The 228,058-nt window shown below is 32.2% G+C and overlaps 15 protein-coding genes across 36 annotated transcripts; 8 read left to right on the top strand and 7 right to left on the bottom strand.

The window, feature by feature from the left end:
- Positions 1 to 359: 359 nt before the first annotated feature.
- Positions 360 to 13,498, bottom strand: LOC148624944 (bifunctional glutamate/proline--tRNA ligase-like). Of its 3 annotated transcripts, XM_088568090.1 has the most exons (14): positions 13,399 to 13,478; positions 11,064 to 11,103; positions 10,324 to 10,495; positions 9,491 to 9,666; positions 9,157 to 9,208; positions 8,705 to 8,914; positions 8,291 to 8,443; positions 7,919 to 8,020; positions 7,578 to 7,733; positions 5,244 to 5,438; positions 4,782 to 4,955; positions 3,587 to 3,747; positions 3,095 to 3,238; positions 360 to 1,320 (listed from the first exon to the last, which is right to left on the bottom strand). In XM_088568090.1, exons 3-14 carry the CDS (start codon positions 10,417 to 10,419, stop codon positions 1,164 to 1,166), a joined length of 1,776 nt encoding a protein of 591 aa, XP_088424216.1. In that variant the 5' UTR covers positions 10,420 to 10,495; positions 11,064 to 11,103; positions 13,399 to 13,478; the 3' UTR covers positions 360 to 1,163. The 3 variants fall into 3 exon arrangements, with proteins under 3 accessions (XP_088424216.1, XP_088424217.1, XP_088424215.1); XM_088568091.1 differs by lacking the exon at positions 11,064 to 11,103 and having other exon boundaries at positions 13,399 to 13,498; XM_088568089.1 differs by lacking the exon at positions 11,064 to 11,103 and having other exon boundaries at positions 10,324 to 10,908; positions 13,399 to 13,484.
- A 45-nt stretch (positions 13,499 to 13,543) lies between these two features.
- Positions 13,544 to 31,682, top strand: LOC148624943 (bifunctional glutamate/proline--tRNA ligase-like). Of its 6 annotated transcripts, none has more exons than XM_088568087.1 (14): positions 13,583 to 13,631; positions 14,538 to 14,572; positions 17,738 to 17,890; positions 18,460 to 18,668; positions 19,958 to 20,009; positions 20,270 to 20,479; positions 22,863 to 23,015; positions 24,516 to 24,617; positions 24,803 to 24,958; positions 27,342 to 27,536; positions 27,917 to 28,090; positions 29,482 to 29,642; positions 30,252 to 30,395; positions 31,447 to 31,682. In XM_088568087.1, exons 3-14 carry the CDS (start codon positions 17,795 to 17,797, stop codon positions 31,601 to 31,603), a joined length of 1,809 nt encoding a protein of 602 aa, XP_088424213.1. In that variant the 5' UTR covers positions 13,583 to 13,631; positions 14,538 to 14,572; positions 17,738 to 17,794; the 3' UTR covers positions 31,604 to 31,682. The 6 variants fall into 6 exon arrangements, 4 of the variants coding, with proteins under 4 accessions (XP_088424211.1, XP_088424214.1, XP_088424213.1 ...); XM_088568086.1 differs by lacking the exon at positions 14,538 to 14,572 and adding an exon at positions 16,809 to 16,908 and having other exon boundaries at positions 13,600 to 13,631; XR_015919805.1 differs by lacking the exons at positions 14,538 to 14,572; positions 31,447 to 31,682 and adding an exon at positions 28,916 to 28,988 and having other exon boundaries at positions 13,544 to 13,631; positions 30,252 to 30,390.
- A 13,877-nt stretch (positions 31,683 to 45,559) lies between these two features.
- On the bottom strand, positions 45,560 to 50,522 carry LOC148624942 (small ribosomal subunit protein uS14-like). Its single transcript, XM_088568083.1, has 3 exons — positions 50,399 to 50,522; positions 48,343 to 48,442; positions 45,560 to 45,661 (listed from the first exon to the last, which is right to left on the bottom strand). Exons 1-3 carry the CDS (start codon positions 50,458 to 50,460, stop codon positions 45,653 to 45,655), a joined length of 171 nt encoding a protein of 56 aa, XP_088424209.1. The 5' UTR covers positions 50,461 to 50,522; the 3' UTR covers positions 45,560 to 45,652.
- A 6,973-nt stretch (positions 50,523 to 57,495) lies between these two features.
- LOC148624941 (spermatogenesis-associated protein 7-like) lies at positions 57,496 to 74,022 on the top strand. 7 transcript variants are annotated; one of them, XM_088568077.1, is made up of 11 exons: positions 57,496 to 57,626; positions 59,379 to 59,429; positions 59,796 to 59,885; positions 60,365 to 60,412; positions 61,077 to 61,204; positions 62,238 to 63,010; positions 63,593 to 63,634; positions 68,840 to 68,872; positions 70,412 to 70,489; positions 71,886 to 71,943; positions 72,358 to 74,022. In XM_088568077.1, the coding sequence occupies exons 1-11, from the start codon at positions 57,602 to 57,604 to the stop codon at positions 73,012 to 73,014; spliced, it is 1,983 nt and encodes a 660-aa protein (XP_088424203.1). In that variant the 5' UTR covers positions 57,496 to 57,601; the 3' UTR covers positions 73,015 to 74,022. The 7 variants fall into 7 exon arrangements, with proteins under 7 accessions (XP_088424203.1, XP_088424204.1, XP_088424202.1 ...); XM_088568078.1 differs by lacking the exon at positions 68,840 to 68,872 and adding an exon at positions 68,702 to 68,722; XM_088568076.1 differs by lacking the exon at positions 68,840 to 68,872 and adding an exon at positions 66,823 to 66,861.
- Positions 74,023 to 74,540: 518 nt separating this feature from the next.
- Positions 74,541 to 79,644, bottom strand: LOC148624940 (uncharacterized). Of its 2 annotated transcripts, none has more exons than XM_088568074.1 (4): positions 79,555 to 79,644; positions 76,588 to 76,752; positions 76,026 to 76,184; positions 74,541 to 74,769 (listed from the first exon to the last, which is right to left on the bottom strand). In XM_088568074.1, exons 2-4 carry the CDS (start codon positions 76,718 to 76,720, stop codon positions 74,558 to 74,560), a joined length of 504 nt encoding a protein of 167 aa, XP_088424200.1. In that variant the 5' UTR covers positions 76,721 to 76,752; positions 79,555 to 79,644; the 3' UTR covers positions 74,541 to 74,557. The 2 variants fall into 2 exon arrangements, with proteins under 2 accessions (XP_088424200.1, XP_088424199.1); XM_088568073.1 differs by lacking the exon at positions 79,555 to 79,644 and adding an exon at positions 79,338 to 79,436.
- A 9-nt stretch (positions 79,645 to 79,653) lies between these two features.
- On the top strand, positions 79,654 to 94,947 carry LOC148624939 (uncharacterized). 4 transcript variants are annotated; one of them, XM_088568070.1, is made up of 18 exons: positions 79,654 to 79,715; positions 82,545 to 82,718; positions 82,941 to 82,983; positions 83,720 to 83,789; positions 84,639 to 84,936; positions 85,219 to 85,302; positions 86,260 to 86,496; positions 87,060 to 87,245; positions 87,800 to 87,961; positions 88,458 to 88,637; positions 90,088 to 90,145; positions 90,619 to 90,731; positions 91,162 to 91,259; positions 91,767 to 91,835; positions 92,057 to 92,221; positions 92,633 to 92,981; positions 93,763 to 93,864; positions 93,899 to 94,947. In XM_088568070.1, the coding sequence occupies exons 2-17, from the start codon at positions 82,592 to 82,594 to the stop codon at positions 93,780 to 93,782; spliced, it is 2,259 nt and encodes a 752-aa protein (XP_088424196.1). In that variant the 5' UTR covers positions 79,654 to 79,715; positions 82,545 to 82,591; the 3' UTR covers positions 93,783 to 93,864; positions 93,899 to 94,947. The 4 variants fall into 4 exon arrangements, with proteins under 4 accessions (XP_088424196.1, XP_088424195.1, XP_088424197.1 ...); XM_088568069.1 differs by having other exon boundaries at positions 79,671 to 79,816; XM_088568071.1 differs by lacking the exon at positions 79,654 to 79,715 and adding an exon at positions 81,393 to 81,761.
- Positions 94,948 to 96,567: 1,620 nt separating this feature from the next.
- LOC148624938 (G2/mitotic-specific cyclin-B-like) lies at positions 96,568 to 107,100 on the bottom strand. Of its 2 annotated transcripts, none has more exons than XM_088568067.1 (10): positions 106,977 to 107,100; positions 106,291 to 106,377; positions 104,436 to 104,571; positions 104,111 to 104,185; positions 103,299 to 103,453; positions 102,016 to 102,120; positions 100,419 to 100,574; positions 100,140 to 100,301; positions 98,971 to 99,207; positions 96,568 to 97,445 (listed from the first exon to the last, which is right to left on the bottom strand). In XM_088568067.1, exons 2-10 carry the CDS (start codon positions 106,315 to 106,317, stop codon positions 97,329 to 97,331), a joined length of 1,170 nt encoding a protein of 389 aa, XP_088424193.1. In that variant the 5' UTR covers positions 106,318 to 106,377; positions 106,977 to 107,100; the 3' UTR covers positions 96,568 to 97,328. The 2 variants fall into 2 exon arrangements, with proteins under 2 accessions (XP_088424193.1, XP_088424194.1); XM_088568068.1 differs by having other exon boundaries at positions 106,952 to 107,092.
- A 1,997-nt stretch (positions 107,101 to 109,097) lies between these two features.
- Positions 109,098 to 115,247, top strand: LOC148624937 (uncharacterized). Of its 3 annotated transcripts, XM_088568065.1 has the most exons (6): positions 109,098 to 110,183; positions 110,781 to 110,882; positions 112,067 to 112,228; positions 112,781 to 112,861; positions 113,198 to 113,370; positions 113,847 to 115,247. In XM_088568065.1, the coding sequence occupies exons 3-6, from the start codon at positions 112,071 to 112,073 to the stop codon at positions 114,182 to 114,184; spliced, it is 750 nt and encodes a 249-aa protein (XP_088424191.1). In that variant the 5' UTR covers positions 109,098 to 110,183; positions 110,781 to 110,882; positions 112,067 to 112,070; the 3' UTR covers positions 114,185 to 115,247. The 3 variants fall into 3 exon arrangements, with proteins under 3 accessions (XP_088424191.1, XP_088424192.1, XP_088424190.1); XM_088568066.1 differs by lacking the exon at positions 109,098 to 110,183 and having other exon boundaries at positions 110,388 to 110,882; XM_088568064.1 differs by lacking the exons at positions 109,098 to 110,183; positions 110,781 to 110,882 and adding an exon at positions 111,049 to 111,361.
- Positions 115,248 to 116,019: 772 nt separating this feature from the next.
- LOC148624936 (ribosomal oxygenase 1-like) lies at positions 116,020 to 133,101 on the bottom strand. Its single transcript, XM_088568063.1, has 18 exons — positions 132,987 to 133,101; positions 129,591 to 129,710; positions 129,265 to 129,469; positions 128,768 to 129,063; positions 128,362 to 128,507; positions 127,544 to 127,643; positions 126,685 to 126,798; positions 126,147 to 126,253; positions 125,799 to 125,906; positions 125,091 to 125,125; positions 124,625 to 124,719; positions 123,604 to 123,687; positions 121,781 to 121,885; positions 121,303 to 121,444; positions 120,852 to 120,975; positions 119,621 to 119,720; positions 119,053 to 119,139; positions 116,020 to 118,168 (listed from the first exon to the last, which is right to left on the bottom strand). Exons 1-18 carry the CDS (start codon positions 133,029 to 133,031, stop codon positions 118,064 to 118,066), a joined length of 2,118 nt encoding a protein of 705 aa, XP_088424189.1. The 5' UTR covers positions 133,032 to 133,101; the 3' UTR covers positions 116,020 to 118,063.
- Positions 133,102 to 133,350: 249 nt separating this feature from the next.
- On the top strand, positions 133,351 to 145,528 carry LOC148624935 (uncharacterized). The gene is made up of 13 exons (XM_088568060.1): positions 133,351 to 133,577; positions 135,088 to 135,159; positions 135,509 to 135,725; positions 136,164 to 136,464; positions 137,317 to 137,417; positions 139,008 to 139,106; positions 139,886 to 140,034; positions 140,301 to 140,417; positions 140,896 to 141,057; positions 141,469 to 141,630; positions 142,716 to 142,882; positions 143,208 to 143,344; positions 143,891 to 145,528. Exons 2-13 carry the CDS (start codon positions 135,124 to 135,126, stop codon positions 144,637 to 144,639), a joined length of 2,397 nt encoding a protein of 798 aa, XP_088424186.1. The 5' UTR covers positions 133,351 to 133,577; positions 135,088 to 135,123; the 3' UTR covers positions 144,640 to 145,528.
- A 1,002-nt stretch (positions 145,529 to 146,530) lies between these two features.
- Positions 146,531 to 148,815, bottom strand: LOC148624934 (uncharacterized). Of its 2 annotated transcripts, XM_088568062.1 has the most exons (7): positions 148,652 to 148,815; positions 148,448 to 148,499; positions 148,020 to 148,119; positions 147,678 to 147,749; positions 147,234 to 147,464; positions 146,886 to 146,981; positions 146,531 to 146,656 (listed from the first exon to the last, which is right to left on the bottom strand). In XM_088568062.1, exons 1-7 carry the CDS (start codon positions 148,735 to 148,737, stop codon positions 146,649 to 146,651), a joined length of 645 nt encoding a protein of 214 aa, XP_088424188.1. In that variant the 5' UTR covers positions 148,738 to 148,815; the 3' UTR covers positions 146,531 to 146,648. The 2 variants fall into 2 exon arrangements, with proteins under 2 accessions (XP_088424188.1, XP_088424187.1); XM_088568061.1 differs by having other exon boundaries at positions 146,531 to 146,981.
- A 1,193-nt stretch (positions 148,816 to 150,008) lies between these two features.
- Positions 150,009 to 153,370, bottom strand: LOC148624933 (uncharacterized). The gene is made up of 6 exons (XM_088568059.1): positions 153,226 to 153,370; positions 152,997 to 153,048; positions 151,763 to 151,862; positions 151,472 to 151,543; positions 150,818 to 151,048; positions 150,009 to 150,533 (listed from the first exon to the last, which is right to left on the bottom strand). The coding sequence occupies exons 1-6, from the start codon at positions 153,309 to 153,311 to the stop codon at positions 150,421 to 150,423; spliced, it is 654 nt and encodes a 217-aa protein (XP_088424185.1). The 5' UTR covers positions 153,312 to 153,370; the 3' UTR covers positions 150,009 to 150,420.
- An 817-nt stretch (positions 153,371 to 154,187) lies between these two features.
- On the top strand, positions 154,188 to 173,695 carry LOC148624932 (tetratricopeptide repeat protein 27-like). The gene is made up of 24 exons (XM_088568058.1): positions 154,188 to 154,358; positions 157,151 to 157,331; positions 157,742 to 157,868; positions 158,641 to 158,781; positions 160,499 to 160,601; positions 160,967 to 161,006; positions 161,464 to 161,588; positions 161,852 to 161,970; positions 162,390 to 162,499; positions 162,998 to 163,067; positions 163,610 to 163,723; positions 164,664 to 164,759; positions 165,252 to 165,374; positions 165,662 to 165,835; positions 166,129 to 166,182; positions 167,026 to 167,124; positions 167,652 to 167,704; positions 167,989 to 168,067; positions 168,980 to 169,066; positions 169,254 to 169,367; positions 169,793 to 169,876; positions 170,570 to 170,681; positions 171,616 to 171,716; positions 173,554 to 173,695. Exons 1-24 carry the CDS (start codon positions 154,283 to 154,285, stop codon positions 173,671 to 173,673), a joined length of 2,502 nt encoding a protein of 833 aa, XP_088424184.1. The 5' UTR covers positions 154,188 to 154,282; the 3' UTR covers positions 173,674 to 173,695.
- A 5,453-nt stretch (positions 173,696 to 179,148) lies between these two features.
- LOC148624931 (uncharacterized) lies at positions 179,149 to 185,321 on the top strand. The gene is made up of 2 exons (XM_088568057.1): positions 179,149 to 180,022; positions 180,636 to 185,321. Exons 1-2 carry the CDS (start codon positions 179,207 to 179,209, stop codon positions 181,716 to 181,718), a joined length of 1,899 nt encoding a protein of 632 aa, XP_088424183.1. The 5' UTR covers positions 179,149 to 179,206; the 3' UTR covers positions 181,719 to 185,321.
- An 18,090-nt stretch (positions 185,322 to 203,411) lies between these two features.
- On the top strand, positions 203,412 to 204,916 carry LOC148624930 (forkhead box protein G1-like). Its single transcript, XM_088568056.1, has one exon. The coding sequence runs from the start codon at positions 203,525 to 203,527 to the stop codon at positions 204,713 to 204,715; it is 1,191 nt and encodes a 396-aa protein (XP_088424182.1). The 5' UTR covers positions 203,412 to 203,524; the 3' UTR covers positions 204,716 to 204,916.
- Positions 204,917 to 228,058: the final 23,142 nt, after the last annotated feature.

Raw genomic sequence — 228,058 nt, 5'->3', positions numbered from 1 at the left:
GATTTTTTCTGTATCCGCATAAAGCTAGGTTTTTTACACGGCCTTAGTGCAAACTGGTGTAATATAAAAAAATTTATCAATTATCAATTATTAACTATAACACATAAAGAAGAGTTTATCATTATTGACGACAATGCCCCGTTGCTTTATTGATACCTTTTTGACACATTTCTTTCTTTACACAGCTTGTCTTCATTTTTGAAATGTGTTTAGACGTGAACATTAAAATGTGGCTTATAAAACTAAATTGCTTTCATTACTAGTATTCATAGTCATATAAAATCTCTTAACATACTAGTTGGTTAAAATGATATGAATATATAACTGTTTTCAGGACAAGAATTTACTCCAATTCAAATTCTTTATTAATATAGAAAGCTCTATAAGATATACAAATGACTACAACAAACAAAAAGAAATATTTTTGTAATTAAGTTGTTTTATGGGTCTATACTATGAAATGTGTAATTATTCATTCAAATCTGCTTGCTCTTAGGAGATAACCGACATTGAAAATACAGTAGCATTCTATATAATTTTTATCTCCTAAGAGCACGGGTTATATATAAAAAACACATGTTTATTTCTGTTTACTATGACATTTCAAACAAAATATCAAAAATAAAAATATGTAGGCTTTTTACCCATGAATTACATTTTGCATGATCCTTAGCTGGAGTGCTACTTAATTTATGTTTTTTTTTATTTTGCATTTACCGTCCTAAAGATATATACTGCCCCACTTGGTATACAGGGGTCCATATGTGATACTTCGATCGATTTTTGTAAAGGTCTGAAATCTTTTATTTATTATCTTTTGTTTTTGGTTGTTGCTGTTGTTATTAATTTTCTTAATTGCCCTTTCAAACATTACAAGACTGGATACCTTAACAAAAACATTTGCAAAAGCTTGTTTAATTACTCAAATCTTTGAATTAAATTATATTTTTTTTGCGAATTCGAGGAATAACTTAAAATACACAAACAAAAAGCAAGATAAACGGGTGAAAATTCAGTTAATGACTTTCAACCGATATTAAACACAAGAATTTAAGATACCATTTTGTGTAAAATTATGTCTTGACACTCTTAAATAATCTATATGTGTTTAATTTTTTATACCAAAGTATAAGCATAGCCGAAAATATCTCAGACAAGACATTTCAGTAACTTCTTCCAAATAGAGTATAAAACTGTGGCTTTATATTACATTCCGGGTGAATACATTTAGTATTATCTGTCAGATCATGTGGCTGTTTAAATGGTATACACAGTCCGTTGGCACCCATTAAAGGAGCCCCTTCTACAACTGCAACATCCCTGAAAAATACGTACGGAAATAAAGCATAAGAAGCGATCGGAAGTGACAATATGCAGAATTTTGAAGATATTAGGCTTACTTCACAGTGTTTACAGTATTCTTTATTTTTAGTTCTTTGGTGTAGATGCGATTTATCTTAACTAGGATTTTTTAACAATAATACGTCATCTATATCCCGGAAACTGAGATTAAAGGATATAGCTAAATGATGTTCCTTGTTTTGGATCAGATCAGTTATGAAGTCAGAACAATTTGTTCACATTGGAATGCCGACCGTTTGTTGAAAAACGCGTCCGCCCACACTGGATAAATATATTATCGTTTAAAAATTCCAGCATTTGAAAATATTTTCGTCGGTGTATTTGGACGATGATTTTGAATTATTTTTTACAAAGTATGACGAATCTCTACAAAAAAAACTACCAATTTACGTCTAGGTGTACCGTCTTATTTTGGAATAACAATGTATAATGTTTTAGAGTCGGAATTTTAACCGAGTATGGGGAATAGAGGTATAAAGAGGTAATAATCATATGTTTTAATTTTGCATTGACAACATATTCAAAATTTTCTATAAATGGTAGCCTTTGAAATCATAACAATTATCATCAGGTTAAAAAAATGCTTTTAAGAAAATGGTATTAATAAACACACTTTTCATTCCCCGCTAACTGGCAGCATAGAGATTGCAGAGACATGTAAAAAAATGTTACAAATGACTAATATTTGATTTTCAAAGTACACTTTTTCTGCCCAAACGCCCCTTGTGGTCACCATTTGCATTCAAAGAACTAAGTAGAAGAGCGCATCTGAAGTAGTGCATGGATTACTGACCAAATGACAAAGAAGTGGAAATATCTCCCTTTAGAATGTGATTTAATAAATTACAAAATACTCCCTTAGAATGTGATTTAATAAATTACAAAATACTTGTTTCCTTCACTGAGTATATGTAATCACTGAAATTTCGGTTCTCTTTATTGAAATAATTCAATTTATTAATCTCTAGACAATATATACGAACCATTAGAAAATTTACACCAATCCTCTATTAACTGAGTATTAGTTGGACCAGACACGAGTCAATCTGGATTTACTTCTCATGAAATAGGATTATCATTATACTTTGATGGAACGATAGCCAGAAGGAGAGTGGACCATGAGGTCGGGATGCAAAAGATGGTGGAAGAGAATTTAGAGTGTAGTGGTTTGTATTTTGTTTTTGGATTTAAGGATGAATGAAAAAAAACGTATGTGGGAACTGCAAGCTTTTTTTGCCCCAAACATTTTGTTTATTTATGTCCTTGCATGCGGTAATATTAACAATGATATGTTTTTTGCTACATAACTTTGCATGGAAAATTACAGGTAAAAATACCGAAGCGTTAGTTAGACAATTCAAATATATCAAAATGGAAGCACATGACCTGAATATGAAAATAGGAAACAATGGGATTTCCTTTTCACATGTGGGAAAAGTATACAATTTTCTGTTTTTAAATCCTCAGCTATGTGAATGTATATCGATACTGAAACTAAAATGCAAAGATACTATGATTAACAGAAATCCATAATCCGGGCACAAAAACAAGAAAACAAATCCAGATCAAAACGAGAGGGAAACTACGAAGCTGTCAAACGAGTAATGACTTCTTTATGTCGACCATAAAACTTTCAAAGTTTTTCAGTCTTGTGTTTCAATAGCAAAGTAAAGTAAAGTAAGAAATCGATAGTGAGTGAAACATTGCAGCAAGTAAATATAAAAAAAATTACCTAGCACTGCCATCCTTTATTTTATCTTCACATTCAATCCTTCCACAAAATGGAGCTTGGATGACCTTCTTCTTGTCTAAACTGTCACAGAAATCTGTCCAGTCATGTGATACTGACATGTGACCATCTAGATCTGACTTAGCTCTGTTGAAATGTGTAATAAAGTTTAATGAAATTATTTAAATGGGTGTCTGTGGTCGCCGCCAAGGTTTATGGGCATGTTTGCTATTCACGGTTTATTAATTAAAGTCGTACAAATCTTTCAGGTTTTGAGGATTCACTTAAACATGCAAAGATACCAAAAAAGGTATTTTCAAGAACAAGTGAACTTGATGTCAGTAGTTCAGGACCTGTTAATCATAATAAATGTGTATATTATAAAGGAATAGTAATGCAAACATTACCATCCTTTAATAGTATTTAGAAAGCATTATATTAAATTTTTGGGAAGAATTAATTGTAATTGTGCAAATAGATTCTACTTTTACATACTTTGCGTACAAATCTCCCTGTATTTTGTCTAATAAAGACCGCAGTTGACACACAGAATCTACATTTTTCATTCTCAATTTTTCCCCAGTGTCTCGTCTAACAGATACAAATTGGTTATTCTTAATGTCTCTTGGTCCTAATTCTACTCTGATTGGTACACCCTAAAAAGAGGATAAAATTGTATTGTACGATTTTGCATTGTGTTGACCACTCGTGATTGGACAAAACCATTCGTCCAAATAACCAAAGCAGCAATATGCAGATAAAGAAAAGTCCATCCGCCATCGATGAAAATATTTGAATGAACAATATGCAAATGACCATAAAAGGAAAATCCACAATCAATGATAATAATAGTTGCAGAATGACGATGAGACTAATTTTGCTCTATCAATAAAACGACGCACCCTAAGTGTGCAATTTTAAACAATGTGACATATATAATTCAATTACGCCACTGCTCAGTGTGTACATTTGACCGTAATGCCAAGAAAAAATATATTTTACCTAGTAAGCACTGAATGATTTTCAAAATAACTTCGAAGAAATATAGTTCGATACAAAGATTAGTTTATTTCCCCATAATTAGATCAAGAAAATTGTACAAAAATGTTGTTAGCCCCCGTAAACGTCTATGATTATTTAGACAGTCAGTAGATCTGTTGGGGGATTTGGCTAACGTATTACCCTCCGGAATCTACTGACGGGGCCACCTGGAAGCTTATAACTTATAATGTCAACTCATTTGTACTAAAAGATTTGAATGGAACAAAGGCAAATTAAATCCTAATAAAACAATCTTTCTGTGAATAGTTTAAACTCTTTCTAAGAAAAGAGTATTTCACAAACTGATTCTAACACAAACTACTAAATATGACTACCAATGATAAAAACCCATGTTTAAAACATAGAAAAAAAAACTGTAATTTTTTTTTAAATTTATGCAGTGAACTTAATATTTCGCCCATGGCATTGAACATACAATGGATTCTGTAGTTTTCGTATGACTAAGTAGGTACACATTTTGTTTGAGATCAATTACAAGATATTAATTTTAGTCTGTTTACAAGGATGCTACAGTGGGGCAGACAATTCAATGATATTCAGCTCCCAGTGATTAAATTCAATCCCGGGGAGTACCGGTAGTTGTCTCTAAGATTAGCGTTTTATCTGAGTCCTTCCACACGCTACTTACCTTCAGTTCCCAGTGATTAAACTTCCATCCTGGAGAGTAATTGTCTCTCAGATCAGTTTTTGCTCTGATCCCTCCAGCTATTAACAGATCTTTGAATTCAGTACATTTAGTCATGAGTGCAGTAGTATCTTCCATTGACATACTAGCTGTTATACCACATGGAACAATGATAACCTGATGAACAGATAGAAATTTTTTTTTATCTGATTCCACATGTTTTTATTCGAACAATCGTTCATTTTGGTATTTGTGGAAAAGTGCATCTTGTTTATAGCATGTTCAGGAAAAGGTTGTCGCTGTGAACCTCCAATTTTAGGAATATTTGTTGAATTTTAAATAAAACACCTGAGGAGGAAAGTACTAAAATATAGTCATGTGATATATCATAGTTCTTATCGAGATTTATGAAACAACGCAAGTATGTTTTGATAGGATCTTTGCAAACATTTACAAATATCACACCTGAATACATGCAACTCTTGGTGGTAGTACAAGTCCTGTGTTGTCCCCATGAACCATACACATCACTCCAATGGTACTTGTTGTAATACCCCATGCGTTTTGGAAGACATATCTTTTCTCCTGCGTTTCTTGGTCCTTGTACATAATCTCAAATACTTTGGAGAATATCTGGCCTAAGTGGTGTGATATAGCACCCTAAAAGAGTAAAAAAATGAAACATTAAAAATGTTTTAGATCTCAAAGTTTGAAATTTCTAATTCTTTGTCAGTTTAAAATATATGGACGTCTACAATCACCAGTTCTTAGTTTTTTTTTGTGCCTGAAAAAATATTGGTATTAGGTATCAAATACTGAACTGTTTATGTACCCTCAAGAACATGATACATACCTTTCCAAAATGCACTCTTAACCAAGAAAAAGAATTTAATTATTCTGTATACATCTGTATGCATTTTATCACACTGAGAAACCAAATTCATACTTAGCAGAGGAACACTTCCTAAGGCCCCCATTATGCAAGTTCAACACATCATTCCATCATTTTATCTTGTGTGCAACTTCACCTCTGTGTAAGTTTCATGGAATTTAAAAAAACAGTAAATATATGTATACGTACATCTTGTCTCAATGTACATTCGTATCTTACAAGTTAACAAGTTGGTGATTGTATGTAGTAAAAACCTATAACATCTTTGCAAAAGCAAACACATGAAGTTATTAAATCTATTAAAATAACTACATTTAAACTAAGTAACACATCAGTACAAAATATTTACATAAACACACTATTCAATAATAAAAAAACATAAAACATAATTTGGCAATCTGGGGACTACTCGTAGAAAACAAATTTATTTTAGAAATTAGTATCTGGGGGGGAGGGGGCGCAGATACACGAAAGATGTAAAAAATGAAAATATATGTGAACTCAAAAATGAAAGAAAACTAAGTACATTGAATCTGGGGGGAGCCCAGTAGATACTGTATAAATTTGTCTAATCTTAGTACCTGGGGGAGCCCGGCAGGCACGCCTACATCCTAAATCTTTGTGTCTGGGGGGAGCCCCCGACAGACATGCCTACAACCTTATCTTAGTACCTGGGGAGCCCGGCAGGCACATCTACTGACGTTTGGAAGCTGTGGACTAGATATCTTGAGAGAGCCCGGCAAATGCCACAACTGATTTCTAACCATTGAAAAAACTTTAAGGAAGTAAAAGATAACCTGGGGGAGCCCAGCAGGTTAATAACATAAAAATCTGAATTGGGGATTATAATTCTAGAAAAATGGAATTGAAAACGCCAAAAGGAGTATAACGAGTGTCCCCAAGAATATTGCTCCACCGTTAATGTGAATTGCACATTTAAATGTAGATACTGTAACCAACTATAGTCAACAATAAACATCGGATTGAAATATTCATTTGATTCGTGCATGTTTAATTGTATCTACTGAAGTCCTAATGTACCTAGTATAACAGTTTGATGACCATCAACCTAAAGTTTGAATCACATGATCTTCGATTCCTGCAGCTGCTGCAGCAGTAGCTGCCCCTATACGAAAGGAATGACCACATGACCACTGTATTTGGAATCATTAATACCTAATGAACATAATGCATGTCTAAAAAGTCAATAAACTTGTTTCTATTCAATAGTGCTCCTTTACAGTCTATGAAAGAGCTGATGAACTAACTGCACTTTTTCTTCCTAAGTTCAATGAACTGTTTCATACACTGTACAGGTTTGATACTTTCAGATTCAAAAATAAGAATATTTACACCCTGTCTGAAAGGATCAGTCTTTGACATGTTCAAATTCAAAACATAGTAAGACCTATTTATATCAAAAGTAATATCTTGCATTAAGAAACAGCTATCATGATCCATTTCACTGGTAACAGTAAATTCCCCACAACGTAAAAGCCACTGGTTAAGTGAATAATGCAGGCTGTTATTAGAACGAAGGATGGAGGAAATGAGAAAAACACGCTCTGGAATCAAAAGTTCATGAAAACACAAAGGCGCAAGAAGACCTTTTTGTATGAACCTTAAATCCAGATTATTAAAAGAAACGAAAGCTATAATATGAGGACGGTTAAAGCCTTTCCATGTACGTCATAACAAGTAAGTCATGAAATGAAATAAAAACTCTATGAAGTTATTATGTTATTAGGGATTAAAGATTATAATATACCATACGCAGAAAGTATATCTAAGCAGTTGCATACTTCTATTTTTTAATTATTATTATTAAATTTTTAAAAGTTATGTATTTATCATTACAAAATGCTATAACATGGATATAGATTTGTTGAAACAAAGAACTAGTATACCTGGATAGCTCTGCCACTTGCTGGTATATAGGCAACAACATTTGTAGTAAAACCATCACCACCAAACTTCCCTTTCTCTGTTTTCCTGCCTCTTACGACTGGTATAGCTAATAACTCTTCATATACTCTAGCATAAAGTTCTAGCATTGTGTAGACCTAAGTTGTGTAAAAGAAATCATAAAAGTATACGAGTAAAATGTCTTGTTTTTTCATTTTTTTAAAATATTTTCACCTATCTTGATTACTAGTATCTATTGTATAATGCTCATTTTGATTTGTAAGCTTCCCTACGAGCAAAATATTTTAGCAATTATACAATCAAATAAATGTAATAAGTAAACCTCTTCTACTGCATCTTTTTGGTTTGACCAAGCTGTGTGGCCTTCTTGCCACAAAAACTCTTTTGTTCTTATAAATGGCTGTGGATTTTTAAATTCCAGTCTCTGAAAAAAAAAAATAACACAAATTATCTCTCTTTTATTAGTTTTAAATACTAGTAAGTGTTTTGTTTTTGTTTTGTTTTTCACTTCACTAGAAATGTGAAATTGATATTTGGTTATGTATTCAGGGAATCATTTGAAATTATCTTCATTCGGAATAGTCATTTTGAAGTATATATATATGATGAAGTTTCAAACGGAAATTAGGTCGTGGAAAAAAACCTGAACTATCAAAATGCCAACAGATCTAGTAAATATCTTAATATATCTTACGACAATATTACACCATTGATTAAGTTTGAGTGGAAGATCGTGGTGAGATTTAATCCATTTGGCGTATGCTGGGTACATCGCAAGAATACTGATTGGTCGGATAGCTATAGGTTCGGCCAGTTCTGAATTTCCACATTCTGTTATCCAAGCAACCTGTTATAAATACAGTCTGGACACTGAAATCCCTTTATACTCGATATTTTGGTTAATCTGATATCATTGAGCTTTTCATACGGGCAAACTTGTTAAAATCTTGTTAAGGAGACATATTTTGAAAATGTTAGATATATCCATTGTCTATATCTACTGTATTAGGTTTTAGATCTTTATGTTGTTTGACTTTCCATTCTCATCCTATTATTTTATTTTACGAATTAACTAGATGTTTTCATTTTAAATTTCATTAATTATTACCTCAGGAGCGAAATTTTTAATATAGGCCATCTCTTTCTGAAAAGCAGCATTGGATACAAACATTGGGAAGTACGCATTCTCCACACCAAGTTTCTTGATCTCAGTGTCGATGAAACCTTGTATATATTCCCATATGTTATAGGACCATGGACGAAGTATGTAACAGCCACTGACACAATAGTATTCTACTAACTCAGCTTTTTGAATCACCTAGGCAAAGGTTCGTTTAATTAAAACAAATACTATCTATGTTTAATTTACAAAGCTTACATAACTTTTGATTATTTTCAGTTTAAACACATAACATTATTGTGCAGTTTTAAATTCAAAATTATTTCAAAATCTAAATATAAAGAAAAAAATCTAACCTCTTTACACAAAAATGAAAATATGGTAATCTAATTAATTCATAAGAGAAAATATATTAATCTATAAACCAGTTGAGTACATACTTGTAAGTACCAGTCAGAAAAGTTCTCTTCTTTCGTTGTCTCTAGACCCAGTCTTGAGTACAAAAAACAATAATTGTTTGAATAAACCTTCTGCTTGATAGCGGATTACTTAAATTAAAATGAACATATTCATTTAAGACAAACAAAAAGTCGGAACGACGACTGTTATGCTTTTCGAGAACCATATAAAATTATCTATCATCTCTTAACGCCAATATTTTTTTGTTATGCCAACTACAAGAATGAATACTTTAAACATCCAAAACTTGTCGTTTTCAAATAAACTACAGATTTTAATGCATCAGCTTTCCTTCTCTTTCCGTCTTTGATATACCTAGTAGTTTTCTTAACGTCTTTTGCACTATCTCTTTCTAGTGATTTCTTGTCTTTCTTTCCTTTTTTCTGTTTAGGTTTTTTTTCCTTGTTGACTTTCTTTCCTCCATCTCCAACGAATTCCTTATTGGTCAATTTTTTGTACTTAGTTTTCATACTTAACAGTTCTTGGACTTCCTAAACGAAAATATGTATTAAGATAAGGTTTCGATTCAAATAATACCCACACATTTTTTGTTTGTTTTTTAATTGTTCATTTTATGCAGACTTTCATCACTTGGGAGTTACAAAATAATTTAATGAAAAAGGGAGTGGCTCATTAGAAATCTTTTTTGAAGCAATAATCTTTATTTTTTAAAGGGACAGTCTTCGTACGAATCAGACAGTGTAAAGAATGTTTTCAGCTAATACACTTTGGCAGTTTTATTTAATCATTTTGTTCCGGGTCCAAGTTGCCGTTTTCACAATACATGATTCACTCTGTCTAAATTATACATTCTTTTAAATGAAATTCATAATTTCTTCAGAAAAATAGAAACATAAGAATGGACAATTTAAATACAAAATTTTAATACAATGTATTGATACGTAAATAATACGTGTTTTATTGATTTTGCGTCATTCTGACATAAATTTGACCCTTTTAAAAGGTTAAGATACCTTTTCTCACCCTTCTACGTGTTTTTGTGCAATCTTTTTTTATTTTTCTCCATCTTTTTCTTTTAATCAGAAAAAAATCATAGATTGGTTTATCACAAATAGTATTGTTGAATTAAAATCACGACAAATTAAAACAAAAACAAAAACAAAACTATTTTTCTTAGTATAACATACATTACAAACACTAGATGTTTTCAATTCCTTATCTTTATCCTCATGGTCGTTTATTTCTGACTTGGGACTTGATACATTAGTAGTTGAGCCTGGCATTTGTCACTACTGACTCTGAAGCAGTTGTATAATCGGGTCAAGTTTTAAATGTGCTCCTGTCGCTGATTTATCGTTCCTTAAGATACAATGAAAGTTTAACTATTCCACTTGGTCGAAAAACGACTTTAACTTTACAATACTTGCATTTTGAATTTCATTAAAAAGTGAGGAGGATTTAATGTGATTTTTTATGAATTATATCCAAAATGAGTATTGTTTAGGCTTGACACATTCTTAATATTTTCTTTGATAGTATTGTAGTTGTACTTTTGAAAATTACCACATTAATTTTGAAACAATCCTTGCATAGCAAAATATTGTATAAATTGTCCCCAAATGCACTTTATTAGAAATTTCAATACGGAAACGAGCCGGACGAAACGAAACGAAGCCTTTTTTCTTATAGTTATTAAAACGAAATTCTTATTGTAATGCTGTAATGCAAGCAGTAAGAAACAATAAGTTTGTCTGGTCCAAGAAGTTCTTTATCTGAAAAGGAAAAGAAATGATGAAACGGTCTCTACGTCTGAAATTTTGAGGCATGTATAAAATATCATGGTCATATGTAAGCGCATTTTAGAAGGTAAACCAGCATATCAACAAGTACAGAGGCATGTCAAATTCAAAATATATACAAAACTTACAGTGACTTTCCTACAACCATGACAGTCTTTTGTTACCAATCTGCTGAACAATACAAAGGATTGACAAAGCTATTGGGACATTTAAACTGACCAGTAATAGGTAGCCACTCACCGATGAAAATTTACCTGGTCAGGTGTAAGGCAGCCCATACTGGATGACGACCATAAAACTTCGGTAGTGTTGACTTCAATCTTGTAGCAACATAACCCTGTTCCAGAAGCCTATTTGTTGGAGTTTTTCCTTTACCATCGATTTCTAAGTGTAGGTCAAGATATCAGACCGACCTCACAGTGTCTGTAGTATCCTTCATCTCAAGTTCTTTGGGATAGATACGATGTATCAAATCTCCGAAATTAGGATTGTTTAAAGATAATACGTCATCTATATAGCGGAAACTGAGATTAAAGTATCTAGCTAAACGATATTCTTTCTTTCGGATCAGATCAGCTATAAAGTCAGCCTCGTAAGAGTGAAGGAAAAGGTGAGCAAGTAAAGGAGCACAATTTGTCCCCATTGGAATGCCGACCGTTTGTTGAAAAAAAACACGTCCACCACACTGGAAAAATATGTCGTCGATTAAAAATTCCAGCATTTTGTAAACATCTTCCTCTGTATATTTGGAAGATGAATTGGATTTATTTCTTGCAACGTATGATGAAACTATATATTTGTATCTAGGTGTACCATCTTTTTTGGAAAAACAACGATGTATGTTTTTAAGTAGGGATTTTAACTAAGTATGGGGAATAGAAGTATACAGTGTTGAAAAATCATGGGTTTATATCTAGGTGTACCATCTTTTGGAAAAACAACGATATATAGATTATATTACCATCATCACAACTATGTATTTGTCTTTTCTAAACTAAACATGTACACTGCCAATTCCACACAGCGACAGACGTTCATTTCGTCCCTTAACAACCGCTTCAGACAAGCTTTTCGAAATTCTTGGGCATATTACAAAACAATCGCTGAATACGAAAATCTTGAACGAATCTTAAGAGGTATTTCATGTACCAAGCCCTCACAATGCAGATGACAATACTAATTTTACATGAAAACAAAAACAAGAACAAGTTTAAAATCGATCAAAATAACGAAAACACCAAATTAGGCATGTCTACTACATTCTTACGAGTCAAGGTAATTCTGAAAAAAAATTAGATATCTAAATCAAAGTCGCTAATCGTCCAATATTCACTGTTACTGACAAATGCGATATGCTCTAAAATCGGATTACTTCTGTCTTCTAAAGCCTTGATTTCCTTGATATTTTTGCGTACTCTTTCGTAACCGTTATGAAATGAAGGTTTCCAAGCATCCAGAACAAGATTAAATAATTGGCAATGGCTATATAGATACAGGTGCCCTGATAATATATATGACCTTTATACAATCAATTGTAACGGGCGCCTGTGTTTGAATCGGAAACTGGGAAATATTACATAAATTCTATTCTAACCGATCATTTCATCTTTAAATGTAAACTTCCCGTTCTCATACAAGCAAAAAATATGCATAGACATTTGTATGTTATGTTTTTAAAAAAGGTACGCTGTAGCGATCTTTGGGTCGTTTATAATATTGACCAGGAAACCAGTTTATGGACAATATTAAGCAACAGGCTATGAATATTCATAAATATCGGGTCGTGCAAATGTATATGACCTATATAGTCTAGTAACTAGCCTCATTTCCTGAATCGGAAACTGGGTAATGTTCCAAGCCAACCGATCGATTCATGTAAACTTCCCCTTCTCGTACAATCAAGAAACACACGTGTATGGTACTTCAGAGATACATTTTATCACGCATGAAGCAAGAACTATGTCGCTATGGTGGTAAACACAGCGAGGATCTGCAGCATTATGAAGCGTATAACTACATATTTATGCAAATCACATGCGAATATTAAGTGCTGAAATTACGAGTGCAAGAAGTCTATAACAATATTAGCGACTTAAAAAGGATTAAAATGTTAATTTCGTTCTTAAAATTATCATTGCTGCTTTTTTACTATGATAAAAACAACAATACACATATGTAAATTGTATGAATATTGAGGTTATACATTGCTGACAGCAAGTGTAAAAAAAAAAGAAATTATCATTCCATTTTTTTTTCATTGTTACATTCGCGTGGTTTGTTTAGAACAGTAAATTAACTTTTAACGCGGTAACTGTAATTTCTCTCAACAAAATTTTGTTAAATATTAAAATTCATTTTGATTCGATGGAATTTTAAATTATAAATTTTCTATATAGCGTCTTCAAAATCTCTCTAGATCAAATTTCAAAGACTAAAAAAAAACCTTTTCTTACAACAACATACCTTAAGTCTATACAAGTTTGTGCGTACAATTTGTTGTGACCGCATAGAAACACTTTTGAAGTTGAACAATCATTTCCAAGTCATCACGATTGATATCATTACGTAATTTGTTGCATAACAAAACCCTTTAAAATGACATCTGATAAGTAAATACAAAAGGAATCACCTATATTTACAGCTCAGGTAATTGCAAAGTAAAGGTACAGAACACACATCCTGCAGAAGACCGTTTTGTAAGTTTTAATAACTTAAAAAATTCATTTTGTTTATTGTACAATATGTTTCTTGTGTCAAGTTTAAGATAGAGTGTATGAACTGTTTCTGGTTTAGTAGTATTTAAGTACAGAAGTGAAAAGGTCATGTCTTTTTTCATATAAAATTGGACCTAAATGTATAACTAACTGCAGTAGTTCTTAAAAACAGGTACATTATTTCTAAAATGTTTTTATCTATTGTGGAAGAGTGTAACAATCAAACCTTTCTTATTAAAAAAAACCTTTTGCTACAATCACGTGGAAAATAATTATTTTATATCATAGTCATGTATGCTTGCTATATAAACGGTAATAATGTTTTATAAAGGTCTTACTTTATTAGTATCGCTCCAAGACGCGGTGTGGACATTATACAACTTCAGAGTGTTGATCCAATGTCAGTTTTCAATTTGTAGCAAGCTATACAAACAATGACGTGTGTTAGCCACACGCTAAGAAAACAAATATATTGCATGTGAATCAAATTATTTCAAATAAGGTAAATAATATTATTTTCATTATTAAATTAATTCATACTGGTACATTTATATCAAATATTGAAATGTTCAATTCATTGAAACAACACCGAACTGTTTTCGGATTTTTGTTAACAACGACATAATAAGATATATATGTGAGGCATATCACAATCTCTTGTGAATGTTGATAATTATGATCAACTGAATATAGCGATTATGCAGAAAAAAATGTTTCCCAATGTATTTTTTACATGTACTAAATTGCAAAATATTTCAAACTCTTTCGTGATTAATAATTATGTCAGAGCAAGAGGTAAAATAAATGTAGTCTCATGCGAATGTCTTCATTTACACCTCATGATACTCTGGCTGTCTGGATGTTTCATCTAATAGTTCTACATTGCAGTTCAACAATTTAAGATAACAGGCATCAAAATAAAGGTAAAACTCGTTAAAAAAGTTTGACTAAAGAAAAATATTATGAATTTGTGCTTGAGAATGATTCATTAATATGAAAGACAGGCCATTAAAATAATATTGGTCAATAGAATGGCTGCAAATATTACGCACGGAAGAATGTGTGCCATTTATATTATGTCTACAACATTGGTCATACCGATTCACTACCCCAAAAGGTTGAATAATTGCGTTATTTTGATGTATATTTTACAAAGATGGTTTTGGCCAAATTTCTTATATACATCGATTAATACCGCAGTAACAGAAAAATGTCAACTTTAAGTAAAAATTCGGGACCTCAAGGGGGGAGTTTGAAATTCAAATTAGCATCTTAGCCTTCACTTACCGGATGTCACCATTTCGAAGTACATATTCAGTCTGTTAAAACAAACTCGATAAATGCAGATTATCTACATGGTTTTCCAAAAAAAATCTTATAAACACCATTAAATACCATACTATATGAACACAGTTAGCTTTAAGTCAATATTCGGGACCATGAGGGAGGAGTTCGGAACTTTCAAATTAGTTTTGCTAAATATCTATAAAATATTAGGAAAGTTAAAATTGTGTCAAATAAAAGCGTTGATAATAAAAGGTACAGCTGTAAAACTCCTTATATACACCCTCGGACAATTTCTGATAAATATTGAACAAATTTTATTATTGTTCGGGTTTTTAAGAAGGAGTTTGAATATTAAATGAGGAGGAAAACCGCCCTCGACGGCGGGGCTACGCAGTCAGGGGTCAAAACCAAGGCATTTAAAAACGTTGATAACACAAATGTATGAAAATTTCAGCTATATGAATATTGAATAAATTTATGGCGATTGATCGGGTTTGGAAGAAGGAGTTTGAATTTTAAATGAGTAGGGAAAACCACCCTCTAAAGTGGGACCAGTTGAAAATTTTGAACAGAGATTTAGGTCTCGAATCCAGATTTTGATAAAACCAAAAACATTAAAATAGTCTTGAGGCACTTTGAGGTGGGATATTTTAAATTTTTTTTTCAAACCATATGGGCCAGAATACTTACATTCATTGTGATGAAATGTTGAAGTGATGGAAATCGTCATCCATTAACATGGCACGCTCACTATCAACGAAATGCATCATGGATATTCTCGCTGTTTATCTCCCATGTAATATATTTATTAACGTATAAAGTGCGCGAGATTCTTCTATATTTAACTCTTTGAGATCAAACAAAAACAAAGGTAAATGATATGAAAAATGAATATAAAACTACACAAAACATGTGTTAGTCGGATAGCATTTTGAATCATATTTTTGAGTTAAAAATAATTATATGGTTGCGCAATCGTGGCAGAGTAGTCACTATGTATACAACCATGTACCCAATAACATAATTCAACGGGTCATAGTTTTCCTTTCCTCGTTTGTCAACCCCGGACTTGACTTCTTATGAGCAACTCGGCGGGTGTTTCTAGAAAAGCAGAGGACGCTTACCCTACCGGTGCACCTGGTCCATGCTCCCAGTTTTTAGTGCAGTCCGAGTTGCTCATTTGGCTTTTGTTACTTTGTTTGTATGCTTTTAGTTACTTTATGTTCTTTGTTGTGTATGTCTGTTTTCCATGTCTGGTCTTTGTCCCTGGATGACATCCTTTTGATTACCGCTATAACCTTAGTTCCCTTGATTACTCTTTCCTATATATCACATAATTATCACCATAAAACAACGTCTTTAAGTTAGAGAAAAGGCAGACACTGACAAATGATAAGTTGACACAATGTGTAGTATATGTACTCCCAGGAAATCAAATTCGAGATACTTACAAAAGCACATTAACTGACAAAGACCGTGGTGTAAGTTTGCCTAAATATTTCATGTTTAAAGTGCAAAATGTGTATCTTGTGTTAAGTAAAAATTCTAAGACAGGAACTGACATTTCTATGAAACTAAGGATAGTTTTTGAATAAATCGTTTAGATTTTAGCAATTATAAATCAAAATTTCCTTTCATTTCTTTAAATTGATATCGTTGTATTATTGTTCAAGATCTATAACGTTTTTACTACTTACAATGTGTCTTCTGGAACAGGGTTATATTGCTACAGGATTAAAGTCATCACTACAGAAGTTTTATGGTCGTCTTCATGAAATCGTGGATCCATCTGCACCATGAAAGCTGATTTTTTTCAACGTTTTATTGTTTTCCTTTCCTCTTTCGTCTACCCTTGACTTGTCTTTTTATCAGCAACTCGGTGGGTGTTTTTAGAAAACCAGAAGACGCTTACCCTACCGGTACACCTGGTCAATGCTCCCAGTTTATAGTGGAGTCCGATGTTTGTTACTTTGTATGTATTATTTTGGTTATTTTATGCTCTTTTTTAGCTTGATTGCTCTTTAAAACGATCTCGTAACGATTCATCCCAGTTTTTAGTGGAGTGCGAGTTGCTCATTTGCTTTTGTTAATTTGTATGTATAACCTTGGTTCCCTTGATTACTCTTTAGTTACTTTATGTTCTTTGTTGTGTATGTCTGGTCTTTGTCCCTGGATTACATTCTTTTGATTACCGCTATAACCTTGTTCCCTTGATTGCTCATTCAAATTTCATATAAAAAACAAACCTTCACTTCCGAAATTCAAATAGATTGTTTAGTTTGTTATTAATATTAGGGTGAAGAGTAATCAAGGGAACCAAGGTTATAGCGGTAATCAAAAGAACGCAATCCAGGGACAAAGACCAGACACGGAAAACAGACACACACAACAAAGAACATAAAGTAACTAAACTCATTCATACAAAGTAACAAAAGTGAATGAGCAACTCCGAAAAAAGGAAAAGCAAACAAAATAATAATTATAAATAAAAAACCCTCATAATTCTATGTATATTTGTCATTTCGAATACATAATGCATTATTTGTTCACTGGTAATATTGTTTTTGATATCATATACTATATTAAAATCTTGTAAAGAATACCTTTAAGTAAATGGGTTTTTGGGACGAACAAAATGCGACGAATATTTCTTCAGCCGGAGTACACCGACACGTTCGAAACATATGTAAATTTAATAATATATATTACTCCATTGACAAAGGTTCTGAATAATGAAATATTTTTCTGAATAAATTAGTCAAGACGTATTAAGACAGTAACATTTGATCTAATTGCATAAGATAACACCTGGCCAGGCAACATCTACAGGAACCACTACCAATTAATTAGCATATAAAATGTCAGGATCAACTGCTGATGCAGCTAGTCTCAAACCACGACTAGATGTCGAAGGGAATAAATTCAAACAGTTAAAAGCAGTTGAAGATGCAAAGGTATAGGATATTTGCTAAGTAAAAGGTAACTTACACATGTTTTCGGTTCCTTCAATTGTATCAAAGTAATTTTCTCAGTGATCGTATGACTTAACAATTAATATCTCAAGTGTTTAAATTATCCAGCTTTTATAAAAAATATGTTTAAAGTGAAAACAATCCAACATTAATTGTACACAAGAAATTTTCAAAACCAAAACTCAAAATCAAAATGAGAAGCCGCATCCATCGCCGAAAGGTTCTACCATGTGCAATACAAAGAATGAAGCATCATTAATAAATATGATAAATAAAATCTGATATAATTCAGGGTCGGACAAGTATGACTACTGATTTGTTGAATACCCTCGGGGGTCCTTGGTCCACCATTAATTGCATCGACCATTTAAAACATTCAACTAAAAAATGTATCAAATTATAATAAAGGATATTTAAATAAAACAGATAGCCCAATGAATATTACTTGAAGTTTTCTATCAGACCAATCGTTTGTAATCTGGTGTGTGTCTTCCTAGTATTTATGTCGTTTGGTTTTTTTTCAAAACTTATGTTCTATTTTTATCATTCAGAATACCATACAGAAGGACGTCCAGGAATTATTAAATCCGGAATCTAGTTACAAAAAGCCAACTGATGAAATATTTGCGGGAGATCGAGAAAGGAGAGATAGGAAGGATGTGAAGAGCAACAAGGAGTACAAATCTGAATATAAGAGAGAAAGGCGAAGCAAGAAACCTTCTGAAGATGATGATTCAAAATACACCAAGAAAGTAACTAGGTACACTTAGAACTGGTTATTGACTAATGAACTTTAGAGAACGATTAAATCTTACTCTCAGTTGACTTACATCTTATATCAGGGAGTAGATATCTCTATTTTCCATTCCCTAGCTTTGTGACCACAATTTTATACATGAAAATGACGATTTCAATGAAAGATGAAGAAGTTAAAGTTTTAAAAAAGTTTTCACGTAACTATATACAACTCAATACATACTTTCTTTGCGAAATTTCTGATGAATCTGCTGTAGTATAGATTTTCCTCTTTGAAAATTTTCAACATTCGAGAAAAAAAACTCACATGTCTAATTTTACTTTCGAGAGCTGTGATATGATACAAAATTTAATTGTTCTTGAAAAAGAATCGATTTACCAAATTAAAAACTATAGAAAAAGTAAAAAAAAACACGGTTCGAGCGGAAATCAAAAGAATAGTCCAGATAAAGACTGGATAGGATAGAAAAATAGATGTACACGACAAAGAACATAAATTCTTTTGAAATAATCAAGAAGTAAATAAGCAACCTGGACTCCTCTAAACACTGGGGACATGGACCAGGTGCACCGGTAGGGTAATCGTCCGCTGATTTTCTAGAAACACCCACTTATGAAATGCCACGTCCAGTGTAGATGACAGCAAAAAGGAAAACTATGACACGATGAACAAATCAGTTCCCATGGTGCAAAAGGATACACAAAAAGGATCCGCGATTTCATGATGCTGACAATAATACTTCTCTAATGATGACTTTTACCTTGTAGCAATATAACTCTGTCCCAAAAGCCTAACTTTAAGCCTAGCACAATAAAAGTAAGTCTCAGATAGTAACGGCAAGCTCTGGTATAACGTATGAGATGTGATATGAAAACTCATATGAGAAGTCATCGCTTTGTGATATAGTTTGGTCTTGAGTTTTCCTTTTCTATCGATCAATGTGGTAGATGCGGTGTTTGTAATTCCCGAAACTAGGATTGTTTAAAGATAATACGCCATCTATATTGATCAAACTGAGATCAAAGGGTCTGTCTAAACGATTTTCCTTTTTGGGATCCGATCAGCTGTAAGAGTTAAAAAAGATGTAAAAAAAATGGATACAATGCCGGCCAAAATAAAAATCACATTTTCAAATGAAAACATAAACACTTGCTGAGAATAGAATAGGGAAATCATAGTTCATTACCTTAGATGATATCTAGGAACCATAAAGAAAGCTACATGATTGAAATGTGAATTGCTCTAAATGCATTATCTGTACTACGTTTAGAATGCTAAAAATTTACTTCCAGACTGGGCCTGGAAGCCAAAAAAGAAGAGAATATTTCAGAATGGTATTCACAAGTATGTAACTTAACTGGTTATTAAATTTATTTTCCATTCTTGCGATGTTTTTTTTTTTTTTTCGAATGAAGTACCACGATATGAATAATGCTAATTCTTTTGTACCATGTTGGCAGACTTTTTTTATTTATCCATTCATTTTTATCTTTTAATCAGTAAAATATATCTTATTATCACATCCACAATTTATTTTAAGAATATCATTTTTAAAGAGATGTGCAATTGGCATATTTCCAAGTATCATTCGTAACTGTTCAAAGGTGATTCAGAAAGCTGAGCTAATAGAATACTACAATGTCAGTGGCTGTTACATACTACGTCCATGGTCTTACTCTATTTGGGAATTTATCAAAGACTTCATCGACACCGAGATCAAGAAGTTGGGTGTTGAGAACGTATACTTCCCTATGTTTGTGTCTCGTGATGCTTTGCAGAAAGAGGCAGATCATATCAAAGATTTTGCTCCTGAGGTACTTAATATAAAATAAACATTCTAAATTATTATGTTGTACATTATTGGGCTTTTCATCGTTACGATTATGTCAGTTAGAGGAAAAACTGCTTATATTGATTCAAGCTTTATATAATGGTAAACATAGTTTTTCGGGTGTATTTTTCGTTTTTTTTTCCGTTTTTGTTCTGTTTGTTTTTTGAGGGGGTTATTTCGGGATTTTTTTTTAGTGCATTATAAAAAACGTCATAGTCATACCCAAAGTCAAGTAAAACGGTGTTTCAAATGATTTTTATTTCAGTTTCAAAATTGAAATAGCATGGATAGAACATATAACATGTTTCACATAATACCTATAAGTACATAGAATCAATTGAAATATGGGAACAAAGACTTATATAGCTATAACCGACCTACAGTTGTAATATCTTCATTTTACAAGTAACATTTGGGCTCGTTTCAATTCATTCAGTATACAGAAGAAGAGAGGGGCTGGTATGCTCCTTCCTCACAACAATAAAGAATCTCAAAGTATAAGCACTTAATTTCGCCCGTGCAACACAATTGGGTAGATTTTCCTCATTAAAAAGGGGCAATGTGTTAGAGAATGTCATGATACAATTATTCTGTAATCATTGATATTTTAGATGCAATCAGATTTTTAAGGTTATTGAAAACTGCATCATAAGTTTTGATATAAATTGTTCAGTGTGTCGATGACACATATATTTCACTTACATCTAGTCAATTTAAAGTTGAATTTAAGGAGGTAGACCTAAGGTAAGCGACACAACTCTTACAAGAGTAATCAAGGGAACCAAGGTTATAGAGGTAATCAAAATAATGCAATCAAGGGACAAAGACCATATATGGAAAACACACATACAAAAAAAAGAACGAAAAGTAACTAAAATCATATATACAAAGTAACAAAAACAAATGCGCAACTCTGACTCCACTAAAAACTGGGAGCATGGACCAGGTGCACCGGTAGGGTAAGCGTCCTCTGCTTTTCTAGAAACACTCGCTGAGTTGCTCATAAAAAGTCAAGTCCGGGGTAGACAAACGAGGAAACGAAAAATATGACCCGTTGAATAAATCAATTTTCAGGCTAAAAACCACTAATTCCACTTCCCATAGGCTTCTATGCTAATTTCACAATATTCAATGGCTTCTCTGGACTTTACCTAAACTTTAACCTGCAGAGGACTATATATCAGCATGATTCTACATATGTCAGCTCACAATCCTCAGAATGGCATGTGGGGTTAGCAGACTTGCAGTGGAGTACTGGTCACCGGAAGTGAAGGGTCTATAAATAGCATGGGAAACCCCATTGTTTTCACAAGATAGGGGTATATTTAAAAATCATTATGGAGATTAGGCTTCACATCACAAGAAGCAAAATGCACCTATAAAACGTACAGAAATGTTTTTCCTTTCAGAAACTGTTTAAATTTTTTAAATAAGATGAGAACTTTTTTCACAGCACTATGAGGAACAGGGGTAATTTCTGCGTAGGACTATTTTTGCGTACGTTCCAAATGCTCAAATTGGTGGTCTGTAACCTTCATGGCGCAGATGGATACACCATAATGGTCCACGAGTTCATGATGACGACCATAAAACTTCTGTAGTGATGACTTCAATTTTGTAGCAACATAACCCTGTTCCAGAAGTCTATTTGTTAGAGTTCTAGCGCGATACAAAAAGCCTATGTTGTTTCGGCAAGCTCTGGCATAACGTATGAGTTGTGATATGAACACTCCATACGCAGGAGCTGGGGATGTTGCCACAGATGAAAGGAAAGTTGACAATTCTGAATGAAAAGTCATCACGTTTGTCGTATAGTTTGGTCAATAATTTTCCTTTACCATCGATTTCTAAGTGTAGGTCAAGATATGCCGCTGACCTCAAAGTGTCTGTAGTATCCTTTATCTCAAGTTGGGGTAGATTCGATGTATCAAATCCCCGAAATTAGAATTGTTTAAATGTAATACGTTATCTATATCGCGAGATTAAAGGATCTAGCCAAACGATATTCTTTATTTCGGATCAAATCAGCAATAAAGTTAGCCTCATAAGAGTGAAGGAATAGGTCAGCAAGTAAAGGAGCACAAATCACTGGAACGTTTGTATTCACCATTTTACATCAATCTCATGTAAGCATCAAAATATCTTGGATTGATTTCATTGTTTTAAATGAAAGCTTAATAGATTTTGACGAAATTGAATATGATACAAACGTATCATTGATTTGCAAGAGTTATATCCCGTACCCTAGGTCTACCTACTTAAATCATTTGCCTTGTAATAACTATCAAAATGTTAATTAGTGATTGCTTTTATATCCGTGGTCCATGTTGCAGACGGTCTACTATTTCAAAATTGTCTAATTACAGGTTGCTTGGGTGACAAAGTCTGGAAGGTCAGAACTAGCTGAACCGATAGCTATACGTCCAACCAGTGAAACTGTGATGTATCCATCATATGCGAAATGGATCAAATCTCACCGTGACCTACCGATTAAATTCAATCAATGGTGTAATATTGTCGTAAGAAATTTATTATAAATCGTGTAAATTGTTATATATATATATATATATATATATATATATATATATATATATATATATATATATATATATATATATATATATATATATATGGGTATTTTTGAGACCTATCTATACGTTTACATATCTTCCCTGTATCAATTTGATCCGATGGAGCAGTGTAGCGAATAGAGTCGTCACATTCTGAGACGTATTACTCAGATCATAGTAAATGATTTTTTCTTCTTCTTTTCTCCATTGTAATTACAATGCTATTTTGAAAACTGATTCTTTTCTACGGTGTGAATATTCACCAACATGTAAGTTTGGTTAATACTGCTCGTAACTCTTGTTACGATACTTCTTAATTTCCTTTGTGTTCCTTGACTGAGGTCGCTTTGGCGTTCACGGCTGGTCTTGCAAACGTACTTCAACTTATTGGTTCTACTTTTTCTTTAAAGATCCGTTCAAGAAAAAAAACTAGGTATTTAGAAATGAATTTAAAAAAAAACATTACGTCTTACATGTCCAGACCATTCAGTTAATTTAAAGATAATGTAAAAATGTACTTTTTTGTATATCTTTATGTTACTAATAAATTTGTCTTTGTTCGGCATTCCAATGGGAGCAAATTGTGCTCCTCTACTGCTGACCTATTCCTTCGTTCTTATGAGGCTGATTTTATAGCTGATCTGATCCGAAAGAAGACATATCGTTTAGCTAGATCCTCTAATCTCAGTTTCCGCTATATAGACGACGTATTATCTTTAAACAATCCTAATTTTGGGGATTTGATATATCGCATCTACCACAAAGAACTTGAGTTAAAGGATACTACAGACACTGTGAAGTCAGCCTCATATCTTGACCTACACTTCAAAAAATCGATAATAAACTATTTACCAAACATTACGACAAACGTGACGACATTTAATTCAAAATTGTCAACTTTCCTTTCATCTGTGGCAACATCCCTTCAACACCTGCGTACGGAGTATTCATACCACAACTCATACATTATGCCAGAGCTTGCCGAGACTACGCAGACTTTTTGTATCGCGCTAGAATTCTAACAAATAGTCTTCTGGAGCAGGGTTATGTTGCTACAAAATTGAAGTCATCACTACAAACGTTTTATGGCCGTCATCATGAACTCGTGGATCGTTATGGTGTATCCATCTGCGCCATGAAAACTGACTTGTTCAGCGTGTCATATGTTTCCTTTCCTCTTTCGTCTACCCCGGACGTGACTTTTTATGAGCAACTCGTCGAGTGTTTCTAGAAAAGCAGAGGACGCTTACCCTACCGGTGCACCTGGTCCATGCTCCCAGTATTTAGTGGAGTCCGAGTTGCTCATTTCCTTTTGTTACTTTGTATATATGATTTTAGTTACTCTATGTTCTTTAATATGTATGTCTGTTTTCCATGTCTGGTCTTTGTTCCTGGATTACATTCATTTGATTACCGCTATAACCTTGGTTCACTTGATTACTCTTTCAGAGATGGGAGTTTAAGCATCCGCAGCCTTTTTTAAGAACGAGAGAATTTCTGTGGCAAGAAGGCCACACAGCTTGGTCAAACCAAAAAGATGCTGAAGAAGAGGTACATTTGTAATATATAAGTTCAATTATACATTGTTCTTATCAATGCTGAAAAAATGTGTAAGTGGTTTAATAAAGTGTAATGAAGTAATGAATATATTTGCATAGCGTTTATTTTCTTACATTAAAGAGAACGATGTGGAACATATTTTGTATTTCTTTTAAATGTGAACTTTATTTTCTTAGGTTTACACAATTCTTGAACTGTATGCTAGAGTATATGAGGAGCTTTTAGCTATACCAGTTTTTAAAGGCAGGAAAACTGAGAAAGAAAAATTTTCTGGTAGTGGTTTTACTGCTACTATTGAAGCCTACATACCTGCATGTGGAAGAGCTGTACAGGTAATACTATTATGAAATAGAAAAATAGATCATGATTAAAGTTATATTGATAATTGACAATAAATAAATCAATATACTTGAATACTTACGATTAATGTGCCAAGTAATTATCCGTTCGGTCTGTGGTTTGACTCTCTGAAACTCAATATATATATCCCATTAGACTTCTACGCAGCTCAAGTAGTCTCCTTTTCCTTTTTCATTATTCGAATACAAAATTGGAAATTACCATAGGGAACATCTCAAAGGTGTTTTTCACCAATGATATAGTTTTATATTCTAACAAACCATTAAACATCTTTTGAGGAACAATTGTAAGAAGGAGTTCGGGAGGGTCCAAGGGCTCATTTCAACATTCGTTTCCTTCTTTGCCATTTTAGGACACACAGAGTTGGGAATGGTCGCAATCGACTCGGGAGGGGTCAGAGATCTTATTTCAATATTCATTTTCTTTTTTCAACATTCATCCTATTCGCCATTTAGATGGCACAGAGTTGTGAATGTTCACAATCGACTCGGGAGGGTCTGAGATCTCATTTCAACATTCATTTCCCTTTTCAACATTCATTTCCTTAAAGAGGACTATTAATGCAGCTTTAACGAAAGCTAAATTGTATAGCCTAGTTGTCCGAGTGGTCTAAAGCGTTGGAATTAGTGCAGGCGGTGATGCCATAGATGGCAGAGAACAGATACGGTTCGAATCTCGCTGAGAGAGCGACCAAATTTTCATCGCAAATTTGCAAACTTGCATCGATTCTACAGTTAGGATTGAACAACGATACCGATAAAAATGTAAATACACTGTAATGAAACATAAAATGAGCAAAAGTTTCTCTCAACTTCTCCCTAGTTGTCCCTCTCTTCTTAAACAAAATGATTGTGTAGGAAAGTAAATGGTATGTGAACACAATTCTCTACCTAGTCAGGTAAATACCTGTGACGAATTAAAGTTGATCGACAATAAACACATATCTTGAACATTCTGTTATAGAGACAAACATTTTGTGCTGATCTTGAATTTTGTGTAAAAATATTAAACTAAAAATATTTATATACACTGTGATGAAAAGAATCTATACAAACAGGAAGGACTTAATGTTTTTATTTATTCCGTGTTGATGTAAAACACGGAGTTCTTCTATCCAAAGTACCTCGAGCTCCCGCTTCACTCTCTGTAGATCGTTCCATATCGTGTTTTTTTCCACGATTATAATTTGCATTTAGTTGAAGTCATCGAGGCAGTGGTTTGGTAATTTGAAGTGTTGACTCACAGGGAGTAAAAACTGTGTCAGTTTAAGCGCCTGTGAAAAGGCTGCTTGGGTTCACCAACATATTGGAAGCCATAGAGTGAGACAGACGACAGTGAAGTAAATATATCACAATAAGCGCTCTTGCAGTGCACGTTACAAAATATTTTGTAGGGTTTCCCCGTGACCGTGCTGATGAATAATTACGAGTGGTGCATTTACACCTTTTGTCACCACAGCAGCGACTCTCGCCTAGATCTAAGTTTGGTTTACATATTTCAGCCCTGTATATGCAAGTTTTGACACTTCAGTTTCTGAGCCTACCTACTGGATACTGGTTATCACAGACTCTTAAAACCAGTTTGCGCTTTAGGTCAAGATGACGAAAAACGTTCATTTCTTCCACTTCCGCTTGTCAACATATGTATAGATGGTATTAATTTGGCCAACATTCTTCATCATGAAATCGTCACGAGCACTTTCCGCCGTATTTCAAAGACAAATCCATACCGATTACTTTATATTATCAAACTTCACCTATTTCATCCACAGGACCTTATGATTGAGGACTTCATCATTGGTCGTTATCATGAACTCGTGTATCGCTGTGGTGAATCCATCTGTAACAATGAGAACCGATTTGTTCGTCGTATGATATTTTTTTCTGTTTTCTCTTTCGTCTACTCTGGACGTGACACAACTCGGCGGATGTTTCCAAAATAGGAGAGGACGATTACCAGACCGATGCACCTGGTCCATGTTCCCAGTTTTAGTGGAATCCGGGATACTCAATTACTTTCGTTTAATTGTACTTGATATTTTGGACATTTCATGTTCTCTGTTGTGTGTGTCTATTTATCCTGTCTAGTATTGATACTTGGAATACATTGTATATTCTTTTGATTTCCGCTTGCATCTTGGTTTCCTTCATTACTAACAAAATGAATGAAATATTTTCGTTTTACTATATATATTATTATTATTGTTTAGTTTTGCTTCAACCATTTGAAGACATATGTGAATATGATTGTTTTTACTCAATAAGGCAGTAGTAATTTTTCAAAACTAAATGGAATTCTGATCTACAATTACGAGTTGTTATGCTATTATAGCCTTACATTCCTATAATGACTTAGGGAGCTACAGCCCATTATTTAGGCCAGATTTTCTCGAAAGTGTTTGGTGTAGTATTTGAGGACCCAGATACACAGGAGAAGAAATATGTGTTCCAGAACTCATGGGGAATTACCACACGGACCATTGGGGTGATGTGTATGATCCATGGTGACAACATGGGACTTGTATTGCCACCAAGAGTTGCTTGTGTTCAGGTATGATAATCGTTAATCATGGAATTTTATGGTTGAGTACTTAAAGAGCATATATTTTTTTTCAAATACATTAGAGAAATCATGACAAATATAATGAAAATATAATGCAATCTTCTTGCATATATAATCACAAAAGTGTGAACAGAATTAACAAAGAAATTTAATTATGATTTATCCAACTACCCTTTTTCAGTACAACAAAGTCCAAGTGTACTGTTTCGAAATCTCGAACTACAAAATTATGACACAAAAAATCTGCACTGTATTTTACAACAATGCCAAATAAATAGATTTATGTATTAATTGCATAGGATGGGAAATCTTATCGAAATGTGGATTTGTTTAGCTTAATGTTTAATTTCAAGTCTTTTTGATTCGAGGTTATAATTGTTCCATGTGGTATAACAGCCATTTTGCCTGATGAAGATATTGCTGCACTCATGAACAAGTGTACTGAGTTTAAAGATATGTTAGTAGCTGGAGGAATCAGAGCTAGAACTGATCTTAGAGACAATTATTCTCCGGGATGGAAGTTTAACCATTGGGAACTGAAGGTAAGTAGCATGTGGTGGGACTCAGATAAAATGTTAATGTTAGGGACAATTACTCTCCTGGATGGAAGTTTAACCACTTGGGACTGAAGGTAATTTGTTGTAAAAAATATAGAACAAAAACTAATCTTCTGAGGGACAATTTCCAATGAGAAAGCTAATCAATATCGTATTGATTATATATTATTTAATAGGAAGGGAAGGATATTTTATGGTCGTTTGGCGTTGCAGATCGAATATGATATATACACTATAATATTTAAAGTCTGTGTCTGTAATTTTCACAAATGAATAGAGAACAAATAAAACATTAACAAGACGTAAATTTACTATCAAGACATGAACAACCCTTCATGTTGTACTATTGGAGATGAGTAGTGATGTGAAAAACTATTCAAATAAAATGCTTAAATCAGGACCTGTGTAAACGGTTCACGTCCTACCGAGAGTTTTCCGGCGTGAAGATAATTACAAATTAAGAAAAGATGAAATATTGTTCCATCTATTATAAAAAAAATATGGTTATGTAACTGAAGAATGTCTGCAGTGGAATTATTGGTATGAATGAATATGTGACTATAAGGCGAAGAAGGTGTTTAATTCATTCTTCTATAAAAAATGAATATATATTGTTATATATTTAATGCATATGATTTAGTTTCTGTTTTGTAACTGGCTTGGATGTAACTACATGCGGTTTTCGCATAGTTTAATCACGTTGGGTTCAGATGAAAGAAAATTAAAATTCATATTTTCGAAATATTGTATTTATTTTAGTGTCAGCATTCTTGTATCAGTATTTTGTAAAACTGATATTGATTTATTCAGAACTGCATCAGAAAAAAACATCAAAACAAAACAGAAAAGAGGCTGCCTTGTCATGAATATTCTGTTTCTAATGGTGAATGTTTTTGATTTATTAGAATTTATATCTTATTTTTTTTCTGTGAAAAATCAAGAAAGTGCAGCATTGTTGTTTGAAACAAAATTGATAAAACTGAACAACTTATTTTGGCAATTAAATCAAAAACAATATCATAAGACTAAATTCGATACAAACAAATATAAAAAAAAATCTGCATTGAACTTTAAATTTAAAAAAAAAATTATCTTTGCCATTACTGAACGGGGTATTTTTTGGTTTTATCAAACAGTGCCTTGTGGAACATTTTATGATTAATCTGCATTTGGTCATTTTGTTTATAAAAAAAAAGGCGAATACCTTTGCTGAATTTTAAAGGAACGTTTCAACCATTGGATTAACTGGGAATAACTTTTTTAAAAGCCCTTTAAAATCTTCGAAGAACACATTACTGAATCATTTTTGTGAAATTGGTGATGTTGTATGCCTAACAGATTTTTATGGAAGAGTTTTGATATTTTTATCTCTTTAGGGCGTACCAATCAGAGTAGAATTAGGACCACGAGACATCAAGAACAACCAGTTTGTATCTGTTAGACGAGACACTGGGGAGAAATTGGTGGTTAAAAATGAAGATTCTGTCAGTCAATTGAAATCCTTATTAGATAAAATACAAGAAAATATATATGCAAAGTATGTACTATTCATCTATACTCTACAACTGCACTTAAAAGTGTAAGCCTCTATAAGAATCAGATAGTGTGCAAAACATGATATGGAATAATCGACCACTTTGGTAGTGTACATTGAATATTTGAACCATTTGAATCAAGGAAAAAAATCAATAATATTTTGAAAAAAAATAGTTATAGTTCCATCGACATGCACTGCGAAATCAGCATTGCACTTTTCTAACATGTTAATGATAAATTTCTAAACCTCTTCAATGGTGCAGATATATTCAGACCTTATTTTTTTTCATTGTCAGACTTTCAAACGACAAGGGCTGTAGACATTTGGCTTCTGAACAATTGTATGGATGAAATCGTACCATACAACACAATGTAAGTTAAGGTCCAAAATGATTAAATGGGGCAATACTCAAAACATTAAGGTTGTCTGTAGTTGATTCGGTGGGTTGTGGCCCATAATGGTTTACGGTATTTTAATCAAGTTAAAATATTTGATTGATATTGTATTATACTACAAACGAAAGATAATGGTTGATATTAGGGAATGGCCCTAACCGCTTATGATTTAAAAAAAATAAGAATGTAGCGAGTTTGTTTTATCTTTTTACAGAGCGAAGTCGGATCTAGATGAGCACATGTCATTATCACATGATTGGATAGATTTCTGTGAAAGTTTAGACAAAAAGATGGTCATCCAAGCTCCGTTCTGTGGAATGGTTGAATGTGAGGACAAAATAAAGGAGGACAGTACTAGGTAAACCTCTGCAAGGGTATTGTTTTCCTGGTTTTTATTATTTAATTCATACCTTACTAAGCCATAGACGCGTATTAACACATATGAAGGTCTAATTTGTTTACAATATATGACAATTCAAAGTTTTTGTTGTCTTAAGTAAATAAAACTCCATATTATCATTTTATTTAAAGGAGGAAAGGAATAATATCCTAACCCGAATTAAGATTAAATATACTTTTCACCATGAACTTGTCAGACCATGATGGTACACTAAATTTCAATTTAAATAAAATAATAACATTGTATTATGCAATATGAACTTCATACGTGCTTTAATTTAAAGATGCCATTTCTATATCAATTTCTTAAATATATTATTATTTTTTTTTTAATATTTATCAAATTAACAGACAACTGTAAATGTTACAATTTGTATATTTGTAGGACTAAAGCATAACTATACTTGATAATCTCATTTTCTGTTTTGTGAAATTATAATTTGTTGTATTTACAATATGATGCTATCAATGATGTCCATCGGTTTCAGAACTTGCTCAATGGACAGGTTCTCGTGAATATCCCTTTTTCTTCAATCGCAGCTTTGACATTTTGAAGTTCCTACTTTTGACCTCCCTTGGTCAATCGGCTAGTATAGTGAGCTAGCATTGTAATGTAGCCTGACCAAAATGGATTTTTTTCATATTTACATTATTATGACTATTGTTCAATATTGAGCAACCTTCAACATTTTATGCTATGAAAAATGTTTGAAGATGGTACTATTTTTTTTTTGCATTGGTATGTATATGCACCTTTGGAAAAATTGTTGGTTAATGTGAATTGGCATGGCTCTTTTAATATGTCTATTTCTATGTTTGAAACAAATGAATTAAACACAGCAAGTTGAAAGTGAGACCATAAACTGCCACAAATATGAATGGTCGCGGCCCGTAGAACATTCAATATGTTGTGTTTCAAAACATTTTTACCGATTAATTTTTGATATTGAGTATATCCTGAAATAATTTTAACCCTATTTGATATTGATGGGTCTTCTTTTCTTTTACAGGAATGCTGTACTTGAAGAAGGGGTCCCTTCCACTGGTGCTAAAGGGCTTTGTATACCATTTAAACAGCCTCAGAATCTGACAGAAGATGCTAAATGTATACACCCGGACTGCAACGTTAAGCCAAGATATTACACAATGTTTGGAAGAAGTTTCTAATATTTTTACTTGACATTTTGATGTAAAAATTATCTATTGGTAGAAACACTTATTACAAAGAATACATAATTTTGTTCTTTTTGTGTGTTATTAATGTACTGACAATCAATCGGTTCATAGAAATACTTAGTCTACTTTATGCAATACATTTAATATTCTAGGTCCAGGAGAGGACAATTTAATTGAAGTTTTTAGGCGGAGATCACATGAGAACTTAAAGTAAACATGCAATAATGACGTATTCGGGTATCTCATTGAGTCATTTCCTTCAAGTGTACGGGTATCCAATGTCCTTAAATGGTAGAAATCTCGATCTGATAAAATATCGCATTCATGGAAATACTACTTTATGCAATGTACTAGTATTTAATTTAATCTTCTAATCCAAAAAAATGTACTCAAACTTATATTTAAACACGTGAGAACAACTTATAGTGAACATGCGATAATGACGTACTGGGGAATCTCTTTGACTTGATTGGCAGCTGGGTCATTTACATGTACATGTATCCAATGTCTTTAATTAGTAGAACCCATGAGCGGATGAAATATCGTACTTATGGAAATACTACTTTATGCAGTTCATTAAAAATATTTTAGGTCAAGAAGAAGACAATATGAAAATTGTTAGACGGAGATCTCATTTCAAAATGTACCCAAACTTTTGTTTAAAAACTTGACCTGACTGGTAGCTGGATCATACGGTCATTCCCTTCACTTGAACATGTATCCAATGTCCTTAAATAGTAGTTCTTCAGCTGGTAAATTATTGTATTCATGGAAGAGTTATCACGAAACTTAGATTCTCACGGAAATCAAAAGAATGTAATCCATGGACAAAGACCAGACATGAAAAACAGACACACGCAACACAGAACATTATTTAACCAAAATAATACATACAAAGTAAGAAAAGTAAATGGGCAACTCGGACTCCACTAAAAACTGGGAGCATGGACCAGGTGCATCGGTTGGGTAAGCATCGTCTGCTTTCCTAGAAACACCCGCCGAGTTGCTCATAAAAAATTCAAGTCCAGGGTGAATGAAAGAGAAATGGAAAACTATGTTGAATAAATCAGTTTTCATGGTGCAAACCGATACACAGTGACGACCATAAAACTTGTGTAGTGATGACTTCAATCTTGTAGCAACATTACCCTGTTTCAGAAGTCTAATTGTAAGAAGTCTAGCGCGATACAAAACGTGTGCGTAGTTACGGCAAACTCTGGCATAACGTATGAGTTGTGATATGAAAACTTCATACGCAGGTACTGAAGGGATGTTGCCACAGATGAAAGGAATGTTGAAAATACGGAATGAAAAGTCATCGTGTTTGTCGTATAGTTTGGTCCTTTACCATTGATCTGTAAGTGTAGGTCAAGATATTAGGCTAACATCACAGTGTCTGTAGTATCCTTTATTTCAACTTCTTTGAGGTAGATTCGATGTTTGTTTGTTTGTTGGGGTTTAACGTCCGAGCAGCAACATTTCAGCTATATTCAGACAATGAACATGAAATTGATGATAAAATGAACATGAAATGATGATGAAATGAAAAAGGGATGGGACACAAGGACAATGGGGGGTCGACAAATTTTGATTACCACTGGAAATAGGGAGAGGTGGGTAGGGTCGGGCAATTTAGCCTCCTGTGGCGGAGACCTATGGTTCCTACTCCGATAGAAAATCACAGTAGGGTTCTTTAACGTGCGAGGAACGTGGCATCTTTCCCAACACGGTGCACCACTATGGTTTGCGGTCAGGTTTTCCGTATTATAGCCTGACAACCCCAGCATGTAACACGCCAGGGGTACCCCATTCCACCGCCTGGGGCACACATCCCAGTTGCTCTGTGGGCAGAGCGCCCTAGCCCCCGGCTAGGATTCTGAACACTATTTAGTCGCCTTTACGACAAGCTTAGTGCTGCTGCATGCCTATTCTTTTAACACCCGGACCTGCACGGGTTTAGATTCGATGTACCAAATCCAAGAAACTAGGGCTGTTTAACGATAATACTTCGTCTATATAGCGGAAACTGAGATTAAACGATCAAGTTAAACGATGTTCCTTCATTTGAATCAGATCAGCTATAAAGTCAGCCTCATAAGATTGAATAAATAGGTCAGCAAGTAGAGGACCACAATTTGTACCCATTGTAATGCCGACCGTTTGTTGAAAAAACGCGTCTACCACACTGGACAAATATATTGTCAATAAAAAATTCCAGCATTTTGAAATACTACTTTATGCAGTAAATTTAAGATATTCTAAGTCAAGAATAAGACAATTATGGAAATTGCTACGCGGAGATATTATTTCAAATTGTGCCTAAAACTTTATTTGAACACGCTAGAATAACATGCAGTAAGGATGTATTTGATTGGTATCTAGGTCATTCCAGGTCATCCCCTTTACGTGCTTTCGGTCTTTCATGAAAATATTTACTACTTAATGCAATACATTTAAAATATGCTAGGTCAGGAAAACAATAATGAAAATTGTTAGGCGGAGATATTTCAAAATGTACCCAAAAAACTATTTAAACACGTGAGAACAACTTATATTAAACATGCAATAATGACGTATTCATGCATCTCATTGACTTGATTGGTAGCTGGGTCACTCTTTGTTATCTCCCTCATGATACGTTTACATGTATACGATGTCCGTTATAGATAGTAGAAATATCGACCTGAAAAAATATAGTATTCAAGGAAATACTACTTTATGCAAAACATTTAAAATGTTCTAGGTCAAGAAGTACCCAAATCACGTGTGAAAAACTTACAATAAACATGCAATTATGACGTATTGACTCGATTGGTAGCTATAGGTCATTCCTGGTACTCCCCTTACGTGTAGACACCCGGGTAAACTCATTCTTCCAAAAGGGTGTTGATAAACAAGTTTGAGAAAATGTACATGGGGAGTTGAAAAGTGAATCCTTAAAGCTGCATTAGCTGACATTTTCGTTAATGTTTGTTTCTGTTAATATGCCTTAACTTAATTTTTACCACCAAATTGTATTTTTCTTGTACAAGTTCGTTTGATATCCACAAATAAAATGCATTAAATATATGAAATAGGTGTCTATATATTTATTGTCTTGCAAGACAAAAAATCAACCTAGATAAGTTCGTATGCATGTGACTTCTGGTGACCTTAATGCGCGCCTGTGCTATAAGGATCGCTTCTTTAATAACAAATCTGGTTGCAAAGCGAAAGTGGTTATTTAACGGCAAGGAAGACCGACGGACGCAAGCCATAAAAGAAAAAAAAGTTCGAATATAACGCAAGGATCCTTTTGAAATTTAAGTATTGTGATATAATGCGGCCCAAATATGATCATAAATTATTTGAAAACTAATCATGAAATAGATGAAATGAAATGGCAAGAAGACACATGCTTACCATTGTACCCGTTATTGTTATTTTTTACAAAGGTTAAAGTATTTTTAACCCTGGTGAATGTCCTGTCGGTAATCTTCGGAAGTAATGACGAAAAATAATTAGATCAGACATATCGATCTTCTCTGATTAAAAAAACGTTGTGTTCACAATATTCTGTAGGTATTATCAACATTAATTGCTTCAATTGCATTACTACAAACTTATTTCATTGAATCAGCAAAATTCAGTAGAATCAAATCTGAACAAATTTGGCAGCTAAAGCAGCTTTAATGAATTAGCTAATTGTTTATAATGTTGTTTATAATGCAATCATTCCATTGTTAATGATTTCCTCATTAGCAAATGATACTAATATTGAAATAAATCTTGTAGATTTAGAAAAAAATATCCAGTTTAAAGTATTTACTTTCTTTTTTTTTTTTCATCTGAATTTAAATCTTGTCACAAATGTCGTTGTTTGTATGGTTAATGGACAAGTCTAAACACAAAAATCAAAGACTGAAGTATACAAAGTCGCTATTCGTCGAATATTCTCTGCCACTGATTTTGGCTTGCTTTCCATCTTTGTTCACTTGATCGATATGATAGCGTACTTTTTCGTAACAGTGATGACCCGAATGTTTTCAATCAAAACAACTGGTTACCCGGAACCAGATTAAACAACTGGAAATGGCTATATATAGATATCGGGTCCAGATAATATATATGACCTTTATAGTCAATAGACCCTTTTGTGCTAACAGTGGGGTAGTCGATGAGCATGCGTAGAGCTTGCTCAATGTACACTTCCGCGAGGAAAATTCTTTTGTTCTACCCAAGCCCTACCTCGCGGAAGTGTATATTGAGCATGCTCACCAACTTACCACAAAAGGGTCTATTGTAACGAGTCCTTGTGTTTGGATCGGAAACTGAGTAGTAATACATAAATTCAATGCTAACCGACCATTTCATCCTTTAAAGTGTACGTTCGCGTTTTTTTTTTAATTTTGCATATGCATGGAACACTATACTGCCAAATAAAAACCAACTCTTATATCTCAAATATTTATAACAAGTCTAAATTTGGCATCGAAATATCTGAACATTTACTACGGAGGTCACGTGATTGATCACAGTTGGTGTTGTATTCGATTGTGGGCGTTGTCATCGATATGTCTAATTACCGCAAGGCCACAATCGACGTGACCCAATATACACCGATTAAGTCAATTACAATATGCGGTGCAAGGTAGCCGATTGTTTCGTGGTCAGTGGCTCTGGTAAAAGTCTTTTTATCATCCCTGACCCAAGGAAGAAGTTTTCATTGTGTGAGCAATGGTTGATAAACATAAATTTCCCTGTCACAGCTTCAACATACGTATACGGCAGTCAACTTTGTCGGCGAAGAGCACTTTGAAGAAACCTGCTTTGTAAGAAGTCTGGTGGTAATTTTATTTGTATTTTTCCTTTTGTTCTTTAAATCAATCGTAATCAATTATAATTTATAACTTTTCTGGTACTAACGTGTCATCGTATGTTTTGACGTTTGTAAGGTTTAAAAAAAAAGAAATAAATCCACCAAATAGTGAATCGCATTATATTTCTCTTTTTGATTAATTTCAATCCGTACAAAGGTACGGTGTTTTTGTGTTTCGCGAAAACGGGTGGGTTACAATGTGAATAGAATTTAGCCCACTATGTGCAAAATTTATACGAAATATTTATTATGTTTCTAATTATTCTTCAATGTAAGAATAAATTCAGACTGTCGGAATTTAAAAAAATGTAATATAGTTGATATGGAAGTCCTTTGATTTTTACATTTGACACGGCTATGACAAAACTTTGTAACACTTTCTGTTGATAATAAAATTATTTAGAATTCTTTCTGTACCGAATTCTTAATTCTTTCCCACACTTCGGTCGTATGCCAGGTGTCAAACGTCAAAGGTAATTATTACCTCTTTTCCTGTGTTATTGGCCTTATTTCCTGTGTATATTTTTTACCTGTCACTCGGCAAAGTAAATTATTACCCCTCCTTCCCGATTTCCCTTCTGTGTCAATTGCCCCGATTTCCTATGCATAGTCTGACGCTAGAATATTACCTATATTACCAATGTCACCCGTTTTTCCTTTTCTGCTTTTTTCATGTTTCATGGTTCAAAACTAAATCTTTTTAACGTACAAATTATTCAATAAGTTATTTTTATTTTTGTAATTACTATTACTATTATTATTGCTATTTCATTTATTTTGTTTAACTATAAATCTAAATATAACTTTATATACTTTATTATATTCATAAACTTTTTTCTGTTTTACGGTTCAAAGCGATTTTTTTTTATTGTAATAATTTTTAATTATTCAATATTTTTCCTATTTTTTTTATTGTACTAATTTTCTTCATTAAACATCAATTTTATTTTTATTCCTTTAACTGCAGTCATAAATCTAAATATTACTTTTTTATAAAGCACTCCGTGCTAGACTCGTAAGCGTAATCAAGGACGTTAACAACCCTCGATGGCGGTCCGTCTAAACACCGCAAAGACCGGTCTTAGTGCACTAAGACCATAAAAGTAGCACTAAGACCCATAAGATGACATTTTTTTTCGAAGTAAAAGTATTACCATAAGAAAAGTTATTTAAAAATACATCAAATACACCAAATTTAGTATAAAATAACACATTGAATCATTAGATTTGTAGTCTTTCATGCTGAAAGTGTAACAGACCATGACTGATTAGATGCGGACTGAATAAGCATTGTCCTAGATTGACAGTTCAGATTGCAACATGTAAGTGATAAGTAAGTATGTAAGTTGGAAATATAAATTAAATGGTAATTAAATACGTGGAAGGGGCTTACATTAAAGTAATTATATTAAGTGGATTAATATATCTTTTTTTAATTGAGCTGAAATAATGTTCTTTTTGGGTTATTTGTTTATGCACTTTTTGTTTTGGATTTTGCAATTTTTGTTGCTTTTTTATGAATAATCGTAATGCCGATTTTGAAAAAAAAGCCTATACAAGAAATGCATGAAGAAACAGTATTAAGTCGTATAGTTTATAATAGTGAAACAATATTTATTACTAAGACTAAGAAACTTTATTTAAAGTCGGTACATATAAACATACAAAACGTAAGCTCTTTAGAGCTTTTATCCGACATTACAACAGTAAAATCAACAACATACATGTAACAGCACATACACAACTATTATTACATTAATAACATTTATGGCACAAGTTCAAAATCTTTTCTATTTTTACGAGGTCTTTTACGTTGATTGGGTTTTTTTAGCAAGTCTCTGGTATGTGGGCATTTCCAGTTTTCCACATTTGGATTGAACAGCATTAGCATAATTCTTTTTGTCTAATAAAAGTCTTTCGTACAGAGTTTCTTTCTCTCCGGCAGTTTTTGAGATTTGATGTGTAACGGCATATCTTTTAACATAACCAAATAGTTCATATATTCCTGTTCCAAACAGGGTTCTTTTCAGATCTGCGAAATGGACTCTTAACAATGTCATGTAATGACTTTACAAGTGATGGAATCGGTCGTGCTTCCAGTCCAATGCCCGTTTGAAAACGTGATTCACAATTGTTGTTGGTCCAAAGGCGGTCTTGAGTCAAGTTTGCACGTGGCTTGTTTACATAGTCCAATTCAAAGGTGTCCTCTGCTTTGGCTATACCACATGAACGGAATATTTTGTTTATGTCGGTCCGTTATGTATCTTTTGTACCAAGGTTTGTTCTTTAGATGATCAGCAACATTGTCTTTTAAATGTTTTGTGCATAATAATCGGGTTGATCCTGGAAAGACCCTGTCTATCACGTATATTAGACCCTTTTCATCGTCACTGTCTATTCTCAAGTCTATACTGTTGATAGTCTCTTGTAGACGTGCCTTTATATGTGATAGGAATGTATGATACGAGAGAAACGAACCCTCCCAATGAAGAAATAATTATTATTTCTTACTGTAAAAATGAAAAAAAAAAATTTCTAATTTCAAACGATGTGAAAACTTAAAATGAAAATGACCAAAAGATACTATTGCTGTGAATAATTACTTCATGCAGTCTCGACAAGCAGCTTTCGTAACTAAATGAAAACCAAGGACTTAACATGGCAGTTTTCAAAGTAGAACTAAAGAAATTATAATGCAATGCGTGTAAATCAAACTTTGTTAATGAATTAAGATATCGTTTCCAAACTTTGGCAATTTATATACATTTACTTTTATTGCTCAAAATGCTTTATTTGTGTTTTAAAAAAAAACATTTTTCAACAAATATTTTTCTTAACTTCAAAGAATAACGAAACAATGTACAAAAATTAAACAAAATTTTTAAAAGTTTTTTCAATGGTTAATCTATGATTATCCCTAATAAACAAAATCACCACACCTAAGCTTGAACGGTCAATACTGTGCGCATCATTGACTCTAATTAACGATCAATGGACATCAAATAGCCGTGGTCACGCTCTATCACCTGCGTGATTGTCGGCACGTGCCGGTGAAATTGCACAAAAGACTAAATAGTGAATGATTCAATTACTATCATTATATCAATTCCAGTTTAATCTATGAATTTTTTAATTACCTTTCCAATGATAGTACTTTTACTTCGAAAAAATGCCATCTTATGGGTCTTAGTGCTACTTTTATGGTCTTAGTGCACTAAGACCGGTCTTTGCGGTGTTTAGACGTACCCCCTAGATAGTAGTTTTTGTAAATGGATCAATTTATATTTTGGAAGATAATTATGTTCATATGCAACTAAAAAGATAAAAAAGAAATTAAGAGGGTCGTGACAGTTGATGGAGAAGATTTGGACATAATTTTCTGGTGTTTTAATTAATTTATTTATTTATATATACATGTCAGTCAGAATGTTGTTCTAAAGTACGTGTACAAGTATAATACATAAAAGCGCATCTTCGTTAAATACATAGTAGTAAGGATCGAAATATCACATCTCACTACATTCTGTTTTACGGGTCCGTATTATAGAATCCGTTGAACGTTCTAAGATCGGAAATTTTCTTTGCATGAAACCTTCATTTTCACCAGTTCTATGCCCTTCCTCCGACACCCTCGAACTCCCTGCTGCTTCGCCTAAATGATGGTATGTATTTACGCCCCAACCGGAACCTGGGTCCGCTCCTGTTTTACTTACTTATTTGGCTGAATCATTTGCATGCTCGATTTTATTTTTAATATAAGTCAAAGAGTAATCAAGGGAACTAAGGTTATAGCGGTAATCAAAAGAATGCAATCCAGGGACAAAGAACAGACATGGAAAACAGACATACACAACAAAGAAAATAACGTAACTAAAATAATACAAACAAAGTAACAAAAGCAAATGAGCAACTCGGTGAAGAAGAAGTGAAATATTCTTCTAAATATCGGAGAACCAGTAATTTCGGACTCTGTAATTTTTCATATTATATATTAATTCATATTAATGAATGAATGAATGAATAAGGTCAAGTACGAAAAAAAAATTCTTTGACATTGTATATACAAGTTGTGAGAAAATATTCCAGTTGTTCTTCGTGTAGGGAGAACTCATGGCAGCATTGACATTCTTCAAGAAGTGGCATAGGATCACATTTTGTATACTCACACCAACTAATATTATCTTTACGTGAGATTTTGTCAACTTTATTTTGTTTCTCTTGGTCGGCGTTTTTTTTTTATTTTTTTTTATTGTTTGTAACTCTTGTAATGTATACGCTGGTTCAAATTTGTATGCTACATGTAATTGTCCCGTTAAGTCACATAGCTGGGTACCGGACTCGGCGAATTAAGCCGTAAGGCAAAAACCTAATTCACAAGCTAGTGCCGACGTGCAGGTAAACAAAAACACGGCTTGATATCGGTAACCCATTCTAGAAGTACACTTAATTGGCATTGTTCGTTTTTTAATTTAGGTTTATTTCATATCATAAGATGTGTTTTTTTTATTTAAAATTTCATAAATACAAAAAAAAAAAACAAAACAAATAATAGCAATGTAAAAAATGTTTTAAAAAGAACGAAAATAGAAAAAGTGCAAAAATATTTTTCACGATAACAGCTTGTACATTTCGGCAACATCGGTTTTACGCTGTTCAGCTAATTATTCGTTTCCTTAAAAAGACTGAAAACATTTTTTAGAAATGTTTTTAAAATGTAAAAATGTATGGTTTCAGAAAAATTGTAATAACGTTTTCAATAACCATTCACTATAATGTTATTATAACGTTTCCTTGAAAAGACTGAAAACATTTTCTAGAAATGTTTTAAAACGTAAAAATGTATGGTTGCATTAATGCTATAATAACGTTTTCAATAACCATTCACTATAATGTTATTATAACGTTTCCTTGAAAAGACTGAAAACATTTTCTAGAAATGTTTTAAAACGTAAAAATGTATGGTTGCAGAAATGTTACAATAACTTTTTCAACAACCATTCACTATAATGTTATTACAATGTTTTTCAATGAAAATTTTTTTCAAAACAATCTAAATTATGAATATTTTAATGCAAAAATTGCATACACATACAACAGGTTTAACATGAGATAAGAAATTTGTAGCGTTCTCTATATTTTGTAGATGTAGCAAAAAACTAAACGAAATTTCAAAGATAGGTTTTATCAGTTCACTTATTCATCTTCAGGCATCTCAAGCAGTGTCCATTTCCATTCTTTGGTTTCCTTAAAAAAAGATGTACATGATTAATTGTATAGTCACGATATGCATACATACAGTAGTTATAATTAAAACTAAAGGAAAAAACTATACATACTAGAAAATATAAATTTTGAAAATTTTAAGAATAAATGGTTCAATGATTTAAATAGTAATAATCATAGTAAACTGAGAACTTACAGAATTTTTAAGCAAGGGTATGGAGTAGAACGATATTTACAAACACGTATACCTGGAAGATACAGAAGTGCTTTTTCTAAATTTCGTTGTGGTGTTGCACCATTAAAAATAGAAACTGGCAGATATGAAGGTATTTTGAGTGAAAATAGATTGTGTTTTAATAATGTATGTATAGATAATGGTAATATTGAGGATGAGAAACATGTCATTTTGCATTGTCCTGTGTATTCACATTTGAGAGAAGATATTTTTATTCGGGCTAAATCTTTTAATGACAATTTTGATAATTTAACGGATGATGAAAAATTCATATTTTTATTTAGTGATGAAAAAATGTTCTTTTATTCAGCCAGAATCTGCCACGATGTTTTATTAACTAGAAGAAATATTTTATATAGGTAATTTCTGTTAATATAATATATTAAAATGAAAATGTATATATATAGTATTTTAATTACTTATTTAGTCTCTCATAACTCTTTGAAAAGAGGGGCTCTAATTTGACAACATAAAGTTTTAAATGTATATGTTTTGTATATCGATAATAATGGTATTAGACAAGTGTGAACTATTAACTTTTAGAATCATATATATTGCTTTTAAATGTATATATAATATGTCAGTTGGAGGTGAGACTATAATAAAGAATTGTCTTGTCTTGTCTCGTCTACTATCAATTACATATTACTTGATTTTTTTTTTTGGAACACGTGTATGTGTCAATCATGGAATTATCATTGTCTGCTAGATTAAAACATGCTGTTTTGTATCAATATTTTATTTGCACTTTGAAAAACCATGAAATTGAGTTTTTAAGCTGAAATTGTGGTGAGCAGACCTAAGTGCACCTTTAAAATGTATGTCCTCTTCAAACAGGAAATGGATATCCATGGAACCAAACTTCATACATGTGTTCTATAATTAAAACTTTATTGAAGTTCAGCAAAAACAGAGGTGGATCCAAGTGAGGCCCAGGGTCCCCTTCATATTTGCAAAAAAAAATTTTATAGAAAATTAATGATACTACCAATAGTGAGCCCCTCAAAGGCCATATTTCCCCACCTTTTCTGAGTTTCTGGATCTGCTACTGATTTATGTAACACAGTGATTGCATATTGCCGTCGAATGAATGAACAGATACACTAAAAGACTAACAAATGCCATGAGCAGTTGTCATGGTCCAATCAGATTCTCATCACTATATAAAACTTACCATGAAAATATATTAAGGCATTAGCTATGAGCTTCTTTTGTAATCCTTATTCCCTGCAAAAGAGAGAGATCATGTGTATTTCTTACAAAAAATAAATTAAAAATGATAAACATTATTTAATCAAAACTATGGCAAGCCAAAGTGGACAAAAATGAGCATTTTCTAATATTAAAAAATGATTTTTTAATATTACAAATTCATTTTCTAATATCACAGTTGGATTTCTTATATCACAAAACACTTTTTTAATATTAAAAAAAAATCATTTTTTAATGTTAAAAATTGATTTTCTAATATTAGAAAATGGACTTGTCGTATTCAATGACGATTTTTAGTATTAGAAAATCATTTTGTAATATTAAATATTGTGACTGAATTGCTTATAAATGACTTGAACCTCCACACACCAGGGATTACAAAGATATGTACTTTTTATGATGAAACACTAGAAATTTCTGTGCGACTGACTCACAACAGCTTTATTTCAACAAAATGAGACCAAATTTTCAGAATTGACCTAACCGTATAATACTACCTTAGCACGAAACGACAATTACACCAAGTATCAGGAGCGGATCCTGGATTTTCGATTAGGAGGCGCAAAGTTAAAATTTTTGGGTAAAATTTTGGAAATTTTCTACTAGAGTGGGTGCAATATAGATATCTTTTATGGTAAAATTGGCGAGAAATTAAAGTTTCAATCTAAAGCCGCCTATATCTACCCATGACAACCCTTGCTTTGCAAATTTTAGGTGGCGCACGCCCGCCACGCCCCCGAGTATAGCAAGGACGTTTTGAACCCCTTAGTAGGTCGTGATCATTTATAAACACGGCATACGAATGCAAAGTATTGAATATATATTCTTAGCACGAAAACGGCAGTTACACCAAGTATAACTGTAATAGTCTGCAATGTTGTTTTATATGAATATTTTATTATTGTGTAATAAAATATTTGACTTGTATGAATGTGTATTATGTTTTACTATTTGACTTGGACCGATTGACAGACGAGCTTTCGGGAACTGGTGATTGTATTGCAATCTAGTCGTAATCTTCTATATTCTTTTTCATGCTTGATTAGTACGCACTTCTTTTCTCGTCATCTATTGGTTGGTAATTGTCGCGGGTTAATTCCTTTTTCATTTGAACACTCTTACCTAAGTATCTGAACAGACATGTTGGTTTTTAGGTTCATCCGAATCTAGCAACCTATATTCTTATCAACTCAACTTATATACGCATCTGATTTCAACTAAACTATTACTAAGGTACAATACAGTAGTACTGGAGACTTATTATTCCTGTGACCATTTACAAATGTGCCTCTTGCACGATATGCAATTTTTGTCATTCAATTTCTTTTCAACAGTGGATTCAAACAATAATTTGTTCATTATATGTAGAAATATTCTCAGGATAAATAGGATTAAGACGGCCGCTGAACTGTTTGCACTTTGGAAGTTCAGCTCTAAATTTAGCTATACGTAGCGATTGGAATTGTTCGAGGTTTAGATAAGATGGACAATGAAATTGGTATAGTTTTAGTGCATTTCGGCTTTGAAAATTAGAATTTGAAATATTTTCCTTAATCATTGAACAAAAAAGTGTATTGGATTCTGTGGACAGTAGAATTGTTCAAATTTACTGTGTGTAAACATGCCTCCACAACAGAAAAAACCCTATTCAGTCGTTACTCAGTGCCAAAAGGGAAAAAGACTAAAAATCTGCTAAAAGAAGTCGTTCAGACAAACAGAAGTCTGGATACACCAGGGTTGATTTAATTTCAGAAAGAAATTCTCCCGGAGGGGTGTTACCATCGAAAGAGATATAAATCAAGTCACCATGTGATTGTTAAATAATCAATGGAACTTTTTCCTAGGATCATAATCACTTTATGGAAATAGTTCAATGACCTATGGCAGATATGTCAGGACAGTAACAATTAACCAGTTGAAGAGACCCTGCTTTGTACTAGCACACAGTAGCAACAGCCTGCAGGCAGGACTGCCATCATTATTCCAACTAGTCATCAAATCCATCCCCTTAAATACAGCATGCCTAGCAGAGGACTGGCCACTTCCAATCCAATTTTAAAATCTTTGGTACGACTGCCAGGGATTGAAACCACGACCTTCCACACTTGAGGCCTGCAAGCTACCCTGAGACCACATAGGCAGTTAGTTGTAATAAAGTCCTAGTGATACTTGAATATATAGACTAGTAAACAGCTTTTAGTTGCATTACATTTTCATTAGTACTATTTATTGACTTCTTCTACATCATGTAGATTTTCAAGTTTAAATACCAATTCTAATAGTTTTTATAGGATGAAGTCTGAAATCTAAGGCAAATGGCACCAATCAGAATTGTAATGTTAACTCAGTAGAGCTGTCCATATGGCAATATGTGCAATAATGTTTCTGTCTTTTTTCAAGAAATAAGAACAAAAATATATAAAGAAGTAGACATTTAATTGGAAAGAGAGTATCAACTGTCCATCACGGTTCTTCTATCAATAATGTCCAACTTCTCTGAGTGGATCTTCCTCTAATCCAGCTGTAAACAGAAAAGAGAACAATGATGAAAAACTATTCCACCAAGACACGATCAAGATAAATTGTACATTGTATATTGAGGTTAAACAGAATCAAGGAGTAAGGCAAACAAGACCAATAGTTATCTGGTTCTGCCTCACTGTCATATGCGTCAGCACAGAAATCTCTTCAAAATGTACAGTGCAACCTCTATTAAGCAGTAACCGTTGAGGAATGGTGTGAAGTGTACTCTTAAGAGAAGTTGAGGCAAATGCTACAATTTTCCAAGTGAGAAGATGAATACATATTGTGCATGTGTCTACTTTCCATGTATTTTGTTTAGCAAAAGAAAGTTATTGTTACAGCATTGTGCTGTATGTCAAGAGTCAATATTTTCTGACATGACAGACCTTTTGTCTGTAACTAATTTTTACTTTCATTATTTATTACCTATCTTTGAGTAGATTTCCACATCTTTTGACAATTCCTTAAACTACACATGTATGTTTTAATTAGCAAGATCCATCACACCATTCAATCAATAAATCATTGACCCCTTGAGTAACCTAAAATGAACACCTGCAATGTTTTTTTGTAATTCTCAGGTGTTTAATGTTCAAAGATTGTAGGTTCAAATCAAGTTCCTTATGTAGACACAGACAATGGCCCTTATAAATAGGGTGTAACAATTCCGCACAATCTGATACATGCATGTAAATCTTCAGAATTTATTACATATTGTATTTTACACACATGCATATGCTTGTTATACATTATTGTATATATGTTTCTCTTTAACTATGTAATATGTAGTTTATGAGAATAAAGTTCATTTATTCATTCATTCACTCATTCCATAAATATCACAATTCTTGGCTGACAATCTGATTCCTATCCTGAACTTTACAGGAATGTCTTGTTCGTGTTATTTAATTTACATTTCAACAAATCAAAAACAAATAACACAGTCAAGTCTGTAGGTATTGCCTAGCCTTTATCAATTACATTCTGGGCAAATCTCAAGTGTCCAAAATAGCAGATAAATCAGTATGTGATCAAGAAACAAAATTTTTATGGGCAATTCCTTCATTTGCAAATTTAAAGCGAAGTTAAGCTAAATGAGGAATTGGTAAGAACGGCACCGGTATTGATTTCCGAAACTGAAATGATCATGATGCACCAGTGTACCAGTTGATTGATACCCCTAGTTATAAACCACCTAAATGTCTTTTTTTGAATATGAATGGGTGACCTTCATTGAATATAGAAACCAAGTGCCAACATTAAATAATATTCAATTATCAATACATATTTTTTTGACTTCGGATTACATGGAGTTGGTACCATCCACAAAACATAGTGAGCTAAAAAATAATAAGGAAAAAATAAAATCTCCCCATTATATAAGGTCAGTGTAAGAAACTTAATTTTTGGTCACCATAGACCCATCATAATTTTATGTAGATCGTACTGTACATTTCAAAGGAAATTGAGCCAACTTCATGATAGACATGCTTGATATTATGTAGACTCGGTCCATAGGTCTACTGCTACTTTCTTTCACTATAAGGTATACAGCTTCAATATGTATACATACACTGTGAAAAGCTTTAATTATTGAAGGAATGACTGTTCGGTCTATAAATAAATAATCATGTGGTGCACACTAAATAACCTGCATAGCTAGTTATTCTCAAGTGTGAACCATGGGCATTGAGGATAATTATTCATAGATTGAAAAAATATAACAGCCATTCCTTCAATAATTTAATTTTAGGAAACCACTGAAATAAGGTTTGATGACCTCACAGTCATATACACAATTTGGTCCATGTGATGATGGACAATTTTTTTATCCAATCAGAAAGCATCTTATGAAATAAAATTATATTGGTTTAATACTTTTTTAGTTACTGACTTCACTAAGTTGATACCCCATAATGGATGGATTAAGTCAAATGGCTAGCAACTAGACCTGCCTCCACCAATGGCTAGGGAAGCAAAAATTTTAGTGTTAAAGATTTCATGGGAAAGTATAAAAATTTTGCATATTCTTAGGTCTAAAAAACATATTTCTGCTAATCCTACTGATCCAATTTTTTTTAAACTAGCACAACTGAAGTCTGAATGAGTCAAAAACTTTAAAATTGGAAAAAGATTTTGCCCACATTTACCTACTCACCCTTGCAATTTCCCCTTTAGCATGTGTTACTACATAGTCAAGTCAATAATTAATTTCACAGTGTCAAGTATAATGGTACCTTAAATATGCGTGAAAACACGATTTTAGCTAAATTATATGATATGATACACATCTGTTTTTATTAATTACTCCTTCTGGTCAATGTACATGTATCTCTTTTAGTTCCACAGCATTCTTTTCAGATCAAGCCCTATACAATCAATGAAGTAGAGGCCACAAGTTTTAATGGGTCTCAAAAGTTGTATGCTTAGTGAAGCTCAGTATAGCGTATATCATACAGACATCATATTTCCTGTATAATTTTTCTCCTCATAGCCTCAGTTCACAGCATTAAAGATTTTTGTGTACATTTCATTTGTTTTATTTCTTCTGATCACCCCTTGTTAATACTACCCCCATCTCAATCTTCTATAATTTACAGTAAATGTCCAAAAATGTTGGCATTATCTAAATGGGGACTAATTGAATCGGACAGCATCTTTTTCATCAAATGTTATTACCTTTTTAAATCCAATGTCATCAGCATACTCTCTAAAACATCTTCTACACATGTTCAATCCATATTTTCTAATCAGACCATGTGTGTTTTTACATACTCGGCTGAAATGATAATAAAACATGAAAGTTGTGTAAGCCAGTAATGAAAATACAAAGCGGGACAGGATGTCCATAGTTAAGACTTTCAGGCAAAATTTATAGTGTTACGGTTGGATTAAATAACACGAAGTTTAAACAAAAATATGCTTTTGTGCAGTAGGTTCCTTAAATCTATGAAACAGTGATGATCATGATGTGTTTTTTATTGCTTACTAAACCATGACCCAGCATTCCAGGATTTTTCAAAATTTGAGGTTTACATGGGAAAGCTCTAAATGAAGATGAACTTTACCACTTTCAATGTCTGCTTTCCAAATTTAAAAAATCCTTTCAAAAATGTCTAAGGGAAAGTGGAGCATAACTAGCAACTTTCTTGCACCAAAATTTCACTTGCCCATCCCTTGTTCTACTTTCATTATATTGTAACCAGAGCTAGTGAATTTTTAGATGTTACATCGTAGTTGTTCAGTCCTATTTTCAATCAATAGCATTTTTATTCCGGTTTGAACACAGGGACCAGAGTTTCTGTCTCCTGGTTCAACGAAGTAAAAGGCAAGTAAGTTTTACATATTTAACAGTTAAAAAATGTCTATAAATTAACAACGGTGTATTTGTTATAAATTAAGTAACAATTATTTAATAAGTTACAAAGTTTAACATAGTTTAATGGATCAACCTATGCGAATAACTCACTAATAAAACCCTGCTCATGAAACCTACATTTTACAAAAAAAACCTACATTCCTAATTAAAGTTAAGTAAAATTACTGAAACAAGACCAGACATGGAAGATCCTACTAATTTATAAAAATGCCAAATAATGGAAAGGTACACAAGAGCCAAAATTACACAATCGATGATTGGTACTGGTTACAACTGCAAGGCAGCACAATGTCCTGCTAAAGGATCCTACCTAAGTCTTGCACAGACACTATTGGCTCTTGTGAGGAAAAAGCGCTAAAGAGAGAATCTCACGAGCTTATATACTACTGGAAAAAAAAAAGGTTAAACAAAGTTCACTTCCATAAAAGGAATCTCCAAATAACTTGTTAAATACATCTATGAAAAGTATTCAAATAAAATTGCTCTACCCTAAAATGAGAATAGTACTCGTGCATTAACCTTGAATGCACCCAATACTAAAAACCCGAGAGTAAATCTTCATTCGCACTCATTAGTTTGCGGACAACCACAATGGACCCAACGAAGTAGAGACAAAAGACCAAATTAAACCCGAATATCACCCAAATATAAGGTATAATGATCTTGGAAACCTCTGTTGAAGTTATTTATTAAAAATGAATGCAAATTAAAGACACTATCCACCACAATATGCCAGATGTGATGTGGCACGAAAAAACATAGGCAGCACGGGCATCGGTTACAAGACAGTACATTTCCTCATTGTCTATATTTTCTTGTAACCAAAATAAATGATATCAAAATTTTTAATTACATTGTTCCTCACTCTTATGTCATTCTGAGCAAAATACACAGTAATCCCGAAAGTAATTCATAAGAGTACTAGGACATATCTATCTGAAGCTTTATTTATGATTTTTTTTCCAATAAAAGAGGGTTTACACTAAATGCCATAAGTGCATATTGAAGTATATAAGATGTCTAGAACAGCCAATAACCTTAATAAGCTTTATTGCTACTATCATGTCATAACCTATTGTACATATTTCGAAAACCCGTATTCTGAGGAGCCTACAAAATCATACATGGTTTAAGGTTATGCTTCACAAACACATGTGGCACCTGAAGATCTGCTCGTAACAAAATAAACCATATATATTCAAGTTAATGACTACTTGTATCAGTTATGGCAAGCTACGCAGTCGCTAAGAAACTCGACTACAGGCAATTAACTCTCTCAATATCTCTTACATGTCGCCAATACATAGTCAAATATTGACTACAAGTGATCGTTTATTTATTTATAAGCTTTAGTACCAGTATCTTGAGCCGGCACCGAATTTCTTTGGGTGAGCATTCCACACATTGGCGAACCCCATGATGGCGATTTGAGAAAGGAAGGCACATGGGAAATCTCGTTTTGAAAACCGTTTCCGCTTAAAGTTATCTACCCTGCCGGTTCTGACAATGCCATGTCGTCCCTTTAGCGAGTGTTTTACCTCTGTCTTCCCATTATCTAATTCATTGATTATTCGAATCGGTCAATAGTACAAAGAAAGAAAGAAATACATTTTTAGAATTATATATATTTTTTAGTTTTATTGTTTAAAAAAACATCGCAAAAAGAAATGCACATCATGGACCCAAACTAAAAAAATATATATACTACTTAGTATTATAAATTCCCTGTGCACATGTATCACATATTGTAATAACACACAAGTTATAGCAGCTACTACCAAATTTGTCTTCGATAAATCAGATTAGGATATTTCTATTCCCTGCAGTCACAGAATTGAAATGTTCTTCGGGTTGCTAAAGTAGAAATTAACAATCTATAGTGACTATATAAAGTTGTTATGCATTTATTGTTATAAAACAAGAATAGGTATGGTGAATACGTCAAAGAGACAACAACCCCACCGGGATAAAAATGTCAGCCTAAGTTAGGCCACCCACTGGTCTTCAATGAACGTTAGTTTTTTTAAATTTGTTTTACAAAAAGAAATTACGAATTCAGCAACATTCCAACTGACCAAACTTTCAGAATATTAAATTGTGAACTAACATAAACTCGTCGCTACCTCTTTACAAGCTGAACCCAATAGCATGAAGGTTCCAACTATTTACTGGCTTCCCTAACTTCACAAATTACCTTAAAAATATAGATTAATTTCCTCTAACAGTCACTGCTCTACAACTAGACTATTTATTTTACTTACTAGAGTGCTCAATACCATAAACAAATCTGATTATAAATTTTTGTAACAAAGCTTATGAAAATGGTGGAATTAACTATTTTTGGAGTGTTAAAAAGTCGCTTGAGATGCTTGAAAAAATTACATGCCCAAGTGGGATCTTTTGAATCTGTTCAAAGTTTTGACTTTTCAACTTAATGCACTATACTTCCACATAATCTCATAAAACAAAAATTCGCGTATCTATCAAATGGTCATTTAATAAATCGGGATGTGAATATATTTGTTCGAATTCTTTTAGACTATTTTTAGTAACGAAAAACATAAAAACTAGGTTAATTGAACTTCTTTTGATGTGCTTACAGCACTCGAATTCCTGTTGTACAACATTTTCGTACGCTTTGGTGAAACCGTTTATCGTCAATTTATTGGTATTCCCAAGGGGACCAATTGTGCAGCACTTATTGCGAACTTATTTCTGTACTGTTACGAATCAAAATTTATGGATAGAATAAATAAAGACCCTTCCAAACAATATTTGGTAGAAAAATTTAATAACACTTTTAGATATTTGGATAAGTCTAAAGGATTGTACAACGATACCGATAAAGATGTTAATACACTATAATGAAATATATAATGAGCAAAATTTTCGGTCAACTAATGGCCTTCGGTGCCTTAAATAAACTGAGTGTGTATGAAAGTAAATGGTCTGTGAACGCAGCTCACTACATAATCAGGTGAATATCAGTGACGTATAAAATTTTATTAAGATCTTGAACATTGTGTTATAGACACACGTTGTGTGCTGATCTTGAACACTGAACTATAAAACTAAAAATATTTACAAACACTGTAATAAGAAACTATACAAAATAGGAAGAACTTAACGGTTTTTTTGTTAATTTCGTGTGGGTGTAAAACATAGAGTTCTTTTGTCCGAAATCCCTCCGTCTTCACTCTATGTAGATCGCTCCGGATCATGTTTTGTTTCACGATAAAGATTTTCATTTTTTTGAAATCATGAACAAAACACTTGAGAGGGAGCCTCTTATTAATAACACGTCACAACACGATCCTATTTATGGTGACCTAAGGGTGAACCTGGAAATATTTAAACCTGATGATGAAGTAACTATACAGAGTAATGAAATAAACTGGAACTAACAATAGCTTCAAATAAATCAAAACCAAATATAAAAGCCATAAAGCGGCGAAAACAAAAACGCTCTTGGTCACTTGTTATCAATAAAGCATGTCAAGAGAGTAAGTTATACTTCTGGATATGGAGGGAGAATGGTAGACCAGTTGACCCATATAATGAACACTTTAAACTCATGAAGGAAGACAAAAAGAACCTCCGTAAATTACAACGTCACCACGAGGCAAGTAAAAGGAGATCAACATATGAAAATATTATGACAGCTCATGAGGGAGATCAAACTATCTTTTACAAACTCAAAGGCGAGCAAAGATGGAAATAGGGGAACCACCTACCTCACTGTAAATGACCAAACTCTTACAACTAATGATGAGATTCGTGAGGGGTGGGCAGAATATTTCAAAGATCTAGCTACGCCAAATAGCTCCGATTGCTCAGATGATTCATACAACTCCAAGTCGAATTTGATCGTCTACCACTGGAAGATATATGTAAAAATAATAAAGATATCACACCAACATTTCTGGAATCCGAGGTGCAAGATATAATCTCCTCAATGAAAAATCGCAAGTCCCCAGATTGTATAGGAGTGATAACAGAACATTTCAAGTATGGCGGATATAAATTGCTGACGTTCTTAACTAAACTGATAAATCAAATCTTTGACAAAGGACTGATACCAGATCAGTTTCGAACTGGAACTGTGACACCCGTATTCAAGAATAAGGGGAAACCGTAATATGATCCTAATAGTTATCGCAAGGTCACAGTAGCTAGTATTGCTGGTAAACTGGTGGAGAAACTACATCTCAATTTAGTAACAAATAAGATTGTCTCTGGACAATCTAAACTCCAACGTGGTTTCACAAATGGTGTATCACCATCTAGGGCGGCATTAATAGTAACAGAGCTCAGCGCAGAGGCAAGAGATAATCGATCTCCCATATTTTTTGGATTCCTAGATGCGACCAAGGCATTCGACAAAGTCTGGCATGGATCAATGCTAAGAAAGATTTTCCTCACCGGCACTGATGGAAACGAATGGATTATGTTAAATGAATGGTATAAGAACTTGAGATCTCGAGTTAAATGGAAAAACAGTCTCTCGAAGGAATTCAAGGAGAATATTGGAGTGAGATAATGTGGAGTCTGGTCCCCTTCTGCATATAAGCTGTTCATTAATCCACTCCTTAACTTGTTGGAATCATGTGGTATTGGTAGTTACATAGGACCAATTTATTGTGGAACCCCTACAGTGGCGGATGACATTACTTTAGTCGCAAATTGTCCATATTAGTTGCAGACTATGCTATCAATACAGGAGAACTATGCAAATCTAGAACAATACTCTATCGATGAAACTAAATCAACAGTGCTATGTGTTTCCAACATTGATACCAGTAGATATTCATTCAGGTTAAATGACTGTGAACCCCCAAAATCAGATACAGCTACACATCTTGGAATAACAAGGAACTCTAAATCAAAATATGGCACAAGTGTCTCTACAGAGAGAATCAGTATTGCTAGAAAAGCTGTCTATGCATTGATGGGCGCAGGCCTTCATGGTATTAATGGACTCAATCCCTTTGTATCCGTGCACCTGATAAGAACCTACATTGTGCCTAGATTAATCTATGGGCCGGATGTCACTCGTCTGAATACAAAAAATTTAAATAATCTTGACAGTTACTATAAGAGACTACTTAAGCACATCCAGCATCTCCCAGATCGCTCTGTAGACTGAGCGTCATATGTACTACTTGTGTCCACTTCATATCCACGTCGTCAATAAACCTATACCAAGACAATGGTTTTTCTATAGAGGATTCAAGTAGTTCTTTTTCAAATTTTCCCATGAAAATGTCGGCATAAGACGGAGCCATTTTGGTACCCATAGCTGTGCCATTTATTTGCAAATATTGGTCTCCATTAAAAGGATTTTTTTTCTTTTTTAAAAGCATCGTGAGTAAAATGACTAGGCAGTCAGTAGGTGGAACTTTGACCTCCCGAGAGTCCCATACTTCTCCACAAGCCTCGATACCATCAGGGTGAAGAACGTTAGTTTAGAGAGATGTGACGTCCATAGTGACAAGAGTGGTGTTTAGTGGAAGGGGATTTAGAGCCTGCATCTTCTGTAAGTAATCAGTCGTATCTTTTATAAATGATGGAAGTTTTTCAACATGTGAGCGTAGATGAAAGTCTCGAATTCAGAAATTTTCTCTGTTGGATGGCCGTTAGCGAGACTATAGGTCTACCTGGGTTGTTGAATTTGGGGCGTAGGTAGAATCGACCAGTTCTAGGATTTTCAGGTTTGAGATATTCAAGAGTTTTAATGTCAATGTGGTTATTTTCATACATTTTGTTTAACTCAGTTTTTATTTCGTCCGCAAAGGATTGAGTGGGGTTTGTTGTTAATTTGATATAAAAACGGTCGTCTTTAAGTTGACGCTCGGTCTCATTAAGGCTACAAACCACTAATTCAGATACTCATTACTCTCTATGTCAATTTGCTCATTTTCTGGGAATTCTCAGTAGTTTACCTTAAGTTTAACCTAACCAAAACCATATATCACCTGAAACATACACATGTACTGCTATGTCACTCAAAATTTCACAAGGGGTTTACTACCTCGCAGTGAAGCACAGACACTTGGAACTCATCTACCCTAAAAATAGCCTGCGGAATCCTAAAACTTCTTTATTTAGACCATCATTATTTTTAGTGTCACCAAATTAGTTTAAGTTTGAGGCAGCATACTTTGGGCTCAAAATTATCAAAATAAAATTCCCTTTATGAAAAAAGTTCATTCATTTAAAAATACTGTCAACTCTCTTTTTTTGGCATGCTAAAGGGACTACTTTGGCGTAGGACTTTTTTGCGTATTGATGATGCGATTGGTGGTCTGTAACCTTAATATAGGCGGATTTGTCCATGATCACTACAGCGCTGCCTTGTCTGCAGGTTTTATTATGATATTGTCACTGGTCCTTTAGACCTTGAAGTGCAGCACGTTCCCCTATTGTTAAATTATCGTTATTCCCTTACACTTCTTATTAAGTCAGATTTTACATTATCAATAAATTATTCCAAAGTTAATTTTTTGCTCTTTTCAGGGACCCACTCACTTTTCTTTATAAACCGATAGTTGTTTTTCATCTTCCGAATCACTCTTATTTTGCCCCTCACTCTCTTTTGAGTCAAAGTACTCTTTGATCCTCAAACTTCTGACTAAGTTATCAAGTTCCTCGGTCAGGATGATTTCATTTACATGACCTGGAACTGGGCAGAAATTGAGACCCTTAGCTAACATACCACCCTGCCTTAAAAACAGCCACAATACCATTCGTGAGCACTGGGCCTCTATTGAGGGAAACTAAACATTATCCAAAGTCTTTCCCGAACCACCTATGATTTTTTCAGACAGCCAGACAGTTTGCGTAGTCTGCTTGTGAGGGCTGCAATATCTAAGCCCAAATTGACCCCAGTCGAGAGTCGTCCTGTGGTGACAAAAGGTGTAAATGTTGCAACCAAATGCACCACTCGTCATCATTCACCAGCACAGTCATGGGGAAACGCTACAAAATACTTTGTAACGTACACTGCAAGAGTGCTTATGTAATATATTTGCTTCACTGTCCCATCTGTGGCCTTCAATATGTTGGTGAATGTAAACAGCCTTTTCACAAGCGCTTGAACGGACACAGGAGCGACCTAACAACACTTCAGATTACCAAACCACTGCCTCGATGATTTCAACAAAATGAAAATCTTTATCGTGGAACAAAACATGATCTGAAGCTATCTACAGAGAGTGAAGAAGGAGGGATTTTCGATAAAAGAACTGACTTTTTACGCCCACACGGAATTAACAAAAAACATTAAGTTCTTCCTATTTTGTATAGTTTCTTATTACAGTGTTTGTAAATATTTTTAGTTTTATAGTTCAGTGTTCAAGATCAGCACACAACTAGTGTCTATAACATAATGTTAAAGATCTTTGTTAACTCAATAAAATTTTATACGTCACTGGTATTCACCTGATTATGTAGCGAGTTTTGTTCACAGACGACCATTTACTTTCATACACACTCAGTTTATTTGAGGCACTGAAAAAGGTCATTAGTTGACCGAAAACTTAGCTAATTATATATTTTATTGTAGTGTATTAAAATCTTTATCGGTATCGTTGTACAATCCTTTCGATTTATACAATGTTTTTTCGTTCCCTTTCCATTCTGTTTTCAGATGGTGACGTTCCCTTGTTATCATCATTTATGGTGTTTGAAAATCATGCATGGCATTTTTCGGTATTTATAACATTGATTCGCTCATGGAGTCTTTACATAAAAATTAAACACTAAGTTTAAAATTAAAGCAGTTTTGCGTAACCCGCATGGGATGAACTGGGATTGATTTTACATAATTCAGTTTTAACAAGGGACTCGGACCTTTTTGAAAGGATTTTTAGGTGCGTTCAATTGTGTAATATTTTTCCCACAGTGGTCAGATTTTAATGGGTGGTGTGATCACACCAAAGTACTCATATTTGCGCCTGTCCAAAGACAGGAATTTCTGGTCTCTGTCAGTCTTGTTTCGTTTTTGTCTTTATTTTTATGTCACTTGAGTATATAGGGGCAACTCTTCCCCTGTACCTGTGTAATGATGTTTTGGGGCAGACTGCCTTGCGGTGTAAGGGTTTCCTTGTCATTCGGTGAAGACCAAAATTATGTTTTGGGGTCAGCTGCAGCTAATATTAATTGCCCTGTGGTAGGAGGGTTTCCTCGTCGTTCATTGAAGACCAATGGTTGTTCTCATACCGGTTGGGTTTTTGTCTCTTTGATATCCACACCATATCTCGTTATATTTGTTTTGTTGACATTTACTCTTTACTAATTAAACTATTTGCATTTAGTTTTTTCATGTTTGTTTGGCTATTCATTTATTTTTATGGGGATTTCCCAGAATGTCATCCTCCATTTCAGGAGACGATTAAATGTATGGGACGAGTTAACCACTAATATTTTACCACTGACTCGTCAGTTTCGCCACCTAAGTTATCTAGGTTTACCATTTTATCTCAAAGGCCAGTCCCGAGAATTTTAAATGTATACATTGGATACATAAATGGCGGCCGAAGGGGCAAATTGACATCAATCATGGGTGTCCATCAAGGTTCTTCAGGTTAAAATGACAGTTAGCTAGTATTTAAGGGTATTCTATCTATCCAAGTAATTAGGTTATCTATAAATAGTGAATTTCTCTTCCTTTGTGTTGTTTTCTTACACGTTTGCATGTCCGGACTTGATCGTTCTTCATAATATTTGTCCATTCTAAACTGAAAAAGTGCAGACTGGAACATATGATTCTTATTAGACTCACCTGACCAGTGCTCGAAAATAAATAATTTGATTTGTACATAATGTTCCAAATAATTCTAATATTGTAATATACAATGTAAGTATCCTCATGTGACTGTGTTTTCTTTTTCGTTATCTTCATTGACTTCAATTTCAAAAGTTTAATCAGGAAATTGATTGAGAGTGTGCAGTAGGGCTCTGTATCAGATAATGATTTTAATAACAAAACATCAGACTTGCCAAGTCTCATGCATTTTACATGAGACTTGCACATACTGCATTTTCCTTTGATCTATTGTTTTTTGCCTTTGATCTTTTAAACTTTTGCCAAATCTTATGCATTTATGTCTTGAAAGCTTAGCAGCCCTGAAATATTGATAATTTCACAAAGGTGTTGGAAGAAAGCTACTCCTTTAAACCATACATAGTTGGTACAGTACATGTAAATTACAGTTACTGTGAAAAGTAATTCTTTTGAAGGAGAAGGTGCTCCAACCATACATACTTAGCCATCCTTTCTCTTCTTTTCTACAAATGCATGTCATGACTGTCATTTTATACTATAAAACCAGAAAGACACTGGAAGAAGCCATTAAATTTTGTAAATAAAAAATACCTGTACATGTAGTTATATTCAGTTGATTGTCTGAATTTTCAATTATTTCAAACATAAATAATCCATTATTTTAATAGAATGCTTAATTATAAGTAAACTGAATGTTGTAAATGACAAATCATGTACAATTTTTCAAGTCACCACCAAGGTTTATTTTTATTATAGAGCTCTGGTTAAGGGATGCTCCGATTTTGGAATTTTCTTTGGTTCTTTGGTTGTAAACATATTCATCTGTCTTAACAACACAACACCCTTTCTCAAACTTTTTTCTCATTGAAATAGATGAAACTATTGTCTGCTTGACCAAAGGTTAGCAGCCAAATTAAAAGCATTATTATAATTTTTACAATAAAGTAAGGAAAAATATCAAGCACTAGTCAGGCCAGTCTATTACTTATTTTAGAACTTCATACAGCATTTATGGATAAGATTTCAGGTGCAATGTACTGTACAAAATGTACGACTGTACCCTTAATCATACCCCAATAATATTTTGTTGATTTTTTCATTTTTACTTATTACAAAATGTACCAGCTGAAACTTTATACAGATTAGTTTACAAAATTACGTGATGGCTAAGCTACAATCTGATTTTTTCAGAGGGGAACTGAGATGTGATGGTGCATGCCCCTTGTTTTTTTGTTAGTCAGCGCACCCCTCTATCCTTGAATTCCTGTGTCTGCCCCTGCAGTAATTGATGTTAGGACATTGTGGAATTCAAAATTTGACATTTTCTTCTTTAAAACAACTTCAAATCTATCCAAACTATGCACAAAACTTTCAAGTTAAGTTTAAAACTGAATGCTTTCAGGAAAAGTTACAGTAAATTCATAAAGGAAAGTGAGAAATTGACAATCGTTAGTTTGGTACAGTAATTTCATGTAACATTTTGTACATTTGAAAACAGAAAATCAGTAACAAGAAATATTAGAAATCATGATTTATTATTTGTTTAAATAGGGACGGGAACTATGAATAATATGAAAGGACAACTTGGGCTCCGGAGCAGTGGTAAGGAATGTTTTCAGCTTTAAGTAAATATTGTGTTGATAAAATGTGAATGTGTTGAAAGTAGACACCCCATATCCAACACCATTTTTACTGGAATTCACTGTGTCGGTTGCTGGAAGATGTTTTCTTTCAATAATAATCTAATCAAGAGCCATAGATGCTTTTACATTGCTACGTAATCCAAATCCTGAATATACAGACAACCTGTCTATTTTTTTGTCCCTTTAAATCTGCTGATTTATGTATTTTGAACCTGGGTGAAAGGAAGTGATGTCGACATTGGACAAATTCTATGCTTAAATGGGTTAGGATTTGACAGTTACAGTAATTTTCATCATAACTTGATATTTTGTCTTCTAATTGTAGCTCTGGCTCCAACATCAAGTAAAATAACCACTCAATACCTGGTTCTGGATCATATGAACAATCACTACAGAAAAGTTGTTGGAGCTAAGTGTAAGTTTGTATGTAGAAAATTTAATTAAATCAGATTTTGTTTTCTTTTTGTAGTGGAATTACAGCTGGAATTTTTTTTGTCACAATTAATATTAGACAAATTTAAGAATGATGTAATGGTAAGTGAACTGTACATTGTTTATTATTGTTACTGTAACTTAAAATATTTGATTATCAGTAATGAAAATACATAGAGGAATTACTGATAACTTACATGTATATAGATTTCATTTTGGAATAAATGAAAATAAAGAAAATATTTTGATATTTTGAGTTGGAAGAATGTTTAGATACATGTTTTTACCAGAGAATTTTCAATTTCAACAGAGGGGTCAGGTTCAAAGTTGAAAGACTGCTTTCTGTCCCAAAAGCCATAAGATCGATCACATTTTCATTATAATAAAGCAAGAAATTCCTCTAATAGAATGTTCAAATGTTACTGGTAGAACATGTTGGAAATCTATTTCATTTATTTCCAGCTGCTATCGATAATAAGCCACCAAAAGCCCTCAAGTGCAGCCAAAAAGGTGAGAAGGTGTACAAGATTAGAAAGTGTGAAGCTTGTCATCTCACTCAGTAATAATTATGTGTTGAAAGAAAAAATATTCTGTAATTAGTTTTCTTGCAATATTTAAATAAATGCAGTGTTCTAGGATTCCTATTTCCAGTTACCCGGGGCAAGTGAAATTTGAGTCAGGGAAAGTTAGGTACTTAGTTACACTTGCCTGTGGCAAGTTGAAAACTTCATATGCTGTAAGGATTTTTTTTAACTAGGAAAGCAGTCATTGACTGTGGGAAAGTTGATTTTATATGAATTTTTCCCAAGGAAAACGCAATTTCTAAAAAATCCTAAACACTGCAATGGAGAATAACTTGATCTTCTTTGTATTACTGTGTAATAATTAGATGAATTATTTGAAGGAGTGAATAACCAAAATGTGGTCATGAGTTCTGAAGAATGCTAAGATTTAGCAAGTGTGTGGAATTAATTTCATGCATAAGTTAAATCTTCAAGTGTTCTTGTTGCTATACATTATATTTTGCTTATTCACAATAACCAAAACATAATCCAATTTATTAAAGATTAAAGCTTTTCATTTATCAGAATTTCGAGAAATTGTGTTTTAAAGTAAATGGCTGATGAATTTAAAGCATTGAAATATTTAAAGAGAATAATTATTTTAACCATAGTCCGTGATAGAAAGACTAGAGATTATGTCAAGAAGACAGGAAGTAGACCACCATCAAGAGTCATCATATCCAGGCCCACTTCACAGATGCAATATTATCAAGATGATTATGATGATGAAAATGAATGGGTAGGTATTTGAACTCTCAAACATCTTTGGTGTTATGATTTATCCACCAAGGTGAAGAAACTTAGAATATTTTTGTTTTGTGCATCTACATTTGTGAAACACAGGTGTATTTAAGGATTTTTGAATCCTATAAGGCTCAATAGTTTGTCTGCTACCTGTGTGATGAAATCTAATTAAATCAATGGTCCTAAATTATATGGTTTCCAAATATGATTTTAGGCTATGCTTATGATGGACAGACCTCAATGTGTCCCCTGAAACTGTTTTGTTGAAACACACTTCACTTACTTGTTGTGGATGGCCTGTTAAATCTTTGTTTACAGTGCACCATCATTTTTGCTATTCGGTGAGAATAATGTGTGAGACTTTCTTCCGGGAAAGCTCAATACATTTCATATTTTTTAACCATTAATAGTTTTAGTCTTACATTCTACATACATGTATATAGGAGTTCACTGATGTTCCCACAATATTACTTATATGAACTGAGTGTCAGCAGTGTCCTATATATGAAGAATGTAAGACCAAAACTATGAATGGCTATAAATATTCTGACGGAAGTGAAGAAATTTATGAACACGGAAGTAGACCATTGCACGAGGGCTGAGGTGCTGTTTTGTCTAAAAACAACATTGAGCTCCGTCTATCATAGGCATAGCATAAAATCACATTGTTTATATGTGTGTATAAATGAAAGAAATTGAACTTGGATTTTTTTTTTCAATTCCCAACATTACAAAATTGAGTAAAATTTCATAGTACCAATTATAATAAATTAATTTTTGCATAGATTATTGGATCTGTTTCAATTTCAAAGAGTACCAGTATGCCTTAATGATTTTTAATTAAATTTATGATGACATTAGGGATATTATCTTTTGCCATTTAATGGCTTTTCATTTTTTAAAAGTCCTGATTTTAGTATAACCACTTTAAATTCTACAGTATACTTTCTTGTGATTTCGTCATTTACCAGTTTCCTTTTTCTCCTTGTAAACCCATTTCTTTGATAAATGCTGTACCTTTGTTAAAGGGAGAATATGATCCAGATGACGAGGAAGAACAACTGGTTCAAAACATTCTCAGAACATCTCTACGACCCAAAAGTAGCAGTGTCAATGCTACACATGGGTCAGAAACTCAGCCAACTGACAGGGAATACCAGTACCAGTATGAAGACCATGCTCATCAGCCAAGGGCATTTTCTGCAAGTTCAAAATGGCTGAAAACAAAAAACATGACAGCTGTAAGAACAATTGCACAGCCTACATCAGCCAGAGGGGATAAAACTTACAATGGGGATCTGTTACAGAAAAGATCACATGCATTTACGGAAGAGAAACCATTCACCCCAAGAACACTTAAAACTAAAAATAGAACTTCACGGTTGAGTGATTATAAATACTACACTCCTCCTCCACAGAAAAGGTCAGGCCAAAAACATGAAGATGAACAGGAAACTAAGAAAGAAGGTCCAACTCCTAAACCAAGGCCACGTCAAAGTGCAAAATCACCTCAAAGAATCCCAGTAGATGCCTCCATGACTGATACCTTGATGTTTGAAAGCCTACAGAGCAGAGATTTCTCACGATTTGAAGACAAAGAACCAGTGGTCCCTAGCTTAAATATTTCACAGGACATGGATCATAGGAGTTGGCTTGAAGAACAACAGACTCGTAGTAAGATAAGAGAAAAGAGTGGTACACTGAAGTCTACCATGAGTAGGATAAAGGAAGATGAAATGATGGGAAGTACTGACATGGGTCAGACCAGAGGCTTGTCAACATTAGACAAAACTAGCACTAGGTACTTATAATGTGTTTATGAAATTGGAATGACAATTGGGCTTAATTTTTGCCATTCAGAAAAGTAGGAATCAAAATTGCTGATTAATTACCATCTTAGAAAGTGTTTACTATTTTGTATTTAGGTTGTATGCTGATGCATTTATTATGTTTCACCTTATCCATTCTTTTTCTTTTGTGCTTTTCAGTTGTGTGTTATATTCACCAATGGGTGAATTCTTGATATTTTTGATAATAACCATATCAGAGTGTCTGTACATATAAATTATTTTACAAAGTATTCCATACCAAATTAGATACTACCACTTCACTTTACTTTTCATGTGACTTGCTATCATAATTAAGTATATGATAGTGGTGCATTGTTTGTACCAAGGCTTTAGTTCATGTATACAACCAGGATAAATCAATAGAGTTTTTTATGTGGATAGTTGAAATTAAAAAACATGTGAATCTTAATTACATAAAAAAATTACCCTTAATTATGTGAGGTCAAATTTAAAAGTGTAGTTCAAAGTACTGTTTGAAGCTAAAAATGATGATTTTTAATATATACATCTATTTATTTGTTTTTTTTCCCCAGGAATTATGGAAGTACATCAGGGAGCAACAGACTACAGAAAGAGTAAGGACATTTTAATGTTGTGTCTGTCATCCTTCTTTACTAATTGTAAACTGCTGTAAATGGAAGATTCAAAATTTAATGGGTTAACTTAGGATTGTACTTTTTTGTCTGGGAAGGACTGAAAAAGGAGAAGGACTTAAAAGTATTATATAACAAAGAAAATTTCTAAGCAATCTGCTAACATGTTTGCATAGATATATACAATCTTGGTTGCCTTGATTACTCATTCACAGGTGAAAATATTCAAAATTTTGTTTGTTCTTAAGCGATTTCTTAAAAAAATTATAAGTCATGTTTCTGATTTTTAGAATTAAACATTTCATTGTAAATTTATGGCTGTAGTTTTGCAAAGTGCAAAAGTACCTTAAAAATTATTATTCAATGCATGACAATATACATGAAATAAGAGTTGTTCTGGGAAACAGTATCCCCAAAAAAAAAAGAATGGCACTATTTGAACAGCTCACTACCTATAAAAAATTCTTAATTTAACATTTTTTTTGTCCTTTTACCATACTTCCCTTTTAAATAAAATAGAAGAACCAACCCTGGGGGACATGGTATTTTCTGAAACAGCTCAGCATTTTTTCTTGAGTGAATCATTCATTTTTTTTTTGGAGTTGATGTTTTTTTTATTTTTTCACACTTTAATTATAAGTTGTGTACTATAGTCACTCAAAATTGTTGTACATTGAATCAGTTTACAGCAGGTTCTCATTCAGTCTGTGCACATCCTTTTTACCGTCTGCTCAGCATTTTTTGAGAATTTCTTCCTTTCTTAAGTACTAATTCTCATAAGTCGTGCTTTGTAAAAAATAAGACATATCGACAGTTTGTTAATAACCTAAACATATAGCTTATAAAGAGCTAACTTTCTTGGTTATTTTTCGATTTACTTATTATGTGGAAGATTAAAGAGTAAAAAATAAATCGTTCTCAGTGCCACTGCAGACATTATGCAACCTGATTGAAATTAAATCTTCAATGCTGCTTCCATTTTGACATCAATGTCCTCTCAGGGAATATTAACATCCCAATGGATGTTGCATTATGGGTAGGAGTGAGTACGTTCAAACTTGTCTGAAGTGACCTTCTAAGGGAGAGAATAAATCATGGTCACATAAGACAGGTTGTCTTTATATACAGGTCAATTTTAATAATAACATCACTAAATAATTTAATTTCAGAAGCAACATGGTTTCTGATTGGATTCTGATTAGACCAAATTTTGTAATGAACATGACGTCATCAAACTTTTATAATGGTATACCCATTGAATTTTGATACTTAAATTAAATTATAAGGAATGACTGTTGTATTTTTTCAATCTATTTGAAATAACCTCAATAGTGCACACCTGAAAATAATTTGCTAAGCAGGTTATTTAGTGTGCACCACGTGATTGAGGTTATTTCTTCATAGACCGAAAAAATATAACAGTAATTCCTTAAATAGTCATATTATAATTATAGTCTTTTAAAAGGCTGTCCATGTAAAATTCATGCAGATCCTATGATATGGTTGGCACAGGGTAAATTTTTATCCCACTGAATTTTTTGTTCCAACACAATGTTTATATCATATGTATGTCAAATAGTGAAAAAGATTTTTTTGAGAGTGACAATGAATGGTTCAGAAAACGATTTTAAAGCTTCCTAACAAAGCAACCAAACTGTGAACAAAATTGATGAGTTATCTCCCTTCTCAATGAATTTCAATGCTTTCTTTGTAATTTTTTTCTCTTTAACCATTGCAGTTAGTCAAAAACCAACATTTGACTTTGAGAAAGGATGCATTTGTGGCATGAAATGGATATTTATTTTTAACCAAAAATTGTCATGTGCAACCCACTGGCTGGTTTTTGCATGGACAGCCTCTTAAGACTGCATGTATTCACTTATTGACTGTCTCTAATACATGTTTGACTACTTAATAAACGGTAAACCACATGTTATATGATAATCCTGAAGATCATTGAATCAGGATATCATCTGAAGAAAATACAAAATCTGCAGGTTTACCTCAGATGCGACTGCCAATGGAATGTTCATTTATCTTTCTATAATGGACTTGATAAGGAGGTGGCAATGAATTGACAATTAAGGGGTGAGGCAGCATTGAAATTAATTTGAATTAGATTGAGACAACAGGTTAAATTGGTGAAAGTTTTCTGTGCACTGCCTATCTTCTGTGTTTTTAGATTATTTCTAGTTTATAATATTATTGTTTTGTTCATATCCTTCTCAATTACACTTCTAGCTTTGCTTGAATAATGAATGGTGATTTGTGCTAGATCATCTTGAATGTATAATATTCATTTTTTTCTTGGTATGAACAGTGAATTTTATAATGAAACTGTTTCAGTCTGTTGTATTAAGAGATTTACAATAACATGTATAAGCAGTTTGATAATACATTATACAGGGGTAGAAATAAGAAAATTTGTCCAACTGGTCGAGCAGGCAAGTTTTGCCGAAATTGAACTGGCCTAGAATTAATTAGACTTGCTCTTATGGTATGTTAAACAGATAAAAACATCCATATCATTAGGTGGTCCATTGGGCAAGCTCTGTTAGACTTTGACTTACATGTCATGAAATTTGTATACTGCAGACAAGTGGGAGAGTGCTTATCAGGGTTCAAATTAGCAGTGGTTCAAGGTCAAGGACACTCAATTTTTGACCTAGGACCTTTGAAATTTCATTTACTCTGGTCTGGGAACTTCACTTTTATTCACTGATACTTTTTGAGTTTACTCAAGTTGACCAATGATTTGAAACTTGAACAAGTCAAGGACCTTCTGTTCTTGGAAGTAAATTTGAATTCATTGATTATTTCAACCCCTGTTGTATTTTTATCTGTCTAAGCTGTGTTTAAATTTGATTTTATATAAAAATCTTAAGTGAATAGTGAGCAACACAGATTTTTGGTGTTTTATTTACTTATTCTACACAATAATAGATTTTAATAGACCATAAAAAAGATATTTATATATGAAAATAACGTGTTTTTGTTATAAAATTTAAGAGCAAAGTAAACTAACATGTTATCTGTTAAAGAATGGAAAGAAGCTTTTGGTTTCAAATCTTTTTTTTATTTTAAAATACAGCAAGTTTAAGTGTTTGCACTCTCTCTTTCAAGATTTGAACAAAAATATTTCTTTTGACCACTGCATGAATATCTTGTAGGAAATTTGATATTACTAAAAGCCCTCGTGTAAAACATGCGTAAGTGCAGCATGACAGTTACTATTTGGCTTGTTGTTATAATTTTGATTTATTTTGTTGTTTTTTATTTTATTGTTCAATGGTAGTTGTGAACTATTTTGCATTTCTGTGCATGGTTGTATGTATGGTAGTCAATATCACGAAGTTGGCTTTCATGAATTTATTATAGGTGAAATTTGAAATTCTAATCTTTGCAGAGCTGGCTTAAATTTTAGATTTGACACTTGAATGCAGGAAAAATAGTTAAGATTAAAATTTAGGTCTTGTTCAGTTTCTGCTTAGGTGTTCAGCTTCCCTCTCAAAATTTTCAAAAAGGGGAGATAATTTTCTAAATGTGGGAGATTTGCCAAGTATTGTTTTTCAAAATATTTTATTTATCGACACTTTAACCCAAAACTTAAGTTGGATTAAATATTGAATTTGGCTTTTAATGCATATCACAATATTGATAGTTATTGTCTTAATCAGAAGTTCCAAATAATTTTTTTGGACAAGAATTGTAGTAATTCATACAGTGTAATAACGATTTTAATCTGAAAAGTTGACATAAGCAGTAGAATGTTGAATTTGTTTTTAAATATCAGGAGAGTTTACATCTACCGTTTTGATGATTTTCAAACCCAGTTTATAAGTTATACTGTAAAAAGTTTGTTAATAGTTAAGGTTGGTCTGAAGAAGCAATTTGCTCAGTTATTATGTGAAATAATAGCAATATTTAAAGATTCATTCATTATTTTAAGTGTAAGTGCTAGGAAAAGTTGTTGATTTTTATTCAATTTTTATTGCTATTCACACTCAAGTGTACAAAAGTTAAATACCGTAATCACATGAATTCGGTTATGAAAATGGAACTTGAAAAGAATTTCTTGACGGAAAATTTGTATTTTTGAAACATGGAAAAAAGGCATTGTTGCTTGAAAGTATTTGTTTGTATTTAGTTTGTTGTCAACTTTGCATGTCTTTAATAAAAGTTGTTTCTCTGAAGTTCTTTCTGATTTCTTGTTGCACAAATCTTCATTGCAAGTGGAACATAAAATAAAAATAAAATTTCCTTATAAACAGCTGTTTTTACTATTTCACCAGTGAAAATAGTACTGCAAGCTTTTTTCTTGTAAATTCACTGATAATAGTATTGTAGATTTAGGTTTATGAACATTTTAATAGTGACATTAGGATGCAATTATTTTTTTTTAAATGATATCACCTTGTATTTTACAACAAAAAATTGTTACTATGCAATGAATGAAATTTATAATCTGAAGACTTTGATTTGACCATTAGTAATTTCAATGAACAAGTTTTCCTTTCATTACTTTTTTCTAGGATCTTTAAAACACAGTCACCATTACTTGTTGTCTGTTGTTATTCAAGTTCTTCGACTTCTTACAAAAATATCTAATGAACAAGAATTTTGTTTGTTTTTGTTATTTTTTTTAAACCAAAGATCATATTGGCATTTTTTCAAGGTTTAACAAAAACAATGTTCACCTTTTCTAAACAAACAACAAAATTACTACAAATGGAAAAAAATACATTTAAAAAGTGTCAGAAGTAGGAGTTTAGAAGGGACAAAGTCAGAACAATTAGAAAAATAGAGCCAAGAATTTGAAGTTGTTTGAGAAGAGGGTCACTCTTTTTTTGCTATTTTTCTTAGTAGGCTCAGTCAGTTCTTCTGAGGGGTTAATACAGCACTTTTCTGTTAAAATTCTAACAGTGTTCAACCAATTTTTTATTGCATTTACCCCAGGGAAGTACTCACTAAGCCTGTTCTGAAATTAGCATGAAAGGGTCTGTTGTCAGAATTTGTATGATAAAAAATTACATTTCAAATATTAAACAGAACTCTTGCTGCACTGACAAGGTAATGTAAAACCCTTTTGCAGTTCAAACTGGATACTAATGTCATTTTGCTCCGCTTGATATATTTTCATATGTATCTTATATCACATGTATGTATAAGGCAACTTTTGTACAATAGGCAATCTTACCTTGCCCAAAGGAAGTTGGAAAGGTAAGATATTGGGTAGAATTGGTTTGGCTTCATGTATCACTGTGTGTTGAAATTGCATTTTTAACTAAGTTTATACCAGCGAATTTATTCACATGCTTGTATACAGATTAAGTTTGCTTTTAATGAAAACTGGTCTAAAATGTATCAGTAAATATGAGTAAAGTTTGACATTAGAAGTAACATTAAAGTTTGGAATAAGCATTATATTTTATTATAGAAAATTTTTAGAAAATCTTTTTATTTTGCCTACCAAATAAGCTTTTATGTTGGTAAATTCATTTCAAATGAATAAGTCAAATCACTTCTCCATAAAAGGTAGAAATCAAAATGTAGCATATTAGAATGCAGCTATAGAGCATGATAGAATATTTGTATTCTTATGAATGCTGGTCCCATATAATCTTTAAAGATCAATTCATATACCAGTACAAGTACTTCAATAATTGTCAGCTAAGTTCCCTAAATGAAGTTTAAAAAGACTATTATTTTTTTATCAATTAAAACTATGAGTACTAGTCCTTACAATCTTCTCTGGAAATCATATAATTTTGTTTACATTAGTATATATTTTTTTTAAATGTATTATTTATTAATGAAACACTTTGAGTTATGATTTTTGGTTTGTTTTGTCACCATGCTGTCATCAAATGATTTCAAACTCTTTGAAACTTAGTATTTGTTGAATGTGATGAATGTTTTGGGTAGAACGTGTATACTTTATGGACAAATTAGTAGTTTTTATTTATTTTTTTTTTCAAAACCTAGTTAACTTCCCTATAAACTTGTTTGTTGTTGAAATTTTGTAGAGCAATAAAAATTTGTTTTTTTTTTTTTAAATATGTTCAATTCTCTTACTACATATCATTTTTTTTATTCTGATGAATTGAAATTTTTCAAAATGACACACCTGGATCTTGAAGCACTCAATTTGGTTTTGAAATACACAAAACACATTAAAAGTTATATTTTTATCACTGGCTGCATGATGAGTGTATGTTGTATTGAGAGCATGTTTTGTGATGTTCACATTTGGTTTTATGGCTTGTTATACTTAGAATAAATTATTGCATAATACAATATCAGTAATACATTTAGCATGACTCTTAAGTATGATGAAATCTGAATTTGATTTTGTTTAAAATTGCCTGTAAAAACTAGTTTCTTAAGTCCTATAACCTTAAAATGTGAAGTTGCTTGCTAGACTGATTTAGATTTTACTTAAATTGAAATTAGATCAAGTGCATTTTGTGGAATAATTTACCTGTAGTTCAATTTAGAACCTTTTCTTTATAAACTTTCGTAATTTGCTTATTTATTTTTCCAGTAAGCACAAGTAGTTTTTTTCTAAAAAAATCAAATTAATAGACATGTTTTGAATCAAATATTGCCTTGAGTTTCTTCATGCATGTCCAGTGTTAAAAGTTAGATAGTTTTCGAAGTAGTACATCATGATTTTAAATGGTCATTTTATAACAGTTTAAGATATTGGTAGCATTAATTATTGATCTGTTAGTGTTTATGAAACAAAACATATTGTAGGGAGGAAGAATTAAAGTATATGGAGTTTATGAAGGATGTTACAGATGATGTTCTGACTAGGGGAGTCTTTACCAACAGGTTAGTTTTAGTGACAGTCTCGATTGGTACGGAAGGGGTAATGAACACATATGTTTGAACTTGTTTTAATTAATTATTGAGTCAGTTATCCTGTTTTTTTTTTATTTTTTTACTCTTACCAACAAAAATTATTGGTACTGCGCCAACCTTCTGTGCAGGACCAGCTGCTACACCCTGAGTGATTCCTGAGGAAATTATTATAGACCTGTAATTCTCGTGTTGATTTAAGGCTTGTTTTATTCTACCCTATCTATTTTTAGGAGAACAATTAAAACTACTTAATTCTTACAATTCAATTGGGAAACTTAGAGTTTAGGGGAGAGACTTACCCTATGGAAAGTTAACTCTTAGATTGAGAGGGGTTGGAAAACTTTTCAAGCAAATGTGATTCCAAAATTAAACTATTATTTATTTATTATTTATTTCCTAACAAATTGAAGTCTAGGTGGTTATACCCCTACTCATTAGAGTGGAAGTTATATTGCAATCACCTTGTCCATCCATCTGTCCATCAGTAACACTTTTCTATAACAGATTTCTCAGCTTTTGTTTGAGGAAATGCTTGGATATCGGTCTGTTGCATGATTAGTTGTACTGTGTCTCCCCTTTCTGACCCTCCCTCATCTACTTCATGTTTATGATACAACTTAGTAATTTTTTATGCTATGCATTATGGAAACTTTTGTGACAGATTTCTCAGCTTCTATTTGAGGGAATGGTTAGATAATTTGACTATTTCTTTGCCATGATGAGTTGTACCCTATCTCCCCTTTCATAGTTCATCACATTTCTACTTCCTGTTTACTGTAGATGGTTGTGTGGGTGTATTCTTACTATGACAAATGCAACATCTTGTTTGATACATAAATGATATGCTTATGTGTATTGAAATTTTTGAATTTTGGCCAAATTTTAAATTACTCCACATCAACCCTTACAAAAATAGGGGGTGCATAGGAGGATTTTATTTTTTATTTTTGTTTCTTACTAGATATTGTGCTAGCCTATTTTTAGCTGTTTGAAGTATAGATATGTTCTTAGTCCATAGCCACAACAGTTTCAGAGAAGAAACATTGTTTTAGTCATCAACAAATGAAAGATTTGTGTGTTATTGTACCTCAGTACTAGACAGTGGCATAAAAAAAATCCTGATTTTGAAATTCCTGCCCCAATTTTTTAGGGGCCTCAGGGGATGAAAATCTACCAATTTATTTCATTTCATTTGAAATTGAATTCCAGAGGTTCTACCAAGCTTTACCAAAAGGGGATTTTTTAGTTGTGCAGATCCAAATTTGTTACAGTAAATATTTTACATCTATCATTAAAGCTAGAATACCATTGTATATGAATATGTTTTGTACGTTTCTTATTCCTAACTATTGTTGTTTATTTATAGGGTATTGAAGCAGGTGTTTGAAAGCCATATTAGGAAGAGAAAAGGTGAACTAGATGAGGTTAGTATCTGTATCTGAACACTCTTTTTATTATAGGGTGTTAGAGACATCTAAGGTATTTTATTTTAGTTGAAACTTTTCGTTACCTTTCTGTTTTTTTGCTTTGTTGTTTTGTTATAACCATGAATAATACTCCAACATAGATCTGTATGTTGGAGTCTTCCTCTGGAAGCTTGATATCTACAATACTACAGTATACAGAGATGTCTGTGTTTTTTTTTACTTGAACTGTCTTTAAGTTTATATAATAATGTACATTGTACATTTTTGTACCTAAACTGTAAAATTGAAATCTTGAATTTTGTTTTACCCGAATTTTAGATCTGACTTTTAAGTTCATCTTTTACTTTGAAGGGGCATTAAGATTGAATATGATATAATATATTGAAGAGAATTTCATTTAAATTTTTTCAGAAAAAGATGAGGTCAATGTTGGGTAAAGTACGTTCAGACCTTGGTATTCCAGATGAAGGTGAAGGAACCTTAGAGTCCACAATGGGAGAAACAGTGTCTACTTCTTCTTTTAAACTCCGTCCAACATTAGCAAGGTTTGAACAAAGCAAGGTATCTGACGTTACATTTGATTCAACAGTGGATTCTCAGAACACTTACAAATTTAAAGACTCTTCTTCTGCAGATATGTTCAGCACCATCCATTCAGAGAATGAAGATTTGTCTGGCACCCAAGCACTGAGAGATTACCAGATGAACATTACAAGGAAAGAGGAACTGAGTGAAGGTGAAGTAACTCCTGATGAATCTGAGAAAGTTTCTCAAAAAGAGTCAATAGGTGGAGCTAAAGTGATCCAAGTTTCCTCAAAGGATGATGACAATGCCTCTGTTCATTCAAGGGCTTCGAAAGCAAGATCTGTTGGTAAAGCATCAGTACAGTCACATGGATCAAAAGCAATGTCTGCTGGGAAGGGAGTAACTTCTCCAAAACACAGTTCTAGGGCTGCAAGTGTTAAGGATGATGACACTTTCACAGAAAAATCTCAGGCTCGTACAGAACACAGTGATGATGGTGAATATGAAGATGAATTTGACTCGGACAGTGATGGGGAATTTTAAATCAAAAACTGTTCAATGTTTTCTAAGATGACTTGATAAATTTACTTGTAGGATAGTTGTTTTACTCAGAAAAACCTTGCTTTGCAGAAAACGTTGTTCATATGCATTTTATTTTCAAAAAAAAGCTCTCTAATAACCCTTTTCAATTTATTTTTACATTAGAGCCTTATTTATATAGAACACTGTCATTATTATTTTTGATGGATATATTACCATTATACGCTATAGTGTTACTTCATATGAATGATAGTGTTCTGTGCACATTATTGGATTATGGGTTGCTTCTAGATATCTGTACTCATGAATACTTATCCAAAAGAGATTGTACAATAATCAACATACCACTTGGAAACAAGCTGCTCCTTACATATATTGAATTTTCATTTTCATTCTTTACTGTCAGTGCTATATGTTTTATTGGGTAATTCTAATTCAGGCATCAGTAAAGACTTTCTATAGATGAATGAATAGCGGTATTATGGGTTAATATACCATGAACATAATTATTTTCGTAGTTGCTAATTTTTGTGAATTATGTCAAATGAGTATGTTAATGGGTTAATTTTGCTGTTTTTGAAGTATAATTGATGTTCCATTGTATGAGAAATTTTGCCAGTACCGTAATAGGTTCGTTAAAAAATATCTTATCTACCACATATATTGCCAAAATAAATACTGTGAAAATTGCTATGGTTACTGTAATTATGTCCTAATAAGGTTTGTTGGAAAACTTTTAAACTATGAGTTCAATATTTCTTAAAAGTGTTAATAGGGTTTTTGATTATTGTCTCAAATTTTCATACCAACATTTCTACATGCATGATCATTAATATGTCATTTTTATTTTATGTACAAACTTCACCAGTCATTGAATATTCTAATCATTTGTGTATCCGTCCTCTTATATTTAGGATCAGATTTATGTGATTTGGGTCTATTTTATGAAAACTATTTTTACATTAAAGCACACATATTTTTATGTTGAATAAAATTAGCTATTGGATTTAATTTTTGTTTACTAATTTAACCCATTTAAGCCTAGGTTTTTGTCTGTATTTTTCCTCGCTGGATGCATGGACTATTTCATCTACCATACATTGCATATATTTTACCACAGATGTAGACCAATTCTGATCTATCTGTGGTCAGTAACACTTAGGTCTAAAAAAACACTAAAGGCAAAATGAAGTATTCAATAGAAATGCAACATACAGGAAGAGAAAAAATGTTGGATTACTGAATTCATAAAACACTATAAGCTAGATGTACCACTCTTATGAAAACTCATCGGGGGCAGATCCAGACACTTTGAAAAGAAGGGGTGTCAGCCATGATTATCAGAGAAGGGGTTGCTAGGACATTATTTTCCATGTTTTGTTAATTTTACACATGAAAATAAACTTTCCAGTAAAAAGGAGTGCCAACCCCATGTACCCTCTCTCTTGGGTCTGTCACTGCTCATACATACACGAAGTCATCAAAAAGCTAATTTTTTATTAGAATTCATTGTTTTAACTGTACTTAAACATGTTGTCCATGAATTTTAGAATTTGGGAAATATTTCCTCCCCATCAAACAGCTCCAGATTTTGGCTTGCACTCTGTCCAAGAGTAAAAGATGGTGAAAGTCTTTTCGATCTTTCCTGTTCTAATTGCAAATTTGGAGTCCTGGGGACTTTTTGCTCCTGATCTGGTGACAATGGACATTTTTCTAGGAGATTATTTGTCTTTTGGTAGTCTGATGCATGCTTTCTTGCTAAAAAAAGATATGTTTAAAATAGTTGTAAGAAGCATTTTCATAAATGTCCATGTACATTTTCTTCAATATTCTAATGTTAACTTTAGACTTAAATTCCAATACTGTAATTGAAATCATTATGGAAATTATTTTATTATGTCCATTTGTCCATGGTATACTGTGTCCGTCCGTCATTCACACTTTGCACAACAACTCAAAAATGCTGCCACTAGTTGTTGTGAAATTTTGGTGAATTGTTTCTTTCTATTGATATGAGCTCTTTTCCATTTTTATAAATTTCTGTGTTTTTTGTTTACTTTATTCATACAAAGGGGGATGATTTTATGTTTTCAGACTATAACTAAAAAATCCTTGCATCAATGTCACTGAAATTTTGGTGAATAGTTTATTTATATTGATGTAAACTACATTTCATTTTTTGTAAATTTCCAAATTTAGGATTTTGAATTATGGGACTTTGTTTAAAAAAAAAGGGGGGGTAATTTTACTGTTTTCGGACTATAACTCAGTAGTTGTTGCACCCATTTTCATGAAACTTTGAAGTTTTTACTATTGATGTTGGCTCCCTCTTCAATTGCAATGAATTTCTGATTTTCCATTCTTGACTTTTGACTTTGACTTTATTTATAAAAAAGGGGAGATTTCCCAAAATAGTACAATTACTTCCAATGTTTTCAACAATTGTCATGAAATTTTGTTGAACTATTTTGTTTTTTTTTTTTCTTTTTCAATGTAAGCTTCATTTTGATTTTTAATAAAAAAAAATTATTAAATCTGGAGAACCAAAGACAAAAAATGAAAAAAATCAATAAAAAACAATATTCAAATGTTCAGCATTTTTAAATGTTAAACAGACAAAAGCATACACTCTGATAATACAACTTCACTAAAAGAATTAAATGATCAGATGTTTTTTTTTGGCAAGTCCTAGAGAAAATGCCATAAAAAAGAGAGAACCACTTCATTCAGAATTGGTATTGGACTGCAGTGATATTGTTTACCTTACATCACCCCGGAAATAAGGCAGTTTCCCCTGATGAAAATGTCTCAATTAGTCAAAAATGGCTAAAAATAATCCCGAATAAGATACACTATTTCCCAATTGGTAGTCAAAGGCTGGCTGGTGTTTCTGCTTAAATTTAACTGATTAAATGTTTATGACTTGTCTTTTTCTTGACATCCTTGTAAAATCAATCATTTATCATACAAATTCAAGGTTTTGTAAGGTTATTTCTTGATAAGGAAATCATTACCAGACTTCAACAAGACAAGCTCTAGTAATGGTGTTCCATAATGCATCTTGTGTAGTTGACTCCCTGTCACTGGTATGGTGGATGCTATGATACTGTAACCAATAGGCTGTGAAGGGATGTTTGGTGTACCCGGAACATTTGCTTCTTGACTTCCAATATCTGGAAGCAACATCGTTATTCAAAGCTGTATGATCATTCATTTAAGTCATTAACTGAATTTTTACCTCACCCCACCCCCAATTTTATAAATAAAATACATTTCCCACGTAATGTCACTCTTCATATTTAAAGTTCCAGGTAAGTGTATTCTTTTAAAATCCCAACATATGGAAGTTCGAAATGTAATGAAATGGCCAGAAAATAGCTTGCCAGTCAACCTCTGACATAGCTGATAGCTGGGGATTATATTAGCCAGCTTATGTTCTTGAAAGCATTTCTTTGCTTGATGTAAGCAACGCTTAATTCTAGTATGATGAATATTAAATGACAATCTACACTATGTTTAAGTAATGCCAAAATGTCCTTTTTTGTATGATCATGTTGCTTGTTAACAGAAATTTACCTGAATTATCTTGGCTCTCAAGAACATCAATGAAATCAGGCACAGTAGCGCACGGAGATTTTTCTGAACCTGTGCGCTCAGAATTGAGAAACAAAGGAGGCGTCTGAGGTACGAATTGCTCTGGTGAATACATTTTGTTGAGTCAATATTTCATCCCAAATTTATCTGAAAAGTCATGAGTAATATTAATAACATAAATAACTATACTCGTTTAACCACTAAACTCGTATAACTGCTCCACTTTATCCAGTGAAATCAACCTCACCATTTTACTACCAAAAGCTCCTTACGAAGAACCATACCTTTCTATTTATTTTCCCAGATCGAATCGAAATTGTATTAATTAAATTCAAGAAGCATCACACAAAAACACCAAAATAACCTTTCTGTTTGGAGCCACTCCACGCCATCTAGAGCTCTTCAGTGGAAAGTACGTTTAAAGGTCGACCGAGTAATGTTTCTCCGTTGCTCGGAGAAAAAAGAAAAACGGACATTTGACGACAAAAAAAATGACTAAACTTGTCTAATATAAAAATTAGAATGTTTCAGACATACGGGTATTAAGACTACGCGTATGCTTGTGACAGGAGGATCGGATCTAGCATCTTTTATCAGTTTTAATTGTAAATTCGTTTTTTTAACAACAGTCAAAACCATATCAAAAAATGTGGTACTAAAAATTGCAAAACATGCAACATTCTGATGACCGACTCTTACTTCTCCAGTTCCCTTACAAACAAAACCTTCCATACAAGAAGTCACGATGACTTAAGTTGCAAATCTACAAACTTAATATATGGATTAGAATGCAACTTATGTGGTTTAGTATATGTCGAAGAAACGCAAGAACGATTAAACAAAACAATGTGCGGTCATCGTTAACACCACCAAATTCCCGACAGTTTATCAACACTTTAATCAACAAGATCATTCAATCCTCTCTATGAAAGTTCGTATTTTAGAAAAAAATTTACCATCCTACGAACAGTCCCGTTCTAAGTAAAAACTATCTTATGGATACGCAGACTGGGTACTGCAATACCTTACGGATGTATTGAAAACATCAAAAGTATAGGAAACCTTTCAAGCCAATATAACAATAGCATAAATGTGATGAATTTATTTGACAAAAATCCAAGGTGGGAAAGGTGCCCATCGCCACTATACCTCACCTAAGTTAAATGATGTCTCCATAGATGGTCTCCTTCCTTTTATACAAAAACCTCTTAGGCTTCATCACATTAGAACCAAACTTTATTCTGTACCTCTCACTTGACTACACTCCCTTCACAAAACAAGTCTTGACACTCCCGTTTCTGACCCCACCTCATCATTATACAGACTTGTTGCCATCATTTTGGATATTGGTTTCCACATACTCTTTAAACCAGTTTGTGTGAAAAGTAAGATGAAGAAAAACGATCATTTCTTCCACTACCGTTTGTCAACAAAAGTATAGATGCAATTAATTTGGCTAAAATCCTCCATCACAAAAACGTTACCAACAAAATTCCCCCATATTTCAAAGACAAATCCATACCAATTATTTCATATTCTTATACTTCATTAATCAGCACCATGAAAACTGATTTATTCAACGGGTCATAGTTTTCCTTCCCTCGTTTGTCTACTCCGGACTTGACTTTTTATGAGCAACTCGGCGGGTGTTTCTAGAAAAACAGAGGACGCTTACCCTACCGTGCACCTGGTCCATGCTCCCAGTTTTTAGTGGAGTCCGAGTTGCTCATTTACTTTTGTTACTTTGTATGTATGATTTTAGTTACTTTATGTTCTTTGTTGTGTATGTCTGTTTTCCATGTCTGGTCTTTGTTCCTGGATTACATTCTTGGGTTACCGCTATAACCTTGGTTCCCTTGATTACTCTCTCGGAACACAATGGGTACACATTATGCAACTCTTCTGACTACTTTGTTTCTACATTCTTATAAGGCCGACTTAATCCATTCGTCTTTTTTAAGTTTCAGTTTTCATAATACAGACACCCGTGTATAGAAGATGTTCTGTTGCTAAACAATCCTCGGTCCGTTGATTATTATTTTCATAAAGACATTGTTGCCTTTAATTTTCTCTTGGTCAATTACCCATTTCTATGTGGTATTAGGATTCCAGATACTCACGCAAAGGGAGTTTTTATTTCATAATTCATACGTTTTGCAAAAAGTTGTTGTCAGTATGCAGACGGTAAGTGCTAAGCGGCTCGCACAGAAAAACAATGAAGAAAGATATGTTGACCAAAGACTGGAATCTTTGTTTCAAAAGTTCGACAGTTGTCGCCATAACCCGATCGATCGTGTTTGGCCTATTCGTTTCCAGTTTTTTAATGACCAATGAACTACATTTGTCATAGAATTACTTCGTCTTTACGATCTTCATCGGACAGCAAGGTAGTTGTCATGTAAGAAGCAGGAACTCCCCATCCTTCCGGAGCACCTAAATTCACTACTTTAATTGGTTTGTGCTACTAATCTCTGTGTGCAGGCACGGGTCGACCCACGTAGGGTGTGTCGAGCGTCTGCCCCAAGGTTTTTTTTTGCACTAAATCATGGTTTTCACATTCTAGCCTGAAAAAAATTCTTGACTCGGCATTTTAATTCTGATCCACCCTTAGTGTGTTTTAATTTTTTTTGTCTTTCTTGTTGTTTGTTCTTGTCAGTTCATTTGTTTTCAACGCGTTTTTGTCCATGTATCTCTTTGATGTACCTCATTTTTTATTTGACACTCCAATTTACCTTTATTTCTTTACATGAAGTCTTGATTTTTCAAAAAAATCACAAATCGCTGCTTCAAGGCTCGACGTTTGCGTTGACAAACGATCAAGCCCCCACACCCCACAAAACCGGCTAGATCCGGTCTTGAAACTACCAGAAACGATAAAAGAACGAAATGAAATATGTAAATACGTGCTGTATGATCCCTTTTAAAAGAATTTGTAAAAGTACATTTTACCTTTGAGCACGTGTTAAATTCGTCTGCTTCAATATGTTATCCAATTAAAAATCAGCTTTCTGATTCTCTGTTTGAATAACCAATAGAAAAACTCGAAACAAATAACCTGCGACAAGATTTGATATCACTCACAGGCAACACTCAGCTGGGTTAAAAAAAAAGTAAGATATACTGTACATGGCACACAAGTGTCAACACACATTTCCTCATCAGTTTTTGCTGAGTGAAGAAAAACAAATGGCATAGCTACTTGCACGTGCAGGTACGTAGTATACATGTATTTGTTGGCACCCATGACTGAGGCTAATCATATGTGACATGACCCTGGTACTTACTACGTCTGTGACATAAACCAACCAGGCAGCAGTTAGTTATCAAAAAGTAAAGACTTATGCCAGTTATGTGAGCAAAAGTTTTTATTTTCAAAGCGGTGTTTTTGTTATGGCATTTATGGCTTAAGAAGAAATTATATTCTGTCCCTTGATTGGCTTGAAGTTTTTTGTTCTTGATTTGATGATTTTTTCTACATGTTTCATACAATAGTTGTTTTTTTTATAATATGGAGTAAGCATTGTCTATACTAGTGAGCACAGTGAGCTTACCATAAGTGTACTGTCTGTGTAATACCAGTAAAATAGTAAAGGACATTAAAAACTTTGGTTTGGCAAGCGCAATATGTTTATTGTTTTTTCAGCATCAAGTAGAATCAATATTTTTATTTAAAAATCTGCCTTGTTAAATTATAGGGGAAATGTTTTTTTTTCAAAGATTGAGAAAAAAAATGTTTTTTTCCAAAATCCCAGTCCCACCCCCCTTTTCCCCTTGCTTTCAAAATGGTTGATAACTTGATAACTTTGTAGCACTTTGCCGTACTTAACAAATTTTACCCCTTAAGGGCATCTTTAGAAACATCTTTATACAGATACCAGAAATATTAGTTCTCCGCAGGGGGTGGGAATATTTTATACGTATCATTTTACATAAACAAAATTCAAAAGCAACTGACAGCTGCAAATTCCAATAAGAAATTGCCTTTCGTATCTTAGAAAATCTATGCTTCGATTTGGCTTATACAATCAATGGAGTTACATTGTTTCCAAGGTGGATTAGGTTCTTGACAACAACAACAGTGGAACAGCAGAGATATACGTACATACATTCACATTTTTCCCGAACTTTTTAAAAACACATTATATTCACCTCTTTCAATAAGTAAAAAAATGGAAAAGACTTGAAAACTTTCAGAAAAGATGACATTAATTTAACTGAAACTTAATCTTTAACCTTTATAGTTTTGTTATATGGAGTAAGCATTGCCTATATAAGCAAGCACAGTGAGCTTTACCATAGGTGTAATGTCTGCAACACCAGGTAATACCAAGCAAAAAATAAACTATAGAATAGTAGGATTGTAGCATGCTTGATTTCCTCATTGATAACATATTTGTCACACTTGGAGGAGCTATTTTTTTAGCAGCAAGATGGTATTCCTATGGGCACTATTTGTGCTTCTCTCCTAGATACACCTTCATTTCCTTCGTATGTATTAATTTTTCACAAATGATTTGCTACGCTAGAGCAAGTACTAACTACTCTGATTTCCATAAATACCATAAATATCTGTGTAACAGACTTCTGAATCAGGGATGTGAGGAAATGTGTCTCAAAATGTCTCTTACCAAGTTCTTTTTCAGATATCAGTCCTTGGTTAAAAAAAAGATACTCAGTTTCTTCTTATACAATGAGTAATGATTGGTTTTTGTCAGTGATTGGGATTAAAATTTTACCAGTGAGACTATGGCCCCTTACCCTTCAATTCAATGGGACATTTTCAATTTCAATGGGCCATTCTAAAAAAAAAAAAAAACATCAGACAAAATGTGGAATAGCAGCTAAGGCCGGCTAGACATAGATATTGAAAACCAAATGTGGCATGAACAAACTTTAATTTACACTGCAGATTAAATGTTTATTAAGAGTAACAATTAACATGTCAATTAATTGTCACATCAAATCACTTCTTTTCTGTTGTTATACTAATGTATTGTCTAGTGCTTTATCATAGTCCACATATCCCCCATCAGTTAGATCCTAACTTGACTGTACCAAGTCAGGACCATTGCAGTACCAGCTATTTTGATGATGTAATATATATTGTGGCTGATTCATTTTGGACTTGACTTGATTATGGATCAGATTTGTATAAGGTAATTTTGTTGTTACCATTATTTAGGCCAAATAAAATTATACCTCTGTTTCCTGTTACCCGACTGACTCGTGCCGTGACCCTACCACTGACTTAAGATAACAAACACCAAAAAGTACCACCATAGAACACCATTAACAGATGGTAGTCAATTTTGGTTTCCACAAAATCCTGGTGGTTAATAAAGATGTTTTTGAAGTTTTTTTCTGACATGTAACAGGAAACAGGAATGATTTCATTTGGCTTTATGTATAACTAAGATTGATTTGCACATCGCTGTTTTTATAGTCTTTTAAATCCCATGTCAATTTCAGGACGGAAAGGTTTGCTCCTGATTATCAACTTCAGTAGCAGTCTTTATAAAAATCAGACCAAATCACTTATTACTAAATCAGAAATAGTTAGAGACCACAAAGACAGTATAATTTTGCACTTCTGAGATAAAATTTATAAATATTTTATATGAAATTCACATTTTGCAAGATTTGTCGTCCTTGATTTTATTTGATTTGGTTGATTTAAGTGGGAGATGAATATATGGTTTTCATAAAAAACACAGCTGAATACAGAAAGGACTACATAAAAAATAACAAGATATGTAGACCAAAAAAGCATTGTATGTTGGGATTTTCTACACCATCAATCACTCTACCATACACAGTGTCTGAATTTAATATGGACTGGTACTTTAGTAGAAAGTGCTTCTTTAAAAAGTTAATAAAACAATGGTATTCTCTTTATATTCAATAACACATCAATTTACAGTATATTATTTTTCTTACAGAAAAATGACTTCATAATTTTTTGGTGGAATACTTTACTTAGTGTTACATGGACAGACAGTCTATAAGAACCTACTCTAAGTGCAGACCTAAGTCTTTTGTCCAGCATGAAAAAGTAATTGACCACACTATTTTTGAAGATGAAGATGGAGGAAGTGAAGAGTTACTTGTAAAAGGTATTTTTTATGTATGTTCCATTTTGGTTGATTTTGAAAGAAGGCCTATTTCAGCATTGCCAATGTGTTCATCAACTGTTGACATATTCCCCCATAACAGCCGCATGATGGGGTTTTCTGTGTTTCAAGGCAATCACTTCAAGTTTTTGGATCCTCTAGCAACTTGATATTTGAAACGTTATTTGTCAACTTGATTAAATTTTATGAATTTTCTCATTTCAGATCAAGTAGGCGATTCAAGAAGGACCGACCATCGTAAGGAAAGGTAATAATTGTACAGAAAGGATGGTTGAGACAAAATAATAGTTTTTAATAGTTTAAAAAGTCAAACATCAACATGCATGCATTGACAATACTGTTTGATCCATCGAAAAACATGGCATTTGTTACTGAAAATAGAAGATAGGGGTTAGACAATAGTTTTTTGCATATATCCCCAAAGCTGTTAGGTTTAGCTAAATTTTTTGATAGCTGAAATGATCCTTATTATTAGGACTACAAAAGGCTTCAGGGATAAAAGTTGATGATGACTCCTTGTAAGAATTATTGAAAGGGGAAAAATGATGGGTTTTTTTTTTTTTTTACAGTTTTCAGCCAATATATTGAAAACTATGATAGAAAAAAGAAACTTTCAGTTGCTGAAATGATCCTTATGATAAGTCCTACCAAAGTCTTCTTGAGTCAAAATTGTTTGACAACTTCTTGTTAAATTTATTGTCCTTGAAAGGCAAAATTCAACCAGGTGAGTGATTCCAGCTCCTGGAAGCTTGTTTCATACTGGTAATACTTTATATGTATTATTTGTGCACTAAAGTTTTATTTAAAAAAAAATGCAGTAATCTGTGATGTTCTTGCACTATAATGAATGCATTTTCAATATGTAAAAAAACTGTATTGCTTATGAGTGGAGAGATAAATCAATATAAATTTATTTCAACTTTACAAAGGGGGATAACTCACATTATTATATGTACTCTACTCTACCCATATTTTAATTTCAGCTTTAGTTCTGTGATGGCAGGGAGAAAGGTGAATCAGCTGGCTTCATCAGAGAAAAGTCGGAGAAAACTGGTATTTAACAGAACTAGATTTAGTTTATATAGAGTCTTTACAAAGGATTGATATGAAAATGCACTTACCAGTCTGTGTGCAAAGTTGAAAATTATGTGGGCAACTAGATCTCTAGAGGATCTTGTCTTTTTTATAATAACACAGTGGAATGTGTTGTTAATTTAGACTTGCAAGGTGAAGATGAATTGAACATTAACAACTTTCAGTAATCATTATTTTTAAAAGTGTAACTCACTTTAATTACTTTAAAAGTTCAGTTAGACCAGATCAGTCAGAAATTAGAGCCATTTTTATCATGTATGGGCCATATTTATACCTTATTGAATTAAGATTTATTAAAAATCTTTACCTATTCGTGAAAAGATTTACTGGTTGAGAGTTGGTTTCATTAACAGTTTTCAGATAAGGAAAATGCTATGACTGTAAAATACTGAGATGAGATAGTTGGATTGAGTGACAACATAATTTTCTTATTGATTTTTTACTTTCAACTTTGTGTATGGTATGCACCAACTGCAAGGGTACGGAAATTTTGATCACCCATGCCAGTCATTTTATCAAATTTCAACAGACGTTTGTGTCAGTCTTTTACATGCTCAGATCGAAAATAAACCTAAAAAAAAACTTTTTTATATAATTAATTTAAAGATAGATATTGGACTTTGTGTTATTTCATCACATACTCTGTCATTTACAAAATATCAGAACGAGTGAATGAGTTCGGTTTTGACCACATGTTGACATTGATAACATGTAAACAAAACATCGTATTTGACCGTTTCTGGATCCTTGGTATACACTAATAATATACTTATATTTACACTGAAAAAAGTTTGGTTTTTCACACAGAGGTCTTTGAGAAAAACAGATGGTCATCAAACTACCCCACTCAAGAAAGAACCATTGCAGATTGTCAAAATAGATAAAAACACTAGGAAAAAGAAAATTAATGATTGTGAAACAAGTGGTAGAGAGCAAGTTATGAAGAATACCAGCAAAACTAACAAGAAAGGTGGAATAGAAAATATTGATAAAACTAAAAAGAAATATAGTGCAGTATTTCAGGGGAACGAGTTTGATTTTGAAAATGATAAAGAAGATGCAGAAGAAAGTATTGAAAGGCTTAGAAAAGATGTGGCAATGACATGTAGGTATTACTGTGAACTTACACATTAAAAACCTGACTTAAAAGGCTCAAGTTACAAAAAAAATAGCTCATATGTTCAGAATGAAATGTTTTTGCATGCTTTTAATTTGAAAAAAGCTTTTCCAGCATTAAATTATGAATGACTTTATATGTTTTATTGAATCTTTTATTAATTTTTGTCACACTACTGTTACTAGAATATTTAATTTGAAATTAAACAGCTTTTTCAATTTCCAAAGTGAGTTTTATATATCTAGACAACCATTCCATATCACTTTGTAGGGCAACAAAAAATATCCATGTTTTTGCCAAAGATGGATGTAGGATACAAAGTATCCAATGAAGATAAAGTTAAAGTGGTCTCAGGTAAATGTACTGTATCATTGCCAGGATATATTTATATAATCTTTCTCAAGTCACATGTTATAGGTTGATTTTTGATAATAGTCCTACTAGCAACTCAGTGATTTTTTTAATTACAATATGCTATGTTCAGTGTTGTGTGAAGTATCTAGAGGAAACTTTACTGATAGTTATAATTTATATGCACAACTAAAATTTTTGATATGGAGGCAAAAAAATGTGGTTGTATAATGCTATGGAGTTTGTGGTCCCTGCCGTTTTAGAATAAAGGGCCAGAAAGGGAAAAAATATGTGTTTTATTAAAACCCATGTAGAATGTTTGTTCTTCTTTTTATTTTGATTATTCATATTTTATTGTGTTCCTTATTTAATTCTGGTAAACAAATGTAGCAAGCACATTTGATGCATTTGAGACCATCTTTGAGTTATAAGGTGTCAAAAGGCCGCCAAAAAATTGACTTGTTTACTTTTGGTCTGATTTTGAATATTTTTATTTGAATTTTAAATTTTATGCAATATAGTATCCAAACCAGTTTTTGTGTCCATGATGAATTGTAAGTCTCTATGCCCCAACTGTTCAAGGTTCGGCCACTGCAGTCGTATCATGCTGTGCTCCACTAAGCTTTATATTATTGAGTTTGGAATGGCAGGTTTTATCATTGGTACCCTACCTTGAAGTCAATCTACACAAGTTTATTACATCATAGGCATTTTATCCCTTTTTTTATGGGGAAGGAGTATTATTTCAAGATTTATTGAAATATGAAGGTATCATTAATGTTTTGTGTGCACATTAATTTTATATGGAAAAGCTGTTTGCAGTTTTCATAGACAAAAGCCTCATTTGAAAGAGGTTGGAAACTTACTAAATGTTCAGTTGCAAGTATGTAAATCTCTTATTCACTGTGACCATCTTCTGTTACTCATGCAACTTAACATTTCTGAGGTTTCCTCTTTTAGGAAAACCAATGCAGAAAACCAACCAAATGCTAGATATTAGTGCTGTAGAAATAGAAGAAAACGATGAAGAAAATGAAAATGAAGATGACTACACTTACACTTATACCTGGGTGACAGCATCAGCTACCAAAACAACTGGACAAACTACAGGCACTGGTAACAGAGTTGAGAGCTCTAAAGAAAATTCTGAGGCAACTCTGGTTCCAGTAAAAGAAGAAGAGTCATTGAATGAAATAAGTATGTGTTAGTTAGGTATAGCTTGTATATAAATTAATATTGGCTTAATTGTGGGTTGTGTTTACTGTGAGAGGATTTTTGTATTCTTTGGGGTACAAGTTTTTAATAGTTGGTAAAGTTTCTAAAAAAAAAGAATGGTAATTGAATCAAAGTAGCTGTAAATTTTTAAAACTCTAATCTTTAAATTTGCTGCAGTTTCTGTGAAACTATTATTGAACAAGAAGGATCTGATTATGAACAGAGGTGATTTAGTTTCTGCTTTTTCAAATCCAGGTCTTACTGTTAGATTTCTTTTTATTTACTCTATGTTTACTTCCAATTTCATCAATTTCTTTTTTTTATCGTAAAATCATGTCTGGTGGAAGACAAATGTTATATTTTGTACGTGGAGCCATTTTGTTAGCTTGAAATCAATGAGAAAGAATTATATTTACTGAGCAAATGGGCATTGGAGGGGGACAGGACTGTAACCCTTGGCTTGTGAAGATGGTGAAAGGTGCATTTTCATGATTACTAAACCTTTTATTAATCATAGAAAAGTATATAAAATTAAATTCTTTCAGAAAAGAAATCAAGATCACAGATAATTGAAGATACAGAGTTAGACTTTTTTGAGAATGACAAGGATGGGTTATCTGTCCATCAGCAATGGAACTCTACCATTCATAAAAATGCTAAAAACATTAAAGATTATGGTTTTCCTGTTGATATATCTTCTGTGCAGTTATCAAGGAGTAGAAAAAGTAAAGGTCAGTTTTAACACATTGTTTCTTTCCTTTCTAAAGTTCTCCATTTTAAAAGCATTCATGTCTATTCTAAATTCCAGTGATTGCAGGAAATTTTGCTTTAGGTCTATGATGAAATAGATCTAATTTTGAACACTGAAGATTGAATTAATTTTGTTTACAAGTAAGTTCATTCTTCTTGGTATATTCTACTAGGTACTAGGTTAAACCAAGAAAAGTTATAATTATTCTTAAACTTGACTTCCAGGAAGTCTATTGTCCCAGTAAATAAAGTGGAAAGTGCTATAGAAATTTCTGCCTCAACTCTTGTCCCTGTTACAGATGGTAAAAATTAATGTGTTATGTTTTTGTCAGTAAATCTCTGGTTTGCATGTTGACCACAAGTTGTGGTCTTGAAAAGTATGCTTATGTATAATTGTTGCGTAAAACTTCATAAATACTGAGACTTTAGTGCTAGGTTCTGTTTGTTTATTCTTTTTTTTGTCTGTCCATTATTCACTATTTTTTAGTTGTCCTGACTATTTTATTTTGATTAAGGAGAAAATATTTTATTTCAGAAAAGAAAAAAGGGTCTCCAATTAGAGCAGTATGTGATTTTATGGAGAATTATAATGTTGGCATAACTGCCCATCATCAGTGGAACGCTAAAAACATCAAGGACTGTTGTTTTCCTGTTGACATATCATCAGTTAGGTTGTCAACAAGTGGAAAATCTAAAGGCCTGTATATAGAAACTTTGTTTGTTTTCTATTTAATGTGAACGTGTGTATGATATGAAACTATGTTTTTTTTATTTATATGTTTTATATTTTTCTTTAAAGCCTGAAATACATTGAAAAATTACCATTGTTTGTTAGTATTTATAATTTATTTTCCAAGACTGCAAGAGTGAGCATTTTCACTTTTCCTTTTTTCTATTTTTAGAATGAGATAAAACACATTGATAAATCTTTTATTATGGGTAAAAGTTTGATTTATGATTCATTTTTTTTTGTAATAGGATAAAAATTCAATTTTAAAAGCATGCTTTTATGCCAAGTTGCCTATGAAAATCTTATTTTCGGCAGAACTGTAGAATTGTAATGGATGGTGTACATCTTTTGACTTGTTTGTCCAGAATTCTTTCCTGTTTGTTAAGGATCAAACACCTGCATTAACCAGACAAATTATTCAATCCAAGAACTGTAAATGTGTCTCTTCTTGCTTCATATACAGGTGTGAAACCACAACTTGTGATAGTTGTGGACCCTGAATGTGACCTTAATGAGAAAGATAAAGCTGGTCTAACTATGAATCAGCCATGGAACTCCACCATCAACAAAAATGCTAAGAATATCAAAGATTGTGGCTTTCCCTCTAATTTATCTTCTGTGAGGTTATCTACTAGTGCTAAAAGTAAGGAATATAGATTTGTTGGTTGAAAATTATGCATGTTTTGCAATGAAACAAAAAAAATTTAGTATTCCTTTTTTCCAACATAAAAAGTAATCTTCAATTTATGTATGTGATAGTTTATTTTTTATTATTGGTATTTTGTTTTAAGTAGCAGTCTTTGTAAGAATCATGCAAATTCTGAAAAATGTGATACACCCCCAAAAAAGGCTATGCATTTTTTATTTTTGTTATTAAGTTGCTTTATAGGCTTATATAATGAAAAGTATAATTACCAGTATTCATTCACATTGAAAATCCAATAGTTTCTATTGTATTTTAGTGTCATTTACAGAGTTATCTCCCTTAATTTTTATTCTACAGTATGTTCTACATAATTTTTATCTCTTATGAATAAGGGTTCTATGAAGAGCCATGTAAAATTTTCTGTTCACTTAAACATTTTAAACAAAATATTAAAAATAAAATTATATAGGCTTTTAACTATATATATATATATATATATATATCACATTTTGCATGATTCTTAGCTGGAGTGCTACTTAAGAAAATAGCCACTTGGAATCTTGTTTACAAAAATGTGTGTTTTTTATACATGTATAATAACTTGAAAAAAAAACTGTACAGCCTGATAACCCCAATTGAGCTTAAACATCGCGTATTACTTGGTCAATTCACCTTTGATTGTGTTATGAGTACGATCTGTAATGTGGTACATAAGAGAGGATATACTCAAAAACAAGAAAAAATTTCTGTGTTCAAAGTAGGGATTTGATATGCAGATTAGTGTACTTAAATTTAGGTTGAAAGAGAGACTCTTATTTACCAATCTTTCATACATGAATGCATGTTGAAAATGCATTCATATGATATAGGCATGCAAACTTATCTTGTCATGTATGTGAATCTATCATTATTCATCTTTTTCCTGAATTGTTCATAATTGAATGTATATCAACATGTAAATGAAACTTGTGAGAATTGGATGGTGGTCATTTTTCTAATTTTGAACCCCAATTTTTTTGTAATTATTTTTGAAGAAACATAAAATATTAAATTCATATGGAAAATAGTCAATTAATCCTTTGCCTACTTAAAGGAGGGTTAATAATAGTGATGTTTATATTATATATAATACATTGTAACAATTAAATTTTACAACTGTTAGCTTTTTTAATCCTAATTGGCTTGTTTGGTCAGATTGCATTGAGGGATTAAAGACCACTACATTAATTAAGAGTATTAGAGTACATTATGAGGAAAGCTACCTTCATACCCAAGCTGAGTAGGGAACTCTAGGAACTACTTACTTCTCTTGTAAAAACACACGACAAAAAATTGTATATATATTTAGATTTTTATACTGTAGAAATATTGTATTCTATCAATAATTCCTATGATTTGAATATTTTTCTGATGCTTTTAGTGAATAATAGTGTACTTAAATTTTCAGAAAGAACCCCTCTACAGCAGATTCAAGAAACTACTCCTACTAAAAGCAGCAACTTTTTGTAAGTGAATATCTGAGAGGTTATTTTGTTATTTCTGTTGGATGAAATAAAAAAAAATCTTCATTTTTACATGAAAAATTATAAAATTGAAAGATTTAAATCTGTCTTCAAATAATTGAAAAAAAGTTAATGATTTGAATGGCATTGTAATGACTTATTCTTTCTATGATGATTTTCAACTTCTTTTAAATGTCCCTTTTAGAAAGTTTATTTGAATTTGGTTTCACTCTTTAAGTTTAGATTTAAATAATTTAACTTTTCCAATTGTACAAGTAATATAATTTACAATTATAAATGATTTTAAAAGAATTGCTCAAAGTCATTTTTTGTAGGTGTTTAAAAAGTACAGTTTTGCATTAAAAGGTTTTCTAATACCTATTGATTAATTAACAAAAGAAACATTGAAGTATTTTATATTGTAAAAGATTGTAACAACAAGCTTAGACAAGATAGGTTTTAATTGTTCTTTGCAGGGTGCCTCCTAAGCCAAAGAAAAAGAAAATAGACAAACAGTTGTGTTCTACTAAAATGTTCCTAACAGACCAGAGTGACTTTATGATTGCAGATTTATCTTCTATCAATAAAGGTAAGGTTTGCTATATTTCTTGTAAACATGATTGTTTTGCGCATACTGAGGAGAAATAATTAAGTTATTAAAGTTTTAGCATTTAGGCCATTAAGTAAATGAACAATGAAACAAAGTCCTGACTTAGTGTAAAAAGTATGATTTATTACCCAAGAAACTTTGCTTATTTCATGCCCCCAGTTCAATAAGTTAGTTACTAAATAGTGATCTTAATGTCTGTATGTCTGTCTTTGACATTTTTGGATACTTAGATAGCCACTTGAACTTACATACAATACTTATAAAAACAAAGGAAATCATGTCAAATTTCATTATGGTACATAATGTATTTATTGTTAAAACTTTAAAAAACTGAATGTATCTGATAGTAACATATTCATCTATGTATGTAACTTGTAATTAGCTAAATGTTTTTTTTTTTGTTTTTAAGTAAAAGCCAATGACAGCATAGAGCTGGCAAGAGATAAGTCTCCTTTTGTGAGAATTTGGAGAAATGATTCACCGATTACCCCAATAGTGTCCCCAAAGGTAACAATACATTAGGTTTATATAAAACTTTTGATATTTTCACTCGCATGTCTTTCGTATGGATCAACATTAGATGTTCAAACTATGTTGTAGTTATTAACATAATCATAAAATGTAATGATATTATCAGATTAGTAAATGTTACCCCATTCATAAGTTCATGTAGGTTGCACCATGAATACCTAATGCTAATTCATCTGTAGGCACTTACTTTACAATACAGTATGAAAGGCCTCACAAAGTTAACTACTTGGTTCTCAGGCTCTCCCCTGTCTTATTGCCCATTATTTCTACACTAATATAATAAAAAGCATCTCCCAGACCCTCATCTTTTTTTGTGTCTGAACATTGTAAAAAAGAAAAAAAAAACGCCCTCATCACTTTTTTTAAATAAACATGCCTCTTTCTGTCATGTGTTTTATTTTTTTTTTAAATGGCCTGAAAACAATTTACTTATAAGAGCTGACTTAATACATATAGTTAAATACATGTGTTTTTATTTTTTAGAAAGAAAATGAACAGATTTATACAAGTACACCTACCAAAGATAAAAACAAGGAAAAAGAATTCCCAGAGGTAGATTTTTTTCAATTAGAATTTTAGTAAATTTTTAGAAAGTTCTTCTTTATTTGCAAAATTGATAACTGCAATGCTAAAACATTCAGTAACAATATTTATGTAATTGGTTATTTTTTCCCATTTTATTAAACTGTGGGAATATTTTGTTATTTTGGGTGGGATATTTATGCACTCATAAAATGATTACAATTAAGACCATGTTTTTTTATCTCTTCCAGTTTGACATTTCTTCAGTACAGATTCCTGAATTTGAAGACGATGAATTACCAGTGGTAAATGAGTCAAGGGTTGTCAATTCTCAGGAAATTGTCTGTGAATCGTTGGAGGAAGATGTACCAGAACCAGCTGTGATTATAATAGAGGAAGCAGGAAAACATAAACAGGTTACTTGTAGTATGGCTGAAATTTTATATGAATGCAGTATTGATTTACAATATAAATGTTAAGAAGGTATTTTCTAATTGTTTTATTTATTTTGAAATTTATGTGAATGTAGTATAGATTTACAATTTAAAAATTAAGATTAAGCTTCGTTAGATATGAAAGTTAAATTTTCCTGAGTTACTTCCCTTGATAAACTTTTCTTTATTTTTTTAGGGTTGTTTTTTAATGCATGTTTGTTAACTGTTTTTTTTTATATTTGCATTTCAATAGTAAAGCAGGTGAATCAAACAATTTAAGATTATATTAAGTATAGAAGCATCCCACAAACCTTTCTTTCTTTTACATACTTTTTAGTTTACATTATTATCTCCCTTGAAATTTTGATATTGATTGTTTTATACTTTTTTTAGGGTGACAATAAAGACAAAGATAAAATTACAGAAAGAAAAGTGAGATCTCCTTTTCAAAACTGCTGTGCAAAAAGTTCTGAAAATCTTTTCAGTGGTGGAGTTGGCAGATCTTTCGGCTTTGAGGATGATCAACCTGAATTGAATGTTAGTGTTATTCCTATCAACAAGTCAGTGGAGTTAGTACAAAATATAAGTACTACATGTAACAAGAATGTGAAAAGTACTAAAACCCAGCATGTGACTTTAAAAGAATGTTGTATATCAAGCATTAATGTTCCTGTAATACCTATGAAGTTGAAATGTATATCTAGTGCTAAGAGAAAGGAATTACAAGGGAATATTCCTTTAGGTAAGTTTAGTTTAAAGTCGATTCACAATTTTATGCATATGAATAATCAATCTCCTGTGCACTATTTCACTTTTTACACCTCCTTTCTTCTATACTCTGTACTGAACTTGTATATCAGAGCCTATGAGCTAGCAGAGTGATGCAAAACAAAGTTGCAGGAAGTTATTATAGGGATGCAGAGGAGATTGGTAAATAACTAGCTACTACTATAGCATATTTCCTAATTCTCATTTTTTAAAGTTAGGATTCGTAAAAAAGATGATACAGCTTTGCTGCATTATTGATTAATTTTTTAAGAAATATATATCACAAGATATTGCTCTGCAACAAATTATTTGTAAAAACTATTTTTTTCTACAAAAATGCATAGAAATTAAGACACAGAGATTTATAGTAGGATTGTTTTTGAGAAGTTATGAGATTCTTCAAGGTTTTATTCAGGCTTAAGTCCAATATATTTAATTAAAGCCAATAAAGGCTTTACAGTTAGTTCGTTTTTGCAACAGCAAAGAAAAAAAAACTAAGTTATTTAAGGATTAATTTAATCATGGAATATTTCAGAATTAAGATATTTTCCTATCTTCCAGATAATACCAAAAAATGAAATCAAATTAAGCCCTCTTTTTAAACATGCATATATTGTTTTAAGAAATGCACACAATTATTTCATAATTTTTATCAACTGCTATAATGCTATGTTATTCAATAAAATAACGCTTGAATTTTTAGTAATTTTTTGTTTAATACTATGATTATAAATTTGTTTTGTTTTATTTTTTAGATGCCATTCAGTGCGGATGATATTGATTCATGTATTAAGATACATTACACTCCATTCATGTAAAATTCAAGAAGAAATAGCTTTATGATAGACATTTCTCAGGTACATTGTCACCATTATGATAGACATTTCTCAGGTACATTGTCACCGGTGTCCAAATTATGGAATTTTTGTGTATTTCTCAGGGCTATTCTGAGTTTTGATATGATATTTAAATGTTCCCAAATTTTGTTGATACGTTTTAATGAGTTGATCTCAACTTACATTTCTCTTGATATTTTAATGCAACTGCATTCATTGCATTTCAGTTGTTTGTCTACTTGACTCTTGATGTTTTCATCTGCTGCTCTCAATGTATTAATATATTGGTATTATGTCACAAGGAAAGTGCTAAATTTCATTGTATTTATTTGTTTTACATATTGTTGTGTACAGATAGATTTGTAAATAATAAATTCATCGTACTAATTTATTAGGTTCTGTAGATGTGGATAAGTGACTTCCCGTTTTCCTTTTTGTGATATTACAATATGACAATATGTTGTTTGAATCTGTAAAAATGATTTTTGTAATCTCTGAATATATGTGGGTAGAAATATGCAACTGGGGAAGATAATTTGGTTTTCAATTGATGTTGAAATTTGCATTTTTTTCTATGTTCCTGAAATTTCAACTCTTTTTGTTCAGTCCCCTGAAAGAAAATAATAATAGGACTTTCATCAAAAGAATTTTATGGGTAATGTTACATAAGAACACTGTAAATATATTTTTTTAAAACTCTTTTTTAGTGTAAGAAATAGTCAATTCATGAAGTATTTTTTCCCTTGCTGTTATATTGGATATTTTCTGCATGTATTACTGCAGATATGAGTTGCATTTATATGAAAAATAATGTTTTATCATTTTTAAAATTATATTTCATTTGTACACCTGGAAAGATGATTACAGTTTTCACTGTTGCAAATGGATTGGTTAAATTATTAATGAAAAAATTGTCACAGTTTTGTTTTCTTTTGCTATATAACTTGTTTAAAATAGATAATTTATTTTGGTTTTGTCGACATCTTAATGAAAATAAGTGTATGCCTTAATAAATATGAATTATATAAATCTGTGATAAGAGTTTAGGGAAGCTGTGATAAAAAGACATATGTGATCTCTTCATGTGAATAAAACTTGTTTGCATTTCAGTTGTTTGTCTACTTGACTCTTGATGCTTTCATCTGCTGCTCTCCATAAATTCCTCTACATTTAAGCCTTAAAACAGTCATCAAGTAACAAGTTTTTGATATTTTACACGCACGGAGCACTGTTGAACTGTAGAGTCTGTTCTTTGGTGTAAATAGTATTTTTAAAATCCATGTAGTGGTAAATCCCATCTGCTTCTTTAACAGTATTGTGCACCCTGGATTGCATATTCAATTTCTGATACCAATACTTTGGAAGTGTTATATTATTTTGTCTCAATTTTCTGATTCCTCATGGGTTTAAATTTCAAATTCAGATATTTTGCAGTAGATCATTAACTACTGTACAAGTGAGTTTTTGTACGACCGCAGTCATTGTCATCTGTGGACACTTTGTTTCTGTGTGATAACTTTAGTTGAAGTAGACCAATTGTTCTGAAATTTTGACAATTTACTAACCACTGCAAGAAGAATCCTATTAAATTTGGACCAAGTTGCCCCCTACCAATTTAGAGGGCCCAAAAAGGGTAAGAATAGGTGTTCTATTGTAGAATGTTTTTGGTTTATTTTTATAGATAATTACCAGTATTCTTTTCTTTATTGTCTTCCTTCTTTAATTCTGGTAAACAAATATAACAGCAGATTTTATGTATTTGAGAAAATTTTCAAGTTCTTTTTTATTTTTGGTCAGATTTTGAAAAAAATCCCTGCATGCATTTTCAATCAGATTTCAGATATCTCATACTGTTTTAGAATTTTAAGGTGTCAAAGGAGCCGCAACTGAAAAAAATAACTTTTTATTTTTGGTCTGACTTTGAAAATTTTTAACTGAATTGTGCAATATAGTGTCCAAACCATTTGTTGTCCATAAAGATTCCTTATGCTTAAGTTGTCAAAAACTAGTATTGTGTCCACACTTGCCTAAACTGTTCGACCACTGCAGTCACATCATGCCGCCTTTGGGGAAGCTTTTTATTTGTTCATTTTCTTGGGTAGAAAACTTAGCAGTTCTTTAAAAATTTGGGGCTATTAATTTGCATGTTAATACTTTTGTGTCCAGAAATCTGGAATGATGACCACTTATAAAAGTTTATGAGTGTTGGTTTCTGTAAGGGGCTATTAAGTGCTTGTCAAAGTTCGCATTCTACTCAGTGTTGAAGGAAACCATAGCCTTGTGTTTTTTGTAATGTCAAATTAACCAAATAAGGGGTCAGTTTGTGGGCATTTACTACTATCAGGATTTGTAACTGTAAAGTCCACTTAATACTGATACTGTAATTGTATTTCGCAGTGGACAGGAAAGGGTGAAAATAGTACCCGCAAAATTGAGACCTGCAAATATTTTCACCTGACAGAATCTGCAAAAATACATATACCGTATCAACCATGGTGATGTTCATGATAAATTTGTGAATAAAATTTATTGAATAAATACAGGCCATTCTCCGGTCATTGGGAACAATATTTTGAAACAGGGGTAGTTTTCTCTTGATCATTTTCTCCATATACATTTACTTCTGTATAATAAAGTGTGAACCATTTCCAGGCTTTATAGAACATCTTTGCAAAACATGAAATAATCAAACTGGCACAAGCCAAGAACAGTTCAAAACACATATAACAAACAATATTTAATATAAAAAACATTAAAATCAACATTCAATCACAACAATCACACATGTAAAATGTAGAATTTATACAAATAATCTATACAATTCAACAGATCAACAAGGGTATATGTTGTATTATTTGTCCATCTGTCATGAAAGTCTGTCTTGGTAGTCTTGAGTCGGTCATTGTAAATGATCTAGATATACAAACTACATACAAATAAAATATAAAATCCAACTCGATGAACAACAAAAAATAGATCATTTATACATATGTATATTCGTGTGCGAGCTGAAAACGCTCATAAAATCTGAGCAAAAGGGCTCTCTGCATATTTACATCTAAGTAATGTACATGTAAATGTGAAAAAATATAATATGTAAACGCATGTATAATGTGTATAAATATATAACTATCAACAAAAGACAACCAACACCTTTCAAAGTTTCCACAATATTTTTATATCTTTTCTTTCTCTCTTACTTTTTTTCTATCACTTTTCCTCTTTTTCTTCTTTTAATATAAAAGTCTTCTTTATCTCGCTCATTCATCACTCATTCATTGCTTATATGGACAAGTAAAACTTCTTTGAACTTTAAAAAAAATCATGTCCACAACACAAAAGAGCACCATTCAATCAGTATTTGGTTCTTTGAAATATTAAAACTAATTCAACATGAATCACACAGTCAAGAGATCACAGATTATATATTATTAAAACAATCCTTTGATAATTTCTGTTTCTAAAGCTTTGTCAGTAGATAAAAATTACATAATCATAGTTTCTTCTCCTGCTAATTCTTTCAACAGGGAGGTATTTTGCAAGGCAGGATGGCTACTGATGCTGCTGTAATTTGACATGCTGTTGAACTTGTTCTTGGCTCCCTAAATACAAAGATATCTTTAAATTACAGTGCATACCATGGTGATGTTCAGGGGATAAAGTTTGTCTTCCCTCTAAGTCTACAGTGAGTAAGAATCACTTGATGAACTTGTTTTGGTGGTTAACTTTGCTATTGAGGAGATATAAACTTTCTATCAGCTGGACTTAAAATTCAGACACCTAAGGAATTACTAGGTGAATTGCATGATAAGTTCACTAAAGGTAGTTCATCAGGTATTTTACATTTAATGTAGGGGAGACCAACAGTATGCCCTGAACATAATCATTGAATTTGGTGAAATCGTAAAGACTTTCAATGGTTATCACTGCCCCCATATCAAGGGTCCGGAAATTTTGACAGCCCATGCCGGACATTTCATCAAACTTCAACAGACGTTTTTGTCAGTCTTTAACTTGCTCAGGTTGAAAATAAACTTTAAAAAAAAAGTTTGTTTGTAGTTATTTTCAGATAAATATTGGAAAGCATGTTATTTCATCACATACACTGTCTTTTACAAAATATCAGAGCAAGTGAACAAGTTCGTTTTTGACTACATGTGGCCTTTTTAACATGTAAACAAAACATTGTATCTCTCGGAATTTTTCATCACATAGGCAAACAGCCAAAAACTTCCGCCGAGTGATGAAAAATATTGATTATTTATAAAAGAAACTCGCAAACACATTTTGTATATTGATTTAAATGGTCTGTTGACTTCTGTGTTAAAACGATTCAATTGACGAATTAATAATTACGAACTACCACTAATTATCAGTTTTAGTTCTATGTGCTTTCGTTACCTCTGAAAGATCGACGGGAAAATGGTGGATTTGTCAGTCAATCGTTTTTCTTAATTAACCAACTAATAAATGTATGAAGATTCTCTGAGTTAGTTCAGTTAATTTGTATACACAATGGGGCACTACGTGTACTGTTAATTCAATTATACAATCAACTAATCAGTTACATGTAAATCACAGTCACAGGTGGCTACACATCGGCTAAAATTGACACACACCCTTGTCAATTAATTTCCAATAAACAATTAGGAGACTGGTAGACAGGATGTTTATACACTAAGAAAACCACACAGACTGTATTTATAAGGGTTGACAATATTTTTATGTCCGACATTGGAAAATTGTCGTCGGTCATTTGCAAAATTTGTCGGTCAATGACTGGCATTTTTTTCCGTTTCCGGATCCATGCCCCATATATAATTGATTGAAAGTACCTTCAAGTTTGAGGTCGACATTTTAAGGAAAATAACGTGCAACAGACTGGAATTAAACAAGCAATTTAATTTCTTTATCATATCTTTCAAAAATTAGTTCAAGGTTCTGCTTCAACAAGTGAAGAAGAACATATATATAAAACATAAGTTAAACAAAGGAGAAAATGGAGTCTTTCAATTTCTTCATATTGTTTTTTAAATTTTCTTCAAGGTTCAGCAAAAATATGAAGTGAGAAGGACAAGGTAGTATAAGAAGTGTGTAAATACTAGTTTCTTGATTTGTGTAAATTACCTGAAATTTGCATGAAGCAACTTTCAACAAAACTTTGGAGTAAGCCTTGGTGCAGGCAGTTAAATCTTTCTCAGAGTATCTACTGTAATAGGCCAAGGTTGGGTTCCATGCCTCGTTCACATCTACCAACTTTCTTGCTACATACATTGCACTTGCTGCCATCAGTGAGGGTTGGAAGGCTGTAAAGTGAGCTCCAGTTAGGGACAAGTCCAGTAGATACTGCGATATGAAGACAATCTGCAACAGAAAATGCAACCTGGAATATCCTTCATTTAGTGAGAAATTTTATTACAGGGTATACAGGGTCATGGTAAAATCTGCCAGAAACAATATCTAAGAAATTTGGGAGACCTATGTGAGGTCAAACAAGGCATATTTTATGACCAAGTTTAGACAAATTCTATGGTGAATAGGAGTAAAATCCAGATTTTACCGTTACAACTCCTTTTTTTTGGACTGCATATTCACTTCCAGTTTTGCCAATTTCCACTTTGTTTGTTAACCTCGTTAAATCATCCCTCAATAGTTACTTTCAATTGATACTGACAATATGTGGGAAATATCACAAAACTTGAGCGTGAGTAAAGTTGTTTCACATGACAATGTCAGTATCAAAATCGAAAGTAACTATCATTCTCTGTTTATTGGTAATTAAATACAAATGTAATTGCATTTTTTAATCATTTTAATGTGAAAAATCTAATAGTGGCATGTGACATCATTTTCATTCAAAACTCTAAAGAAGGTGTAATGATGTCACAATCACTCCTAATGTTTTGACGGTTATATTCAAATATTTTGCCATGTACAAGAGATAATTATTCTGTCAACAAGATCAAAGGAAAAAAGTACAGATTAATGATAAAAGTTTCTTCCACATTGAGAAAACAAAACAAGACAAATATAGCTGTGTTTACCATATTACCAGTGTTCTAGGATTCCTATTTCCCCTTACCTGGGGCAAGTAAAATTTGGGTCAGGAAAAGTAAGGCACTTACACTTTATAGTGGCAAGTTGAAAACTTCATATGCTGTAAGGACTTGTTTTGTTAGGAAAGCAGTCATGGACTGTAGGAAAGTTGATTTTATATGGATTTTTTCCCAAAGGAAACCCAATTTCTGAAAAATCCTAGAACACTAATTACATGTAAAACATTTCATATCCCTTACCTCCTTTAATGGGCTTGCAGCTATTTCAAGAAATCTGTCTAAAAATACAGTTGGGTCAATAATGTTCAGATCAAAATTCAATGCCTTCAGAACATGTTTTTCTAATTTCAGAACCTGAGCTGGTTGGAAAGTGTTGTCTGTTAGCTTGCAAAGTGTGATAACCTGGAAAGATATACAAAGGAAGAACATTCCATTGTGTTTTGATGAAATTTTATCAAACGGTCCATAAAAATAAGAATATTTCTTCAAATTTTCATAGTCTTAGAGAGCATATTTTACCTCAGGAGGAAATCTCTCCACAAACTTTGAGGCAATGAACAAACAAGTGATTCCAAGCAACTGTAATAACTGCAATTTTACTCCTTTCAGTACCAAGAACCTGTCAATTAAAGCCACAGTCAGGTGTAGTGTCTGTTGCTCAAGTTCTTCATGAACCTGAAATTAAATATTTTGAACCCACGATAAAAAAAAAAAACACAAAAAAAACTACAGCAAGTACTATAGTTAAATTCATGGAAAATAAGTGGTCTTGATTGGATGATAATTTCCTGATAAAATGTTTTAGTTAGTTAACTGGATAATACACAAGGAAATTTTAACATCCTATCATTTCATAGATATTTTAATCTAAGTTTGACAGAAAGTCAAAATTTTTTTTTGTCAATTATCCAGTGAATACCTAATGCAGTTCATCAGGTGATTATCATTTTATCAAGGGAAAGAACGATGCTTTTCCTTTGAATTTAACTATATTACTTGATGTAATTATTGTAAATTCAGAAAATAATATTTCCACTTTAAATTTTTTACATAACTAAGGGGAGATTTCTCCAAATCGCAAAAACGAAAATTGCATTTTAGTTATGTTAACCTTAACTTTAAAATAAAGAACCAATACAAAATTCAAGATAATATAATTAGGAATGCTGGTAAAATAAACCTTAAAACTGCCAATTATTTTGTATTGAACTCTTCAACACTAATTTAATGAGTTACTTGTCACAGTCACCTCTGTATGGAATACTTTGTTTTTTGGGGTTTAACGTCCAAGCAGCAATATTTCAGCTATATTCAGACAATGAACATGAAATGGATGATAAAATGAACATGAAATGAAAAAAAAAGGATGGGTCACAAAGATAATAGGGTCGACAAATTTTGATTGCCACAGGAAAAAGGGGGGTGGGTAAGGTCGGGCAATTTAGCCTCCTGTGGCGGAACGCAAAGGTTCCTAGTCCTATAGAATACCCCAGCAGGGTTCTTTAATGTGCGAGGAACGTGGCATCCTTCCCAACACGGTGCACCACTATGGTTTGCGGTCAGGTTTTCCGTATTATAGCCTGACAACCCCAGCATGTAACATGCCAGGGGTACCCCATTTCACCACCGGGGGCACACATCCCAGTTGCTCTGTGGGCAGAGCGCCTAGCCCCTGGCTAGGTTTCTGAGCACTATTTAGTCGCCTTATATGACAAGCTTAGCGCTGTAGGCCTATTCTTTTAACATTCGGACCTGCACGGGGCGTATGGAATACTTAACCTGTACTTAAAACTAGAAATACTGTGAGCAAGCTCAATAAAAAATATCCCTGCATCAAATGGAGTTATGTCAAATGTCCTTAATTCAAACTATATCCCTTTGGAGTCTTTGATAGTTAATAGACCTCTTTTCTCTCATCTACAAATGTGGAGAGAGATGATTTCTTTGTACCTCAAAACTTTGCCTGCACGAGGTATAATAAGTGAATCTATCAACATTGCACTAATTACCTGTGCTTTACTGAAAAGTCTGTCAATATTGCCGGTAAGTCCAGATTATTTTAACTGTACTTGAATGAGCCAGTCTGTCAAAATTGGCCCTGTTTGGAATACTTTACCTGTACTTGAATGAGCCAATCTGTTAATATTGCCCTCATATGTGGAGTCACTTCAGGGTCTGATGCCAAGTAATCCTCACTGAATAAGAATCTCCTTTCAACCACCTAACAGAAATTGTTAACCAAACATTTTTATCATTTCATACAAAAAAAATTCATAATTAATAATTCCATAATAAGTTGGATTTATCTGAAGAGAAAAGTTCTTTCCTTGTAGTGTGAATTTTAATTTGCATTTTTGTTCCTATTTTAATCAGCTACAATATCATCTGATGAGTATTGGTAGCTAATTTAGTGTATGAATGTGGTCATTTTCTCTTTAATTTAAAGCTGCTTTAGCTGTCATTTTCATAATTGCTTGTTTCTGTTGAAATATTCCCGAACTTTGAATTATTTTTACTAAATTGTTCTTTTCCTTTATAATTTCATTTGATAACACACAAATAAAATGTATTAAGTACATGAAATAGGTATATTGTCTTGCAACACTTAAAGTCAACCTAGATAAAATTTGTATGTGTTAACTTCTGGTGACTTTAATCTGGCATAAGCTGTCAGGGTCGATTCTTTAAAAAAAAAATCTGATTGCAAAGCGAAAAATTTAATCAACAGCAAGAAAGACATGTTTCTTTGACAGACTCAAGCCGTAAAAGAATAAAGTTTGAATATAATGCAAGGATACTTTTGTATTTACGTATAGTGATATAATATGACACAAATGTGGTCAGTAATTGTCATTATTTATTTGGAAACTAATCAAGAAATAGTTGAAATGAAATGAAAACAAGACATGTGCTATCCTGTGTATCTGTTGTTGCTATTTTTCACCAAGGTGAAAATATTTTTACCACAGATGAATGTTCCATCTGCAATCTTTGGAAGTAATGGCAAAAAAAATTAGAGCTATTGATCTTCTTTGATTAAAAAAATGTAGTTTTCAAATATTCTGTAGGTATTATCGACATTGATTGCTTCAATTGCATTACTACAAACTTATTTCATTGAATCAGCAAAATTCAAAAACTGAACAAATTTGGCAGCTAAAGCAGCTTTAAGATTTACTTTCTTTACATTCTTCTCATTTAAACAAAATTGCTTATCTTATGTTCTGACCCATTTCCACTTCTATTACTGTGGTAGGCCATTTGTTATGGTTATCACTGTTCAGCCAACCAAGTAATTTTGGCAACAACCTCCCCCCCCCCCACCAAAAAAAAAATAAAAATCAATGCAAGTAGATGGAGAAAAAAAAATTCTTAGGCTGAAAATCAGGCTGATATTACCTGCATATAACAATAGATATCCTGGGCATAGTCTGGGCAGCTGAACTGGTTGTTGAGATGAGTACAACTATCAATGACATAATTGGGACACTTGATAAACATTTCCCGTATTCTTGTGGTAGGATCACAGAGATCCACATCCATAGGCAACAAGTCTGGTAAGAAGAAGGATTTAGAATAATAATGTTTAGAATCTATAGTTACTTAAAAAAAATTCAAGCCTGTAAATACTTTACTTGTTTCTTTGTGCATTGGTGGCATTAAATCGAATTCAGTCAGTCTTTTCAAACCATTCCACCATTTCTGCCCTTTGTTTTGTCGTTAAATTCAATGAAAGGTGGTCATTTGTCTTTTTTTAAAGTAGAAGAAATGCTAAGGTTTGTGAAGAGTCGGAATGTAAACTTTGCAACAAAATGCTACACAAATATGCAAGAAAACATTAGAAATGATTTACCTATTATATCAATTTATGACTTATATATCGTACTGCTTCAAAAAATTAGATCACTTTAAATATATACCTCATAGTTGGTAATTTTCAAGATTTGCTTTATGAATTGGGGTATCATTTTTCAAGTCTTTAGATTAAATGGAATTAAAATTATATGTAAAATTTTTGGACTTAATTTTGGTGAGATTTTATTTTTGTAATACCTCAAACCTTGTGAATATAGCAAAAATTTCCTACTTTATGGCATATTTTGATGCCAACCAGAGACTCAATCAAGCGAAAAACGAATTAACGGAAAACCCAATGGAAAAGTTTGGTAGTTAGAGAAAGGGTCCTAAAAATTCATTTTATATAGCTTTACCATCATCCAATACAGCTGATGGCTCAGGATTCAAGACATTAAATGGTGTAGACTTCTTTGCTGTCTTCTTCTTTCCTGAAAATCAAATTCATCTAAAACTTCCATTTTAAATACTTCAAAAGTAGAACACTGGATTAAATGAATTATACACAGAGTAAGTTATTGAATTTGCTTTGAGTGTTGCAAAGTCATTACATTTCATAATAGTACCTGAAATTTTGGGAGGTATAAATTAAACAGAAAAAAAAACAATCAACTTGAAATTCACTCAGATTAGTAATTCAAATATTATTTCTACGAACTATCAGCCACCCAGCCACCATACCAGTAATCTGCTGTGTTATCTTGTTTTTTGCTTTTACTGCTTTATCTTTAGTCTTTTCCTTCTTTGCCTTCCCAATGTAAGCCTGACTTGGTTGTGCATTTTGGATGTTCTGGAAATCTTTTAAAACTCTTCTCTCCTACACAAAATATACCATATCCATATACATGTATATTTTTTATAAATCATGAAATTAAACTTTCATCTTCTATCAATAATTGTTTTAAATGTATTTGTTAGATTTAATCACATTCAAATGTGAGGAATTTTCTTCTTTGTATAATTAAAAAACATATGCTGATATTAAGATACAAATTACTCAAGGGAGATCACTCAAAATTATTTATATAAACTTGAGACTTTTTACCATTTTGTAAAAATAAAACAAAGATCATTCATATAAACTGAGTGTGAAAAATCAGGTTAGGATTCCTTTTCTTTTCATATTAATATAAGTATAGGAACAGTCAGCTGATTGTCAGCGTCACTCATATCGTGCATTTGGTTGGTTAACACTGTGTTACAAAAGATTTTTGTGGTCTATATCCACAAAGACAGTCAAATTATATCCTCGAAGCTACATTGCCTTAGCTTTATAATGAACAAAATGAAGGGTGTAACGGATATACAGAAAGTGCTATCTTTTTCTACTTTATTGTTATAGTGTTATTAAACCACAAACTTAAGACAATGTATTTACTTTACATTTCTAAATGTTTCACACAATATTTCATTTTTCTAAAGCAATGTGTTGTTCCTAATTAAACAGATGCAAATTTAATTTCTTATGAACTAAAGGCTCAAGAGAGCCTGAATCGCTCACCTGGTTAACCATTTGCTTATTTGAAAAACTTGAGGAATGAGTCAGGCTAAGTTAAAATCAACTTAATTGTCAATGCAGGAAAAGCTTTTTATAGCATTTTCATGACCTGAACCAGAATTTCACTAAAGGCAACAATTTCTGAATTTTTATCAAAAACCTGTCTTATGACCCCTAAGTCCCATTTTTAGTATAGGCAGTCATATCTACTCACGGATTAAAAATCAGTCATTTTCAGCACAATACACTAAAGAACTATTATGCTTATTTTCTTTCAATGTTCTTAAAAGGTTTTAGAGAAGAACATTTTCAAAGCTGTACATGTGAAAAAAAAACAACAAAAAAACTGTTTCAGGGGTCGCAACTCCTACATTAGTTTGTCTTTTAAGGGCAATGAATTTAACAAGCTGTCCAACAATTTTTACTCAAGAGGACTTTGGTAGGACAATCATAAGGATCATATTAGTGATTGAAAATTTCTTCCTATCAATAGTAAAATCCCCAAATCAGTTCTATGTAGGATACCCCAAGGAACATTCTTACCAAGTTTGGTTCCAATTGGTCAAGTAGTGTCAGAGGATAAGAGTTTTGAAAGAAATAACATTAAAAATAGCAAAAAAATGTGGAAAAAGAGCAACAACTCCAACATGGCTCAACAGATTAAAATGAAAATTCAACCACAGATAGATCTCATTATGCTGAACACTTTTACCCTGTAAGAATTTGGCTAAACTTAATGGTTTTGGTGATATATGTGAAAAACTACTGCCTGACCCCATGTTCTATTTTTAATAACAGCTGCCATGTTTTTCAACGGATCAAAAATTCCCACACCAGTTCTATGCAAGATACCACAAAAGAACATTCATACCAAGTTTGGTTCCAATTGGTCAAGTAGTGTCAGAGGAGAAGACTTTTGAAAAATTGTAAATGATGACGGACGACGACAATGGATGCCAAGTGATGGCAATAGCTCACATAGACTTCAGCCAGGTGAGCTAAAAAAGGCCTAAATGTTAGCAAAATCATGAATATAACCTGTCTCTTTTCTGGTGAAATCTCCATTCCTTCTGGTGTCTCTCAAAAACTTCTATATCTTTCAATATTCAACCGTTCATAGATAGTCTGTAAAAATCAAATTAAAAAAAAGTACAATTAGGACAATTTAGTGGGAGTTACCTTTCCCAAAGGTCATTTTGTGTTTAACATTTTAGAAAAGGCAAATGCTCAATTTTATGGAAAATAGTTATGGTAAAACATATATATCAATATTAAAAAGGTCTGAATTGTGCCCTCCCCTTCCATGCACTTTGTCTTTTCCTAGAATTCCATCTAGCTTATCAGGATGATTAGCAGATGCAAAATACTGACAGATGAACAAAGGAAGTCTTCACTTTACTATTAATCAATTTATTACAATTTACAGAACAGTTTGAGGTAAGGAAGTTGACGTGAACTGTTAACCTTAATATCTGACCAATACTCTTTTCTGTTAACTGTGGGATTGATTGGTCAAAAGTTCACATAAACTTCCTACCCCAAACTGTTATGTAATCACTTCCGCAGATAAAATTCAAACTCTTGATAAAAATTCATGGTTAGATTTTTGAGACATAACAGGATCGGAAGTTCAGCTTTTTTCTTATAAATTGCATAGCTCAATAGTTTTCCATTATAAACTTGAAGACAGAAATTCCACCTTTTTTTAAAACAAGATGATATACCATGAATACCACTTCACAAAAACTAATGTTAGTTTCTCTCTGAAATCTTTAGCAAAATATCGTGTTCTCCAATTTCTCTTCACAATACAAATGAACTGTCGCTGTATGAAATCTGTTCACAAATTCCCGCCTAAGGGCGCACTCGGTTGGTCAAAGGTCTTGATTGCTTCGGCAAATTTGTAGTTCGTCCCTTCCTTAATGTTCACGCAAATAACAACAAAATGTGAATGCTAAGCATAACATGGGGAATGTGGAATGTTTCAGACATGGTCATGAATCTATTGAAATTCTTATTTTATTTCAGTTTGTTAATATCGTTTTGGAGCATGTATGATTGAAACCCCTCTTTTTAGCTCACCTGGCCGAAGGCCAATTGAGCTTTTGCAATCATTTGGCGTCCGTCGTCGTCGTCGTCGTCGTCGTGGACAAATTAAAAAAAAACTACTGGACTGACAGGTTTTAAACTTGGCATGATTGTTCCTTAGGGTGTTCTGCACATAATGATCATTGGGATTTTTTATCTCTGAAAAAACATGGCCGCTGTTACTAAAAATAGAACAAAGGACTCAGATTGCAGTTTTTGCAAATAACTCAAAAACCGTTGTCTTTAGCAAATGTCTGACAGGGTAATATAGTTCAGCATCATGAGATGGACCTATGCTAAATTGTTCAAAACGATTGGTCAACTGATGTAGGAGTTACGGCCCCTGAAATAGTTTTTTTTTGCATTTTCGCATGTGCAATTTTGAAAATCTTCTTCTCAAAATCCATTGCACAGAATTCAATGAAAGTTGACATATATTTTCCTTACGGTACCCCACACAAATTGACAGTTGGGGTTGTTGATTCATGAAAAAAACATTGCCGCCGTTACTAAAATAGAACATAGGGGTCAGACGGCAGTTTTTTTTCAAATAACTCAAAAACCGTTGCCTTAGGCAAATTTCTGGCATATGGGTAAAACTGTTAAGCATCATGAGAAGGACCTATGCCGAAATTTTCAAAACCATTCATTGACTAATGTAGGAGGTGCGACCCCTGAAACAGTTTTTTTTGTTGTTTTGTTTTTTTTCACATGTACAACTTTGAAAATGTTCTTCTCTAAAACCATTTAAGCTCATTGAATGAAAATAAGCATAATAGTTCTTTAGTGTATTGTGCTGAAAATGACTGTTGTGATTTTTAATCCGTGAATAGATATGGCTGCCTATACTAAAAATGGAACTTAGAGGTCATAAGACAGGTTTTTGATAAAAATTCAGAAATTGTTGCCTTTAGCAAAATTCTGGTTCAGGTCATGAAAATGCTATGAAAAGCATTTCTTGCATTTGACAATTTAGTTGATTTTAACCTAGCCCGTCTCATTCCTCAAGTTTTTCAAATAATCAAATGGTTAACCAGGTGAGCGATTCAGGCTCTCTTGAACCTCTAGTTTGTAAGAAATTAAATTTGCATCTGTTTAATTAGGAACAACACATTGCTTTAGAAAAATGAAATATTGTGTGAAACATTTAGAAATGTAAAGTAAATACATTGTCTTAAGTTTGTGGTTTAATAACACTATAACAATAAAGTAGAAAAAGATAGCACTTCCTGTATATCCGTTACACCCTTCATTTTGTTCATTATAAAGCTAAGGCAATGTAGCTTTGATGATATAATAAGCCTCTAGTTTACATAAATTTCTGGAATAAACGTTTAAAATCGCTTGTTTTTTTTTTTCTTCCTTTCAGCGCCATGTCACTTGTCATGAGTCAGTCACGTTTTGAGCATTATTTCAGGTTCAGAGTTCCTTAATTAGTTTTAATTTGTTTTAAAAGCATTTTTGGTTTTTCACTTGGAACTAAATAATAGTTATGGAATATATTCAAATTTTGTTGGTCTCCTTGGTTCATCGTTAGAAGGTATATTTCATTGGTTTTTTTTTTTGTTTTTTGTTGTTGTTTTTTTTTTTGAAGAACAGATACTAAGTTAGAATTCTAGTGGATGTAAATTTAAATATATTCTTTCAATTACATTTTGAATCACCTAAATCATTTAATATCGAAATTAAGAAACATTGCGTTTTTTATTGCAACATTTAAAAATGTTTCTAGTAACTTCTAGTATATTGGACATATAGATACTAGTAATATAAGTATGCATGAGCAGAAACAGTAGTTTAGAGATGTCTCTTAAGAGTGTGATTAGAAACCTTGGGGCTTAGGGAAGAATGTGGGAATCAGTGAATAAGTACCACGAATTTCAACTTATAGTAGAATTTCAGCAAGTTTCAAGCACCATCCAAGGAATCGAGCGAAATATCACCGACCCCAGAATAAAAGTAGAGTTCGCCGCTCTGAGAATGTAAATGTATGAATTGTATGTCCAAACTATATTCAGTAAAATCCATGCAAAGTTTAATGTTCAACATAGGTACTTGGGTCATGGGAATTTTGTATCAATTTTCTCCTTTTTATTGTTTCATGTTCTACATAAACTGTATATTATTTGCAAAAAAGTCTACGACAAACGTATCTGTGGTTACAATAACATTCGTACTTAATTTTATTCATCCATTAATTGCTTTTGAAATTACAGTCAGGTATGTACATATAAGTCTGTAGTTAGTAAAATCTCCTTCGAATATCAAAGACTAAAATTGAAATAAAGAAAAAAAAAACCTTAACAGACACTACGAAGCTAAGTTCAATGTACAGAAAATGTAAATAACGATCTGCGCGTTTAATGCAGCATTGTGGTATGTTCGTGGGCCGTTCTTTCCTAAAATCACTATTTTTGCAGCTTGCATATTTTTCAGCAAATTCTGAAATTGACCAACGATTATTGCTTATCGTAACCGAAGGTAGATTTGTATAATAGCTTTCTCAGGAATTGGAATTTTTACGCCAGAAAATATGAATTTCATCAAAAGTCTCGACACAAACCCATGGTCAATTAACTTAATATTCAGAAAACGAGACGTCCAAACAACACAGAACAGAGAAAATGTACGCATGTATTTATTCATAACCTGTTATCAAAGTTGAATAAGAAAATAAGCTCATGGATAGAAAGTCACGGCCTTATATCTCGTATAGATTAAATTTTCATTTGTCTATACTGTCTTCCTTAGTTCATATGTATGACTGAGAACACATTTTCTATTTCAAGCATCTGAAGAAAATACATATGTATAAGGTCAAGATATGGGAAACAGTTCTGTTGGTATACATCTGACATTAAGTGCTTATTAATTTGAATTTCATGTATTCAATAAAATTGTTTTGTTGTAAAAAGTTTGAAACCTCGTAATGTGTGGATTGTAATGTGCAGGTTTGGTATTTAAGAAAACCAGCTAGGTCATGCATTCATATAAAGTATAATTAAATTATTTTTACATAAAAAAAAAACAAAAAAACAACAACAACAACAAAAAACAAAATAAACTAAAGAGCATGGTTTTATATCAAAAATATCAGCTAATGAACGACGCCTGGGATCGAGGTTTTCTATAATACTGTCCTGCTTTACTCATGCTGGCAAAAGTCTGAAAAATATCAAATCATAGACCACTTTTATTGAAATAGGAAAACACGATTCAGAGTCCAATAACATTGGACACCTTAGGTATATGACAAACATATAATAACACCTCGGAGAAAAAAATGTGGAAAAAGAATGCATATCCTCTGTCACGAATGGTTAAAGTTAGTCTACGGGTTATTAGGATGCAATTTTTTGGCGTTCCCTGAAGTATTTTAACCACTGTTTAAATAAATTTCTGATCGAAATATTGATTTATATTTTGTTTGTAATATATAGGGTATTCCAGCAGTGCTAGTGGTTATTTGGCAAGCTATTTTTTGACTTGGTTGGAGTATGGAGGAACGGAATTCCAACCTCTTACGTCGTAGGAGTAAGAAGGTAAAAGTGGTAATACAATATCAACGAATTAATGTACCTTCACGGTGTGTGGTTCTAAAGATGATGAAAGTACTGTACGCAGTGGCGGAGTTTGGATTCCCCCTTTTTGTCAATTTTCTGCAAAATTTGGGGAAAAGAGCAAATGATTCTAGATCGACACTTGTAAACTTCTGGATCCACACTGAAATACATATAATATTAATGAATCTTCAACAGAATAAGATAATTTAGATGAAAAAGACAACTCAAAAGAAACGTCAATTTTAACAACTTCAGGTGCAACATATTAAGTTCCTCTTGGGGTAAAAATAAACAATAAAACACGATGCAATTTATAATAAGGGATAATAGCCCGCGACAACAAACACATCAATCTAGAGTTGTCAATGTTCCCCCTGAGGACACAAGACGTTGTAACATGGCTACCTGTTAGTTACCGGTCTCCCAAGTTGTGTAAATGAACCAACACCATATTGCACGTAAGTTCCTTCATTTTCTGATTTCAAAATCGTCTTTCATTCGTCACTATGGTTTTATTATAACTGCTGTTTTCAAGGTCTTTAAAAAGATGAAATGTGCTTAGCAAAATGTACATAACTTTATAAGAACAAACCAGAGAAAGACACGTGTACCTTCCACTTCAGTTAACCTTCCTCATTCATTTGTTCATTCTGAAATTTTTGTCTGTTCTGTGAACTGTTTATGACAAAAGAACCAGATCTAAAGCATCGTAGGTACTTTGTTTTGTTTGTAGGTTGAAATCGATATAAAATTTATCGATTTTTTTAGTTGTGTATTTAAACAAAATCACTGATCAATATGTTACCCAATTCAACATGCGACCTTTAGCGATATATACAATGTACAATAAGACTACATGTAAATTGAAACGAAAGAGTTGTCCTAGAGGTCTTAGAAAAATAATTGTAAAAGACGTTCATTTATGGGGAGAGATAAATATTTACTGATAAATTTAGGGTGCAAAGGTAAGTTTTAATTCAGGCTTACTTCAATATATGCATATAAGTTCTGTGTCACTTCAAAATGCTGTAAAATGGGCCAATTTCTTGTTCCTTTGTTTTAATCTTCCACTTCAAGCTTTCCAAAAGATTTGTTTTGAATACAATTGTTCAAAATTTTAAGTCTTTCTCGATTATTCCTAAGTTATCATAATTTCCTTTCAGTGCCATGTCACCCTGCGTTATAATTTTGTTGCTCGGGATCTCCAGTGTGTATTGTCATGGGACACATGGACATGGAGGCTCACCTCCCGGTGTGCCCCCCGGTAACCCCCCTCCTGCTAACACGATGGGGTTTCACGACACATCTCTCACTCAAGATGAAGAGTAAGTAGATTGTATATCCATCTGTCTCTCCTGTTAAATTGCCACAAGTTTTGTGTAAAGAGGGTGTCCATGGAAAGACTAGGCAGTGGGTTGCTCATGACAAATTTTGTTTTAAAAATGTTCACCCATTTTAAATCACAAATGTATCCTTTCTCAAAGTTGAATGTTTCTTTTTTCTTTTATCAACTGTAACAGTTTAAAGAGAAAACAATTGTAAAAGGGAGGTAACTCATTAATTTGGGTGCTTTGTAACGGAACTTTAAAATCGTTTTCCGTGCCATCCATTGTCGCTTTAATCTTTTTACTATTTGGCATACATATGATATAAACATTACATTGAAACACAAACAGTGGGATAAAATTTACCCATTATAAGATCTGTCGGCTTTTTACATCGACAATCTCTTAATATCTAACACTGTTACAGTAGTTTGAAATCCGTTTTGGACGTTCAGTAAAGTATCAAAGGACGAATAAAACGTTCCCATACACTCAAGTGTATCAGCGTAAATCAAACCTACTAAAACATATCGGGACTTATTTATGTTTCAGGCATATAAAGGAACATTTGAAGGACGAAATAGATGTCACAAAGAAAATGTCACCTCAAGAACTAGAATTTCATTACTTTAGGTTAGTAAGATCTCGCACTTGTATTTGAACATTGTAACCACGCATTGTAAATTATTGCATGACTCAGTTAAGTAAAAATACTTTGAATACTAAACGGAGGATATTTGCTAAAATATATGATTTTAATATCATAGAAAATAAGTAAAGCTAACATCTGCGTGAAACATGTGAAATGAAAACATTGCGGACTTCTGGTCGGACAACGAGGTCATTAATACACTACTACTTTAAAAGCTCTATTAGACGCGTACGGGATTCTGGTTTATTTAGGGCTTGAAACAATAAGGTTAAGGCATCAAATAACAGCATGTATGGACCCCCTCTCTCTCTTTAAAGGTTACACGACACCAACAATGATACTAAGCTAGATGGCTTGGAGATAATGGCAGCTCTAAGCCATATTGATCATATGTTTGAAATACAACCACACGAAAAAGTAGGAAAACTCGAGTCAGAAATACAAAAAATGAAAGAAGAAAGAAAAGCTAACGCATTGCAGTATTTTGCAGGTAAGATATTTATATTAAGAGTTTTATTATCTTCAGTTTTTAGTAAAGCGGAAATTGGCTTCTCGTTCCACTCAAACAGGATTTACAATTCGATCTGTACATCTGCTGAAACAGAGGTAGGCGCTGCAAGACACAAACAAAAATTTTCCATACTTTTGTGACACTAAATGCTAAGGAATAGATTGGAAAATGATTTGACAGACTTGTGTATGACTTACTATTGACAATGAAAGCAAATAATTTTGAAAGAACCCTGAAGTAGGGCAACCAAAATTGTTTTGCCGATGACATGAGCAAACATATCACTTTATGTCTATTACAGAGGGGAGGTGAATCCACTTTTTGTCTCGTATTCATATTCCATGAAACATCTTAAATGCAGCAAACAGTAATACACATTGAAAGTAAATGTTTTCTTTAAAGATGATAATCATTTCCCAAAAGTCTCAGAACTAATTGATTGATTTCAATTCCAGATGTGATAGACAATGTTTTAAAAGATGATGATTTCGACCATGATGGTTACATCTCCTACCCAGAATACATGTCTGCTAGAAAACGTGACTATGTCAAACATCATCAAGAAGTCGCCAAGCAGCAAAACTTCCAAATGCAACAACAAGCTGCCATGCAGCAACAACAATATCAACAATATATGGCATGGCAACATCAACAGCAACAACAAGGAAATGTTCAACAATTTCAACAAGGTCAACAACAACAGTTTCAACAGATTCCACAAGGACAGCAACAATTACAATATCAACCAGCACCACAACAAATTAAGCAGGGCACAAATACAATGAAAATCTAAATGACAATGTTTATAATAATGTTTAGATATGTGTATTGTTTAGGAATGCTAGGGTGGTGTTTGACAACTAAGCACACTAGTCCAGATAAGCCCTGACCCTTAAAATAACCTTGTTTGTTTCGGTGTTAGTATGTTGGGGTGGAGAAAATTGGTCTACAACTGTTATTCTGACAATTTATATTTAATTATTTATGTAAATTGTTGTAAATTGTCTTTAATATTACAACTAAGTAAAATACAACACATAGTTAAACTTTTCATTATGGTATTGACACAAGCAGCAGTGTCAATACTTATTAGGTGTGAAGTCAAGGTTTGTTTTATTTTTCCTTGCCATATGGCACATTGAAATACAACTTCCTATATGTTGTTACATGATGTAAATACATAGTATTGTTGATATTATATTTATTTATCACCTATTCCTCAATGACAACCATCGATAAATAGAACTTCATAATTACAGGGGCAGATCTTAAATTTCATACAATTTGGCATAACCATCACTAATTGCTCAGTGTAATGTGACAAAATTTTGTTGGGGTAAAATTAGTGAAAATGTTAAATATCATGAAAAAAAAATATACATTTTTTTCCATAAGAGGGGGGCAAATGTCTCCCCCCCCCACCAATCCCTTCTAAATCTGCCATTACATTACACAGGAATTTCAAGTAATAATAACATTTAAACAATTGTGATTTGCAATATATACCAGTACTCGATTGTGTGAAAAATTCATGTCCTTAATTTTCCATTCATATCTTGCGTGGAAACATGGACAGAAAATGAAGGCATGACCTATCTTTATACTTGTTATAATATTTCTTTTCATCCAAAGAATCCATTTATTTTTTTATCTCCATATGATTTAAGTTATAGATTTTTTTTTATAGACATTTCAGTTTTATATCAAAATTTTGTTAATGTACTATGAGAATTGTGAAAATGAATGAAAATTACCATGACATATAATATAGTATAATTTTCATCTTATTGTAATGGCATCATTTTCATTGTAGACTGAGTCTGTCTGAATGAAATTAATAAAATTATAAAATATTGCTACTTTCAATGATTAACATTTTCCCATTATATGCCATCCTTGTTACAAATTATAAGGAGTTATACTAAAGCAAATTTGGGACTGGCAACAACATTGGAAAACTAAAGCTATATCAATAATGAAAAAGAAGACATTTCTGGATTTTCTGAAAAATGGTCTATTAATGTAAGAGAGGCATAACTCTACTTCCTTTCCAAATGTTAATAAATTTTGGCAGACCTCCTTGATTTGTTTGTGAAAGTTTCAGTTTTTCTGAAATTGTTGTTCATGATCCTTAACATCTTCATTCATGACCAAGCTGTAAGACTTGACATGTTCACGATCATTTCTCCAGAATGATGGGGGTGAAAATGGGCCTGTAAATTCCATAGAGTCTTTGTCTTATTTTGAAAGGAGTGTTACTGTAATGCCTTAGACATTTTAAACATTCACACATGGAAACTAAATCTATCTACAGTTTTCAAGACGATCTAAAATGCAAAGAAAAGTATATTGAAAATAATACTGTACCCAGTATATCTGACAAAGCTACATGTATTAAATTGTCAGCAATAAAAATACACATAAAAACCTGCAAAAAAGCTTTGCTGACTTCTTTGTTATTTTCTGTGAAAATACTACATGCATGTCATTTCAATTTTTTTTTCAGCAAGTATTTTGTCACAAAACATGGTGACAAAATACTTGTATAATGTTGAGTTACTGGTACAAAATATTGAAGAGAATGTTTCATTACAAAATACGTTTTCACAAGTACAACAAAAGAACATATTCAATGGAATTATTTTATTTCATCCAATAACAATATAAAACCTCCAGTCATATTACATTTCTTGTAAAAACTGGTTAAGAGAACACCATTGTGGCTAAAATCACACACAGTTACAATATATAAAATGTATATGTACAGGACTACCATGTATCCTTATCTATAGCATCTACTGGATATATCCATGTAAAATTCACAAAAAAAAATCCCTGAAAATCTTGTCCATTTTTTTTTACCTGAAAATACCATCATTGACAGTATTTTAATCACAAAAAGTTCATGACAAATTAATTGTATTATGTTGAGAAACATGACACTAAACTTTGAATGATCTACTAAAAAGTTTTTTGTCCATATCTATGTAACAGCAAAGATTTCTATCACAAGCACCTTGATGCAAGAATCTATTACATGAACGTAATAGGCATGCTTTACAGCATTCATGTACGTTTACTTATTAACCAAAAGGAAGGTGACCATTGGTTTACTAAACAGAAAAAAAATATGTATAAAAAAACAAAAACATTTAAAACATCAAACTGGCTCATACAAGATTAACTTTTTGATACAACCCTCAGTTTTTTTTTCCAAGTATTCCATATAAACTTAAGAAAGTAAAACTTGAATATATTGAATTACAATGTACTGACAAGACCCTCCTTCAAAAAAGAACAAGTGAACACACAAAAAGCATAAATGGTGAGGCAACTTTTATAAATGATTTAACTATCCACAGACATAACTGATAATGCCTTATAGATAACAACACAACTTAAAGATCACATTATTTATCTGTTCTACTTTAAACATTTAAGGCATGCTTTACAGCCTAAAAACACCAAAAAAAAAAAAAAACAAATTTACATCATAGCAGATAAATTACTGCATGTCTCATACAAATAATTTCTACTCTATGACAATACTAAGGATCGGAGTTAAATACTTGTACACTCAATGAATTATGAACAGTTTCAATCAAACAAGAAATACCAGTCTGTAAAATCGGTTGCATTACTATGTCAAATATTACTGTTATCTTCAATACAATTTGTAGTTTTTGAATAAATTTACAAAAAATTTCATACTTTTTCTGGGGATATACAACCAACAATGAAGTCCATGTCTGAAAAAGTTTTCTTCAAAGTATAATGGAAGTCTAAATGCTTACAGTGTCTACAGAAATCTAAATCAATTTACAAATATAGCAGAAACTTGTTTTAGTAAAATACTTTCCAACCTGATAATTATTCTACACTGATTTTGTTGGCCTTTTTCAAAACTACCCTATCCTTTTTATAAGGGAAATATGCAACACTTTTCTTGAAATGGATAATTTGGAATAATGAAGTACATGTAAATCTAAAAAATTTTAGCTGAAGTTCAAATACTAAAAATTGCTTAAAAGGAAACAAGAAAAGAAAAAAATGGTATAATCAGACTATAAGCTTTGCCATTTTGGAAATAGTTTCTTTTATTTTGGGTAATTTTCAGTCATTTCATCAAGGGAAACAACCCTACATGTGTGTTTAGAGGTAATTTAAGGAAAGTAATATCACTTACTTCATACAAGTTTTTAACAGGGAAATTGTTTACTTGTGTAGTAATTGATGATAAAGGTATCATAAATAACAAAAGCATGAAAATTCTGGGTTTGTTGAATGTTTCAGTTTCATTCTGCGACTACTATTTGCAATTTTCAAATAAATGATATGAAGAAACAAATTCTTTCTGCAAAAACAAATACAAACCAAAGCATAAACAAATAAAATACATGTACCACAAGCCTTCTTAATGCTTGTCCAAATAAAAACAAGTATGAAGCTACATGTAGTAAAATATATAAGAAAGACTCTAAAGCACTTTTTAAGCTCTGACTAGGAAAAAAATAAAATAAAATTGGTTGCAGCACTTCCTATGTTCCAGGAACACTTCCCTTTTACTGTTTTCTCGAAATACCAGTGTCGTCTGCTTCTTCATGTTTTCCTCCATAAACATGAAAATGACACTTACTGTTATAACAAAATCACGTTTGGATTGCTTGTCCAATTAACAGTTATCAGCTGCATCAGAACTTTCATCATCATCGATAGGATCGAGAGGTTCGCTTGTCATCAATAAACCATGATCATATAATACTGAAGCTATGGCAATCTAGAAAGACCAAATAAAATTAATACATTTAAGATAAAACATCATTATTTGAAGTGGAATTACCAATGATATTTCATAACTTTGCTGAGTTCAATCATCTAATGCAATAGTATCACCAAAACTATTTGTATGTGTGGTTTTTTTTTAAAAAGACATTTTTACCAAATCAATGTGTTGGTGGGTCAGAAGGTTTTACAAATACCATTAATAAGTCCATAATTAAGAATAGATTGTTGTTCTAAGAAGGTCTAATTTCTGTAATTTTCAATTCCCATAACTTGATTAGTCTAGTAAAAATGAAGGTGATCTAGTACTAAATTTTTAATCTAAATTGCCTCTAGTTATCTGTAATATCCACAACCCTCCCCCCCCCACAAAAAAATCAACTAAAATTAAAAAACAAATAAATAACAAAAACAACTACAAATTAACCACCTTTATCTGATCAAAGGAACTTCAGAATTAGACATCCAACTTACAATGAGATTTTCAATTGAGCAAGGGAGGCAGATCTTGTTAAAATTAAGTTCTTGTATATTTCTTTTAACCATTGCACCAAGCATATTAAGAGAGGTAACTCCATTGACTAATTTGGCTTAATTAAACTCAGTTATATTTTTGTTAATGATACAAAAAAAAAAATCATAGCTTTTTTGTAATTTGACAGGTTTTTGATAAAAGATAATAAAATTTTGAGACAATAAGTGACTGAAATTCAAAATGATAATTCCTGTTTAATTACATCTAAATAAATTCCTCTTCATAAAAAGAATACATAAAACAATAAATCTTATGTTTTTCATCATAGTTCATCCTAATAATCCTGATAACCTTAAAGTTTTGGGAGATGAGGATTTTGTAAAAATAAAGAGATCACTACTTACCTTTTCATCTAATGTAGTTAAAGGGAGACTATCTATTGCAACAAATTCTGGGTAAGAATGAATCAAATATTCAACAGCTGGTCCTGCCTGTAAATATTGATTGAATTCTTTGATAGATTCTAAATTAAATTCATTAGTATATCTTATACATGTTGTTCAAATTGTAAGTGATAGTATTTCAATTGTTTTACCTTCCCATTTCATTTTCATGTTTAATGCAGTAGTAAATATATTCCGACAAGTTACTTTCTCTTTTGTTTGTAATCAATGTATGAATATCTTAATGAAGAAAATAGGTCAAAAGCAAAAATAGCAGGATTGCCTTAAACAGGAAGTAAAAGTATGACAGACCTGAAATCACATCCCAAAATATGGGACTCCTTACTGAAGTTGCATACCAAAACTCTAGGGGCTGTGATTCACCATTCTATTAGCCAATTTGCACAAGTACAACCCGGCCACAAATGAATTATGCATATGCAGTTAATTCTACTTATGTGTAAATTTGTCTATTTTTCTTGAAATTAGTTAAAAACAACTTGCAACAAAGTTATACATGACTCAGTACCTCTGCAGAAATATCAATGTACTGAGGGTCTTTGCCATGGTAAACTCTGGCGTTATCAAGTGAGTGATATATTCGTACATCATCTTCTTCTGTCAATAGTCTGCAGAAAAAAATTCATAAAATCAATTAAGTTACTTTCTCAATTACCTGTATGAAAAATTCAATACAATTTAGGTTACAGAATACCAATTGCAACATCAATTTGGAACGTACGCAAAAACAGTCCTACACCAAGGTACAAAGTAGTCCCTTTAGCATGCCATTATAAAAAAAGTTGACAATATTTTTAAATGAATGAACTTTTTTCATAAAGGGAATTTTATTCTGATAATTTGAGCTCAAAGTATGCTGCCTCAAACTCAAATTAACTTATTTGGTGGAACTACAAATAAAGATGGTCTAAATAAAAAATTTTTAGGATTCCCCAGGCTATTTTTAGGGTAGATGAGTTCCGAGTGTCAGTGCTCCACTGCAAGGTAGTAAACCCCTTGTGAAATTTTGAGCGACATAGAAGTACATGTGTATGTTTCAGGCGATATATCGTTTTGGTTAGGTTAAACTTAAGGTAAACTACTGAGGATCCCTTGAAAATGAGCAAATTAACATAGAGAGTAATGGGAATCTGAATTAGTGGTTTGTAGCCTACAACATTAATAATAGGTTAAATTAACAATAATTTCTTGCCTCTCAGGCATTCTCTTGTTTATTCAAGTTTCCTCAAAACATATTTTTACCCCTATCCTGCCCCAACAAAAAAAAAGAATATAACAAAAAGGTAATTCCCTCATCATATTTTCTGAATGTAAACAAAGTGAAAGCACCAGCATCCTATTGTTTAAGAAAATAAAAAGGTAAAAACAGATGCTTCATCTATGATTGTTTCTTTTCAAGTAAAATGGCTAAAAACACGTAATTAACTTGGAATGGCCTTTTCAAATTTATGTAACCTATGGCTGTAGTATCAATATTTACTTGTTTTTATTGTACTGTAAAAGAGAAAAAATTATGCCAAGAGAGTTTTATTTAAGTGTATTCTAAGTCTGGATACAGTTCAGGTATTTGATAAGCTATGAATGCACCTACTATTCAGAAAATGTCCATTCATGGTCAGTGTGACAAAAAAAGAACATAATAAGGTATGAAATTAAGTATATGGATATTTGAAAAATTCATGTTTTAATGGTAGATAGTATAAGTACCTCATAACAGACATATGAGAGTTTGTAAGTACCTTAAAACACCTTTCCTGATAATTTTAATCTGTGTATCAGGCTCCATCTCAGCAGCTCCGACCACACATTGTTTAGTTTTATCCCATCTTTCTCCATCACCATGGACACTACATGACTTCTCAGCTAAAGTGTAAAATGAATAATTTAAAAATACACATTTAAATAGATACAGAAGACTTTTTATTATAAAAGTTTAAAAGCAGATGAAAAAAAATCATATTTTTGCCTGTATTTTATGAATACTGAGTTTTGTAATTTTTTTTTTTTTGCAGCCTATCTCGTAGAAAATTCAGACAATCACTTTCATAAAAGTTAAGCTTGCAGACTTTTGACCTAGGTTTGACACTGTTACTTCTTTAACTATTTAAACTAAAAGCTATGGACCTGCTGTAATCTTATTTTTCAGTTGGCATATTTCTTTGAAATATATTATTTTTTTCGCTGGTCTACCTTCAGATAACACAGGTGGGAGACTGTCATGGATGAACTGCTTTGCTAACTGATCGGAAGCAGCATCAACTGGAGCGTAACTGATCAATTTTGTCATTAACTGCTGAATCTTACGTAAAAAAGTCTTTCTGGGTCCTGAGTCCTGTTAAATGAAGAAAAGCAAGTTAATAAAAATTAAGTGTACACATGCAAAGTAGCTGATTAAAAGATTTAAACTGTATAATACTGTGAATGTACTTCTATCCATTGATATCTATTTCTGCTGGTTTCAAAATTCAATTAGTTCATTGAGTTTTGAATTTGCAGATTTCAGAACAGTCATTATTTTTTGCATACACATGAATGGACAGTCAACAGTAAAACTCCAATGACCTAAGTGGGAGGGAATTAACATTTTAAACTTTACTATCTAACAAAAATCAATGAATTTCTTACTTAAAACATATCAGTACTGCATAAAACTTCTTAAATTACTTACAATATCTGAATTAGCAATACCCATATAGTTCATGTACTCTCTGGGCAAGCCTTTTCTGAACTCAACATCCTCCTCTATTGCCACTTGTAAAGCTCTGGGGACCAACTACAAGATATAAGTGTATCTGAATATAAATTTACTTGTCATGTGTCAAACTATATAAATGTCCAACATTCTCAGGAAAAAAAAGTACAACATTCTTTGCTTGAAAATAATAAGGTTGCTGTCGTAACAATTGTTTAATTGTATGCATTTGTTCGAATGTTTACCAAAAAATACCTATTATGCAAAGAAAAAAATACCAGTGTTTCAAGGAACATGCTCTAAAAAATTTTGGTTGGTAGGTAGGCAAAACTTTTTTTTTCTTGAAAGGCCCCACGCAAGTCCAGGTGTCAGAAGAATAGGCCTGCAGCAGCACTAAGCTTGTCGTAAAAGGTTAAAAGACTAAATAGTGCTCAGAACCCTAGCCAGGGGCTAGGGTACTCTGCCCACAGAGCAACTGGGTTGTGTGCCCCAGGTGGCAGATTGGGGTACCCCTGGCATGTTACATGCTGGGGCTGTCAGGCCATAATACGGAATACCTGACCGCAAACCATAGTGGTGCACCATGTTGGAAAAGATGCCACATTCCTTGCACGTTAAAGAACCCTGCTGTGGTATTCGATAGTAGGAACCTTTGCACTCCGCCACAGGAGACTAAATTCCCTGACCCTACCCATCCCTCTCTTTTTCTAGTGGCAATCAAAGTTTGTTAACCCTATTATCCCTGTGTCCCATCCCATTTTCATTTCATCATCATCATTTCATGTTCATTGTATCATCCATTTCATGTTCACCCCCTGAATGTAGCTGAAATATTGCTGCTCGGGTGTAAAACCAAACAATCAATCAATCAATTTTCTTAAGAGTTTTTGACTGGATTGTTTTGGAGACACATTCAGACTTTAATAGTGCTTGTTAAATATGGTAAAAAATATTGGGGTCATAGAGTTAGCGGAAACACTAGTTTTTTTTTTTTTAAGGCCTTATACAATTATTAAAGATTGAAAGTCCATCAAAGAACTATTCTCTTCATGTTTAACCAGTTTAATAATAACTGTAGGTGTTAATATAAAAAGAAATTTATTCAGTTATCACTATTAAAAATGATAAACAGCAGATGAATACAAAATGGTAAAACTTGTAATAAAACCAACCTCCTCCAACAGGTCACCTCATGTAATATTCTGGTAGCAGGATACAATAAAACGTACCTTCTCCAACAGATTACCCCATGTAATATTCTGGTAGCAAGATACAATAAAACCTACCTTCTCCAAAAGATCACCCCATCTAATATTCTGGTAGCAGGATACAATAAAACCTACCTTCTAGAAACAGATCACCCCATGTATTTTTCTGGCAGCAGGATACAATATAACCTACCTTCTCCAACAGATTACCCCATGTATCTGCTGGTAGCAGGATACAATAAAACCTACCTTCTCCAAAAGATCACCCCATGTAATATTCTGGTAGCAGGATACAATAAAACCTACCTTCTCCAACAGGTCACCCCAAGTATTTTTCTGGTAGCAGGATACAATAAAACCTACCTTCTCCAACAGGTCACCCCAAGTATTTTTCTGGTAGCAGGATACAATAAAACCTACCTTCTCCAACAGGTTACCCCATGTATTTTTCTGGTAGCAGGATACAATAAAACCTACCTTCTCCAACAGGTCACCCCATGTATTTTTCTGGTAGCAGGATACAATAAAACCTACCTTCTCCAACAGGTCACCCCATGTATTTTTCTGGTAGCAGGATACAATAAAACCTACCTTCTCCAACAGGTCACCCCATGTATTTTTCTGGTAGCAGGATATAGTAATATGTAAGGAATGTACATCTTCTAATGCTTTACCCTGTAACAGAATAAAATCTGAAATCAAGTCCTTTAAAGGTCAGTTTTTAAATTTTCTATGCATTGTTTTTTTTACTTCACAATTCTATAGGAGGTTAAATCAATAAAAGCTAGTAAGCTTTGTTCACTGCAATGAAACTCCTAGAAAAATGTTGACACAACAATGATTCCTTTTGATTTATATTAAACGTAAACAGTGTGTTGCACGTATTGTCTTGCTAAGCATACCCCCATTCATTATCAGCTAATGTAAAAAAATCAATGGCACATGATTTACAAGAAGTAGATGTGCTAAGCACCTAGAAAGATTGGTATAATTCACTAAACCAAAGCCATATAAAAAATATAAACATATTCTCTCCAGTAGAAACTGAGAAATCCATTACAAAATTTTCATTACAGCAAACATGAAAACTTTTGAATCACCTGGTAAACAGGAGACCTGGCCAGGTTCAAGTAACCATGCCAAAGCTGTGTACCAAATACATGGCAAATTAAGAGGTTGAAAATTAATTACTAAAATCTTAATAGATAAGCAAGCAGATAGACAAGGTAATTGAAGTATAAAATAGATGGTACTATTTAACGAATGTAATGAACAAGCATGACCAAATTCTATGAGACCCACAGACATACATGGGTGTAAAACATAAAAAAGAAAAAAAAACATTAACATATATTTTTAAGTTGTAAGCTAAGATATTCTATGAAATGATGTAACTTAATCCATAATTCCTTCAGCAAGTTCAGTTTCAGAGAAACACACAAACTATATCGTACTTTTGTTTAAATCCTGTTTGGAACCAATAATTTCTATAAGAGATGTAATTGCACAGTCTTGAAACAATCATGACTTCATATTTCACAACTTTAATTTATACCTCTTATTAATGTACTTAATACTTAAAAAAATGCTGAATCTACTTGCTTGTTTTTACCTGATGAATTGTCCCCCTTGGAAAGTACAGCAGATCACCTGGCTCCAGAACTACATCTAAAATAGGTTCTCCTATTTCATCCTCTGAGAAATTTCCTGGAAATATGATTTCAATTTCATTTTTTCAACTTAAATTTCATAATGAGTGTGAAATGTTATAACTGTCTATAATGATTTTACATGGAGCTTTCTATTCACAGTCGGCAATATGTAATCTGAAGAGAAAATCTGTAGTTCCATACAGATAATAGAGAATCCATAAAGGTAAAATACTCTGTTTCAACTACTTACTACTACCTTAAATTTTACATCTAACCATACTAAAGATGGATAAATCTAATAGCATGGAAGTTGGTTAGGCTACAAATATTTTTGACTACCCTGAAACTCTTTAATCTAACTTTCTCACAAAAATTAGAATTGTTCCTTTATATTACTACATGTAAGTAACAAGTTCAAGTACTTACCACTTGAATATCTTGGTAAATTTTCTGAATCGTTCCTGTAAATACAAAAATTCTTATAATTTTTAATTGACTAAGTTTTCTTCATATTTTCATTAACAAGTTAAACACATAATGCAATTAAGTTGCAAAAGTTTAAAGAAGGCTGTACCAGAAACAGATATGTGTCTTCATAATCCCCAATACAAGTTATCTTAACAATTTGCTGCTATAATTTTGATTTCATAGCATTGTATGTTTGGAACCAAATGCTTATAGTTGTTATACAACTCTGATGTTTTGGAGCCATATAGTTAAAGTTAAGCATTATTTGGGAAAATTCCACTTAGTGCCAATTCAAACATATGGAGTTCAAAATTCTGCATTACTTACTATGATAATTAATATTATTTCATTGATACAAAATTGATAATACTAAGAAGTTATAATGTCACTTTAAGAAAAAATCTACTCATTTCTTTTATCTATAAAATCTCTTCAAAGAAACAGTCTGGGTATGGCATAACTGAATATAGCAGCAAACATGCAAGTCATGTTAAAAGTTTCACAGCAAACTTGCAGTTATTCTACATGTTGTACACAGAAGCTCAGCTAAATACAACATGTTTTTAGAAAAAAGTACAAAGTGTATTGAGTGCAGTTCTCTCTTATACCATAGGATAGAGAATGACTAGCAATGCTATCAAATAATGTAAATTACAGACTCTATACCTAGGGTTGTAAAGTCTCCAGTATTTCTTGCCTTCCAACTGTAAAATAAAGGCCTCTATGTCATCATAGTGTGGAGCAAAGCCCTGGGTACCTGGAGGTGTTAAATATCTGTAAACACAATACAAATCTGTGGTAATAAAACTTGTAAACAATGATTTCATTGTCATATCAGCATGTAGAAACAGTGTAAGCAGTTTTTCTTTGAATAATTGCTTTGTTTTTTTCCAATAAAAATATTTGAAAACCTTATTTCAAGTTGAATGCAGCATTTTTCAGATGGAATAGGTTTGTATAATCATGACTACAGCTATTGAATCTAAAATTTCCAAAATATATCATTATACATACACATTGGCCCCTGCACAGCAGCCGAAGTATTCCTGTAAGACTGACAGTAACTTCCACACATTCCTAGAGTAAGTCTGAGGATTTAACATCCTTACTGAACAACCATTCTGTAGACAAAAAAAATTGTTTTTATTTTAACACAAGAATATGAGTATATTCAAAGGGCTAAGAGTTTTTAGCATACATATATTTTAATTGAATAAGTACAAGTGAAGAATAATAGTAAAATTTGTTTGATATGCAAAGTTATAATTAGGGGCAAAGTTACAACCATTCTTAGGTTATGATTTGAGTCATGCTATCTTTGTATTGAGCGGGTCACCTCAACACAATACTTCATAAGTAAGAAGAATAACACTGGCATTACACATCACGACAGACTTTGTATTGAACAGAATAGTTTTAATAAGAAGATATGAATATTTAAATAAAAAGCATTGTATGACATCATCCTAAAGCTAAACAGGGCATCAGTATCACATATTTCTTATTTATTGGTGCATTATAAATAAACTTTTCACGGTATATGTGTAATTACCTGATAAAAATCCCAGACAACTGGAGCATAAGCCCTCCCTGCTGGATTGTGTGTTTCTCTTTTACCATCAGCAAAGGTTGTCACATCTAAATTGACACCAAACTGAATGCACTCCTATGAAATAGATAATTACACAATGCAATTTTCTCTGATAATAAATGCTTCAAGTATCAATAATAAATTACTTACTTAACAAGTATTTTGAGTAAAATTCTTTTTTTACCGTCATATTTACTGATTAGCAAAACAAACCATTCCTGTATCATTTTTATCTAGCATCAATAATCATTTATGATAATAACCAAAAAATAATCATGAGTACTGAAGAAAGCCAAGATTTATCGAGTGAGCAGAACTCCAAGCACTCTTGGTACAAGTAATAACATTTTGGTTATTCACAAAATCTAGTTGGTTATCCTTTTCTTTACAAAGATTTTTCAATTATTTTTATGTTATTTTCTAATAAATTTCAAACTTTTAGAATGGCATATTGATGTTCAAAATAAAGTTAGCATCAGAAGAGAAAGCATTGTCACATAGGTAGGAGGAAGTCCGAAAGTAAAATTACAGAACTTTTTACATGTATTATCAAAATTTATGACACAGGGAACATTTAATAATTTATTGCTTTCTATAACATACATTGTTTCTATCTTAAATACAGTGGTAAACACTTTTTGAAACAGTATCCCATCTCTGTAACCTCTTCCAGATACTCCATACAAGTCTTTTATCTGTTTTCAAACCCCATTTTTCAGTAAGAGACTAAGCTATGAATTCTTATTATTTTGAATGTCAAAAAATATTTCTCAGGCTTAAAGAAATTCTAAATCAACGCTCATCAAATTATTCACCTTACCTGTCTTAATATTCTATCAAGTTCAGCTGTACTAAACCAGCCATCATTGTAATTCTCAAGATGTCTTCTCACTAACAATGGCTTTCTTTCCCAGAGCTCTCTACAATGCACCAACAATATTGAAATTTCAGTATGTTATATGATAATATGAAAAAAAATACAATAATAAATAAGTGAACAATGGCCACATTTAAATCATAAATGGGAGAATAATCCAAATAAAACATATAAAAACACAGGAAGTGAGGCCCAAATTTTCAACCTTACTGCCTTCACCAGGGGCAAAAAGCACTAAATGTCAGAAAACACTGTCAACTATAATACAGCTTGACACAGTGAGACTCACATCTTTTCTGGAAATAATATTGATTCTTTTAAAGTTTTTTTAAAAAATTGCTTTTCTGTCACAGGCAAAGTATCAAATATAACAATTGCTTTTCTTTTTGAAGAACTATGTACCCTTGAAATTTATAAATAACTTATGTTAGTGGTTTTGTATTGAGTAATATAGTTTTCTTCAGGGAATGAGCCGGTCTTACCTTGACTGAATAACAATCAACTGATAAACTTCTTTAGGTTGACTGACAGATTTAAACTTTCAATCAAACTTGGTTAAAAAACCAATGGAATTATAGAAAATTAAGACGTCCTCGTTCATTGTCCATTTAGCTACTTAAGATATTTCACTGGGTAATGGTCACTCAATCAAGGGAGACCAACTTTATTTACCAGCAGTGAACTGTTGTACAAGTCATAAACATGACCCATAAACACAGGTGAGAATTACTTATTATACAGTATGACATAAATCTACCTACTTGAAGAATTTGTCAGGTTTAACAGGATGTATCATACATTCAAATATCTTTTTAGCTTCCTCAGTGCTGTTAAACATGTATGGCTGTGTATGATCCCACACTCCTGTGTTGTTCTCATCTGCAAAACTCATCACTTGTTCTATATCCTGAAAAAGTAAGGGAAAATTAAACAGTGATGTTTCTACAAAAAATTTACATTTCTAACAGTTTTTGATTGTGTCGGTACTACTAAGAAAACAAAAATTTCATGGGACCATGCACAAATTAAAAAAGGTATTAAATTCAAAAGGAGCCATTTTAAGTAGCCAACCAACAATTGACCACTGCCTCCTCAAAACTGTATTTTCTCTTAACTTTATACATATCAGTCTATTTCAATTTCGATTTGACAGTATGATACACATACCTCCATACTTCTATCATCTTTTCCTGTTTTCTTCTTTTTATTTGGTTCTGTGTCATTGTCTTCTCGTTGTCGCTTGTTAGTCTTCTCTGCACTGCTAGAAGTTTTGGCAACCTGTAATACTGTTCCTAGATTTGGGGATGATTTTGACTTTGGTGATGTTTTCAGATTTACCAAAGTCTGTGAGCCATTTTTACTATTTGTTTTCTGACTTTTAGGCGGTAGTCCTTTCCTGGCTGGTTTCTTAGTTGCCACCTTAGGACCAGATGGTGTGTCATCAGTCTTTGCTGAAGATGGTTCTGTGATTAGAGTAATGTGAGCTTATAATATGCATTTTGATATGTAAAATTTTGGTGCCAAAACACATTTCAACAGTACTTTTTAACAGCAAATAAATTTAACAGTACTTTATTCAATCCAATCAAAAAAGTACATACATCCATACTGTATTTCTTTAATACAACTATCAATTTGAAAGGAAATACATGTATCTAAAATACCTGTTGCTTTTGGTGTTCTCTTCCTAGTTACCATTCCAGACATTGATGTAGCTGTTACTAAATCAGGATTAGATTTCACACTTGTCAATTTCACTGGTTCAGCATCCCCTGCCACGTCTGGTGTTTCAAACGTTTTCAAGATTGATGGTCTGGACTTAGGGGTACCTCTCATGCTCTGTCTTAAACTGCCACCCTTCAATACTTTCTGTCAAAAAATATAAACACTGATTTTTCGTATAACTTAAAAACACTGATATCTTCTTTGTAAAGGGAAAGTTAAGGAAAACCATTTTATAAAACTGCAAGAATAAATTAACTAAACAAACCAGCAGTCTTTTGCCTTTTGTACTGCTTGCATTCCCATCTTTGATGATAGGCGTGCTGGATGCTCTTCTAATGTTCACTTGCTCTCCATCATCATTGGGCTGTGGTGTCTCACTCTTATCCTGAAAAAAAAGGTATACAACATCAGTCATTAGGAGCATTTGTCATAAAGTACAGCTGAGGTTCAATTGTAAAAGCATGTCAAAAGACAAGAATTTAGTCTTCATTGTCATCTTTAATACACATTTTATTTAAAGTGTGGAGTACAAACAAGAAGATAATCTTTCAAAATTAAATATTTTAATTCACTGTTTATTTTCAGAAACTAGTCTTACATATATCTGGATTTCTCTGCCAAAAAATCAAATACTGGTTAAGTAAAAAATATCACATATTTTAAACATAATGCTTAATGCAATATTCAAATTACTGTAAAAAATCTTTTCATTTAACTTCACAACAAATTACAACATACATGTAATGAAAAGCAGTTTGCTAAACAAATTATACATTAGTGCACATGTTCTACGAACAGCCTTAAAGAGGCATTAATAACCTCTGCAAATTTATTCAAACTATTAACAAAAAAACTTAAATCTCCAAGGAAGAGCATTTCTTTAATGTACATATGTAAGACTTAATCATTATGTTCTTTATATGTTCGCTTGAGTAAAATACTTTGTTGTATACTTTGTGGAATGTGGCATACATTCAGTTTTTCAATATTATTGTACATAAAATTGATGTAACCTTCTCATATCTAGGGCATGCTATGCCTTATGAATTTTCTAGATACACTTTTGTCTGTCATCAGAGAGAATTACATGGTAAAATTGAGGCCATATTTGTTGAAAGGTTATGATGAAGCTTAATTGGGCTTTACCAACATAAATTGAATGGGGCAAGGTATGGATATATACTTAATATTTAATGCTTTTATAGTCTCCTGAGCACAGGAAAAATTTCACAAGATTACGTATATCTGCACATCTACTTAGAACTGAACAAAGTTGCTGTCAGGGTACTTCTCAGACAATGCAAGACATGACTAAGACGCAACTCTGGTGAGGTAGATGATGAAATACATCTTTCACTATTGATCTTATCCGTCCAAATTTCAACTTATTAAATGCTGATGAAATGGTAATTTGGCTACTTAACAATGAAAGAGTAATCAAGGGAACTGAAAATCTTGATATATTGACTAATACATGTATTTGCAACCTCGAAAAACAAAGCAAGATATAATCAAATTGCAAAATAACTCAATATCATGTGTATTACCCTGTGTTGTTAAATGTAAAAAAAATATAAATAGATAAATTATTATTTTGGTGGGCAAAGTCTGGGAGTTGCCATAGAGCATCGTCCCTTGGTGCCCTTTGCAAGTTGTTACCAGATAGCTACATGTACATGTAACTTATCTGCATAGGACACATGGATGGCATTCCTGGTCTTGGAGCCTTAACTAGAAAATACAGAGGTGGTCATCTCATAATTTTAATCTTTTTGAATTGGGCAGTTCCTATTTGTTATTCAAAGCATTGTGCCATGGTGTCCTCAGCATTTGGACCATCCAAAAAGCTGCTCCTCCTGCTCCGGACACAAGGATATAACAAACTGATCCTAAAGCCCTTCGCAACTAAAACATGGCAATGTTCATTTGGGTTATTTTAATAACTGAATATAAATAGAAAGCTGTGGTTAGAACATATACTGCTGTACCCTTTTTCCGATGTATAACTAGTTCCAATGTATTATTAATATCCCTTTTTGTACTGAACAATTGCACATACTTGGGTCAGAGGTTGCCGACACTGAACCTGGCCTGTTTCATGAAAACAACAACACACATCAGATTGCCAGTATTCCTATTAATTTTCAAGCTTTAAGCTCAACATAGAATATTTCTGACTTTAACACAACCTCTGTATGCCATATTATTTAATCCCTTTTAGAAATGTAGAAAATACACATGAAACCAATCAATCGACACCGATTTATCGTCTACCATTTGCAAAGCTTCCCAAACAACAATCATGTAACCAAAATATGTAATGTGTGATATGACAAAACTATGGAAAACCAGAACAACAAAAAGGAACATTTTCTGGGGATTTGACAAATTAAAATATCAAACATATTTTCCCTCATCTTAAAAACATTTAACTTAGAAAAATTCAATGGAAATTAATTGATAAGCAGTATTTAAAAAATGGAAAATGTTCACAATTAACAAAATTACGCTAATTTGGGACATTTTCTTATCTACAGATATCTAAAAAAATAAAGAAAAAACAGTATCACCCTGATGGTTTGAAATCTGCCTTTCATGTAGTACAGAATGGATATTTTTTTTACTGTTTTTTTGTTGTTGTTCATATTATTAAAGTTGTTCAAATGCATAAATGATTTATTTTTGAAGTTAGAATTGATTCAAATGAAAAATAATGTGTACAAAAAATGGTATATAAAATACTTATATAAGAATATTTGAATATTAATCAATTAAGAATTAGCAAGTTTCAATAATCCAATGATTGAGATTACCCTACAGTATATCAATTTTAAGTAATCTAAAAAAATCTAAATGATTTCAATTCTTAATCAATTTCAATCAAATAATTATTTGAATAGGAATTGAATTCAGATAAATATCATTTGAAACAATTTGCCTAAAAAAAAAACCGAAGTTTTTAAATTCCCACAGGTAAATATTTTCTTTTTCTTTTAGACTAAAAAATTTACTCTAAATAATTATTTTGTCCAGTCCTATATTTTTTAAATAAATCAAATACAAGCATATTTTTATTTATTTAGTGGAATTGTATTGTATTCCATTTGGCTTCCCATACTTGTTTAATCTCTGCACTGGAAATGCATGGAATTGGGGTACAACAACAATAATGACAGATAGTTGACATCAGATTTTCATTCACTGGTGTAATAATTAAATAAAGACATGCACATGACATACTTTACAGAAGTGGAAAGTAGAATGTCTGAATTTTATTTTTATAAATAACAGTAGCGTTGTCTGGTCAGATTGGTAACTCGATCGGAAGAATATCATTTTGACCAACGGAATGGGGGTACCCAATATATATATATATATGTATTTTGCCAGCTTCATATCTGTTGTACTGGACATCCCACATGTTCATACTATATTGTACTATATGGCAAATCAGTCATAATAGTTCTTTGTTATGTTTATAATGTAAGTTCAATGTAATGTGATGCTATAATTTTGAAATATATAATATGTATCTTGAACTCACGGGCCCATTCATATGGATGATAAAAGACAAAAAGTTCTATGGTATTCAGTAGTGGCACCTCGTTTTTAGGGACTGAAAAATCAATTAATTTTGAGATTCTATGATAATATAGTTTACCAGTTTTTTTGCACGAAAAACTGAAAATGCTGAAACTTTCTTCATTTTGATGTTGATAAAATATCACTTTTTAAAAGTAAAACGTCAACCCGCCATGCACATGGCTATTTTCAACCGGAAGTTAAACAATTAATTCCAGAGGTGTACAATTTTTTATTCAATTGAATTTTTACTAAAAACTAATTAAAACAAACTCTGTTATATAGATCTTAGTATTTTAATTTTAGCTATGAATTTCTACCGAAAAAGAAAGACATTCTAATGTCTAAAGTTAGTTAATCCTAGTATATCAATCGACCCTGAAACCCCTAAGCAAAAAGGTGGACTCTCCTGAAGAAACGGAAGTGCTTTACCGGAAGTTTTGATTTTTCATAACATTCCAAAATGGATGGACGGTCTTGAACAAATATTCTCACACATTTTAGGGCAAATTATACAACTATCTTGGGTAGAAACGTCCTGACTCGAAGCTTAAGGAAACAAAATTAGTGTCTACATTACCAAAAACACAACAATGCCGTTATAAATGATAAATTAATCTATTTTCTTCAACATCACCATGGAAATTATGTCAACTATGATCTGCTACAGGTACTTCATAGCATCAATACATTTATTACAATCAATATGAGACTGGTTAACCGGTAGGTCTAATTGTTAGATATGTCACTTATCATATGTTCAATGGCCACCTTAATTAGCAGTTGTCCGAGGCCTTGGCCCTCAATTCCTGCACCAGGACCTTTTAACTAACCCCCTTTAACCTTAGTTCAGGGCATTCAATCTCTTACATTTACAATTAATTGAGAATCTTTTATTTTCCTCTAGTGGACCTTTAATTTGATATTTAAAAGAGTCCTGGACCTGTCTCTCTGGGCATGACTTGTATGTGGGCTGATTTGTTCATATGTTTAACAACTTTCACATTCACTTCTGTTCTGTACAGTTATATTGAGGTCAACAGGTGTAAGGTCAGAAGACATTTCAATGGGAGCCAAGGGAACATAAACTTGATTTGATTACTACAAGAATATTCAAATGATACATACTGTGTAGTAGCATTTCAGATATTTTTTTGTTCAGACATATTTCCACATAACTATTACTGTTCTTGTTGCCTTCAAATCCACTATCCTTTCTGTGTTTAGTACATGTATAAATTTCCAGCAGATTCAATGTGAATTGCGAATGTGAAAGTTGTCTATTACCATTCTGGGGGTAACATCATTGCTGTTTTATGAATTGCATCACTAAATGTTTATACATGTACCATGGCTGTTTTGGCTAAAGCCAAAAGGCCTACTCCTTTAGCACATCAAAAACACAAAAAAGTATACGAATTGAAATATCTGTTAAAGATCATATTACTGTTTATTTCTTAAACATGAAACTTACGTAATCGAAATATCAGTTTGTTTCTCATTCAGAACTATTGATCATTTTAGGCTACACTAAATCCTTTAACCATGAAGAGTTCCATGAGATGTACATGTAACTTCATGTCATATTGATTTCAGGCTCTCTGTGCTTCCGAGGTTATATTTTAAAGTCCTATTAATTACCACTATTAATCTTAAACATTTATTTTGCTGTAAGACCAGTTCAGTGAAATAAATGATTATGCTGATAATAAGAATGAAAAATTTCATAAAGATAAAGAATCTGACAGGAAGTTTTATTGTGACATCATTGTATTTATACTCTGTAAACCTCTTTTCTCTTTTTTGATATCGTGGTTATTTTATGTTCTTTGTTGTGTCTGTCTGTTTTCCATTTCTGGTCTTATTCCCTGGATCACATTCTTTTGATTTCCACTACAATCTTGGTTCCCTTTATTTCTCTTTCTGCCACCTTGTAGAATGTTTTGAACCACAGTATATCATATCCACAATTTCTCTATTACCAATTTTGAATTTCTTTAACTATGGAGCTAAATATGACACATGTTAACCTGAAATGCTCACATACACTATTTCTAACATTTTTATTATCGTTTCACATGATGTGTAAAACATAGCTATTATTGCACCCAGTCATACTGTATACATGGTAAGAAATGCTAATTAATGATTTATCAATTTCAACTATTGTTTTTTTAAAGGACTTCAGTGAACTGAACCCTTAATAGGCATTAATAATGATGAATGGTCATGGTGATACTGGTGTGTCAGAAGTGAGTCAATTATTAACCATAATAAATTTATATAAAAATTGAGATACCTTTAACATCTGTTGAAGCCTGAGGGTAAATTGAATGCTTTAAACAAATTTTATTTAAGTTTTTTCTTAAAATAATTTCTTGTAGTGTGTAACTGAAAGTGTAGCAAAATAAAAAAAAGTTGGTATGGAAAATATTTTCATGATTGTTAGAGAAAATGCAAAAATAGTGAGGCATTACTCTTATGTATGTTTATGAAATGGTATATTTCCACATCTTTACATTTTTGGTGTAATATAGCAATACAGATATCATGATGTTGTTACCAGTATGTTGTCATTGCAAATGATATTTTCTATATTAGGACATGGATCTTCATTTGAATTTGGAATCTCTGGACACTACAGTAGGGAAATCACACTCTAACTTTGAGATGTCAGATGAGTCATCTGAATGGGAAGATGATCCAATTCTGTTTCATCAGCAAACCAAGAATAGCAAGTTACCAGATGAATTATTACTAAATTTAGATGGAATAGAGAGTGACTCTGAGAAAGAACCTGGAGGGTTGCTGCCGTATGGTAATATATTTTATTTCAATGTATTGGATAATATTATTGATTTTATTGATAAAAAGGAAAAGAGAGGTTGAGAGTGTTATTCAATTGTGTGGTTACCTTAATAAATAATTTAGGAAGCTATTTAATATTAGTGTGAAAAGATATCTATATTTCTAGTTGTAGAACAACTTATAAATCTGATAAATAATAAACTGGACTTTAGTTGTTGCCATATGGTAAATTATTTCATTCAATGTAGTATCAGTTTATTGAGTTTTAAATATGAAAATGGGAGATAAAGAAAAAACAGAGCTATTCCAAAATGGTATTATTGCTTTGATAATACTTCTTGTATCAGTAGAATGTTGGAGATGAGGAAGCTGATAAGAATTTGGTGTGAAAAGATGCAACAAAACAATTATATATTACACGTATGTCGAAAATTTTATCATTTTATAGAGGAAGGGATTGATGTTGATAGTGAAGAGGAAAAAGAAATCATGAAAGAAATAAAATATGAAATCCAAAACCAGATACGTGGGGAGATGAAATCTGAGCTTGACATGTACCAGGCCAAGATGGTTGCCCTTGAGGCAGCAAGTACAAGGTCCAAGGATCAGGAAAATGATAGAGTTGAAGATGACATGGATCCTAAAATGAAAGAAGCTATACTGAAAATGAGGAAGCTGGACAGAATTCTGTCGAAAAAGATAAAAAGAGAAAGGGAGGTGAAAAAGGATAGAATGATATTAGAGAGAAGGTAATGAGATTGAATTTTTTTTCACTTAAGGTTATGGTTCGATGATCTTATTGTTTTCATTCCATCAAAAGTTTCACAAGTTTTTCACAAATTAAAATAATGTTCCCTGCAGACTTTGATGAAAAAGCCAGGGTACTGGTAGTCCAGGTAAAAAGGGCACTATGTCATGTTAAATTTAGAGGTAAATTTGGAGGCATATGATGCAAGCACTACCATCTATTTAGGGAAAATTGACAGAAAAGGGCAAGGCACTTATAAAATCCTTCAGAAAGGGGCTGGAGGCCCAACCCCACCCAAAACCATCTGTAGGGAACACTATTATAACAATTAATTAACACAGTATGGTATTCAAAATTGTATTGATTAGTGCTGTAGGATAAGACAGTATTATTAGGATTTTATTTTTGTGAAAAATGGTACTGACAATAATTTTTAAACTTGCATTTACCTTCTTTATATTACTGGTGTGATTTTTCTTGATGTTGCAAAAAAGAAAACTGCACTTTGTCAAAAATGATAAAAAAGCTCTAAATTAGATATCTGCACAATATTTTTAAAATATATACAGTATATCTAATGTATTTCCTCGTACTAATTTGTCTGTTCTTAATAAATGTTTGTAAACTTTCAACTGGTCTATTTAATAAATTTTGGATATGGGTATGTATCTAAAGACCATGTAAAGTGTTGAAAAGTAAAACACCATTCAATTCTTTATTAAAAAAAAAAGACAACAAGAGAAAAAAAGATTACATTGCATTTGACAAGTGTATTTTATGATTGGAAGTCAAATCAGGCTGATCTCATTTCAATGTAATATTTTATTTGACATTTTGTGCTATTGTTTTTCAGATTGAAGTCTGAACTAGAATCATTAAACCAGAAAAACACTGATGCCAAGATGAACACAGAGAAGTTTCTTGCCCTCACACTCCCACCAAGCCATAATGATGGTTAGTAACAAAGTACATATTATATCTTTGACTTTTTGGTATAATCTTTTTTTAGAATAAATCAATAACGTTGGAAGGTTTATATCTTCAATGTTTTACCAATCCACACTTTTTATGATCTTTAAAAATCAAAAGCTCCAAGAATAAAAGAATGTAATGTGGTAGTAGCATCAGTAATTATTTGAAAGATAACTATCAAATTTAGACAATTGAGAAAACAGGTTTAATAGGTGGTTTTAGTTAGTTGGTAAATGTCCATGCATTTTCTGCTTAATAACTCAAACTCATATAGAAAATGTATCATTGGCTTGTTTTGTAGAGGAAATCAGTACATTTAATGAAGGTTTGTTGAAACATTGGAATTGCATGATACCCCAAGCACTTGTCTCAATCAACAAGAAATTAGTTCTTCCTCAATTTCATGTGACAGACTTATAAAACTATCTTAAAAATGTTAATGTTGTAAGAGCAAGGGTTTATAGAAGAGAGCATTAACTGCATGAGTGCATTCTTTTCACACATAACTGTATATTGAATAGGCAAATCATGATGAGATTAATCATATTTTGAAAATATGTTGTTGTGCACCATTTCTTCTTAGCATGAACGACAAGGAGTATTTTTGCATGAAAGTTGTTTGACCTTATCACTTTCCTTGTGCCTATGAAGGCTCATGGGTTTGCACTGTTCCTTCAAATTTCTGCCAAGAAAGATATATCCAAAGATTAATTGACTCAGGATTGGTATAAGCTTTTCTAATGACGAATATTGAGAAAGCATGTTGAAATATATAAGTATCAATGTGATGATAGAACTGGCATACAGAGAAGGTTCAAGTAATTGTGAAAAGTTAAATTAGTGTAGGAATAATTGAAAATATACAAAAATAAGGAACTGCAGACTTAAAAATTTATCATCTAGGACTTGGTTATGCAACAACACCTGTTAAGTATAGTTCCACCTATGAATCATGGAGACGCTGATTAATAGTGATTAATGCATATCTTTTACACAATATATTTTGCCTGGAAACCCTTAACGTCTGAAGGCAAATAGACAAGATTTTCAACTACAGTGTTTTCACTATTTTCTTCTCCTATAAGGTCAAATAAAAATTTGTACAGGACAAATTTATTAATTCTTCATTAAATGATATGTATTTTTTTCCACTTGAACTGGCCAGACAGGTGTTTGAAACATGCAAATTGGCCTCCAGCCTGTTCCTAATGAAAACACTGCAACAATGAAAGTGTCCGTAAAAATTGGGTTTAAAAAATATGTTACTAGTAACAGCAAATTTTCATTCGGTTTATACTATAAAATGTATAAAAAAAATTCCCACTAAAATTTTGTTCATTTTACATTATAACCACCATTTCGAAGGAAAACTAACACTGCAGGAATTTTTTTTTTGTTGGTGTATTGAATGCATCTATTCTAGGAAAGATTTAAGTGAAGATAAATCTCCATCTGTATGATTTTTAAATGAAACCCTACTTATTGGATTATGCAAAGTTTTGGGTATAAGAGATACATACAGTTGTATACAATTATATTTGGATGATTATAAACTTATATTATTTTCCACAGGTATCAAACTGAGTGACCTTCCAGATGAGCCTGTATTTGCCACACAGCTGAATGAACAAGATTATCCTGACGTAAAGTCAGGTGGTGCTAAAACAAAAGGTGAGTATAATTAATTGACTTTTAATTGTTATTCTGAACATTAGTCCAATAATTGCAATAACTGTTTACACAGGGGCTTACAAGAAGGTATAAAAGTTAAGTATATTAAAATAGGAGATGTGGTATGATTGCCAATGAGACAGTCATCCACCAAAAGCCAAGCAACAAACAAGAAAACTTCTACAGGCCACCCTCTCAAAAAGAGGGCAAAAACATTTTCTGGTCAATGTAACTATTCATCTTATTAGTGCTTTAGCTTTTTTTTCTTCAAAGAAGGGGTAAAACTATTCGTCATTTTATGTCACAAGCAGAAAAGTGCATTGCATTATCATAGTGTTGATACATTTTCATTTTTGAAATTGTCAGTTTCTTACCAGATACCACATTTAACTACACAAAATTGTAAATAAAGCAATGCTTTCAAAAACAGCTATAAACCATCACAGGAAAGACTTGGAAATTATAGGAAGCTTAAAATTTACATTTTAGAACATTTTAGAACAGCGCTTCATTTTATCAACACTAAGAAAAAAAGCATAAAAAATCCTGTTTCAACTGATTCCTGATGACACCAGAAACATGTCCAAACCAGATTCCTTCTAAAGGCCATTCATGTCAATTTTAACTCAGTTTAAACCTGTGTTAACCTACCACTTAACAAAGCAAATCCTTCAGTCCAAAAAAAATTAGTCAGGATTCTGGCAGGTGTAATGACTTCAAATTCTTTGCTTTGATCTATCAAACATAGCTATATATGTTGTCTTATTTTGTTGTTATAGTCAAGTCCAGTAGGAGTGACACAGCTAGTTCAGCAAAGAGTTCTGGTAGAGATTCTAAGTCAGCCAGTGATACCATGTCAATGAATGGTAGTACAAAAGGTTCAAAGAAACAGAAAAAGAAAAAGGATTTCATTAAAAGGAACAAAGAGGTAAAAACATATTTTTTTTACAATAAATTATGAAATATAATATAAGTTGATATAAGCTTATAGATATGAATGAAAAGGAGACACATTTTATAAAAAATTTAAAAAGGATGAAATTCTAAAATGAATTATTTGTCAAATTACAGCCTTTGACAAAGATTTTTAGTAGTACATGGCAATAAAAAAATTAATATAGTTGAGGTGGATTTAATTGCTTAGAAAAATGTACAAGTGGCTATGATAGAGTAAAAATGATATTATGATTTCAGTTGGCAGCAGATGCTGAAGCCCCCATCCCAATGACCCAGGAAGAGAAAGACAGGGTTGAGGGACTGCTGACTGATCTTGATCAACTCCCAGAAATTCCTGAAGATGAGGATGGTGATGTACGTTATAAGCATGCTTATATTGCTTGGAGATCTTGAACATATCTGGCAATAAGTACTTTAATTGTTCTTTTTTAATACCAGTTTTCTTTGTATGTTCTCAATCAAATGTGCAGATATTTTGCCTCCTTGTTTGTTCGTTTTGGATTTTAAATAAAAAAAATCAAAGTGATGACTTAGTGTATTATTGTAATATAATACTTAATATTCTAAGGGAGGAAGATTTCAACATACACAAAGCAGACCTAATTCATACACATGTGATATTAGAGATTACATAAGGTTGAATGATTTATAGACAAACAAACAGAATCTAAACAATTGTTTAAATTGTTGACACAAAGTTTTCAACTTAGCCATGTCCTCTCCTGACATCTCAAAATCCACTATAAAATACATGCATGTCATTTTTTTGAGTTAAAATAGATGTCGGTTCAAACGAACTTACCAGACAACATTTATTAAACTTCTTTCACAGGAGATAAAAATACCTAGGTTCCAACTAGCAGTACACTCGGGGGAAGGTTTTATCCCTGAGGAGAGTGAACAAAAGACATTACGAAGTATAGAGAGTCGACTTAGGGAAATCATGCCTCCAGAGGATTATGAATCAGTGATGTATACACCTTCCACACCACAGGTAGGCTTAAAGTGCGTGAAAAAGTAAATGATTAAAGGTAAAATATGAATAGTAATGGTTGATTTAGATCTTTCAATTTCCGTGGTTAATAAAATTCGTTGGATAGAGTGTACTCAAATGTATGGGAGAGTCCATATATAAAAAAATTTTGTTTCATAGGTTGAAGGTTTTTAGTATTTTTTTCATGAAACCAATATTTGAATTTTCATTGTTTTACATTTTCATTTCTAAGGGTTGTAACCTTTGGTAGTACAATAAGTGGGAGGGGAATGTAATGTGCTTTTTGACAGGTGTTTATTATGGTATAATAAAAAATATATATTAAAGATGTATCCGTTACAGATAGTATTTCATACAAATAAGAATTTTATTTTTTTTTTATAATTTAACAATTTGTAATATTTGTTTTAGTCCTACAAGCTTTTTACGCCAGTATCAATAAAAAATAACATGGATATAGAACATTTTGGTGAGAAAGCATTGTTGGAATATAAAGACCAGAGAGAATTGAGAGAGAGGCTGCACTCTGTTGATGAGGAACTGGATAAAATACATAACATGGACGAAAATGAGGTAAAGTATATTACTGGTTCTTGATTATAACCAGGGTAGGAAACTCACTCAAATTCTAGCCAGTCATTCAATATATTTACTATATGGCTATATAAATTTTTTGGAGTTTATAGGAGTCATCTTGTGTGTAATATCCTTCTGTCCATGTAGTAATTTGCCCCTTGCTTCCTTCATCAATATTTGTTGAGGGCAGTTTCTCCTTATGAAATGGGTTTTAGTGAAATATTGTATGAAGGTTGGGTAGATATGTGAATGTGTATAGTGGAAGAAAGATATTGTTACATGTATAGGGGTGAATCCAGGATTTTTAGTTAGAAGGGGTGTATTGTAGAAATATTTGCCAAGCAGAGCGAGCATGGAAAAAACTTGGATATATTAGGGGAAAAATCTTCACGCCCCTTATGAATCCACTCCTGCATTTAAATGCCTGCAAGATTTGATATGTCAATAAAGATTGTACATGCTTCTAGCCAAAAATGAAGCAGGGGTATTAATTCTCTTTGCATGGTCACTTACAGTACATTTTGTATTTTTAGTTAATCTTTATAATTCTTCATTAAATACAAACTAGTTAAACCAGTCATGACAATGCTTTTTTTAAAGTACATGTATAAAAATTATGTTGAACCATTTCCAGACAGTCAGTTTTAATGGTCATAAGTCAATACCCGTGAACATCTTGAATAAATGAGAATAGGTCATTATATTATAAGGTATGTCTTTATATACATGTACCTACAGCAATCTAGTGGCAGATCCAGAGGGGGATGCTAGGGGTTTGCAACCCCAGTTTTATTGACAATTTTGTCACATTCATGTTTAAAATTGACAAAAAATGGCAAATAATGTCCTAGCACCCTCCACTTTTTCTGAGGGACCCTAGCTGGGGTCCCTCCTTTTAAATGTGTCTGGATCAACCCTTAACAATCTCAGTTAAAAAAATGAGATATCAAACACCATCTTGATACTTCTAATTTATAAACAACCATTTTTATTTTTACACATATCATTTATGCAAAATATAACATATGAGTTAATCAGTACATAATTTGGATTTTTTTATTGATATTAATTTTATATTTTAGCTGTCAGATGTATATTCTAATGGGAAAATGTCACAGTTAAAACTTAATGAACTTTTAGACCAGTGTGCAAGGTCAATTTCTAGGACATCACAGTCAGAATTTTCATCAAGAATATCTGAAGCTGATTCTGAATCAACATTGTGTAACTCAACAGAAACTACACCAAGGTATTTTTAAAAAAAAATCTGTCTCATGTATTCAAGTAATTTATGTTGTACAATTTAGGCTTTGATTATGAGGGATGTAGTTATTTGTATTGATCCTTATGCTAATACACATAGTAAGAGTCACACTTTCAGAAATTGCTATTCTCAGTTGGAATAATCAAATAGAATTTTTTTAAGTAAATCTTTATAATTAACTGAATGATTATATATTTATGAACATTGAGGGACCATACTTTTGTAATATTTTTTTTAAAAGATACTTGTAGACTGACAAAATATTCACTTATAATAAATAAACACTTCAATATATTGTATGTGTTCACAGAACCCCAAAGTCTGCCAGAGAATTATTGATGGAGAATCCTCCCAAATTATCAGGGAATGTTCTACAGAAATTACTGACTGAAGCCCACCAAACCATTCCATCTAGATTGTCTACTGTCAGAGAGGAACTAGAAGATGGTATGTTTATCATAGGAAATGAAATACAAAATGTTCAATACAGTAGTTAAACAGAGTTGTTATAAAAATGGGACAAAAAGCCCAGAGTGAAACACTGATATAAATACAATTAAAATATGTCACCAATTCTTAAGATATTGAAGTTTTTCAAAATTTTTTATTAATGCTTTTATTATTTTTTTTTTATTAACATGAATGTGGTTAATTTGATATTATGTACATGATTTAATTTCATACTAAGAATTTTGACATTTAAAATTACTGTACAATTCCTCGGCGTTAAGTAGAGAAATGGCCTGTTTGTATGTGGTATATAAAATCCTCTGTTAATGTTTGGTTCTATTACCATGTTCTGTATACAAGGATAGGATTTAATGGTTTCAAATCACAAAAAGAATTAATGCACAGTAGGTTTTTATTTATTAAATGTTAAACTATAGCATAATTCAGAACATTTTGAAATATGATATAAGTAACACCATACATTTGATCAAATTCATAGAAAATGCAATAATTGCTAAACTTACTGAATTTTTACTTTTTTAGATGATGAAGTAGAGAGGACTTATGTAGAAGATGTATCATCCAGAGTAGACAGATGGAGGAAATTGAAAGATGAAAATGATAATGAAAATGAATTAAATTCTGAAATTTCGGCTGTCCTGTCTGAAGAAGCTGAAAGTGCAAGGGCTGAACGATGGAAGCGAATTCAAAATCTTCTTGTAGATATAGAACAAGAAGAAAATAGTTTAAATGAAAATGACAATAGTCAGACAGACCGTCCATACACAGAGCGTCCCAGTAATGAACCTAGTCAAATAACAGAGAAAACGCAGGATTTTACTGCTAGAACTGTTGAAGAGACGAACGGTGTAGATTCTGACCATGAACAGCATTGGGAACCTAATGTTCATTATTCTAGTGAGAACATAGACCCTGTTTTGTCAAAAAATGGGCCATTCTTTCATAGAAAATCTGGTGTTGTGCTGAAAAATAACACTATTAGTGCAGAGAGAAGTGACTCGAATTTGAGTGATGGACAAGAACCTAAGAAACCCTTCCTACCAGAAATTAACCGATCTGGTAGTTTGGTAGCTCAAGACTTTAGCAGAGCTTCTAGTGCTCAAAGCGGGAGAAGTTCTGCATCATCATTTAGGACTAATATTTACAATGCACACAATCAGGATAGTATGGAAGTTTTGTCAATTGATGGCGAGTGTTTAACTCCTAAGCCTCCAGACTCTGAAAGACCTTCAAGTAGTAAATCAAGAACAGTAACTCCTCTCAATAGGTGAAATGTATTCATGCCAGTATTTTTTTTTTAAACATTCCGTCCAGTGTTTATTTGTGATACAGCACTCTTCGCTCTCTCAAAGTGCTTGAGTGTTCATTTCTTTTAGAACTACTCTGCTTATTTAAACATCTCATTATGTTGTGAGATTACAATGTACATTAAATGTACATGAATACTTCTCGTGATAAGTCACGGTTAGGTTTGAAAAGGGCATTTTGATCTAAAAAAAATTCCAGTTTTGAGATATCTCTTAACTATAATAACATTACAGTATTTGTTTATGGTGTCAAACTGTGTACCATTGCTCTTTCTTATTGCTATGCTGCTTTAAATGCAAGTGAAAAGCTGATTTAAGAATTTCTTTTCATTTGATGGACTTTACAATAGAAAGATACACAAAAGTTGATAAAATATAAAAATACTGTGTTCAAGTTGTTGTACAATTCTTTACATATCATACTAACATTAATTGTAGTATTTTAGATGAGAATTGTACCTATTTGGTAATAATTGGTACAAGGAAGGCATATAGATTTTTTAATGTATTGAGAAGATTTCATCATAAATTTAAGTACCGGCCTGTATTCATGGTATTATCATCCATCTGTACTAATGATTTCTCAATATGTTTTGTCAGCTACACATTTGAAAATTGTTTACATTGAAAGGATGTATCTTTTTCTTCTCTCTTTATAAAATTTAATGTTTTCAAGTGTCAGAATATGCATAAATTATCAAAACTATTTTATGAGTACAAGATTTAATATTTCAATGTTCACTAGGAACATACATAAATGTGGCTAAGTCACTATTTTATACTATGTTTTGTATTTATTATGTTATTTAATGTGAACTTTTGGTTTGAAAACCAAAATAAATGCTAAAGAATTTTCATTTGTTATATATTTATTCCACAATTCTCATAGTTCAAAAACTGGTTTTTTTTATTACCGTAAAACTGTTGATTGTGTTCATAATTGTTAATCACTCAAGTTTTACCAATCTCCTTTGTGGCTTGTTTAAAGTTAATCATGGATGGTGTGATATTGTTTATAAACATGTATTCTTTTTGTCATTGTGACTTGCTTGTGCCACATACATTGATGTGTCTTCATCCTTAAATGCTTTTATTTCACTTTCAAGGTATTTTTGTATTATATTAAATATATTATCCAGTTTTAGCTGCAAGGTTGTTACCTTGAAGTTAAAGCCATCATTTCAGAAATTCTGACTGCCATCATGACATTATCAACTGTGTTCATCACGACAATGAGGACAAATTTGCTAGTTTTAGTCATAGTTTTTTTCTCCTGTTTATTAAATATCTTATTATCAACTTGGGATGTCTCAAGAAAATCAAAGGACACCTACCCTTCCTTTGCACCTACAATGTAGTCTTTTCTCCTATTTTTTGAAAGTGTCCAGGTTGTTCATTTTTTTCTGGGTATGTGTATTATTTTATACGTTGTTCTATGCTTGGTCTTCCCTTGGGAATGAATTATGCTGGTAGGGGAGACATATCTTTCCCTGTCTGTCTGTCTGTCTGTATCACTTTTGTAAGTGTGACTTTTCGAAACCTTCTGCACCAAATTTCATGAAACTTTGTAGTAAGTTTGGAAATGATATTGCCGGGAATTAATGATCCCCTGAATTGTGTGGGAGTTATACCTCTTCAAACTTTGGAAAGGGGAGCGAGGAAACATACATTTTTGTAGGATAAAAAGAATGTATTTTCTGATTTCTGATTTTGTTATAAACATAATCACTATTCTTAAAATTCTATTTATTTTGTTTATTCTCATTGCATTCACGTTTCCTGTTTTTGTCTTCTTTACTAAATTGATCTTTATTGTGGTGATGTATGTGTATGAGTATGAGCTATGCAAGTAAGATTAAACAAAACAAACTTTAATAGAAAAAAAGGATAGAGAAAAAGAAGAAAAAAAGCACAACAAGAAAGTCAATGTGCATTAAACAACATCACAACTGTACGTTGAAAATCCTCTTCAATCATAGTCCTGCAAAAAAAAAATATAAAGTTGATATTAATTTCATTTGTCTTTTATACTTATGAGGAAAAAACTTGTGTGGACATAAAAATAAATGTACCAATTTTAACAGCATTAATAAAAAAAATCAGCTTATAAGTTTTCTGGTAGTTGTATGTGTGTTAACAATAAGCTTTAAAAGGAAAGAAAAAAAAATGAAAAGATTATAACAAACTATGAGTCTAAGCTGCCATCTTACCTTCAGCATTGATCACTCTATCTACCTCCTCTACTGCATCGTCAATGAGGTTCTTGTAATAATCCTGGACCATCTTAATTGCTGAGACTTCTGTTGCTATATAGGAGAAAATGTAATTTGGAAAATACTAATATTGCATTATTTAGCTAGTAATGTATGTCCATGAGTTAGTTATATTTGTTGGAGTTTTGACCCAGTGCTTTAAAAGATGTTTTTTGGTGTTACCTTAATGAAACTTTGAATATTGATTAGATAGGGCACTTGAGTTCAGCATTCTTCCAACCAAACATTGAAACTTTGAATCTTGTATTTTACTGAAATGTCTACATATTATTTTAGCCAACTTACTAATGAACTTCTTCAGTGCTGCAAGTTCTACTTTAACTCTCAAATCATTGATATCCATAACACTATCTGGCACAATAACAGCATGTTGGAACTCTTCTGTAAAATGTTTGAACTCATTGTAGATAATTTCAGTTTCCCTTAATTTCTGCTCTTCCTCTTTCACCATTCTGTCACATTCTCTATCCATCTTTCTCAGAGGAAACTCAAGACAGCTGTTCTTGCTTCTGTAATCTTTAATATGAAAGACAATCTTGTAATGGCAATAGAAACCAACAGCCGTATCAACAATCCCTAAATTGGTTCTTGAAGTTTCATTAATTTTATTTTCAATTAAACGTAGCATCAAAATGGCTTCTGCTTACTAAAAAAGAGTGAGCTCTTGATATAACGGTACTTACTAATAAATAGACAGATATATGAAAGCACAACCCATATGATAAATACCTTCAAGTGTCGAGTCAATGTTTTTAGGAATATCTGAATCTTTGCTGTAATTAATCTGTAAATTTTTTATCCCTGAAACAAAAAAAAAAATTTTTTTTAAACTTTTTTTTTTCACCAGGAGTAGCGGGCAGTAATCTGTCCATGCTCATTCAGTTTGCTTCTTAGTGACAAAACAATGGTACATTTATTTATATGATATCTAGAAACATTTTCGTAAAGGAAATTAATTAAAGCAAAACATTAAAGTGTCTTAATGTGAAAGTGGGATGGAGGGAGAACTTTCAATTTTTAAGTACATTCGTAAATGTCACTAAAGGTTCTACAGATTAACTAAATACTAACGTTTTCTTATATTTTCATTCAGGTTTCGTCTTTTCCTGTGAATCAGTACCAGCACGAAACAGAGACCAATCACCAATAATTCAGTACCAGACAAACCAATCTATCAATCAAAGTTAAAATGATGTATCCTCCAAGCATAATATGTAGAGGAAAGTGAAAATAGAGGAAACTGTAGTTATGAATGAAATTCAGAAAGAATAAAGTACACACCACAATATATTTTACAAAATTATTCTTTCACTCTAATTATCCTTACGAAACTCAAAAATTTGGACAAAGAATGTTTCAGACATGTTTTTACTTGTAGCTGTGTCAATCATAAAATGGTAAATCTCAATTACTTTGGAATCATTCACAAATTCATCATCTTCATCATCTTTATTCGTTATTTTCTCTAGGTATAGATTACATTTATGTATATTTTATACCTCGAGAGCTGCAAAGCTGTTTACACATGGGACACCATATAACTGTTTCAAGCTGAAATAAGGAAAAAAACTTTTTTAATGTTAATACAGAAAACGTCGGAGGCATGATGGAAATATATAGTAAGATAGGATTTTTGCATTGTAATTGTAATTTTTCCCTATTCCTATGCAACATTTATATATAAGCAGAAGTTATATATTTACCTCAAATTTATCTTCTTGCTGGCACGGCCATCGTTATTGTTGGCGACCATGAGCATTAAAAATAACAAAATTGGAAGAGTTTTCATTTTCCTGCTTGCAAAAAAGCAAGAAACGTCTGCTCAATAAAATATGTGTTCTTTCCGTAGTGCGGAAGCAGCTGAACTGAGGACGTTGCTATTGTCGACTGAAAGCGTCATAATGCGACGTCGAATTATTTCTGACGTGGAGAATATTTTACACGTTACGAAAACGCTTGATTTTTTTCAACACGGTTCAGCCTTTCACTCAAATTTTCTGAACTTTCCAGACGTGCAAATGAAGGGCTCATTTTTAAATATCTAATTCTATTACAATTTTGTTTTTCAAAACATACATCTTTACTAATCTATCTGGTCATATTATGTGGGAATAGGATCTGTAGAATTTTTTTTTATTATACTCCAACATAGATACATCTTTTGCAAACCACACTGTAGCTGGATGTTCAATGTTACTTTTATACATTTATAATTTAAGTTTATGTTGTGTAGCATAAGCATGTTACTATTTTGTCAAATTCATATGTTTTAAACTAAATTTTCATTCTTTTTATTTTTAAATTTTGCATTAAGCTTTCAAATTCATGGGGTATTACCGATGGTTATGGTTTGTAGTTAACCTAACGATCACTGGAAATTAATGTGCTAAAATCACAACCGCAATGACATGGCCTATGTGGTTTATTCACGTTTCTCCAACATTTAATTATTAGACTAAAACAACATCAACTAAGGTTAGGGATTATGGGGTCCTCAAACATCGACAACAGACTTGCCATCCTTAAAGACGGATTCCTCAACCAACAGATGAAAGCTCAATATTATGCAGACAAGACATCTTTTTGTATACGTATGGAACTTCGGTAGTGATAAATTGTTTGAAATTGACTTTGCGCTATGCTTTCAATGTATCTCTGAAAGTGCTTCATGTTCAACTAAAAGCGTTTGCTTATTACTTTAAGGACAGATTTGTTTGTTTGATTTTTCATGATTTTCTTCTTCTATTTATCATATACTTGACATTCAGAAGACGCTTAGTACTGATACACCTAGTAAATGCTCCCATTTTTATGATGCCCAGATTGCTCTTAATTTTTTTGTATTTTTGTTCATTTCGTGTTTGTTAGTTGTTGTTATTGTCTCTATTTTATTTGTTGATGTTTTCCCTGGCTTGTGAACTGATTTTGCTTCAAGCATGGCTGCCATTTTTCATTTTGTTTACCCACATTGTATTTAGATTTTCTTATTTCTCTTATGTATACTGAAATGATCATTACTGTCTTCTATGTTAATCATTCATAGGGAAAATAATTCGAAGATTTAACAAAATATACTTTAATTGACGAAAAAAAATGAAGGAACAAAAAAAACAAACAAACAAACAAACAAACAAACAAATGGAATTTCATTATCACAACTGTTTCTTAGGAGATCTTCTTCAATCATATATCTGCAAAAAAAAAAATAAATAAAAAAAAATAAATTATATTGTTGGCTTGATGGTAAAGCATATTTATATCTCTTAATAAGTTTATAAAAGGGTGTTTGGTTTCTTATGATTTTGAAATGATATGTTTTTCCTTCTATTGTACATATGAAAAAAAAGAACTTCAGAAAATAAGAAAAATGTACCGGTATATACACAACCAGCTTACATGCACTAAGGTAGGCATACATTTATTAATAAAACTTTTGGAAACAGAAAAGATAGTTGTGTGTTAAATTATGAGTCTAAGCCGCCATCTTACCTTCAGCATTAATCACTCTGTCTACCTCCTCTACTGCATCATCAATGAGGTCCTTGTAATAATCCTGGACCATCTTAACTACTAAGACTTCTGATGCTAGATAGGTGAGGATGAAAAATATAATTTGAAAAAAGACTGTTACAATGAATTGCATAATTTAACTAGCGACATCCATGATGTTGCCTGGATTTTGACCCCAAATTTAAGACTATTGGTTAATTTTGCTTTAACATCCAATGCCTCACAAATAACACTGAGCAGTTTCCCCCGATGTTTTGTGATTGTTTTAATACAAACCAAAAATTAATTTCACCACATCTCAATTGCAATAATCACTTGTACTTTATTGAAATGTCTATATATTATTTTAGCCAACTTACTAAAGAACTTCTTCAGTGCTGCAAGTTCTACTTTAACTCTCAAATCATTGATATCCATAACATTATCTGGCACAATAACAGCATGTTGGAACTCTTCTGTAAAATGTTTGAACTCATTATAGATCATTTCAGTTTCCCTCAATTTCTGCTCTGCCTCTTTCACCATTCTGTTGCATTCTCTATCCATCTTTCTCAGAGGAAACTCAAGACAGCTGTTCTTGCTTCTGTAATCTGTAAAACCAATGACAATCATGCAATGTTAATTGAACCACCAAAAAGCCTTGCCATCAATTTCTGAACTGGTTCTTTAATTTTTATTCAGGTTTGTCTATATGCTGTATTCGTGTTCCAATGAGTGACCTCTCAAAGACAGTAATTAGAATAAAACAGATCTGAAGATCTAAATTTAAAAGAAATCAAATGTATATAAGAAGTACTCAAAAACGAAAGTATCGAAATCGGAAGCCAAAACCAGCACCTAGAGGTTCTGTCGTGTGCAATACAAGGAATGAAACCTTAGTGATTCATGGATTTTGAAATTCTTCAAAATTCCATGAATAATATATAATATGATAAACGATATACGATATGAATAGTAAACAGAAATCTGAAAATAGTATAATTAATATTTTATAAATCATTTAACAAATATACCCTCTAGAGTAGAACTAATGGTTTGTGGGATGTCTGAATCTCTACTGTAATCCAACTGTAAATTCTTGATTCCTGAAACCAAACAAAATTTGGAATTGTAAAACTTTCTTTTTTCACTAGAAGTATGGGTCAGTTATATCTGTCCATGTTTGTCTAGCTGTTTCAACTTACTAAATGTGACCTAAATGGTAAGTCTAGCAAGATTTTTTTTCTCAAACAAGCGTTTATGTGTAAAAATAACATTTACTCTTTAATGTAAGTAAAGGTACAGCAGGTTAATAAAATACTAACGTTTTCTTATATTTTCATTTAAGCGTTGTCTCTTCCTGTGGATCAGTGACAACACGAAACAGAGACCAATCATCAAGAATTCAATACCAGACAAACCAACCTATAATCACAGTTACAATGATGTATCATTCAATCGTAAAGAGCAGGAGAAAATGCAAAACACTGGCAGGATTCATGTATAAGATACAGGAAAATAAAATATACACTTCAATATCTTATTTTAGAAAGGTTATCATTTCACTAAACAATCCTTACAAAACTCAATATATAAAAGTTTGATTTAGAACTACAAAAAAAAAAAAAACATTCACTAGATGATATTGACCATCGTCATACTTAAGTTTTCTTAAATTTATTAATCTCTTCTTTGTTTTTTCCACAACATTTTGGTTTATTATTTTGTGCTATACAATTAGGATTAAAACTATATACAATGTTTTTAATTTAACTGAAGAGGCTTTCAGGAGCAGATGTTATGGTCTGCTGTTTAAAGCTCTCTAGGGTTGTGTGTGTTGTGCGATAGTTGCCGGTAAGAAGTTCCACTGTGTTATTCTTCTTGAATAAAAGGAATATGTGTACGCGCGTCTTTCTGTGTTTGGATGTGTCTTACTGAGAAATTGTGTGTATGTTGTCTGGTACGTACCGTGACGTCTGATGGAATGAGCAGGTTTGTAGGGTAAATAGCTACTGTAAGCGATGAATTACTTTGTAAAAGAAGATGGGGCATGTTATTGTTCGTCGTGTTTGTAAAGTAGGCCAATCTAGTTGGTTCAGCATGTCCGTTACGGAGCTAGTGTTGTGGTATTTGTTGAAGGTATAGCGTACTGCTCTCCGTTGTACCATTTCAAGCTGTTGAATTTGTGATTTGTTGTGAGGGTCCCAAACGCAGCTGCCGTATTCTAGTTTTGGTGAAACGATTGATGTGTATGCTTTCTCTTTGACAGCCTGTGATTTAACTTTTAGGTTACGTTTGAAAAAAGATTAGTTGCTTTGAGGCTGCTGATATTATGTTATCTGCGTGTTTGTTTCATTTGATGTCCAAAATATTTTGTAGCTCTTTTTGTAGTAGATGTTGGTGGAGTGTGTAGTTATGCTGTATGGAATTTTTCGTGGCTGTAGATGATGAAGATCTGAGCACTTGTCAGGATGAAGGACACGATCATTTTTCTCTTGGCAATGCGACAGGGCGATAGTACTATAGAACTATTTATGACTTATTTATTTGAAAGCTTACCTCAAGAGCTGCAGAGCTATTTACACATGCAATACCATACAATTGTTCCAGGCTGAAATAAAAAAAAAACATTTTTATGGTTTATAAAGAAAAATTAGATGCACGATGGATATTAATGGTGAAATAAAGCTACATGGATGTAAAAAAAAGTTTATTTTTGCATTGTAATAAAAAGATTTCCTCTCTTCTATTCGCAACAGATATGTCTAAGCAGAAGTTGTATATTTACGTCAAAATTAAATCCTTGCTGGTACTACCATCATTATTGTTGACAATCTGGAACATTAAAAATAACAAAACTGGAAGAGCTTTCATTTTCCTGCCCGCAAAAAGGCAATAAATGTCTTCTCGATAAAATGCGTGTTCTTTCCGTAATGCGGAAGCTGCTGAACTGAGGACGTTGCTATAGTCAACTGAAAGCGTCATAGTGCGACGTCGAATTATTTCTGACGTCGCAAAAATTATACAACGTTGTGAAAACGCTTGATTTCTTTTTCAGCAGGGTTCAGTCTTTTCCTTATATATGGGGGGTCGACTGGTATATATACCAGGACTATATACCAGTCGACCCCCATATGTCAAAAAACATCATATGGATAGTATAAGTGCATTATTTGCTGTTATAACATGATTTCGTTTTTTTTTTCATTTTAACAACAAACAAATAAAAAAAATATCTCAAGTACCTGTTGTTTCAATTGGTTCATATGCTTGTGTTTTTACTTGCGCTTTACTTGTTTAGCAATTCTTTTATTCATCGCCAAACAATATGGTTTTGACAGGAAAATTTTGAGGGGTGGACAGGGGGTACTTCATCTCCGCTTCCCTCCCCTAGACCACCGCCTCCCAGCTCCAAACCACAGTTTCCCCGACCCCTTTCATTTGAACCCCGGTTATTGTTCCCAACCATTATCCCCGCTTCACCGCATTTTTCACTCTCCGTTCCCCTTCCCCTCCCCCCACCACCGACCCCACCCCTTCAACCTCCGATTCCCGTTCCCTTATATTTGACCCCGTACTATCCACATCCCTCCTGTCCACCTGCCCGATTTTGACACTTGAAGTGATTTCGTCGGTCTATATTGCACCCAAACTTGCAAAAGAATTCGTGATAATTAGTGATAATCAAAAAAGTAAAAAAAAACTTCCCGTCAATAATTGCGGATAGTGAAACGTATCCAGTCAGTGGATGACTCTTCCACTTAAAATTTCCAACATGTCAGCCTTCATGAATCACAATGCGAATAAAAAAATATCAAGTTAGAAAGAGGAATACGCACTGAATTATGATTTCAAAAGTGGAAAAGAGTTTGATTTCATGTTGTAGAATAGATGAGTCGCAGGACATATTTGATATTGACGGTAAATATATAAGTATTTACTGTGGAGACTGTGTAACGGAAGAGCATGATTTGAAGTGCAGATTTTATTAAATTATCTTTATAAAAAACAATTAAACTTTGAAAGGTTAAAGTGATAAAAAAAATTTGAATTACTTTCATTTCCGTAAAAATTGGGGGAGGCATAACATGTTTTCCATATTTCTTTTTTTGTTTGTTTTGGTAGAAAGAAAAATGTGGCTTGAACATGAAGCGAAGATATTGTAGAATGAGAAACTGAAGGTTTTATTTTAATATTTGCAATACTTTTTTAGTTATGATCATTTAAAGTCATGTTGTCATTGTTTATTAAGTAAGTACAAGGTCTCGTTCCGGGCTGCATGTTAATGTGATATTTCAGTTAGTTGCATATCTCCTTAATTACAGGTCTATGGTTATGCATGTACAAATGAATCTAGGTTACCCATTATAACGGTTTGAACATCAGTTGTGAGTGAAACTGTCGCACTAAAACAGAAACAGGCCTAGGAGAATGCATCTTCTCATTCCAGTCCAGTGTGAAAAACCCATTTTTTTTCACAACTTGCCATACTGGCTAGTGGAATATGTGATCTTGCTAGCGAAATAAAAATTCAGCTAGCCAAATTTTTTTTGTTTTTTTTTGTCTGTACTATCATCTGTTTTCTCTTGGATTTCTGCCTTTCTTTTTCTTTCTTTAACTATCTTTTCATTTGTTTCTAAATTTATAAAAATCTTTTCCATTTTTGAATATTCTCTCCCGTTAAAGTTTTTCAAGTACTTAAAGTACTCCATTTCTGAACTCATATTTTAAAAATAAAACTATATTTCAACAGATTCATCATTATGAAACAAGAAAATGTTTATCATTTGCTTCTTGTTCAATTTTATTTTGACAATAAACAACTAATTTGCAAGGTAACATTTCATAAATTACCAAGATAATTTCGTTTGACTACTAAGACGAGATCAGGACCGTGGTGTAAGTTTTGGCACATCCCGTTTACCAGAAATTAAAATGGCATATCATATACAATGCTTCACAAGTCAATAAAATTGTGCAAAATTTTCTTGACACATTCAAGCTAAACTTCTTAATATGTAGGGAACATATTTTTTATGTATGATGTTAAGGGATGTTTAACTAAATAAGCTGTTGGCTGGTTAACTTTCCTTGGAACTTGCCAATCTAATGACGGTTGCCAAATTGACCAGCGTAAGCCAATGAGAACTCGCCAAATTACACATCTACTCCTATTTGGTGAGCTGGCGAGCGGTGGTTTCCCACATTGCAGTCCAAACATTTGGCTAGGACTTCTTGCAAGAGCAATACAAATCTTAGGAAAATAGACCCTTTTGACATAACTGCAGGGTAGTCTTTATGTATGTCCAATTTATACCTCTACAATGAATTTTTTTTCGTTCTACCCCAAGCCCTATCTTATGGTTGTACATGCATATGGTCATGTATGCTCATTGGCAGCCCTGCTGTACATGTACATTGTAAAGGGCAAAAGGTTCTAAACTGAATTAGGAAAATGTTCTTAACTTCATAGTTATTCCAAACAAAGTTTCTAGATGTTATGAGGTCATAAGTGATTAAGAACATTCTCAGACTGAAGTAATATTTCAAGTTTTGTGGCACTGATGCCATGTAAAAAAATGTATAGTTTAAGTATTAAATGTCTCAAAAAATGTCAGAGCATCAAAATAGGACAATTTAGAAACATCAAAATCCAAGTACATGGCCAAAATGTGAGAACAGGAAACAGAGATACATACACAATGTAGATAACAGAATAAAGTACAGTCGAACTTCACTCGCTCGAACTCTGATGGCTCGAACACCCAGGATTTTTCGAACACAATCCAAAGTGCCAAACTTTTCTCCTATGTAATCAATGGAAATAACCTTGGATTTCTCATACCCTCAAACTGACTTGTCGGTCTGTTCGGTAATAAACCCGATTGAATTACCCTAATTAACTCAAACTTGTCAGCCATTTAGTCAGCTTGGGTAATAAAAGAAAACTGAAACCCTATCATTAATCAGTGTCATTTTAGTTAATTACAGGTAATACTTTAGTCATCACTAATTAGGTAGTTTTAAACTAAGATAGTACTGATTGAAGTTGGAGAATGTTCCAAAGTCGGCAAAACAAACTATTGACCAAGGAATTTAAACTCTGAAAGTTTTTTAAAAGCAAACACATCATTTTTAATGTCCACAAATCAACATAACCTTCCGAAAAAGAATGAAAAATATCTGAGAACTAAGATAAACTTTGTAGGAAGTACTCAGACCAACAGTGATGGAAATCCGGAACAATACGAGCTTCGATTTCTCGAATTCCTGATAACTCAAACACATTTCAGTGGTTTCATGGAATTCGAGCTATTGAGGTTTGAATGTACAATTACATATAAAAACTGAAGATAATGAAAACAAACAGCATAGAAAAAAAAAGAACAATGAGTGACAGCAGGTGTTATTGAATGGTAAATATTCCTGCTCTGCCAGCGGTTCTTATCACATTTAAGTGAGTAAAATACAGTAAGAGTCAAGTTTGGTGGGTTGTCAATTCAGTAAGATGTAACTTGTATTGCAATTTATTTTTCTTTCAACAAAGCCTACCAAACCCTTGTTCAAGTTCGCTTTACTTTTCCAAGACATAGAGAAATGACCAAAAAAAATCATATGAACCTAAATGAATGAATCTGTAAATGCTGGATCATGTAAATTTCTAATTATCCGAGATAGAAAACATCTATTAATAAAAATTTATTTATTTTTAGGAGCTGAAGAAATAGACAAAATCTTCATAAGTAATTTATTGCAGAACAGATATGATTGTGTATTGAACAGTGAAGTGGCAAGAAAAGTTCTAAATGTCAACTTAAACAATAGAGAGTGCTATGAACTTTTGTTACAAGACAATATTCCTCAGTTTTTAGAGAATGGAATTTCATGCTTAAGGTATGTTAGAAAAAAAGATTATAAATAAGAAGTTACGTTGAAGTGTGTTATTTCTTTAAATTTTAAGTTCATGCGTGTACTTCAATATTTACATGTAGTACAGAAAATAAAAGGATAAAACACTAATAAAAACAAAACAAAATAGAGTTTCAAAGCCAGTATGTAAATGTGGTGGTGAAAAATTGTTTAAGCATTTGAAAATTGTTAGCACCACAAATGTTCCTACCATGTTTATTTCCTACATGTATATTAAAAGAAAAAAAAAGGTCTCCCTTCACCACTTTATCTTGGTAATATTATTTGTATGAACAGTTTTTTCTTAGTTTTTTAATGACTTTAATAATTTCATCTTTTTATGTGTATCACCATCAGTCTGATTCTATCATGGACTTCACTTAATATATTTATAGGGAGATACAACTGTTGGGGATAGCAATATCATGTTTACAGTCCTTTCTGCAAAATAACTGGTTGGGTCCTGTCAACAATGCAGATTCCTTTGATTGGTTATCTACTGTGATTAAAGAGAAAAGAAAGGTTTGTTGTTCATACTATTGGCAAATGTTAGGATATGCTAGGAGCACTCCAGCTCAATGTTTGATCAACTTGACTTGAAGTAAAACATTCATTCTGAAAATGGTCATAGGAATTGTCCACTGCCTAATATAGTTGGTCTTGATTTGATGAAGCTCTTTCATATAACAGATTTGATAGGGATAATATTAGTTTAAAATTGAACACTGAGAAACACTGTTAGTTTCATGCATACCTGTTAACTCTGCCACATTGAAAATTTTAGAATCTCCCTCATAGAGATGTAAGGAGATGTGGGAGGTTTTTGTTAAAATTGGTATAGTTTTCTGTGAAATAATACTAAACATTTCACACCAAAAATTTGCTGTTATGTAAAAATCTCCTATTTGATACAGTGAGAGAGATTGGGGAGAATCTCCCATATAAGTTGTTCCAAAGGTTAACATATATCATATCTATAATATGTTCATGTACATTATATTATTATGACTTTTAAAACGACAATTTGCTTAGAAATTATTATAGTAAAGACTCAGTTGCCTCACGATTGTGCATTTTGTAGCTGAATAGAAATAAGAAGCAAAAATTAAATTTCCTACATGTAAAATGCATGTACATTTTTTTCACAGGAATGTTATTTTGAATGTAGTCATAGTGTGAAAATTTACACATTTTGCTTTAGACCAAATTTGTGAAATTTTTTGAACTTGGAAAATACTTTGGCTGTAGAGAATGGGATGTAATATTTTTCAGTCATACTGTTTTTTTTCCGCAGGATCCAGTTTTTATGAAAAACCTTGAAACAGAACTATATGTGGATGGTGAAGAAGTGTATGGGAGATGTATTGGGTTGGACTACCTCTATATAGCCAGAACTATACTGTTAGAGTACAGAGAACACATAAAACATTTACAGGTAAAGATGATTTGCTATTGTAAATAAATATATGTGTTGACAATGGCAACAATGTACATGTGTTGTTAATGGCAATGATGTACATGTGTTGTTAATGGCAACGATATACATGTGTTGTTCATGGCAATGATGTACATGTGTTGTTAATGGCAATGATGTACATGTGTTAAAGGCAACGATGTACATATGTTGTTAATGGCAATGATGTACATGTGTTGTTAAAGGCAATGATGTACAGTCGACTCCACTTAATCGCATATCGCTTAATTGCATATTTCGGTTATTAGCATAATTTTCTCCTGCACAAAACCATTTTCTATTATTCTATTAGAGAAAAAATCGCTTATTTGCATAGGCCTTGGAGGTGCATTTCGGTTTATTGCATAGAGAATTTTGCCTCGTCCAGGTAAAGACAGGTTTTCCCAAATTCTATTTTAAGCCTTCGGGTCATAAATATGTCAATCATATTTATTGTTGTAAAAACTAGATTATCATCAATCAGGGGGTGTTAATAATGGATTAAAAAATCATGGACATAAAAGACAATATAAATGATTTCTAATTACATTAAAATAAACAAGTACCTAGGTGAACAATGACTTCTGACGACATGCCGCGCCTTATGATGCGGCTTGAGGTTCGGCTTGGGGTATTTTTTGTACCTATTTAAATTCTTCCGACTACAAATGATTATCAATGTAAATTTAATTTTCTTTAATGAGCTGAACAGTTTTGAGTGAGCTTGGGTTACTAGGCATAAATATCATACGAAAATTAAAAGTCATTCATTCAGTACAATGTCTAATGAAATTCAACTACCCTAAGGTGCCCCATACTATCCACTCTTCATAGGAATACATCGAGGTCAATGACGCGTATAATACACAACTATCAGTGTACAATGAATAGAGGAATAAAAACACACAGACCATTTCAAAGGCCCAAAAACTGCAAACATTGATGAATATTACACTGAATCCTGCCTGAAATATGAAATGTAGGATTTGCTTTCGTAGAAAGGTCAGGAAATTACTTGACTATTTATAGATGAGAAACAGCGTAAAGAAGGTCAATAAACAAGACAAACACAATATATATTATTATTTATTGATAAAAGAACAATACAATGAGAAGGTCTATAAGAATTAAATACCAGATCAGAAATGTTGAACAGTGATATCCCTGGTTGATCCACAGTATCGTCGTCTTACCTGAACTCGCACTTCCGCTAAAATCGTAATTTCGGTTATAAGAATAGCCCGGTTATTTGCATAATTTTTACTGGCAAATAGGCTATGCAATTAAGCGGAATCTACTGTACATGTGTTGTTAAGGGCAATGATGTACATGTGTTGTTATTGGCCATGATGCACATGTGTTGTTAATGGCAATGATGTACATGTTTATTGGTATATGCAGTGAAACCTGACTAAAACAAACCCTGAATAAACTTAAAATTTTCTAATAACAGGCATTACCTAAGGTCCTAATATGTGAGTTTAAATATTATATATTTTGTACCTGTAGAAAACAAATCTATCAGTTTGAAAAAGGTACAGTTTAGACTGGTTTCACTGTATAATCTTCTGTATAAAGTACTGGTAATATTTGTCTAAGCTTTACAAATACTAAGTATAAACCAAGTCTCTTTCTGTATACTTTAACATCTCCCCCACATCATTGCTTCACTTTTGACTGTATAAATATGATGTTTCAGATTTGGTCCTGGTGGTTAATGAGATGTTTAGGTGTACAACAGTATATTCTGGATGATAAATCTCCTACACTTAAAGCCACTGTCATACCAATAATAGATGATTGTAAGTAATCAGTTTAAGGCAATCATATTTTAGTATGAATTATATTTGGATATATTTGTTGATAATGCTTCATGATTATTACAATTCATCTTACAATAATTATACACACAGGCAAAAAACAATCCTGTGGGTATATAGGAATCAGCTTTTCCATCTGTCTGTCAAACCTAAGCATTCAGTGGAATTTAATGAAACTTTACATGGGATTACAGGATTAGGGGTACCGGTAGATGTGCATGAAGCAATATAATTGCCAAGGGAGATAATCCAATTTAAGTGTCTGTAACAGTGTTTGACTGAATGAGCTTACATACAGTTCTAGTTAAGATACACATTGTTCTATATTGTTCACATTTACATTTCAGTATCAAAGGCCGAGCCACTTCTCACTGATGACGAAAATAGGTAGGAGATGAAAATTTGTCATGTATAAATATCCACTATGCATAGAAAATTTTAATCTAAAGTTTTCAAGACTTTTACTAAGTACAACATTACATGGCTTTATTTTGTCCTGATATTTCATAACTTTATAAATGATTAACTGCTACCATGAAAATATGTCTGGTTTCAAAAATGTACTTTAAAGGTCATGTGTGGAGTTTTTGTAATTGCTTTAAAAGCAATTGTGCTATTGAATTTGAGTGCAATGAAATAATAATAGAACATTGTTTATCTTTCAATATGAATAAACCTTACATAGAATGACATTCTCTAGTTACAATGTGTTTTCATGTGAATATACAGCACATGTGTTCAGGTTCTCATTCAAATGTGTCTTTGCTTATTTTCAAAACAAAGTTTGAGATATTAGCACACTCTTCCTCTAATCCTTATTTAGTAAATCCTGATTTATTTACAGAGATTTGATAATCCAGTTTAATCTAGAGGCAGGATATTTATGTCACATGTTTTATGAGTACAGGAAAGCGAAGGAACATTTTAATACTGCAAACAAAGTAGCTGGGCTTTCATTGGAATTAACAGGTACATTTGACTCCCTCTATTTATCTGTCAGTACAGTATTACGTGTCATGAGGAATAACAAATTACTAGGGAAACATGTAGTATTAAATAGTAGAACTTTATTGGGACTTGATATTTTGTAAGCATTTTGCTGTATCTAATCATTCCTAAAGAAAATAAAAATGTAAGATGACGTTTTTTTTGCATGCCTTTTTTAATTTGTTTAAAACTTTTTAAAACAATTGAAGGTGTTTTATGCTAAATCATATAGTGATTTTTGTCAGGAATTATGGGCAAGAGGACAAAATTTCAGCAGGACAGTAAAGCTCAACTGGTACTAAAAGTAGAAAGGGAATCTGAGGTTTCAGTCGAAATGGAAAATGTATCTAATAGTTTACCCAAGGTATGTTTTCAATAACAGAACATGTACTATATTTTTTTAATGTTTTGTTCCTCTCCTTTTAAAATGTAAGGAATTATCTAAAAGTTGTTAGTCTTTATTTTCACATTTTTTTAGAATTGCAAGAAACTTGGTACTATGTTGATAAAATTAACTAACTACTTATAACTCTTTTTTTATTGGTTTATACTTTGGCAGTGCAGTTTTGAATTAAAAGTTAACTGTATTGTAAATGAAATTTTTGAGGCAATGATACCCCAAAATACATTATCCAATGAAATGTGACATTACAACAAATTTTGCATTAAAATTGACTACTATCTAACATCAATAACTTCTTAAGACTTTGAAATTATGGTTTTACCAACTCAGAAAAAAAACCAATAAAAACAACACTATCATAGAGACAATATTTATTTCAGATCTTACCATTAGATGATGATACAGTTTTAGACAGTATTAACTTTGATGAAGGAGATATTCCTATGATCAGATTATCAGCTGTAGAACAGGCCCTTGTTATTGGTTTGATGTAAGTCTTCCTTACAGAACAATTTAAGAATGAATACATGTTCCCAGAATATTTTTATGTCCCCATTTAACTAGTGGGTGGTATAATGGAGTAACTTTGTCCATCTGCTTGTTTGATATAAATGGTCTTTACAAAGTTAAGAGTAAATGCATGCTCTTAGAATATTATTTTTGTATTGTCTTGTCTGTCTGTCTGTCACAGAATTTTTGTATGCTGTGCATTCTATGTTAATTTATATGTTAAGAATAAAATTTCACATTGTTTTTATGTACAATGTGTAAATTTGCAAGACATATTTAAATTTTGCATTTATTTTATTTAAAGGGTTTCGTTATCAATATAAGGAGTATTTTAGTATCAGATTATAAACATAATTTTACATTTAAGTAGTTTGTATTTATACCATAAATACAAATAATACCACATAACTTCTCAGTTTTAATAGAAGATAGTATGAGGATATTTTAGTTCTTTATTTTAATTCCTTGATTATTGTAGGGAAGACCACAGAAGAAGCCAAGCTCATATGGATCAAATCACAGAGGAGGAAGTCATGGCTTATATAAATGTAAGTTCTAATACTTAAAAATAGTTAAGATGTGGTGATAAAGAATTATTGCATGAATATTGGGTATTATCCAGATGTGCAGTGTATATTTTCTTTGAGGTATTTTTACTGCTGTTCGTTAAATAGCCCATTTCTTACATAACGAAACTTTATATGAAATGCCCATTTGTCAATGATGCTATGAGTTTGCACAAGAGCAATATGGAATTGCATTGCACACAATTGTTTGGTTCCTTTTGATATTTAATTCATGTATTTTGGCCAACAAAACTTAAAAAGTAATCCACTTAGCATACATATTTCATATCAGTTTTGACTTTTGTTCAATTTGAAATGTTAAACTGACAGAAGAGACTTTGAATCAGGTATTGTTTAGTTTGGACAGGAATAACATTTTTTTCTAAAGACATTTTTGTTTATAAAGCCTTACCCTTGATTGGCTGAATGTCAGTATTTTCAAAAGAAAATTGTTTGTATTTTCTGAAAAGAAGGCTCAATGTATAATCACTGAAAATTTTAGAATATGAATATTATTTTTACAGTATATTTTATCCCAAGTAAAGTGTTGGTCTGTCTGTGTCAGTGCCCTGTTCAGAAGGTCACTACTACAGAGAGGTCGAAGGAGGACTGTAGAGAGGTCTATGATGCAGTTAGAGGTAAGAGGGTTGTTAAAGTGAATTTATTAAATTTCAAGAACTGTCGGACTAAAATCTTTACAAATTAAAAAAACTAAGGGTCAACGTTCCAGTAAAGTGTATATAGAAATTTATGTTCCAGAGTTATTGCCCTTTTCACTGGAAATTTGGAATCGTGGGTATATATATATTTCCTTAGTTTAAGATAAAATGACGTGAAGATTCATTTTTATGTACCATGTATCATTGTGGAATTGCCCACTTGTTCTTGGAAAATGTAAATACAACCCTGAAACAGATTTTTTTAAATTTTCTGGTTTAAAGTTCATAACTCATTTGTAGGAGTACAGAATACTTTTAATTGTATGCAATATTATTATATAGTAATATTTTTTTCCCAATTTAGTCTGTTGTGAAAAATCGTACACTATATTTCCATATTTTACTCTGTGCCTTGGCTTTTAAAGATAAATTCTGGGAAAAGTATGGTTGTGTACCGAATGTTGATTTTGATACTGCACACTTGTAGTCTAATAAACAATCAAAGATGGTGGAACAAGACATCGCATTTCTGTTGAAAAAGCGAGAATTGTCAGGAACCCCTGAATCCGAAGCAAATGAACTAAATAACTAAATAGACTTCGTTGATATAAACAAGATGGAAGATTTCATTGTCAAATGTTAATTGCACAAAAAGAGACTTGAACATTTTCTACATGTGGCTCATTGCCAAGAATTGATTGAGATCTATTGAAAATATACCAGTGAAAGAATATATATATATATATATATATATATATATATAATAAAAGGGTTATTGCATGAATATTGGACCTCACAGTATATGATGTTGCACTCTTAAACTCGTGCAATATGATATATTGATCAGTCCAATTTTCCTCAATATTCATGCAATAACCCTATATTATATACAATGTACTGATTTGATTACGTTTAACAGGAGCTTGTAAAACAGTCAAAAGAAGCTGAACCTCCAGCAGGAGACAGATTGTATCTATTTTACAGTACAGCTATACCTCCTTTATGGACTATACAGGTAGCAACAACTTTTATGGATTAGAGTTCAGATACCAATGTCTTTTCTTCTCATCAGAAACTACATGTATCAGTATCAGTGAATGTCTTTACATAACAGATTTTTTACTGTATATACTGTAAACTGTAAAATTTGTGTGGCTGTTTAATATTGCTATTTCACAGATTGACCTGTAACATGAAAACTTAATAATATTTTCTTAAAAGATTTGAGGAACAATTAAAAAATCAAAATTGTTCAAATGTAGATTAATTACATAAAATGTTAAAAAAGACTGTGCTAAATTTTCTTGGTATATAGTATTTACAGATAAAAAAACTTAGTAGTTCTAACTATAAATGTGGCCAAACAGAGTTTCGTTTATTCTACTATTTCTTTTGAATAAAGGGTTTTATTTTTTATTCAACTTGAATTAGAATAAAACTGTGTTTCTTTTTTGTTTAATTTAGGATCACTTTTCAAATAACATTTTTTTAAACTTCCATTTTTCAGAAAAATCTTGCTGATTTGTTGCTAAGTCTTGGTGCAACAGGATCAGCATTAGAAACATATGAAAGGTTGGAATTATGGGAAGATGCAATAAAGTGTTATCAGAGGCTTGGAAAAATGGAAACGGTATTGTACTAGTCTGGGCTAATACATTGTCAAAGTCAAAAACTTGCTCAATACCATTTGCCTTATACACACACTGCATATCCAAAGTTGGATTCCCTTTAACCCTTCCCAAGTGAAACATAACAAGTTATTTGAAGAATTCCATTTTTCCCTCAGAAGACTTTAATAAATTCAGTATTTGATAACAAATACCTCTGTAAACTGAAGACCTATAATAATTAACTTTGTAATTTAACAATTACAGCATAATAGTTCCCATCTTATATTCCTTCAATTCTATTTATTAGGCAGAGTCAGTAATACGACAGCAGTTGAAAATCAAAGAAACACCGAACATGTGGTGTTTCCTAGGTGATGTGACTAGAGATAAACAATTCTATGAGAAGGCTTGGGAGATGTCTAACCATCACAATGCAAGGTCACAAAGATGTCTGGGATATGTTTACTTTGCTGAGGAAAATGTGAGTAGACAGGATATACCACTTTCTTTTTAAAAAAAGCTAGGCCTACAAAAAATAGTCCTTTTATTGGCATCAGTAATCCTTTCACTGCCTTATCATTACAACAGAAATCAAAACAAAATACATTTGTTGTCATTTTCCTTGCTTCACATTTATTGTATGTGAAGTAACCTTCATTTTTTTTTAGGGCAATAAAAAAGTAAAAAAAAAATGCCAACCTAACTGTTCCATTTACTTGAAAAAGTTCTGAGAAATGTTGTTAATGTTGAATTATCTTTGTGTTTTTCTTTTAGTTTCCGAAGGCTTTAGAGTGCTTTGAAAGGTCATTGAAAGTAAATTCTCTACAGGTAAGTGATAGTATGCTTAATTATGAATGTTTAATTATCATGACTTTGCCTTGTGGATTCAATGGGACTGGTGTGTAACAAAATTTTGTTATCAAGATATACTATCATGATTACACATACCTCACTAAAAAGACAAGCATGTTTTTATTTTTAGCCATGTGAGATATCCTAAAATGGCACACTTAACACATAACTTACTAAACATTCTAAATTTTATAAGTGAGAAAAAGAATCAAACACCACTAGAGAATGCAAGACTAGGAAAATCTTAGTAGAGAAATTGAAATCTTTCCCACAGGTCTCTGAGATTTCTCTGTCATGGATTCTCAGCGATCTTAGATTCTTAATGTCCCATATACAGGAAAAAATGCAACATATGTTTTTCATCTTTAAAACCAACAAAAGCATTCATATCTGAAAGGAGAATGTTTTTATTTTGAAAACCATATGTGTGTTTCATATGCATAAAAGCATATACATCTATATTAGTACTACACATGAAAAAAATAGGTTTTAAAATATATGAGATTATATATTTGCAATTTTTCCCGTGTATAAAATAAGAAGAAATACTAAGTATTATTTCATAAATATTGCACATATGAACTTTAAAAGCAGAAAATTTGTGTTATTTAAATTGTCTCCCTTTGGCAAGTTTTGTGTTGTTATGCTTAATACTTGTCACTTTTCATGGACATCGTGTTTATATTTATGATGACCTAATTAAATAAACTAAGAGTTGTTTACTTAAAGTTCTACAGATTAACCTCTTTGTGAAATTGTGTCATGCTTAAATATTATTATCATAGCTCTTCTCCCCCAAAGTTTTCTTTTGTTTTGCAGATACCAGTATGGTTTACCTATGGGTGTTGTGCCTCCACATCACAAGATTTCAAATTAGCAGCTAAAGCCTTCAAAAGATGTGTTCTGATTGATACAGATGTATGTAATTTTTGGGAGATTTATTGAATTTGTTTGATCAAAAGAATAGCAGAAAGTGCTGCCATTTCTTGAAACATAGTATATAGCGGAGTCAAATTTTCTCTTGCCTATGTTTTGAATATGTCTATGATGCTGCCACTTTTATGATGTTTCATTTGTTAAGAGAACAAGTTAAGACGAGCATATGTGATCTCGTCTTACATGGGTTGTCTCGACTCACAGAGGATCATTTCTGGAATAATAGTAGTTGTTTTCCTACTAATAACAAAACTTTATTTGTGAATTTTAACTGTCTTGATTTAATTGAAACACTGTTTGTTCAGTTCATGGTAGATGTTAATTTTTTTAATTGAAAATAAAATATGTTCTGTTAAGAATTAAAATTTATGGTTCCTATGACCCAAACTAATTTTTATTTAAATTCACTTGTAGTTACAGTAAAATAATGGCAAACTCAGAATAAAAATGGATTTGATACAAAATAATACTTGTCATAATAATGTTGACATGTTTTTTTTCTCTTTTAGAATTTTGAAGCATGGAATAATTTGGCATCTGCCTATATTAAGCTGAAAGATAAGTAAGTGTTGATGTATAATTACAGTAATGTAGCAAAAGCAGTAAAACAGCACAAATCAAAAAAGGGAAATGCATAAACATATTTATTGTTCATTATGGTGAGGATAGTAAGCAATTGCTGAGATAGTGTAAAATAAGTTCCTTTCAATTCTCATTTGAAAATACTTGTAACAAAAGTATATTATACAAGTATGTAGTGATAAAAAATAAAGCTAGGGGAGACAATTTCTTTTTTAAGGACTCAATTAATGATATGTATTGGTAAAAAGTTTTTGCCTATTGCAGGAAGAAAGCTTGTACAGCACTGAAAGAGGCACTAAGATGTAACTTTGAAGATTGGAGAATATGGGAAAATTATCTCCTGGTAATACTTGGTTGAATTGGTTTTTTGTGTTTGGGGATGCAATGTTAGATGCAATAATCAAATATCTAGCCTGCTTGATTATCCCACTCTTCTAATTTTTAATTGGTGCTCTTATATTTTTGCAAACATTGCAGTAGTTTTAGCTCACCTGGCTGGAGGCCTTGTGAGCTATTGCCATCATTTGGCATCTGTCATCGTCTGTTGTTGTCATCAAAACTCTTCTCCTCTGACATGGGTAAACGTGTTCAGCATGATGAGATCCATTTGTGGTTAAATTTTCGCTTTAATCTGATAAGACATGTTGGAGTTATTGCTGTTTTTCGACATTTTTTTTTTGCTATTTTTAATGTTATTTCTTTCAAAAATCTTCTCATCTGACACTATTGACCAATTAGAACCAAACTTGGTATGAATGTTTCTTGGGGTATCCTGCACAGAACTGGTGTGGGGATTTTTGATTCATCAAAAAACATGGCCACAGTTACTAAATATAGAACATAGATGTTAGACAGTGGTTTTTTCACATATATCTCAAAAACTGTTAGGTTAATCCAAATTCTGACTGTGTAAAAGTGTACAGAATAATGAGATCTATCTGTGGTCAGATTTTCATTTTAATCTGTTATGCCATGTTGGAGTTATTGCCCTTTTTTCAAAGTTTGTAGGGATCACGCTTGTTGGACGACTCATTGATAGAGTTATTGCCCTTGAAAGGCAAAACATTATGTTTTAAGCAATTTTCAGCCAATATTTTGATAACTATATTAGATAGAATATAGATAGAATCCACTGTGCACCAATTATCATTAAATAGATTGTTCCATAATACTCTTCTATTGGAGAAGGGAAATTCTGGAGTTATATATAATGTTGTTTACCTGTGTAACTCTATAAATAATCATATTATTGTAGGTCACAACAGATTGTGGTGAGTTCAAAGAAACTATTCAAGCCTACCACAGACTCTTAGATCTGAAAGACAAATGGACAGACCCTGAGGTACACTATGTATTTAATGTAGCCTTTAAGTTACTTCCAGCTTGATCTTAATTTTTTAATAAATGAACTTAACAAGTTAACTTAATTTCTCCAACAGGAACACTATGGAGATTCATAATTGTGTAACCTGTTAGTTTTCAACCTAAACAAATATGTTATGTAAAATTTTACATTTGTTTTTAATTAGGTGCTGAAGGTACTTGTCAGAGTTGTGACAGAAGATATAGCAGATAGTTCAGGCAATCCAGGAGCCAGCTATAAACAAAAATTACAAGAACTGTTCGGCAGAATTACTTCAAAGGTGGGTTTTATTTTAAAAAATGTAGTAAGAGTGGCTATTTATGTCAGTGTTTGAGCTATAGTTGGTGTTTTCTGAAGGAATGCTTTTTTATATGAAATTTAAACATGGCAAAGAATGAAATTCAGTTATATGTGTTGTATGAATCCAAGACAACTAGCTGAGGTGTATGGTTGCAACAATCTATTTGACTTACAGTTTTGGTCAGGTTACTTTTGTATGGAAAATTGTTACTACTAAAAAGTTCTGTTGATTGTAATAATTTTTTGGGGTAGAATATATGCATTGATAGAAAAAAGTTCCTAAATTTTCCCTATGAACTTATTTTCATTTCTCAGTTATGGAACTTTAAATATCAGTACAGCTTTTATTCAATGATATTTTTATAATATAATTGTTAAAAGTATATGATTTCCGTTGTCTTACAGATAACCAATAACTCTCTGATCTGGAAATATTACAGCCAGTTAACAAGTCATGGTATGGAGAATAACCAAGAAACTCAACAGAAAGTAAGTTGAATGTAATAAGCTATCTTGGCAAGTTTAGTTTTAACTGGTAAGAACTGTTTAAAACTTAAGTTCCCACTCCCCCATAGGTAGTACATGTTAGTCAATGGCAGCAGCCATTAATTAGTTGAAATTAAAAACATAAGTTTGACTTTAAGGTCAAAGGTTAAGGTCATATTATTGTACTTATGATGACTTATGATGAAACATCCTCATGCCAGAGATCTATCTTCAAAGGACCAACTTTTGAATGAGAAGCATGAAAACGAGAACATCAAGGAGAATATTTGTCTCTTTTCCTCGAATAGGGAACATAATGTGTGTAAATAGATTTTGCAAAAACTGTGTTTTATATCTGTATATCAGCCTTATCCTTATTGTGTTCCATCCTTATTTGCTTTCATTGTATTTAGTGTTTATGAATTTAAAATACATTTTTTGTAAAAAAAAAAAAAAGAAAAAGAAAGAATTCAAAGGTTTTAATATGGGCATTTATACTTACAATTTACTCAGACATGTAATTCATTTATAAAAGAAAAATATATTTTTAATTAAAAAATTATGATTTCTTTATCTGTAAATTGAGAGAGGGTATTTAAAAAATGAAATGCAGGTGCAGGTGTTCATTCACAAAAAAACACCAGATTTGTTTTTTTGTTTTTTGTTTTTTTTTTTATGAAACAAAATACATTTCAGGTATTACAGTACTTACAGAAATCACATCGTTGTGTGACACAGGACAATAACTGGCAGGTAGAAGTTGACAAATGTAAAGATGTGGCTACACAATCTATAGAACTGGCTAATGGTTAGTAACAAAGTATTCTTTGTGATATATCAAAAGGGGGTTTCAGGGGTTGGAATCTCCCCTTTGTTGTAAAACTTTTGTGAATTCATGCATTATGTGGGGATAATGTGAACTTCTCCATTCCCCATTTTAAAATATATTGATCCACACCTGATGTGTATAGATTTGGTCATCTTTGGACATGCCTTAATCATTTAAAATGATATATTAAAGGATAATAAAATATTTTGAATATTTCAACTTGACATGTATTAATAACTTGCTTACTGTATGAATGATTTTTAATGTCCTGCCAGGGTTTAATATTATACAATTAGAACTAAGTATATTTTGTGTTAGTAGGAAACTACATATTGAATTTTTAAATGTAAAAACATTATATCATTATTTTTACTTACTCTGTTATATACCATGTTTAGGAGTAAAAACAGTTTTGATTGTTTTTTATGTATTTTTTGCATGATCTATTGCAACAAGACAACTACAATGTACGTTTTTTTTTATCTAGTAATGCATTTAAGTGGCACTCCACACAAGAGTCATGCAAAATCTGATTCATTGTTGGAAAGCCTACATATTTTTATTTTTGATATTTTTTTTAAAAATTTCATCGTAAACAGAAAGTAACATGTGGTTTTTCATACAACCCATGTTTATAGGAGATAAAAATAATATAGATTGCACTGTAGATTTCAAAATTAAGGGAGATAACTCTGTAAATGACACTCAAATACAATAGAATCTATTGGATTTTCAATGTTAATTATCTCCTTAGAGCAGGCAGATATGAATGAATAATTACACATTACACAATACAGACCCTTAAAACAACTTAATTACAAAAAAAAATATGTAGCCTTTTTTGGGGTGTATTACATTTTTCAGATTTTGCATGATTCTTACAAAGACAGCTTCTCATTTCCTTTTGTTGCAGTTTATATAAAGAACAGTGAGCAATCATCCACATCACAGCAATCAATTCAGATGTTGTCATCGGCTAAACTCATGTTAAAAGGAGTGTATACAAAAATTAAGGTACGGTAGGTCTATGAATAGTCCAAGAAAAAAATGTAAAATGGTACATACATGTATAACATTGATCTATTAAAAGTTATTTTCTAATTATTTAAAAAACCATGATTTCATAATACCTTTTAATATGAAAGCTGAAGTCATTACTAGTTAGGATACCTTTTTGATCAGTGACCCACTATTAATCTCTGTGGGTGATTTTCATGTATGAAATAGAGTTGTGGAACTCCAGTTAGTGGGTGGACAAAGTATAAATCTATGACAATAAATCATGCTATATAAGGACAATTAGTCTCATTGGTAACATTTGACATTTATTTTCTTTTATAATAATCCTATTTTTATTGACTGTATGTAAATGGCATTCAAAAATGTGTATTTGGTTTAGTATCATTTCCATTTCCAAAAGGATTGGAAGTACTAATCACCTGAATTTGCCCTTCAAATTGTGAAATTTTGGATATTCTTTAAAGTAATTTATTTTCTGTCATTTGATAAATACATGTGCTTCTTTTATGGAAATGGAAAAATATGAATCAAGTAATGAGATTCATTTAACCCAACCAAACTGCATACATCACAGTAAAAAAAACCAGCTTTTTTAGTGCATTTTTACTGGTGTGGTTTTCTTTTTTGCCAGTGTATAATACCACCACGTGCCAAAAAATATTTTGTTAATAATTTTCCAACTAACAATTTTGTTTCACTAATCAATTGACTATAGGCAAGCAGTGGTGCCACATGGTTTTCTTAGATACACATTACAAAAATACATTTTATTTACTTAAATTATAAAATCTCTTATTGATAAGGACCTATGTAGGATCTTCATGGCATTACTGTTTTGGACAAGCATAGATTTCTTATTTCATAAAAAAAATTAATAATAATGCACACTCATCAGTATACAATTTGACCTTACTAAATCCAGTTTCTGATGTCACAGTGCTCATAATTGTTAAGTCATTTGCAAGGCACTGGTTACATCCTCATTTTTTATCTGCAATCCATATCAGTGATTCAAATTTGCCAAATAAGTACTTGATTTGGTGCACAAATCTTTCAGCAAACCAATGATATTTTATTTATGATGAATCTTAAAATATTACATTTGCCACTGTAAATTGTTATATTTCAAGTGCAAACAATACCACACTAAAAAAGTTTTAATTTGTAATACATGAAATAAATGTGTATTACATTGTAATTTTCGTGGTTTTTCAACATTTTAATCCAACAATGAATATATTCTTATCTGAAACTCACTTAATTGCCCATGCCATAGCTAATTTTAGGGATAAATTTTGACACTTTAATTGCATGTTTACGGATCAGCTTTTTCATGACAGTCCACGGCATGTGTATTTAATTTTTCATGATAGTCCACGGCGTGTGTATTTAATGGTAACCTTTTATCGGTGATTACTTGTAGTGTGTGTTTGACTTTTACATTTTGTTCTTTTTTTGAATAGAATGTTTGCACAGTATTTATTTTTGTTATTTGATGTGACAGGTACTCTATGGCCATTGATACCAGTCATTATGTTAACATGATCATGAATTTAGAAATTATAACCCACATGCTTTTACTGCATACATTTTTATAATAGACTTAGCTTAAATTCATACTTGATTGCATTGAATGATACGACCCTTACACAAAACGATGTTTTTATTCAAAATGGTGGAAACCATGATTATAACAGTCCAAGGACTTGGTAATGTGAATATATTTTTGCGGGTACTGTTTTTTGCGTTTTTTAGGCAACCGTGAAAATGGCGAAAATTAATATGTTAACAGTAATCTGTCAGTTTTAGATACTTCAATTTTGCATTTCAGCAACACTACACAGATACAGTAACAGATGAATTGAATCCTGATGTGAAGGAGACTTGTGATACCTTACACCATAAACTGTCTGAAATTATAGACAAAATCAATGTGCTTAAAGGTAGCTGATATAAAATGATATGAAAATATGCTTTTTTTTAGTTTTCCCTTTGCCAATCAAGTCGCACATAGAATTTTACAACACAAATATCTGTCCAATTGACCTTATGACATTGTGAAACTTAAAAATTAACACCTTAATGTTGAATTTTGATCCAGCCATTATGAAACTACCCATACATCTTATTCTTTGGAATACATGTTTTATTCTATTTATTTTATGTTCTTTGTTGTGTTTGTCTGTTTTCCATGTCTGATCTTTGTTCCTGGATTACATTCTTTTGATTTCGCTTGAATCTTGGTTCCCTTGATTACTCTTAGCAATATTGAAGACCAAGGTTACAGAAATGTGATCCTTCCAAGTAGAACTGAGAAAATGTACCATCTGCTTATAATTATTCACCTTATTCTACCCATAACTATCTCACCTATGTAGATTTAATCTATGGAAAGCCATTTATGGCCATCCAGTTCATTTCTTAGTTTTTAAACTGTTTTTTTATTTTTCATGAAAACCAGGTGAGGGATTGAAGAATTTCATTCTTCTATACCATTTATAAAAAAGTGCTATGATTGTTTTACATTATTTAAAACCAGGAAAAGTGTTGAGGAAGTTGTTTTTTTAAACGATACTTGATGTTAATATTGTGATAAAAATGGGTAATGAGGTCTCACTAAAAATGAGAGAGCAGAGGCTGAGAACATAGAAGCTATTTAAGTTGGCCTAATCAGAACATACTATTAAGGTATTTACTGTTCTTGGATATCAGTGTTCATTGTTTCTCAAAATTTATTTAGTGAGTGGAATTTTTAATTCAGAAAGAACAAGATGTTGCACGCTTCATCATGCAAAGAATACCCCCACTCAACCATTCCAGTCAATGTTAAGAAAGGGACACAGTTTAATTCCTCATGCAGAAGAAATATGCCAAATTTCTAAGCATTCCCTGTATTAGAAACTGATGAATCTGCTACAAAAATTTCCATTAAGCAGCACCTAAAAAACTATGGAGTCGATCCGTCAACATGGAGGAAGTAGATGCGCGATGAACCTGAAAACGGGAGACGCAGTACAAGTTGTCATGAGAAAGCAATATACTTAATATCTAAGTAGAGAAATATATTATGCTAGAAAATGTAACGGACAGACAGACTGATCACCATCAGTGAGGTGATTGCAATATAACATATATTATAACTTGTATAACATCTTTGATTTTAGATAAAAAGTTTTGTTAGGAATATAAATTCATGGTTTGACTGAAGCTTTAAAATTGTAATCTGTATGAAAAATCAAAAGTAACATTACAACTTTCTTATACCATGAACAAGCTGAGACCTTAAACCACACGAGAATAACTGTATAGGATGGTTTTCCTTTAATATATCTCCTGCTTCAAAAGCGGGAGGCATATAGTGACGATGGTGTCCAACTGTTTGTCTGTCCCAAGTTCTTATCTGGAACTCATCAGAAACCACTAAAATGAAATTGATTTAGCTTTGACATATTTTTTATTACATGATGCCATTGTGGACCTCCTATCTTGTTTTTGCAGCTGTATGATTTTTTGGGTTTCCTGATGCAAAATATGAACTTTGTCATTGGTCAACCAGGGGGGAAATGATTTTATAATCCATGTTAGATTCCTCTGAAACATATGAAACTTTAATTTATTTATGCTGGAATGACTTTTGGTGTTTCCAGATGCAGAACATGGACATTGTCATTAGTGAACCATCTTCTAATCAGCAACGCTCTGAGACTGATGAATAGAATCGAATCCAAGTATTTCTTGGGGAAAATTTTATTTATAGATGGTAAATATAACCAAAAACAAATAAACCTGATAGTTGGGGAACAAGTGCTGGGAGAGGAACAACAACTCTTTTTCTGCCTATTTTCTTGGATGATTTCAGTGTTCTACTCAAAGGTAGAAAGTAGGACTATGCTGCCGCCAAAACGTCCAATATTGATATCAATTCGCCAATCACAGAATTTAAAATTCATATCGAAAATATCGATAAATTATGAAGAATATCTATATAATAAAAAAGGATTATCAATTGGTTATCATGAATAACCAAAATAGTGTCACTCCTGCCAAAAACGCTGGAGGATTTAATCGTGCACGGCACAAGTTCCGCAAACTCGTTGAATCTAGGCTTTCTTCGGCACTTGTGATGATATTCTGGTTATTCACTCTTTCCAGTTAATTATCCTATTATTCTGGTTTTTTACATGCTGAATCTTGCTGTGCATTTAGATTTTGATTTTGGTCCCAGTTTTTAAGATAGTCAAAACCGGGATCCAAAGGGTACACTGCCAATGATAGAGTTTTAACTTGAAATATAAAAGAAACGGCATTTTTTTTGTATCCCCCTTTTAACTTCAATTCAATACGTCCAGAATTTATCTTAATTTCAACAATGAATTTCTCAGTTTCTTTGTTATTATCAATTTTAAGATATACTGATGTATATTCTTAATTTTTTCCCCTGTTTTCGAATTGGCCCACATTAAGGTCAAAAGATCCAAAATGGGAAAAAGTAATTTTTTTACTACAATCCTTTTGTCTTAAAAATGCTATTGATCGTAATGACTGGTCGACAATTTAAGTTCATGACTGTGGCAGCCATGCATGCAGTATCTATTGTTACCCTAAAGTGTTCGGGGTTCGACTGTTGTGGTCATATCAAACTGCACACAAAGATCAATTAAGTGCACACTGCTATCATACTGAGATATTATTACAACTGTTCTTTTTATATTTGGTCATTTAGGAGTCTTAAATGAAAATGAAGGAATATTAATATAAAACGATTCAATTGAACAAAACAGAAGTTTAAAAAAACGTAAGTTGATATATCCTCACAAACATATCCGTGCAGAAAACAAAACGGAAAAAAAAAAAACAATATAAGATCAATTGGTACTTTTGATACGAATTTCATTAATCGTAAGTCAGGTACAACACAGAAAGTGATGCCACTCTCGTTTTCTACATCCCTCCAGTTCCTATGGATTGTACCCTTAGCACTTAATTGTTATTTGAAGTTTTTTCTCGAAGAGTGTTATTTACACGATGAAGCTTTATTAATCTTCGTGAGAACTAACACACATGTTGCATCTGTGACGTGAACTATCACAATTTCTTTCGTATTAACCCACAAATAAATATAATCACTATGTGCGTTCCAATCCTTTCTATGCTATGTTAAAGTTGGTTAACCTTTGAGAAATCCTTGACGCAGACTTGTTTTAAAACAACTTTTCATAGTGTAGACAGAATTGATAACAATCTGCATTTCCTTTTGCTTGTTTTTTTCTCTATATTTTCATTTCCTTTCGAATTACCGTAGACCTTTTATATATTACTCTATCAGAGGTGTAACGTAATTAATTTTGGAGATTTTAAGGCACCGGCTGTTTTTATATTGAGTCGGGGGATATGGCCTGGGATTATTTTCGATAAATATAAAATCATTCCGAATTTGAGCCCAATTTTTTTCTCAGCAAATTGTGATTCAAAATTTCCCCGATTACTGAACAATATTGATTTTCAAAATGTTTTGTTCGAGTATGCGTGAAAAAAATCTAACTCAACTTAAAGTCCCAGGCCTACCTAATGGTACTTCAAACGATACACGGATTATATACTTCTCGAAAATGACTAATAAGGTAGTAGTATATGTTAATGACTTCAGAAGTTGATATTCTACAACAATTAATATTGCCAAATTATCAGGTGGTGATAAAATTAGGAGCGAATAAAGATGTCAGATTCGGCCATGTGACTTTAAAAGTGTTTTTTTAAGATGGTTTTACATATTACCATTACCTACATTATCAAGTAAATAAACAGTTACATTTCAAAATTAAACAACCTTGTGTACCAGCAAAGCTGTCAATTATGGCAGAGATGTAAAACTTCGTATACATGGCGCTGCTGTAGAAGTTTCTGCAGACAACGTTACCGAATACTCAGAAAATGGCCAAAAACCAGAACAAGTCGGCAGATTTTAATCTTGGCATAGTGCAAACCCCATCTATATATAAAAGTAAAAAAAATCCTCGCTTGCGCTTTAGGTAGCTCCTTCCTCATATCAAAATCTCGGCATTCTATGTTTTTATTTTTGAATTATTTAGTTTTTTTTTCTGATTCATGAATGTCAATATTGTTTTATCTTGCAAATGGTTAATGTAGCTTGTATTGTGGAAAAACTCTGCCTAACAATTGTGTCCCATTATCATATTTGAAGTAGCAACATGTAAATTGTTAGTATAATTTATTCACTATTTTCTTGAACATGGTTACTTTGCTACAAGATTGAAGTCATCACTACATAAGTTTTATGGTCGTCATCATGAACTGGTGGATCGTTACGGTGTATCCATCTGCACCATGAAAACTGATTTGTTCAACGTGTTATAGTTTCCCTTTCCTCTTTCGTATACCCTGGATTTGACTTTTTATGAGCAACTCGGTGGGTGTTCCATGAAAAGCAGAGGATGCATACCTTACAGGTGCACCTGGTCCATGCTCCCATTTTTTAGTGGAGTCCGAGTTGCTCACTTACTTTTGTTACTTTGTATGTATTAATTTGGTTATTTTATGTTCTTTGTTGCGTGTCTACTTTCCATGGCTGGTCTTTGTCCCTGGAATACATTCTTTTGATTTCCGTTAAAATCTTGGTTCCCTTAATTACTCTTCCCCTTTCGGTGTTATGTTCTAGAATGTTGTAAGCCCAGAAAACCATGACTTATGTTGGTATCGATGTTCTGCTATTACTTAAAGCTGCTATTTCAATTTCGGTTATATTTTGTTCGGCTGTTTCTACCTACTTTTACATTTGAAATTTGTATTTCTTTTAATACGATGTTTCTGTCATTCTAATTGGTTCAGCTATATCTGCTTTTCTGTTGTAACATATTTAGTTGTGTTGTAGTTGTCGGAAATTTGTTGAATGGGGTCCAGGCTATCATTCCGCCCCAAACTTTGCACAAAATTAACAAATTGTGTCAACAAAAGCTGGGGTTGATCTACCGAAACCACACCCTTGATGAGCCCTTGAATACATCTTTTTCAATGATTACCTTTTTGTATTCTTCTCTCTCTGGCTTCTATATCTTCTTTGACTTACTTTAAGAAGTTTGCCAGACAGGGTTTTTTTCAGCAGCATTAATTGACATCAAATACACAAAATGCATTGACAGCTTGTAAAACTAGTACGATTACTACGTTTTGATGAAATATTTTCACAAATCAATGATTACGCTGAATATGCAGGTAATAAGTCTATATTTGTGTAACAGACGTTTTCTACCGATCCGTAAGAAATCTGTTGTCTTTTGTGGTTGTTTTTAATTGGACCGGACTGTTTCATTCATATTGAAAATACGCTGACCTGAATCCGGTGCGTCATCCTTGACGTCATCAAAATACGTATAACTTAATGGCATGCATTTATATTTTTTATGTTTCTAAGGTATTTGTCAATACTGTCAATAAAGTATATTTCGTTTGGAGCAAAAGGCTGAAAAATGATGTTTAAAACATTATTTAGTGAACATCAATTGTTTTACTCAAATGAAGATTTCGGAAATACAAAAAATATCAATAATTTGCCAGATGAGCTTTTGGCGCGTATATTTCGATATCTACATGTTGTCAATGACGAGTTACCAAGTCTAGCATTAGTCTGTACTAAGTGGCGGACTATCTTACAGACTCATGGAATTTTATGGAGGAACATTCATGTTGACCCGAATTATTATGAAAGATGGCATTTCAGCCTACTTTGCTCCATATTTCGTTATTATGGCTGTTACGTGCAAAGACTCAGTTGGCGGGAAAGCTCACCAGTGTTTCGAAGTGTCTTTTCGTGGATCCCAACACTTTGCAATTTACGAAGTCTTCGTCTTCCAATTCTTTGGACTCCGGAAATTCTACGTAAACTTTCGGCATTATCATGTCTTGAACAAGTCCAAATCAATGGCGGTTACGAACTTACAGACGACGAGTTAGAGCAGGTTGTAGTTTATTACCCGAATTTAAAGGAGATTTCGCTAAATGCTTGCTGGAGAATAACCTCCAATGGAATAAAAAGACTGATGTCAAGTCTGCCTCATTTGGAAACCATCAAGATCAAACTAAATTCAGGGTTGAGGTTATCGGATGGAAGAAGTGATGATGCCATAGCAAGAAGTTTTGGAATAGCAAGAAATATTGTCAACTTCGAAAATGTGCATTTGATAAAAGTGTTTTGCATACATTTTATTCCAATAGAAGTGGATGAGTTATGGGAAATTGTGAAAAGATTGCCATGTCTTAGGAAACTAAGCGTTAGTAATTGCGAGGTGAGTTGGTTCAACAGAACATATATGAAAGAGAAAATATGAAAATAATTATTAATCTCGTATGAACCGTTTATACCTTGAGCAATTTTAAGGGTTCAAAAATCTGTTACATTGCTTTCTCGAAAATAACACTTTCGATTTAAAAGTAAAGGAATCTGGAAATCTCATGATATTTTACCTAAAACATATTTTCTAAATGTAAACATTTCATCGTATTTTACTATCATTGACGTATGTTAATGGCAACAGATGGAAAATGATCGAATTTTCCCACGCTTTGATGTATTTTCCTTATAAAGTAACGGGATGGCAAATAACTTGCAAATCAGTATCGATGAGTTGATTTTTTGAATGAAAATACGCAATTCATGTTGTGAATTCTTAAGGTCGGAATTGTCATCGTCTCAATTTTACTGTAGCCTGTGTATCAATATACGCTAACATAAAAATATTCCGGAATACCCTAAAACAAAAAGGCATTAAAAGCAGTTTAAAAAAAACCCAACACTTTTTTATGCAATCATTATGCAATTACACAATAAGTTGGTCGTTTCCTTCCACATAATGTACTTGAGCACACATCACAAATGATCTTTAACTTACTCATTTTCAGTATCTTCATGGCGTTCGACTACTTTCTGACTCGTTGGTAAAGATCTGCTTGTTCAGTTTATGGAATGTTCTTTTTGTAAGCATCGAGGTGCCTTCCCTTCGTTTTCTTACAATAGATTCAGGATTGGAGTCCTTGGAACATTTGGAAGTTTCGTCAGAAAATCTACGAAAGTTAACGGTTAATGGCAGCAACGTCTTGCGAACGCTGAAAATCAAAAGCCAGAGACTTTCATTATTAGAACTTCTTCACTGTGAAGAAATCGACATGCGGTCTTTTAAGGAAACTCTTAGAACTAATGACAAGTTGGTTTGTCTACGGCTAGGATGCATTTCACACGATAGTCTTACTCTCGATGAGTACACAATACCAAACCTTCAAGAGTTATGTCTACTCGGCGACTTTTCTTGTGAGACACTACATATCAGAAGTCCTACCTTAAGATTCATACACGTTGAATCCGAAACTGATATCATAACTCTGAATCATATGTACATCACGGCCAATCATATTTGTCGAATAGCTCTGGTTGGTATGCCAGCCTTGAAAACATTGACCATCCAGTGTGTCAGCGTTGATTCTATTGAAATGAATCTTTGTAGTGATGACCAGCTAAATTTAGAATCGTGTGTCATTCACGCTATGAATGCCATAGGTTTTCTTCGATTCTTCGACTGCAATGTAAATCTACTTTGCATTTCGACACCATTAGTCAAAACGGTTGTGTTGTATCGCTGTCAGATGACTGACTACACACTTCAGATGGTTTTGGCAGGATGTACAAATATTGCCCATCTCAATTTAGAAAAATGTAGACGAATTAGCAAAGTGGCTATTCAGGCTCCTCCAATGAAATTCCTGAACATGTATGGATGCTTCGATGTCCAACAACTGCAGCTCAACAACTGTTCTCAGCTTATAGCCGTAAACCTCGGGCAATGTCCAAATGTTAAACTGTTCATTCAAGGAATCGAGCAGGACCTGACTGCCCTTTGTACCTCTCTACAGATTGTTCATCCAAAAGAGTTCGTTCGATGGAGTCATGACTTTCCACCGAAGCCATACTTATGTCCAGTTCGAGATTAACTTAATTGTCAACGGTGTTGTGAATGTGTACTGTTACTCTCTAACTTTTTGTATCTTTAAGTATGTCATTTCAAGAATTTGTTTTTCATCGGGTAACTAAAAGGTTTTTGAATTGACAATTTAAAAAAACTTGATGCACTTGATGTATTATTGTTTTGTTTTATGGTGATTGAAACAAACGTCTCAGTCTTTCAAAACATACCTGTATATGGAAATGAGGATGAGAGTCGTTTGACCATTTTTTACAATTTTATATTAGTTTTATATTCTATCACGAACGTTTGTTGAATGTTTACATGATGCTAAGTCCATACATTTCACCTAGCAATGCAGAAATACTCAGCGTTTATTTGGTAAGTAATACCAACTTGTCATTTTAATTCTTGATTTATCACTGAAAACTATTAGTCTTCCATTGATTTCATCTATGAATATAAAGGTTAAGAACTTATCCGTTATTTTTTCCATAAAAAACATTTTGTGAATTAAAAAGTAATTTGGAAAGTTTCATGAATGAAATATTTGTAGAACAAGTAAGTTTCTTTTTATCCAAAATGCATTTCTATTTATCATCAATTTAAAAAAAGGGAAATAGTTGACCCTATTACTGTTTGTGATATTTAAGAAAATGTATGTTATTTTGTTGAATTATAATTACAATCGTGTATTTTTTATAAATTGTCATATTTCTCATTTACTATCTTGTAAGTAATAAAAAGCATTATTTGAATTGAAAAATGTGTCTGTCAAAGACTAATTGGAGTTTTTGTAGTTTAAAATTGAGTATTTTCTCGTAGTTATTGTTTATTGGTATGATGAAAAAAACTCTCTCAGACTGTAAACTTTACAACCCAAGTCTAGTTTGTATCATACAGTTTGGCTAACAAAGATTTTTATATTTAGTAGTCGCAAAGCATTACTTAGTGCTTTGCGGTGTTTTTATTTTTTTTGTTTTTGCCCTGATATTGCAATTTGTTATATATACGGACTTTCCTTTTACCCTATTATTTTTGACTACTGGCATAAGTTTTGTTATTATTCTGTTAATTTTCATCATCTTCAGTTTAATATGTAATTGTATTGTATTGTATGTCGATCTTCACTGTTTCCAGATTTCGGGTTTTTGTCATGTACTTCGATTTTGATGTCTCAAACATGACCTTTGATATGTTTTGGCAAAAGTTAGGAGAGAGAAGTGAGTAACGTTATACTGGTATTCCGAAATGTTTAAACTCATATAAACATTATAAGTATGATGTATAAAAACAACCAAATTGAAACAAATTGCACCTCCTTGTCTATCGAACAATAACTCCTAAATAATTAGTTTTTTATAAATGGAAACAACACATTTTTATTGCTTAAACCTCCAGTACGTATCTTTGACGAAATTCCCCATCTCAGATCAACCTTTGTTCATCTGTGTGTTTTGGTACCTGTATAACGTGCTTAACGTCTTGCAATTTGAGTTTGTTGATTTAAATTTCATGCCATCATCATATCTTATTATCTTTTTTTGTATTTCTACGATCGTCATAATGACATTGTCAATTGATATGGTACGTCTCTTCAACGCGATTAACTTTTCTTATTGGGCTCAACAAACTTCATTGATAAAGAAAACAGAATGGGAAAGCATATACCAGAAGATTTAATTTCCAGAAATATGTCAGGTATTCAATATATGTTGAACATTTTTTTTATCAAATTACCGGGGTTTGTGCCAGTTTCATGGAGAGGCGGAATTGGCGAGTGCAGAATCGGTTTGTGCAATCAATGGCATGCAGCCTATTATTCAACAATACTTACCCTCATCTTTCTACAGTTCCTGCTTTGCTTATTTGCACCACTTAATAAGCATTTTAATTGATCAAACTGCTATTAAGAAACCTCCTGTGTCCAATACTAAATATTTAGAGCCTGCATTAGATCACAATTAAATGAATTCCTTTCCAACGTAACTAGAACACAACTAATCTGTCAATACTGTGATTATTTTCTTTCGAAATTGAATTAAGATTTTGACAGAGTAATTATGTGCTAATGTAACATGCAAGCAATTCCTTCTCTGTGTATATATGAAATGTAAACAGTACTCTTTTTCAGTGTTGTTCCGTCCGAGCTTGTTTCCGCTTGTTTATTTCAACAACTCTCTATTTTCAAACTGTAACAAGTAATTTTAGTTAAGCTCTTTAATTGTTTCCCCAACGGTGGAACATCTGCACGACCACCAACAAGATTTATAACATAGATATTATATTGCCTATACTATATTATATACTGTAAATTAAAACTTTAATATCAAGGAAAAGAGAACATACCACAGACAGGCTGGTATACATATCATATTGTCTTGATCAACCGCCACGCTGTTATTAAACACAGAGGTCATTCAAAGTATGCAATCAAAATGCAAAAAGTACGTACTATGAGAGATGGAAAGTGAAATCAAGCGAAAAGCTGATTGAAGTTCTTTGTTTGTTTCCAACATTGTTTTTCGGTAATTTTTATCGTGCAACTTGTTCTTCAACTTCTGTCGTTTTAAAGTTTGGAATTGTTTTGTCCAAAGATTTCCAATCGTTAGAACTGTTGATATTTCTACTACTCCAAGTTTTCTTGAAGCACACACTTAGTTTGTCATGTAAAGTGGAGTAGTATACCGAAGACGAAAACTGCGATATGACAAAGATCTGTCTATCATTGAATATATACACATTATAAACACAAGCACATTTGTCATTATAAGTCGTATGAAGCATAATTTCCATATGGTTACCATATTAATTTAGCGTGACATGATTATCATATGTTCCCGTTTATGTCTGATTATTGCATGGTAATCACATTGTTTTACTCAAAAATGATTATCATATGATAACGAATAGCAAACCAATATTTACATATGACAATCATATAATAGCAGACCAATATTTACATATGACAATCATATGATAGCAGACCAATATTTACATATGATTATGTCATAGGATAGCAGACCAATATTTATATATGACAATCATATGATAGCAGACCAATATTTATATATGACAATCATGTGATAGTAGACCAATATTTACATATGATTATGTCATCGGATAGCAGACCAATATTTATATATGAGAATCATATGATAGCAAACCAATGTTAACATACGAGAATCATATGATAATAAATAAATATTTACCTATGAGAATCATGTGATGACCATTATTATATGAATTATGATTAATTCATTGTCATAATTATGTAAATTATCATATGATTATCAATATGTGGCTCTTTTGACTGTGTATATATACCACAAATTGGAAAATGTGTTGTCGATTAAAATTTAAACAGTTTGATATAATCCTTAAAACATATTAAGGAAATATAATGAAACCACGATAAATTTGTAGTAGAAAAGTTTTCGTTTTCCTCACGGGAATATCTGTGTTTACATTATACTGTACATGTTTAGAGTAAAAAAATCAAGTCTATCATAATAAGATTTACGTCTTCAACCTGGCTATCAACGTCGAATGTATTCAACTCACTGGGCACAATATCGTGTTCTTTTTAGTCTTTTACGTGTATACCAATGATTGAAATATATTTAATAATACTCAGAAATAAGAAGTCGTTTTATTTTGAACCGAGAATTAATGTGAGTTCAGGCCTAGGTTTCAATAAAAAATCTAAAGTTGAGAATTTCCGCAAGTCCTGTGTTTTTCCTCATGCAAATTTTCAATTTAAATTGATCTGATTGGTCAAAATTTGAGTTGAGGAATGATTTGAAGAAAAATCAATTTGTGATTTTTCATGAAACCTGGACCCGAAGGCCTTTAGTGCTGTTCTGATATTCTGAAGTTACAATAAGCTTCATAAGATGAATACAACATATGTTACATCTCTCATATACCATTGGGCATGTCAATTGTTCCTGCAAATAAATTTAACCTTTGAAGCACTGAGAGCCAAATTTCAATATAGTAAGAACCGGTAAGGATATTCACTAGTTTGATATCTCTAACAAGAACAAATAAGGGTAACAACAAAATTACCGAACACTAATAAGATTCATAATCAAGTCAAGTCCAAAATAAATCTGGAAAATAGATATTACAGCACCGGAGCAGCTGGTACCGCAATGGTCCTGACTTGGTACAAGCGCTTTGATGAACAGACGAAATGGTGGGTTAAATCTAGGTTTAACAGAGCGCTAAACCTCCCTCTTCCATTGCGGCGTGACTATACCAGTGGTGATTAAAAAGCATTTGCATGCTATTGTCATAATCGGTAAATCAGCGGTTACATCAGCACAAAGAACATTTTACAAAATAAATAATTACTCATTATTTTAGAAGAAACTGAGTATTTTTCAACTGAGGACTGATATCTAAAAAGGAAATGTGTAAAATATTGCTTACATCTTATTGTTTTGTTAAATCACGAAGAAAAAAAATCCTACTTGATGTAAATAAAAACTGCAAAAATATCAATATATTCATCTTCGTTATAGGTTACAACTACTAGCAAACTTCAATTAACATTAATGTACAAGTGACAAACAATTTCTTTTCATTTCATTGTTCCTTGATCAGAAATATAATACAAACTATTCAATAAAGCTCTGGCATCATGTCCTGACAGCCATATAACCATTATGTTGACATTTTCAAATCTTCATTACACTCTTAATGATCCTGTTTAGAGTTTCGGATTTGTTGTGAGACTCGAAACGTATCGTCACCAAACAAATTACACATCTTTATTTTATTTACATCATCAGTTTGACAGAATGTAATTGGAATTTTTCAAGAAAATTGATATTTGTTTAAAGGAATTTTCTTTTTAGAAGTATAATAGATTAGTACACGCTATTATTCCATAAAATAGAGAGATATCAGTGTTTATGCTGGGAAAAGATTCAAGATAATATTTCTTAACGATGTTAACAAAGACATAATTATACTCTGAGCAGGTTTGCGTTCAAAAATTTATATACCGAATCGTATAGGATAATGTAGCCCAAAGCCATTTTGTTTTGTTTGTTATGTTTTAAGTCGCTAATATTGTTAGCGACTTCTTGCACTCGCAATTTCAGTACTTTATATTCGCATAATGATTTGCACAATTATGTATTTATACTCCACGTTATGCTGCAGATCTGTGGCGTTTTACTGCCATAGCGTCATAGTAGATAAGAATGTACCTTTTAAATATCATAAACGTGTGTTCTTCGTGTGTTTCTTTCTTGTATGAAAACAGGAAATTTACACGAAATGATCGGTTAGCATTGAACATTACCCAGTTTCCGATTCAGTCACAAGGGGCTCGTTACAAGACTATGTAGGTCATATACATATGAATATTCATTGCCATTTGTTTAATCTGGTTCGTAATCTAGTTTCCTGGTCAATATAATAAGCGGCCCAAAGTTAGCTACAACGTACCTCTTTTAAAAATATCATACACATGTCCATGGGTATTTGTTTGCTTGTATGAAAATAGGAAGTTTACATTAAAAATGAAATGATCGGTTAGCATTGAATTTATGCAATATCACCCAGTTTCCGATTCAAACACAGGGGCTCGTTACAATTGACTATATATAGGTCATATATATTATCAGGACCCCGATATCTGTATATAGCCATTATCCGTTGTTTAATCTGGTTCCGGGTAATTGAATATATTCGGGTCATCATGGTTAAGAAAGAGTACGCAATCATATCAAAGGAACCCAGATTTTAGAGCATATCGCATTCGTGCCATTTCGGATGTTGAAAGAAACCAAAAATCAACGACAGAGAATATTTAACGATTAAGCGACTTTAAAGACTTCAGTCTTTGATTTTATATTATAAATCAAGTTGACCACTGTTTCATTTTCCTTTGTTTCTTTACGGTTACTATGCGATACAGTTGTTGTGTTTGTCTAATCTCAATCTTAGTCCAGCTCTTCAACGATTCGTGAAAAATAAACCTACACCCACCAAAAAAAGAAAAAAAATTCAAACTATAATTAAAGATGAACACGCTAACATGGAATAATAAAAAAAATAATAACAATCATAATAGAACATAAAGTTTGTATTTCTTTTTAATTGAAAAGAACTGAGCATATGAATTTCGTCATTCTAAAGTACAGAAAGTTCTGAATGACTAATTTTGCTATCATTGATTTTAGCTGAGGACATAGTCTTCATTTTCTACCTGAATCAACCCAACTATAACAATATGACTTAATCATTTATTTTGTATATTTCAACATATTTCTTTTGTTATAGTCTGAATTCATTCTAACATCTGTGATTGTGGCGGAAACTATACATCCAAGTGCATCTGCATTGTACAACGCATTCTTTTGAAATGTTTATATACTTCTGAAAATACAGATTGCAACACAATTGCTGTTATCGGGTTTATGTGAAAAATGAACCTGGGTACAAAGCCATAAATGCCATATAGATGTTGATATTGAAACGTTTCAATGTTTTCTTTAGTAAAATCTGCTATTTGAAAACTTGGTCATTTTCTAGTTTGTTTGTGTAGAGTTCTTAATGTTTTCCTGTATAACTTGCATTTTTATCTCTAATAAAACAGTTTTAAAATAAACAGTTGTGCCCTTGTTTATAGTAAAAGTAATAATTTTTGAAGAAACAGAATCTTTGTAAGTGTTGGAATTACCGTTGAAAACTAAACGTTTACACAATAACGGAACAGACCTGGGTGTCGTAAATTCGTGTTAGCACACTACAAGGAAACCCGCAGCTTTGAAATCGTAATATGTTGAAAATACTTTGGTACAAATGTTTATAGAATTGTGCCCATCAAAGTGTCATCTCACTTTACTGGCAAAGATCACTGTTCAAATGATTTTGTACCCAATACTAAGGAGTAGCATCTAATGCATATTGTGAAGTTTTAAATAAACCGTGCTAACTCACTAACACAAACTAGAACAAGGTCAAATTAGGAAAATGGTACCATTATTAACTTTTTTTGTCGTTATAAACCAGTTATCATATCTTTTTTTTAATTTTAGTCTTACGTTCCTCTAACCAGAAATAAAAACTAGCAGTACATACATAATTAAAAAACGTCTGATAACATATATTGCAAATTTCGGAAATTTTATTGCAAAAATAGGAAGATCTAAATTCCAAAATGAACTGTTTACAAGAAGTACTCAAAACAAAAACTGTCGAAATGAGTGTTTCAGTCATCTTTATATTTTGAAGTATCCGTTGTTCAACCTGCATTTTAAAAGATGAAACTCTTCCGTTAATTGGATTTGTTTTTGTATTTTGTTTGTTTGTTTGTTCTTTTTTGTTTTGGTTTATTTTTGCAACTTTGAAAGGTAACTTTTATTTTTTTATTATAACAAATGCAAATTGAAAATAACAAATCGTTTGTACTTATAGCATTTACTTGCTAAGAAACCACAATATAAATGAATATCTGAAACTTTGAGTGAAAAAAGTTCCTTTGTTTTTTTTCTAATATTGTTGAAATATTAAAAGGTGTTTAATGAAAAATTGAGGATAATACATTGATTTCAAATACATTTAATAGAAATGGACATTTATATAAGAAATTTGTATTTAAACAGAACAACCAAATAAAAACTGAAATAAAAATGCCAAACATTCTTTGCTAATAACTTGTGAATTCTTTTTATTCAAAAAGAAATTAAAACCCCAGAAATTGACAAAATTTTCGATGGTTTCACTGCTTTTCGTCCAATCACCCGTCATAAAGAACATATTCCCAAGCCACTCGAAAGACTTAAAACCGTTAAAATTATGGGGTGTTTAGAAAGAGAAGTACTTGCTAAGAGCTAGAAAGCACAAATAAAACAACTCTTAACATGACTTCCAATGATTATTCAATCACCATATAGCTGCCACGGTCATGTCTACAATATTGTAGCCTATATACGAATGGAAATAATGACAATTTGATGTTTAACAAACGATTACTCCAAGTTAACCCTATGATTATACCTCACAGTGGTTGTATTATTGAAGACCTATGAACTTACCCGTATTTCTATCAATAAGAAATAAAAAGCCGACTTTTACGAGATGGCATATCAGAATTGAAAATGGTTCTCCTAATCGCAACATTAATCTACGATTTGTGTGTCATATTAGAATCGAGTTGTCCGACCGACAAGACACGTGTATGCTATTAGTTAACGGTGGCGAGTTTGTATTAGTGCGCGGCCAAGCAGGTGCTTTTACTCCAATGAATGGGAGTACTATCCAAGGATTTAATTGTCGTTAAATACCCTTTATAACAAAATTTGACACTATTTATAATAGTTTATTCAGTATTAATTTCTAATAACGTTTTTATAGGTTACTAATGATGTAAGTTTGGTTAAAATATGATGCAAGAGCTGGTCTGTTTTAAATTTCTACCCGTAAATGGTTATTAAGGTTTCAGCATTTATCATAAACAATAGGTTTAATTTCCCTTTGTTTGTTTAGTATCATCAAAATTGTATGACACCATCAAATTATCATGTTACTAAATTAACGCATTTAAAATTTTAACTGATAATAACGTTTAAGAACTGGAACTGATGATCAAAGTTAATTCTCTCTAATAAATTTAAATATATTTTTTCGCGTTCTTTACCGCATAGTGTCAAGAACAAGAATTTCAAAGATTTTTGTATGTTGTCCATATTTATCTAGAAATTAATTGCCTAGAATATACCCAACGATTTCAACAGCTCTAAGATGGCATCTGTAATATTAATTTTTAACCAAGAAAAGAGTATAAGAAAGAGTAATCAAGGGAACCAAGGTTATAGCGGTAATCAAAAGAATGTAATCCAGGGACAAAGACCAGTCATGGATAACAGACATACACAACAAAGAACATAAAGTAACTAAAATCATACATACAAAGTTACAAAGGCAAAGGTACATGATACAGACTTTCTTATCAATTTAAGCCAAACATAGGTGCTAATGTTAGACGGTTTAGTATTTCGAACCCCCCAAAAAAAAAGCAAGTTCAACTACACTACGTCTAAGTAAAAAAGCTTACATTTCGAAATGTTACAAGAGTCAATCATCGATCAATTAGGTATGCTTTTTTTGCAAAATTATATTAATTTAGTAGTAAGAATATTTACCTTTCTTCAGTTATAACATTTATAACTGTGCTGTTTATTGCTCCAATAGATGCCAGTTTGCTTTATTAGACAAAAACATGTCCTCCAAATATTTGATTTAAACAAAAAAGTAGTTTTTCAGTTTATTCGTGTAATGAAAATGTTACATGTACCTGGGACAACCTAAAATATCGAATTAAAAAAAATATATATAACTTTGTGTAACTTTGAACATAATATTTTTGCTTATCATCTCTTTAATTGTCTGGATCGTCCCAGCCTAATGTTTGAGAGTCACAAAGATATGATTCTAGCACTGAATATTCCATGTAGTATAAAAACAAAGTGTAACGTCTGAAACTGACTTTATACCATTATTTTAAACGGACAAACCTTTGGCTCATAAGGATAATTTCTGTTCAAGTAAAACAAGTATTCAGGAATGAAAATAACGACGATTTAGATCACACCACATGCACCGTCGTTCATAGATAGGAGCGGGTAAAAAAAAACAAAAATAGCTAATTATTAGTTTCCGCTGTGTTCGTGGTTTCATGCGATTGATCACTAAAACATTTCAAATGCATGAAAATATTTAAAGTATAAATTCATTAATACTATTCATGATAAATTTGGTCATTATTTCCGTTTGGAGGCTACACACAAAATGAATATCCTCTCATGTGTTGTTTTGTTCACTTTGCGTTTAATTGGACACAGTTAGAACCGAAAACAGCTGTTCGGGACTATTTGTTATATTTTGTCATTTCGGAAGCATATCCTATTTTCCAATTTTATATCAATTCATTAAGCCTTGATAACGGCAAGGGTGTTTCATTGTTTATTTATGGTTAATAAAATCAATTTTCAATTATCTTCTGCAATATCTCTCTAGGTTTTGAAACAGACAAGGGCATAATACTTTGTTTTTATCCCTTGTATTCAGAATATAATCAGAATACAGTATTTAATTTATTGTTATTTTGTAATTAAGACGGAAATAAGGGTTGCTATGTTCATTTTTCGGAATGGTGGGCTTGAATCATTTGCCGGTAATAACAAAGCAGTAATCGCTCATTGCTTTATTAAATCTCGTTCAGGGTTATGATAATAGAATCCAAATATCTAGATAAATAATTCCTAATCAGGACAAAAACCGTGTAAAAGGTAAATAAACCGATAAGATGATTAAGAACAATGCACACATACTGAATATTGGTGACAAATTTACACACTTCTGGTTGAAAAGTCTAAATCATACGACAGTTTTATAGTTTATTTGGAAAATCATTATTTTCAAGCAGTTGGTATTGAAACACGACTTCTTGAAAACAAACAATGACAAGAATTTGAGCCTCAGTATCGTGTAATTTTGGTGATACAATCTAAACGATTTTTCTATCACCAAATTAATAGTCCTATAGCCGATTAGTTTGCCCGCGGTATCTCCTTTGACATTTCGAGCAACTCGGCAGTGTTCGTTTATTTTGGTTATTATCTACTTATGGTACGCACGATTTTTTATAGAATAAAATATGCCGAACACTGTGGGAAAATCGAGCAATGGCTATGTGGCTGAACATAAGTACATTTGGTAATGAAATGTCAAGCTTTGTACAGCAACAAATATCCGCAAGTTTGGCATCTGAGAATGAAGATAATTACTAAATAATGGAAAATAATACCAGCAATTTGTACAAATAACCTATGATAAGTTTGATGTTACAACTAGATTTAATGGCTGCCTCAAATTACAGCAATTAATCAAGGTTAAGCTCTGAGTTTCGACCTTTCGGCAAGACACTTAGTCACCAATATTTAAAAACAAAAAAAGTTTTAGAAATATGCAGGAATAATCATTATTATCTATCTCAAGGGGTAAATATAATGGAGCATATTGAAATAAACAAGCTAAAAAATCTTTCATCTAGTGTCATGTTTTTTTGTAAATCCACGGTCTTGCCCTGAAGCCCTTTCTCAGATATTTTACATTGACTACTTTTATAACGGGAATGTTGAAATGCATAAAAAGCTTGCAATTCTGTAACAGATATAGTTTCACAATAAAAAAAATTTCTATGCCAGTTGCATGTGCACTTCCATTCTACTAATTACACTTAGAAATCGATAGTAAAGAGAAAACTATTGACCAAACTTTACTACAAACGTGATGACTTTTCATTCAGAATTGTCAACTTTCCTTTCATCTGTGGCAACATCCCTTTAGCTGAATATGGAGTGTTCATATCACAACTCATACGTTATGCCAGAGCTTGCCGAAACTACGCAGACTTTTTTGTATCGCGCTGGAATTCTAACAAATAGGCTTCTCGAACAGGAATATATTGCTACAAGATTGAAGTCATCACTACAGAATTTAGTTCAAATTTCCTCTGACCCTGCAACCCTCCTCTTTTTTATTTGGATATTGATATGTCGGGTTGAACTCCCATTCAAAAAGTTGGAGAATCAGCGGTACCGCGGAGTACCGCCCTTCAACCGCTTGTAACGACTTTCAAGTTGAAATTGTGCATGTCACACCTACCTAGTTCGATTTTGGAATAATTTTGGATACCAAATTTGCTACTAAAATTACAATTTTTATTGAAGTTTCGATCATTTTCCTCGAGAGATCCTGTTTTATTGACAATTTGAACCGTAATAGAGAGTAGGCGGAGCTTGTTACTTTTGGATCTGAATCTCCAACTTTTTGTATGGCACATCGTTCTGACCCCAACCCGACATATCAATATCCAAATAAAAAAGGGGAGGGTTGCAGGGTCAGAGGAAATTCGGACTATACAGAAGTTTTATGGTCGTCATCATGAACTCGTCGATCGTTATCCATCTGCGCCATGAAAACTGATCTGTTCAACTAGTCATAGTTTTCTTTTTCTCTTTCGTTTACCACGGATTTGACTTTTTATGAGCAACTCGGCGGGTGACTCTAAAAAAACAGAGGACGCTTACCCTACCCGTTCACCTGGTCCATGATCCCAGTTTTTAGTGGAGTCCGAGTTGCTCATTTGCTTTTGTTATTTTGTATGTATGACTTTAGATACTTTGTGTTCTTTGTTGTGTATGTCTGTTTTCCATGTCTGGTTTTTGTCCTGGATTACATTCTTTTGATTACCGCTATAACCTTGGTTCTCTTGGTTACTCATACTAAGGGTTGAGTATACTGAGTGATTTGTATCAGATAAAAAATATAGGTATATATTTAAAACAATTCTGAAATTGGTATTTTCGAGATTTTTAAATTAGCTTCACATATTAAAATAACAGGAAAGAAGTCTGAGCAGCTCTTTTAATTCTTGGTTTTCTGTATTTGAGTTCATAGTGTGTAGTTAAGATTGTCAATTCCTTATATATTTAATTTGAATATTCAAAGATAACTCCAATTCTGGTTACCCTGCACTTTTATTCCCATTTTTTTAAAGTAAGTTAAATATTGCAAATGATTATACAACTTTTTTCGCGTTTAAGGGTATTAATTCAATTCCACGAATCTTAAGGTTTCATTCACAGCAATTATAGTTTCGAGAATTGTTTCTTGCGAGCGAAATTTGCGAAAATAAACCGCTAGCAAAACAATTGGTTTTCAGTAAGGCTGACTGTTGTCATCTAAATATAAGTTGTGTGGAAAATCCCACGAAAAAAAACAGCCAATTCATTAACAAAATGGGAAAGGCGAAAAACCAACAAATAAAATGAAATATATTATGTACAGTATTATGTATGCGCATTATCTATAAGTGCTTGAAATATATCGAATTCTTGGCACGACATATGTAATGTTTTAAAGTGACATATAATACTTTGTCAACAACAGGGGAAAGACCATCTATATTTTGACACTCCAGCTGGAACGATCAAAACTATACGTTTGGGCAAAGTCTACAGCAGAGCAAACTCTTATGCAACGTGTCTGTCATCTAGCAAAATTGTTTCCAACTAGCCTCCTACACCTGTTTGGGGGAAGTCGCCAAGAAATGAAAATCAGGTGTGAAGCACATGCTTAAATGTGCACACACCTGGACGAACAACACGTCGGAGTTCATTTTTGGCTTTTTCTTGGTGCATTAAACGAATTCTTCAGAAGAAGAGAGTGTCCGATATCTAGAACATTGTATATGTATATTTTTACATTTATATTATCTATCTGGCAGTTGATATGGGAACTTTTTAGGAAAACACCACAGAATTTTGTTTGAAAAATTTTGAATTATCATCCCGACCGTTCCCATTTTACCCCCAACCTATCTGTTTCGTCATATCTGGTTCAGGTTTGATTTAAGACAGATTTTCTAGTCTGATTTGAAACTTTCACAAGGTAGATGACACTGTAAAACATATTTTATTTAGTATTTTGACAGATTAGCTTCTCTGGACATTTTCGGCAATTTGTTGGCATTCGTCGACAATTTTTACGCTTTCACAAAATTCTCAACTTTCTGAACAAATTACAACGTTCTCAAATTGATAAGAACGAATAAGAAAGAATGCAAAACGACAAGCTCTACGCACGGCAGACGTTCATTTCCTCTCTTACTACCCGCTGCAGACATGCCTTTCGAAATTCTCGGGCGTAATTCAAACTATACATCGTTTGACGATCGGATGACTTCGCATAAAATCATTCAATTTTTCCCGACTTTGCAAGATTCTTGCATTTTCTGAGAGCAGGGCTGGCTGCAGCGTCTAGAGTGAATTTCGAACGTTAGATGCTGTTTTGAGCTTGGCAAAACGAATGCTAGACAAAGTCCAAACGAACTTGTTTAATTCTGTGACGTTCCTTGAGCGTTTAACAAAATTGCACTTCGTTCTCATGCACTTCGTTGGTCAATTCGTTATAGTACAAGAGCACCTTAAACCAAATATATTTTGTTGCAGACATATGATATCATACCAAAACTATAATTCCGTAATAGATATACGATTTAAAGTACAAATGTTTCACATTTTGTTAATTGTCCCAATAATCTTACGTAATAGACATTGTTTGTGCATAATGTAATCAATTTAGTAAAAAAAGATGCATGCAATTTTGTCTCTTCGTATTTGCTTTGCGAGATACAATTAAACTTCTACAAATGTCACAGACACTTTGGAAATATTTTTTGCATGAGTAATATCACTGAAACAACAAACAAACAAACACCAAAAGCTCATAAAATTGCAAGAAAGCAAAATCATAATCAATAAGCTCAATCTTTTCATTCTATCGAAATTACAATCAGCCATCTTCTTTTCATACCACGTCACAGAACAGGCATTATTCAAAGAGAGATGACCCCACCATTGGTTATGTATGTAATTTGAATGTATCATTTCATTTATCCGTTGTTTTACAACAACTTCATTGCATGTCCTGACTTCCTATTGAGAAAAAAAACTTATAATTATACAAACAGCAAGCGAGTGTTAATCTATTTCAAGCTTTTTTGTTTCTTTGAGAACCGAACATTTAAAATAGTACCATAATGCATGAATATTGTTGTAATGTATTGAAAACTATTAAATATTTTTCCCTTTTCACCGATTAGTCTATCCGAAAATCCGAAAAGCAAATTGTCTTTTTGTACGATATTAAGATTGTTTTCAACAATTTGACAACTCATTATTACAGTCACGCTAGTTGTCGAGTCCGGCGTACGCGGTGAGGCGAAACTACCAAATTATACCTCTCCTTCATTTCTCACATAATTCTTGATATAATTGAAACAAAAATCGTCGACCTTTTCTTTGTATGAATATCACCCCTGTTTCTTCTTTTAATATATGATTTTGATGACTGAATTCAAAGATGATGTGGTAATACTATTTGCTTGCTAGCGGTAGCATTTTAGTTCATTAATGATTTTTCCTTTTTCTTGCTGTTAGAATTCATCACCGCCAACGAAAATTACTAATATTGAATTGGTTACAGGCAAAACGAAAATAATCATCATAGCAAAGTTAAGTAGTGGTTGCCAATAGATAATTACATATATTGGCAGTTTATATTTTTATCCCGGAATTAGAATCCGCATTTGTCTCGCTCATTAGTAATGTTTGTATCCTTTGACTTGCAATTTGTAAACATTTATACATCCAGAAAATAAATATTGACCGATGTCATAATATATTCTTTCATCAGGTCTCATATGTTTAATATTTTCAGGTGTCTATTGGATTTCTTCCACCTCGGTGGTTGCTGAATTTACAACACTTGGGCATCAGTAAGATTCTTGCTACTGCATGTCACGGCGACTTGGCAGTGGTAACCACTTAATCTGTGAAACATTTGTCAACATTAAAGCATGTTTTATATACACATGTATACAGGAAAGATATCGGCACGAATATTTGCCCAACTTTAACTTCGATATGTTGTATGCGGTAGGTTGTTTTTAATTTGAAGGTCAAATAATCATCGCTAAAAAATTGCCGAGACGTCACAAAATATTACCTTTTCCTGACAATTATTTTCGAAAAAAAATATTGCGTCGCACTATATCAATGAAGAGGATTTTTTTCTTAAAAACTTGTTTATCCTGTAAACTTATAACATTGTTGATTGCACTTACACGTTTATAGGTATTTTATAGGTAGTTCATTCTATGACAAAAAAAAAAAAAAAAAAAAAAAAGGGGGCGAGGATCCAGTGGCAGGCGTGCCGGGCGTTTTCATGAAATCATGAATTTTTCATCAATTCTAAATTTACCACCAATTCAACTCTTTTTTTTTGTCTGTCTTCGCTCGGCATTTAATCCCGTTTACGTCCCATAACCTAAATTTATGGACCCCCCTTTGATAATCGAGCTCGGAATTTGTCTTAAACTAACCAGACACTTTTTTTCTGGTTACAATTAAAGTATCTAAATATATAGGATTATTTACTCACTGTCTTGTTTGGCGGAACATTTTTTTGTTTGTGGTAAAAATGCGTCTTAATTTCGTTGTTAGTATTAGGAGTTACCCTTATCTATTCAAGGTTTTTGGTAGCGGCTTTGAAATTTTAGCATCCGGCTAATTTATTATAAGATGTTATGTCCCTGGTGAATAAATCCTGTAATGGAAAGTGGAAAAGTGGAAAACATATTTATTTTCTATAATACTGAAATAATTGGCAAAATCAATTTCTTTTAGATATTCTTAAAGCAGTATAATGGCGCTCTTCATCAATTCCGGTATATTTGCAAACAAGTATTATTGAGCGTTACAAACAAGACGTGATTCGGTTGACGGCTGGTGTTTGATAGATCCGATGTTGACGTTCAAGTTAAAAAGACAGTCTTTTATGTATTCAATTAAATAGAAAATACAAACGGGAGACGTCAGGAAAGATTGTGTTTAGATGCCGACGGGTACTAATTAGAAGACAACATTCTCTAACAACCAGCTGGTGCTCAGGACAAATTACTTGAAAACACTCAAAAATAGGCTGTCATCATGGATACGTGTCAATAGCTACCCCTCAAAATGTATTATTTAACGTCAATGGTTTCCGGTTGTGGTGAAACAAGTTCCTGTCGAAAGTTTCCAATTCTCTCATTATGTTTCTGCTTCTTTATTATGCTTGGTGCCTTGGGAGTTGCAGCATGCTATAAACATTTAAATCTTAGATCCAAAACATCGCTGTTTACATTGTCTATAGACATTCTTTCCTGATGGTATTATTTTGATAAATGAATTATAGTTTGAACTTAGAAACATAAGCTAAAAAGTCATGGGTTGCAGTTGATTGTTTTTAATAAATAATACCATTTTGGCGGAATCGCTATTTTTGTCGGTCTATATCATTCTTTAAATATGAGAATGGCATTGCTTTTCATCCGTATTGTGTCATGCTTATTTGTTGTTTCCACTTTTCTTTCCGTGCAATTTACTTTATTCGAGATTGTTTCAACCACTGTTTTCCCTTGAATTCACTTTAAGATTTAGTACAATTTATTTCAGTTGTGATACAAGAGATAATTATGATACCCCCGTTTCGAAGCAGTGATATACCGTTTTGGCCTAGCTCGTCTATCAGTTTCACCATTTTTGTGCAAGTATTTGTCATAAATCCAGAGGCGGATGCAGAGGGTAACAACCCAATTTTAATTGGAAAATTTGTCATTTTTATGTTAAAAATTGACAAAAAAATGGCAATTGGTGTCCTAGCATCCCCTTTTTCTAAGGTATCTAGGCAGGCATCCCTCCTTTTCAAAGTATCTGGATCCGCCTCTGTACCAAGTTGATATTTTGAAACATGCGCCATATCTTTCGATCTTAGGCGACAACAGCTTCCTTTTTAGGGGTCTAGCCTTTTGTTTTGATCATATACTTAAGTTGTCGTGCGAGGGTATCACAGACACTTTGTTTTACAAAGTCTCGAGTACCATGTAATATTGATGCAAGACAAGAAAGTCAGTTTCGTTGAAACCGAGAGCAAAATATGATTGTATCTTGCTTTTAATAAGTCATTTGCAATAAGACCAATTGTTCAGCACTTTTTTCTCATCATGTAAATCCAAATTTAAGTACTAGTATAAACTACTTGGAGTCACTGAAGAGTGAAAGTACGATAAGTCAGTGGGTTCAAAAAGCATCAGATTCAGATGTGACTTATCAGAGCTAAAGAAGAGGCGTGTAAGAAGAAACGTACAAATCAAGAATAATAGACAAATTAGCGGGAATACAAACAAAAAGAGACTAATTACTAATTGTTTGGCAACATCTCCTAACTACTGTCTGACATAATCTATGGCTGTTTGTTTAATGAAGAATATGAAACAAATTACTTACAAACGTATGTTCGTGATGAATTATTTTCCAGGCCATTATTTAGGCATTATATTTCAGTGGTCTCATTAGGCGGAAGGATTTGTTTATTATGATAGTTAATCGGTAACATCAACATTAATGGTTATACCGATACCTGAAGTACATAACCGAGACCACCGTGGTCAAAACTAATTATCGCAGTAGCCATTTGAAATTAACAGATAAGTTTTATACAACAGTGACTGTCTCTTTTTAAATATGTCAAAATATTCATACGTGAAAACTGTATGTGATTTGTCTATTTACAAATATAGATATAAAAGAAACAGTAAGAAATGTGGACAAAATTAAAAGGGGAAGTTCATTAAAATCTGTGGTCTACAAAGCTTTTGTTTGGATGAAGCAAGTTTAAATACTTTCCCACACTTTTTGCTGTCTTAGATGACCACACAAGTTATATTCAAAGAAATGACTAATGTTGTGAATATGCATTTTTTAAAAAAGATATCAAGCAGGTAGCACCCTTTCTTACAACTTGTAGTAGATATTTTTTGCATATTGTCCAAATTAGATATAGAGAGCACTCCGATGAAATTCGCTGTTGTTTAAATAAATTTATAATAAGTGTTTGTTTATTCATTAAAAATATTTCTTTCCGTTTGTTCAAAGTACTTTCAAAAGTAGCAGTCTTTATAAATATCAGACATGAGGTGTACGTGTCATAACCCACAAAATTCACTTTTTTCTCATTCAGAATTTGAGAGAAAAATTATATAGATTGTATATGAAATTGGCACTTTCAAGAGTTTTGTGGTGGATTTTATTGATTGAATGCATGGGTTCCTCCAGAATACAGAAAGGACTATATTTACGTAAGCCATATTTGAATGGTGGCTTTATCTTTGCATGTTTTTTTAATTGTTGACAGCTCTGAATGCGAATACAAATTTTGAGAAAAAAAAATAATTATACAAAGCGAAAATATTGCTGATAGAACTATCGTTCTGGATGTTAAGAAATATATTATGAGTGTATCGTGGAATATGTATTTTGAATATGCACTGTTTTTTTAAATCTCCTATATATGCTATATCCTTCTTTACATAATTATGCAAAAGTCACTTTTATAAACAAATGACTGACATACTTTCTGCAATCTACATGGTGAAAATCTAACTTCAGGTGCTTATCTTATTTTTCCTCATGATTCCCCCGTTGTTCTTTACCTGCTGCTGTTTCATAAACAAATAAAAGAAAACATAACGAGTATACAAGGTAGAAAAAAATTAACTTATTTTGTTCGACATTCAGAAGAATTAAACAGATAAGGGCTTTTACGCCAATATGCGCCATGATATACCTCATCAAAATCCCCTGTCACCGCGATTTCTCTTCATAATTTACCAACGTGAATTCACATTCTGCACATCGAGAGCGAGTTTCGCTGCATGAATGTCATCGATTCTAATTATGACACATTTGGTATTTGAAAACTCGTTCATTAGAAAAGCCAAAAATTTACTTCTTTTGACAAAAATCACACCAGAACAACTGAGTGCGACAACTTCCCGGTGTGGTAATGTATACCAGACTGTCCCAAAGTACATCCCCTACTGTCCAAATCACCCGTTACACCGATACGTAACGAGGCGATCGATCGAGAGTCTATCAACTTCATTTAAAGCCCTTATTTGTTTTTTCCCGTTAGCTGTTGTGTACACTTGGGTTGGTAATTTGTTATTTTATCAAACTGTATGACAATCAGAAGAGCGCCTGAACCACTGAGCTGTGATTGAGCTACATGATATTTTTCTCAAGTTAATGAACTTAACATTACCTAAAATCTTGTTTTTATTCACAGCATGCTTGAGTCTAACCAGCGGAGAAAACATAACGGACTCAAAAACGTCTAATTAACTAAATTTAGGAAAAATCATGTACTCGGGACCAGCGGGCCGTATTCTTGTCTAAGGGGTTTCATTATTTGTGGTGCTCCTAAAGTGGAGAGTTATTGTGGAACAACAGTATGATACCCTCGAACGAAACAAAAACAAACAAGCGGAATGATATATCGAAAGAATTGTGGGAAAACCTTTTCATATATATGTTAATTAGAGTTCAGTAATAATTTTACAATGTATGCTTATGGACAATTCCGAATAATGTAATAAAAGAGTATACAATATGCATTATAAATAGCTTTTGCTACATTGAAATCTCTCAAATTTTCTAAACGGTCGAAAAATCCGTATCATACTAATCTACTATGCCTTTGTCTGATAGTCTTTCTGGAAGCAGTCGCAATTATACCGACAGAAATAACGTGGCGGATCCAGAGATTATGAAAAGGGGTTCCAAAAAAGTACCAGAAAAGGGTGTTTGGTTTGCTCTTTCATGATGGAATTTTCGCAAGAATTTAATCTTTATTTCCGACAAAAAGACGGGCGTACTCACTCGATCCTCTGATGGTCATATATTTACCTATTCTAACGAATGAAGTCTTGAGTAAGTAAAGCAAATAATCGTCATAATTAGGAACTAAAAATTATCTGCTTTCACTTGAATAAAAATACCAACGGGAATCTAGCTGAATTATTAACCAAATACTTAATTCCGGTGAGAATTTATAATAAAATTTCGGTTTATGTGACGGGAGTTCTCACTCTCTTATAAATTTGACAATAAATCTCTTATTTTCTCATTATCCGTATTATTTATAAACAAATCGTTTGATTTTCCCTTACATCTTGGTAGTGGTATTTAGCAGGACCTTTGAAACCATGTTCTCGATCAGTTTTACAACTTGTTATGTGAAACATGTTTCCGCTTCTTTCGACTAATATTTAGATATACTGTACATCGTTGATTGAATGTTTATATTGGGAAATCAACAGATGGAAACTTCAAATGAAGAAAATAGAGTTATATTAACGAGAAACTTGTTACAGTTTTGTTTTTTTGTGAAGCCAAATGTCAAGTTTTATTTTGATGGCTTTTTTTTCATTAATCAAAATGATACGATATGATATCTTAACTGATATTTTAGTTCGAAATGTCACGGCCAAAAAAATATAAGAAATCTGTTTTTTCCGTAAAGAAAGTATGTTGCTATTAACTATCATTTACAACAGAATTATGAATTCCTAAAATAAGTTGTGTAAATATTTATAATAAAATAGGTAATAAAAAAAACTTCAATGTTTTCCATATATTAATGTAGTTCATAATATGCGAATTTCCATTCTTTAAAAAAAAGGACGATTTTGGTTCTATTTGCATCAAGATTTTTCAATACAAAAAACCGAAAGGTTGTTTTCGAATTATTTCTTCCCGGTGCCATCTAAGGTTGGCAAGTAAATGCCACCTGTTTTAATCTGTGGTTGTTTGACGGAAAACGTCTGCTGTCATCGTCATCGCTCTGACTGGGTGGTCAATAAAGTTCCTGGTAAAAACGCTAAAAATAGAATTATATAAATTCAATAATATTCATCTTGTTCTTCGTTCATGTGCTAAAGTTAAAAAAAAAATCACCTAATAAAGACAATTCAACTTTGCAATAGATTTGTAACCGAGTTCGAAAAAAAATATAAAATTATACCCAACTACTAAATATTACAAATTCACACGAAAAGCGGAGAAAATACGGAATAATTCAGAAATTAAATGGATTATTAGACAGAACTGCTGATATCGAACGAAATAATTACAATATGAAGTTGGGCGGAGCACAGTTGTGGGATTGTTTCTCCTATTGGTAATCTCGGCAAGGAGGCGGGACTAAATCAGCAGGCCATTATCTGAGAGGATTTGTTGAGAATTTTGTTATGACCACAGGTTATACAAATTGTCATTAATAAAAACTTGTTAAAGTTGACAAAACGTTCATTTGATAAGATTAGTTTCAATCATACACATCCGATAAGCGGGAGATACGTTGAAAATGGTACAATTTGGAACAAGTACAGGGTTTCCTATGCAGAAGTCCAAACCTTCTTTCAGCATCAGCAGAGTGCTTGGAGAGGATATAGATGAAGGTCCAACAGATTATTCATTACACATGAGAGGTGAAAATGTGACGGAAAGTTCTAAAATCGAATCCAGCGACGATGGCAACATAGATGTTGAAGCATTTGACTCTGATATAGAAGAAAATAGTTTTACAGACAGTCTTTATAGAGACAAATCACCTTCAGAAATAGATGGAGAGTCATGTGGGGAAGAACTCGAACAGACAAAAACCGAGGAAAAGAAGAACGAAGGGGAAAAACAAAATGACACTAAAAAGCCAGAAAAACCACCGTTTAGTTACAATGCTCTTATAATGATGGCAATCCGCAGTAGTCCAGAAAAAAGACTCACTTTAAATGGAATATACGAATTCATCATGAAAAGTTTTCCATACTATAAAGACAATAAGCAAGGTTGGCAAAATTCAATTAGACATAATTTGAGCTTGAACAAGTGCTTTGTAAAAGTTCCCCGACATTACGATGATCCTGGAAAAGGTAACTACTGGATGCTGGACCCATCTTGCGATGACGTCTTCATCGGTGGAACGACTGGGAAGCTGAGGAGGAGGTCTACAACTGCTTCAAGGAGTAGATTAGCTGCTCTTAAACGAGCTGGATTCCCTGGTTTCCCGTTCAAACCAAGTACACCATATATGTTTCCTGTGTCGCCATTTTATAATCTAGGAGCAAATCTTGGTGCAGCAGCGCAGTTAAGATATCCAGGACTCTCAAGTCTTTCATTGTACCCGTATACAAATTTGCTGTCGTCTGCTGCCGCAATGCCGAATCCTGCTCACGCAAGGACAACGAATTTTTCGGTAGATCGTCTGCTCGGTTTAGACATTGGTGCTTCAAATCCTTCAAATATGCAGTCCGTCAAAAATGGAACCCAGAATTTCCAGTGGTACCCATCAGCAGCTGGACTAAGGCTACCCGTTCAAGTTGACTCTGAAAATAACTCTCGTGGACTAGATTTAAGTTTTCTAAAAGGACTTCACGGCTTGCCAGTGTCACCAGGATCGGCATTTACATCTCCTGTATCTCTGCAACAAGCCAACGCCATGAACAGATCGGTTTTGTCTCACCATAGACAGTCAGTAAGTGATGGACGAACAACTTAATTTGATATATAATACAACTAAATAGTGCAATACATAAAACATTTGGAAGAATGTGTTACAATGGAACAAGGTAATTCTTTCAGAAACAATGAAAAGTGCTGTTTGAGATGCATGCTTTATTTACAATTATATTGTTATAACCTTTTACATAAAAAGGATATTCTTTTATTATATTATTAAATTTAATTTAGAATGACAAAATCCTGTTTATGATTTAAAAAAAGGTAAAATATGGCATTGATATTCAACTACAAACTGAAACAAATTGTTTTATTACATGTAATTATTTAATAAGTAACGTTTAGTCTAATCTAGTTAAACATCAAACAAATATGATTTTTTTTTATCGTTTTTGGATCAATTTTTTTCTAAATGTATAATATTTTTTTTTACGTTTGTATAAAATGCTTAGCTGATTGATTCAAATCGAACGATGAAATTTATATGCAGTAATTATAGAAATTCAGACAATAATAATACAAATTAATAGTATAAATTCATGATCTTGACATTTAACAAAATAGTTCAAAAGTGTAATTATGAATGCTAGAAAATTTTAGAGAGCATCTTAAGTGAAAAAAGAACAAAAAGTTAGTTTAATGTTGCATTTTTTTATTCGTTTCTAAAATTAATTTGAATCCTTCAGTTATATAGTCATGAAAATTAAATTATTCATGTTATTTAAAATTAGTCAGAACGCTTAGAACGGTTTAAGATATATACTAAGTATCAAAAAGACCACCAACATTCAAACATTTTAAACTAATTTGAAAGGATGAAACACCGCAAGAATTGACTTCAGTGAAAATTTTACACCTAATTGTGTTAAATTTCAATGTCAATTTATTCGATCGAGCAAAATACGGTTTCTAATGTTATTATTTGAAATTACAACATAAACAGACGCCCTTATTTGCAACAGTTGGCTTTTTTGAATGGTTCACATCTGAATGATTGGGATGTGCGACAACAAACACGCATCTTTTGTTCAGAATACAAGGCTGAAATTCAATAAACATGGGATTACACGCTAACAATAAATTTGTCCGCATTAAAACGCCTAATACTACAAATATAGGATATGTTTTTCCATGTTTCGTACGTATTTAAGATCTTATTGCATTTTTCTTCTTCAGAAAATGAGCAATATTGAGGTTTCGACTGCTTTCTCATTTTATGCAATTGGACATATTAGTTTTGCAGGCGTTAAAATTAATTTTTAATCAAAACAAGACGTGAGAAAGTATCAGCGTTAAATAAATATTTTGTATAAACCAACTTTAATGATTTCATTGATATTATAAGATCACAACTTTTTCTCCAAAAGACACGTGCTCCTAAAAAAGTTGCAACGATTTCAAGCATAGGTGCCTTATTTGTGAATAAAACATGAAATAAAAATATGAAAGCATTCTCTTCCAAGCAGACAAGTATGGAATGCATTTGTACATTAAGATGTCAGTGAAATTTGAACCAGAAAACAATTTTTGTCATAAAATCTTCCAAATGTGGAAACTGGTATGGATTCCTGGGGAGATGCAGTCGGCAAATTTACGGAAATCAATGCCCGACACGCTTTTGTTTTTCCGGAATCAGATGAAGCAGAGAAAAGTGATAAATTTAGTTTGTCACCCCTGTCAAATTAGTGTTCAAATTATTTTCAAGCATACATTGTCCTCAACCATTATTCCGACTTTTTTCCCATTAAGATTTTAGATATTTTACTTTGACGCAACATTGCAAAGTTTGGAATAATGCTGTTATTATGTTTTTCTTTATAATATTTTTCATGAAATCTTTTTATTTTAAAGATTTAAAAAATATATCAAATGAAAAATCTAATCAAAATAAGAGCGAAAATCAGAGCAGAAAAACATTCTCAATTTTCGAAAAGAAAAAAAGACAATTTTTGAATACAACCGGTAATTAGTCTCTAAAAAACAATAAAACAACTGACGATGAAAAAACAAACAAACAAACAAACAAACAAAAACAAAAGAAAAACAAACAAATATACAAAATAGAAGACTGAAAGAAGAACAAAAAAAAAAAAACGGAATGATGCAATGAGGATAAATTTTAAACTAGTTGCAAGTGTTGAATAAGTAATTCCTCGTTATAGATTAGAAGCACAGCAGAACATATTATTTAATGATTTGCTAATGTTATAAGTAAGACTTGTATAATTAATCCTAATATGATTCGGTAGCTATTGTTTCGCTTAAATTGTGACATTTCAGTATCATACAAATTGCAAGTTACTATTTGTTTAAAATAGTTGAAATATTGCTAGAATGTATAAAAATAATCATGGCGGTATAAAACTACACGCTACTTTTATAATGCAAAATTTGATATCTGCTTCAAAGGGAGAGGTCAGCTGAAATCAAAGGCTTGAAATCCAGGGGCAATAGCATTCAACACGTCTAACAAACACAAGGAGAAAACATGAAAAGGACATATGATATTTCGTAAAAATATTGAAAAAATAGTAAAACTAAAGAGAAAAAATGTATGTCCTATCTTGGTAACAACCCAATTTAATAATGGCGTTTAGGCATTATTGTAGCTACCTTAATCCCCTAGAGTAAAGGTGCAACTCAAACCAAGTACGAAACTTAAAAATGTTATTCTTGCTATTTCGAGGCAATAAGAGATATGTAATAATATAAAATAGAATAGATTTTTTTTTTCAAAAATAAATGGCACGCGGTGACAAATCAAGAATGCACATGTAGTTCTCTACTGTGTCAATTTATTAGTTATCAAAATTTTGAATCCGGTAAGGTTAAATAAAATTGTAGTAATTTCAGGAGATAATAAAGGCAAGATGTTTCTTAGGAAAAACGGTTTGATAAATAGCCGGGTCCAAGGAAAGTCTAGGGTGGGCCGATCCCCTTACAAAATTGAAAATTTTTTAAATGACATATTTTTATCTTAAAACTATGAAAAACACTCAAAAAACAATATAATTCAGCATTATATTTTAAACATACGTAATTGTATTGCATATTTTTTTTCTGTTTTTCTCCAGGAAAAGTTTTGGGTCACTTTTTGTAATTCTCTGTAATGGTCAGTGTGGTATAATTTGAAATGACTTTACAAATAAACCGAAATTTGAAACAAAGAGACCAGCAGTTTGCTGCCTATTCCTCATTCCTTACTTCATATTCTGAAATCATTACTTATTCCTTGTTCCATTTTCGTTTCTTCATGAATGTATTCCTTTTTTCCGTTAAGTGTCCTTTAATAATATGCTGCTGTTACACCCTGTTATACTACGGACCCTTATATGGACAAATACTAATTCCCTTAACCATGGTTCCTATTCTTTGAATACCATTACTTTGATAGTGCCAGAGCATAAAATTACATGTATATTGCAGTGGAGTAACCAAGATTCTAGCGGAAATCACTAGAAAGTTATTCAGGGACGAAGACCAAACTGGAGAACAGATACACACACTAAGAACATAAAATAACCAAAATAACACCTACAAAGCGAAAAAGTAAATGAGCAACTCGGACTCCAATAAAAACTGGGAGCATGGACCAGGTGCATCAGTATGGTAAGCGTCCTCTGTTTTTTTCTAGAATCACACACCGAGCTGTTCATAAAAAGTCAAGTCCGGGGTAGACGAAAGAGGAAAGGAAAAAATATGATATGTTGAACAAATCGGTTCTCATGGTGCAGATGGATACACCGTAACGATCCAAGAGTTCATGAAGACTACCATAAATCTGTACAAATTTACCAAACGGGAGACATCAATATTTTTATATACATTAACGCACTTCTACTAAGATAATCGAAATAAATGTGATGAAGGATGAAATAAAGATTTAATACTACATATATAAAATTACCACGTATAGAGAAAAAAGTATAACCAGAGAATGAGAAAATAAAAGTTACACAAGAGTAGATTTGACCAGTCTATCACAAAGTGCAATCTTTTTTTCAATCAGTCTTTGGTTTATAAAGATAGAGGAGCATTACTATAAAGTGGAACAATATTAAAAAAATCACGCTAAATAAAAACACAAAAAGTAAAATAACAACAACAACAACAACAACAAAAAACAAAATACAAAAAAAAAAAAACCAAAAAAAAAAAAAAAAACGAACAAACAAAACAAAACAGCACTCCAGCACTCAAATCAACACCTATGTCTAAGGGATAATGGTATACTCTTCTCCTTAAACACTTAAACTTAACTGGATTGGTTCACCTGGGTAAATGGACTGAGAGACAAAAACATTACAAGAAAAAAAACAACGACACATAATAAAGCTAAGCAAAAATATAACACCGCCGAGTTGTTTGCGGCTGTAACACAATATGTATTTGATTATATCTTGGCTTTGGCTTCCTTATAATGCACTCTTATACTTTTCGCGTTTTTTTTTCAATAACAAGGATGCAGCTTGAGCAATGCAACAATGACCTTCAGAAAGTAGAACATGACGTTACAAGGAAAATAACCAATCAACTTTTGAGAACGCCAGCCACACACGGACATATAAAGTATCACGCGAACTATCTTGTAATGAGAACTCACTCATTTCTGTCAATGTTTTTATATACATGTATCATGTACTTATCACTTTACTGATCGAAGGTAATCTCGTTCAACTGAGCGCCCGAAAGTTACCAATGGAAACTTGTCATGAGCTTATGATGAAGTTCGATTTTGCAGGTGCACTGACAGGTCTGTTCGAATGAACACCTGTGTAAACTTATGTCCGATAACCCTGTCTGTTCCTGAAAGTCTTATGCAAGAAGTGTATAAGGTTAATCTCATACACAGGACTTATACAGAAAAATCAATTTCAAAAGCTCTAAAGTACTCGAAAGAAGACCAGGGTTTTTACTAATATCTAAAACTCTGTGTTTACTAATATTTTCCAAACATAGAAAAGCTGACCCATTAATACTTCAGTGTTGTACTCGATTCCAATAACTGACCTATGTTGTCATTAGACACATCTTAACACCATTTGAATGAAAAAAATTAAGAACTTGCAAGTACATAGCACCTTTCTAAAATCCCCCATACTGTTAAATGTTGACAAACAATCTTTTTATTTATAATCCTCCTCATTTGTAACTTGTCATTTAAAAGATTATTAATTTAACTTGTCTCACCTGAACCTCGAAACATCACACAAATTGCGAAATATACCAACTATAAAAATTCAATAAAGATATTTATAAGCAGTAGGGTCACGACTGCCCAATGGGAGCCACTTCGATGGTGATAGACTGTTATCATTTAGTTTTTTGATCGAAATAAAACAAGGATTATCGATATACAATTTCCATTGATGTGTTTGACAATTTAAGCCATTGGTGCATAACAACTAATATTGATGTAATTATTTGTATGTAAAACACGAAGAAACTTTATAAGTTTGCAAACAATTTCTCAAATCTCTACCTTCAAAGAAATGTACATATATATACTGGCATACTAAACAGAATAGCATACCTGCCCAATAAAAATTTTCACACGTCTGTCTTGAAATTATTGGCTAATATTGTAACGTTCTTGGTCTTAACTTTGGAGATAACATCTACTGTTACTTTTCTTATTCATATCCTTGTAATAAATGTAGACTGTATACGAGGCTTGGCGAGCGTTAATGCAAAAACAATATTAAACGGGTTAAAAACTAGCTCGTGCAGCGTTGAATCAAATTTACCCATGTGCGTGTTACTATATTTTTTCCCTTTCGGAGCACCTCTTTAACGCTTCAACCAATGTTACGCGATATTCAGTTGCATCAATCAATCGTTGGTGTAAACGTCTTATTTTAAAGAAAATATAATAGTTCATAAAAAAAAAAATTATTTAATTTTTTAACGCTAAAATTCGTGCACGGGTAAAGTGTAGGAGTATATGTCAATTGCATAAATGATAATAATCATTTACTACGCTCATTATTCCATCACATTTAGGTCCAGATCTCCCTACCAGACATATACAGCTTATCGTAGTGATATCTTGAGAGAAGTATGATCACTGGATAATTGTATATATATTTACATATTAAGATAAGGACGTGAAATGTTTATGTATAGACATTGATACATCGTCAAAATTGTTTATAAACTTTGTTTATTTATTATTGACCAGTTACCATTGCTTAGTGAGTGTATTGTCTGAGGATAATTATATTCTTAGGTTCATATCGTTATAGTCTCGTTTATTTATTTTCCATTTGAAATTTGTTTATCTTGCGATCTCCTGTCCCCGGAGGTACAAAAACTATGTTTTGACATGTACGATACCTTTCCATGTCAATTGGCCGTACCTTTCTCCTGTACCCGGTCACTTTAAGTTTATTTAGATAAAGTTAGGATGGCAGGTTACCAATATTCTTTATTTTGAGTCCTGTGTTATTATCATGTGGTCTGGTTAATAAAAGACCATGACCCAAGTTACCCCAACAAGCAATTTAAAACCAGACCTCATCGCTTTACAAAACGATCTTTATTGAAGTGAAGGAACAAATCTACAAACAAATCATGTATTATAGTAGTTAAAACCATTTATGCAATGCATAAAATCTATATGAAATATTTTTTTATGAACTGAGGGTGGGGGTTGAAAAGGTACACAAGAACAGATAGCACTCGCTTGAGAAATCAATTCAGTACAGAACAACTTATAGTAGTATAATTTTCCTCTCTTGTGGTTTTTTTTTTATACTGTATTCACTAATGCATGCAACTAATTTATTCTTTCTGTCGTTGAGAGAACTATATACACTGTTTCCCATCGCAGAGATTAGTTGTTTTGTTTTTGTGATTTAGTTAAAAAAAAAACCATTTCATTTAAAAGGTTGAGCCAATATTTTCCTGGAACAATTAGCGACAGATTATTTGTCCCCGTGACAAACCGAGCGATATGGCGTGAGCATCAAATTTCATCTCCTAATGAAGATGTTGTCGAACAGAGTTAGAAATGATCCTACCAAAGGGTTTTACTTGTTATCTTAGAAAATAATGCCTTTTGGTTACAAACTTGATACTTTCTGTTTAAGAAATATAAACAAATGACGGAAAATTGATAGCTATTTCTTCAAAGTAATTGATTTTAAACAAGTAATTGATATTAAGCATAATAATACCACGTGGTATCAGATGCGAATAAAAAATACCAGAAAATCACATTTTAAAATGTTTTCCTTTTAAGGTCATGTTTGGCACTTCCGGTGCAATTTGTTGTTAAACACATTATTGGTATGCGCGTGGAATTATTTACAAACTATTACATCAAGTTGTTATAACTGTTTTACTGATTGGCCTATCAAATAACAGCATGATATTAAAAAAACAAACTTTAAAATTATCAGCCAATGATAAAATATTTGTGCTCTGTCATGGACAAATTGTGAAGTAATTTACTTGTATTTATAGTACACTTTATTTCTTTCATCTTATATGGAACGCTATCTCTATTATTATGCAATAATAAAAAAATAAATAAAATCAAATAAATGATTGACTTTAATCATTGAGTATTTGAAAAAAATGATTAAGACCCACTAAAGTAATCATGCCCATGCAAGTTCGACGAAGACCATACATCATTGAAAATATATCAATATAACAGAACGTTAACTTTTGCTGTATTTGTTGGTTTTCATATTTTCTTCTGTTGACTATTTCTTAGTTCATCGTAATGACTAGAAAAAAAACTTTGAGCAATGCTCTATTACTTGATACCCCCACCCCCATTCGATAAAATGTACATTTTGACCGCCATATTGATTTGGATCAAAATCTGAAATAGAAGGTGCACAGTGGGAACATGTAATAAAGATTCTGTGAAAGTTTCATTAAATTCTATTCTGCTGTGCAAGATGAGTAACGGATAAGAAATGGGTATCCCTCTTAGTAACGTAAGGAAGGACGTATACACCTAATGTTCCAATCTTGGTGAGTCAGTAATTCAGTAATGGTTTATGGTGAGGTAAACTTGAATTTACCATGTAAGACGCTTCAAACTATGCTAATTTTATTTAATATGTAAATAGATTTAAACATGCAATGTTTATCTATTATAGGCATATCGAAATAGAAAATATACAATTCAGTTTTATATGCACACATACACAATTTACAAGTGTAATAATGGTTATTAACAGAGAACAACAAAAAACGCCCATGATTAAGAATATATTGCAACAAAAGAGAGCATAAAATCCTATAGTACAACGTTACAACTGGAGCACCCAAAATAGGAAAATGGGTGAACTAAGGTTAAAATTACTTGATTTGGATAAAGGAAAGATATCATGACGAAATTGTCCAAAACTATCTACTTACATGGACAGTATATTTCATAAAATATTCATGTTTCCGAAGATTTTCTAATTTAAGAATAATTTACAAAAGAAACCACAGAAGTTAGCTCAACACAATCGTAAATAACTGAGTCAAATTTTGAAACAATTGAAATATAGCTGTCAAAGTTTTTTTTTGTTAATTTTCTAATTTGCTCCGGTCGAATGCTTATTAAAGCTCCATAAAAGCATATAAATATGCCATCCTATCATCCTTAAGTGAAGAGCTTCATTATTGGTATGTAGTGGGATGAACTTTTACTGACCATGTTTATGGACTTGATAATGAACCTCTCTCTCTTCAAGTAGCCCAAATAACAAAACATGTCAAAAATTTTATTCAGATCAATGTTTATACAAGTTAGAGGTCTAAATATTGGAGCAAAGTAAATGTCCGCGACCACTGTTACCTATTGTGAATGTCAGCGGTAACCAGTCCGATGTTTTGCACAGTTGACACTTTAAAGATGAGCCTGCGATACGGTTACCAATTTCCACCACACATAAGATATTGCTATTTCAAGATAGGAGAGAGGACATTTTGCATTTATCCATATTCACTTTGTCTCACCGTTTCTTTAATAACATATAAGTTGGTGTTACAGTCAAAATGTATGCCTCTTTAGCAAATATATGAAATTGTATTACTGTAAAAGGGGAAAATGCACAATGCTGTACACTCTCGTCTGGCGAGTGTTTATAATTTTGTTTATTTAGTAAACATATTTTAGATGGATGTATTTCTAAATCATGTTTACTTATCAAATAAAACATATACACCAAGAAAAAACGAATCTGATTACTCTTACATGATGGAACATGTACAATGTAATTCTGTTAATACAAAACGCAACCAAACATTCAATTGAATTATTTTATGGACCTGTAAAGGACAACCATTTAGATGGTTAGATTCTTAAAATGTCTGTTGATTATCATTCGGTGTAATTCATGCCTCATTTGAAAATCAGTTTAACAGCATAAGCCGGATAATTTACACAAATTATGTTGTTTCATGTCCAACAATATGTTACCGATGTACGTAACACCGAAACAAATTTGATGTAATTATCAAAAAACATTGATATATACAAATTTACCATAAAAAGATCTGCCGAAACACAGAAGACATTTAATGTGTAAATATATGTCCAAACATTGTGTCGTAACATACGCAGCATACGCCTTGACATCCCTTACGACAGCCTATTAAGATTTTTCAAAGAAAACTTTTAAAAATACGAACAACATCTGCCTGGTATGTTTTGATTGTATTATTGCATTTTTAGGTAAATGAAAACATTTACGCATTAGAATGCATCAAAAAGCAATAAAATACACAGATATTACCTAAAACACCATTTAAGGCGTTGATTTTAAACCATATGTAATATGTACACACAAATTCAGACACGCATTTTTAAACAATAATGAAATCCAATAGTTAAGGATATCAAAAAGCAAAACAAATAGAAAGAAAGAGTGAATTGTAAAATAATTTTTGATGTTAAATGCACACTGTAGCTGTACACAAATTTAAGCAATTGAGAAATAATCATTATAATAAACAAACCAACCCCGCCCCCCCCCCCCAAAAAAAAAAGAAAAGAAATACAGACAAAGAAGAAGTAGCAAACATATGATTCAAAACGTCAAGAGATTTCTAATCACGGGCATCTATTAAGAAAGTATAAAATTTTGGTTAAACAGGTCCTAAAGTAAACAAATATTTCATTTTATCTTTTAAGCAAATGGCAGTATGAGTTTAATCTTTGTATTTAGCATAGAGTAAGAATAAGAATATTTGTATTGTTTCAAAAAGGTCTAAGTGCGGACAATTTTACATGATAACAACAGGCAGAAAGACAAATATGAAAATATTAATTTTGATACAAATACAAGTAATTGTAATTTTTAGTTTTATACAATTTGCATGTCCCGTATCTGTCAGATAACAGGACTAAATAAAATAAGTGTATCCGAGTATAATGACTGTGTTCAAATACAGTCTATTTTGGGAAATAATGAAATTTCCCCTTCCACTATCAACAATGTAGAATTATGCATTCTCTTATTTTCCAGAGATTTAACCATCGAGTTTTTTTCTGTTATATTATTACGTCATCAAAACATGTTGTTTGTTTTATGACGTAAGTCACAGTTTTGGAGAATATCAATTTCCATGTTTTAAGAAATTAGAAGAAAGGTGTTATACAACAGTTCGTGGATTATTAAATCTCCAATTTTGATAATTAAATAACTAATCAGATTATCCACTCGTTGTAAGAAGCCATATTTAAGAGAAACATACAAGTTATAATACTAGTATATACATATCGAATCACTAAAGGTATGCTACTTTTAAGTAAATAGGTAACTATATATTTCCTGGAATATCAATTATAACAAACATGGATTTAAAATCACATGGAATGAATACTGGTACAAAAAGAATGAGTATTTAAAGCCAGCATTGTGAACGTTCTGAAAAGATGTTCTCATACATTATTTTGATAGCTAATGTTTGCAAATTTTCTTTAAGTCGCCGGAATCAAAATATAAAATTTCGTGTCAACAGTTTACTGTGAAATACTGATGTTAAACGGGAGAGACGTGTGAAGTCGCTGGAAAATGAAATGATCTCGTGATGACAAAATTATATGTCGTTCACATTTCTTTTGAAGAAATTAATTTCTGATTCAACCCTTCTAAACGTTACATTGGTGGTCCTATCAAAGTATTTAGTCTTCATTTCTATACAATCCAAATGAGATTCATTTCGCGGCAACACAAATTATCAAATTTCTCGACACGGAGTCATGGTTTCCTTTGTTATAACGTACAACTTTGTTCTAACTAATGTACAATCTCATTTTTCCATTCAAATCCACCCTAATATTTACATGTCCTCTTAAAGATTGTTTTTGATTTAAAGGACTTGGTAGAAAATTATTCTGACAATTTTGGTACACGTTTCCATTTACTTAGTTATTAGTGGAACCATTGAGAGTCAAGTGACATCGTGCTGACATCCATCCCATCGTGTGCGTTCACCGGTTCATAATTTTGTTTTCTCTTCATTTATTTTGATATTTAATAGATTATATCTGGTTTGATATGTATCGCTAACTGTCAAATTGAAAAAAATAACACTGAAACGCTAACCGCTTCTATTTTAGTATAATTTTGCAAGTCAACAGTTTCAGGGAGTTGCTGTTCACATTTTGAACCGTTATTCCGGGATCAACGGGGTAAAACCTGGTTCAAACGACCAATAAGCCGTAATTATACTGGATTTCCGAAATTTGAAATTTATTTCAAATGTTTATACTTTGGAACAACTTGTTTATTATTCATGCAGAGTCAGGATTCTGAGTCCACACTCGCTCTGTTTGAGGGAGTGATATTGAACTCAAAACCCTGACCTTAGAAGATGAGTTTCAATCGATGTCACAAAAACAGAACTTAGGTACAACGATAATACTAAACAGCTTTTCAGTCAACATTGTGTATATTTCAATTTCTAACTTCTCTTAAAACATTTAAAAATTTTAATACTTATTTTTGCAAATCTATACTGATTTCATTTTTTTATCTTTCGATATATCCTAGAAAATCACTTACAAAATAAATAAAGATAGTTTTATTTATTTTGTAACTAAAATTTTGTTCGTTGATTATTTATAATGCACAAATTTGTTGATAAATAAAAACGTCCTCTAATAGTAGCGCTGCTATGGTTAAATACTGAATTATTTGTTCATCTATTTTTTTTTTACAAAAAAAAATAATTTTAAAAATAATTGAGGCACCGGGTAAACCATCCATTTTACCGGGTAAACCGTTCAATTTTAACTTTGTTCTTATTGTATTTCAATTTTAAAGTTGCGACAAATTCTTCATTTAAAAATATAAAACAAATGAAGCGAATAAGAATGTATTATAACACGATACGTTCAATATACACCTACACACTATAAAATTATAATATAAAAACAACGAAAAACAAAAACAAAAACAATTTGAACATCAACAAAAAATCAGACAATCAAAACAAAAAAGAAACTTGACAACAGTGCAAAGATTTTATGAGTTCGTATAAGTAAATCAAAGTCATAAAAACTGAAAAAAGGTTTGTTTTTATGAAATGTGCACTTTCAATGAAAAATACTTAGAACGATGGCATTTGAACAACCTTGAATTAAGCAGATTTTTTCATAATATTTAATAATCCAATTACCAAAAAGTTTATTTCGACATGTATGGGAAAATCCATGATCCATACAAAGAACCTATAGAAATTATCTTAGTTCGAACTCCTCAAACACAATTAAAACATATTACACCTACAAAACATATGTATGATTATTTTCCCACGATTTTTATGACATTCAATTTTCCGTCATTACATTTTCAACACAATCAAAATTATTGTTTTATCAAAATATTTTTAGATCCTGGAAAGTTTATGGAACATTATTTTCATCAGCAGCATGACTGGAAGTACGCCTTCATACTTGCTTTGACATTAAAAGCGACGCCATTAACATAATAAACAACACGTGATTGTTGTTAGTATATTAGGTAACGTCACTGCGTTCGAAAAGTATTACATAATGCCGATATATACGTTTAAGAGCAGGGCGATTCCACAACAGTCTTGAACTGCAATATAGCTAAAGTGATATCCATATTGATGAAGTTTGGCTCATAATTTCCTTTTTTTGGTTGAAAATAAATAAAGGGCTCAGGAGAATTGAAATCTTGGTTTTACCATTTATGTATAACATCTATAGTTTTAACTGAGGGTTTTACCCACCCTTATCATTATAAATTCCTTATTGTACATTTACACGATAATTTCCTAATTGAGCATTTACACGACAATTTCCTTATTGGGCATTTACACGCCAGTCTTTGCTTTGCCAGTGTTTTATGGTACACAACTGTCTCTCTGTCTGTAAACACTACGTTAGATACTTTGATGGATTTCATGTTTTTTTTTTTATTACAATGCTTCTCGTAGTTTTGATATTTTTCGTTATAGAGTTAAAACTCAAACACTGCAAAAGAGGAACGCATGTAGAAAGCGCAGGTACTTCCTGTTGAATATCCCTTGAAAACTTTCCCCGAGTTCAATAATTTAGAATTCGCAATTGTTTATAAGACATCCTTAAAATTAAACACTAATGTAGCACCAACTTGTTCATTTGTATCGTGTGCATATTATTCAAGTTTAAACTTATATTTTACAATTCAATGCACACTTTTTTACTCAGACATTTTTGAGAAGAATATCAGGATTTCGGAAGTCGAAATTGTAATCTTTAAAAAAATTATCTCCTCCTAAAAAATCAAAAGTAAAAATTGCGTTTTAACGCAATTCTCGTTTGTCGTTTGTCTACTTGACTTTTTATGAGCAACTCGGCGGGTGTTTCTAGAAAAGCAGAGGACGCTTACCCTACCGGTGCACCTGGTCCATGCTCCCAGTTTTTAGTGGAGTCCGAGTTGCTCATTTACTTTTGTTACTTTGTATGTATGATTTTAGTTACTTTATGTTCTTTGTTGTGAATGTTTGTTTTCCATGTCTGGTCTTTGTCCCTGGATTACATTCTTTTGATTACCGCTATAACATTGGTTCCCTTGATTACTCTTCCACTACTTTTATATGAATATGTCAGCGTATTTATTCTAGAAAGTATATCTAATTTTTCCATGATTGTAAATAGCATAAAGTTCTATTGATATCTTAACAAATTGCCTTAATAATATACGTTAATATACAGACTAACCTAACTTATTTATCATTATATTACTTTAGAACAATAACACTTACTTCTTAAACGAGTAAACCGCTCATATAATACTAGAATGCTTTGCGGGCGTAGCTTGATACGACCGAGGTCGAACCATGAGCAGTTGAGGGCAAGTACAGACACGCCATTCAAACTTGATACAGATTTGAATTTTGATTACGGTTAGATATTTGAAACAAAATAAGAATTTGACCGAAGTCGTGGTACTCACTTTTTGGCCCCTTGTTCCTAAATGGATCCAGTCAAAACCTCTAAAATATATCCAAACCGTCCTTTGGGGATATGACACCTAGTGGTATAACTTCAAAGCAATACTTCCCCTTTTACTCTAGTTATCATCCAGAAATCAGACATAATACTTGTTTCTGGCCCCTTTGTAGATTATTATTCTGACTTGGGTCATGTCATAACCACAAAAAATCAATTCCAGTGTACTTTCTGTAGTGTGTCACATTGTAGTAAAACTCATATAATGTCTATTAACGTTTTACTTAAGGTATTGTCCGGACACAAGAAAAATGCTAGTTTCAGGCCTTTTTGGCCCATAATTCAAAAATGGTTAATGTCTTAACCCTAAAAAATCAATCCCACTCTTCCTATGGTGCTATGGAACTTGTAATACAATTTTAATCGATTTGTTTAACGTGTCATAGTTTTCCTTTCATTTTTGTTTACCCCAAGGACTTTTTATGAGCAACTCGGTGGGTGTTTTTAGTAAAGCAGAGGATGCCTATCCTACTCGTGCATCTGGTTCATGCTCCTCGTTTTAAGTACGTATTAATTTGGTTATTTTATTGTTTTTTGTTGTTGTGTGTGTCTGTTTCCCCTGTTTGGTCTTCGTCCACGGATTATATTCTTTTGATTTCCGCTGGAATCTCGGTTCCCTTGATTATTCTTTCAAAGAGATCCATTCACCTAATAGTCAAGTAATTGTCGGGAATCAGGAAAATTCTTGTTTCTCTTCCCCCCCCCCCCACTTTGGCCCCTTATGTTTAAAATGGTCAAGTGTTTAGCTAAAAAATCAATTTTAATCTGACCATTGTGGTGAAAATATTGTGAAATTGTATTATAGACATTACTATGCATTTATTGGAGTTATATAAGTAAATTATATGAAATGACCTTTAATTCTCAAACAGTTCAGGCTATTACCCCCACAATCAATACCAACCTCTCTTTTGTGGTTTGAAACCTTGTTATATAATAATATTGAGATCAACCAACTAATATTCAAGTTATCGCACGAAAACCACGTGTCTAAAGGAATGCTTGTTTTTAGCCCCTTTTCGCCCCTAATTCTAATACAGTTGGGACTATAATCACCAAATAAAATCAATCTTCTTTTTGTGACTTGAAAGCCTGTCATAAAATTATACTGAGATCAACCATCTAATATTTGAGTTATTACAAGAAAACCAAGTGTCTACAGAAGCTTGGTTTTACCTCCAATTCTTCAATGGTTGAGGACATTTACCTCAAAATCAATACCAACTTTCCTTTTGTGGTTTGAAACATTATCTATAGAACTTTAAAAAGAAATCAACTAATATTAAAGTAATCGCAAGAAAACCAAGTGTCTAAGAACACCGACAATAGCGACGACGATGCCGCCGACAACAGCGCCATACCAACACTTATTTAATTATTCATTCTTTTTTTTTTCAAATTTGCCGTCGAATTAAAATGAATGAATGAATAGATAAATGAATTAAAAAAAATACATAAACAAACAAACAAAATATACACCGCATTCAAAAGAAACTATTACTCCTTTAATAAAACAGTATACAAACATCTTTTCAAAAAAAGTTAAACATAACGACACAAATGATAATGGATTTTATTGCTGAAATACAAACATTAAGTGTTCCGCGTCGATCGGTGATATCATAAGCTGATTAAAAAAATAATTTGGTACATATTTATACATATGATTACACATATTTTAGGTTTTATTGTATTCCATTTTTTAAAATATTTATAAGTTTTTTTTAAGATATTTATTGAAAGTTAACAAATACTACCATGACACCACCTGTATATTGTTACATAGTGACTTTTATAATAATAATATTTGTTGTTCCTCTGTTGACCAATAACTTCCCTAAGGCCTTACTTCAACCAAAAATTATCCGACAATTATGGGAGGTTCTCTTATGAAAAGTCTCATTTGGTGTATTGTGACCACGTGGTGGGCCACTGAAAAGGTCGTGTCAGATTAATTTTATTTGACCTCTTTACAAAGAAAAGACGTGTTTTGGAAATGATTTTAAGATGATAGAAATGAAAACTAATAGCTAGCTGTAAATATGGTGGTTACCAGCAGACGGTCTTTTTACTTCTTAATTTTGACAGGTACGAGTGCATTTAAACCATGCCCGAATCAATACAAAATTATAAGTTAAATACGAGTAGCTTCGAAATATTGTCCTATGTGTTTATAGATTTCCATGTGCATCACGATCTGAACATTTGTTTGGTTTCAATTTAATTATTAACTTTCGGGGGTTTTCGACAGACACGTCTCCATTTGATGAACTCGAACTGATTGGTATATAATTATCCACAGTGAAATCGAACCGACCCTAATTTTTTAGCGCTATTTTTGTTGATACAACTGTGATTTTCCTTTAGGGACTCTTCTAAGTACCAAACAAACCCCCAAGAAACAGAATACAACATAATATAATAAATTTGTCATTTTATGTGCTTAAAGTGGCAATGAAATCATTATATTTTTCTTACAAAAAAGTAGACTAAAATAGGAAGTTTAATTTTGTGCATACAAATTGAAGATTGGACTGCGATTTTAATATGAAAATCCAAATTTAGTTGAGTACTTTGCTCATAGTTATAAAAATATAAAACATTCTTTACCAATAAGCCTTATCCTAATTAAAACGTACTAAAAAAATAATTCGGCCCAAATCAGTAGTGCACTAAATATAACGGGTCGTGAGAATCAGATTATCACCACCACACCGACTGTAAGAATTGTTCATACATCAGATAATTTAACATCAATAATTTGTTTGACATTTCTTCAATTTTCTAATAAACTGGAAGAATTTAGTTGAGCATAAACAGTTCTAGGAAATCTCCCGGAAAGCTATCCCCACTACAAACACGTTGTGACAGTATTAGAAAACAAACGTACCAATTAGCGATTCATTATATCTCATCAACGACAATATTGTGAGATTATTGTTAAATCTGAGAAGAAAACTAGTCATTAGACTTCGTATTTTCCAACTAATTTTATCTACACCTAGTAATTTACGTTATTTCTAAGAATTTATTATTTGCAGTCTATCTGTCAAGGCCTTTTCAACTTAAAATACCACAAGTCAACTCAAAGACTGGAATGTTACAATCAGAAAAAAAAAAACTATACCAAGAACTTTTGAAGTCAAGAAATGGGATGACATTTGTATACAAAGTACAAAATGATATGACATTGTTTCTGTTCAATTCATTGTTTTTATCCAATGTGCGTCTGTGTTGTTTTGATATTAATCATTTTGCACGTCCACCTTAGATATAAAAGATATGCATTGTATAGATTGAACTATTATACACAAACACATAAAACAATGCTTGAACATTCATTCTGATCAATCTTCAGATCATAGAAAAAGAACTGCTGGTAGATAACATAAATTGCTGCTATTTCTAAAAATTGGTTCCAATTAACAAATTTTCTGCAGCAATTAACAAAAACCTCAACTCACCACAATTCAGAAGTTGCAACGTGAAGAAAGACTATTTAATTTATAATAAATGACTAAACGAATATCTGAAAAGAAGTCATTAATTTTTGTTGAATAGTTTTATATTAATTAATGCATCCGTTGCTACTGTAACCCGGTCTTAATGATCACACCCCGCACGTGCCTCTACCTGTAAACACGTGCACTTCACATAAATGGTTGTTGGTCTTTTAATAAAAATCAATTGCCAATACATTGCACATAAACTTTATGAGGGCTTACTGAGTTGAAATGACAAAAAGAAGTTGACAAATATTTATCCAGATTTGCCCCTATATTTTGAAAATTAACCGGTAAATGCGTTTACATGCAGTGACTACGTTTTGTCACTAAAAATATGGCAATTTGTGTCAAATAAAATAAATAATCATTCTAAATTGCAAATCTAGACAGCGTTTTAAAGAATCTGTTGACCTTTTCATTTTGTTAAAATTTGATACACATTCTTTGTTCAACTGTGATTCATTTGGTGATACGGTTGCCAAATAGACATTTGTTGTACAATGCTTTCATCTGCACAATTCCCGCATCTCGTAAACCTGTTATTACAAGAAAAAAAAGTAGCAAATTATTAATGCCACCCCTGCATGGTGTGAAGAAGAAATTATGTTACACATTTGCAAAAGAATGAAAAAAGTTGTAACAAAAATCGTGTTCATTATCTAGAGCTACAATGTAGTTTTAAAATGCTAAACCGTTGTACCTAATATGCCTTGAACAGAAAAAAAATCTTGTCTTGTTAATTTAAAGTAAAACGTTATCTCATGATACTACAACTCAAGACTCATCTTGAGTTAGATTGTCCTCCTTAAAGGGTAAGATGTGACGCTTTAAAAACTTATTTTCAAGTTTAAACAAATCGTGAAAAGAGCTACACTTTGCACTACAAAACCTGGCTTAAACCTACCATTTTCATAAAAAAATGCCTGTACAAGGTGAAGACCTTTGTGGTGGTTTCCAACTCTCCGAATTGACCTTGACATTGCCATGTGTTATACGGACTTACCTTCTTGACTATTTCTTTTGGCTATTGCCTAGGGTTTATCAGTTCGTAAATTCGTCGATTAGGATATATCTGTAAAAAGGACATAAGTACCGAGATAGGCGCGCAGGTCCTTGTGTACAGGATTCCCCTGTATCTGATAACGACTAGCAAATATTTCATAGTGTTTGTCAGTACTTCTGTATGCATTCTGATGCAAAATAACCAAATAGCAAAAGGAAAGCGCTCACCTACAGGGGGTACCTGCTAAATGCTTTTCGTTTTGTGAAACATCAACCAATTTTTTTTCTTAAATTCTTCGGTCTGTTACAAGCAATTATATGTTTGTCGGAAGTTGATTAAACAAGACTTTTAAAACTATTGCTTCCATTGGTCTTCTAAAAAATGAGTAAATTTAACATCAAAACCCCTGTAGATCTCACATATTCATAGTAATCGTGAAAGATGAGTAAGATGATTTTGAAACTACTTCAATGAGCAATATGTGAATCATTTAATGCATTATTTCGGCAAGATTATTCTTCTAATGCGAATAATACTTTAAAAATCAGACTGTTTGACAAATACACTAATGAAGTATAAGAAGCAGTCTTTATAAATACACGACATGATGTAGTTCATGCTTGTCAAAATCCTACAAAATTCACTTTCAAATTATCTCCTTTCAAAAACAGTTACAGACCACATAACAGTCTTAGTTTTTTCATTCGGTCGTTGGCAATTTGAAAAAAAAGTATGACAATAGGTAGAAAAAGGATGGTTTGTTCGGTGAGTACCTCTACCATTGTCAGTGTCTGATTTTTTAAGGATTGGTAATTACTGATACAATTGAACTTGTTTTTGGTTTTTATATGTTAATTAAAACATCATTGCACGTAATATACAAAATTATTACAAACCAATTTTCCATAAGCCATATGGACTAAGGGATATAATGTAATTCATCAAATAAATACTTCAAACATTATTCATCATTCAATCTAAAATTTGATAACCTCGTTTACAGTCAAACAAAATCTAATATGTTTGCTGCATGATGACAGGGTGCTTATTGTATTTCATAAAAAGCTTCATATTCAAAGGAAACAAGCAAGATTTAAAGCATCCTTCAGTTCTAAACTTGATGGGACAACGATTGCATAAAAACCTTCATATGGGAAAGTTTTTAAATCATATGTGTAGATTTGATAATTTGATTTTTTCATAAAATATCTATACACAATGTTCTGAAACGTAAGGGTGTATATTAGTTTTTCACTAATGTAAAAATTGTAAACGCTTAATTTGTAAATGTATTATTTTGGGTAGATTACAAAATATATTATAATAGAATATACGTATAAATATGATAATAAAGATAAAACAAACCATGGTTTTCTTTATGAACAAAGGGCTATAATCCAAGTTCAATAATAAGTTATTATGGAATAAGAATTTCTATATGGAATCCTATTTGATAACAGGATGACGTGTCCTGTAAAAATGATATGTAACGTCTTTGCGAATTTCTCAAACTACTGAATGCAAATGATATAGCTTTTTAAGCGCGAAAAAGGGTTACTTATGAAAAAAATGAAATGGGACACTTGAGCGCAAAATATATCAAATCAATTTTACTACAATGATTTAAGCATTCGTATGCACAAGAGTGTGAGAAAAATATCAGGGTTTAACACATGTGAAAACCAATGCTTAAAGCTTTCTTTAAACACAATGCATCATCGTAACAAACGTAAAATTATACATGTTACAGTAGAAATTGGAATCCAATAGAACCCGGATTCCTAATAGGTTATATATTCTAGAATTTTTTTTTAAATATTGCTTTTATTTGTCTACTTGAAAATCCTCTGTCCAGGTCTTATGCATAATTGAATTGATATAGCTTTTGTGACCGAAAAGTAAGATGACTGTAAAAAAAATAATCATAAGCATTATAGAGCGTATACATCGGTCTACCATTTAGTACATAATTTTATCAAGATTATTTTTTCAATGAAAAAAAAACCAAAAAACTTCAACAATTTTTAACATCTGACAAGAACAGAAATAATGTATATTTTAACTCAAAATTAAACATATATTTTAGCTTTTAACTTCAAACATTAATCATCAAAACAAAATCTGAAAAAATGTGTTCACATGTAACGTCAAACTAATTTCGGGCGGTTTGTTTGCTTGCTTGATGACATTCAAATAATATTTTTTTCTTCAAAATCAAAATCGAGTTTGAATTTATTAATTTTTTTTTTATGAATTTATCGAAACGACTATATCGTTAAATTATTTTTAAAAAAATCCACACATTAATTTCTTATTCTCTTCTTTGCTGTTCTTTTTCTCGACTGTCATCATCAATGAATGTGTTCCATTTAGCCAAAGCGTAACCGAGGTGAGTGTCATCGAGGGAACCTAGATTCTACCGGAAATCAAATGAATACATTTAATGAAATAAAACCAGACAGGGAAAACAGATACACACAACAAAGAACATGAAATAACCAAAATAACACGTACAAAGCAACAAAAGTAAATGAGCAACTCGGACTCCGGGGAGCATGGAACAAATGCACCGGTAGGGTAAGCGTCCTCTGCTTTTTCAGAAATAAACGCCGAGTTGCTCATAAACAGTCACGTCCGAGATAGGCGTAAGAGGAAAGGAAAACTATGACACGTTGAAAAAAATCGGTTCTCATGGTGCAGATAGATACACCGTAACGATCTACCAGTAGTTATAATTGAAACCCTGACATTAAGTATTAATTTAAAGTAGTGCTGAAAAATACATAAACTATATATAATCTAAATCAACAACTTTGAATCAAACATCTTATTTTCTTCTGTGTGAGTCCAAGACATCCTAATAGTTGTTGGGAAAGCTAGACGACACTATTGAAGGTTATCTGGAGATGGAAAAGCTTTCGATGTTGACTTTAATGAACATTTTCGCACAGCTCTTCCGGGAATGTGCCTCCGCTTACTTCGCATGAACAGTAGATTTGATATGTAGAAATTTATGCTTATTAATAACCGAGACAGCAACTACAAACTTTAAACAAACATGTAAAGTAATACTTTACTATAATAATACATGTATATTTTATATAGTATTGACTTTTTTCAATTTAATTCACTTTTCCAAATGTAAAATATATTGTATTTATGGAGGAATTAAAAATATATTCACATGTAGTTTATAAAACAAGCAAGATATGATTCATCCTCCCTACCTAGATGGAGCGAAGGTAGACTTGAAACTATGACTTAAAGATTTTTACAATCTTATGTTGGAATTTTGGTAACTTGAAAATTCGTTTTTATTTTATTGAAATTCCCATTTGTATTATTTTTCAAACTTTAAAGGTGTATATATTTGTATCTGTTTCTGCTGTATCAGAAAAAAATATTTATAATAGTCAAAAGTTGGAAATATTCTTGCGTCTATCGTTTAGATTGTATTGTTTTGTATACGTGGCCATAAATATAATGGTAGAAAATATAAAATGATTGATAATCACATATTACCTAACAAACCATGATCTGATCTTCTGACGGACAAAGGGCTATAATCCAAGATCTATAACAGCGTCCCTAGTTGTACACGTGATGAGACAAAATAGAAAAAATAACTTTACGTAATTTTCTACTTAGAGAAAGTCTACGAAACGAAATGTAAATCCATCGTGTTATCAATATCATCATTAATTAGGGCATGGAATCGTTCTTTTAAATTATTTTGGTTAATCAAGTTACCAGACAGACTCAATTTGTGCTTATTCATTACACTGAATCTTTTTTTCTATTGCAATAAAATTCAACCCGATCGAGGGATTTAGCTTCTTCTTTTAAATGACATTTTAAACAGAGTAAAAGCATACACTTACTACAGTATCCTTTAATACAATAGTATTTTAGTAGATGGAATCGGTGACTTCGGTATTCTAATTTCTATTTGGACAAATAAAAAAAAATGGATCTTACAGTAGTATATGCTATAATTAAGAACCAAGTCACTGCATTATTAAAATGCATAATAAATTAGAATGTAAAACACCAATTTATATCAATTATTTGGACTCAAGCATCGTGCCTAAATCTACCCCTCCCTGTGGTGCCAAGGGATGGTCAAGTATTTGAAATAATACATGGATAAAATGTTCTAAAGTCATCTCATTTCTCATTTTTTTTCATTTTTTTTACTCAATGGGTCCAAACGTCATGTATCTGCTCTGGGAATTTAAAATATTTGTAAGAATTCAGTGTAGATGCAAAAGTACTTAAACATAAAACAAATCAAGGATTGTAATTTATTTTCTACACATTATAAACCAATTATGCAGATAATATCTTTGTTATTTCAGAGAATTTTACGAAAAGAGACAACGTAAATGTTTTTTC

The sequence above is a fragment of the Perna viridis genome, chromosome 2 (genome assembly GCF_037379345.1).
Source record: "Perna viridis isolate PV_CMFRI_1.1 ecotype Kerala chromosome 2, ASM3737934v1, whole genome shotgun sequence".
Classification (NCBI taxonomy): Eukaryota; Metazoa; Mollusca; class Bivalvia; order Mytilida; family Mytilidae; genus Perna; species Perna viridis.
This window is presented reverse-complemented; position numbering and strand designations above follow the sequence as displayed.

Bases quoted from the DNA above. Each gene is read 5' to 3' on its own strand.
- LOC148624940 (XM_088568074.1), bottom strand. From the start codon at position 76,720: ATGTATTCACCAGAGCAATTCGTACCTCAGACGCCTCCTTTGTTTCTC. The intron at 76,185-76,587 runs GTAAATTTCTGT...TGTTGCTTCCAG, and splicing joins TGAGAGCCAAGATAATTCAG to ATATTGGAAGTCAAGAAGCA. The intron at 74,770-76,025 runs GTAATGATTTCC...ATCTTTTTTTAG, and splicing joins GCTTGTCTTGTTGAAGTCTG to CAAGAAAGCATGCATCAGAC.
- LOC148624944 (XM_088568091.1), bottom strand. From the start codon at position 10,419: ATGCCAGGCTCAACTACTAATGTATCAAGTCCCAAGTCAGAAATAAAC. The intron at 9,209-9,490 runs GTATATCAAAGA...TTTGTACTCAAG, and splicing joins GACGTTAAGAAAACTACTAG to ACTGGGTCTAGAGACAACGA. The intron at 3,748-4,781 runs GTAAGTAGCGTG...TCCTCTTTTTAG, and splicing joins TTAATCACTGGGAACTGAAG to GGTGTACCAATCAGAGTAGA.
- LOC148624943 (XM_088568085.1), top strand. From the start codon at position 17,795: ATGTCAGGATCAACTGCTGATGCAGCTAGTCTCAAACCACGACTAGAT. The intron at 17,891-18,459 runs GTATAGGATATT...TTTATCATTCAG, and splicing joins AAGCAGTTGAAGATGCAAAG to AATACCATACAGAAGGACGT. The intron at 23,016-24,515 runs GTAAGAAATTTA...TTACTCTTTCAG, and splicing joins ATCAATGGTGTAATATTGTC to AGATGGGAGTTTAAGCATCC.
- LOC148624938 (XM_088568067.1), bottom strand. From the start codon at position 106,317: ATGGAGATTTCACCAGAAAAGAGACAG. The intron at 104,572-106,290 runs GTTATATTCATG...TATTTTGTGTAG, and splicing joins TTTCACCAGAAAAGAGACAG to GAGAGAAGAGTTTTAAAAGA. The intron at 100,302-100,418 runs GTAAAATATGCT...ATATCTTTCCAG, and splicing joins TGGAGAGATTTCCTCCTGAG to GTTATCACACTTTGCAAGCT.
- LOC148624931 (XM_088568057.1), top strand. From the start codon at position 179,207: ATGATGTTTAAAACATTATTTAGTGAACATCAATTGTTTTACTCAAAT. The intron at 180,023-180,635 runs GTGAGTTGGTTC...ACTCATTTTCAG, and splicing joins TAAGCGTTAGTAATTGCGAG to TATCTTCATGGCGTTCGACT.
- LOC148624942 (XM_088568083.1), bottom strand. From the start codon at position 50,460: ATGGGGTTCGCCAATGTGTGGAATGCTCACCCAAAGAAATTCGGTGCC. The intron at 48,443-50,398 runs GTACTAAAGCTT...TTATCATTTCAG, and splicing joins GGTGCCGGCTCAAGATACTG to CCGAGTATGTAAAAACACAC.
- LOC148624941 (XM_088568076.1), top strand. From the start codon at position 57,602: ATGGGTGTCCATCAAGGTTCTTCAG. The intron at 60,413-61,076 runs GTGAGAAGGTGT...TTTTAACCATAG, and splicing joins CCTCAAGTGCAGCCAAAAAG to TCCGTGATAGAAAGACTAGA. The intron at 61,205-62,237 runs GTAGGTATTTGA...CCTTTGTTAAAG, and splicing joins ATGATGATGAAAATGAATGG to GGAGAATATGATCCAGATGA.
- LOC148624934 (XM_088568061.1), bottom strand. From the start codon at position 148,737: ATGAAAACTCTTCCAATTTTGTTATTTTTAATGCTCATGGTCGCCAAC. The intron at 147,750-148,019 runs GTTAGTATTTAG...TTTTTGTTTCAG, and splicing joins GAATGAAAATATAAGAAAAC to GGATAAAAAATTTACAGATT. The intron at 146,982-147,233 runs GTAAGTTGGCTA...TCTCCTATATAG, and splicing joins AGCACTGAAGAAGTTCATTA to CAACAGAAGTCTCAGCAATT.
- LOC148624935 (XM_088568060.1), top strand. From the start codon at position 135,124: ATGATGAATGGTCATGGTGATACTGGTGTGTCAGAA. The intron at 141,631-142,715 runs GTAAAGTATATT...TTTATATTTTAG, and splicing joins ATAACATGGACGAAAATGAG to CTGTCAGATGTATATTCTAA. The intron at 142,883-143,207 runs GTATTTTTAAAA...ATGTGTTCACAG, and splicing joins TCAACAGAAACTACACCAAG to AACCCCAAAGTCTGCCAGAG.
- LOC148624936 (XM_088568063.1), bottom strand. From the start codon at position 133,031: ATGAAGAAAGTTTCAGCATTTTCAGTTTTTCGTGCAAAAAAACTG. The intron at 120,976-121,302 runs GTAGACCAGCGA...TTTACACTTTAG, and splicing joins CCCACCTGTGTTATCTGAAG to CTGAGAAGTCATGTAGTGTC. The intron at 119,721-120,851 runs GTACTTACAAAC...TTTTTTCTGCAG, and splicing joins ATCAGGAAAGGTGTTTTAAG to ACTATTGACAGAAGAAGATG.
- LOC148624930 (XM_088568056.1), top strand. From the start codon at position 203,525: ATGGTACAATTTGGAACAAGTACAGGGTTTCCTATGCAGAAGTCCAAA.
- LOC148624932 (XM_088568058.1), top strand. From the start codon at position 154,283: ATGATTTCAAAAGTGGAAAAGAGTTTGATTTCATGTTGTAGAATAGAT. The intron at 161,589-161,851 runs GTACATTTGACT...GATTTTTGTCAG, and splicing joins GCTTTCATTGGAATTAACAG to GAATTATGGGCAAGAGGACA. The intron at 169,877-170,569 runs GTAAGTTGAATG...AATACATTTCAG, and splicing joins ACCAAGAAACTCAACAGAAA to GTATTACAGTACTTACAGAA.
- LOC148624939 (XM_088568070.1), top strand. From the start codon at position 82,592: ATGGACAGACAGTCTATAAGAACCTACTCTAAGTGCAGACCTAAGTCT. The intron at 82,719-82,940 runs GTATTTTTTATG...TTCTCATTTCAG, and splicing joins TGAAGAGTTACTTGTAAAAG to ATCAAGTAGGCGATTCAAGA. The intron at 82,984-83,719 runs GTAATAATTGTA...TTTTAATTTCAG, and splicing joins ACCGACCATCGTAAGGAAAG to CTTTAGTTCTGTGATGGCAG.
- LOC148624933 (XM_088568059.1), bottom strand. From the start codon at position 153,311: ATGAAAGCTCTTCCAGTTTTGTTATTTTTAATGTTCCAGATTGTCAAC. The intron at 153,049-153,225 runs GTAAATATACAA...TTTTTATTTCAG, and splicing joins AGCAAGGATTTAATTTTGAC to CCTGGAACAATTGTATGGTA. The intron at 151,049-151,471 runs GTATATTTGTTA...TTGGTTTTACAG, and splicing joins CATTAGTTCTACTCTAGAGG to ATTACAGAAGCAAGAACAGC.
- LOC148624937 (XM_088568065.1), top strand. From the start codon at position 112,071: ATGTCACCCTGCGTTATAATTTTGTTGCTCGGGATCTCCAGTGTGTAT. The intron at 112,229-112,780 runs GTAAGTAGATTG...TTTATGTTTCAG, and splicing joins TCTCTCACTCAAGATGAAGA to GCATATAAAGGAACATTTGA. The intron at 112,862-113,197 runs GTTAGTAAGATC...CTCTCTTTAAAG, and splicing joins CTAGAATTTCATTACTTTAG to GTTACACGACACCAACAATG.